Source organism: Cydia fagiglandana, chromosome 21, assembly GCF_963556715.1.
Source record: "Cydia fagiglandana chromosome 21, ilCydFagi1.1, whole genome shotgun sequence".
Taxonomy (NCBI): Eukaryota; Metazoa; Arthropoda; class Insecta; order Lepidoptera; family Tortricidae; genus Cydia; species Cydia fagiglandana.
In genome coordinates, this window is record NC_085952.1 from 4,600,119 (window position 1) to 4,843,911 (window position 243,793).

At 38.1% G+C, this 243,793-nt stretch overlaps 3 protein-coding genes across 8 annotated transcripts; 1 reads left to right on the top strand and 2 right to left on the bottom strand.

Annotated features, from left to right (window-relative positions):
* Positions 1–21,782: 21,782 nt before the first annotated feature.
* Positions 21,783–143,245, bottom strand: LOC134675262 (ABC transporter G family member 20). The gene is made up of 18 exons (XM_063533482.1): positions 143,112–143,245; positions 101,013–101,123; positions 74,454–74,538; positions 73,404–73,567; positions 70,718–70,877; positions 61,242–61,378; positions 59,281–59,406; positions 57,874–57,967; positions 56,286–56,471; positions 55,092–55,330; positions 51,146–51,386; positions 46,575–46,752; positions 45,379–45,494; positions 41,574–41,647; positions 40,260–40,357; positions 36,226–36,393; positions 27,022–27,129; positions 21,783–23,624 (listed from the first exon to the last, which is right to left on the bottom strand). Exons 3-18 carry the CDS (start codon positions 74,532–74,534, stop codon positions 23,431–23,433), a joined length of 2,364 nt encoding a protein of 787 aa, XP_063389552.1. The 5' UTR covers positions 74,535–74,538; positions 101,013–101,123; positions 143,112–143,245; the 3' UTR covers positions 21,783–23,430.
* On the bottom strand, positions 99,722–123,863 carry LOC134675364 (uncharacterized; the record flags this gene model as incomplete). Its single annotated transcript, XM_063533576.1, is given in 5 exon segments — positions 99,722–99,738; positions 99,741–100,256; positions 114,123–114,325; positions 118,086–122,010; positions 123,702–123,863. Coding segments are annotated over 5 exon segments (4,677 nt in total), but the record flags the coding sequence as incomplete, so codon positions are not given.
* Positions 143,246–158,620: 15,375 nt separating the features above from the next.
* On the top strand, positions 158,621–242,648 carry LOC134675157 (ABC transporter G family member 20-like). 6 transcript variants are annotated; one of them, XM_063533334.1, is made up of 16 exons: positions 158,621–158,953; positions 210,371–210,657; positions 212,939–213,098; positions 214,875–215,137; positions 231,408–231,498; positions 233,005–233,143; positions 233,651–233,760; positions 234,062–234,165; positions 234,518–234,639; positions 234,956–235,080; positions 235,496–235,670; positions 236,140–236,243; positions 236,997–237,079; positions 237,791–237,944; positions 238,525–238,723; positions 239,499–242,648. In XM_063533334.1, the coding sequence occupies exons 2-16, from the start codon at positions 210,635–210,637 to the stop codon at positions 239,711–239,713; spliced, it is 2,067 nt and encodes a 688-aa protein (XP_063389404.1). In that variant the 5' UTR covers positions 158,621–158,953; positions 210,371–210,634; the 3' UTR covers positions 239,714–242,648. The 6 variants fall into 6 exon arrangements, with proteins under 6 accessions (XP_063389404.1, XP_063389406.1, XP_063389403.1 ...); XM_063533336.1 differs by lacking the exons at positions 158,621–158,953; positions 210,371–210,657 and adding exons at positions 211,321–211,453; positions 213,165–213,239 and having other exon boundaries at positions 212,939–213,023; XM_063533333.1 differs by lacking the exons at positions 158,621–158,953; positions 210,371–210,657 and adding an exon at positions 211,322–211,453.
* Positions 242,649–243,793: the final 1,145 nt, after the last annotated feature.

A 243,793-nucleotide genomic window follows, 5' to 3' on the forward strand; every position in this document is an offset into this window, starting at 1 on the left:
TTTTCCCTCAAACGCTCTTTTCACTGCCCGATCGCCACCTACATAGATAATATATAATTTTATCAAAAAACCAAACGGACTTAAGTTAGTAACGGAAACACACCACAATATCGACAGCAGAAAACAAATTAGGAAAAGTTTGTGTTTCGGATCATCCCCAACTTCATTCCCGTTGCGTAGTTCCATTGCTCAACACACCCACTGCCAAGAACACGACAGGTGTGTTCATTTTGTATTGAAAATGAGGCGCTTGGAACTGAAAATACCTACTGCCGTATTCGAACTTCAAGATATTCACAAGAGACGACACGTACTAGATCCATTCTAGATACGTTAGAGTTTAGATATCAACTAGTTCTCTTTTGCAGCGCAATTCGGGCAACCAATATCACTTTTACGTTAGATAGAGTACTTAAGATATCTATTAGATGTGAATTCGATCGCTAAGTCATATCCTGTGGAAATCGTTCAAGAGTATCTCCAGAATTGTGCAAATGTCAAATTTAACAGTTTAGATCTCAAACATATCGTTATCGTATCTTGGTGATGTCTAAAAGATATCTAATAGATGTCTATTTCATAATCCGAATCGGGCCCCTATTAATAATTCGGTCAAGCTATGTTCTAATGCAGCGGTCGGCAACAGGCGGCCCGCGAACCTCTCACTTTAGTCTTCGCGACTTCTGTCGGTCCTTGGTCGTCAGACACCAAAAAACTAGTAAAAGTAATTTCTACCAAACTAGTATGGGTAGCTGGCGACCTACGGGCTGGCGCATTTTTTACACAAAAACTCAACCTCACTGTGCAGAGGGGGAACGCGGCCAGTGTCCTGGGAACAATGCCTCAGGCTAATTTAGGATTACATTTATAATAATTCCCTAATTGTGCAATAATGTATGAATAAACTGAAATTGAACTTAACGACAATGTCTGATAAAGTCACAAATATAAACTAAGTGCGGCCCGCGTCAACTTCATTAATAACTATGTGGCTCTTGGCTGCTAAAAGGTTGCCGATCGCTGTTCTAACTAATGTATAGGGAAAACAAACAAATTATAGCTATTCATTGAATGCTTCAATGAATGTAGTATGATACCTTTGGGTATGGTGGAATGGTGCAAGTAGGCCTTATTGCTCCTACTTCCTGTTATGTTTCATCCTATAGCAAAGACATATGTAATTATGTAACTTCGTATAAGATGAATAAAGTCTAAGAAAAAAACGTGCCTCGTAAATCAAGAAAATGTCATTCTCGGAGAAATGGCGCACACACCTTTAGCCTATTCTCGGCTAGATGGCGTGACGACAACCGTTTCATATTTAACAATTTTAACACATATATATCAGTGAATGAACATGGGTCAAAATTATATAAAAATTATAAAATCATTTATCCATAAATAATTATATTAATTTTTTTGATAATTTTATACGTGTTTATTTTGAGTTATAGTCGTGTGTCAATAGATGGCAGTAAATTTACAGTGACTACAACATTTACTATGACAGGACCGCTCTATACTATCTATTCTTTTTGTCTATAATTAATAGTCGATTGTTAACCAAGGGTTGAAAGACACTCATTTCTGCCGAGGTAGTTTCTGCTTGCTAGTCCGATGCTGAAATCATGCCTTTCACTCGAGTTAAACACTCTACCTACTTTTTATTTCGAATACGAGGTGAGTAAAATGCATGTGTTTTTTTTTAAACATTACTAAGTATGAAATTTCATGGTATTTTTGAGGGTACTTTCAATTAACAATTTAGGCAAATGTATCGTTATTTATGGAATGGGGAGTCAAATATCAGAATGGAAATTGTATAACAAATCCATTTATACCCAAATTTCAATTGCTTATCGATAAGAAAATAATAAAATCATACTTGGAACCTAAAATGCTCTAGTGCAGAAACGTATCATTTTCTGCACACCTTTAGAACAACAACCTCTTTCAGAGCATGAGAAATACCTAAATTATTTATGACTTACTTAGTAATTATTATACTACTAAATAATACTAGACAGTGTCTCGACAGAAAAATCTCCCGAAAAAGAAAAAACGCCTTAACTACCTCTTTTCCGAAATAAAACGGTAATATATCGTTTCGGGTAACCTAAATCACGGTACGGCCCGCGGGCAATGAATTCCCTTCAATACCCTTCTCCTATTGAGACCTCTCATACAAATTGCATGAATGGCTTTCGGACCATTCAATGGCGATATGTGTAATTACTTACTTAATAATAAAAGCATCGTTACAAGTGGAAATCCGTAGTCTACCTACCCCTCCGGGAAATAGGCGTGACTATATGTGACGTTCCATGGTAAAAGGTACCTTATCGCGGCTGGCGCTTACGTCGCATAGCGCCTCAATATTATTGGAGCTGTGTTAATAATAGCGTAAGAGCCAACTGCCATAAGGTACCTTTACCCGTGGGACGTCACAAATATATGTATGTAAAGCAGGCCACTGGCGAGCCTTCCAAATGGATGCCGTTACAATGAATTCATTAAAATGGACGGCATCCTAATATTAAACATTGTACGTTTTTGACATTCACGGACCGATTTTGGATTGCAGCCACGCTATTTGGACTGTTGGAAGGCTCGTCAGTGGCCACCTTTAAAAACAATATTTATCTTGTGGGGCGAGTCACCGTATGCCGGAAGTAAAATTGTATACCGTTTCAAAGGCAGGTGTTCATTTTTTTATCACATGGCCACGTATTGACGACCGGTCTGGCCTAGTGGGTAGTGACCGGCCTAGTGGGTAGCGGCCCTGCCTGCGAAGCCGATTTTTCTGGGTTCGAGACCCAAATAAAGTTCGAATCTATTCTATTTTTGTCGGGAAGTGTGTAGGACAGTAACCGAAGCATCCTTTATTTAATCACTTCGCGGACAATACCGGCTTCTGAGGGCCCATATTATTTATCCAGTTTTTTGTTACGCGACATAAAAGCCTTCTACTGACCGTGACTTAAGCCTTTATAAGATGATTTGACCTGATTTTGAACTTTATTTCAAAGTGATAGAGTTCAATTTTGCATATGCCTTATAAAGGGTTAACGATAACCCGTTTATATAATAGGCGTTACAAAGTCCTATTCTATATCCTAATATCCTAAGTCATTTTTCAGTGTTTTAAGGGGATAATTATACCTATCGGCCCTATTCTAACTTTAACACTAGAGATCATCTAGAGATGAATAAGATACGATATCGAGAATACATAGTCATTTGTAAGTTAGATATGTCAAATTTGACGTTTCCGCGATTCTGGAGGTCCTCTTGAACGATTTCGACAAGTTATGACTTAGATATCCAAGTCACATCTAGTCCGATATCTATTGTAAATCTAGTTGATCTCTATATCGTCTCTAGATCTTGTGATTATCTCGTTTCCCGAATACGCGTGTATATCTAAGCAATTTCTTAAACTTTCGTCTCAAAGAAATAAGTTCAAAAACTAAAACCCGACTACTGCAAATCGCGCTCTAAAAAGTATGAAACAAGATAGAATTCTTATCTAAAATTATCAAGCAGAAAATATTATATATGTTACCATTTTTTTTTATATAAAAATACAACGTAATATAATTTACTATTTTTTTAATATATTTACAGAGATTCAGAGGATCGCCGTGGTCGTATGCCACGATTATAAACTTAAAAGTGCCACATGGCATACGACCACGGCTATCCTCTGAATCTCTGTAAATATATAAAAAATTCAGTAAATTATATTACGTTGTATTTTTATATAAAAAAAAATGGTAACATATATAATATTTTCTGCTTGATAATTTTAGATAAGAATTCTATCTTGTTTCATACTTTTTAGAGCGCGATTTGCAGTAGTCGGGTTTTAGTTTTTGAACTTATTTTTTATTTAATTAATTTTGGGGTCATGATTTCGATACTAACTTTTTGAAGTCACTTTATATTACTTTTGCGAGAGCGTCCTCAGTACAGAAATACACGCAGAGCGCCGCCTATATCGGGCTACGCCCGACTCCTTTAGTGCCTATGAGGGCGCCGATGGCGGCCGTCATTGGACCGCGTACGTCGGGTTACGCTCGACACTTTTAGTATGAGGGCGCCGAAGGCGCCCGGTTTTGGAACGCGTACGTCGGGCTACGCCCGACTCTTTTAGTATGAGGGCGCCGAAGGCGCCCGGCTCTGGAACGCGTACGTCGGGCTACGCCCGACTCTTTTATTCGGCGCCCGGCTTTGGAACGCGTACGTCGGGTTGCGCTCGACACTTTTGGTATGAGGGCGCCGAAGGCGCCCGGCTTTGGAACGCGTACGTCGGGCTCCGCCCGACTCTTTTAGTATGAGGGCGCCGAAGGCGCCCGGCTATGGAACGCGTATGTCGGGCTACGCCCGACTCTTTTAGTATGGGGGCGCCGAAGGCGCCCGGCTTTGAAACGCGTACGTCGGGCTACGCCCGACACTTTTAGTGTGAGAAGGCGCCCAGCTTTGGAACGCGTATGTCGGGCCACGCCCGATTCTTTTAGTATGGGGGCGCCTTCGGCTTTGGAACGCGTACGTCGGGCTACGCCCGACACTTTTAGTACGAGGGCGCCGAAGGCGCCCGCCTTTGGAACGCGTATGTCGGGCTACGCCCGACTCTTTTAGTATGGGGGCGCCGAAGGCGCCCGGCTTTGGAACGCATACGTCGGGCTAGGCCCGACACTTTTAGTGTGAGGGCGCCGAAGGCGCCCGGCTTTGGAACGCCTACGTCGAGCTACGCCCGACACTTTTAGTATGAGGGCGCCGAAGGCGCCCGGCTTTGGAACGCGTACGTCGGGCTCCGCCCGACTCTTTTAGTATGAGGGCGCCGAAGGCGCCCGGCTTTGGAACGCGTATGTCGGGCTCCGCCCGACTCTTTTGGTATGAGGGCGCCGAAGGCGCCCGGCTTTTGAACGCGTACGTCGGGCTCCGCCCGACTCTTAGTATGAAGGCGCCGAAGGCGCCTGGCTCTGGAACGCGTACGTCGGGCTACGCCCGACAATTTTAGTACGATGGCGCCGAAGGCGCCCGGCTTCGGAACGCGTACGTATCTTGTAAAAAAATTGACTGGTTCATACATTTTGGCTGATCAGGACTTCTATACCTCTTCTATACCTATAAATGTTGCAGGACATTAATAAAAAAACACCATGTATAGTGGCCAAACAAATTTCTTTTGCAAAAACCTTCTTGTATCGCCGTAGTCGTGTAACTCGCGGATAGAATCCAGAGCGCTTGTAGATTCATAGTTCGAATCACCTAACCGATAAATTAATGTTTTATCTGGCGCATGCAAGCAAAGCCGGGTGCAAAAGCTAACAATATTTATATATTTGAAATGTGCTATTTGAGCTCTTTCCAATGATGTATAACACATCATCATTACTTAATTTTAGTTTTTTGGTTCGTGACTTTATGACCTCTAGAGGGCGCAGTGTTCATTTTTTTGTGACGCCATATAGCCTATAACCAGCGGGCGATTAAGACGATTCGAATGACACATCGTTTGTTAAATTATAATAAGTACTTTAGAAGTTATGAGGGAACAGATGAACATACATACATACATACATACATACATACCCACATACATACCGGTCAAAATCATAACCCTCCTTTTGCGTTGCCGTAGTCGGGTAAAAAGGAACTTATGTACCTGCAAATGCATAGAAAATGGTATAGCAGCTGCAGCAGCAGTCGAGTAAATACTACTCGACTGCTGCTGACTGGTGGTACCTACTAGTGCTCGACATGCTATGCCCAATAGATGACACCCTGCTGTCACCTCTATTGACAATGACTTAAGTTTAGAAATGACATGTACTGGAACCGCGTCGAGCACCAGTACCACCACCTTAGTTGTTTTTTTGAGACTTAGAAAAAAGTTAATTATTAATCATATTATACGATATACATTATTTTGCTTTCATAAGTAGGTAATAGGTACCGTAAAACGGGGTGAGTAGGTTTCGCGGGGAGAGTTGGGTTATGAATGGGGAGAGAAGGTTTGAGAGGGGGGTGAGAAGGGATTTTAAGGCTACTGCTACAAAAATAATGTATTCCAATTTAAAATGGGGCTATAGTAATACGCAAGAAAAAAATCGATCCAACAATCTTCCAAAATCACCTTTGTATGAAAAACCCTCTCACCCCAAATACGAGGCACTACGGGGTGAGATGGGTTTTCCTCTTTATCGTCAAAGTTATGAAATGGAACTACCCAAAATAAAATACAAACGTCCGAACCACTTATTATATACACCATTCAGTTTTCACATGTAAAAATAAATTTTTATCGAGGTTTGAAATTCAAATTTCACCCAACTCACCCCATTTTACGGTAGTTACTGATTTTTAGAAAGCGTTTTTCAATTAAAAGACACGACATGATCGCGCAGTCTTTTTCGAATGCAAAAAAACTAACTATTTATAAATTAGACTGTTCCCCAAAACTGCATGATAAAAATATAAATGCCAACGACCACGTGTCCTTAAAAAACCGGGCAAGTGCGAGTCGGACTCGCGCACGAAGGGTTCCGTACGCAAAAAAAAAAAAACAAAAAAAAGCAAAAAAAAACGGTCACCCATCCAAATACTGACCCCTCCCGACGTTGCTTAACTTTGGTCAAAAATCACGTTTGTTGTATGGGAGCCCCATTTAAATCTTTATTTTATTCTGTTTTTACTATTTGTTGTTATAGCGGCAACAGAAATACATCATCTGTGAAAATTTCAACTGTCTAGCTATCACGGTTCGTGAGATACAGCCTGGTGACAGACGGACGGACGGACGGACGGACGGACGGACGGACAGCGAAGTCTTAGTAATAGGGTCCCGTTTTACCCTTTGGGTACGGAACCCTAAAAAGGACTCACGTGGGTCCTATAAAAAGGGTTTCCTTAAATAAGACGGCCTTTACCCAGATTTTTTCGGCTATATGTGACGTTCAACGGAAGAAGGTACCTTATGGCGGCCGGCGCTTACGTCGCATAGCGCCGCAATAATATTGGAGCGACGTTAATAATAGCGTAAGCCAACCATAAGGTACCTTTACCCTTGGTCACATATTTCCGATATTTTTCGTGCTCTTGAAGCTAAGAATATTGGACTAGCAGTCGAAATTAGGTTTAAAATAGTCTGTTCTATTTCGTTCCAGTACTAAATTAGCCAAGGGCAGGGCTGGCAGCTACCTCGGCCAGAGGATAACAGGCCTATTCGGATTTCGAGATAATCACAAGATCTTGAGACGATTTAGAGATCAACTAAATCTACATTAGATATTGACTAGATGTGACTTGGATATCTAAGTCATAACTTGTCGAAATCGTTCAAGAGGACCTCCAGAATCGCGGAAACGTCAAATTTGACATATCTATCTTACAAATATCTTTAAATTATCCGTATCGTAACTTGTTGAAGTCTAGTAGAAATCTAGTTCATTTTCCGAATCGAGCCGTAAGCCTGGCCATCTACAAAGGTAACACTGCCAGTCTTCTGAGCACCAAAACGCATCGGTGATCTGGGGAGCATTTTTAACTTATAAGGTTAGTTTAAGATTTGTTATAGTTTAGTTTTTTTTTTCTTTTTGTTTGTTATTAATAAATAAATTGACGTTTATAACAATTATAACATCAATTTGCCAAGAGCAGCCAGATCTCTAATATTATGTAAACCTGTGTTGTGTGCAATAAAGTGATTACTACACTACTACTATCTCTACGCCAATTTATATATTTAAATGTTTTAAGAACCACACTTATTTAAAGGTTATCTAGATATAGTTTTAACCTCCTAAAGGCCTGGTCCTACCTGTAGTACGTACTAATCATTTCTATGTAATTGTTTTTTTTTTTATTGGAACGGAGTTGCATCTTAAAAACAAAGACCTTATTACCTACACTATTGGTTCAAATTACTTCATCAATCATTATTGTACGGTGGGCCGTAGGCAGTTAATAATAATAACAACCCAGCCCTTCAGGCCCATTCGAGTTTTTGTTATTCGATCTTTTTCCGATATATCTTTTTTATAATAAACTTATTCTTATAATACGTCTTACCTACTGATCAGTCAAAAGTGACGTTTTTGGTTAAATAACTCAAATGGGGTTATCCGGTCAAAGTACTCATATTAAGCAGATGGCGCCACCATAGCTTGCCCCGTCAATCCCTAGAATTGTGTCAAATTTTTGTTTTTTTAATGCTTTGGATGCCAGCACTTTAAGCCAAATCTCATAGAAAAAGGGGCAAACTATGATGGCGCCATCTATGCAAACCTTTGACAGTTGCCAACCCCATTGGCCTTCTAGTTCCAGATGTTCAAATCTGTAAAATACAAATAGATTGACCGATTGACCTGGTTCGGCAATTGCGTCACCAAACCGGCTAGGTTTGCTATTTCCATTCACTCGCTTAAATAATTCGGGAACCATTCATTCACAGTGTAAACTTTGAAGTGAGGTTTTGTTTCAAACAGTTTTTCTTCGAATTTGAAGCCTTTTCACCGCGATACGTAGCTACATACTTCACTTTTTATCGAGCTACAATAGCTAGACCTTAAGTACATATCTATGGGAAAACGCGCTTTTTTTATATTTTTTTTATGTTTTCCGAACAAAGCTCGGTCTCCCAGATATTATATTGAATACGGCAGGTTCGCCTATGTCATGTCATGTATGTCAAATTTATCAGCAAGGAAATGCCGCCAGCATGCTTGGTACAATGCCTGAGGCATTTTAGATTTAAGCTTGTTATTAATTCGTTTAGTAGTACCACTGTATATAAATTATATGTAAATAAATGATTTTTTCATTTATTAAAGATCAATTCGGTAGCCAAGCAAATGTTATATAAAACGCTACTTGATTCAATAAGAATATGAAGTTACAAAGGATTAAAATAAAATTATTTTTTATTTTCCTTATGCTCTCTAAACCGGCGTTCGGCCTGATTCGAAATTTAAGATAGGTCAATAATTTGCTAAGGATACGATATGGATATGGACGTGTCTGGAGACTAAAATCACGTGACTGAAGCCGTAAAATTAGCTTAATTCTAGCCTACGTGAACGGTTTAGGGTCACTTGCACCATCCCACTAACCCGGGGTTAAGCGGTTAAACCGTTAACCCAGTGTCAATTTGTATTGGTAACTACGGTAACTACAGGTTTGACCGGTTAACCCCGGGTTAGTGGAATATAACTTTACTGTAGCTGAAACCTTATCGTCTCTACACTCGTGCACTGCAACAACTAGGCTATTTTACTTATGTTTATAAGTGCTTTCATAATTTAGGCATTGTATGCCTAAGTACTAGAACCTATGCCTAAAGGTGGCCAAAGAGCGTGGCAGCAATCCAAAATCGGTCCGCCGTGAATGTCAAAAACGTACAATGATTAATATTTGGATGCCGTCCATTTGGATGAATCCATTGTAACATTTGTAACGGCATCCATTTGGAAGGCTCTTCAGTGGCCTGCCTAGTTAAATTGAAAGATGATCTTTTTTTTTTTCAGTTTTTACTATCATTTTTACCCACACCGACGTAATTTTAATATGCATCGACGCAATTCATTTTTATATTACTAGCAAACAGGCTAGAAACGCTCGCTAGGTCTAATTAAATATTTCATCTCGAAACTTTTCTGGGAGAATTTAATAGTGTTTATACTTTCTTATTTCCTTTTATGCGCCGGAGCTCTACGAAAGCCTATATTGTTTGTTTGTTTTACAAGAAAAACTATTTAATTTCATACCTCTCTTGTAAGAGACTAAGAGCACAGAATAGACAAACAGACACCGCATCATAAAGCGTTTAGAGTCCAAGAATAGTCTGCAGCGGATTTGATAGCCCACGCAGTGAAAGTGTTATTTTAAACGTCAAACTTCTATGAAATTATGACGTATAAAATGACACTTGCACTGCGTGGGCTATCAAATCCGCTGCAGACTTTTTTTGGACCGACTCTAATGTCAGTCCACTCAAGCTAATTCTACACAGACTTTGCAAAGTGTGGTGTCAGCAGGAACGTCATATTTGTAGGAAAATATTATATGACTTTCTAATCACATCAAAGCCACAAACAAATATCTATTTATTCCTGAATTATAGATGATATCGAGATTTTACCTATATAACTACATATGTCGGCGGCCGATCGTAATAGCGGAAGCAGTTATAAAGTTGACCCAAAATTTTTTTATTAAGCTATGAGCTTCATCACATATGTTCCTTGAGTAATTCTAAGCATTTCAAGCCTGGGAGGCAATAAGAAATGTGTGTCTACTCGGATTTGTAATGGATTCAAACTTTCAACCCCTTTTTAACCCTGTTAGGGTATGAATTTTACAAAACGCTGAAATTACTTTTCCTGTCTTTTAATAATATCCCCAAATACAAAGATTCAAGTCCCGCGTTCGAAAATTTTTTTGATATCCATACAAACTTTCAACCCCTTTTTCACCACCTTAGGGGATGAATTTTCAAAAACGCTGAAATTAGTTTTCTTGTATTTTAATAATATATCGTTTTACGAAGTTTCAAATTCCTAGCTTAAAATAAAACTTCAACCCCATACAAACTTTCATCCCCTTTTTAACCCCCTTAGGGGTTGAATCTCTCAAAATCGCTTCTTATCTCTTGTACACTTTATAAATGTAATCTAGTGTGCAAATTTCAACTTTCTATCTTTTGTAGTTTCGGCTCCGCGTAGCAAAAATCTCCAACCAAATTTTTCACCTTTTTACGTTTTTCTTGTAAAATTACTATGAAACTGTAAAAAACAAATATCAGCAATGAATTCTACGTCTTTGGTTTATACGAAAATGATACCAAACTTGCCCTAGTACCCACCAGGATCAGAATAGATTTTTTTTAAAGATGACGGGTGGCGGCCGTCTTTGTACCCCACCCTCCCCCCCACTCCAGGCTAGAAATGCTTAGAATTACTCAAATATCAGATGTGATGAAGCTCATAGCTTAATAAAAAAATTTTGGGTCATGTATGGCAGCGTTACATAACTGATTCCAGTATAAGATCAGGCATATCGTGAAATTCCTAGGCATATCTAGATACGCCCTATTTCTGGGCAGTTTGCCCTTCGGGCATCTGAAGCAACCTAACGAACCTATCCTACCTCTATACCTATATTGGTTTAATGTGACTATCGTCAAAACATTACACAGGAACATTACGATCTGCCTGATCTTACTATCGGCCGCCGACAGACATACAGTGTCCCAGAATTCAACGTCAAGCCGTAAACGGATGATAGACCAAGTCATAACAGTCATCATAAAAATACAAAAAAAAATCCAACACATGTTCTTTAAAAATTATGGTCACTTTAAAAATTCACTAAAAAATCCACACCCTGTAATTATTCAAGATTACACAATAATAAAAAAATTAGAATAAATTATGGAATTTGTAGTAACAAGAGTTAAAGAACCAACCAAAAATCCACAGGGTGTGGATTTTTTAGTGAATTTTTAAAGTGACCATAATTTTTAAAAAACATGAGTTGGTTTTTTTTGTATTTTATGATAACTGTTATGACTTGGTCTATCATCCGTTTACGGCTTGACGTCGAATTCTGGGACACCCTGTATATTATTTATGTCATCGTCTAGTTCGTACCCACAACACGAGTCTTATTGAACTTACTGTGTTACTAGGTCAGTCTGTGAAAAATTGTATTGATATTTTTACATCAAGTTGATCAAGTCATTTTGTAAAATTGTAACAGAACTACTAAGTTGTATTTTACCATTTCAAACTATTACATAACTTAATTTCTGTTTGTATTTTAATTAACATAAGTACAGGTATTTCATAAATGTAGGTGCAACGGAAATAAATGATCATAACGCCTTACTGTAGTACCTACTATGTATTTTCACATGCTTCATCTTGTAGTTATTAAGATATTCTGGGTGTTAAGAATCAGCTTTGCAGAAAATAAACACTACTATACGCAGCGGTCTTTATTTATTATACTTAATGAAAAATACAGAAATGAAATAGCAAAACAAATAATTACATTTGTTATGACAACAAAATAAGAAGTAATACGGCTCGATTCGGGAAATGAGTTAGAGATTAACTAGATACGATATAGTAAAGTTATGTGACGTTCCACGGCAAAAGGTACCTCATGGCGGCTGGCGCCGCGTTTCGGGAAATGAATTGGAGAATCACTAGATATGAAATACTAAAGATATGTGACGTTCAACGGAAAAAGGTACCTTATGGCAGCCTGCGCTTACGTCGCATAGCGCCGCAATAATATTGGAGCGGCGTTAATACCATAAGGTACCTTTACCCGTAGGACGTCACATATCTTTATCGTATCAAGTTAATCTTTAAAATTAAATTACAGGAATTTTACAATATATTATTACCTTTAATTGATAAGCATTTTCCACTCAAAACAGTACAATCCCGATTAAAATCTAACAAATGGATCACAAAAGGTATCAGGACATCCAGCCGTACTAAACGTAAATTATTAATTAAAGCTCGACATGCTAACGATGACCATTTTGTCGAATATTTTAAACAGTATAAAAACACCCTTAAAACAGTCATAACCTACGCCAAAAAAATGCATTTGCATAGGACCATTTCTACTTCTAAAAACAAGGTCAAAACTATTTGGGAGTTAGTTAAAGAGAGTACGGGTAAGGGTACTAAAACCCTGCCCAAACTTGTGATACAACTTGAAAATGGCCAAACCAACGATGTAAATACCATTGCAAATGCTTTCAATCGACATTTCTTAAGCGTAGGGAAGGCATCCGATGACACTGTATGCAGCAAACACATGAGAAATATGCATAACCTAAAGATTGAAAACTGTAACTCCATCTTCTTAAGTCCCATAACTGAATTAGAAATTGTCCAAACAGCAAAGAACCTCAAAAACTGCAACTCAAGTGGACCAGACAACCTCAATACAAAATTTGTAAAAAACAACATAAGCTTTTTATGTACACCGTTATGTATAATTTTTAATGAATGTTTAGAAAAGGGTATTTTCCCTAATATTCTGAAAAAAGCCAAAGTCGTTACGATATTTAAAAAAGGAAGTCGTGCTGAACTGAACAATTACAGACCTATATCTCTTCTGTCAGTAGTCTCCAAAATATTTGAGAAATGCCTAGCTGTAAGATTGGAAAAGCATTTTGAGAAACATAACCTGTTCACTTCATGTCAGTACGGTTTCAGGAAAGGGAGGAACACTTCCCATGCTGTAATAAATCTAGTTACTGAGGTAATGTCCAACCTGAACAATGGGCACCAATGTGGAGGAGTGTTCTGTGACTTGACTAAAGCTTTTGACTGTGTTAGTCACAAAATACTCCTTAACAAACTTGAGTACTACGGAGTCCGTGGTACAGCCCATAGTCTTTTTGAATCTTATCTAACTGATCGTTCACAATACGTAGAGATTTCGTGTGGAGATAATATTGAGACATGTCGTTCTGACGAAGGTGTAATTAAATACGGGGTGCCACAGGGTTCAGTACTTGGGCCCTTATTATTTCTTATATTTATTAACGATTTACCAGCAAATCTTACTCACGGCTCACCCTACTTGTACGCCGATGACACTAGCATAATAATAAATGCAAACACCGCTCAAGAGTTCTGTTTACGAATCGAAACGTGCTGGAAGGAACTTGAAAGTTGGTTTACTTGCAATGGTTTGAAAATAAATTGTGGGAAAAGTTTTTACACCATCTTTCGGCGGAGCTCTAGAAGTAATGATTTAAACTGTAATTTGCCTATAGAAAAATCTGATTGTATTCGATTTTTGGGAGTAGATCTTGATCCATATCTGAAGTGGCATAACCAAATACAAACAGTATGCAAAAGATTGGCTAGTGCATGTTACTCATTGAAAAGCATTTCAAAAATTGCAGACACTAATATCTTAAAAACTGTTTACTTCTCATATTTTGAAAGTATAATTAGATATTGTGTGGAAGTTTGGGGTAACGGCTCAAATATTAATTCAGTGTTACTCCTGCAGAAAAAGGCTCTACGACTCATTACTGGATCCAAACGTATACCAATTACCCATAGAGATATGTTCAAAGACCAAAAAATCATGACAATCACATCAATGTATCTCTATCGCATATGTGCTTATGTCTACATAAATAGGAATAAGTATCCCACATCTGGTGAATGTCATAATTTCAATCTGAGGAACAAAAATAGACTAGCATGTACAAAATCGAGTTATGTCCATTTTAATAATAGTATTAATAACATGGCAATCAAAATTTTTAACAAGTTAACTCAGGACATAAAAAATTGTGAAGATTTTAGAATATTTGACAAAAAAGCAAAAGACTATTTTACTAATAGACCGTACTACACAATCAATGAATTTTTCGCGAATGCACTAGATTAATTACCATTGAAATTATTGTAACGATTTTAATTTACTGTTACTGAATGACTTATATGTACAAAATAATTTTAACCTTAGAATAAGCAATCTTAGCATGTAAGTACCTTAGAGTATATTTTATAACTATATTTGCATGTATTTATATGTGAAAAGCAAATAAATGATCTTATTCTTATTCTTATTCTTAATCTCTAAGTCATTTCCCGAATCGCGCCGATAGTTTCTGCCCACTGTCTGGGGAAAAAACTAGAAAATAAAAATAAGTGTGACCTTATTGTTTATCTTTAGTGACCCAGACTCATCTCGCTTGATTGTACAGTCATCAGCAATAGTATCTTACCCAACTAGGGCCGCAAAAATATGTGACACGTTCTTATTTGGAGCGCAATAAGAGCGCGATATATATTTTTGCAGCCCTAGTTGTGTAAGATACTATTGCTGATGACTGTACTTAGTTGCAAAGTCTCTGTATACTTAATCTACTTCAAAGTGAGCGTTTAACTTAGCCACTTTGAAGTTAGACCCCAAACTTTTAAACTAAGAAACACGCCCAACAAGTCAAAGTACTCGACCCCTAAAGACCCCTAAATCCTTAAGTGGACTGTAATCCTTAAATGCAACAATCCAGACATATTTAGGGGTCATTTACCCCTTTTTACGTACGTGGTGCCATTGATTATGCATTTATTAGAATATAGACACAACACTAGCCTTATTGAGCTTAGTGTGGGACTAGGTCGATTTGTGTCGCACATACGTTAATTCCACCAGAGATTTGCGAGGATGCGTAGCTACCTACAGTACCTACTGTCTGCCTATATATCTTCAAGCTAAAACCGCGGAACCGATATAGATGAAATTTAGTGTGGAGATAGTTTGAAGCCCAGGGAAGGATTTTAGGGTAGTTTTTTATCCGTCAATATTATCATTATCATGCAGACGCTCATCATGCTACACAGACGATGTAATTTGGAGTACATAAAATAAAAGTCAATGGCGTACCGTAAGTTGGATTTAAGTTAGCAAATAAATTGCACCGCCTGAAAAAGGCCGGTAATGTGAACTAAACGAAATTCGTGCAGCGCATTACGGGCTGCAGGCGGGTTGCCTTCTAGAATACTATTATTAAACAGTATGCCATTTTAATATTTAAAGTGTCAGATAAGTATAGTTAGACCGTAAAAAGTCTGCAGCGATTTTGATAGCCCACGCAGTGCAAGTGTCATTTTAAACGTCAAACTTCTATGAAATTATGACGTATAAATAATACTTACACGGCGTGGGCTATCAAATCCGTTGCAGACTTTTATTGGTGCGACTATATACGCCAGTCATATGGTCCGTTTTTCGAAGTTTCATCTATATACAATAAGCAGACATCGTATATTTTATAGCATTATTGTTATATTTTGTTTTAAAGCATAATTGTTAACGGAATTGGTAATAGGCAATATTAACCCTAATGATTAATTAGCGTTAAATACGTTAATATTAACCTTAATTTACCATTTCAGTCGATTGCCATTTCGGTTGGAATTATGTATAGGTACTAATTCAATTAACACCACTTCGCTGCACCAAAAATGCTATAAAATTTACAGTGTATGATAATAAGTGTCGCTTAACTTCAAATTCGGATAATACCAACTGTCAGATTTTGAAGTTTTGGTATTAAAAACCGGGCAAGTGCGAGTCGAACTTGCGCACGAAGGGTTCCGTACCATAATGCAAAAAAAGGCAAAAATAACGGTCACCCATCCAAGTACTGACCCCGCCCGACGTTGCTTAACTTCGGTCAAAAATCACGTTTGTTGTATGGGAGCCGCACTGAAATCTTTATTTTATTCTGTTTTTAGTATTTTTTGTTACAGCGGCTACAGAATTACAGCATCTGTGAAAATTTCAACTGTCTAGCTATCACGGTTCGTGAGATACAGCCTGGTGACAGACGGACGGACGGACGGACGGACGGACGGACGGACGGACGGACGGACGGACGGACGGACGGACGGACGGACGGACGCACGGACAGCAGAGTGTTAGTAATAGGGTCCCGTTTAACCCTTTGGGTACGGAACCCTAAAAAAGGTAGATATTACCTAAGAGGGTAGAGTGGATTTATCCGAGCCTTAAAGTTAACCGACTCTTATATCCCGTCGCTGTAGGCCGAGCACATGATTCGCGCGACAGTATCTCGCGGCGAGATAGACTACCCGTCTATTTCTATCTAGATGTTAATAAGTTTTTGGCAAAAAATTCATTTTTGGTAAGTACAAGCTTTTATCGCTGACTGTACTTTTCTTACGACAGACAGCTAATACTCATCGAGACAATTCTAAAAACCCCTAACACAATTGGTTGCGTTGTTTCATCTCAGAGTTCCTATGGCCACCTCCTGTCTCCATCATCAGATCAGCTCGATGGTACCATAATATTGCATTGTCATCTGATTTATACACGCATGCAAAATTTCAGCTCAATCGGAAACCGAGAAGTGGATCAAATTTAACTTGCAAGATTTGATTACAGACCGACAGACAGACAACGGACAGGTGAAACTAAATAAAAGCTTGTAAAAAGAGGGACGGGAAGTCTATTTCGCCGAGAGATACTGTCGCGCAAATCATGTGCAAGCCCGGCTGTTGTTAATCAAATTATCTCGCTCGCACGGCGTCACATGTCGTATCGCTTTATTAGACAGACAATCGACATTGCAATCGGGAAACATCCATTTTGAAATGCTGTCGATACTCTGCGTGTCACTCAGCAGCTGACAGATCTAATTAGCTTCTTAACTTCTGAAACTCTATGAATTATTTCCAATTTATTAAATACCTTCAAAACCTTCACGAACACAGCGTACTACCATATTAACCCGTCGGTTAACCTATAAATGTTATAACTACCCGAAAATGTTCTAATTGTTTCTTCTTCCTCGGTCCCTCATTGCTGAGGATCGCGACCATGTATGCAACATCTTCACAGTGTGCGATCATAGGCCATATGGGTCACGCACTGCATGTTGCCGCCAACCACCCTCTTCACAACATCAGACCATCTCGTGGGTGTTTTTCCTCGCGCTCGCTTGCCCTCTATTTGGCCCAAGATAATCTGCCTTTCTCGATCGTGCTTTTTAGACCGCATGATAAGTATATTATTTGTTTACTTTTATGTATACACCTAATGATACAAACTATAGTTAGTATTGCATATTGCTACTAACACTGTGTGTAAGGTATCACATCAGCATTAAGCAGTGCATTGCCCCCTAATAAAACACGTACCGTAATTTTATTCTTAAAGATTTCGTGCGAAGATTTCCCCCACGTTACCTTAAATAACTTGAACCTAGCTTTTCCTTATCTTATTCCAATCTTTTTTATTTTCCCTGTGAGCCAGATTGATGATTTCCAGCGAGTAAATTTCGCGAGGATTTCATTGTGAATGTCTAAAAAAGATAAGAGGAGATCTGTTTTGAAGCAGATATTTCATTTTTTGTAACAGAATATTTTTATTTTCGGCACCGAATGTGAAGCATTTCAGATATTTCAGTAAATATCTTGCCTTTCAATAGGATAAATTGGAATGCAAACTACGAGTATCCTTTGAAAATAGATTTAGATTACTTTATTTCGCAATAAATCACATTATAAATATGTTTATCTTTTTATCATGATCGTCTAAGATTACGTGCTAAAAAATATAGAACAAATACATTTTGAATTTTATTTTTGTGCCGTTCTCGATCTAATTTGATTGTTCAATTACGGGACAGCTACTCCATATAAAAATAGGGCCTATCATTTGAGGCGGTACCTACAGTTGCATGCTATTTTTAACCGACTTCCAAATCCCAAAGGAGGAGGTTATCAATTCGGTTGTATGTTTTTTTTTTTAATTTTTTTTATTTTTTTTGTTTTTTTTTTAATTTTTTATGTTTGTTACTCCATATCTCCGTCATTACTGGACCGATTTTGAAAATTATTTTTTTGATTGTATGTATATGCATACAGATTGGTCCCGTTTTTGTCAAAATCCAGTTCTGATGATGGGATCCATGAGGGATCGACGGAACTCCTCAAATCTTAAAGGCATACATATGGTGATTTTTGTGTTTTTATCAACAAATCAAGCATATACATTCAAAAACGTGACATTTGATGAAGTGGAACTGCTGATGATGATCAGAACGGAACTCTTCAACGACGCATAGTTCACCTTTGGCGATTTGTCCTCTTCGTTATGTTTGTTAAGCAAGTTAAGTTTTTAAGCCACAATTTTATCAAGCTTGAGTTCTGATGATGGGATCCATGAGAAATCGAGGGAACTCCTCAAATTTTAAAGGCATGCGTATAGAGATTTTTGTATTTTCATCAGAAAATCAAGCATTTTCATTAAAACCTGTCGCATTTGATGAAGTGGAACTGCTGATGATGATCAGAACGGAACTCTTCAACGACGCATAGTTCACGTTTGGCGATTTGTCCTCTTCGTTATGTTTGTTAAGCAAGTTTAGTTTTTAAGCCACATTTCTGTCAAGCTCGAGTTCTGATGGTGGGATCCATAAGGAATCGAGGGAACTCCTCAAATTTTAAAGGCATGCGTATAGAGATTTTTGTATTTTCATCATAAAAACAAGCATTTACATTAAAAACTGTCGCATTTGATGAAGTGGAACTGCTGATGATGATCAGAACAGAACTCTTCAACGACGCATAGTACATGTTTGGTGATTTCGAATTTCGATTTTGACTTGGACTGGGACCCGGACTCATACCCGGATCCGGTTCGGACCCGGACTCGGACTCGGACTCGGACCCGGACTCGGACCCGGACTCGGACCCGGACTCGGACCCGGACTCGGACCCGGACTCGGACCCGGACCCGGACTTGGACCGGGACTCGGACCCGGACTCTGACTCAGAGACCCGGACCTTGACCCGGAAAACCACTATAATACCTAAACTAAATAAACCACTATGATTACCTACCATAAAATGTGGGTATGATGATGCCAAACCCCTCCCGCTCAAACTCCCGTACACCGCACCGCATGCGCCGTTAAGTGGGTTAGGTTAGGTTTGAACTGCGATCCTCACAGAACCGAACAAAAGTGGGTTAGGTTTGGTTAGAACTGCGAGTCTTACAGAAACGAAATGCTACTAGAAAAGTGGGTTTGATTAGGTTCGAACTGCGATCCTCACAGAACCGAACTGCTATCAGAGAAGTGGGTTAGGTTAGGCTAGATAACTACGACCCTTACGGAAACGAAATGCTACTAGAAAGTAGGTACTGGTTTTACCTCCTTTTCTACATAGTGCACCATCTACCATATTCTTTCACCGGGCCCCATAGAAGTCGGTTTTTTTTTCTTAAAAATTATATTGGAATCTTCTTCAACCTAGGTTGAATTCGTTTCCCCGGCCCAGCGCCAGGGTCCGCTTTCCTGCTCAATCTTTTCCGGTCTTCGGCATCCTCAGGTGTGAGATTGTTCTCTTCCATGTCCGCTGTCACGACGTCCATCCAGCGCGACGTTATTTTAATGGAATAGCAAAGTTTATTTATATAATTGTGTTAAATATACATTCGGTTAGAGAACCTCGTTCTTTTATGTATTGTAATCATTAAAAATACACTGTAATAAATCACTTTAACGACCGATTAAAGCTACCGTTGACCGACAATACGGCGATAAGGTGATTCCGTTTTAAGTCCAACTGAAATTACCTGTTTTATTGACGATTTGTTTTCAAAGTAGGTCACGACATTTGTAAAGCTTAAAAAGCAGTTAATTGTACGCGGAAATGTATTTTTTAAATCGGACCCAATGTTACGCTGTGGTCTCTGTCATCAATCAATGTGGCATTCAATTTAAGGGGCATTGCACGAAATTGTCTACAGTTGTACCGTACAAATGCTAATGTTCTAATGATTTTCAGAAACCTATTACAGGAGTTTTTCTTTCTGTCACAATGACATTAAAAATTTTGAAATGAAAACTTCTTTAGCGGCGCTGAACACTTTTTGAGATGGGGAAATATGTGACACGCTCATGGCTTTACAAATAAGATCGTGTCAGATATTTTTGCGGCCTTCGTTGTGTAACATATTATTGCAGGTGACTGTACCATCACGCTCCGCGATTGTTGCCATTTAGGGTCCTAGCTAAATTGATTGTCAAAAATTTACGCTCTTGCTTGGGTTTCTGTAGGGAATGCAAATCGGTTATTTTCGGTTATTTTTTGTATGGAAATAATCGGTTATTAACCGAAACCGCGGTTATTTCCATACAAAAAATAACCGATTTGCATTCCCTAGGTTAGGTTTCTGTAACAATAATATACCTATGTGTCTAGGTTGACTTGCTTGCCATATCCATTTTAGCCTTCTAATCCAGTGAAATTGTAGAATTTTGTGAGACAGTTCTAATCTCGTATTGTAGCAAATTTAGCCTTCTTTAAAAACGTCTAAGGAAGGTACTGTAAAGAGGGCGACCTAGCAGGAGGACACCATGGGCAATGGAAACACCTTCTTAGATTGCTCTTTTAATAATTTTGCGCTTAAGGCTGTAAAGGTTGCAAACCTTTACAGTACTATCAAAAACTAGTCCTTTGGGGTTAGAATCGCCCAAAACTAAACAAAAACCGAAATTTTCGTAGGTTTTTCGATTGTTGACAAAGTTGCGTTCGGCGCTCAAGGTCACAAACTTGGATTATTAATTGGGCCAACATCATAAATAAGTCTGCAAAAAATCAGAACTACCGGATTTGACGCAAACGCGAAATGTATAAAATTACTGTATTATTCCCGTTGCCCCGTAGAATCCCAGAAAAAAATTGTTTACCTGACCAAATCCTCATTTTGTGAAGTATTAAGCTACATTTTTAACCGTCGCAGTAGGTATTAACCAGAATACATTCTGTATATATTGTAGGATTTATACATAGTGTCACTCACGATGACGCGCGAATTTTACAAATCTGACCTTTAATGGCATGACAATACGAACCAAGGCACCCGTGCTCGTGTATGACACGATCTATAAATGAATAGTAAATAATTAAATTTATTGGACCCGGGTATGTCCTTAAACTACGTCCAGGACCCGGGTATGTCCTTAAACCACGTCCAAGACCACCGGTGGACGGGCAGCAGCGTCCCTCAAATTCGGTGTACTCGACTGCGATCGCCAACCCGCCTGCCAAGCGTGGCGATTATGGCATTCACCCCCCAAAAAAGGGGGAGGCCTATGTTCAGCAGTGGACGTCTTATGGCTGAGATGATGATGATGAAATAATTAAAATTAAAAAATTTATAATAAAAAATAAATAATAAAACACAAGTTTGATTTCTAAACCACTTTTATTTACAAAACCTTAACTTTACTATCACAATGCCAACAATATCTAATTGAGCCATTATAATTCTATTGTACTCTAAAATAACACCCATTATCAAACCAATAAAGTCCTATTTACAGTGACACCTTCCACCTTCATCCTTGTGATTTATAGGAAAATATAAATTTTCCTCGTAAGTCCCAGCGTACTTTTGAGAGTACAAATTCAATTCGAAGCTTCAACTACTTCTAATGAATAGGTAATCTAAATCAGAAATTTAAAAAACTTTTGAATTTAACACAAAACTCCCTCGACCTTACGAGAAAATGCTTTTTTTCTGAAACAACCGCATGTGATGTTGGAAAATCTATTTGAAAATTATTGCGTAAGAATTAAAATATGGTTGACGTTTTAAATTTAGTTTTAAAATATAACTTGCGGCTGTGCGAGCTACATACACAAAATAAAAAATAAAACAAATATTTCATAAATTATAAATGTCAGATATTTAAATTAGTAAACATAAAACAGATTGAAATGTGATGTTACAAATGCCAACTGGCCGGATTTTATAAATTTAATAAATATTTTTTTGCATTTAGGTACTGTTTACAAAAAATGGCACTTAGTGACACTTTTTTTACGAAATTACGTTATATTTGTACGATTGATTTCTTTGAAAATAAAACACCTTAAACTAACTTTTAAAATATAGGGGCATCGTAGTGACCCCACCAAGACTGTCCAAATTATTTCACATAATCACCATTAGTTTTTGACAATATTGTCATTATAATTGTCATGAATAGTCATGATAATAGTTTCATTCAGTCTATTCTATTATTTATTATTATTTGTTTGATTCAGTTATTAAAGCGTATTGCCCTTGATATTAAAAACAACTACTTATTCTACGATATTCTTAAAGCTATTTTTATTGTGTCAAAACAAAAAAAATAACTAATTATTGTAGAAAGAGAAAATATACACAAAATACAAACATAAAATTATTACGAGGACGGATTTATTTGAAATATAATGGCATATAACCAAAATAGCTAAGTACAATGTCAATAAATAACACAGACTATATATTTACTAGACTCCGCATCACATTAAGTATTGAGTTCATCACATACCTATTTTTTTTTATTCGAAAAGTATTTCGGCTCGAGCGATACCTACGATGGCCATATTTGTTTACGTGATAGCGTGATGCTGGCAGTCTCTGAGGGCCTACCGCAAACCGCGTTCGACGTATTGCCTCTCTGTCGCACTTGTAAATTCGTACGTAAGTGTGACAGGCAACACCTCGAACGTGGTTCGACGTTAGGCCCTCTGTCTCTTTCAATCGCATTGTTAAAAAGTGACACACGAATCTATCCATAATATTCTCCAAAACCCCGGCCCGCGAGCCAAATCCGGGCCGCGACGCGTTCACAATCTGGTCCGCGGGGTTCAGCATTCATTGAGAGTGGAACTGTTCCTAACAGCAGCAACCAGACACCCTCCTCCGGCGCAAAAAACGACGGTGGCCCGAGCCAAATTTTCTGAGGCGCAATATGGCCTTCAAATAAAAAAGTTTGACCCCTGATCTAGTAGTTAAACTGTCCGTGATAAATAAAATAAATATAAAAAACCTAACAAATAACTAACCCTTCTTAAACTTAATCAAAAGAATACTGCCTATCAAGTACAGGGCAATCCATATGCCGGTGGAAAGGAAGCCGTTATAGACCATAGGCATGTTAATGGTCCAACCACGCTGCAGCATGGAACGGAGGGATTCCGTGGACTTGGTAAGAGGGAGCACGTAGCTGATCCATTGGAGGCACTCGTGGAGAGCTGTGGACAAAGAAGAACCATTAATATCTTCATAAAGCCCACTGTACTATCTGAAGTACAAATTACTTCAATGTAATTTAAACTATTTCCAATTGGAACGGAGTTGGATTTCTTTTGTTTTGTTCGATCCCAAAATTATTTTTATTCTTTTATTCTGATGTAATTGTACTTTAATTGTGCATAAGCCAGTAAAGTCAGTCACGAGCCAGTAAAGTCAGTCACGAGTTAGTTATCTCCACATAATTATTCACACTCGCTATACCACGCTACGCAAAGAGAATAGGCCAAAGATATCGCCATCGCTCGAAAAAATGGAAACAATTGGCCTAGTCTTGAGTAGAGGGCGACACTTTTTCATATTTATTTACAAATTTAACACATAATTATCTGTGAAAGAATAAGGCTCAAAGTCAAATGGCGTTCTGAAAATTTTAAGCATCTGTCGAAAAATGGCAGTAAATTCATTGTCACTACATACTCGTAATTTACTTTGACAATCCGCCTCTGTTTCAAACTCTCTTTCCTAAAACTAATCTAACCAATTAACAAATATCGGCATAGCGTTGAGCCAATGTAACAGATTGCTGGCTGCTTCCAGCACTTCGTGGATTGGCCTCCGTTTAGATTTACACGTCAATTCGAACGCACACTGATATCAGAATGATAAATCATGTTATTGTGTGCGGGCGCTGTGCGCCTGCCGCCCGCACCTTCCCCGCCACCCTTAGTCGTCCTTCCCCGTCGCCCCCGTACTGCGCAGGCGAGGACTCATTTAACACATTCATTGCCAATAAGTGCTACGGGTTACGCTCGTAGCGCGTAGCCACGTCTTTGCCGTATGGAGCGCGTAGTCGCTACGAACAGTTTACCCGACAGTCGGGTTCTTGGCGCTGAATGTGTTAAGCGATCGGTCGATAGTTATCGAGCTTTTCGCCCGCGTCAATACATGTACGGAAAAGTAAGCAAGATAACAGAATGACGTCAGTAGATGTCACATTATTAAACTATAAAATAATTACAATTAAGTTTTACGATTTACCTCCGACGTTTCGAGGACGGCGTCCTTGTAGTCTCGGAGAAGACCGAGAGAGTCCCTTTTTATAATTTAATTAGCGACCCGCCCCGGCTTCGCACGGGTTAACAAATTATACACCTAAACCTTCCTCAAGAATCACTCTATTGGTATGTCAAAACCGCAAGAAAATCCGTTTAGTAGTTTTTGAGTTTATCGCGAACATACAAGATAAATAGACTTGGTTTTATCATGTGTGATAATGTGTAAGAATCGTGAAAATTTAAATCAGATTTAGATGTCATTCTGGTATCAGGTGCGTTTGAATAGGCCTGTTAGTCTGTCTATTCCATTATAGTATTGGTTTAGCTGTTGTGTTTGCATGAGAAAACTGGTGAATTGGGAGGAATCATGTTAGGTAAATACATCAGTGTGTGGTTAGACTGGTTAGTGCAACCACACTTTATAGTCTCGTATGGGATTTAAGATTGTGCCAACTTGAAATATATGAACCGTTATTTTTTCGCAATTTTTTTTTCAATTTTCAGGTAAGGAACAAATTTTAGTATTTCTTAGATTGCTCAAGTCATAAATCAATTTGCCAAATAATATATACATACTATTGTTCTCATAAATTTTAATTGCGTTTACTTTTATGCCCATGTGCTCATATTCATGTGCCAAACTAAACATTATACTTTATCACCTAGCTTACACATTTTATCCACACCCACACTAATAAATAGAGCTAAACTGTATTCACTCAACTTTGTAATCCTCTTAAAGCAAGAAATAGTGAAAAATTGTTGCCAATCGAACAAAACTAGAAGTACACAAGATATAAAAACACATCCACATAGCAATTTAAGCTTTATTACGCACTACTTAAGTTGATTTTCCTTTAAACTTTAGTTTGAAACATTTTATTCCCTATGCGTTGAAGAAAATTGTGTGAAGTAATCAACAGTTCACAAATGGATGCACTTAGATGCACTAAAAAGAGAGGAAAACATTCAATTGAGTGGAGATAGACCGTACGTGATTTAAAAAGCTAAGCATTGTTAAAAAGTTAAGTGTTTTGCGCAGTTTCTTTAGGTAAGTAGAGTCAAGGAGGAAACAGTGGCTCGGTAGAAAAAGGGCACAGTGGCTCACTCAACCTAATTTTAATACGAGAAAGGCGATATTTGGTAAGCGATGAACGTGGCGGTTCTCTCAGTATCAATGGATGATAATAATGATGATTAATAATGATGGTTTACCTTCAATAGGCCAGACGATGCCGTATAGCAACATCATGGGTAGGAATGACCCTAAGGCTGGTTTTAGTGTCACGCAAACCGTCCGTGCGGATCGCTCCGCACCGGACCAATATGTATTAAGTTCAGGGAGCGTTACAGAGTAAAGATGACGGGTCCGCGCGGACGGTCAGCTTTCTCATACAATTTGGCTAAGCGGAGCAATCCGCACGGACGGTCCGCGTGACACTTAAATCAGCCTAAAGCGATGAACGTGGTGGTATCAATTAATGGTAATAATGATGATTTATATTGATGGTTTACCTTCAATAGGCCAGACGATGCCGTATAGCAACATCATGGGCAGGAATGATCCTAGAGCGATCAACGTGGCAGTTCTCTCAGTATTAATGGATAGTAATAATCATGATTAATATTGATGGTTTACCTTCAATAGGCCAGACGATGCCGCATAGCAACATCATGGGCAGGAATAATCCTAGAGCGATCAACGTGGCAGTTCTCTCAGTATTAATGGATAGTAGTAATCATGATTAATATTGATGGTTTACCTTCAATAGGCCAGACGATGCCACATAGCAACATCATGGGCAGGAATGATCCTAGAGCGATGAACGTGGCAGTTCTCTCAGTATTAATGGATAGTAATAATCATGATTCAAACATCAAACATCAAACATCAACATTTATTCAGCAAATAGGCCACAAGGGCACTTTTACACGTCAACATTGAATTTACATAAAAGCAAAAATAATAACATCAACAATTTTATAAAATAAAACTAACAATTCAATCTAACGTATTACTAAGAGATGTATATGGTCTCTTAATGTCGAATTACATACAAAATACAGATAAAAAAACACACAAAAAAAATCTATAATATTTAGAGGTGTAAATGTCTCTAGGTGTCAGAACTATAAGATTATATAGTTTATCAAGTTATCCTTAGAGATGTATAAGGTCTCCAAGAGTCAATATCCTGTATAATTAATACATTCATTAAAAGAAAAGAAACATACGAGAACAGAATGAGGCGTCTCACTGTAATTAATTAATAAAAGTTACTAAGTATAATAGCTCGTGTTGATTTGTTGATTTTGTTGAATAGATTAATTGATGATTTACCTTCAATAGGCCAGACGATGCCGCATAGCAACATCATGGGCAGGAATGATCCTAATGCGATGAACGTGGCGGTTCTCTCGGTGTCGCAGAGACAGGACACGAAGAAACCTGTAACAATAATGCAAATGATTCCACATGACATTAAAGCTCTCCAAGGGGCCTCTTCGTGTTGGATCTATATCCCCACGCAAGCCTATTTTCGGGTTTTATAGGCCCGTGAAATTGAAGGAAATGCAAATTAATAAACACATAACGAATTTTAATAATCCTCTCTTTAGAACTCTTCCTACTTCAAATTGAAGTAGTGTACAAGTTGCGGAAAATTTTCAGTGTTGGAAATTATTACGGATTTTTTTAAGAAAATTTCACAGCAATTTAAGAAAACTTTCATTTTGGAAACGGAAAATTTCGATCACCATACAAGAATAAATAAAGAGAAGAAAGATAATTTAGCCTATATACGTCCCACTGCTGGGCAAAGGCAGGCACGAGAGGGTTTGGGCTATAGTCCCCACGCTGACTGAAATGACACATCAGATACTAAAATAGGTGGACTAAATGTTCTACACTCGTCCACAGTCCTTTTTATAATTCCTAATTTTTGAGTTCTTTGTCCTTTTTTCCTCAACGGCATCCGAGCTACATCATATGCTAGAAGACCTTAGCAATGCAAGCCTCGAGGTTGGACTGAAGATGAATATGTCAAAGACCAAAGTCATGACTAACGGTATACAACGTAGGATTGAGGTAAACGGAGAACACATTGCATATGTCCATGAATACCTTTATTTGGGCCAAATAGTCTCTTTCCAGGCGCGACAAGAAAAAGAGGTCGACAGACGGACCGAGAACGCCTGGAAGAGCTATTGGTCCATGAAATACCTCATGAAGGGAGATCTACCTCTGTCTCTCAAACGTAGGCTCATGGACATGTGTATAATTCCAGTCCTCAGCTATGGTGCTCAAACTTGGTCTTTGACGGAAGCTCAGAAGTCCAAACTCGGGGTTTGTCAGAGAGCTATGGAGCGCAGCATATTAGGTGTGAAACTAAGGGATCGCATCCGGAACACCACGCTGCGCTCTAAAACTCAAATAATAGATGTAGCTCGAAAAGCGGCCAAGTTAAAGTGGGACTGGGCTGGTCATGTCTGCCGCATGCCGAATGACTTATGGGCCAAGATAACCACGGAGTGGGTGCCCCATGAGTCGAACCGGAGATGCGGCAGACCTCGTCAGCGATGGCGGGATAACTTAGACTCCTTTTTGAGAGACTAGCCAGATGCAGCTCAAAATCGGGAAGAATGGAAGAAGAGGGGGGAGGCCTTTGCCCAGCAGTGGGACACAATGGGCTCGTAATAATAATAATAATTATTGAGTTCGATGGCATATAAATCATTTTTATTAGGAACATAATTGCATGTTCATTGTTTCGTTAATTAATCGACAAAAAGAAATATTTTGTAAAAGACGTGTAAGAAAAACATTAGTTTTTTTTTTGTCAGCGTATTTTTGGTCATCCTGTATTTAAATAACTTCAATGATGGATTCATTAAACTTATAGGTTCGACACGTCCGATAAATTGAATTATTGGACTACTTATCTGAAATTTGTCAATAGCCTTAATGGCAATTAGTAGCGAGGATTTTTCATAATAATGGACGAATTGAGTTTCTCATTCATAATCTAAATTAATTTATATTTTTATAAGGACGAATGTATGGGATAGACTTATGATTTTATAATAAGAAAATTTTAGCTACAGAAAATGCTTTTGTAAACTCGTAAGACCCAGGCCAATGTTTGCGCTTTTGAATTTGGAACTTTCTTATAAGTATTTCTATAAGAGTTCAAACTCGAAATGAATTTGTACTTGTACAAGTACGCCGGGTTTTACGAGTATTACGAGATTAAAATCATACTTGAACTTGAAGTTGATCCGATTTGTTCGGTCTGTGTCCTCAGGGGGTTCGGCACTTCGAAAACTAAGTAGAATCTTGTCCATCCCGAAGACTTTCTAAGCTTCTAACAATTAATCCGGAACATTTTCTTCAGCCTACGTGAAATATAACCTTATTCATTATATTAATGCGAGGAAAATACTGTAGGTATAATTATAATTTCAAATTAAAAACCCTCGACATAATTATAACGGACATCATTAGGGCAAACCATCTGTTGGTGTATCAGCGTTTTATTATTACGAGTACATCTTCTTTCTTTTCCTCTTTTTTCCTTTTTGTTTTCTTAATTTATGACATTTATTTCAGTTTATCAACATTTTTGCATTAAATTGCATGATCTGATGTTATTGACCATAACTACGACGAATTTATTGAAAAGTTATGCTGCTCTGAAATAATTGAGTACCTCGCCCGCTACGATATATCTGATAGCGACTGTACCTAAATTAATTAGGTTATTAGTCCTTCCTTTGTTACTTCAGATTTTCATCAAAAACGTCTGTCCTTTTAAACATCTTATAAAAGAAAAACAAAACACTATTTTCTGAGCATCACTTCAGCATCTTATATTTTCACAAAATTTAAGTCTTTGCAAAAACGACGTAAGCGACGCGTATTTTCTATACGCTTACTGCTGTTTTATATAAAAGTAAAGTACAGCTTTTCAAGCGGAAAGAGGCCTTGATTATGGAAAAAACCGGGTAAGCGCGAGTCGGACTCATGTACGAGGTGTTCCGTACCATAACCACAGAATAAATAATAGTACTACCGTACAGAAAGGAAACTTCCTACAAAACCGAAGTTTGACAACGGTTCAGGGTCGAATCATGCTATCCCTTTCTAACATATGCTACGCGCTACAAGCGTAACCCGTAGCACTTAGTGGCAATGAATGTGATAACGCAAAAAATGGCAATAAATCACGTTTGTGGTATGGGAGCCCCCCTTCAATATTTATTTTGTTTTCAGTATTTCTTGTTATAGCGGCAACAGAAATACATCATCTGTGAAAATTTCAACTGTCTAGCTATCACGGTTCATGAGTGCCGGGCCTGGTGACAGACAGACTGACGGCCGGAGAGTGGAGTCTTAGTAATACGGTCCCGTTTTTATCCTTTGGGTACGGTACCTTAAAGACCGGGTAACGCTACGTCTTACGTAGGCGAACAACGCGCGAACGCGGCGCGGCGCGGCGCGGCGAAATCAATCCTTTGATGCCCATAGAAGTGTCCTACGTAAGCGATCTCGTTGCGAACGCGGTGCGGCGCGATTTGCACGCGAATGTCAGGCGGCGCGGCGCGGCGCGGCGCGGCGGCGGCCGCTTTCGCCGCGCCGCGCCGCGCCGCGCCGCGCCGCGTTCGCGCGTTGTTCGCCTACGTAAGACGTAGCGTAAGCCGGCGGCAAAAATAGGAGGAAAAAAATTGAGGAGACCGAGGTAGCAATGATAGGTACGCTTTCGAGCGGATTAAAAGAAGATGGCGCACATTTAATAATCTTAACATTGTTTTTTCTGGAGCAAAAAAGTAGTGTTGTGATTAAAAATTAAATATCGACTTCAGTGTTATCGATATCGACGGCAAGCAATTTCTTATCATAATATTTATAATAAACAAATGTCTTTATTGTCTTTGATAAATACTCTAATTATTTTTATAACCTATTTGCAAACCCAGCATTTAATTTATTTTTATTGCGACTAGCCGTAGTTATTTTGAAAATGATTGAGAGTAGGCTCCCGCAAAATTGCAGTTTTTATTTTGAACTTTTACACCTTTAATTGAATGGCAAATGCATTAAAAAAAATTACGCGGAAACTAGACTATATTTCCAAAGGCAAACTTTTAGAAAAACGTTGCAAAGTTAAAGTTGTCTTGATAGAAGAAAATGACAAAAACATGTCTAATTTTCACTTATTTTCAATTGTATACCGTTACCCTGCATGCCATAGCAGTATAGTTTTAGTATAAAATAGCTAGTGATATAGCCGAAGGATTTGACTAGCTTGATTTTAATTAGAAGGATACTTTCGGAGTTATTGAGGAAAAACCTTAAAACCCGCGGGATCGTCAAATCTTCCGTCGCAAGTATCACACGGCATATTTTTTATTAGGGTTCCGTACCCAAAGGGTAAAACGGGACCCTATTACTAAGACTTCGCTGTCCGTCCGTCCGTCCGTCTGTCACCAGGCTGTATCTCACGAACCGTGATAGCTAGACAGTTGAAATTTTCACAGATGATGTATTTCTACTATTTCTGTTGCCGCTATAACAACAAATACTAAAAACAGAATAAAATAAAGATTTAAATGGGGCTCCCATACAACAAACGTGATTTTTGACCAAAGTTAAGCAACGTCGGGACTGGTCAGTACTTGGATGGGTGACCGTTTTTTTTTTGCTTTTTTTTTTGTTTTTGTTTTTTGCATTATGGTACGGAACCCTTCGTGCGCGAGTCCGACTCGCACTTGCCCGGTTTTTTCTTTTTAATTTCCTGAGTGTACAAGCTCTATTTCAATTAAATCAAATAATAATTCAGTACAATTTGATGCAAAGCACGGTTATATTAATATTAATACATAACGGTAATGTGGTTCATAAGTCATAATTTTATCGATATTGACTTTTAGTAAGTACCACTTTTCGTCGTACTAAACCCATGATTTTTACGACCTCATATGTGACGTTATCTATGAAAAGGGACCTTATAGTTGATGGCGCTTTCGCCATTATTAACGATGCTCTGATAGAAATACAATAATGCGCGACGCTGTGCGGCGTAAGCGCCATCGACAATAAGGTCCCTTTTCATAGATAATGCCCCATATGAAAGGTTAAGGTGATGCAGCTTACATAAGGTTTATCTGTGCTTCATATCTCGTTTTAAAGTTTTTCCTCGCTGCAGAGCCGAGATATAGCTTAATTGTAGGTGTCAAAAGAATTTTCTTGTTAGAATTCCGTTTATATCAAAAGGAAAATGCATTATAGTACTGCAGCCCATCAAGACTTGCAATAGCAGGCTTTCAGGGTGTATTATTGCAATATCTTCTAGAATTACGATCGTAAACGAGAACATATATCTTCCATTCTGAATGGGTCTATTCGAAAGTATCATTGCCATTTTATATTTATTTTCTACTCTTTTATATTACCACGTATTACGGTGGCAGGATCTTTGAAGAACCGGTTTCTAAGGGGTCGACAACGCACATGATATAAGGGGGCCTAGCCAAGATTACAATGTTACATCGACAAAAGTAAAGAAAAAATGTATCTTCTTGATGACAGATGTTACGAAAGGTCACATGACTATTTCCATACGTTATTTAAGTTTCTATTGACGTTTTCTATCATCGATTGTCATCTTAGCTAGTCCGCCTGGAGTCGCAGGCGTCCATAGGCTACAACAACCATGGTGGGCGTATACTTGTTTCCCAACGCCGTGATATAAAACAGACTCATTGAATCAATCGACATTCGCAAATAAAATAAATTAATGAAAAAATTAAAAACACGACTGCTGAATTTTAAAGCGAACTGAAAAGCTAAAAATAATGTTAATATGCTAGTTACATAAGGGGTCATGCACATTTATGACCGTGACTGTAGGTAGGTACGTGTGCATTTAATTTCAATTACAGTCGGGGGACCTTCATTTACCTACTGCATTATTTCATTCAAAAGGTCCCCCGACTGCAATCGAAACTAAATGCACACGTACCTACCTACAGTCACGGTCATAAATGTGCATGACCCCTTATGTAACTAGCATATAAACATTATTTTTAGCTTTTCAGTTCGCTTTAAAATTCAGCAGTCGTGTTTTTAATTTTTTCATTAATTTATTTTATTTTACACATTTTAGTGACAAAACGAACTAAAACTATTATTTATAAAGATTACCCGGACATTAAGTTTGTCCACAAAGTTCTCTTTATGTGGTTATTAGCTCTTGGGACTGGGACCTTTTAAAACTCACCGTTCCGGAATACGCCGTCTTATCTGTGGATAATATGTGGATGTGTTCACGATATGGGACACTTGACATTTTCCCATATAGCTTCTTAAAAAGAAGTAGAAGTTTTTGACATGTCCATGAGGGTTTGAAGGACCACAGTAAAGACTCATAACTTGTCCCACTAAAAAAGTTATTGACTCAATTACCTTCGATGCGACTTTTAGCAGGACGCACATGGCTCTAGGCTAAATAGCACATTGCTAGCAACAAATCGAACAACAATTATATGCGTCAGATTGCATTTCATTATTCAGTCTACGCGACGCTAACATCTTTATGTGGCAGTAATTACTACCTACTTACAAATGATGAACTGGCGAATATTATATAGGTAGGTAGCCCCGACAGACTAGATGCTGAGGTCCGAGCTTTGCGTAGGGCCGAACGCCCAAAACGTTCAAGAGAAGCACGCTTCTACGCGAGGCTGAAAGCCATGCTGCGGGACGTTAGCGGTGAAACACAGAACCATTGTACATGTGTCAAAATACGTAGACTGAAGACCGAGCTCTGCGTAAGGCCCACGGGTGCAATTTCTTCAAACGTCTGACCGAGTTCCACGAGTACTAAAGTCTTCGGCGTCGCGTGGAATCGCGCCTTCCCAATTAAGATACTACGCTCCGGACCTTCGGCTTTACGCGGAGTTCGGTCTACGGGCTTCACATTAGACACTTGTAACATTGCATTGTTCTGTGTTTATATACTAAAGGTACGCTTCTCTCGGACGCTTCGGGCATTCAGCCCTACGCGAGGTTCGTGGCCTTCGGCCTTCGTATTTAGATACTTGTATTATTTTTTGTGGTTTAAATTGCTGATACTTGTATTATTGTCTATATTATGGTATGTTGTTGTTGTTTGAATACTAAAGACGCGCCTTTCTCGGACGATTCGGACCATTGGCTTTTTTATTACTATAAAAGGGGAGATTGCAGCTATACTAGGGGAAATTGTAGTAGGTGAGTTCCACCTGTCAGACGATCCTGCATGGCCTTTGACCCTACCCCAGCTCGGACTTTGGCCTGCGCATCTAGACACTTGTTCTATTGGTCTGTGTTTGAACACAACACTTGTCGAGAACTAATCTGAGTTTTTATATGTTATTTATACTTTTTATAGATTTTGTCTATGTTTTTAAGGTATTTTTGTTTTTTACCTTTTGTTTTACGAGTTGTCATTAAATGCTATGTTGGAAAGCTTTTTCGTTTGCTCCCGAATTTTAGCTATCGAAGTGGAAATTGTCCTGATTCCGGGACAACACTTTTGCAGCTTGGTCTTTGGCCTTCACAATTAAGATATTATTTAGGGGAAAGTTGCGAAAAGCGCGCGCTCTGGCCCTTGGACCCCACGCGGAGCTCACATTTCGGCTTTTAAATTTAGACAAATGTCTACTACTACTAGTTAGGTTAGGAATGAATAAAGGAAGGTTCGAAGGATTCGAGAAGGAAGGAAGAGACATAATATGTATAAACATTGTCACATATATACTTCTTACAATAGGGAATATTACGCGAAACTCTGCGTAGGGTGCGCCACTACTACAATCCATCACAATCTCGGGCTCTACCGCGAAATAAGAAAATCGAAATTTCGCTATCACTCTTGCATATTCGGCAGAACCATTGCAGTATCCCTATTATGAAAATTAGTTTAGTACTTACTAAACTTAAGAAGAAATGATCGAAGTTGGTAGGTACCTACCTACGCACGTGTTAAAACAAAACCAATTTTTTTCGCAGGCGGGTTAATTAGGTTTAGTAGGCAAGGATAATTTTATTCACAAGAAATATAAGAATTAAATAAGCCAGAAATTATTCGAAGCTCATCGCTTAAATAGAAGTTCACACGTTAGATTTCAATAGCGCGATTAAGAACATGTTTGTGTTTAGTTCCTGTATTTACCTTAGGTATACCATATGATTTATATATATTTTTATGATCAGCGGTAAAAACCCTTTCATTTGATAGCCCATTAAATAAGATAGAAGGATATATTTTTCTTAGCACATTTTGTGAATCCTTATTCTACCAAAATAAGACTTGAACGCATATGTTGCATATATATTTTAAATCGTCTTTCAAAGCTCTTCATTTTGAGGCCCCACTCGATAGGTTTGCAAGATTTTTTTTTCTAAACATCACGCAATATCATGTATTATGTCCGCCATATTGTTTTTATTATGACGTCACATAGCCTATGTTAGTTGGGATGACGTAAGGATTCTAATGATATATCATTTATCTAAATCGGTTAAGGCATTCAGAAGTTATGGTGGAATAAAGAAACTCACATACAAACATGAACCCTGAAAACAATACACTCTTTTTGTTTGGGCAGTCGTGTAAAAACCAGACAACGTCGGTTAAATTTCTATAGTAAAATTCCGAAAGAAACGAATTCTGGAATCTCTAAACAAAAAATCAGGGCCCGATTCGAATTTTGAAATAGACATCTTTAAGATCTAACCTGTCAAATTTGACATTTGCGCAATTCTGGAGATAAACGATTTCCGCAGGATATGACTTTAGAGATCCAATTCACATCTAATAGATATCTTACTTTATCTAACGTAAAAGTGACATTGGTTGCCCGAATTGCTGCAAAAGAGAACTAGTTGATATCTAAACTATAACGATCTAGAATGAATCTAGTACGTGTCGTCTCTTGTGAATATCTTGAAGTTCGTATACGGCAGTCAGACATTAATTCCAATGCCATGGTATTTGAAACGATAAAGGTACATAATTATTAAGTTGAACCTGTGGATTAAAATTTTATTATGTGATGAAATTTAATTTTATGTAGTTACATATTGTAACTACATAAAATGTATTGACATGTAAATTTATGATCAATAAATTATGATGATTATGATTATATCTGTAACATTGCACTAATCTCGACGTTGTTGTATATAGGAATATTCAGTTTGACGAAAATATATAAATAAATAAAACATTTCTGTAAAAAGTGACGCTGTCAGCGCATGGCGTAACCGTAGACCAAGTTCTAAGACTGACCCAAACGGCCAGGACGGTAGTAGGATTAAATAGAGGTGAAGTAGGACGAAATAGAGGTGAAGTAGGACAAAATAGAGGTGAAGTAGGACGAAATAGAGGTGAAGTAAGACGAAATAGAGGTGACGTAGGACGAAATATAGGTGAGGTAGGTCGAAATAGAGGTGAATAAGGACGAAATAGAGGTAAAGTCGTGAGTTCAGGGTTGCACTTACCGAAAGTCATTCCGCAGAAGCCATTAAGCACCGTCAACAAAATGATCCAGCCGAGGGGCCCGTTGTTGGTGAGGTCGAAGAACACGAAGCCAATGAACAGTACCACGGCGGCCTGGGTCATCATCATGAACATCTGGATGCACACGTGCGAGAATAGGATCTCCGTGCCTGTGGATAGAGTTCAAATTTCAATGGTAATATTGTGGTACTCGGTGTACGCGGTATTAGGCACCTAGAAACGCGAGTCCTACTCGCACTTGGCCGGTTTTTTTTTTATTTAGTTACAATAGTGGAATTGATATAATATCCTGTTTCACAAAATAATCATTTTGAGTTAGAAGTTATATTTCTACCGGCCAGAATTCACCAAAAACATTAATACGAGTAGAACCGTTGTATACCTCCATTTTTCTCCGAAGATACATGAAACTTCCCACAAATTCGCTTTTCCAAGCGACTACTTCCAACAACTTCGAACAAAACTATGCCCCCGATAATTTCTACTTTCTACTCTAGAAAATGACTTAAATTCGCTGAATGTTTATGCCATTTTGGCTTCTAAGCTTTGCCCGATAAGGTTGTAAATTGTAATGCGCTAGATTTCAGGTGGGCAATAGAGGTAGATAAATCATTGTTTTTTCTTTAAAAGCTTCTGAACTATGTAAGGAGTCGTATATTTTACACAATGGGAGAATGGCAATGTCTTAATGTTTACAAATGGCGTTAAATATAACGTGTTTATGTAAACAAATGTATTTTCATTACGTGTTTATTGAAATTAATGTTGTGGACCCATTAACCTTATTGATATAATGTTGTAAATCTTTGTTAAAGGGGGATTTCAGAAGAAATGGTACAATTTACTTTTTTTCGAAAAACAAAACCATCAACTTCTGGTTTATTTAGACTCAGAATCACGAGTGCTATTGAATGAAACAAAAAAAAAGTGCCTCGTTTTTCATACAAATTTTGGGTGTCAGTTTTGTAACGGTCGATACAAAATGTATGTGAAAAAGCGTTACAAAACTGACATTTTTAGGGACACATTACATTTTCTTTTTATATTAATAGTCCTTGTGATTCTGAACCCAAAAGTTGATGGATTTACGAACAAAAGTAAATGGCACACTTTTCAGTGGAGATGTCCTAAATTATGTATCTTTATAACAAACACTTAAATTAAAATTATTGTCAAGGACAAACGATCATCAATAGATTTGACACATGTTTATACAGGGTGTTTTTTAGTCACCTGCAATAATTTACAGGGTCATACTGAGCATCTTTTACTATGGAACCAACCCCGAAATCGCGAAAAAAAATTGGCTGTTTCCATTTTGGCTGTCTGACCTTGCTATTTTCTATGGGAGAGTAATTTTTTTTCGCGATTTCGGGATTGGTCCCATAGTAAAAGTTGCTCAGTATGACCTACTTATTCTATATCGCTTTGTTTTGACACGATGCCCGTAAATTATTGCAGGTAAATAAATAAACAGCCTGTATTTGACTAACATCAACAAGTAGGTACTAATAGTTATTTGTTTTACAAGGGGGCAAAGTTATTGTTTAACCGCTCGTGCTAATATTGATACCCGAGCAAGCGAAAGATTCCAAAATTGAACCACGAGCGTAGCGAGTGGTTCGAAAAATGGAATCTTGAGCGTTGCGAGGGTCTCAAAGCACGAAGGTTAAACAATATTTGCCTCCGAGTGAAACACAACATTTTTCACCACACCAACCCGAAGCAAATATTAAATGTAAAATATCAAACAAAATCAAACCAAATCAAATGCAAATGAATGTTATTAAATATTTCTCTTCCAAAATCATCATTTAAAAGTCAATTCTACCAGCAAACATAGGAAAACAACTCAGAATTTGCATTTGATTACTTTGCCTCACATGTGAATAAAATGCAACTTTGCTATCAGTTTTTGAAGTGCAAAGTAAGCCTTTCCGAGCTGGTGTGGTGAATTTATCTACAATAAGGTCTTGCGAAAAATTTATATATAAGGGTCACAAAACGAAAAAATACAAACTGCCCTATTTTCTCAGCTCTTGAGTATATTTGGTGACGCATAAGTGGAAACAGGAGCGTAGTTTCCTAATACTATTTTTATTCAATCACAACGCTATTTTAGGGACGCGAGAAAGAACAAGTAAGGAAAAATTTATGGAAATCGAGTTGGACGTCAATGAAATGTACCTATATTTTTCGTGAAACCAACCAATATTTATTACTTTTCTACTTGGTTTAGTATCTAGTAGCACTTTGGTATAGTTTAACGTTGATTTTGGTATCGTCTTGGGTCGTCCCATTCGTTTTTCGTCAAGTTCTTAAATAAGTCTTCTGCTTTCGTCACCCATTTTACATCCGTCACAATCGTCGGTGGCTTTCAATGTGGAATGAGTGACGAAAGCAGAATAGGACTAATTTAAGAACTTGACGAAAAACGAATGGGACGACCCAAGACGATACCTTGATTTTGACAAAAAAAATCAGTAGGTAAGTAATAAATATATTGGTTGACTGGTTTCTTGAGTTTATATATGTTTTGCAAGCAAAGTTCGGTCTCCCGGATATTTATATAGCAAGCAGTAGAGACCAATATTTCATCGCCCTATTTTGCATGTTTATGAATACAATTTTGGAATCTAAATAATAAGTTTGGTGTAAATAATTTCAGCCTATACATGTCCCATTGTTGGGCACAGGCCTCCTCTCATGCGCGAGAGGGCTTGGGCTATAGTCCCCACGCTAGCCCAATGCGGATTGCGGACTTCACATACACATTTAAGTTTCTTCGCAGATGTATGCAGGTTTCGTCACGATGTTTCCTTCGCCGAAAAGCTAGTGGTAAATTTCAAATGATATTTCGTACATAAGTTCCGAAAAACTCAATGGTACGAGCCAGGGTTTGAACCCGCGACCCAAAAAGACGGAACGACGCCAGAAAGATGACATCTACTATCGAGGAATTATTTTATATAAATTAAATAATAATAATTAATTAAAAAAAAGTTGAAATAAATAAATATTATTTTATTTATTTATATATTTAACATTTTAAATCAGGCAACAAGGCCCATAATTACAAATACCTTACAGACTAACATACCTAGTTCGTTTTTTTTAGCATTAGAAAGAACTTGAAAGAAGGTAAGGAATCTTGGCAAGTCTTTTATTTGAAAAACGCTTTTTAAAAATCAATAACTATTACTTATGAAAGCAGAAGAATATAAATGATCGTATTAGATTCATAATTGTTACATATTTGCCGTAACTTATTTTTAAAATGTGTTTTTCAATTAAAAGACACATCAAGATTGTTTACCTAATTTCTAATGCTAAAAAACCGGGCAAGTGCGAGTCGGACTCGTGCACGAAGGGTTCCGTACCGTAATGCAAAAAAAAATCAAAAAAAGCAAAAATAAAAACGATCACCCATCCAAGTACTGACCACTCCCGACGTTGCTTAACTTTGGTCAAAAATCACGTTTGTTGTATGGGAGCCACATTTAAATCTTTATTTTATTCTATTTTTAGTATTTGTTGTTATAGCGGCAACAGAAATACATCATCTGTGAAAATTTCAACTGTCTAGCTATCACGGTTCGTGAGATACAGCCTGGTGACAGACGGACGGACGGACGGACGGACGGACGGACAGCGAAGTCTTAGTAATAGGGTCCCGTTTTACCCTTTGGGTACGGAACCCTAAAAAAACGAAGTATAGAGGTATTATGCATTTTTATAAACTTATAAAACTACCGCGTCCGTTGGCGCGTTGGGTGGACGACATTCGGAAGATTGCGGGTCACTTCTGGATGAGATTGGCTCGGGACCGGGTTAAGTGGGGTACAGTAAGAGAGGCCTATGCTCAGCCGTGAGCGATAAAAGGCTGATATGATGATTATTAAAAAAATAAACACTATTTAGGCGACAAAACGGCGTGACTCCGTTGAATATGTTATATTGGAGTAACCTATGCTAGGATACCTAAGTGTGATTTCAAATGCTAAATAATAATTACCTGTAATTCCGGACACTAGAGACCTCTCCAGGATGCCTTCGTTCCGTTCAGCCAACATAGAGCTCGTTGTCAGGGCGACAGCCAAGAAGAAGACAATCCTAAACAAAATACAAAAATAAGTATGTTAGAATTTACCTTTTGTTACTATAGACACAGAATAAATAATAGTACTAGGTACAGAAGGTTCACTCTAACAAAACGCGTCTATTACGAGAGATACAAGCGCAAGCGCGAGCAGGCGTCCGTTCCGTAGCGGTGCGCGGCAACCACTACTGCTAGACACCAAAACTGGTGTGGTCGCATGTACAGGCAGGCGTGGCTCACTCCACGATTTCGTCGCTTTGCTACAGGTAGCTAAAAGTACATCTGTTCGACCCCAATTTTGGGGTTTGCCATAAGCCGCGCGTGGCGCTGTCGCCACCTAGCGGCCATATCTGTGCTGATCGTGACAGACGCGTTTTGTTAGAGAGTGAGTCTTCTGTACCTAGTACTATTATTTATTCTGTGACCTAGGTACCTACTTGTAGCGAAATAAAATTATTCTTTATCTTTAGAAGGGTCCAAATTAAACTTATATTAATAAACGCGCTACAATTCTAAATTAGTTAACTTTTGTTTACCTTTCTTAATACAGACGTCAAAATTACCAATTAGGACAAACAATTTATTAGCTAATTGAGGCTTAAAATGTGGATTCATCGGGTTAAAATAATCTAGTTGGGTATGGAACTCTATAAAATGTTCTTTTGTTAGGTACCTAATTACCAACACAAAAATAAACTCAGTCCATAAAATTAAATAATATTATATGCACAAATTAAAATGTGTTTACACGAATTAAAGCAACAATATTCATTCACTGAACTCACCCTCACTTTCTGAACTGATTCATTCAGTTCAGAAATAAAGTTTAACCAAAATTTGTATGAATTCAAAACTTTAAATCATTTCTATTTATACGCAATTAATTCAATTTAGTTGGAACGTGACTTCGATGTTTTGGTACACCCACGGGTGTTTGTTTAGTGAAGTGCTTTTGTTTTCATTTCAGTCAATTAAATATGTACTTATGCAAGAAAAAGCCACTTTTCCTAAGTCATTTTTAAAATCTAAGATAAGGTGGGGTACGACTGACATAGTTTATTTTGCTCAAGGTAAGACAAACAGTTTGAGGATTTCATAAAAGTGATAGTCTTACCCCACCTTACCTTACCTTACCCCTTACCTTATACCTTATTTCTTTACTTTAATCTGTTCACTTTGTTTGTAAGCGGTATTGGGATTTTTTGATATTCTTACGCCTGTCAAACTTACGTCAAAATAACTCCAGGTCCGGCGAAATCAGTCATTTCTGGTGAAGAGATTCCATATACGGGTGGTTCGTTAATCTGAAAATAAAGTAGCATTTTATTAAAACTGACAAGTTTAGGATTTCTTACGAATTTTGAATTTGAAAATCAAAGATGGCCAAGTTTCACACCCAAAGGTAGGTTTAGATTATGAAGTAATTAACCAAAAAAAAATCAGACTATTTGTAATATAGTTAGGTAAACGCTACCGTGTTTGATAAATATGTTTCTAGTGCTACTTGTGATGTGCACCGCCATTAAACTGTTTCAGAGGCAAAACATTAAATCGAAGTAAACTGCAAAACGTAATTCAAGACCAAAAAAAGTAAGACAACGTTGCCACTGCAATAATTTGTTTGTAAAACAGTTAATTCCTTTTGATAAATAATCACGCTAAGATAAATTATTTATTCGTAATTTTACTCCTTCTATTTTAAAAAAGTACTTTTATTTTATTATTTTTACATAAATACAAGATGCGCTACTAAAAAGTGGCAACATTGTTTACTTTTTTTGGTCTTGAATTACGTTTTGTAGTATAGGTAGCTGTAATATATTTGGTAATTTTTCAAAATATAACAACCTCATTTCTTTACAAATCTTGACAGGTCGTTTCTTTAGATAAAAACTACCATCAATTTCGGAATCAAAATACAATCCTTGAAAAATATCCCAAATATCTCCAGAGTACTAATCAATCCGACCTAATAGCTAGTAATAAGTCAGGTGCAGTTAGTTAATTAAGTTATATAAGTTGCAAAAATACGATCTAATAAAAGTGAAGCCCCTAGGCAATTAAGTCTACCTTTTTCAGACAATAAATTTGCCCCGATGTAGTGTGCTGACTAATATGGATTGATCTAGAGATTTCTAGAGTAGGTTAGGTCACGTGTATATGTGAAATTCAATCAATAAATACAATACAATACAAAACTCGTATTTTGGACGTACAGTCGCCATCAGATTATACCGGAGCGGCCAGGGTGCTCACAAAGATCAGAACACGGCTCTATTGTCAAGGCGTTAGAGTGCGTGTTCAGATATTATGAACACCTTGGCCGCTCCGATATATCTGATGGCGACTGTACAAGACCCATATGCTGCTAAACCTACGACAGCTAGTGTTGTCGAGCAAACATTTTGCAAAATAAATGAATGCAGTGGGCAGGTATATTACTATTATTACGCGATATCCAGTTTGAAAGTCCCACGCTCTTACCGCTAGGCCACCAGCGCTCTTACATAGGTACCAGCGCCATATTTACAAGTATTGACCTTAATATATTATACTTGTATAGTATAGTAAACAAATACCTTGATAAATAAAGGATTTATATCATTTATTTGCACCACTTCATCTCAGTCACCAAAAAATGGCGTAATATCAATAGGTACTCGTCCTTTTTTTATACGTAACGCGTACTATTTGTACACAAAACACATAATGCTCACTGTCTTCCGAACGCTTTTAGGCGAAAAGGGTGAGTTCTGTCACTTTAGGAGACTGTGGCAATATATTATTGGAGTTTTTCTACTCGTCGACTATAATTCTTGAATTAAGATTTCTTATACCAAACTTCAATTGGGTATTTTTAGTGTATGGGCTCCCAACTCAACTATAATATTCATATCGATACAGTTTAGTAAACTATAATGAAATTGACCAATCACAGCTTGCCGCGATCAAGAGGACGAAACGAAACCAAACCATAGCTCAAATTAATTATTTATTTTAGGTTGTATAGTCAGAAACGCGTATGTGACACCCTTAATATAGCAACATCCATAGACTACGAAAACCACTTAGTGTTGCTTCTTAGTCTCCATAGGCTACGGTGGCCAATATCGAAAAAACAACTGTCTAAAAATTAAATTTAGCGCGGAGCAAGTACCAGGGCCTCATGAGTTACCTACGAGGTGTCGTTGACCAACGCGCCGGACGCGGCGGCCGGGGTGCGTAGTATGAATAAGGTATCGCGGCTGCTCGCGTACCATCTTAGCTGCATACATGGTTTGGTTTGTTTGTATGATTCTACTAGTTTAAAGTATTATTTTTGTTGACTCGTAGAAAAAGTATTGTATACAATAGTGATATAATCAAGCTTTTCAATCTCGTACCTAACTTAGGCAACTCACACACGAACGCACACAAACACACACAAACACGGTACTCGACTGAAGAGCTCTCTATTATATATATCACGTATTGTATAAAATACTATTTCACGCATAAAACCGGGATATAAGTATTATTGCCAGCCAGTGTGATAACCACGTATGATCCAATCACTACGATTACAAAATATTAGTGGGTATTTTCACTCAAAAGTGTACCAGTTACTTCTTTTCGAAAATCCATTAACTTTTGGGTTATTTCTACACTGAATCACGAGAACCGTCGATTTAAAAAGAAAAAAATGAAAGTTTTCTGACACAATATTGACACCCAAGTATGAAAAACTGGAAACACTTTTTTTCTTTCTCTCATTCAATATTACTCGTAATTCTGAGTGTAAATAACCGGAAAGCTTATGATTTTTCGAAAAAAAGTAAATGGTAGGTCTAGGTACCAATTTTTTGTGAAAACCCCCTAGTACCACTGACCCCAAGTAAAGTGAAGTTTTTTTTTTATATGACATTCTTACACAGATTGACCAAATCCCACAGTAAGCTCAAGAAGTTTGTGTTGTGGGTACGCAGACAGCCATATATATAATATATAAATGCTTAAATACAACCATGACTCAGGAACAAATATTTGTATCATCATACAAATAAATGCCCTTACCAGGAATCAAACCAGGGACCATCGGCTTCATAGGTAGGGTAACTACTGACTAGGCCAGACCGGTCGTCGGTCGGAAGTTAATTTGATATTCAACCGTTTCAACCAACTTGATAGAGACTGCAATATTGCTCAGGAAATGTACCTATCTCCAGGAATCCTTTGTCAATTGAGCCGCCCTAGGCTTCCTAATGCAATTGAGGCGCAACCACCGCAGATGCATGAGCATTCGAGGACGTTCTAGGGGCCCGATTCGGATTCTATTAGATATCTTTTAGACATCACCAAGATACGATAACGATATGTTTAAGATCTAACCTGTCAAATTTGACATTTGCGCGATTCTTTAGATACTCTTGAACGATTTCCACAGCATATGACTTAGAGATCCAATTCACATCTTATAGATATCTTACTCTATCTAACGTAAAAGTGACATTGGTTGCCCAAATTGCGCTGCAAAAGGGAACTAGTTGATATCTAAACTATAATAATGTATCTAGAATGGATCTAGTACGTGTCGTCTCTTGTGAATGTCTTGAAGTTCGAATACGGCAGTAGGTACTCCCACAGAATAAATAATAATATTACCGTACAGAAAGGACACTTCCTGCAAAACAGAAGTTTGACAGCGATTGAGGAATCATGCTGTGTATTGTATTGCACTATCCTAATGCTATTTAGGGTTGACAAAATTCAAGTAATTATCTTATCTGTGGTTGTGCAAAGGGACGTCAAGTTGGACCCTAATAATTGCTCGGGACAATGCTGAGCCGCACGGAGCCGTTTGCCCGAAGCGAGGAGTTTCGCATCCCTGCCTTAAGGGCTCATTTAGACGATGCGAGAAGTCGCATGCGAGTTTCATTACATTGCGGGTTTTGATCGGTCGGTTGAATTGGACGTAACCAACAGTCCGCAATGTAACTAAAATCGCATGCGAGTTCGCGCGCCGTCTAAATCAGCCCTAATACTAAATTACACTTACGTAAACAGGTATGGAGAGTAGGCGAGTCGGCAGCTGGCAGGTCTTGGCGAGGTTCTGGGTGGCTTCTCCAAAGGCGAGCTGAATGTCGCGAGCCAACATCCACTGCACTTGCTTGTCTGTGGTCAAAATAAACAGATAAGAAAAATAATCGGTTGTAGTGCATAATTTATACCATCGTATTTTCACGAAAACGGTCCATTGCCCAACCATAATGTGAGACCATGTAAGGGCATCCCATTGCGAAATTGCTTAAAATTTTGAACCGAGGAGGATTAATACCCTCCTCGGTTCAAAATATAGTATTTAGGTACTGTTCGGTTTTTATCGAATACAATTTATGTACATTTCGAGTTTCGAAGAAAACGTCTAGATGTTTCTACTCAATTTAAGAGAGCTAATGAAATACTGAAAGACATTTCAACGAAAATATTAACCCAAATGAACGTCTTGGTATTTTAGTCAAATTAGCATATTTATATTCAGCTGTATGAACTCATTTCAAAACCAACTCAACACTCGACTAACTCAATTATACTGAAAAATTTACTTCGGTATTCACAATAACAAAATACTTGTAAATGTTGTATAAACATGGCATGACATTACATTTAAATTACGAATTGAAAATCTTATTACATTTCTAGAAAGGCGCCACTCTTGGCTTTTTAATACACCTTTCTTTTAAACAGCTGCTGAAATTGATTATATAAGATGTCTTTTAATAACTAACACTCACTTATATTAAAAGTTTTGTTGACGAGGTTTGGGGCATACTTATCGGGAAATGTACTGGTACTGTATGTGACACAAAATGAAATACGGCAGCGCTATTGGTAAAATAAATGGTTGTCTGTAAAGTCGGTTTACGGACGATAATTTTGCGTGATAACGTCATAAGAAAACATAGATGAAAAATTGCCGTAACGTTACCATGGAGATCTGTCCACAACGTGGCACTTTTTCGTGCATGCTACCGGTGTTCATCGATTTATAAGACGTTATCAAAGATGGTGCCCTCAATGTGCGCGGAGGTTCACCTCCAAGATCGGCTATGTTAACCATATTCGGGCGCACGAGCGCCGAGCTAACTAGGAGTCGAAGTGGTCGCCATGGTCGAAATCGGCCGGAAAGATCATCATCATCATCATCATCACCTATGATGATGACGTTGGTGTCAAAGAAAGTTTATAACGTACCTGTATCATCCAAATGTACTTCAATATCGGAGTTGTAAATTTCGATATCGGTCGCATGTCGCGGGTCCCGGAGTCGGTCCATCAGGCTGGTGGAGAAGTTGGCTTGGAAGATCAGCACCACCCGGCACTTGCCGTGGTAGGCTGCGTCCATCACTACTTCCTTCGATGGGTAATAGATCTGGAAAAAGGGGGGCAAGTTATTTGGAGCCGGAAAACTTAACAGGAGTATTTAAAGAGGGGCGTCGTGAATATTCTTTTAACCTTTTGGGCATCGTAGCCGCACCAAAGAGAAGGCGGATTGCCAAAGTAAATGTAGCCACATCTATTCGAGAGATGGCGCCATTTCTTTTGGCCTATGCTCGAATAGATTGCGACACTTTTAGTCATATAACAAATTAAACGCATATCAGTGAAAGAACAAGGTTCAAATTCAAATAGCGTTCTAAAAGTTTTAATCATGTGTGTGATGGCAGTAAATTTACTGTGACTACAAAAATTACTTTAACAAACCGCCTCTATATAAATTCCTTTGGCCGCACGTACCTTATATAGGTAGGTATTTAAATAATCCTGGCAGTAGATGTTATAAATACAGAAATACTTTTTTCTCAAACATGCAATGAAATATTGATGTTATGTTCCTTATAATAGGCTGCGAAGTATGACGTTTCAGGTGCGGCTAGGACAAAAGGTATTTAATGGAATTTCATACAAATCTTGCAGGCCTAGGCCGGCAAAGTCCTCTTTTTTAATTTTCATTTCACAGATATTTGTGACACAGCATCGTGGCATTCATCCATAAAAAAAAACTAGAGGCAGTATTGGCTTTAATGGTTCGTAATGACACTGCCACTACGCCTATAAAAAAAAAACAATGTTTGCTATAATTTGCAGTTTTATTTGTATAAAATCAACATGAACTTAATAAATAATACATTATTAACCAAATTTTATAATTTTAAATTATAAATTTAACTACACAAATAAAAACATTTAAACTATTTCATCTAAACGTCGCTAACGTTTAAACGTCGCTAACGTAAAAAGGTCTACTCAAACACGCGTAGTTTTTTTTTTTAAATTGTGATGGAGGTAAAGGTAAAGTTGAAAAATTTTCATTCTGTTTTATTGGATTTATGGTGCGTTGTTGATTTTTTTACTTTAATATGAGTTCCGACGAAATAATGAAATTAATTGTAATCGTAGGTGTTGGAATTGGCAGCGTGAGCAGAATTAATTTTAAATAAATTGCTGCCTCCGCCGCCAAGTCAAAGACGAAGTATGTATATGGTTGCTTATGGCAATTTTATTATTTGATAAACTAAGAAAAATGGCTTACAGTTTATTAGAAACAGTTTTGTGGCATATTTTAAATGAATGTAACTACAAATTCGTCAACACTGTGGAAATTATACTTATTTACTCCATGCATAAAGCAACGATGTATGTGAAACATGATATCAATATGAAAGACTATGTAAACTTATGTGACGAAAACGACAGTCAGACGGATACAAGGCGAAAAATCAAAGATACATGAAAATATACGGGTAGTAAAAATACACGACTCGTGTAAAACATACGCGTGATAATGATATAGGTACGTGTTGGTTATATTTTGGATGTAGTTTACTTTTAGTTTTTTCTATAAATAAAACATGGGTTTCGTGGATTTTTTATTTTATTTATTTCATTACATGTTTGAGAAAAGCACTATACATACCTCGGCGGGAAATGGGGTTGCCCGCGCTCAGACCTATCCGGCCTCGCTTCGCTCGGCCGTCTATATGTCTTCGGCCGGCAACCCCTTTTGTCCCGGCCTCTGTAGTAATGTACTATTACGAGACATTTTTTTGAGATCAATCGTAGCTGGAACGCTTTGATATTGTTAATCTTGTATCCGAATGAAGAAAGGAATAAAAGAAATAATACAAAGCAAGGACATTAACATCGGGAAACTAATGACCCGTCTCCGTTGCAAAAAAACTCGTAACTTCGCCTTTGTTAATGCATAGTGGTAGTTTCCTGGGTTACATTAAAGCTAGGGATACATTAGGCGAAAATGTCCTCGATACGTGCCGCCAGCGACGTTGGGTGAAGTGGGGTAAAGTTGCCTGAGGGGCTACCGTGAAAACCGAAATTTGCAAATTGCGGGGATCTTTCTCCTTCACTGCAATGAAGGCGTAATTAGAGTGACAGAGAAAAATTCCCGCAATTTGCGAACTTCGATTTTCGCGGTTATAGCCCTGACTTCGTTCGGTTCGACAACAACGCGCGACACACGTCGCCAGTGCGATTATGGACGGTAGAGGAGGAACGACTATCTTTTATGGACCAACTGTTGCAAAAGTGTCCAGCTGTCAGCTCTATATAGTTCCAAATCTCTTCAGAGTAGCGCTAGAGTAACTAAGAATATATAGGCATTAATTGAAAGACAAAAAGAATAGATAGTATAGAGGGGTCCTGTCATAGTAAATGTTGTAGTCACTGTAAATTTACTGCCATCTACATCGACACACGACTATAAAATTATCAAAAAAATGAATATATATGGATAAATGATTTTATTATTTTGATATCATTTAGATCCATGTTCATTCACTGATGTGTGTTAAAATTGTTAAATATGAAACGGTGTCATCAACGCCATCTAGCCGAGCATAGGCCAAAGGTGTGTGCTCCATCTATCCGAGAATGACTTTTTCTTGATTTCCGAGGCACGTTTTTTTCTTAGACTTTATTCATCTTATACGAAGTTACATATGTCTTTGGTGAAAGAGGAGGCGACGAAGTGAAGTGCGCTGTCAATGATTTTAATTTTTTTATGAAATTTTTCCCAGCGTTTTGCATAGTTTTGATGTGCAGCGCCACGCGTGGTAAATTAAAGAACTAGGTAATTCGACCTAAATGCCGCGGCAAATTACAAAAGCGCGCTGTTATTGTCATAAGATATTTTACATAATGCCGGACCGTTTACAATTTGCCTTCGGCATTTTACAATCGTTTCTAAATATTGTGGCGCCACCTATTTAAGGTTTTTTGATGGAAACTTTTTGATACGTGGAAATTGTATTCCTTACACCTTCCATATGTGCGATGTTGCCAGTATGACAGACGAAGTGAATTCGCACGCCTTAGCCGACTTAGTCGCGCGATGTCGCCAGATATGGCAAACTAAATCGCCGACATTTCACCCCTAGTATATCCCTAGCTTATATCGGAAAAAAGGTCGTATACCTATAATATACACAGTATGTATACGCCATAAATCTAAGGCTAATAAGGTGTCGGAAAATGGTTACAGACTCTTTGCACGCAAGAGCGTTTACGGCTGGACATATAAATTAGTTGAACGCCTAATAACTCCATTATATGCGTGTCTCAGAATAATAAATATCTAGGAGACCGAGTTTTGCTCGGAAAACATAAAAACTCAAAAATACCTAGCTAAGGCTCAATTGCACCATCCCACTAACCCAGGGTTAAGCGGTTAAACTGTTAACCCAGTGTCAAATTGTACTGGTAACCATGGTAACTCCAGGTTTAACCGCTTTACCCCGGGTTAGTGGAATGGTGCAAGTCGGTCTAAGTAGATCGATTTATTGCCTCCGAAAACCCTCATATAGCAAATTTCATCGAGTCGTTTCGTTTTCGAATAAATAAATAAATAAATAAACAAGAATTGCTCGTTTAAAGGTATTAGATGTATATAATTAACGTTTTAATTGAGAAAAAAACCGGACAAGTGCGAGTCGGATTCGCCCACCGAGGGTTCCGAACTTTTTAGTATTTGTGTTATAGCGGCAACCAATCATCTGTGAAAATTTCAACTGTCTAGCTATCACGGCTCGTGAGATACAGCCTGGTGACAGACAGACGGACGGCGGAGCCTTAGTAATAAGTAGGGTCCCGTTTTACCCTAATAATATATTCGTATCTAAATTGTATTGTCCCCTCGTGGTCACTGAAAATTTAAGCGAATAGGTATTTCCATAAAGAAGTTAGATAAGGGTCGAAAATGTCCTAAATAGCTTTGAGAAAAGGGCACAGGCTGTGCCTTTATTGATTTGTTTACTCAGATCATATACATCCCAATGCTTGGCCCAAGCCTCTCTCAAGCATAAAAGTGAAATAAAATGTTCACCACACCAGCTCGTAAAGGCTCTCTTTATTTCTCAAAAACTGATGACAACGTTTCATTTTATCTACATTAGTGACAAACGTAACGTTAACGTAGTATTTGTTGCACAATTTTTGTTGTTTCCTCATTTTGGCTGGTAGGATTATTTATTAAGTTTTAAGTGATGATTTTAAATGATAACTGATTAATAGTTTTCATTTGGATTTGGTTATTAATATCTTGCATATTGATTCAGAAAACCTCATTTACTTAATAGCATTGTCTTAGACTTTCCCGTATAGGTGAATTCTATAAGACTCACCTGGCTAGGCTGTCGCTTCGCAAAGAAATCCAAATACTGGCAGCTGAACCGTTTCAAGTCCCACTCATAAGTCTCCGGGTCCAACGGACTCTTAGAATTGTTTTCTTAGGTTAATATCATAAGACTCACCTGGTTAGGCTGTCGCTTCGCAAAGAAGTCCAAATACTGGCAGCTGAACCGTTTCAAGTCCCACTCATACGTCTCCGGGTCCAGCGGACATTTCTTGTCCCAGTCACAGGGTGTGTTGGTGTTGTTTTCTCCGAGCTCGTGGTTGACAACGCACATGGGCAGGCCTTGGGGGTCGTGGCCGACGGCGATGCAGAAGAGGACCATTTGCGAGAGCGGGAGGACGACGATGAAGGCGAGGAGACTGGAAAGAGAGGAAAGATAACATAAAAAAGGTTAGTCTGTGCGGAAAGAGAAGAGTCAAGAAATGTATGGGCTCCCTACATTCCACGACTCTTCTCTTTCCGCACAGACTCTAGTTGAAGTTAATGAAACGAACGAAGTACAGTCGCCATCAGATATATCGAAGCGGCCAAGGTGGTCATTAATATCTGGGCACGCGTCTATTGTCAAGGCGTTAGAGTGCGTGTTCAGATATTGTGAACACCTTGGACGCTCCGATATATCTGATGGCGACTGTACAAATGATGGTAGCGGTGACGCGAGCCGCTTCCAAATAGTTTGTCTACCTCTATGACACAGAAGTTTGGTTCGTTAAATTCTCGAATAGGATTGGTCGGAACGCCCTCTTTGTTACATTTTATTCTCGAAGTCACTCAGGATTTGTCACTACATGACAGGAGCTCTTGTAATTCTCGTCTATCACCATCATTTCAATTATGGCGTTTGCCTGTAGGTATTACTACTTACTTCATTATATGTTGTGATACAAAGTTGCCAATTGCCACGAATCGTTTATAAATCTAATAGCTTTGACATATTTATATATTACTATTACCAGCTATTACTATTTAAAATAAGCAATATCGGTCTCAATGGCATTCTTGGAAATTTTCATTTACATTTTCTAAGTATCTATTTGACTATTAGATATTTGACTCACAAAGTCACTTGCATTATAATTGTAATACCTAAGCATTAGAAATAGAAATAGAAAATATTTATTTGGCGTAAAATAACATACATTTGGTAGGTACAACATAAAGATTATAAAAGAAACATACACCAAATAGGATACCGCTCAGCATATGCAGTGTCTGTAAGATACTGCGCTGGTTTTCAGGGCACCCAAAATTAAAAACTAAAACTTAAAACTTAAAACTAATAAACAGGAACAGAACACGTGTAAGAAAGAAAGAGAGCGAGAGAGAGAGAGAGAGATATCACAAATATTTCTTATAGTTCACGAATATGCAAGTATATATCTCTTTTGGAATTTATGTCCGCTTAGTTAATAACTTTGTTGGGTTGCGAGTAAATACTTTTTTAGGTTTTGCTTAAAAGAGGTAACGGATTTGCAGTTTCTGATTGGTGGCGGTAAATCGTTCCAACACTTCGTTGCAGCATATCGGAAGCTGCCACGAAAAGCGGACGTACTATGTTGTGTAACGTTAAGTTTGAGAGCACCTCGTACATGACCTTTCGAAAACTTTAGTTTTTCAAATAGATAAGACGGCTGTTTATCACGAATAACTCCAAAAAGCAATGAAGCAAAGTGCAAGGTACGTCTGGCAGTCATATTTAACAGATTATTACGGTTCAAAAATGGTGTGATGTGAGAACGGCTAGGGACAGAGAAGCAAAAACGGGCACAAGCATTCTGAATGCGTTGAATTAATACCGAAGTCCGCGCCAGCATACACGCCCCAAAGACGGCATCAGCGTAACTCAATTTGGACAGAATAAGCGTGTCACAAAGGTTTATGCGTAAATCGACGTTAATAAAATCACGGGCGCGATATAATACTTTAAGCCTATAAAAACTGTTGCTGACGAGTTCTAGAGCATGTTTTTCAAATCGCATCTTACTATCCATAAGCAGACCTAGATTTCTAGCTATAGAAACGCACTCTAAAACATCGCCCGCGACTGAGACCTGCGGAGGCGCTAGGTTACGCAGCAGTTTATCAGATCCAAACAACATCAGCTTTGATTTACTAGAATTAAGAACAAGATTGTTTGCTTTACACCACTGCGCGATTTGATCCAAGTCCAAGTTCAATTTACTCACTGCTGAGGACATTTCGTTGGGCTTAAATGGTATATAAATTTGTAAATCATCGGCATATTGATGATAGTTGCAATACTTTATATTGGTAATAATATCAGCGCTATACAAGATAAAAAGCAATGGGCCTAAAATTGATCCTTGTGGAACTCCACGTATAACGGGCAGCGGACTGGAGATCGATATTGAACCATTTTCATCTCGAAGTTCAACAGATTGTGTGCGTCCAGTGAGATAACTCGCAAACCAGTTCAGAGAACGTATATCGAATCCATAAAATGCCATTTTGGAAAGTAAGAGCGTAGTATTAATGGTATTAAATGCCCTAGAAAAATCTAACAGCACTAGCATGACATTTTTACCGCTGTCTCGATCCGCTAAGATGTTATCTACTACGTCTAGTAAAGCAGTGGTGGTACTACGAGACTTTCTGAACCCTGACTGTTTCTTCGGCAGAATTTCATTCGCCTCTAAATACTCTGTTAACTGAAAACTAACCGATTTTTCTACTATTTTTGATAAAAAGGGTAATATGCTAATTGGACGGAGATCTTTAAAACTTGCTGGATTCGATGTTTTTGGGATAGGTTTAATAATGGCTGATTTCCATGTGTCAGGAAAGACGCCTGTTTCTATGGAATTATTAACTATACTAGTAATTAGCGACAGCGTATGAGGCAAAGTTAATAGCACCATATTCATGGTTATACCATCAATGCCTTGAGCATTAGAAGAAATTGACTTTATTATATTGAACACTATAGTCTCCGTTACTGGTTTGAGAGAAAAAACCGAAGCACCAAATCTGTCAAACTCATATTTTGTTAGAAGGGAGATATCCACACGGTCTTCACCAGGAAGAGTCAGAAAGTGTTCATTAATTTTTTCTGGATTAAATAAATGTGTTGGTAACTCGGTATCTTTTGGTTTAAAGTTAGCGATGTCCTTTTTTATATTTTTCCATAGATCTTTTGGGTTTTTAAGGTTACTATTAATATGGTGGTTGAAGTATGCCTTTTTTTCATTGTAAATTGCTGAATTTACAATGTGCTTTAAATCTTTATAATATTGTATGTGGGAGTCTGTCTTGGTCAATTTGCAGCGAGCGTGCGCCTCATCACGCAGCTTCATCATGTTTTTAATAGTATACGTTATCCACGGATACGACTTATTATTAATTCTAATTAGCTTGAAAGGGGCAAATTCGTTAAATAACTGTAAGATGTGAGTATTGAACATATTTATCATGTACTTTACGTCATTTGATACAAAGTTATTCCATGGTATAGACTCTACGCGCTGGATAAACAGCGGCATGTCTATATAGCATGTCTTTTATAGGTCTGTATGTTATCCAACGAGGTGACGGCTTGGTTTTTTTAATTAAAGCTTCAAATGTAATAAATGCGTGATTACTAAGATCTGGAATATGGTTAACGCATAAATTTGTGACACGCAAATTTGAACAAACTAAGTCTATCAAGGATTCGCTATGATCGGTAAAATGAGTAGGACGGTCAGTAAATTGGACTAAATTAAAACATTGTAAAAAATCAAGAAGCTTTGTTGTGTCATGGTTTTGTGCGTTTAAAAGGTTGATATTGAAATCCCCTACTAAAATGATGTTATCGAAATTCGCTAGTGACGCGAGGGACTGAGTAAGAGCGCCAATAAAAGTGTCAACATTAAGCCATGGCGGGCGATAAGCCGTTCCAACCGCTAACTTAGTTCCATTTACAGTAAAACTGAGCCACATTTGCTCTACAAGGGGCACCTGTGGATGCGAAATGAGTCGCGCCGTGACGCCCCGCTTGATTAAACATTAACATTAAACGCAAAAAAAAGGCAACATTTTAGAAACAACTGAGTTAAAAAGCTTACGCGTAATTCCTAAAGAGAGTCAAGAAGTTCTTCCACAGTAATGCCTTCATGTGCCTCCATCTCATCGGCTTTATTCTCTCCAGGCAGCCGATAGGAGGGTTATCTTCCGGAGGCAAGGCTTCTAGGGGGGCGATGTCTGGGGTGACGACTACGCGACCTTTGCTGCTCATCGAAACGTTATCTCCGAATTCTCCGGAGATCTCGCCGATGTCCTCTTCTAGATCGATCACAGCGGGGTCCTGGATGGTAAGGAAATTTAGAATATTTTGCAAGAACTGAACAAGTTTTAATGTCTAATTTCGAGGGATATTATACGAGATGATATATAGCAGAATAATAACTTTATGTACCTCTTGTAAATTAATTTTAATATGCACTTTTAATAGCTAGTAGTAAAAGAAGTAGAAAGCAGAGAAGCAGAAGTCAGGAAATTAAAATTATCACACACACACGCCACACGCTTATGCCTCGTTTCCAATTAAGTTTTGTAGCATTTAAAATGAGGTAAATACTATTTCGTTACTTTTTTCGTTAATTGTGCTACGAGGGGTGTTCGGTGATCCTGACCACGTGATGCTTTCTATAGGAAACGATGCGTCGGTCGTCCCGGCCCGGGCAAGGACCGTTCTAGCATGATCTTTTAAACTAGGTGTTAGCGAAAACGTTTTTAAGGTGACCGCGCTTGATAGCTTGAGCCCGCGCAAACATGTGCAAGCCATATGCGCCGTGTGCAAGCGTAATTCAATTTACTTTAAAAAACTCACCGGCAAAGACGGCAATTCCACCTTCTTCACTATGTCAGAACTGCCAGCTTCGAACACATCCTCATGGTTGTCGGCCTGATAGCTTGAGCCCGCGCATCAACATGTGCAAGCTGTATGCGCGCAATGCAAGCCGTATGCGCCGTGTGCAAGCTGTATACGCCGAGTGCAAGTGGCTATTCAGTTCACTTTAAAAAACTCACCGGCAAAGACGGCAATTCCACCTTCTTCACGATGTCTTCCAGGATGCTGGAGCGGCGCCTCTTGCCCCTGTTCTGCAGAACTGCCAGCTTCGGGAACACGCCCACAAATTTGTCGGCCTGATAGCTTGAGCCCGCGCATCAGCATGTGGAAGCTGTATGAGCGCAATGCAAGCCGTATGCGCCGAGTGCAAGCTGTATACGCCGAGTGCAAGTTACTTTAAAAAACTCACCGGCAAAGACGGCAATTCCACCTTCTTCACGATGTCTTCCAGGATGCTAGAGCGGCGCCTCTTGCCCCTGTTCTGCAGAACTGCCAGCTTCAAGAACACGTCCTCAAGATTATCGGCCTGGTAGCGACGAAGCAGCTCGGTGGGAGATTCTTCGGCAAGGAAGCGACCTCCTCGCATCAAGCCAATCTAGAAGAAAATGAACATAAAATAAGTTTTTGGTAAAAATTTCATTTTTGGTACAAGCTTTTATCGCTGACTGTACTTTTCTTACAACAGACAACTAATACTCATCGAGACAATTCTAAAAACCGCTAACACAATTAGGTTACGTTGTTTCATCACAGAGTTCCTATGGCCACCTCCTGTCTCCTTCATCAGACCAGCTCGATGGTACCATAATATTGCACTGTCATCCGATTTATACATGCATGCAAAATTTCAGATCAATCGGAAACAGGGAAGTGGATCAAATTTAACTTGCAAGGTTTGATTACACACAGACAACGGTCAGGTGAAACTAAATTAAAGCTTGCAATAATAAACGGTAATCTTTCTTATTGCAAAGTGACCACAGAGACTAAGGTATTCCTCTTACGCACGGTGCATGTACGAGTAGTATGCGCATAATACTTATCTAGGGCATACTGAAAATTCCTGGACTCGCTACTTAGAAAAAATAACTCTTCTCTTATATCAAAATCCAGAAACCTTCAGTGTGGCCCACGTATTGGTTATCTTAAGGCGTGTAATCATTAACGTATATAGGTATGGACTGGCCTTACGGGCACTAAAAATGGTACTAGTTTAGCGGTGTGACTCACGAATTCCAGCCAATCGTGCAGTCTAACGCAACTAGTTGCGACCAATAGCGCGCGTAATGCGTACTCGTCAACCAATCGCGTTGTAGCGGTGTCACACCGCTGTACTGGCCCCTGTCATGCTTCATAATTATTGTCCGTAAGGCCAGTCCCTAGATATCTATGTCAATGAGTGTAATGTGTCCGCGCGTCAACATATGCAATGTGCATATGCAAATAGATACGTCGTGTGCAAATAGCGAACATACTTAGATCGGGATTAATGATACTTAATGTCTGTTGAGCAAATTATGTCAGTAGCAATGTACAGCAAAGTAAGGCAACACTCAAATAGCAGTAATTTGCTCTAAGAAAAGCAGCAACGTACATGGAACTAAAACATGTCATTATCAACCTCAAATGATACAAATATTAACGATCAACGGGCATGATTTGCATTGTAGGCACCTTGACCACAGAATAAATAATAGTACTTACTAGGTACAGAAGACTCACTCTCTTACAAAACGCGTCTGTTACGATCAGCACAGATATGGCCGCTAGGTGGCGACAGCGCCACGCGCGGCTTATGGCTTTCCCCAAAATTGGGGTGGAACGGATGTACTTTTACCTACCTGTAGCAAAGCGACGAAATCGCGGAGTGAGCCACGCCTGCCTTGACTGTGCTTAAGTTCATGCACAATCTTATTTAATATATTGGTATTTAATGGTGATTTCAAATTTGCCGCCTATTGCTACTGACAATATTTGCTTGACCAAGTAATACTTACAATATTAGCTTGTTTTGTTTCGTCGATGTAATGGGTTGTGATGATTACTGTGGTCCTGCCTCCTTTGCTGATCTCCACTAAATGATCCCAGATGCTGTAAAAAAGAGAATAATAACAATAAAGATTTAATTAAAGGTGTGGCGTCTCCTCTAGCTGTCACTGCCAACGTCGTGCCATAATAATCTAACAGATGGCGTTAGGGAGCTAGTAGAACGCACAAACTACTAAGTAGATACTACTGTATGTTCGGGATAAACTCAAAAACTACTGAACGGATTTTCATGTGGTTTTCACCTATCAATGGAGTGATTCTTGAGGAAGGTTTAAGTGTATAATTTGTTTCGTGTAACCCGTGCGAAGCCGGGGCGGGTCGTTAGTACAAAATAAAGAAGCTATCATACTAACAATCCTCGACTAATCCACCTATAGGCCGAAATCATTTTTATCTTGTAAGATTTTTACTATGGGGGACTATAACCCAAGCCCTCTCGCGCTCGAGAGGAGGCCTGTACCCAGCCGTGGGACGTATATCGGCTGAATTATTATATTATATATTATTCATTTATTTATTTTTCTTCTTAGGCTAGGTCATTTATAACATGAATATAAAAGTAAAATACAAAAACACATAAAAAACAACAAAAAATAAGTATTATAATATATTATATTATTAAGATTTTTACTATTGTATGTATGTTATTTTGTAAGGTTGTTTATTGTTCTATGGGCCTTAGTTACCTGATAATTAATGATACTTAATTTTTAATTTTAATTTACAGGTATCCAGTAAGAATATAAAAATTCAAGTGGTCTCTAAAACTTTTACGACTGGCAGTATTAGCACATTTATGCAGTAGCCACAATTTAAATTTTAAAATGGGAAAGTAGGTAATTTGACTTTAAAACTAGGATGAACTGGGCACTTTTACTCCATTTTTAAATGCGGTTTAAATTAAGGAATTTTATGACTCTCTCACTTTGGACACAGCGGACAGGCTGGAAGAGATCCCTTATAGGAATAAGATCGCCTTTGTACCTCTATTTCAGATATGTAAAACTGTGTTGTGTATAATAAAGTGATTATTACTACTACTATTTTATTATTTAAAAGCACATGGAAGTATACAGTACTGAACCAAAACATTTACTTACACATTAATTACATTTTTAACAACATTTAAATATTCAATAATATTATTAAAAATAAAGATACAAAATATCGTCAAATCAAGCTTATTCTAATACGAATGTCATATGATAGAATAAAGATAAAAGTCAACAAAAAAATTAAAAACTACTATTTCTACTGGGAGGCCTGGAAAGGGAGAGGGGAGGCTTTTGCCCAGCAGTGGGACACACACGTAGGCTAAAAAAAAAACTACTTCTACTATTACTTTGTATTAGTACCTTTGTCGAAGTACAGGGTCGACTCCAGCGGTGGGCTCATCCAGGATCACCAGCTCAGGCTCATGGATGAGAGCCGCAGCCAAGGATACCCTTCTTTTCTGACCTCCTGACAGGGTCTTCACTTGCCTGGAAAGTAACACTTGTTAGATAGAAATTTTCGGTATAGACTTCGAGATTAAAATGAAAATGAATTTATTTGAAAATAGGTGACATTCGCCGCCTAATCCAGTAAATTTGTCGAATTTTGTAACCTGGCTCTTTTGCGTCAAATCCGGTAGTTCTGATTTTCTGCAGACTTGTTTATGATGTTGGCCCAATGAATAATCCAAGTTTGTGACCTCGAGTGCCGAACGCAACTTTGTCAAAAATAGAATAAACCGCAATTTTTTTTAGATTTGGGTGATTATAACCCTAAAGTACTAGTTTTTGGTAGTAACTTCCTAGGTCGTTTTTAAAGTAGACTAAATTTGCTACAATAAGACACTAGAATTGTCTCTGTACATCTAATATTTTCCGAGATAAAGCCTTTCAAAATTTTATATTAAAAATTTTATATTTTTAAATATTTTTTCAAAATAGGCACTCATACATTTTTTTATGGAATATAAATATTTTGTAGAACGTGCCGGTGATGAATTCCATATACATTACCAACCTAACCCTTATATTATAACTAAGAACTGACGTAAAATTATAAAATTTTTGATTTTTTCTTAGTATATGACATTTATTTCAGTTTATAAGCCTGCAAAAAATCAGAACTACCGGATTTGACGCAAACGCAAAATGTATAATTTTACTGTATTAGCCATATTGCTGCCGCAATTATGAGTAGGTATTACGAGTATCTCACCCAATCATAGTGTCAGATTCTAATTCATTTATGGTAGCCACTTTAAGGTACCGCTTTAAGGTAGCCACTGACGAGCCTTCCAACAGTCCAAATAGCGTGGCTGCAATCCAAAATCGGTCTGTGAATGTCAAAAACGTACCTACAATGTTTAATATTAGAATGCCGTCCATTTGGATGAATTCATTGAAACGGCATCCATTTGGAAGGCTCGTCAGTGGCCTGCTTTAGTGAACATAGACTACATACATGCCTTAACAACCGGCTGTACATTAGATTAGTACAATTACCGCTGATCTGCCAATCCAATTACCTCGCGTTAGCTCCTGAGGCTGAATAATAGCTGTGACTGCGAAATGACGGGTCAATATGGAACTATTGCCAGATAGGTCATTTTGCTCGTGAGTGACTCTTGTCCCTTTCATGCTACTAGAATTAGGCCAAGAAAAGTCTGCAGCAGATTTGATAGCCCACGCAGTGCATGTGTTATTTTTAAACGTCAAGCTTCTATGAAATTATGACGTATAATAACCCATACATTGCGTGGGCTATCAAATCCGCTGCAGACTTTTCTTGGTTTGACTCTAATTTCTATATCGATAATTATAATATGGCTTTATTTCAGCCTAAACTAGGTGGTTACTAGGGTAGTTCGATCTAGAGATTACATTCGAAATATCAGAGATGAGACCGAATTAAAAATGAGGTATTACTTATAATTGCGCTTATTGCGACTATGAACGGGTCCATAAGTGAAAGTACCTCACAAAATCGCTGAACAGCAGAAAAACTAGAACTTATTTATGAGGCAAAAACCCTACAAAACAGAATGTAGGTATGTTACGTAGAAAAATGTATGAGTAACTATACTTACAGCAGTAATTCAATGACTACCTACTTCAGACTAAATCGTTTACTACCTACTTAAAATATACGGTCAACAAATACGAAACATCATCTTAGGTTACAATATTTAGATACACAACGGTTACACTCGCGTGAATTATATGTCGCTATAGGTGACATGTTTCGCGCCCATCTGGGGTCCTTCTTCAGTGCTCGCGACGGTTGCACTCCGTCATTTTGCGTGAGTCCGTTCCGATATACTGACTTGGTGGGATGAGGCAGCTGTAGCAGGGTCAGTAGGAAGTCAACCCTCTCATCGACTTCGCTCGTCGTCATCCCAGCTATCCAGCCGAAGTAGATCATGGTCTCTCTAATAGAGAACTCGCCAAACAGCGCCACTTCCTGAGAACAATAAAAACATTTGAAAATAAGAATAGTAGCCTGTTAATTTTAATTAATAATTATACTGACTGTCATTTAGGACTCATTTATTTTATTATTTGTATGTCTTTTCCGTATCTCGGGACCATGGGGTCCCGGGCCTTTGGGAGGCGTACGTGGGGCCGAAGCCAACAATAATGTTCATGTTTTTTTTTTTTTTAATCAATGTAAATAATTTATTTGTGTGTCGTTGGCGTAATACGTGTCGCCATTCAATTTTAGATTAAGTCAGGTCCCCACAGAAAACCAGCGCCACGGTCTGCCGCGGCATCATGCTGAGTGGGGATCCTATTTTAGCGTCCTAATCTGTTTTATGTCTGCATACTTTTCTTTTTTTTTTCATGTACTATGTTGTGACGTTAAAATAAATGTATTTCTTCTTCTTCTTCTTCTTCTTCAACAGCGCAGAGGCCCTTTGAGACACTTTAATCTAAAAGCAAGGGATTATTATTTATGAATTTAATAAAATACAGACTTATTCTTTAAAATAGTCATAGCCTCGCATAACTCGTCAATGAGTTTGACTGTGGGGTCATCAGTCTCTAGTTATTAACTTAATAACTTATAGTATGTAATTAAATTACTACAATGCAATAAGACAATAATATTATTTTCACCTCAGCAGCTCGAACGAGGGTACTTTGCTTCTTAACCCTTATCTTGGCAAGACTCAAAATATCTTAAATATAAATATTTTTTTAGTTTTTCGTCACCTTTTGAGCATACTAGACTATTAAAAAATAAGGAAAAAAATCCAGGATTTTCCAGTTTCGGAAAATCATATGTATCATATTTGATACAATGCCAATCCCTCGACAAAATAGTTACCTACTTTTTAAAAGAAAAATGTGGATTATAGTAAAAATAAAACATGTAATGCAACAGAAATTAACATTTATTGCTAATTAAACGCAATCTAAAGCATCAGATGACTATTGCACCTGTAAAAATGAATTATATCTACGAATACCTGATCACATGGGCGGAAAATTTGATCCCGTAAAGTTGCAAAAAAATCGTCAGCAAAAAGTTGAGTAAAATATGAAAAGTAAACAAATAAAGTGAAAGTAAAAAAAATATTGTTTTTTTACTTTGGGGCCATTTTTTGCAATTCATATATTTTTCCGTGCTACGTGCTACGGCGTAGCAAAAATGCTACGGTGTCCTAATATACTGTAAAATAACATCCATTACTTAAAAAAAAAACAAAGTTCACTAACTAATTACTATGATGACTAATATGACGTATTGAAAACATATATTTCAACCTCTCACAAATATAAAACAATTAAAAATAAACTAAATCATCTACAGCTATTTTGACGACAACTTGGCAATGTATTAAATATAATACATCTGTACTTTTATGAGTTCTTGGCAATGTATCAAATATGACACGTAATAGTTTTATGTAAATATTTTATGTGTTAAATGTTTTTTAATGGGACCACTATGTGAATCCTAATACACTAACAGATAGTAAGTGTATTAAAATGTCGATTATGCAAAAATATATACTAATCTAAGAAATAAGTGCAAAACTTACAGCACGAAACAAGATCTGTTGTTTCCGTGGCGTCATGTTGATAATTATTAATTAATTTACAATGACACTTGTGTGTATTATTTTTTGCTATAATAAAGGAGGGTAGATCGACATATCTATAGCAGAATTATTTTGTTAAGTAATAAAGTGAACCTGCTAGATTTTTTTATGTTCCATGTATCACAGGTGTTACGATGCCAAGATAAGGGTTAAAAACAGTGAGCAAAATCGCATTTTGCTCACTTAGTAAGACAGTATGAGTGAGCAAAATCGCATTTTGCTCACTTAGTAAGACAGTATGAGTGAGCAAAATCGCATTTTGCTCACTGAGTGAGACAAAATGTCATTCAAGTGACTTTTATAGTCAAATGTCATTTCAACATACGGGGTCTAATAAAAGTTCAATATACTTGGGTTATATTATCTCTGTCCCTCTCACTGCTTAGGGTGAAAATTTTTGTGTACTACACGAGATCAAAGTTATTTACATCTCGTGCGCTTTTGAATCCCTTACTACGCTCAAGATTTTAAATTAGATTCACTCGCTACGCTCGTGAATCTATTATAGAATCTTTCGCTTGCACGGGACTCAAAATAAGCACTCGAAGAAATATCAAACTTTGATCTCTTGTTGTACAAATAACTATTAGACGATGCGAGAACTCGCATGCGAGTTTCATTACATTGCGGGTTTTGATCGGTCGGTTGAATTGGACGTAACCAACAGTACGCAATGTAACTAAAATCGCATGCGAGTTCGCGCGCCGTCTAAATCAGCCCTTAATAGTAAGCAGTTACTGTAGCCTGTAGACTCAGGGTGTCACAAAAGTCACATGTGCAATTCGGATCCTTAAAAAACTGTACTTTTATCACGTTCAGTCTTTTACGAAATTTACAATTAAATAAGGTTTACAATTAACGTTTAGTTGAAGATGGACGCTCTGTCAATGACAAGTCAAAAAAACCGGCCATGTGCTAGTAGGACTCGCGCACGAAGGGTTCCGTACCATCACGCAAAAAACGGCAAAAACAATCATGTTTGTTGTATGGGAGCCCCACTTAAATATTTAATTTATCCTGTTTTACTCTTTAGTACCTACCTATTTATTGTTATAGCGGCAACAGAAATACATCATCTGTGATAATTTCAACTGCCTAGCTATCACGGTTCATGAGATACAGCCTGGTGACTAACAGACGGACAGACAGACGGACAGCGAAGTCTTAGTAATAGGATCCCGTTTTTACCCTTTGGGTACGGAACCCTAAAAAGTAGGGTTGAAAGTTTTTACCAGGTTTTTACCAATTACCTACTTACGGCAACATGTAATGTTTTGCTAACTATACAAATTTCAAGGTTATCTGCCTTACTAATTCGTAGGTAGGTTACTCATAACATATGAATTAATTAATTTAATACTACAACAATGACCCGCACCCAAAGCTATTATTGCATGCAAGTGCAATGCGGCGTGCCTCTGCATCCAAATCTATTATTACTGAGGAAATAGCTCCACAGATTATCTATAACAGAAGAATCACTTTCGGCGCGATTCGGGAAATGAATTAGAGATGCACTAGATAAGAAATAGTAAAGATATGTGACGTTCCACGGCAAAAGGTACCATTGCCCCGACTGAATATTGGAGCGGCGTTAATAATAAGCGTAAGCGCCAGCCGCCATAAGGTACCTTTTGCCGTGGAACGTCACATTACTATTTCATATCTAATGAATGTCTAACGGCGCGATATCTTAAAAGTTCGAATCGCGCCGTTTTACTTATGCCATATTTTGAAGATCGACCTTCACTTTATGAATTAAACATTCTTATATTGTAATTATTTAATAATCTTTTTTGTATTTTTTTACCTAAGTCATTTATGAACATTTCATTTAGTAGTACCACTGTGTGTATATGTATATACTGTATGTAAATAAATGATTTTTAACCAGAAAGTAACACCTACCTACTCAAAATTGAGGAGTTTCTCAATATTGACAGCGATTAATTTAGTGTAAAGGTCAATCCTAATAATTATGTAGTAACATTAACAATAGGGTAAGCTAAAGTATGGCATAACAAAAATTCCAAAAATGGCCTTTATGAACCCTACCACTTGCTAATTATGGAGTAGGTATTAAATCGTAGAGGGGCCACATACATACACGGACATGAAACTGTCAAGATAATTCTAAATTTTAAATAATGAAGAAAAAGAATCAGGGCCCGATTCGGATTTTGAAATAGACATCTATTAGATATCTTTTAGACATCACCAAGACACGATAACGATATGTTTAAGATCTAACCTGTCAAGTTTGACATTTGCGCGATTCTGGAGATACTCTTGAACGATTTCCACAGGATATGACTTAGAGATCTTACTCTATCTAACGTAAAAGTGACATTGGTTGCCCGAATTGCGCTGAAAAAGAGAACTAGTTGATATCTAAACTATAACGTGTCTAGAATGGATCTAGTACGTGTCGTCTCTTGTGAATATCTTGAAGTTCGAATACGGCAGTCAGGCGTTACTGTGCGGAAATCCATATTAATTAATACCAAAATATTACTTTGCTAATCCACGAATAGACTAATTGGCTTTGCTTTTGTAATTCGCGGATTAGCAAAGTAATATTTTGGTATTAATTATGAATTTCGTAATTCTGAACTTTGGTTTACCTACGTGTGTGATTCCGTTGACTCAATAACAGCTTAAGTAAGTATCATCATCATCATCATCTCAGCCATAAGACGTCCACTGCTGAACATAGGCCTCCCCCTTATGGGGGTGAATGCCATAATCGCCAGCACGCTTGGCAGGCGGGTTGGCGATCGCAGTCGAGTACACCGAATTTGAGGGACGCTGCTGCCCGTCCACCGGTGGTCTTAAGTAAGTATATAAATGCATTTTTATTACGCACCAATTACAGCTTTTTAAGCGGTATTCGTTAATGTACCGAAAATAGACAACAATAACGCCCAAAACAAATAAAATACATACCATGGCGGCGCGTCCATAAAAGCCGATTCCCACCGGCTTGCCTGTTTTGGACGTTTGAGCAGATTTGTAAAGGAAATATGTAAGCCAAATTAGCGCCTCGGCTTGCCTATGGATATGTTTGACGTGCCGCCACTGATACATACATACATAGTAGCTAAGCTGTAGTAAGCTGTAATATACATAAATGTTATTGGAATTGGTACATAATTATTGCGAATATTAACTATGCAGAGACGCTGTGCTCACCCGATATGATATATAGATTATACCTATAATGTACATAATATCAACGGTAATTATTTATGGATGCTTTAGAATCCTTAGAATTCATGTTATATTAATTACAACGGGTATAATTACTTTACTACAATTATACAGTACGTCTAACTAATACGTCGAATTCAAACATATTCTTACGCTACGTCTTACGTAGGCGAACAACGCGCGAATGCGGCGCGGCGCGGCGCGGCGAAATCAATCCTTTGATGCCCATAGAAGTGTCCTACGTAAGCGATCTCGTTGCGAACGCGGTGCGGCGCGATTTGCACGCGAATGTCAGGCGGCGCGGCGCGGCGCGGCGGCGGCCGCTTTCGCCGCGCCGCGCCGCGTTCGCGCGTTGTTCGCCTACGTAAGACGTAGCGTAATTCTAAGCTAACATTCTTGCATTGAAAGGACGATTATATATAGGGTGAGAATCATCCTAGAACGGTGGAAACATGTCCGTGCACTTTTGAACGCCAGTGTAGGTACCTAATGTTACAGTCATGGTATAATAATATACTCCGCCTGGTACTCTCTTCCCGTCTTTTCGGGGTCACGTGACTGACACAAGCCTACGTCATCATGCGACAGCGCTATATGATAATATGCGACAGCGCTATACATATATAGCGGCCATGTTATTGTGACGTAGGCTTGTGTCACTCTGGGAAGAGAAAACCTTGTTTTATTAGACTATGTGTTGCAGTGTTACTCCATAAACTGTGGTGTGGAAGCACCTTAATTTATTCAAAATCACGCAATTTACCACAAATTTAATTTCCTTACCGCCGAAGTTTCGAACGCGTATTTATTTATTAGCTAATATAAAACCTACAGTTACCTATTTTGGCTTGTCAAGATAATACGAAGGTAAGATTTATTTTAGAGGGCGCGTAAATTGTTTTTCCTTTACCTAAACTCATTTATTATGTACATTACTGTTTTATTTAGTTCGGGAATCGATTATTCATACAATGATTTATTACTTTCGGTGTACAGTCGCCATCAGATATATCGGAGCGGCCAAGGTGTTCACAATATCTGAACACGCACTCTAACGCCCTGACAATAGAGGCTTGCTCAGATATTTGTGACCGCCTTGGCCGCTCCAATATAATTGATGGCGACGGTACCTAAATACTATAATATTTTTGAGACTCGAAGGGTAGGATGACAGCTGTCATTTCAAAACAATTTTGCGAGATTTGGCATTATAGGTTATAAATTAAATGGAGATGACAGGTGTCCTACCCTTCGAGTTTGAAAAATATTATGGTAGTGTTTGCAGGGGTAGGGGTTTGTGTTTCATAGGGGTAGCCAACTAAGCACGAAAACCACGGATATCCACTTGCTACGTTCAATAGTTCATGCGTCGATTAGAAACTTTATAAAATACAATAAGTTTTTGGCAAAAATTTCATTTTTGGTACAAGCTTTTATCGCCGACTGTACTTTTTTTTCCACAGGCAACTAATACTCATCGAGACTATTCTAAAAACCCCAAACACAATTAGGTTTCGTTGTTTTATCACAGAGTTCCTATGGCCACCTCCGGTCTCCATCATCAGATCAGCTCGATGACACCATAATATTGCATTGTCACCCGACTTACGTATGTATGCAAAATTTCAGCTCAATCGCAAATCGGGAAGTGGATCAAATTTTACTTGCAAGATTTGATTACAGACAGACAGACAGACAGACAGACAGAGAGACAGACAGACAGACAGACAGACAGACAGACAGACAGACAGACAGACAGACAACGGTCAGGTGAAACTAAATAAAAGCTTGTAAAAACGCCGCACTCAAACTTTATCAACTCGATATTTTCCAGCAACGTTTATACCCGTTGTTTCCAATTCAAACCGCGTCCATAAAACAAGTGAACATTGAACAACCACGAAGTGAATCCACAGCTAATCCGTAAAACTGGCCAGTAATTTAAACATTTCCCTATAAATTACGTTCGCTCGCCACCGTTGTTTGGGTTTAAAGTTAGGGAACTATTCACGGTCCGACAGAGAGCCTACCGCGAACCACGTTCGAAGTGTTGGCTCCCTGTTGCACTTGTAAATTCGTACGTAAGTGTAACAGTGCCCTCTAAGGGTCTACCGCGAACCACATGCGACGGCCTCTCTTTCGCACTTGTAAATTTGTACATAAGTGTGACATAGGCAACACGTCGAACGCGGTTCGCGGTAGACCCTCAGACTAGGTACATAACCCCTAGTGTAAATTTCATTCGATAGCGTGACGTGCGTTTGCGTTGTCTACTTTTGTATGGGATGTTTTAAAGAGCGCGCCAGGCGGGACGTTTTGAAAACTCAGAATCCCATACAAAATGACAAGTAGGCAACGCAAATCACGACTTTAAATAATCTAACAACACAATTTATATGACAATGACACACTAGTACATTCTATACCAGTGGTTCTTCACCTTTTCAGTCCGGTCACCCCTATGACTAACTAGGGAACCTGATTTTACCCCTCCTCCCAATGGTAATAAAAAATAAAACGTGTACGTTTGTTGTATTGTTATATTAGGTTAGCTTATTACCCCCGTAAAATACTAGTTTTACCCCCACGGGGGTAATTACCCCCAGGTTAAGAACCACTGTTCTATACCATACAATCTGGACACAATTCTTCAGTAAAATCCACATTTAACATACTCGTAGGCATATAAATTTGTAAATGGACGGAAATACATTGTAAAGGGACGTGTATACACGTCATGGCCAGCAACTTCCGGCCGACTGTCGCCTCGGGTCGCCTGTGAACAGGCCGCTTTAATGGATCGTTCGGTATCGATTCCCACTGAATTGCTAATGCCGCCGTGACAGGGTTAAAAGTGACCAATACACGCAAAATGTTAAAAGCCAGTGACCCGTGTCCACTCAATTATAGATCTAAAGAGAGCAAAACGTAAGTTTTGCAGATGTGGAGGTGGAGGAAATGTGGAGAGCAAAACGTAAGTTTTGCAGATTTTGTGGGATTTCATTATGTATTCATGAATAAATTAAAATGTTTATTAGCAACGAATGCATGGAAACGAGCGTTTTATCAAATTGGTCTTTCAGAAGTTTGGAGTCATCGTCATCTTCCTCGCGTTATGGCTCCTCAACACGATGGACCAACACCGGACACTCCAAGGGACGCATTTATACGTTAGAGGGAGCAAGTGATATTGCTATCTCATTCTACCGCATGGCTGCGTCCCTTGGAGTGTCCGGCGTTGGCCTATCGTGTAGAGGATCCATTATCCCGGCTTTTTGCCACGGCTCATAGGACACAAAGCCCGCTTGGTAACTAATCCCTAAAACAAATTTTTAGGAAAGCGACTGCCACTCATTGGTACAAGCCGGGGTTTGAACCCGCGACCTCCCAAGAAGAAGTTAGGAGTAGTAAAAGTAATTGAAAATGTTAGTGTCAATCCCCAAGATATGGCGCCATATGCTTAAAAAGTTTGTGCACAAACAGAATACAATAAGGCAAGCAATAAGGGAAGGCAATATGTACCTAATACTGCTTTAACTATGCCTCTTCCTATAATTTTATTTTCTTTCGACACTTTCTTCCCTTCTCTTCTCTTTTTTGAATAATTTATTTTAACATACCTACCTTACATATCTCTTAGTTTAATAGGTACAATTTCCTCTATAATGGGGGATAGGTCAGGTACCTAATGTACCTATATCATGTCAGCTTTGTTAAATTTGCTGCTTCCTCTGTTATATCGGATGGCAGCCTATGGTTATTTATTACACATATCCCCAAAACATAAGAAAGTCTTATGTACACGAGCCAACATATCGCTGGCCCAATATCACAGGGTTCTATGTTTCACTTTTATCGAACTGAAATTTGAACATTGTCATAGAGACATTAAGTCGAATTTCGACTATCTTGAAAATGTAACATAGAACCCTATAATATTGGGTCAGCGATGTATGTATTTGACGTTTAGGCTTTGAAAGCCGATATTGGGGGTAATTAAAGGTTACCGATGAGTAATGTGATTAGTTTCAATAAGGATGGCGTGAAAGGCTTAAGACAGTTACGAGTATAGACGCTGAAGTTATTGTTAGAAACTAGCGATTAAATTACTCAATTTAAGTGGAAAGGGAACGGCCATATTTATGCGTATTTGTCTTTGATCCTAATGGTTGACTGATAGAGTGCCATCGGGCATTATTTCCGTTGAAATAAATATCGTCTTAATAATACCTCCTCGGCCGATTCGGCCACGGCGACTGCTATCAACTCCGTTGCTGTCTCTGGTGTGCTCGCAAGTGGCTGACGTAGCCTATCTTACTACTTAAGGTTCGCGAACATTGTGGGCATGTGAGCACACCATTTGTGTAATTATTATGTATTGCCGCAGGTGGTCAGGCTTTTACTTGATCGCGCTTGGCATCCAGCTCTAAGCGCCGTCGCGATTCAAATTCGGTAACATTGGCATTTATTGGATATCGTCTTACCTGAGGCATGTACCCAACCCTAGGTCCCGGGACCCCACTCCCGCGGCTCCCAGGCCGGCCTCCGAGCACCCAAATCTCTCCAGAGTTCAGCCGACGGCGTCCAACGATGCAAGACAGGAGAGTTGTCTTCCCACATCCTGAGGCGCCTAGGAGACCGTATCTGGAAGGAAAAGATTGGTTGTAGTTGGTGTTCATTTAAGTTTTTCATCATATTTAGGGCCCTCCCCCTAGAGGATGCTTGCCAAAATAAGACGGCGTACTCTGGAGTACCAAGTGGCCAAAGACCATCTCGACGCCCTATGCACTGCTGGAGAGACGAAATACAGAAAGGCCTTAGCGAACTCGGCGCCGTCGACTGGACAGAAACGGCTTTGCACAGAGGGCGGTCTTTGGTGTCGGAGGCCAAGATACACTTTGGGTCGCTGCGCCACAGTAAGTAGATATCATATTTAGGGAATGTAATGGATGTTTACATGGTAATTTCCTTGCAAATCATGTAGGTACTTAAAATATTTTTTTTAATTTCAATGATTTAATTCCCCTCAGCGTGTAATATTTCAAGATACTATATAATTTATAAGAAATATAAGTAAAAATCCGAAACCCTAGCAACTACGAGCTGATAAAAAATATTACTTTAAAATCCGGCTAAATACTGTAAAAGAACGAACAGCGATTATCATAAATCATTTAACGAAAAAGGAGTCATTTAAAATTCTTAACAATATTTTGGACTCAAACGCAATAGATCACAAGCTCAAAATTAATGGGAAAATTATGATTCCGTAGAGAAAGAAATAATTTTACAAATGTTTTTGTTCTTACTAAATTCATAACCGGTTACGACCTTTTCGCCAGCCGGTTGAATTGCCGGCTGAATTATCTAAAATATCCGGTTGGTAAAAATTAAACGGACTTTTAATTTGATTGAGGGCCCTTGCCGTTTGCGAAATATTCTGGAAAATATATAATTTCATCTACATTTAGATGATAAATTATGCTTAGGTACCTACTATTTTTATAATTTATTGTAGGTAATGATCCAGAATATAACTGTCGTTTTGACGTAAAATAAGTCCAGAATGGGATATTTTGGGATACAAAACAAACAATTATCAACATTAAACAGTTATTTAATGACCGGTCTGGCCTAGTGGGTAGTGACCCTGCCTGTGAAGCCGATGGTCCTGGGATCGAATCCCGGTAAGGGCATTTATTTGTGTGATGAACACAGATATTTGTTTCTGAGTCATAGGTATTTTCTATGTATTTAAGTATTTATAAATATGTATATACCTACATATTATATATAATCGTTGTCTAAGTACCCACAACACAAGTCTTATTGAGCTTAATGTGGCACTTAGTCAATTTATGTAATAACGTCCTATAATATTCATTTACCTATTTATATATTTAATATATTCTTTATTGTGCACCACATTATGAAAAACAATACAGAAAAAAAAACAGTTATTACATTAGGTAACAACAGGCGGTCTTATCGTTCAAAAGCGATCTCTTCCAGGCAACCTTTGGGTAGCAGGAAACCAATAACTTACAACAATGAACGGGAATTTATTTAATTATTGAATGTGATTCAATTACCTATACAATAAAAACTGCCCACATTCTCATTTTATGGAATTCTCTGTATAAATTGACCTAATTTTCATAGTCACGTTCTTCGTAAAGATCGCAATAATCCTTGGAGTCTTGGTGCAATACACAGATATAAGAGAACAGATATTTAAAACTAAATTCGTGAAGTGAATGGTCACGTTTACATATTATGCAGGGTTATTGTTAAAGTGGCCAATTACTATGTAGTGGCCAATAACTTTTAGCAGTCACCCTATAGTTCGTTTTTTTAGCATTAGAAAGAACTTCGCAGAAGTAAGCGTCTGGTTCCAAATCCGGCAATTTTAGCGGTAATAATTCGAAGTAAATTATATGTATTGACCGTGCTACATTAGATAATTCAATCATTATTAACAATTAAAGAGCCTCATAAAAACTGTACGCTTACTTCTGTGGAGTTCTTTCTAATGCTAAAAAAAAACGAACTATAGTTACTCAAGAAATAAAACTATGGAAACGGACTAAATCGCGTAATAATGATTTTAAGATACATCCCGACGTTTCGAACGCCTTTGTATTATTTATTTCACTTAACCCTAAATGACAATCGAATGTCAGTTTTTCATCGAAAATAGAACACATGTCGGAAATATTAAACCCTTATCTGGTAAATAAACCCCCTTATTCATAAACGCGCTACAAACCTCAATTAGCTAATAATCGTTTGGTTTTATCTGTCATTTTGACTTATGTATATGTAAGAAAGGGAAACATGATTTAACTAAATCAGGCCCGTAAAGTTTTATGAATAATGGGGGTTAATCTACAGTTTAATAAATAAATTTATTTATTTAAGCGTATGGCGTATTAATAAATAGATTTATTTATTTAAGCGTATGGCCAGGCGTGGCTCACTCCGTTCGACCCCAATTTTGGGCTTTGCCATAAGCCGCGCGTGGCGCTGTCGCCACCTAGCGGCCATATATGTCCTGATCGTAACAGACGCGTTTTGTTAATGAGTGAGTCTTCTTCTGTACCTAGTACTATTATTTATTCTGTGGTATGGCGTACTAATAAATAAATAAATAAATAGATATATACTTACATGGCTCCCTTAGGCACGGTCATATTCAGTCCGTCGAGAATGACATTAGGGCTACTTTTGGAACCATATCGCTTGTACGCCCTTCTGACGCATACCGCCTGCTGTCTTCGAGAGGTTAATGTGGACTTCTGAGTCTTAAACTGGATACGTCTTCTTTGTGTTATCTGTGAAACAACGTAGAGTTAAATATATTTTAATTTATATATAAAAAAGCGCTGGTGGCCTAGCGGTAACAGCGTGCGACATGCAATCCAGAGGTCACGGGTTCGAACCCGGCTCGTACCAATGAGTTATTCGGAACTTATGTAGGTACTATGAAATATCATTTGATATTTACCAGTCGCATTTCGGTGAAGGAAAACATCGTGAGGACACCGGACTAATCCCAATATAAGGCCTAGTTTACCCTCTGGGAAGGTCAGATGGCAGTCGCTTTCGTAAAAACGAGTGCCTACGCCAAATCTTGGTATTAGTTGCCAAGCAGACCCCAAGCTCCCATGAACTATGGCAAAATGCCGGGATAACGCGAGGAAGAAGAGTGGGAACAATGGCACGAGAAACGTGTAAAAAATTACCATGCCACGGCATGCAGCAAAGGGTTTGGGCAAAGTTGGCAGCGGCATGGGCAAAGTTGGCAGCGGCATGGGCAAAGTTGGCAGCGGCATGGGCAAAATTGGCAGCGGCATGGGCAAAGTACAACAAACTAACTAATATGGCTCTGCGATTCAAAGAGGGTCTTGGCCTCCGAAACGAGAAAACGCAACTTTTCCCGATCCTGCGCCGTTTCCTGCCAAACATCGGCTTGCAGCTGACGCAGATCCGCTTCCACACTATCTCCCCAGCGGTATCTGGCCGCCTACCGCGAACCACGTGTGACGCCGACGTTTCGCCTCCCTGTCACACTTATACGTACGAATTTAAAAGTGTGACAGAGAGTGGTTCGCAGTAGGCCCTCTGGGGTCCTCTGGCGACCTATACACCAGTATACCGGGTGGCCACCAGTCGGTCTTCCCAGGTACGCTCTCTTGGCATTAGTTTATTTAAACGTACCTCGTAGTCGTCGGTGCCAGCTTCTGGGTCCCTGACATCCTCGAGGGAGATGGTGGCGCCAGCGTTGTCGTAAGCTGGCATGGTGCTGCAAAAAGAAACCTTTGTTAGAATAGGGAATATTAGGCAAAGCTCTGCGTAGGTGGCACCACTAGCACATACAGTATACAAACCTCATTGACATCAATAAAATAAATAAATAAATATTATAGGACAATTTTTACACAGATCGACCCACAGTAAGCTCAATAAGGCTTGTGTTGTGGGTACTAGACGACGATATATATAATATACACCATATATATAAATACTTATATACATAGAAAACATCCATAATTCGGGAACAAATATTTGTGATGAACACACAAATAAATGCCCTTACCAGGATTCGAACCCGGGACCTCCTGCTTCGTAGGCAGGGTCACTACCGACTAGGCTAGGAGGCCGTTAGAGGCCGTATCAATGACACTTAAAATTTATTTCAGTCACATAAAAATTTGCAAAACTTGTGACAAAGCGTTTTATTAGACTCTGGGGCCCATTAATATCTAGAGTTAAGTCATGACTAAATCCGCCTTTTATTAAACTCGTGGATGAACAGAGTAGGATCAGCAATATTACTCGTGTCACTCAAGTAGGTACAGTCAGCTGCGGAAGTAGCTATGCGAAGTGCTAAGAGTTAAATTAAAGAGTGACAGAGAAAGATGCCCGCAATTTGCGAACTTCGGTGTTCACGGTAGACCCTCAGATGATAAAAAACCGACCATCTTAGCCCTACAGCACGGATATGATGGTCGTACTTGTCTATGTGACAACGTGATAAAACTTTCTCTGTTAAAAAGCGACGGATGTTTTGTCACGTGGATAAAGCCAACCATAATAGGCCTGCATTTTAATGTGACTGGATAAAAACTAGTGATGTACCGACTATTGATTTGGCCGACTAGCCGACTAATCGGCGCTCGGATGGCCGATTAGTCGGCCGACTAGTCAGCTAGTCGGCCAGATCATTAATTTCGTATAAGTTCGGATGCACTTAAAAACAATCGTTTTATCCCTTTTTATACCTATAATAATTATTCATTATAATTAGGTATAAATAGTAACGATGAAAAATAGGATAATCCTAAGGCTATATTTTATACCACAAATCAGACAAGAAAGCGATCACACGGTCAATAATTCGACAAAAGTTTTCGTACGCAACCTAAATAGGAATTTGGGTAAAATATGTGAATAGCTTATGGTAAATATTTGCGGATTATTTATTTTGCCCTATTTTTCTGTCACTTATAAAGTGCCGACTAATCGGCCATTTTTGCCGACTAGTCGCCGACTAATCGCCGACTACAAATGTGGCCAGAAAGTCGGCTTTCCCGACTAGTCGGCGGCTAGTCGGTACATCCCTAATAAAAACCAATTTCGCCGAAAGAGTAATTTATCTACCAAGGTGATCCACAGTCGTAAAATCGAATCATAAAATGTATTAAGCAGACACGTGTTTTAAAACCTGTTTATTAAAATATTCACAAAAGTATAAAACACGTAAACCGATGACGCATTTCACAGACTTATACCTATGGCATGATTCGAACTTTAAGATACGTCAGAAATTTGCTGAAGATACGAGTACGATATGGATCGGATTTGTCAGTGTCAAACGTTTTTGTTTGAAGATATGACTAATCCGATCCATAGGTACCTATCGTATCTTTAGCAAATTTTTGAGGTATCTTTTAAAGGTCGTTGAAAGTAACGACATTCTGAATTAAGCAGAAATTTGGCATAAACATTTATGTTTTCGTTGCTAAAAGTTTTTAGGTACTTACTTAGTAATAAGATCGAATAGAAGTTTAACATACAAAACTTTTAATACATAGCTTATTATTTCTGTGTCTCATTGCCGCCATAATGCGAAAAAATGCCACAATAGCCGCGACCCCAACTGAAACCCAAAAATTTGTATGTATGTATATTTAATTACACAAACGGGTCTACCGCGATATAATTTCATCTTAAATACATAAAATATAATTAAATATGTGTACAAAACGCGAGAGTTTAAAGTGTTATAATTATGTATGTATGTATAAACTCTTTATTGTACAAAACACAAATCACAAAATGGACATATTTATCGTACAGGATATGCAGTACAAAATTGATGGAGATTCGAAAAAAAACCGGGCAAGTGCGAGTCGGACTCGCGCACGAAGGGTTCCGTACCATAATGCAAAAAAAAAAAACAAAAATAAAGAGAAAAAAAAAACGGTCACCCATCCAAGTACTGACCACTCCCGACGTTGCTTAACTTTGGTCAAAAATCACGTTTGTTGTATGGGAGCCCCATTTAAATCTTTATTTTATTCTGTTTTTAGTATTTGTTGTTATAGCGGCAACAGAAATACATCATCTGTGAAAATTTCAACTGTCTAGCTATCACGGTTCGTGAGATACAGCCTGGTGACAGACGGACGGACGGACGGACGGACGGACGGACGGACGGACGGACAGACAGCGAACTCTTAGTAATAGGGTCCCGTTTTACCCTTTGGGTACGGAACCCTAAAAAAATGGTACACTTTTAAGTGTGATTGCAACTCATGCTAGACCAGTGATCCTTGGACCAACGAGCCACTGTCCGATTAAGGATTACGTAAAATTACTGTCAATAATTATTGATAAGCGATTCGCATATGGAAGTGGTTAATCAGACTCGTTTGGGGAAGACAACCGGCTGCCCGTGAATGTAATGAGTTAGGGTGTGTCCTCTGTGAAAGCGTTGAAAGTGATTCGAACGAAAAAACATTAACATTTTTACTTTTGTTTTGTTTTGTCCTTTTTATTTAAACCTGTTTATGTGCAATAAAGTGACATACATACATACATTACTATGGCTTCATCTTAATGCCGACTTTACACACTTTACACAATCTCGATTGAAACTCGACCCAATCGAAACAAGTCTTATTGAGCCTTTTTTTCATTTATTTAATCTGGGAGTTTTAGCAATGCGCCAAGCCATCTCCGTAATACAAAATATACATGTCTATAACTACCTTAATTTAAATCAAATCAAATCAGCTCAAATATCTTTATTTTGCCTAAAATATGGTACAAAAGATGGACTAACTACAACTGGATACTGAATGGATGAACTATATATTAAAGGTTACTTAAAGGTACTTGTTAAATGTTATTTAACAATGAGGAAAAATAAATGTTAAGCAGTTCCTTGGCATCATCAGATGATGGTGATGGACGGTCAGCTCAATGAATCGCTGACACTGAGCCCGCGCCCTTCGCTATTGATGGCTTCACCTTAACATGTCTGCGGGCTTTGAACAATTTATAATGGGACTACACATACACACCACCTGCACAGTATCAGTCCACCGCCGCTTGGGATGTAGTATGCTCGTTTCGGCTCAATGAACCGCTGACACTGAGCCCGCGCCCTTCGCTGTGATAGCTTCACCTTGACATCGTTGCAGGCTTTGCGCAATTCATATCTGAGCTAATTGGCGCTCTTAGCTGCATCATGCTACGCCGAGGTGACAATAGTTTGTAAAAGGGGGCAAAGTTGTTGTTTAAGCCCCTCGCGCTAAAAGTTGTTATAATTGTTGTTATATTGATCGGGTAAGTGAAAGATTCCAGAATTGAACGTCAATATACGTATAATACGTCAATAATACGATACGAATACGTCATAATTTAAAAATTGCTGCAGATTTTTTTTGGTCTAACTGTATCAGTATTACAGACCGTCTAGCATGAGTTGCTTTCTCGCGCTCGAGTGCATACTTGAAGTCGCTCAAGATCTCAAATACACGAGGACCTTCTTTTTTAATTAATCTACACATCTTTTGAATCCTCCATTTTCTCTTACCAAAGCATATATACTTATATACTAGCTTTTGCCCGCGACTTCGTCTGCGTAGAGTTAGTGACAGCAGCTAAAATAGATATAGCGCCTGGATAATGCTAATAGCAATCATTCAATTCGCGCATTGCTTACTTTAATTATTAGGCAATGCATTTACTCTTTCATTCCACCCCCCCCCCCCCCTTTACACTCTCTTCAGGGATGATTTCCGACAAAAAAACTATCCTGTCCTTCCCCGGGACTCAAACTCTCTATACCTAATTTCAACTAAATCGGTTTAGCGGCTTAAACGTGAAGAGGTAACAGACAGACAGACACTTTCGCCTTTATAATATTACTATGGATTAGTATGGATACCTATATGTATAAGCTTAGATACCTATACGTCAACATACCATAGGTATAGGCTTAGTTATTGGCAACGAAAAGACAATTGGTGAATCAAAGGAGGAATGTTAACGAAACTACACGAAATTTCGAATCAAGGGAAGGAATTCCTTTGTCTTCAACATAAGATACTTGACTAGTATGATTACCTATATATACAGTTAATATTTACGTTAGTACACATTTGTGTTGTGTGTATAGGATAGGTGTAGACTTTGGAAATTATTTTAAAACGAGTCACTCACGTAATTTTATATTATCTCTCGTTGTACAACTAAGCTTTTAAGCAGTCACACTACTATTATATAAATTATTTATTTATTTATTTCAATGTAAGTATAATCTCTCAGCATTGTTTCGAACCGTTCTGAGGAACAAGCCTGCCGCGAGCCTGTACACACGGACGAAAATAGCGAAGCTATGTGCACAGACACAAAATTCACGAGTCACTAACTACGTGAGTGACTCGTGAATTTTAACATTCGAGTCTTGCGGGAGTTTTATATATTGCGCGAATCAATGTTTTTATTTGACATGAAATAAAAACATTGATTTGAATTAAAAGTTATAGGATCAATACTGTTTATGGTTTTTTAGTAAACCATAAAATATAAAGTGAGAATCTGTTTATATAAATCCAATCACAGTTTAAACATATCCAAACATAAGCATTCTGATGCCATTTCTGCTAATTTAATATACGTAAACGTATACCCCATACTACAGATTTTGGAATTCCAAACTCAGAATTAGGAATATTTTCAAGAGAATGTGACAATGATAAACAATGAATAGATTTCTCAATAGCAATGTCTGGTATGCGGAAAAAAGTTGCTTTGCCATTCGAACATCTAAACAATTTAGCAAACGCATAGATACAAAGTTTTTAGTACCTACTGTATACTTTACGGCTAAAATGATCTCATCACCATTTTGCAAATAACATTCAACATTACATTTACGTCACTTTAACAAAAAATTTAGCTTACGTACGCATGATCGTGACGGCAAATGTGACATTACGTAAGTAAGTACTGTCGTTTAGAAATGACTCTGGAAAATCTACAGGCATTTTAACCGCTACGCCATTTTAGTAATGTTTACTAACGCACTTTATCCTCGGGAGAAAATATATTATTTACATTACCAGCGCCAGCGCAATATAAATCTGCTAATTTTTCACCTTGTGGCAAATGAAAATGAAGTCGAGATTTCATGTCAGACGAAAAAAATTACGGCTTAGTTTTACTGCAAAGATGTCTAAGTATTTATGCAGGCCACACACAATCAATAAGACTCAGATGTGGCAGACTAACTGACAATTGTGGAGGGTTGTATGAGGTGAAATATTAGGTATACTGCCGTATTCGAACTTCAAGATATTCACAAGAGATTACACGTACTAGATCCATTCTATTAGATACCTACGTTATAGTTTAGATATCAACTAGTACGGTTACCATCAGTTTGTCACTGTCATAAACGCCGTCGAGAACGTAATTTACTTTCTATACATCTCGCTCGCACTCGCATATTAGTGCAAACGGGATGAATAGAAAGTAAATTACGTTCTCGACGGCGTTTATGTCAGTGACAAACTGATGGTAACCGTATAGTTCTCTTTTGCAGCGCAATTCGGGCAACCAATGTCACTTTTACGTTAGATAGAGTAAGATATCTATTAGATGTGAATTGGATCTCTAAGTCATATCCTGTGGAAATCGTTCAATAGTATCTCTAAATCGTTCAAGAGTAAATGTCAAATTTGACAGGTTAGATCTTAAACAAATCGTTATCTAATTATTAGATATCTTTTAGATATTAGATTCGAATAAATGTCTATTTCAAAATCCGAATCGGGCCCTCAGATGTGGCACACTAAATGACAATGTGGGGGTTGTATGAGGTGAAATAATTATAGCCTGATTCGAAAACAAAATGGTGATTCAAATGATGCGGGCAAAAGATATTAGGTAGGTACACAGTTCAACGCAAGAGTCATAGTCTAAAAAACTATCAAATCTCTTAGTCTCGATTTGACATGATCGACCTTCAGTGTCTACAAAATATTGAAACTATACCGTCGCGGGATAGTCTAGCTACTCATTAGTTCATTAGTGATTGTAATTAGTCTGTGAGATTATACCACTTGTTATTATACAGTAATGTCCTTGTACTAGCACTCAACTGATAAGATGGCTGCGCTTCTATCGTCTGTCGTGTCATGAATCACTTTTTCACTCACCAACTTCATAAATTGAGTGATGACTAAAGTGACTATGATGAGTTGATGACAGACGATATAAAAATGTAATTTAAGGAAAAGGATCGAACCCACTTTAAATGTAAAATAATTAATTTAAATTGGTTAAAAAAATTGGGTATTGATCCTTTAGAACTTATAACAGCGTCATCTGGTGAGATAAAACATATCTAAGAACCATTGCTTATGTACTATACTTACATAAAACTATAATTACTTATTTCGGTGGATCCGTTCTACAGGTAATTAGGAACAAATTCGTTTGCACAAACAAATAGCCTCTCACCCTACACCGAAAAAGGCCTAAGGCCCGAAGCGTCTCACAGGTGAGGGGCCGCGAGGCCGAAGACCAAACTGCAGGTTAGTGCACGCAGAACAATCAAAATGTAGCCGCTAGGGATCTCATATTATTGCCATTGTGACAAGGTACGAAGACTACAAAATTGGTAGTAAAGAAACCCAATTCCTTGTTCGTTCCATCTCCATTCCTTCGAGACTAAAAAGCGCGACCGTCATAACAGGGCTGTTGGTTTTACTGTCAAATACTCTTAAAAACATAGTGTAATTTCAATGGTATTGAATTCTGCGAGTCTTTCATTAGGCTCATCCTTCCCCACTTTAATTATTTGATCAACTTCAGAACTAGTAATTACTAATTACTGTACTTGTTAGTTATTTTCTGTAATGAAAGGGTAGCGGTATTAATTATTTATGAGGATTTGTTTTTGTAAGCATTTTAGGTCAAGAGCAAATTGCTAGTTTTGGCTTTTGGTGGATAACATTTTACATACTTACTAATCGAGTTCGTATAATTAGAATACATACATATTTTTTATACATTTATTCATCTTATATTTAGGTACCTTATTTATTTGATTATTGAATTATTGTTGATATTCATTGCAACAAAATAAGTAACTAGTATGGGTATGAAGAGATCATAATGTTTTTTTTTTTACATTAGTATCGGGTCACTCACGTAATTATGCCGATTATCGCTAGAAATATTGAGCATAATCTCGTAGGTTTTATTTAAATAGGTAATTTGCTAACTCAGTGGGTATTTATTTTATCAACCACGTATTCTCGGAAGTAGGAACAAATTTTTCGACTAAATTCCTTTTGGATACAGGCGTGTGCCTACTCATTAAAATGAGGAAGACAGAGTTTTTTCAGTGAGTCGCAACAATAATGGGCATACATGGTTTAGTCTTGTAACGAAAATTGAGGTAAATCAGGTAAAACTAGGTTAATCTCGATAAAGCATTGAGCTGTATACAGACAAAACATCCTCCAGACTGAGCATAGTCGCGCCGTCTGCCACGCATACGGTAATTTTACTCCATGTTCGAGTCGAAAGTGTCTTTGTGTGACGTCTGTGTCTTTGAACTACCAATCACGGCACGGGAATTCGCTCACCTCGTCCCGCACACACCCGCATTTTTGGCATCATCGGTTGCATGAAATAATTGCTCTAAACTCGGTCTAGAGGATTCCTAGTCTATTGAGCTGTAGCGGTTTCGTCTAATCACTGACATGGTACAAAACCGCAAGACTGTCGACACTGCCTTTGATCATTGCAGGCCAATTCGAATTACATTTTAACATCAAAATGACGTCATTTTATTATAATTTGTCCGTGCGACTCACTCGCACCTATACATAAGTACGTATGGACAAGAGCGAACGAAAGTCATGCGCGAATGAATATATAACTCAATAGCAACATTTAGATATCAAAATGTACATTTGAATTGGGCTCCAGTTTCAAGTACAGCAAGTAAGTAAGCGGGCGACGCGTTCGAAATTATCTGGACACTAATTTAAAAATATATCGGGTCACTCACTTAATTTTACTTGATTATCGTTCGACTTCTTGAGTGACCCGATTTTTTATATTTTTAATTTTGCGTATCTCATAGGACTGGAGTTTTAGGTACAAGTACCTACTTTTTTAATTATTACTGCATCAAGCGATATCGAATCGGACAGTGCCAAAACGCTCTTAATAGGCTTGCCGTTTCCGTTTTTCAGTATACCTCGCTTCGGGTGACTTAAAAACATCTAAACTAGGGATGTACCGACTAGTCGGGAAAGCCGACTATCCGGCCTCATTTGTAGTCGGCGATTAGTCGGCGACTAGTCAGCAAAAATGGCCGATTAGTCGGCATTTTATAACTGACAGAAAAACAGGGCAAAAAGAAATAAACAGCAAATATCTACTATAAAATTTTCACCTACTTATTGTACCCAAATTCCTATTTAGGGTGCTTACGAAAACTTTTGTTCGAATTATCGACCGTGTGGTGGCTTTCTTGTGTACGATTGTCCGGTTTTCGTATGAAATAAAGCCTTAGGATTTTTTTATTTATTTTATTTTTTTAGCGTTACTATAATATGATATGATGAATAGCGCGACGAAAGGGGTAAAACGATTGTTTTTAGGGTTCCGTACCCAAAGGGTAAAAACGGGACCCTATTACAAAGACTCCACTATCCGTCTGTCCGTCTGTCTGTCACCAGGCTGTATCTCATGAACCGTGATTGTCTAGCTGACAGTTGAAATTTTCACAGATGATATATTTCTGTTGCCGCTATAACAACAAATACTAAAAGTACGGAACCCTCGGTGGGCGAGTCCGACTCGCACTTGTCCGGTTTTTTAAGTGCATCTGTACCGAACTTAGACGAAACTAATGATCTGGCCGGCTAGCCGACTAGTCGGCCGACTAATCGGCCATCCGAGCGCCGATTAGTCGGCTAGTCGGCCAAATCAATAGTCGGTACATCACTAATCTTAACCTATTTCTTAGTGTTAAGTATCTGCAAAGTGTCGAAGTTTTCACGCCTCAAAGTCAAAGTCACTTTTCCACAGTTTACGAGCACTCGGTTTTCTGAAAAACGGCAAACGGTTCATTCAAAAGTAGACCTTAAGGTGACGTATTAAGAGTTAGGCTGCGTTGTTACTGTTGTTTTTACCTGTTGTTTTTCTGCTCATTAGGCTGATATTACGGCAGGATAATAAGTACCAGTGGTTTCATTTTCTTTAAAAAGGCACTACATTCTTAGATTTAAGTACTCTAAATATGCTTTTTAATTAACATTTAGGTACTTCGTACTATGCTTTTTAATTAACATTTAGGTACTTTCTAGAATATTGTATTACAGTTTCTGGTAGAATGTACGAGTAAGTGACCAAGGTATATTTTTTATAACATATTTGGTAGGTACCATGGACCATGGACCTAGAATACTCTATGTTTGGTACCACATTTTATAGCGAAATAAAATAAAGATATATATTTGTATTTTGTAATAAGGTCATCATTAATGTCAAATTTATATGAAGATATGACGTTTATAGTGACACTCCTCATTTTGTTATATTTAAGTCAGTGCAAAAATAGCGTAGACAGACTCTGAGGGCCTACGTGTTCGACGTGTTGCCTATCTGTCGCACTTGTAAATTTGTACGGAAGTGTGACAGGGAGGCAACAAGTCGAACTAGCCGGAGAGCTAGCCACGGAAATAGGTATGCAATTTATAGAGCAACGAAATCTCTCTAGTTAGTGTGCCATACTATCATTATTAATTAATTCGGGCGCCTGGCAGCTGTTCAGCGGTGGGTGCGAGAGTGGAGATATATAAGACACTATGCGTAAAGCACTTGTGAGTCGGGTGAAAAATCTTCCTGCAGGCGCACAAGTGATTGTGTATTTTCATCACCTGGCATTACTTTTCCCCTAAATAAAACGCCTGGCATCTTTATATTTGAATTAAATACATAATTATCTATTATATCACACCAAACACAGAGCTCTATAAATTGCACACCTTCAATTGCTTTTTCAACCACTTTGTTGCCCATTCACTCCCACACCTACCGCTAAACAGCTGCCAGGCGCCCGGATGAATTAATAATGATAGTATCGCATACTAACTAGAGGGATTTCGTTGCTATACACGGTGTAACATGAGGAAACCGAATAATTTTAACAGCGTATTCCTGATCATATTTAGAGACAAAAATGTCCTATAAACTTTTATGAAATTCGCCTAGTTTCAGAGATATAATAATATTAATTTAAAAAAAAAACAAGTTTTTATTGTTACATAGTGTAAAAGGCCTTTTTGATGGTGTGGTGATAATGCTGCTATTAATACGTAGTCTAAATATCCTTATTGATAGATGTCAAAAAGTGACAAATAACACTTTGTAAAAAGTAGGTTAATACGAAAAAAACTGTAAAAATCTAATTTAAGTAACAAGTTTACCAATAACATTGAATTTTTATGTACAAATACATAAAAAAAAATTGAAAAAACAAAACGAAAAATGTTTGTTTTGGCGAAATTAACCTATACTTACTTTTTTCTTCTTTTGACCTCAGAAATGCGTGGTTAAAATTATTCGGTTTCCTCATGTTACAGCGTGTATAAATTGCATACCTATTGCCGTGGCTAGCTCTTAGACCAAACGTGGTGGCCTTCTGATTACCTAACTCTTCAATAGCATTGACTTTAATATCCTTGTGGCAGTGTCCTCAAACTGCGTCATAACTAAGTTTCTGTCGGTCAACGGTCAACTTGGAACCAGATTTGTAAACTGACGTATTTTAGATGTTGACGTCAATATTATATGAGGGTAAATAACCTTTATAACAGCTTTATAAAGGAAGTCTTTAAGTAATAAATTCGAATATGTTGATGAGTTTTTTGTGATCATCTTAGAAGTCTTAAAACCAGGCAAATTTAGGTACCTACTACCTAAGTAACGCCTGAAGTGAAATTCTGATTTTAAAATTTGCTAAGGATTTGATATTGATGTTACGATGATCCTCACTCGCAAAATTAAAATCGTCCGGCCAATTTAAACGTGCACCTAACATCAAAACGATATCTGGAGGCCTAGCCAAGGTGACAATCGCTTGCGCTTCACCATCAAATCGCTTTGTGTCTCTCTATCGCTCTTCCATATTGTGACAGTGACAGTTACGTTTCGTTCGCTATGGAGCGATAGCAATTGGCATGTCGACTACGGGGCCCGGACCACGCTAAGATTACAGTTTACATGTCAAGTGTTACGTCAAGTATGGAGCTTATATAGATATGTTTGCATTCTTACTAGAGATGCAACGGATATCCGGTTACTATCCAGTATCCGGCCTATCCAGCCAATATTTTACTATCCGGCCAGATACCGGATAGTAACATTGCTTGATTTCGGAGTAAACAAATTTGATTTAAGAAACAGACACGGTCATAATCGTACTTGTTTATTATTTCAAAACAATTTCATTATTCCATTGACTTGCACGCGCACTCCAAACAAGGCCAAACAACTATCCGTTGCATCTCTAATTCTTACTGCCAAGTTTATGCAAAGTCTAGAACCACAGCCTTATCTAGTCTGTACCCCGCCCTAGATACCTGCAATTACCTAGGCATTAAGTAAGCTCCGGGCGCCCTTAACATTAAATTCGCCGGAAACTGAACCGGTTTGGGACCTCTGGGGGCCTATCCAAGATTACTATATCGACAATAGTAAAACGGCGTAAATGCGTAGGTACAGTCACCTGCAATAACATGTTACTCTTCGAAGGCCGCATACGCTATACGGTTAATAGTCACACACGTATGATAATTATTGTCCATCGTGTTTTCACGGAAACGTATGAACTTCTTGCTATTTCAGTCTGTCTCAGTTCAAGAGCATTCAGGTTGACTGAAATAACATGACAAATATGAACATTTCCGAGCCGATAATCTGCCGTATTCGAACTTCAAGATATTCACAAGAGACGACACTAGATTCATTCTAGATACGTTATACTTAGTTCTCTTTTGCAGCGCAATTCAGGCAACCAACGTCACTTTTACGTTAGATAGAGTAAGATATCTATTAGATGTGAATTGGATCTCTAAGTCATATCCTGTGGAAATCGTTCAAGAGTAGGTACCTATCTCCAGAATCGCGCAAATGTCAAATTTGACAGGTTAGATCTTAAACATATCGTTATCGTATCTTGGTGACGTCTAATAGATATCTAATAGATGTCTATTTCAAAATCCGAATCGGGCCCAATGCTTATAATTGTGTCATTTCTTCAACCAAAATACATTACTATTGACACTAACAGATCGGTAGGTATCGTACCGCTGTGATTTCTTGACAGAATCTTATGTAAGTAGGTCATTTCTTTTTGTAGAATACACCGGGGACGAGTAAAAGTACCATTAAGGGAAGCCTTCATTTGTACGGCTGCCATACAAAGGTCTTAGAAATATTTTAATAATATTTTTCAAGCTTTTGTATTATTCTATTTTTTATGAAATAGGAGGCATACGAGCAGGCGAATCGTCTGTAAACAATCACCGTTGCTTATGGATATTGTGCAACACCAGAGGGGTTGTGAGGGCGTTGCCAGCCTTTAAGACGGGAGTATGGTATTCTCTTAAAGATTTAATGGTGTGTCTAGTGAGCGACAGTGTATTCCACAGTTTAGCTGTGCGAGGCAGGAAGTTTCTTAGAGAAACGCACAATTGAAGACTGCCAAGAAATAGTGGTGAAGATGGAAACAAGATAAGATAAAATTTATTTCATTGAAAAATATCCTAAAATTACAACAATCCTAATACGCTTAAATAGTTACTTAAATGTTATAAATGTACAATCATGGTTTAAGTAAAAACATAAAAAATAGAATCTTGTAAGCAAAATTGTAACTAAACATTATTTTACATCAATACCTAAACTAAGTAACTTAAATGTCGACGTCGAGTATACCTCTGCCTATCTCTGAGCTCATTGGTGCCAACATTTTTTGTATCCTCTCTATTGGTGTTGCAGGCAATTGGCGACGGTAAAAAAAGTTTGTTTTACGCGACCCTATCTCTGTCTGTCTGTAATTTCTGGGGTAAATTCGTTTGTGTGAGCCGCCGGCCTCGATCTCAATGGCCGCAAGATCCTTTTGATCACTCCAATATCCAAGGACTCAAGAGCCGTCGGGATACCATTCCGTCTTGTTTCCGTTTTTAGGATTCCGTACCCAAAGGGTAAAACGGGACCCAATTACTAAGACTTCGCTGTCCGTCCGTCCGTCCGTCCGTCTGTCCGTCTGTCTGTCACCAGGCTGTATCTCACGAACCGTGATAGCTAGACAGTTGAAATTTTCACAGATGATGTATTTCTGTTGCCGTTATAAGAACAAATACTAAAAACAGAATAAAATAAAGATTTAAATGGGGCTCCCATACAACAAACGTGATTTTTGACCAAAGTTAAGCAACGTCGGGAGCGGTCAGTACTTGGATGGGTGACCGTTTTTTTTTTGCTTTTTTCTTGTTTTTTTTTTGCATTATGGTACGGAACCCTTCGTGTGCGAGTCCGACTCGCACTTGCCCGGTTTTATTCTTGAGCTATACAGCTTTAAATATACAATAGTATATTCAGTGGGGAGACACTCCTGACTTCGGTCGAACTCGGCTCCGTTCGGCTCAGCATTGCTCCGAGCAATTATTAGGGTTGGCACCACTTGACTTCCTTGTGCACGGCCACAGATAAGATAATCATTTGAATTTTGACAACCCTAAATAGCCGGAAGGGATAGTGCCATATATTAGAAAGGGATAGCATGATTCGACCCTGAATAACTGTCAAACTTCGGGTTTGTAGGAAGTGTCCTTTCTGTACGGTAGTACTATTATTTCTTCTGTGCCCACTGCCCCATTTATGGAGGGGGGATAACTTTGGATACCTATTTGTCAGTTAAAAATATTTATAGAGCTTCGTCTATCTATACATATACAGTGTGGAAAAATAAGTCAGGCCCTCTGGAGGGAAACTACCTTAAATCCTTAAATTGGCTCATTTTACCTAAAGAAGGCGCATATTCCTTTACTTATAAAAAGAATCAAACTGCATTACCTATTCGCACGTGTATCGTACAACGTTTTACAGTACGATGGCCTTTTAAACTTTTGACATACTCACGGAAAGTGCTCTTTCTCGCACTAGTGCGGGAAAGTCGAGCCATATATGCTGTAAACTTGTTTATTGCAAAAACTGAATGAATCAGAGCTGCAAACACCCTCCAAACCGTCCAAGTTCATAAGTAACAGATTGCAACACTGCACTGCAGTTTTAAACTCTTAATCTCTTAAGTTGAAAAACTTTTCCAATTAATTCAATTTCCTGCTGCCAATGACGCATTGCTTCGGGCTTACAAAGTTTCCAAATGCACTAAACATGCCTTTAAAACTATAAAGTCATATAATCAACAAATAGGTTGTGCTTGTATGCCCTTTTAAAACTGAGTGACATCAACTGGTGACTTTTTCCTAAAACGTCGTATGTCTTACACTAATTAACGATCTTACGCTCTTTTGGAACTAGCATCAATAGCAATACAAAGTTCAACTAAAGATGTTTTTAGCAACAAACAACCTACAGTCGTTCTGATAAAGTTAAAAGTCGAGTACAGTCACTTCGCGACTGTTACTTGTTTGAAATTACCTACTAGAGATGACTCCACGATTCGAAAAATACGAAGCAAATTTCGACATTGATTTTAGGTGCTCGTAACATTGCTTATCTTGTCACATCATCACATTAGACCACATTTTTAGGGTTCCGTACCCAAAGGGTAAAACGGGACCCTATTACTAAGACTTCGCTGTCCGTCCGTCCGTCCGTCTGTCTGTCACCAGGCTGTATCTCACGAACCGTGATAGCTAGACAGTTGAAATTTTCACAGATGATGTATTTCTGTTGCCGCTATAACAACAAATACTAAAAACAGAATAAAATAAAGATTTAAATGGGGCTCCCATACAACAAACGTGATTTTTGACCAAAGTTAAGCAACGTCGGGAGTGGTCAGTACTTGGATGGGTGACCGTTTTTTTTTGCTTTTTTTTGTTTTTTTTTTTTGCATTATGGTACGGAACCCTTCGTGCGCGAGTCCGACTCGCACTTGCCCGGTTTTTTCTGTACTTTTGCATGGTGGGGTAAATATTAGTCTACTGGCAGAAACTCTCCCAATATGAAAATCACATTATTTGTAAATTTTACACAGGTAAGTAATATCATTGTTTAAGTTTTGCTTCAATTTCATGTAATAAAGTGGTTAAAAATGTTCATACGAATTAAAACTGCATAAGTACAAACATTGCACATAATAAAAATGTCGCATAAAAATCTCGAAACAATGAAACGTAACGTACTTTAATTTTCGTGTAAATATTGCAAAAACCCGCATTTCCCACAAGGATTACTCAAGCTAGACCTGGCCGGGGCCGGGCCGGAGCTTCCAGCCGGTCGTTTCCTAGGAAAGTACCACGTGATCCCCGATCAGCACTGCCGTATTTGAACTTCAAGATATTCACAAGAGACGACACGTACTAGATCCATTCTAGATACGTTATAGTTTAGATATCAACTAGTTCTCTTTTGCAGCGCAATTCGGGCAACCAATGTCACTTTTACGATAGAGTAAGATATCTATTAGATGTCAATTAGATCTCTAAGTCATATCCTGTGGAAATCGTTCAAGAGTAGTTATCTCCAGAATCGAGCAAATGTAAATTTGACAGGTTAGATCTTAAACATATCGTAATCGTATCTTGGTGATGTCTAAGAGATGTCTAATAGAAGTCTATTTCATAATCCGAATCGGGCCGATAGAAAATTACATGTCGGACGCCTACGGCTCGATTCGGGAAATGAATTAGAGATTCAAGGTTCAAGGTATGTGACGTTCTACGGCAAAAGGTACCTTATGGCTGCTGGCGCTTACGTCGCATAGCGCTGCAATATTGGTGCGACGTTAATAATAGCGTAAGCTCCAACCGCCATAAGGTACCTTTACCCGTGTGGGACGTCACATATCTTTACTATATCGTATCTAGTTAATATCTAATTCATTACCCGAATCGCGCCGCTAGGCCCGGGCACGGCCCGGTGTAGCATGACTCATCCTTTAGGTACAGTCACCATCAGATATATCGGAGCGGCCAAGGTGCTCACAAATATCTGAGCACGCCTCTATTGTCAAGGCGTTAGAGTGCGTGCTCAGATATTGTGAACACCTCGGACGCTCCGATATATCTGATGGCGACTGTACCTACTTGCATCACCGCAAATGACAATGCAATGACGTAGTTAATGTAACCACTAATTTATTTGAGCAAATAACTGGTTATAGCCAGCTGTGTGTGTGCCGCCTTTAACATCCTGTCAAACAGTAATATCCTGTTGGTTTAACTAATGGGTATTATCTGTGGCCCTGAAATTTTATGTGTAAAATGAGGAAAATAAAACACATTATAGTCAGACCGTAAAAAGTCTGCAGCGATTTTGATAGCCCACGCAGTACAAGTGTCATTTTAAACGTCAAATTTCTATGAAATTAAGACGTTTACATAACACTTACAATGCGTGAACTATCAAATCCGCTGCAGACTTTGTTTGGTGCGACTATTCGCTATGTGCACGTCTGGTGCTGCCCTCATTTTGTCGGAATTTCTACGTTAAATCTTATGGAGTAAAATTAGTTCAAGCGGCTGCCGCTAGTATTAATGTCGGACATTCCATAAGATTACCTGTGTTTGTGACGATCAGCGCCACCGACTTCGCACGTTCCCAAAACAATACATACGGTCTAGCATGATTTGCGTTCTCGCCACTCTATACAACAACACAACAACTATAAAACAACAAACAACAAGCACGCGACTTCAAGTATGGACTCGCGCGCGAAGCATAAGTTGGCTAGACCGCCAGATGTAGAGTGCATAATTATTTTCCTTCGTATTTTCACGGAAACGTACGAACGTACAATTGGCAGAGCTAGCGCACGGTTTGCGGAGCTTGCCGGTTCAAGTCCTGATGCCGGAAGCGTAATTTTTCCATTTTTTCCATTAATATAAAATTTGGAATATCGCTCGCAGACGTATCTGCATGTTTAAAAATTTATTTAACGTACGAACGTGTCTTGTTATTCCAGTCAGTCTCGGTGCAAAAAGTACTGAGGTTGATTGGTAATGTCGAGTAAGTAATGTTGTATACCTAGATAAACGATAGACGGGCGCTACTGTTGTGCACTTAGGCACAATCAATATTATTATCTACTTTTAATAAATGATTTTTGACCAACTTTTAATTAAATTAAATTCTACAACAGATCGACAATACATACAAACACAAACATTTCGGGCATTATCTATGAAAAGGGACCTTATTGTCGATGGCTCTTACGCCGCACAGCGTCGCGCGGCATTGTATTTACATCGACCCCTTAGATAACGTCACATTTAGGTAACAAGTAACAACCTCAACTCAAAAAATAACAAATCTGGCACCCTTTTATACTTGACTACACACTGTGGAATTATGTTTACATTTTGTACGTTATGCTTATCTTTTGTGACATAAAGGTTAAATTTATTAATCCTGTTATCGAATAGTAAATTCCTTGACCTATACTTAACTCGCTAGGGGATTTCCAGAGCAAAACAGACGCGAAATTTTCCGTCAGACATTGGCGCAGCCTTAACGAAGGTTGACAACTTTCTAGACATTTAGTTATTTTCGTTCAACTCATGGGTTACGACATGGCATAAGTAATAAAAGCACAGAATAAATAATAGTACTAGGTACAGAAGATTCACTCTCTAACAAAACGCGTCTGTTACGATTAGGACAGATGACGACGACTAGGTGGCGGCTTATAGCTAGCCACCGTAAGAGTGACATTCCATTTCCAACTGCAGCTGCAATACTGTTCATTTTACTACGGCGTTTCCGTCGCTGTCATTGTCAATTTCCATAGAAAATGAACAGTATTGCAGCTGCAGTTGGAAATAGAATGTCACTTTAATTGGTGTGGGACGGATCTACGTGTAGCTACCTGTTGCAAAGCGACGAAATCGCGATAAAAATGATAAAAGGATCATACGTAGAAAAATGTCATCAGGATCTGGCAGATGTGTCTCATGGACAAATCTGTCAAAAATTACAGAAATTAGGCATATAACCACAGTCTATAAATCAATACCTGCAGTCATTTGACGAAGCTGTTCAGAAAATTAGGTAGGTACCATTTACTTTTTTTCGGAAACCATGAACTTAATGGGTTATTTTTTAGACTCAGAATCACGAGACAATGAAAAAAGTGTCCACAGCTTAACATACAAATTTTGGGTGTCAGTTTTGAAATAGTCCATACAAAATGTATGTGAAATTGCGTTACAAAACTGACATTTTTGTTGGGCACATTTTTTTCTTTTTGTAGTTTTTAGACATGAGTAGTTCGCGAATGAAAGATTCAAATGAGTACTTCACTTGATGTCACTCTTTCATTCACTAGTTCAGCGCGGATTCATTTAGTTCTTTAGGTACTTCAGCAGTTCAGTTTAAAAACCTGTTCATTTACTTGCTCATTCACTTAAAGAGTGACAAGGACGCCATGTTCAACCTTCGATACATAAATTAATTTACTTGAGTGATTCATATTGAATGAAATTATCTATCAAATTCTTCATTCAACTCAATATATCCGCGAATGAGAGAAATGAAACCAATACTTTTGATATAGATGGATCTGTTGAGCTACTGAACTAAACTAACTAGTGATACATTTTGCGCATGTCTAGTAGTATATTTTCATTTTTGAGTTTATCGCGAACATACATACACACAAACAGACAAACGCGGCGGGGTACTTTGTTTTATAAAGTGTGTGATCAGCTTCAATTGCAGTTGCGTGAATGCATCCACTTTGCAAACAAAGAAACAATTTGATATCTGAACGTTTTTTTCCTAGACAATGATTCATGACAGTTCAAAGATGGCAAGAATATTCCGATCTCTTAATAGGCCCCGTGCATGAACTATGGGCCCGATTCGGATTTTGAAATAGACATCTATTAGATATCTTTTAGACATCACCAAGATACGATAACGATATGTTTAAGATCTAACCTGTCAAATTTGACATTTGCGCGATTCGGAGATACTCTTGAACGATTTCCACAGGATATGACTTAGCGATCCAATTCACATCTAATAGATATCTTACTCTATCTAACGTAAAAGTGACATTGGTTGCCCGAATTGAATTGATCTAGTACGTGTCGTCTCTTGTGAATATCTTGAAGTTCGAATACGGCAGTATATAATAGGACGCAGCATAGGAGCCGTCAGATTTGGCGCGAGGCGTAAATGTGTCGTTTATTTTGTTTAGGTATGCTTCCGATGTAGCCCACAAGATGGCAAAACCTACTATGCACAAGGAACCGATACCGAAGAGAACGGTAGATGGTAGCACTTGCTTTGGCAATGTAGGTACATGTGCACATATGTTTCCGATTCAGGCCACAAGATGGCAGACCTTCCAACGAGGACGGTCCCTAATAAGTACTTATAGTACAGTCATTATAGATTTTGACCCGTGAATAATTAGTTCTTGGATTTTTTTTTCGTAGGTCCCTCGGGGGGGTCACTGGGAGTGTAAATTCAAAAAGTAGGCTGAATCAGGCTTCTGCGTATATTCGAAAAATGTTTTTTTTCCAAAAAAAACGGTTTTTCTTCAATAACTCGGCCATTTTTGATTTTACAGTAAAACCGTAAGGACAAAAACTGTAGGAAATTTGATTCTCTACAAGTTAGTCCAGTCATTATATCCAATAAACCGACCCTTCCCGTGAATAATCAGTTCTTGGATTTCTTTTCGTACGTCCCTCGGGGGAATCACTGGGAGTGTAAATTCAAAAAGGAGACTGATTCAGGGTCCTGTGTATATTCGAAACGGTTTTTCTTGAATAACTCAGTCATTTTTGATTTTACAGTAAAACCGTGAGGACAAAAATTGTTCAGAATTTCATTCTCTACAACTTTGTTTCCCCTTCATTTATGCCGTAAAGCGTGGAACATAGGAGATAATGATAATATTTTGAATTTGTCGCGTTTTTCAGGTTTAATTTCTAAAATATCGATTTTGGGGGAAAAAAGGTGGGAGCCAAAATTGTTCAGAATTTGATTCTCTACAAGTTTAGTCCTCTTCATTTATGTCGTAAAGTTGAAAATAAACGAGATGATGAAAATATTTTGAAATTGTCGCTTTTTTTTAATTTTATTTCCAAACTATCGATCCTAGAAGAAAAATTGTGAAAACTAAACTTGTAGAGAATCAAATTTTCTAAAATTTTTGTCCTCATGGTTTTACTGTAAAATCAAAAATGACCGAGTTATTCAAGAAAAACCGTTTTTCGAATATACACAGGACCCTGCTTCAGTCTACTTTTTGAATTTACACTCCCAGTGATTCCCCCGAGAGACGTACGAAAAAAAATCCAACAACTGATTATTCACGGGAAGGGTCGGTTTTTTGGATATAATGACTGGACTAACTTGTAGAGAATCAAATTTGCTACAATTTTTGTCCTTACGGTTTTACTGTAAAATCAAAAATGGCCGAGTTATTGAAGAAAAACTGTTTTTTTGGAAAAAAACCATTTTTCGAATATACGCAGGAGCCTGATTCAGCCTACTTTTTGAATTTACACTCCCAGTGACCCCCCCGAGGGATCTACGAAAAAAAAATCCAAGAACTAATTATTCACGGGTAGGGTCGGTTTTTTGGATATAATGACCGTAAGTACTATTAACTGCATAAAATTAGCAGACTTTCATTATACTCTTTTTCAGTACATCTGGTGCCTACATTACGTTTTAATTACTTTAGATTTTTGTTAGAATACCTTACTTAAATGTATTCTTAAATCTAATTTAGGGTTTACTACGAACCTTATGACGTACATGAAACTCATTAGATTTATTTTTAAAGCCGGATAAGCTTACGGATCATAAGTAATTAATGTCATCAGTAATTGGATATGTTACCAATTTTAATGGAGTAAAAAACGTCTCATTAACAATTGTCACGTTTTAGTTGGTTTGCGGTTTGATATTTTTGATATTGTGTCACGTGTGAAACACAATAATCATAAAATATTATTAAAACTCTATTTGGAAAATACAGAAAAGTCCAAGACAATTTCGTACTTCGAATTTAACAGTACACACAGTTAACTAACAGTTTTTACAGTACATATATTATGTAGGTAACCATATGGCGCTACTTTCCCGCACTAGTGCGGCAATAAGCACTTTTCGTGCCTATATCGAAAATTTAAACAGCCATAAGTATTTACCTACTGTAAAACGTTGTACGATACACGTGCGAATATGTAATTCGCAACTCGTGTCGATATAAAACACTCCCTTCGGTTGTGTTTTTATTTATCACCACTCGTTGCGAATTTCCTATTTTCCGCACTTGTACCGTAATTAATTTTACTACAAGACCCATCGTAGGCGAAACCTTGAGGAGGTTTATGTGCCGATGGGGAATTCAAAAAAATAACTTATCAACTAATATCTAATATGTAAAAAGGTTTTCTTCACAATGGAAAATGTCACCCTTAGGGTAACATTCCATTTCTAACCGCAGCTGCATTACCGTCAATTTTACTATGGAAATTGACAATGACAGCGACGCGTTCAGTACCGGTAGTGCAGCTGCGGTTAGAAATGGAATGTTACCATTATTATGACATGTTCAATTTAATTTGTGTAAGTTATGATGATGACCCTTTACTGCCGAATAACTCTCTTTGTGCTGATTATTACAGTAGGTACCCTTGTATCATATCATTGGCATTTCCTTGAATTGAAATTGTAGGCAATACTTTACTACGTCTACATAATAAGTTATTACAAAATGTCATATTTTAATACTCATCTATCGCCTGTTTCGACCTTTTCGATATAGTATACCTAAGTAATTAAATTAATTTATAACCATTTATGATCGAACTTGTTCAAGTAATTATAGAAGATTGTAGAAATAATTATGAAATTAATTTAAATTCTTACTTAGGTATTGCAGAATGTCATTTGTTGATATAATTGTAATTATCACATTACACCGACCGACCGATTATTTGACGACCGGTCTGGCCTAGTGGGTAGTGACCCTGCCTATGAAGCCGATGGTCCCGGGTTCGAATCCTGGTAAGGGCATATATTTGTATGATGATACAGATATTTGTTCCTGAGTCATGGTTGTTTTCTATGTATTTAAGTATTTATATATTACATATATCGTTGTCTGAGTACCCACAACACATGCCTTCTTGAGCTTACCGTGGGGCTTAGTCAATTTGTGTAAAAATGTCCTATAATATTTATTTATTTATTTTATTTATTAAATCACGTTCGGATGTAAATGCAGCTTGCATTACTGTCGCAGCGTCCTTGCTACCGCTGTCTAGAGTTAGACCAAGAAAAGTCTGCAGCGATTTTGTTAGCCTACACAGTGCAAGTGTTATTTATGCGTCATAATTTCATAGAAATTTGTCATTTAAAAGAACACTGGCACTGCGTGGGCTATCAAAATCGCTGTAGCCTTTCTTGGTCCAACTCTATCTATCAATTTCCTTAATAAAAAAAACCGGGCAAGTGCAAGTCGGACTCGCGCACGAAGGGTTCCGTACCATAATGCAAAAAAAAACAATAAAAAAAGCAAAAAAAAAAACGGTCACCCATCCAAGTACTGACCACTCCCGACGTTGCTTAACTTTGGTCAAAAATCACGTTTCTTGTATGGGAGCCCCATTTAAATCTTTATTTTATTCTGTTTTTAGTATTTGTTGTTATAGCGGCAACAGAAATACATCATCTGTGAAAATTTCAACTGTCTAGCTATCACGGTTCGTGAGATACAGCCTGGTGACAGACGGACGGACGGACAGCGAAGTCTTAGTAATAGGGTCCCGTTTTGCCCTTCGGGTACGGAACCCTAATGAGTGACATGCGTGCCGCATTCCTGGGCTATAACCGCAAAAATCGAAGCTCGCAAATTGCGGGCATCTAACTCTTGTCACTCTAATTACGCCTTCATTCGAGTAAAAGAGAACGATCCCCGCAATTTGCGAATTACGATTTTCGCGGTAACCAATTTTTGAATTTCGATCCTTGATTTCGTCACTCGAAAATCGATGGAAAACGGCGAAATGCTATTTTTTTAAATACGAGCGAAATTTGGAATCTAATAGTATTGACCACTCGGTTTCATTCCTATTATAATGCCTAGTAGTGGAGATATTATTGAACGAAATACACGAAATTGAGCGATCGAAATTTAAAAATCGTCCCCCGCAATTATGACGTTAATTCCGCAGCTTTTGAACGTCACCTTTAACATTATTAACATTAATAATATCGTAATATGAGCATTTAACTTACCCCGCTGTAATATCCGATAACGGCTATTGTGTTGTTCAGTATCCACTTTTGCACATCACAGCCTTTATATTATGTTCAAAATGTTTAAAAAAATCATATACCTAATGCCTTTATTGCAAGAATAGTACATTCACAGAGTTTACAATATTTTTATAAGAACACATAATCTACCTATTTATTTCAGTAGGGCTAATATGGTCGGCTCTTTATCATTTGTCACCATGCCTGTCACGTTCTAACAAATATGTAAGTGCGAAAGTGACGCGTGGCATGACACGTGATAAAAATGTGACGACCGCTACAGTGTGCACTCTTTCTCAAGACAACCGTGTAAATGACTTCTCAATTTGAAAATCATATCATTTATCGTAATTATCTAGTGACTAATACTAAGAAACGCATTTAAATGCCTCAAAACATGTGCAATGGCACGTTCGCTGGGTTTTTTAGGTTATAAAACCAATCAACTGGTGTGCAACTAGTTTACCCGATCAGCTGATGGAAGTGTGTTAATGACGGCGACATGTCATGGGCAGTGTCATCAACTATGACCTTCGGACCTAGTTATTTTAATTTAGGTATTGATTAAGCTAGGGTTGCCAACCGTACTATATTATATAGTATTGTACTACATTTTGGCTCTCTGTACAATATACTTTTGGAAAAATATATAGTACCTATGTGAAAATTTTAACTGTCTAGCTATCACGGTTCATTAGTTACAGCCTGGTGACAGACAAACAGATGGACGGACGAAGTCTTAGTGATAGGGTCCCGTTTTTACCCTTTGGGCACAGAATAACTAATAGTACTTGGGTAGGTACGGAACCCTAAAAAACTACTATTTTAACTTAAAACATAAAATTTAAGTACCTACACAACTCTACCATCATAAATATAAGAACATGTCCTTGAACATGAATACAAAGTTTATAAACGATTATATTAACTATAGCCTTAACCTTTGACAAACAGACCCTTATAGCTATGACAATAAAGTTTTTATTCTCTTGGCAAGGTGAGGAGAAAAACATCGTAACCTTCAGGCTTCTAAGAGGCACCTTCCGCAATAACATAACAATTTTACATTTATCATACACGATTGCCATGATAGTAAGTTAGTAGGTAATATGTTTATATGAAAAGTATGAAAACAAACATGGTAAGAGGAAAAGGGGCCGTTTCTTCATACAAACTTTTTCTCAGAATCGAGAAATCGAAATTTCGCGGCCGACGCTTAAAAGACGTTACCGGTTTTTTGCAAAAATTTCGAATTTTTTCGTTTATTTATTTATTCTATACTAAAATCTTACATTTAATCAAACAGAAAAGTGCCGTGAAACCCTATCGGGTTTGTACCGGTAGGGTTTCACGGTTTGTAATCATATCTTCTTCTTCTACCTAGCGTTATCCCGGCCTTTCCCAGGGTCCGCTTTCCTACTTGCTTCCACTTTGCGCGATCCTGGGCGTCGTCTCGTGTGAGCCCGTTCACGCTCATATCTGCTTTCACGACATCGAGCCATCGCTTTTTTGGTCTGCCGCGGGGTCGGGGGCCGTCAAGGGCTAGGTTAAGGCATATGTTTCCTACGTAGTCAGCTGGCCTGCGACAAACGTGGCCGAACCACCGGAGGCGACATTCTTGGAGTTTCTCTGCTACGGCACGGACTGCGAGGCTGCCACGGATGTACTCGTTACGGATGCGGTCAGCGCGCGTAACGCCGCACATCCATCGCAGCATCTTCATCTCTGTAACGCGAAGCTCCTGAACATGCCTTCCAAGAACCGGCCACCTCTCGGCGCCATAAAGTAGGACTGGACGGATAATGCACTTATACACTAGCCCTTTGAGTCTAAGCGGTATTCTGCGGTCGCAGATGACTCCTGTGACCTCCCGCCATGTAGACCAAGCCGCGCTGATTCGGGCTCGGATGTCGTGATCAATGATCCCGGACTCATGTAGTACTGACGGTTTGTAATCATATAGCATTTCGAATTATTTTATGCTCGAAATGTAGGACTCAGTTGTGTTTTGGATAAAGTCTTCGTATTATTAAATTGCTCAATTAGAAATGGAATAATTAACAAAGAACGAAAAAATACCGTTTTCGTTCCCATACAAAAAATACCGGTATCCGATCCCTGTGGACGCTAGTAATAGGGTGAATCTTATGAAGTAGCTATTAGAGATGCACCGGATATCCGGTTACTATTCGGTGTACGGCCTATCCGGCCATTATTTTACTATCCTGCCCGATACCGGATAGTGACCTACTATCCGGCCGGATACCGGATACTAACATTGCTTGATTTCGGAGTAAACAAATTGGATTTAAGAAACAGACACGGTCATAATCATACTTGTTTATTATTTTAAAACAATTTAATAAGTCCATTGACTTGCACGCGCACTCATTTCGAACCTAGAAATTTAATGAGTCCGCGCGAACGTTCACTAGGAAACAGGTCAAAACTGCAGAATGAAAAACTGAAATGTACTTAGGTATAGTTCCGCTGGCTGAATATCCGGCGGCCGGATACCGGATATTCGGCTGATGGTCAGGCCGAATATCTGGTATCCGGTATCCGGCCAAACAACTATCCGTTGCATCTCTAGTTTTAATACACTTAACTGGGTTAGTTTGTAACACTCACAAAAGATTATATTAAAATTATAAATTTCCGTAAGGTCCGAAACCATCTAACCACTTTTGTACAAACCTTAAAACAGCGTTGATTGAATGATGATCTGATGAAGACTATGGGAGTCCGTTAGGTTACGGTCTAATCTGACGATCCTCAAAGGCTTGGGTCCACTGATGGGACGTGAATCTGCAAGTAAAACAAATATACCTATAGTATTTATTTGGATAAAGTCACCGACATAGCCCACCGGATTAGCAAGCTGAAGTGGCAATGGGCTGGCCACGTTGCGCGCAGAGAAGATGGCCGATGGGGTCGAAAAGTGCTCGAGTGGAGAACGCGGACTAGCAAACGCAGCGTAGGACGTCCACCCACACAAGTCGCCCACAAGACGGACGGACGACCTTGTTAAGGCCGCCGGAAGACGCTGGATGCGGGTCGCTTCCAACCGGAACGAATGGAGGTCCAAGGGGGACGCTGAGATGATGATGATGATGATTTATTTGGATTGGATTTTTAATGTTTCACAGGTAACTATTAGTGGCCTGTGGAAAGAAAATTACAGGACTCGGCGATAAAACCAAAAATGAAATATTTTGATAAGTAATAAACATTTTCGGTTTTCGGTCGTGATGGTATTTAATAGGCGGGTCTGACTGTCAACTCACTAGATGGCGCAGTTTTAATACTTTTAATCATATGGTTTTCAATTTGTTAAGTTATTGACAGTATTTCTGTTTTGATTTTATTTAGGCTTAGCACAGGAGCGCCGCGACAGTAAGTATCTAACGCAAGAGATAGGTAGGTAGACAGATAGACTGACCCGTCATGTCTACTAAACTAGACTAATCTAATTAAGTAGTAGAGATGCACCGGATATCCGGTTACTATTCGGAATCCGGCCTATCCGGCAATTATTTTACTATCCGGCCGGATACCGGATAGTGACATACTATCCGGCCGGATACCGGATAGTAACCTTGCTTGATTTCGGAGTAAACAAATTGGATTTAAGGACCAAACACGGTTATATTCGTACCTGTTTATTATTTAAAAACAATTTAATCATTCCACTGACTTGCACGCGCACTCATTTCGTACCTAGAAATGAGTCCGCGCGAACGTTTACTAGGAAACAGGTCAAACCTGCAGAATGCGCACCTGAAAAACCAAAATGTAGGTATAGTTACGCTGGCCGATTATTCGGCGGCCGGATACCGGATATCCGGCCAATGTTTAGGCCGAATATCCGGTATCCGGTATCCGGCCAAACAACTCTCCGTTGCATCTCTACTAATTAGAGAGAGACGGGTAGTTTATCTCGCGCCAGATGTCGCTAAGCTAAGCCTACTCGTACTAACGGCCTGGCCACGACATTGGTCTAAGGCGATCGGCGGGGCGGCGGGCGAGGCGGAAAACGCGAGCGACCGCCAGGCATGCCACGTACTTTCAGTAGCGGCGGCAGCGACTAGGAGCGGCTGGTACGTAGACGTATTTAAAATCATGTTTTTTTTTTCAAAAGTGCTTAGAATATATTTCATTGTTTGTCAATGGGTGCATGGGCTAAATACAGGACGACAAATTTATCTAAATCTAGTTTAGTATTTTATATATTGTATATATAAAGCACCCAAAAAAACGAGTACTTACACAAGAATAAGTGCGGAGACGTCACAACATACTTAAATACGCGAAAGTACATTTAAAATTTCAATAATAAACCCTTCCGTCTCCATGTCGCTCGAAAAAAAAACAAAATGTTTTGTTCCGCATCGCCCCGCTCGATCTGTCGCGCCGCCTAGGCCGGTCGCACCGCTCTTTAGTCGTGGCATCGCCCGCGCTGCCCGATACAAATGTTCGAGTCGCGCCCCTCCCCGCTCGCCGCCGCCGCCGGTCGCCCGGTGCACGCCGCGCGCGTTGCCGCTCAGCGACAAGGCTCGTGGCATGCATTATGCGTCGCCGGGTTATTGTTTTTGCGACTTACCGCCGGTCGCCGCCGCCGATCGCCTTAGACCAATGTCGTGGCCAGGCCGTAAAGGTTGTTTAACTTATCCCTTGGAAACAATCCTTTGTCTCACTCAAGTCGCGTACAAAATCGTAAATTGGCAACATTGCTATAATTTGGTATTCTCAGCTTGTTTGCCGCGGTTATGAATATATCATGAGGTATGATGAGGTATAGCGTATTCTGATCAACGGCGTCGTAATTTTCCGCTGTCGTTCGGGTCTCTTCGTCCTAAGGGACTGTACAGATTAGGCTGGTGCGGAAATATATTTTTAAACAAAAAAAGGAAAACTCGACTTCAAAACTGACAAAGTGGCACTGTGAGCTGTAGTAAACCTCGCGAGCATAGCTTATTGGAACCGTGCACGACGACAGCGCCACACAGCGGTTTGATCAATCAACAATATGAAATTTTTTAGTACATTATTGTCGAGGCTCGGAAGTAGCTACTTGCAGGCTGAGGATTCGTTTTAAACGGACGACCTTGGGAGTCCGTTTAATTGAATCCGAAGCCAGCAAGTAGACTTCCAGCCGAGTCATATATAGTGCTTTTCTCAAAAATGGTGCAAGAAATATAAATATCATAGAAATATTTTACAAAAAGCAACATTCTTACGTATATATTTTCACAGAACAAAGCCCTTGTCGCCTTTTTATTTTTTTTAATAAAAAAATAGAAGTGTATTTTTCTGCCGAAAATACGCCAACCTATTTGAGACAGCTAAATAGTCGCGGTACTAATCATCTGTTTGGCTGTTTAATGGGCCTGTGCCTTCATTTGATATGGCCATTTCAACTTTTAAAAAGTTTGGAACTCGACAAATAATGGAATTTGTATGCAACATTGCAGTCCTAAAATCGAGACTGCAATGTTTTTAACTTTTTAATTTTTGACTGACCATAAACTCCGCGCTTCGCGACCTATTTTTTAGACGGCAAAGTCGACTTTGACGTCCATTTTTGAGAAAAATTTATTCCAGGCCCCAATGTCACATCGGTGACAGGTGCGACGAATTGTAAAATCACTGTTGCTGACGTCACAGGCATCCATGGGCTACGATTACCACTTACCATCGGGCGGGCCGTATTCCTGTTTGCCACCATCATTGTATTATTTAAAAACACTTTATTATATCGGAAAAAAACAGATATTTCTCCTGCGAAGTTTCTGACAATTGTCAAAGATTTAGATGAATTGTAGGTAATTCTTGACAGGTAAAGAGTTATATGTCGGAATTTCGTGACAATTGTAGTGTTTCTTGTGACAATTGTCATAAACTTAGCAAGAGAAATATCTGTTTTTTTCCGATATCATAAAGTTTTTTTAAATAATACAATGATGGTGGCAAACAGGAATATGGCCCGCCCGATGGTAAGCGGTAACCTTAGCCCATGGATGCCTGTGACGTCAGCAACAGTGATTTTACAATTCGTCGCACCTGTCACGTTGGTGAAACAGGGGCCGGATAAATAAAAAACATGAAACATAAATACCGCCGAAACCAGCAATACAATATTTCTGCATTTTTGACGAGATAACGTCTTATAAGTCGATGAACACCGGTAGCAATAGCATGCACGAAAAAGTGTCACCTTGTGAACAGTACGGTTACCATCAGTTTGTCACTGACATAAACGCCGTCGAGAACGTAATTTACTTTCTATACATCTCGCTCGCACTCGCATATTAGTGCAAACGGGATGTATAGAAAGTAAATTACGTTTTCGACGGCGTTTATCTCAGTGACAAACTGATGGTAACCGTACAGATCTCCATGGTAACGTTGTGGACAGTTACATTACGGCCACCAATTTTTATCATCAATGTTTTCTTATGACGTTATCACGCAACATTATCGTCCGTAAACCGACTTTACAGACAACCATAGGTACCTACTCTGTGAACATGTCTCAAAAAGAAAAAGACTCTTATGATATCGATACGAATATTTATTTCGGCGCAGCCTATTCGGGGTACCTATTCTCGAGTTACTTACTCGGCCATTTTTTTAAAAATCCGAAATTCGGATCGACAAAAATTTCACGAGAATCTGTTGACAATATTTTGACCGTGTCACCACAGTGTGGTCATAATTTAATTTTTTTTTAAATTGATTGGTTTGAATGTTATTGCTCTACAGAGGAGAACAACCGGTCATACAAAATCAAAATGCCCGGCTGAAAACGTAGACCTTCGCTCGGCTTTTTTTGAAGTCGGTATACAACATGTTATATAAGCAGTTCCACTTCAACATTTGGCACTTTATTGAAAGCTTGATTTGTTCATGAAAATACAAAAATTGCTTTTAAATACATATATACAATGTATTATACATGCCATAAGATTTGACGAGCTCCCTCAATTCCTCATAGATTTCTGTCAAATTGATAAACTCCTCATTTTTTTGAAGTCTGTTAAATATGCCCTGTTGAGCTATTGAATTCTGTCCATAACGAAAAACGTAAATTTCAAAAAGTTATTTCATCCGTTTCTGTCTTTGCCCTATACTGTACCTGTATATAATTTCCCCGTGGAAAACCGTGACACGGCAAAATTGCCGCAAATTCATATTTCTGGTTCATTGGGTACACAAATAAACATGGCCTAATTAGACCATGTTAGTTATTCATAAACATATTGGGACAACACAAACAACAGGAAAAAATACAAACTATATTTTATATATTTATTTAAAACATGTTATTACGATCAGAATATGCCTCAAAGATATGTTTAAGATTAAAGGCCTGTACGCACCGGATGTATTCAGTTGTGGCCCGTATTCGGCCCACTGACAGCATAGACTAGGAATTCTCTAGGCCGAGTTTAGAGCAATTATTTAATGCAACCGATGATGCCAAAAATGCGGGGGTGCGCGGGACGAGGTGAGCGAAGTCCCGTGCCGTGATTGGTCCGTTCAAAGACACGGACGTCACACAAAGACACTTTCGAGTGGAGTAACATTACCGGATGCGTGGCAGAGGGGGTAGCGCGACTATGCTCAGTCTGGAGGATGTTTTGTCTGTGCCCCTGCCCACAGATTACCAGTTCGCTGGACGATATCAGCCTGTCAGTTGTCCGGAGCTGTCAAATTTTGCGTTTAACTGACAGGCATTAATTTGTTTATTCAAACAAGAAATACATTGATTCTGGCTGCATGTTTGAGCCGTTTGGGGTGGAAACCCTAGGGCCGTGGGGCTCTGGCGCCCACGGCATATTCGCCGAGCTGGCGAAGCGCCTCGTGGAGGCGACGGGTGACAAGAGGGCTGGCTCATACCTTGCGCAACGCATTGGTATTGCCGTCCAGCGCGGCAATGCCGCCAGCCTTCTTTGGCACCCTGCCCCAAGGCACTGAACTGGAGCCAGTTTTTTATTTATAGGTTATTTTAGTTTTAATTTTAGTTTATAATTGTTTTTATTTTGTTTATATTACTTACAGGCTGATATCGGCCGGCGAACTGGTAATCTGTGGGCCCCTTAATATGACGTAGCCACAATATGTCCATTGTAGTTTAAAATCATGGAAAAGTGTAGAGACATGTGTGAGCTGCGTCACGACTATAACGAGTTAAATAGCCCCCAGATCGAAATCACGATTTTCCAATTAAAAATAACGTGCCGGACTTATTAATAACCTCAGACTTATAATGACTATAATCATTATTAATGATCTGGGCAACAATGGCGACTATGTTAATTGCATCTGGCTCATAAAACCCTAATGTTAGGTCATAAAATATAATGAGATCAAATTGCTCATCTTGAAAACCCTATTTTTATTTTACGTGCATTTTTAGGATGGTAGCGATAAATTTTCGTTGGTTCTTTTTATTTGCGTCTTCGTACTCGTGTTTATCGTATTTGTCTTATTAAGAAATGTTTTTTATACATTTTGTTGAATTTGGCATTTACGAACAATTCATATGCGAGCTACGTACACGATTTCAGTGCTAGGTAATAATTTTGTTATAGCAGGGCTATGGAACTATACCCTTAACCTAACCTATTAATCACTTATTTAATTGTGGTTTAATTAAGTCATAGGAGAAAGAATGGTGGAATGTTCATGTTTATTTGGATGATGCTATAATGTTTCAAGACGTCCGAATCGTAGGAAAGACCTCTTAAGTTACATTCGGACTATTTCAAACACCTTAATAAAATAACACTAAATAATGATAACGTATTTTCGGAGATGATAATATTGATGTTGAGTTCATCCTAACAAAGATGTTTAAATTGATTGACGTTACGCTTACGATATCAGAAGGCCTAAGATGGCCGGCTTTTTATCATCCGTCACCATACCTGTCACGTTCTAACAAGTATGTAAGTGCGAAAGTGACGCATGACGTGATAAACCGGCGACCATGATACCGCTGCAGGAAGATATAAAAGATGCTAAAAGATGTCAATGTCAGTGCTTGATAAAATAAAATATGTAAATTCTTATTTCATGCGGCTTGGTATTTAACTTATGATTTATGAATGTATTAAAAATGAAAGAAAAAAATTACAATGGTGATTAAGTACCTACGTTTTATTACTAAACATATAGTTATTATAACGAACACAAAAAAAAGACTTATTAAATACACGTTTAATATAAATCAATATAATAACTAACGAGACCAGTATTTGCTCTAGCTAATATTCTATAGTCAAAGTTTCAACTCCATCAAATTCAGTCTCAATTTCAGGCTTAATAATATTATCTTCATGCATCACTTCCCAATATGAAGGCGGATCATCAGGATGTTCGATAGAAAAATCATCCTCCTCGATTAAATCGTTATTCTTTTCATCCTCCGTTAAATTCTCAATGACTTGTACAGGTATTTCAAGATACATATTAAAATGAGGCGATGGAAGCAGTAGTATAATACCTACAGCGTAATCTCTTGCTATCATTCTAGAATGCTCTATTGACAAACAGTTATTAGGTACAGGGAGGTCAACAGACACCGTAGTAGCTTCTCCAGCGAATATAGCTCCATAGTTAACATTAACACCTTCAACATCTGATTTCCCTGTCACTTCATTATAACCAATTATACTGTATTTATCCACTTCGATTAATTTGATTTTTATACCTTTCACTATAACACTAGTATTGTTATCTATTTCACAATCTATCTTGATTTTATCACCAGGTTTTACTATAGAACTAGCTATTGTTGCTTTAACACTTATAACTCCTTTGCTGGAGCATATAGAAGTAAACTTTAGTAGTTTTTTCTCATCTCCGTGTATAAGCGGCTCTATTGGCAATCTAGGTGTGGCACCAGATATAACACTAAGTTCCTTCTTGTATCGTGTGCTTAGATTTAAAGTTCCCGGTCTTTCAAACTTAATTCTCACATAATATTTGATGAAACACCAAATTTTGTATTTTCCAGTGTGTTTATAAAACTTCAAAGATGGCGGCACGTTTTCCGGTAGTTGGAAATTGAAATCCATTTCATATTGTCCGATACTTAACGGTTCTTTCTTTTCATTGGTGTATATCACATGATCTATATCGACATAGTCTTCAGAGTTATGGAATCTATACTTTTTATCTCTTCTTCGTCTCGATTGGTCTTGTATACGTAGTTTTCCTAGTCCTTTGAAAGATATTGTTATTCTTTGAAATGTGTACTCTTCATCTAAATAGTACCTTATTGCTCCTGAGACGATACTTCCTGGTGTATATTTATATTTTCCGTCTGTTGGTTTATTTAAATTTATTTCACAAAATATACCCATATTTGTGATTTTTATATAACTTTCAGGAGTAACTGTTATACGTTGTGTTTCATTTGGTTTGGATTATCGTGTGATAAAGATTCGAGTAGCATAACTTATCTACCATGCTGATAACATTACTCACTATCTATTCTAGTATGATATGTTTACAATGATTCAACAAACTTCTAGTAACATACTGAATCATTGATTTATTTATTATTAATCTATATAATCTGTATTTGATCGAGATTAGAAGGTAATTCTTATTTTTATTTATGTTAAATCTCTGATTTGTGATGTTTAAAATCCTGTGTAAACGCCCTAATATAACCTCCAATAACAAGTTTAAGGCCCTTAAACACTTTTTCACGGTTATATACTTATGTAATAGCTAATAAATCAACGAGAAAATCGTAGTTTTTATTGGGCCTATCATTAATTTATTTTTTAAGACGGGTGCATCAGTCCCCCGCGACAAGACATCGCAAAATAAAAGTAAACAAAATAAACTCGCGATAGAGCGGAAAAACACTATGATTTATTATTATTTTTAAAAGTTATAACTTCCCTATTGTGATTGTATTTATTCCCGAGTGCTAAAATAAGAGCATGCTTCGATAGTCAAACATCGAAGTCAAAGTCAAAGTCAGTCAAACAAGCCTGTCTAATCTTGCATAAACATGTCACAAATCTCGATTATTTGACTTGTCTTATTGACACACCGTGACATAGACCACTAACAATGAACTCCGTAATATGAAGCGTTTATGAAAACTGGCGGTCCATCTCACATGCGCCCTTGTAATTCTTTGCGTTGTATGAACAGTCAGCAGCAAAAGTTGCTAAGCGGGCGAGGTGTTCAAAATTACCTTGATACGCTCTTAAATATTCTCTTAACAATAAAGTCGTGTCAAGATCATTTTGAACACCTGGCCCGCTTAGCAACTTCTGCTGCTGACTGTACTACTTCGCAAGCTACAGCACTCAGTTGTTTTTGTCTTCTACACGACTTTATAATAAATTTGCATTTACAGATTTAAATCCGAATTTATCTTTTCTATTAGCTACCAAAAGTTAATCTAGAACTAAGTAGGTAGGTAAAACAAATATCCAAAATATGGTTCAACCTAAAACTACAACGAGAAAGATTTATGTGATCGAATAGGTGTAATTTTTAGTGAGAACTAATTATTAGCCTCCAGTATTTGTAACTTTTGCTTTTAGGGAACGAAGATAAAACTTTTGTTTTTCTACCCATAGTGTATGTTTACTAAAACAGGACTTAATCGCTTATAAATAAGGTTGAAAATTACTACCATGTTAATAACAATGTACAAAAATCATCCAGAGATCACAATATTATTGTGATCATAACTGAAACAAGTGCCCGCACTTTCATACTAATTTAGTCTAGCACAGTGATTCCCAAAATTGACTGGGCTCCGATCCATCTAACAAAAAGTGCAAAATTCGGGGCCCACCTCTCAGCCTTCTTAAAAAGGGGGCATAAAATATTATTGGTAACGCTCAGATCGCCCGTCCGGTTGGAATATCGCCAGGCCTGACTCAATATTCGCTCGCGACCCACCAAATGCGACCCACCCATATGTAGTTTTGGAAATGCTGGTCTAAGACTAACTTTCAGTGCCAAGCGCCCCATTTCCATAAAAAATATTCTAGCATGTTTTTGGCAGTGAATGTATTAAGTGACCGCGAGTTTTATAATGCGCCATCTAGTAGGCAAGTGATCTACACCGAAAATTGTGCCAATGTCAACAGTCCGTGACAGAGACATGCTAAGTAAGCGAGATGAGGTCATTATCTGTTTCATAATTATTAATACATACATATTACGTATATACTATAACACTGTATGAGTTAATTTGTAAAAAACACAGTAGCTATTAATAATCTTCCAAAGTAAAAATATTTCCATGACAGTATAGGTACATTTTTATCATATGTCCTCAACGACCCTCACCATAGGTCGAGGACCATAGACTAGGAATCCTCTAGACCGAGTTTAGAGCAATTATTTCATGCAACCGATGATGCCAAAAATGCGAGGGTGCGCGGGACGAGGTGAGCGAAGTCCCGTGCCGTGATTGGTCCGTTCAAAGACACGAACGTCACACAAAGACACTTTCGACTCGAACATGGAGTAAAATTACCGTATTATTTATTATTTAGATATTTAATTCAGACAACAAGGCCCATATTACAAATACCTTACAGACTAACATACATATGTATTTTATGCGTATGCGTGGCAGAGGGGGTAGCGCGACTATGCTAAGTCTGGAGGATGTTCTGTCTGTCGAAGACTAACGGCCCGCTTCGAACTTCAAGATACGTCAAATATAACGTCTAGATACGATATGAATATGTCAGTTATACATAACTATATCATATTAACATTGATAATCATAAGTTATTTGACTGGTAGTCATATAACGATATTAATATTGATAATCATAGTTATTTGCGCCCGGATCACGTCCCGCGGTGTGGCTACGTGAGGTCGGGACGAATTCTAACATGTATCAATATGATATGCTCTCATGTTATTAAGTGTTTACACTATAGTTCGCTTTTTTAGCATTAGAAAGAAGGTAAACAATCTTGATATGTCTTTTAATTGAAAAACGCTTTTAAAAAATTAGTAACTATTGCTTATAATCCAGTGAAATTGTAGCATTTTGTAACGTGGCTCTTCTGCGTCAAATCCGGTAGATCTGATTTTTTGCAGACTTATTTATGATATTGGCTGAATTAATAATCCAAGTTTGTGACCTTGAGCGCCGAACGCATCTTTGTCAAAAATCGAAAAACCTGCGAAAATTTCGGTTTTTATTTAGTTTTGGGCGATTCTAACCCTAAAGGACTAGTTTTTGATAGTACCTTCCTTAGACGTTTTTAAAGAAGACTCAATTTGCTACAATACGAGATTAGAACTATCTCTGTAGATTGAATAGTTTCCGAGATAAAGGCTTTCAAAATTTAGTTTTTTTTTAAATTGAGCTCGTAAGCTAAGTGAGTGCTGTGAGTATGCACTTTTGACTCAGGCGATGCCGCTTTGATTTATTTTAAAAAAGTGTTTTTCTATTAAAAGACACATCCAGATTGTTTATACCTATTTTTTAATACTAAAAAAACTATAACACGAATGGGACGTTGAATTTAGTTAAATAGATATAAAATGAGCATTGATTAATATTACCTAGGTACTTATTAATATTTTATGGTAAGCCGGGTATAACACCTAACTAACCTCTTAACCTCTAAATGTGAAAAAATATGGTTGTCTGTATAGTCGGTTTACGGACGATAATTTTGCGTGATAATGTCATAAGAAAACGTGGCCGTAACGTTACCATGGTGATGTGTCCACAACGTTACCATGGAGATCTGTCCACAACGTGACACTTTTTCGTGCATGCTACCGGTGTTCATCGATTTATACGTTATCACGTCATAAAAACTACAGGTTAGGTACTAAAGTTAAGTAAAAGACTGGCTGGTTGTTTTGCTGGTAAATATACAAATGTGTAAAAAAACAGGAGGAATAGTTCGTAGGTTTCTAATAGAGCCCGAGCTAATCCTATTGTCTATTGTTAAGTAAAACCGCACGTGCTACTTACCTGCAAATACTTAAGTGAAATAATAAATAAACAATCAGCTTGTTTTTTTGCTAGCTTGTTACAAGCTATCAAGTAAACTGACTTTCAAGCGCATGCTGCGTAAGCATTTATCTGCGAAATATAAGTAATGTTTCAGAGTAGGTACATGTATAATGTATGTATATATGTCGATATTTATGTAAGTGTATCATACAAAGTACGAGTATATGTGTAAGTTTATTATTTCATCGTATGTTAATTAGTGTTTATTATGTAAATAGTAAGTAGTAGTAGTATTTTTGTGATTATCGCTTTAACTTTTCTATTATAAAACCTGCACCTAACAACCGTCTCTTTTTGGCCCAGTGGTTGACTGGTAGAGAATGCCTTATGGCATTAAGTCCGCCATTTGTACTTATAATTTTATGTGCAATAAAGTTTAAAATAAATAAAATAAATCAAAGTATTTTAAACTAAAAATAATAAAGTTTTGACTTATGAGTCACTTAAAAAACCATAATTATTTTTATGTTTACTTCGTGTTGCTCGACTCGTATGTAAGTACTTTGTGTTGTTTATTTTTAGTTAAGTTTCCTCTCCGAATTCGGATGACCAAGGATCGAGATTCCGTTTGACCTCAATTAGATCTAATGGGTTCTATTTAAGGATGACCCACGTTAGACCAGGCCGTGTCCGGGCCGGAGCTTCCGGAGCATTGTTTTATGCAACACATCACCTGTCATGTCATAGAAAAGTAAGCGCCGGAAGCTCTGGCCCGGACACGGCCCGGTCTAACGTGAGTCATCCTTAACACTGTTACAACTAGGTATACGTGGTTTTTTAAGATAATCTGAAAAAAATTAGCTAAGTGCGAGTCGAACTCGCGTTCCAAGGGTTCCGTACATTACCCATTTTTTTACAATGTATTTTTTATATGTGAAACGCTTGTGAATTGCCTTTAAAAAAACCCGTAGGGGTCCAATCAAAAACTAAGTAATATTGTCCGGCTCACGCTTGACTGCAAATTTCTAATTGGTTTTCCTGCTACCTATGGTAAAGAACTATTTTGTATATTTTTTTCAAAATTTTTGACCCTTAGTTTCGGAGATAAATTGGGGGAATGGTCATTTTTTGCCTATTTTCTTAAATAACTTCTAAACTATTTATATTAAAATTACAGAAAATTTATATTTGAGATTCTCAAAATAAGCTCTTTCATTTGACATATAACACGATATAGGTAGTTTAAAAACATTATATTTTTAATTTTCAGAATAAAAATGTTTTGTTGTCTTTTAAATGTTTTGTTGTTTTTTAGTCTTTGGTATTTCTTCAGCCTGTTAATTTTGAACATTTGAAAAAAAACTAACACTTTTTAGGTAAAAAAGTAAACAAAGCTACGTCGTAGGCATAACAACTCACAGAGCATGTTACCAAGATCAGCAAAGCATCATTAGGGCTGATTTAATCACAGGGGCAACTCGGGGCACGTACAGAACTATTCACTTTCGGAACAAGGAAGGAACTTAGCGTAACGGAGGGTAAGGATCTGTAATTACCGAATGGTAATTAATGTTTTAATGACAGTATTATAAGGCTAGTATTAAATATGGTTCATTTTGGAGCCTTAGACTACCACTACTTAATGGCGCAGCGACCCAAAATGAGTCGTGGCCTCCGACACGAATAAGCGTCAGTTATTTAATTACACAAACGGGTCTACCGCGATATAATGAAATGAAATGAAAGCATTTATTTCGGATACAAATACATCCATATTATGTTAGTAAAATTAAGGTAGGTGTGTTAGTAAAAAGTATAATTATAATTACAATTAACATGCAAGGACATCCAGTGAGCGAGGATAGGGCTGTCCATCCTCTCGGCGATCACCTTCAGGAGAGTGTTGGCGCTGCCCCGCACGCGCTCGCCCAGGGACGCCACCCGCTTGCGCAGCACGGCTTGGAAACCATCGGTTCTCCACGCGGCGAACATTCCTGACGCGCTGCAGCGCCAGGGCAGCCCCAACAACCCCCTGAAGGCGTTATTGTATTGGACGCGCAAAGCACTGTAGGCTTTTTTGGTGTAGTGACTCCACAGGTTGCACGTGTATAAGGTTTGACAATACGTTTTAAACAAGGTTATTTTTACCTCTGTCGAACAACGCGCAAACCTGCGAGACAGCATATTACACCTTACCGACAGTGCTCTGCGCTCCCTTTCTATATCAACATCGTCTTTTAGAGTATCAGTAACCCAGTGACCCAAGTATTTGAATTTAGTTACTGTTTGAAGAGGAGAACCACTGAGCATTATTGGCGGAATGGGATATGTTTTAGTGCCAGACTTAAACAGTAATACCTCACTCTTTTTCACATTATATTTTAGACCGTGGGCCACCGCATATCTTTCACATATATCCAGCAGAATCCGAAGGCCGTTGACTGAGGGACTCAGCAGCACCATGTCGTCTGCGTAGCTTATGTTGTTAACAAAACAACCATCCACCGAACATCCGACACCTGCGCTGCTGAGCTCCTCAATCAAGCTGTTAATGTACATGTTGAATAAAGTGGGCGAAGTTAACCCTCCCTGTCTGACTCCGCACTGCATTTTATAGACATCAGAGTATCCCCCCGCCCATCGAACCATATTTGATTGGTTGTCATACCAATATTTGAAAATTTTTATGATTTCAGTTGGTAAACTCGAGCTCACGCTTAACTTGTTCCACAACACTTGGTATGACACCAGGTCAAATGCCTTCGACAAGTCCAAAAAGCATGCGTATACCGGCGTGCTCCTCTCAGTATAATACCGAACAGTGTGCTTGAGACATAGAACTGCTGACTCAGTGGATAGTCCCGGTCGGAAACCGAACTGGGCGTCATGGAGGTTAATATGCTTGTTCATATACGTGTTAAGCACACTGTCCAGTACTTTCGCCAAGATAGTAGCCAGAGAAATTGGCCTATAATTGGACTTGTCGGAGGCATCACCTGTCTTATTTTTTATGATAGGTACGACTATAGTCTTCATGAGGTCATCCGGCAAGTAGTTGTGGCGTAAGCAGAATGTATAATACGGGTATATCGCGGTAGACCCGTTTGTGTAATTAAATATGTGTACAAAACGCGAGAGTTTAAAGTGTTATTAAGCGTCAGTTGTCTCGATCCAGCGCAATCTCCCGCCAGCTATCCAGTGTTGCCAACTTGGCATAAATGATGCCAGATCTGGCATATTTTCACTCGCTTTGGCAGCAAAATTTTCCATTTAGCATCTGGCAAATTTTTTAGCCTAATTTAGTCTAAGCCAAGTTTGCACCAACTTGGCAGCAACATTATGTGGTTCATATTTTCATATGAATTTTGACTTTCGTGGACGGATGGACGTCGACGGACTATATAAAGTTGGTCAAGCAGATCTTGACAGTAGAAAAAGAATTGTAAAATTTGTAAATGTAAATGTAATGTGTGTTTGTTTGATGTAAAAAGTAATGAAATAAATGCATTTGTATTTGTATTTGTATTTTTTGTAAATGTATGTGTTTGAAGTGTCTATAATTACAAGTGATATTTTAGCATTTTTTTAGCATACTTCAAAAATCTTTGGAATAATTTTGGCATAATCTAGACATTAACTAACATTTTTTCAAAATCTGAGTTAGCAACACTGCAGTTGTCGGCTTGAAGACCGCGCAAGTCCGCTCCAACCTCACCACCCCACAGCGATACCTGGGCCCGATCGGTCTTCGCCCTATCGAGGGTCCCTAGCGAGCCTTAAACTATTACCTAAAGAAAATTCTGAATAAAGATCCTAAGGCCTACAAGTGTACGGCTCCTGCGGAAAATTTATTTATCTTGAGTACTAACCAGTTCAACTATCGTACTCTTCAAGAAAGCGTTCTTAAAATTTCCGTACTATACAAATGGACATACATATAGACGCTAATATTTCGTAACTGACATTTCGCGATGCTCCCTGGCATTGCGTCGTTAAGAACCATTTAGGAACACATTAGCGCTTATATTACTAAAAGTTATTTCTGAATCGTAATCTTATGGCCTAGCGCCACGATTTATTGCATATTTAGGTTACAGTTTCACTAAAATGTACGTCTATTACGCTATGAACAACTCGCGAACGCGTCGCGGCGCGGCGCGGCGGGCCCAAGGCGTTCGCGTTCGCAACGAGACCGCCCAAGTAGGACACTTCTATAGGTATCAAAGGATTGATTCACGCCGCGCCGCGTATCACTTCGCTTCGCGTTCGCGTGTTGTTCGTCTACGTAGTGTCAACAACAGAGCTATGAATACAGGCTAAGTGTCAAAAATATGTATACAGTACTTTATTGCCTGTACATTAAGGTCGTGTATACATATTTTTGGCACTTTGCCTGTATTCATAGCTCTGTTGTTGACTGTACGCTGCGTTTGGGAGCAGGCACTCGCTTTTTTTGTGATTTAGTAGCGCGTTTCAAAAGCGATGTCCCTTAAAAGGGTGAAATGGGGAAAGATTTTTAAGACTTTCTGTGTGGTATGGTGATGATGAATGAATAAAAGCTATCCTGCCCTTGTCCATCCTTGGGACTAAAACTGTATCTATTGAAATAAAACTCTTCAACTCTTATTATCTTGTTGTATTTCTGTCCACCATAGAATAGTTTACAAAAAACCATAACAAACGTTCGTTATCCCATAGGCATCTACGCATTAAAATTCACCGTCTAATCTCTCGTTCCTCTCTGTCATTTTTTCTTTAATTATCCTCATGACGTTTTTATCATGTTTCGTTCCACGCAAGTAAAACGAATTATTCAGAAATTTAGCATTGGATATCATTTTATAAACCGAAAATTATTAATTAAAAAGAAATCACAACACTCGGTCATCCGACTGCGTGCTATCTCCGGAGCACGCTAATTCACAACACTTAATCCAACTGATACTTAACTTAATAAGAATTACAACATACAATATAATATTGTTTGACTTATAACTATTTTACACATAATGTTTTTATTTTATTGTTCTGAGATTGAATCGTCAGATTCCGATGACTCTGAACCAGATGACCTGTTTACCTGCAGTGCCTGCACACTGATCCACGGACGCATTCGATCAGACGCTATCACACTGTCATATTTCTTCATGTTAAACCCTGGTACATTAGAAACTCTGTAGCGATCATTACCTAAACAACTAGTGACTTTGTACGGGCCGATGAATTTTGGCAAGAGCTTTTTACTTTTTCCATTGTTATAGAAGTTTGTTTTAGTAAGTTTCACCAAATCACCGACAGAGTACGAAACCGCTGGCATTCTCTTTGAGTCATACAATTCTTTTTGACGTTCTTGACTGTGTTTGATATTTTCTGAAGCCTCTTGCCTAATCTCATCAACCCGTCTGTTAATTTTTGTTAGCGAGGAGGCAGATTCATCGATATTATCGGAAGCATTAACACGAAAAGATGAAGTGATCCCTTGACCTTCATCTAAGACGTCATCTAATAAAGGGTCACGAACGGGAGGTACTTCGTCATATCGAGTATCCCTGACAGTTGTATCTGACACTATCCCATCAGAATCCACCACAGCATCATTGTCAGTTGACAACTTGTTATCGATGGGACAATTCGATTTAACCCCAAAGAGAAGTTCAGACGGACTCTTTTTTGTCGAGGCATTAATGGTATTATTAATACCCCATTGTACTTGGCCCAGTCGCTTGTCCCAATCACGTTCATTGCTGTCAAAATTCTGTGTAGACAGAGCTGTTAGTATTGTTTGATTGTACCTTTCGGCTTGTCCGTTTGCCCTAGGACAAGCGACAGCGTTAAGTACATGTTTGATCCCCTTGTTGACACAAAACTCTTTAAATTGGCCTGAAGTAAACGCAGTCCCACGATCCGAAATAATCCTACGAGGTATCATAAAGTCATTAAATAAACTATCTAATACTTTAACTACGTTCTTTGTCTTTGTATCTTTGACTGGTCTAGCGAAGACATATTTTGTAAAACCGTCCACGATAGTTAGAATGTAGCAATTGCCAGCTTTACTCTTAACAAATGGCCCTAAATGGTCCAGATGTAAAGTGTGGAACGGTTGTGCCACCTTCTCTATCGGATGTAACAAGCCAGTACTGGTTCGAGCTGCATTATCTTTATTATACGCGCAGTCGATACAAGCTGCAACGTATTTCTTCACAAAACGTCTTAGTTTAGGGAACCAATAACGGTTCTGAATGCGTTCCAACGTTTTAGCATACCCGAAGTGACCCACATCATCGTGGTTCGCCTTACAGATTTGCCACCTAGCATCTTTGGGAACTACCAAACGCAAACCCTGTTCCGTTTTCCTGTGTAGCGCATGGTTCTTAACAACGAAGTTGTTCTTAATATCCGAAACCTCTTTGTCTAAGCCTGGCTTTAAAATTTTAAAGATTCTCTCTAACCTAGAATCGGCCATTTGTAATGTCAAGATCCAATTATCAGTATTTATGTGTAAAACATTGGCCGATGGCGTCGTACCTTTGTCCTGTGGAGGATTGCGGCTCAAAGCGTCCACATGACTCATCCGACATCCAGGTCGGTATTCAATATTAAAGTTATATTCACTTATGGTCAGCCACCAGCGCGCAATCCTCGGAATTAAATCACGCTTCGTAAGGGTCGTACGAAGCGCATTACAGTCAGTGTACACTGTGAAGTTGAGTCCCAGAAGATACGATCGGAACTTTTTCAGGGAACAGACCACCGCCAAAGTCTCCAACTCATAGGAGTGGAAATGACGTTCTTCAGGCGTGGTCTGCCGACTAAAGTATGCCACGGGCTTTAATACTCTGGGACTCAACTGCCACTGCATCAGTATGCCACCCAATCCTAGCGAACTAGCATCACTGTGCACCTCAGTGTCTAGTTCCGGATTATACAGTGCCAGTAGAGGGCGTCTAATTAAACATTCCTTTAAGGTCTCGAAAGCTTTGACTTCAGAGTCGCCCCACTGCCAATGTACATCCTTCTTTAGCAAAATAGTCAAAGGTTCACCAAAACCCTTTACAAAGCGACGGAAATAGCTCGCTAAACCCAGGAATTGCCGAATCTCATGGATATTACGTGGCGCAGGAAAATCCCGCACGGCCAATATTTTCTTCTCGCTCGGTCTTATACCCTCAGCAGAGATCTCGTAACCTAAATATTCGATGCTTGTATCAAAGAAACTGCATTTTGATAGTTTAAGTGTTAACCCAGCATCCTGAATGAGCTTCAGTACGTCTTCCAATCTTTCAAATCCTTCATCAATCGACTCAGACGGAATGAGAAGGTCATCCATATATGCTAGGGCGCTCTTAAACCTCCGCGCACCCAACAACCCATTCATCATTTTTTGAAAAACGGCTGGCGCGTTTGCCAACCCGAAGGGCATTCGTTTAAATTCATAATGCCCGTCCGGGGTGACAAACGCCGTCAAATATCGACTATCTTCTCCTACCGGGATTTGATAATAGCCGGAAGCTAGATCCAGCGTAGTGAAATATTTGTTTCCACTCAAATTCGACAACTGATCGTCAATTAAAGGTAGGGGATATTTATCTTTGACAGTTTTATTATTTAGTGCTCTGTAGTCGACACAGAGTCGAGACTCTCCATTCTTTTTTTGAACCAATAATATTGGACTAGCGTAATTTGAATTCGACTCCTGTGCAATATCATTTTTAACCAATTCATCGACAATATCCCTCACCTTTTGACGCTCGGGATGCGACAATCGATACGGCCTATACACTACCGGTGTCTTATCATGTAAGTCTATATTCATAATAGCATCTTTAGCACATCCTAGCTCGTTAAGGTTATGGGCAAAACAAGATCTATATTTTTGAAGGAGCTGATGAAGTCTTTCGCGGGTTTTCTTATCGACCCCTTTTCCTACTCTAATTTCAGATTGGTCGATTGGCTTCATTTCCCTTTCATTGTGTTCAGCCTGAACGACCAAAGTCTTAACTTCTGTGATTGGATTGACTCTCGCTATTAATGTCCCTGCCCTAAAGTTAAGTGGCGCTTTAGTTAACGAAGTTACAAATACTACCGCCTTACTCTCCTTCACCTCATAATAACCCTGGTGTAGGTGATATTCTTGATTGGGGCTCATCCTGGTTCCACCGTCCGAGTAAACATTGCCAGTGTAAGACTCTTTTGTATATACCTCCAATAACCCACCCTTTACTACTGTAGTATCTTTAACGACATAAAGACCGAAAGCCCGATTTTGATTTTCGGAAAGTTCAGAAGGAGTATGATATAGGAACAATTGTTTATTGTTTTTCAATGCTGTTACACATGGTTTTTCCGTAAAATCACGTCCTATCATCAGTGAGCTTTCCAAATACGTGTCATCCACAACCAAAATATCCAGCTCCATCTCAACTTCGTCAATCCTAACATGAACAGTAGCATTGGCTTTAGGTACCACCGCCGAATGACCAAAACCTCTTAAGGTGGGCAACAATGTGCTTTCACTTTTAATTAATCCTAACGCGACTGCATCTGTATACCGAATTAGACTACGCGCACATCCAAAGTCGATGTAAGCACCTAACATTTTTCCATTAACGCAAATAGTCTTATAAAACTTCTCGTTTGCGGAATCATCTACGCTATCACTAAGAGGGTTAGCATAGTTAGGAATGATAGAACAATCTTCAGGTGTTTTTATGTCAAGGGTTGCCCTTGTTTCAACTCGATCCAACATTAAGCTATCAACATCTACTGCTATTTTTAACACCTTTTTGTCAGTATGCTGACCGCTTGAGCTACTGATATCACGCGTTTGAGTTTGTAACGGTCTCTTAGTACATTTCTCATCATTATGCCCTACTCTATGGCATTTGCCACACTTAACGATTGGTTTGGGACAATTAATATAAATATGGCCCCGATCATGACAATTAAAACAGGTAGAGTCTACTCCCTTGTTGCCAACAGTACTTTTATCAGCAGGGTTATTGCGAAAGTCACGTCTCTTTAATGAGTTTGAAGCTACCGGGCCTCGTGATGCGTCTTTAGATTGCGTGGGCTGCTGAGATGCTAGATAGTTTAACAGGTCCTCTGGTTCCTCGCATTTGAGGGCTTGGGCCCCGTTCCTAACTGAGCTATCATTGATTCCGTATATAATACAATCAACTGCCTTCCGACCGACAATCTCGCACCGACTCAATAACGATAGTTTCTCATAAAAATAATCTCTGAGAGTTTCGTCTGTGCGAGATCTTCGGTTTAACATCTCATCCAACAGTTTACCATAATTCACGTCATTCGGGAAAGCTTTCTTCAATTTACTCTGCCAGACCTCCCACGAGTAGCTGAGGGATGGCAGGGACTCGTACCAACTTTTGGCTAAACCACGTAACTTCTGAAGCGCATAGTGTATTATTTGTTTTTCATCCCAAGAGTAAATCTCAGCACACTCGTTCACCTTCCTTATCCATCGTTCGACGTCTTGAGCTCTGTTGTTAGGGTCGAATTCCGGGACAACATTATTATTGGAATGGTTCTTACTTGGTATGCCTTGAAGCGCGGTTACTATCTTTAATAGTTCGTCTGCAGTTAATCCTGTTCGGCTCCTCTTACCAGAAGTTTCACTAGCGTCTTCTGGCGTCATGGACCTTCTTCTCCTGTGCCTACGCTTCGGACGCTTCGGCGTGTCTCCTCTTTCATCATCTGAAATATTCAAATGCACTTTACGCTCTTGCCTAAAACCACGCCCTAATTTAATCCGAAGTAACTCATCCCGCCACTATTTACTGACTTGACTAACACTGACATTTTTTTTAAGACTCTTTATACTGTACTCTTCATAATAGTCACTTCAGACCCTATAGACGCCTTAGACTCTTTAAACCCTTTTAACTCTTTAGACTATTAGACTTGTTAGACTCTGTAAACTGGCAGCACACCTACATGGCTGCACTCAAAACAGCACACCTACATGGCTGTTGAATCTGTCTCTAGCTAGCAGCACACCTACATGGCCGCACTCATAAACAGCACACCTATATGGCCGTTTATTCTCTCTCTAGCAGCACACCTACATGGCCGTTAATTCTCTCTCTAGCAGCACACCTACATGGCCGCACTCATAAACAGCACACCTATATGGCCGTTAATTCTCTCTCTAGCAGCACACCTACATGGCCGCAGTCATAAACAGCACACCTACATGGCCGTTAATTCTCTCTCTAGCAGCACACCTACATGGCCGCAGTCATAAACAGCACACCTACATGGCTGTTAATTCTCTCTCTGGCAGCACACCTACATGGCCGCAGTCATAAACAGCACACCTACATGGCTGTTTATTCTCTCTCTAGCAGCACACCTACATGGCCGCAGTCATAAACAGCACACCTACATGGCTGTTAATTCTCTCTCTAGCAGCACACCTACATGGCCGCACTCATAAACAGCACACCTACATGGCTGTTAATTCTCTCTCTAGCAGCACACCTACATGGCCGCACTCATAAACAGCACACCTACATGGCTGTTGATTCTCTCTCTAGCAACACACCTACATAACCGCACTCATAAACAGCACACCTACATGGCTGTTGACTTTCTCTCTCTAACTGGACAGACAATATAATTGCATATAGATAAGTAATATAGGCAATAATTGATTCCATGCATAAATTATTTATGTTATTATTATCAATACACAGTAAAAAGCTTAACCAGGCAGGTCCCTGCAAAACTGTATTTACAGTTTGCCTGACTTTGCCTGCAGATAACAGTCTCTACAAACATATACTTTTAAGTAAGTACTAATTTAGAATTACTATTAAATTTAAACACTTAAGATGCACATGTGCAATTGTCACTTAAGGGTTTGCAGTAGGTACAGTTCTAAAGCACTTTTGAACTTTTCTTATTTGGCTCATGCCGAATGGTCTCGGGTAAACTATTCAGGAAATACTTTTATTTATTTGTTTTAAGTGTATGTGTAAGTTTACCAATATAGTTTATATTCATATATAGTCTTGGTTACAAAATCATTTACTTTTAATGACACTGCATCTACTTAATCTTTCTGATTTAACACATTGGTTGGCTGGTAGAAAATGCCTTAAAGCATTGAGTAATTTCTAGATACCTTCATGTATTGTGCAATAAAGCTTAAATAATTAAATACAGAAGTTTTTTCCTTAGAGTTCTGTCACCAAAATAGTTACTAAACTGAGGACTTCAAATTTTTGTGCGGTTACTGCCCTTGTTTTATGCTAACAGTTGTGTTGCTTTATAATTAATTACCTCGTCCGTGCAACCTTCAATCTTGTTTGTGTACTGAATCCTGCGATCAAACTGTTCACAGTCGTTTCATTTTGAATAAAAAGATAATAGATCCAACTCACTTTCTTTATCCGACATGGCGAGCAGCGCTGCGCAAGCTCACGCACACTTCTGACTTGAAATAAAACTCTTCAACTCTTATTATCTTGTTGTATTTCTGTCCACCATAGAATAGTTTACAAAAAACCATAACAAACGTTCGTTATCCCATAGGCATCTACGCATTAAAATTCACCGTCTAATCTCTCGTTCCTCTCTGTCATTTTTTCTTTAATTATCCTCATGACGTTTTTATCATGTTTCGTTCCACGCAAGTAAAACGAATTATTCAGAAATTTAGCATTGGATATCATTTTATAAACCGAAAATTATTAATTAAAAAGAAATCACAACACTATATTGAATGTCATCTCAATCGGTTAAGCGGTTTAATCGCGAAGATGACAAACGGGCAGACAGGGTTACTTTTGCATTTATAATTAGTAGAGATGCAACGGATAGTTGTTTGGCCGGATACCGGATACCGGATATCCGGCCTGGACCCTGGCCGAATATCCGGAATCCAGCCGCCGGATATTCGGCCGGCGGAACTATACCTACATTTCTGATTTTCAGGTGCGCATTCTGCAGGTTTCATCTGTTTCCTAGTAAACGTTCGCGCGGACTCATTTCTATAGTGCCATGCCTTATGGGAAACGATCGCAGAGATAGTTCAGAGCCGGAAACCGCTACCAACTTTTAGTATGTTGTTGGGCATGGCATTGGGTCTCCAAAACTGCCGGGAGACGGCGGCGCCGGCCATCTACTTCAGCGGAATGACGTCATCAAAATGACTCCCGCTTCGTTGCGAATATTGCATACTGCACCCAAACTATGCATAGCACATACACGTGTGGGGTATTAAATGAAAGCCAATTAAATAAACTATATTTTATTTATACAAAGTGTATCAAAATATGCAACAGTTTAAGAGAAATTTACAAAATAATAAAAATTACGTAAAAAAATATTCGATTATTCGGGTTTTACAACCAAACCAAAAGTCGGACGATAAAGCAATGTACTACAACATTAAAGATGACGTCTCAAGCCATACACTGATATCAATAAAATCAAAATTGGACCAAATATGTGGAAATTATGCATCAAAATGTAGATATTTGCCCATACAAACGCATAAAAGTAAAAAACATCCAAATTGGTCATTTTCAGGATAATCCGCATAAGCTTCTAGTATGTTATTAGCAATATGACCTGGATTCTAAAACTGCCGGGAGACCATCTTTATTGTCCCCCAGTCACGAATTATGACGTCATACAAATAATCACTGCCGAATTTCGTAAAATGTAAATTATAGCTATACTATGAGTCACGCATACATGTGTGTTACATGTAATGAAAGGTTATTAAATTTAGTATGATTCACCTAAACATTATTTGTAAAAAAAATGTACGGTTTAAGAGCTAGAAACAAAGAAATACCACTTTTTATGGCAAAAGTAGATGTATATCAATTTTAAAGCTAAACTAAAATCGTCAATAAAACGTTGCATATAACATTTAAAAAACCAGTTATTCAACTATACATCACAGTTTAAATTTTACATTTTCGATAAAAACTGTGGAAGTTGTGGAAAAAAAACTAAAGCGCGCCAACAATTCTACCTTAATGCGCTCATATTATGCAAAGAATAGTTCTAATTATCGAGTATTAAATGAATGAACATTACATAAAATACATGAAAACGACATTTTCGAATGGAACCATAATTAAAAAAATAATAATTTACTTGATAAGTAAGCAAAATACTGTTTCTTTAAGTACATAATCTCCTCCTTTCAAAGTCGGTTAAAATGTAGCTTTTGTGACCTGGGCTACAAAGACAAATAAATTGACACTTAATTTATCAAAATCAGTTCAGTAGTTTCATGCAAACGGTACCTACACATTCACGCATAGATAGCAAATTCTGCCGTAGTCGGACAAAAAATTAAAATTCAATAATTAGACCTTTACTATTATGGCCTGGCGTGGCTTGGCATCTAACGTTGAAACCCTCAGGCCGTAGATGTTAGCAGGCCTAGCGGGCGTCGCCTCGATGAGTTAGCAAGATGCCTTATGGAGGCTTATTCGAAGGACCACAGGGGTGACCTGTATTTCGGAGGATCAGAGGGAAAATTCTGCCAGCCTTCTCAGCTCAGCCTTGAAACCCTTGCACCACTCAAGATTCCACTTTTATAAGAATACCCAACTGGCGCGAAGTGGCGCAGAATAGGGCAGAGTGACGCTCTTTTGTGTCGGAGGCCAAGATCCTCTTTACTTTGGGTCACTGAGCCAGTGATGTATGTATGTATAAGGCTAATCGAGGCTTAAATATATAATTATGTATCGCATTACGTGAACTGATATGGCATTTACCTCGATAAGGCATTTTGTATTAGGCATGTACCTACTTACTGGCATGTAACTTTACATTTCTCTAATAATGTAGCGTAAGAGTCTATTTCATATTAATATTTACCGCGACTACAGCAGGAACTGCTGTCTACGTATGTAATTATGTATTTTTTACATGAAACAACTGATCTGATTTTGATAAATGAGGTGTCAATTTATTTGTCTTTGTAGCCCAGGTCACAAAAGCTACATTTTAACCGACTTTGAAAGGAGGAGATTATGTACTTAAAGAAACAGTATTTTGCTTACTTATCAAGTAAATTATTATTTTTTTAATTATGGTTCCATTCGAAAATGTCGTTTTCATGTATTTTATGTAATGTTCATTCATTTAATACTCGATAATTAGAACTATTCTTTGCATAATATGAGCGCATTAAGGTAGAATTGTTGGCGCGCTTTAGTTTTTTTTCCACAACTTCCACAGTTTTTATCGAAAATGTAAAATTTAAACTGTGATGTATAGTTGAATAACTGGTTTTTTAAATGTTATATGCAACGTTTTATTGACGATTTTAGTTTAGCTTTAAAATTGATATACATCTACTTTTGCCATAAAAAGTGGTATTTCTTTGTTTCTAGCTCTTAAACCGTACATTTTTTTTACAAATAATGTTTAGGTGAATCATACTAAATTTAATAACCTTTCATTACATGTAACACACATGTATGCGTGACTCATAGTATAGCTATAATTTACATTTTACGAAATTCGGCAGTGATTATTTGTATGACGTCATAATTCGTGACTGGGGGACAATAAAGATGGTCTCCCGGCAGTTTTAGAATCCAGGTCATATTGCTAATAACATACTAGAAGCTTATGCGGATTAACCTGAAAATGACCAATTTGGATTTTTTTAACCTTTATGCATTTGTATGGGCAAATATCTACATTTTGATGCCTAATTTCCACATATTTGGTCCAATTTTGATTTTATTGATATCAGTGTATGGCTTGAGACGTCATCTTTAATGTTGTAGTACATTGCTTTATCGTCCGACTTTTGGTTTGGTTGTAAAACCCAAATAATCGAATATTTTTTTTACGTAATTTTTATTATTTTGTAAATTTATCTTAAACTATTGCATATTTTTATACACTTTGTATAAATAAAATATAGATTATTTAATTGGCTTTCATTTAATACCCCACACGTGTATGTGCTGTGCATAGTTTGGGTGCAGTATGCAATATTCGCAACGAAGCGGGAGTCATTTTGATGACGTCATTCCGCTGAAGTAGATGGCCGGCGCCGCCGTCTCCCGGCAGTTTTGGAGACCCAATGCCATGCCCAACAACATACTAAAAGTTGGTAGCGGTTTCCGGCTCTGAACTATATTCCCATAAGGCATATGACTACTATGTTCGAAAATGAGTGCGCGTGCAAGTCAGTGGAATGATTCAATTGTTTTAAAATAATAAACAAGTACGATTATGACCGTGTCTGTTTCTTAAATCCAATTTGTTTACTCCGAAATCAAGCAATTTTACTATCCGGTATCCGGCCGGATAGAAGGTCACTATCCGGTATCCGGCCGGATAGTAAAACAAAGGCCGGATAGGCCGGATACTGGATAGTAACCGGATATCTGGTGCATCTCTAATAATTAGTGTGTATGTGCGCAAATCAACTAAAGACATAATACGAAGCATTACGAAGCATTTATGTAACCTTTACCTCTCATTGTTCAGTTTCTTACGTGTCGCATGCATTGTCATAAATGCTTTGTTATTGTAGGTATTATTACTTAGGAACAATCTTGGAGGCGTATTCGAACTTTTAAAATCTTAACTTGATTTGTTATAGGTAAGATTCTAACTTGACACTTAGTGCGTGTACAAAAAAATATGGTTGTCTGTAGAGTCGGTTTACGGCCGATAATTTTGCGTGATAACGTCATAATTAAATGTGGCCGTAACGTTACCATGGATATCTGTTCATAACGTGACACGTTTTCGTGCATGCTACCGGTGTTGATCGATTTATAAGGCGTTATCACGTCAAAAATATATCCATATATATTTTATATCCATATAGATTGGCAATAATGTATCCATGCAATTTCGTAGCTCACTGTACCTACCTGTAGTTGCTCCTATTCTTTTTATTTTCAACAGTTTCAGCGTTCATATCAGTTGTCATGGCGCAAACAAAAGAATATTTCAATATTCCTCGTACAATTGCATATTGAAGAGGCGTGCATCATTTCTATGGCTTGCATTTTAACAGTTATAGCAGAAATAGAAATACCATCAAAAACATAAAGTGAAATGAGAGCCAAGTTCAAGTGCACACTGAGAGAAAAGTACAACAAAAATACACTTAGAATTACAAAAATAAACTTAATCCGGGGACAAGGAGAGTTAACTAATAGGAACAAATTGACTTTTGCAATTTCTATTAGTTCTTGTAATTTCTATTATCTGGTTGTTGAAATTATATTTGGGATTACTGAGCTGTTTGTAGAAATAAATAAACTTTACAGAAATAGTGAAACGTCCATAATTATTACTAAAACTTCATTTTTTCCCCCAGTACAGAACTGTTTTTTAATTCCTGGTGATGATTTTTCTCTCAGTGCGTCTTTGTTGACTTCGCCGGAAAAAGAATTGAGAATATGTAATGGGTGAAAAATTCTAGTTCGCTTGGGATGTAAGTAATTACTCGTAAAGTTCAGGAATATAGAAAGCACCACATAATCACTGATCAGCCGTCATAGAAAATGACATGTCGGACACCTCGGCCCGGGCTCGGCCCGGTCTAGTGTTAGGGTCTCCCCAAATATATCGACGCGCATTCGGCAAAAGCCGATAGGAAAAAGCTTTATGTCCACGCAATAAGAGCGAAAAAGCCGTCGACGCGTTGGCAGGTGCCGGCCGATGCGAGCCGAGCCGAACGACGACTTTTTCGCTCTTATTGCGCGGACATAAAGCTTTTTCCTATCGGCTTTTGCCGAATGCGCGTCGATATATTTGGGGAGACCCTTAGTCGTCCTTTAAGAGGTTGCTTCTTTTTTGAAGTTCCTCAAAAACGGATGAACAAACAAAAGAAGAACTAATACTAGTTCTAGAACACAATATAAACAAACAACAGTAAAAGAAGCAAGCGTCAGTTACAAAATCACGTGTTTTCATATCACTTATGGAGAGAATAATCGTACTTACGTGATAAAATCTGCAGCGACGCAAAAGGCGAGTCAGTCAACCATTACGAGGTAACATTATATTGAATAATTATGGACAATCACGGACTTTACTTATCCCTTTGAATGCCACGCCTATTGTATATACGCATTGCATGGTATGGCATTGTTATTATATAACGTGCTATTGTAAACCTTATTGGACTGTATATGAGGGTCTATTATATGTATTTTAACCGTGCGCGTCTGTTTTTGCCCGTTTTTGGACGTTTTTGGCGGTCAAAAAACAATAAACAATTCATAGTTAATTGATATAAGAAGAAAGTGGACAACCGCTTCCCCATACCATACAAACATACTTGACATTTTCCTGCCTGAATATTGACATTATGGAAAATATTTTATTTTTACACAAATTAATTAATATTTACCATAGCCATAGCTAAGCCCCTTCGTTGGACAATTTTCCAGTTTTTGATTATTATAAGATCAAACAAATTCCATACCTAGAATAATCGGAAAAAAAATCAAACAGAGATGCATAAAATACTGTCTATTATAAATTTTACAGTGTATTAGTCCGCTGCAATTAAATTTTAAATTAAATTATGAATTAAATTTTATGAATCAATAAAATAAAAATAAAATAACTAAGGTTAATTTACATCAAATTGTATAAAATTTTTCTGTAATGTTAATATATTAAGAGGAAAATGAGGACTTTGTATGGAGAAGTGGTCGCCACTTTCCTCTTAAAGACCGCGTACGCGCACGTTCTCACGGCAATCTATTGAGTGCCACTTTACGTGTTAATTTGACATAAAACGGCATACGAACATGAATAATGTAATAGATAATACTTATAGTATGTTTTGAGTACGCTTTGTAAAAGTGCTATACTATAAGCTACGTGTTTCAAACGCTACCTAAATAATATTCTGCTCTTAAAATATCGATCTAATCGATCAACATTAGTATTTACAAATATCTTAAACAATAATGTGTCAAACCAATTGTGAGTGTTATAAAGAATACAAAAATGCCGCTTACACGGCTTACATAAATAAACTTTTATTTAATAATTTCTGACTAGTTAATACAATGGGTTGTTTACACGTTTACATCATATTATCATCCAAAGGTACATTAAGTACCTTATGCGCTCTTTTGAAACATTTTAATGTCAAAGAAGTGATTTCGTGACAAAAAACATGTAATTATATGCCCCTAAAGCATGACGGCGCAGTAAACAATGCATTATCATTATTGTATCAGATATTGCTCATCTAAAGGTGGTGCAAAGATGCATCATCATATCAGCCAGAGGACGTCCACTGCCGGACATAGGCCTCCCCCAAAGAGTGCCACAATGACCGGTCTTACGCCACCCGCATCCAGCGGACTCCCGCGACCTTCACCAGGTCATCAGTCCACCTTGTGGGGGGTCTACCCACGCTGCGCCTAAGATATGACCTAAGATATTAAGATACATGTACATTTGTTTAATTTATAACAAAAATACCAGTCCTTCAATCCATATCCAGTTCTTATGAGAACTAAATATTACCCGCGCTCGCTCACTAAAAATAATACCTACACAGCATAGCCTGTTCTCTTCTGACGCACGACTTGAGAATAGTTCACCCAAAGGTTACCGACTTGCCAAGGACGACAGCTACGCTACGCCATTATAAATATGTATATGTTTGGTAAAGGAGTCTACCCTTATAAAAATAATATGTTTGGCAAATTTACCCGTACTAGGATGACTCACGTTAGATCGAGCCGTGTCCGGGCTGGAGCTTCCGGGGCTTAGGGCCCGATTCGGATTTTGAAATAGATATCTATTAGATATCTTTTAGACATCACCAAGATACGATAACGATATGTTTAAGATCTAACCTGTCAAATTTGACATTTGCGCGATTCTGGAGATAGGTACTCTTGAACGATTTCCACAGGATATGACTTAGAGATCCAATTCACATCTATGGATATCTTACTTTATCTAACGTAAAAGTGACATTGGTTGCCCGAATTGCGCTGCAAAAGAGAACTAGTTGATATCTAAACTATAACGTATCTAGAATGGATCTAGTACATGTCGTCTCTTGTGAATAAGTATCTTGAAGTTCGAATACGGCAGTTAGTTTTCAATGACATGACAGTTGATCACGTGATGCTTTTCATAGAAAACAATGCGCCCGAAGCTCCGGCCCGGACACGGCCGGTCTAACGTAAGTCATCCTTTACTCTGCTCTGACTATTTTAACCCTTCCCGTAGTCCGGTGAAAATTATAGAAGAAAAATGTACTAAGTAACGTGCGAAAAACACTTATGTAAATACTATATTATATATTATACATGGAAAATGAATATGCATAAACATCGTCAGAGATCAAGGGAAGCCATATTACTCACAAGTGGTGTAAAATTAGCATAAAATCATTATACAAACCAAGGTTAACCTAACCAAGACCTCTTAGGTCCGACCTTATGTATGTTCAGGACCCCTATTCGACAAGCGACGTTTGACGTATCGTGTTGATCTCCCGTTGATGTGGGAAAAATCATAAGTTCTCGAATACGTACAATGTCAAAATTTGACATTAACAATCCACAGTTAGGGTGACAAGCAAACCAAACCGAACCACCCTTAGTTTAGAGTTGAGTTTTGGTTGTACCAAATGATATTATCCACCGTTGATGGAATCAACACTCAGTATGCAATAAAATCAACTGTTTGACGTGGATGCGAAATGTGACAGTTGTACATGTCGAATTTGTCCCCAGTTGTTTGTACACGGTTGACATTGCAAGTCAAAAACTGACCTATAGGTACTTAACTATTATAGTTAAGTACTAAACGGAGGAGTGAGTTATTTTATCAGGTATGTTAAAAACAACGGGTTGCACTCCTGGAGTGCCGGCAGAAGTGAAAACTTAATGACATTGTAACAGTTTTTCGATCAGGTCACGTGTCCGTCTTACGAAGCGTCCTACGTATGACGCTCTCGCGAGTTAAAATTTTTTTCACCATCACAAAAAGTGCACAGCGCCGCTAAAGAAGTTTTCACTTCAAAAAATTAAAAGCCATGCAAAAATGCCAAGTCGAGCAAAACAAAGACGCACGGCCGTACCATCCTTTTCCCGAAGCGATTCAGGCGATATTAATTTTAAGGGAACTATTGGCCCATAGATAAATACCTTAAAATTATTATAAAATATATCTTAAAACTAAAAACACACAATTAAGGCTGCGATACAGTTCGCAACCGCGAACTCTTCATCGTTTTCTATATGGAAAGCATCACGTGTAATGTCATAGAAAAGTAAGCGCCGGTAGCTCCGGCCCGGACACGGCCCGGTCTAACGTGAGTCATCTTTATCTCGCTCATTTCATCATTTCTGCGCGCAAAATTTTGCCGAATCATCATGAGCGATCATGCTACTAAGAACGTAAGAACCTTAGAGTGTATTCAAGGCAGCATGTTGCAAGGCCTTGCAACAGTCAAACATGCTAATATGTAACACTTTGTTACCGAAACTATTGCAAATTTAAGCGCGTTTAATGTTATTACGATATTAATTTGATTTTAGCTGGGTTCTTCAAGTATTTGAGAGGTAAAACTGAAAGCTGAAAAAGCCACAACCACATAAAAAAATATTATCGCTACCAGAAAGATAGATAGATAGTTTGCAACTAGAAAGATATATATGCAAGGCTCAATGTCCATCCATATAGTCAAAATCAATATTTTTTTATGTGGTTACTCAAGGACTGGTTAGAATCTCTTCTATCTAGCCGCTCGCGCGACAATAATCGCGCAGTGACTTATGCTAGAAGGCCTGAGAGCAACTTAAATGTCGTCATTTTGAATAATTTGCCATAACCATCATTACACCTTATAAAACAAAGTCCCCCGCCGTCTCTATTTGTGTGTTTGTATGTTCGCGGTAAACTCAAAAACTACTGAACGGATTTTCATGCGGTTTTCATTTATCGATAAAGTGATTTTTGAGGAAGGTTTAGTATAATTTGCTAACCCGAGCGAAGTTGGGGCGGAGCGCTAATCTTAAATAAGTACAGTCACCTGCAATAATATAATGTTACACATAATAATTATAATATGTAAAAATATCTGACACGATCTTATTTGTAAAGCCATAAGAGTGTCACATATTTTTACGGCCTTCGAAGAGTAACATATTATTGCAGGTGACTGTACCTAGGTATTTTTAACATTCTATGAATATTTACATAATTAGACAAATATTATTAATTTGAAAAGTTATGTCTCCAGCTCTTAACAATAGGTAAGACGAATTCGGGTCTAGGTGACCTGTTTGTCCCTTAATCTAATCCTATCCTATCATATTTCCATAATAATATCAAAACAAGACTTGGGATATAGTTAGCATAAATAACGCTTCATTATGATTTTGTTTTAGCTATATAGGCCAATCAAATTAGATCCAAAAAAAGCGTTTTGAGGAATTCATTCCTAGCAAGCTAGAAATCATTTTGATACCTTCATTAGGTACTAAATTCGAAATATCCGAGGTTGCTCCATCCCAGGAATCTCATCCATAAATTTTGGGGGCCATGGGAGATACATTTACCTTGGATTGAGAAAACCACTCGATGTAGAAGAAACCCACCGTCAAAATAAATGTTACTACCAGCAAGGTTATTGTGGATCAGACACTGGTAAAAAAAAAAATCGGATTTGACACGATTTTACAAAAAAAAGGAATATAAAGTAGCGGCCATATTTTACAATATTTGACTACGAACTCATAATTAAGGTATCGGATCTTCAGATATCAATTTGTATCATGATTAGAACAAATTTTCCGTCGGACGTACCGTTTTTGAACTACAAGCAAAAAACTGAGAATGAGCAAAAATTTTTCCACAACTCCTGGAGTGGAGCAATCTCGGATTACGCTAATATAGAAACAAATGAAGGTAGGTATTAAGATGATTTCCAGCTTGCTGGGAATTAATTACTGAAATAAAATCTAATTTGATTGGCCTAATACTAAACTTATTCATAGAATTCAAAGTAGGTAGGTACCTAACCTCTAGCCAGTCTGGAAAAATCCTTTTGTGCCTATGTTTCACCTCTGTTTATTGTTTACACAAAGCCATAGCACCTACGCGAGCTGTTACTATACGGTCTATACGAATAAAGCTAATAATACACTTATTTCCAGTACTTTAACACCTACAAACCAATACTTCTTAATATTGTATGACATCATTTTATGGTCTTTGGAACAAGCAATTGGGCCATTTTATTTAAAGTTGTCCCCTAGACTTTTTTTTCTAAATTTGGATTTTTTATGTTATTTCTACCTACTCAGAATCACGAGCTCTTTCTATCCTAATAGGAGAAAAAAAGTGTCCCAAGGTTTTTTCCCATTCCGTTACCATTTTTTCATAGATTTTGTATGGCGGTTTCGGAATGGAAAGATCGAAACATGTATGGAAATCTTGGGACACTTTTTTTCTCCTATTAGGATCAAAAGAGCTCATGATTCTGAGTAGAAATTACATAAAAAATTACAAATTACATTAAATAAAATGACCTAATTGCACTTCGCCTAAAGTTTTTAAACACACGCCATAGAGTATAATTATTGAATAGTAGGGTAATATATTAACTGACGTATCTTAAAGTTCGAATCGAGCCGATAAGCTCTCGTGGACATCGTACTATTTTGTGATTGCAAAATGCAAAGTAACGCGCGGATTTGATATGCCGTTAACTTAAATATACCTACACTACATTAACTAGGTACCTAATTAAGTAAGTAAGTACCTTAGGCTACAGTAATTTGCTAATGAACAGGAATTACATCACCTTTATAACCACCGCCTAAGTCTCAGCATTAAAATTAATGTTGCTGGAAGGTCTCGCAGGTATAAGGTCAAGTCTTTGCGTCGTCCCTGGGTATTTATGTTAATTATTGTTTATATATAGTCTGTACCTTTAGGTATTTAAATAAAAGTAAACTAACCATTTGTACATTTTCGGGTAGTTATAACATTTATTGGTTAACCGACCAAATACAAAACCGCCTGAATCAGTCACTGAATGACCCGACTGTAACCTACATTATTTGTTTTTTTTTGGGTTATGGCAGCCTCGTGGGCATTATTTGGTTTATTTGATCATGTACAGGGTGGCCAACTTGGAGGTATACAACTTTTTTTTGCCGCCATTTTGTTTTGGCGGCAAATATGACAGTTGTTGCATGAAAATTACTTCGTGTCGATACGGCAAATTTGTTATGGAGCGTTTACAAGACGGGGACACGTGTCACGCGCCACGAGCCACAATAGAAACATTAAAAATAACGTTTCCCGGTCGATTAATTTCGTGAAAAGGTAACATTGACTGGCCCCCAAGATCGCCTGATTCAACAGCTCCTGACTTTTTTCTGTGGGGCTATCTAAAGGGACGTGTCTATGCTAATAGGCCAACGAACCTTCAGCAATTAAAACAAAATATTCGAAACACTGTCGCTGAAATAACGCCAGAAATGTGTGAAAAAGTGATGAAAAACACGATTGAAAAGGGTTCGCATCTGCCATGCTGCTAGAGGTGAACATTTGTCTGACATTATTTTCCATGTGTAATTGCTGACCCTACATATTATATTTAACAAGGAATACTTAATATTTTTTATGTTTTATAGAATAAAATTTTAAAAATAAAGTGTATACCTCTTATTTGGTCATCCTGTATATAATGTTTCATCTACCCTCAACTCTGGCTTAAGGACGTAAGAGCCATTTGAGGGTAGATTTTGTTTACTTTTATTTAAATACCTAAAGATACCAGTTACAGAGTATAGGCGTATTATATATATACATTTTTTGCGTAGAACACCGTGGTTTTTTTTACACGACTGCCCAAACAAAAAGAGTGTATTGTGTTCAGCGTTCATGTTTGTATGTATGTGAGTTTCTTTATTCCACCATAACTTCTGAATGCCTTAACCGATTTAGATGTATGATATGTCATTAGAATCCTTACGTCATCCCGGGTGACATAGGCTATATGACGTCATTATAAAAACAATATGGCGGACGTAATACACAATATTGCGTGACGTTTAGAAAAAAAAATCTCACAAACCTATCGAGTGGGGTCTCAAAATGAAGAGCTTTAAAAGGCGATTTAAAATATATATGCAACATACGCGCTTAAATCTTATTTTGGTTAAATAAGGATTTACAAAATGTGCTAAGAAAAATAAATTCTTCTATCTTATTTAGTGAGCTATCAAATAAAAGGGTATTTACCGCTGATCATAAAAATATATACAAATCATCCATATGACTTGTATAGGTATATTTTTATAAAGTAATTTTAGGAACTAAATCGCCCTATTGAAATCTAAACGTGTGAACTTCGATTTAAGCGATAGGATTTGAATAATACTAAATGAGTCGGGCATAGCAAGACATACGTGGCGCGCTGCACGTGGTCCAAAACCAGGCACCTTCGACCTTCTCATACTAAAAGAGTCGGGCGTAGCCCGACGTTGTGACACGTTTTACGCTTACCAAAGCCGGGCGCCTTCGGCGCCCTCATACTCAAAGCGTCGGGTGTAGCCCGACGTACGTGGCGCGCTGTACGCTTACCAAACCCGGGCGCCGTCGGCGTCCTCATACTCAAAGCAGCCCGACGTACGTGGCGCGCTGTATGCGTTCCAAAACCGGGCGCCTTCGGCGCCCTCATACTGAAAGAGTCGGGCGTAGCCTGACGTACGTCACACGCTGTAGGTACTCAAAGCGTCGGGCTTAGCCCGACGTATATGGCGCGCTGTACGCGTTCCAAAGTCGTGGAGCCCTCATACTAAGAGAGTTGGGCGTAGCCCGACGTACGTGACATGCTGTACGCTTACCATATCCGGGCGCCTTTGGCGCCCTCATACTTAAAGCGTGGGGCTTAGCTCGACGTATGTCGCGCGATGCACGCGTTCCAAAGTCGGGCGCCTTCGGCGCCCTCGTACAAAAAGAGTCGGGCATAGCCAGTGTTTAAATGCGAAGCCCGTAGATCGAACTCCGCGTAAAGCCGAAGGCCCGGAGCGTCCGACAGGTACGCGCTTTCTACAATTTCTCCTAGCATCATAATTGAGAAGTCGCAATTCCACGCAAGGCTGAAGACCGAGCTGCGGGAGGTTAGTACTCGCGGAACTTGGTCAGATATTTGAAGAAATTGCAGGAATTGCTAGAATCCCTAGCCCTTCAACTTACGCGGAGGTATGTTATGTATTTTAACACATGATTTTGTGTTTCACCGCTAACGTCCCGCAGCTTAGCCTTCAGCCTCGCGTAGAAACTCGCTTCTCTTGGACGCTTTGGGTGTTCGGCCCTACGCAGAGCTCGGCATTCAGCCATCTAGTCTGTCAGGGCTACCTACTTTTATTTGGAAGTTCATCATTTGAATGTAGGTAGGTACCAGTGGCGGCGCGTCCATAAAAGCCGATTCCCACCAGCTTGCCTGTTTTTGGACGTTTGAGCAGAGTTGTAAAGGAAATATGTAAGCCTAATTAGCCCCGGCTTGCCTATGGATATGTTTGACGCGCCGCCACTGGTAGGTACTAACACTTAAAGATATTAGCGTCGAATAGGCCCTTTTACATACAATCTGTCATTATTGATCTTTGAATTGGTGCTATTTTGCCAAAGGCCATGTATGCGTCGTCGTGCTGAAGTTGCGACGAAGATAATCGGATCAAAACCTTTTTTAGTGACAGTTAAAATTATGAGTCTTTATTGTGGACCTTCAAACCCTCATGGCCATTATAATTCAAAATTCCACTTCTTTTTAAGAAGTTAAGAAGCTATATTTAATATCAAATATCAAATGTCCCAAATTGTGAACACATTCACATATTATCCACAGAAAAGACGCCCGTAATAAGTGTGTCTCTGCCTATAGAAGGTCCCAGTCCTAGGAGCTAATACCTATCCACATAAAAAGAACTTTGTTGACAAACTAACTGGCCGGGGGAAATCCTTATAAATGGTAGTTTTACTTAGTTTTTTCACTAAAATGTTTAAAATAAAATAAATTAATTAAAAAATTAAAAACACGACTGCTGCATTTTAAATCGAACTGAAAAGCTAAAAATAATGTTAATATGTTCGTCACATAATTTTATGAATCTAAATTGTAATTTATTTTATTTTAAACATTTTATTGAAGATAAGGAAGCAATAACATTTAACATTGAATATTGATATTTGTGCAACTTAGTAAACAATTTTAATTAATGAAAATATATTCTGTGATCATGAGGGCTCGTGTACACGGTGCCGCCTCCGCGTCGACACCGCACCGCCGCCGCACCTCCGAGCTATGTACACGAGACGCGTAATGGTAACATACCATTTCTAACCGCAGCTGCACTACCGGTACTGAACGCGTCGCTGTCATTGTCAATTTCCATAATAAAATGAGCAGTAGTGCAGCTGTCGTTGGAAATGGACTGTCACCTTTAAGCCCGCCGCCGCACCTCCGCATACATACCGCGAAGGTGCGGCAGCGGAGCGGCGGCGGGCGGTGCGGTGTCGGTGCGGCGCGGCGCGGTGGCGGCACCGTGTATACGAGCCCTAAGTGTCGAACGTACGTGATTGGCCGAGTAGTTATTTTCATTAAGCATTTATTTATAGGTTCTTAAGTAGGAGGTTTTTTTAACTTTTTATACAAAGAAGAACCGCGGTATGACCTTCACGGTTGTTTGCTAAGAAACAATGAAAACAGGTTGTTTTGTATGGAATTTTCCAAACATTGTGTAGTTTATGAAAACCAATTTTTAAAACAGATTTTTTTTTTAATACATATTTAAAACATTAACAGAGTTAAATATTAAAAATTGGCTTTCATTTGTTGCGGTTCTGAAACCGCAAGAAATGAATCGCAGTGCGTTCTAAGCCGAGCTGCCCGATTCGAACCTTAAGTTAAAATAATTCTAGAAACGATATATGGATTAGAGATTAGTCAAAAGTGAGGTTTTTGTTTGAAGAAACGTCACATTTGACACTGACATATCTAATATACATATATATCGTTCCTACATAGATCTATTAACTGACGTATATTAAAGGTCGAATCGAGCCGCAACTCATTTCAAAAATGTTTTTGATCATATTGCTAAATCGTTTCTAACTTAGTTACCAAATTTAGTTTCTGCGCTAATGAATTCATATGCAACAATAGTATGAACATTGTTACGGCGAGTTATTTCATATAAATTGAGGAATTGAGGTAACGGAGGTAAAATGAGGTGAAATGAGGTAACGCGAGGATTTTGCATACAGAGGCCGAAAGTTACGAAATTTTTGTAACAGGTGTAATTACATATTTGGTTGATGACGGCTGTATTTTATATGTTAAATAAATTATATAGGTACTTACATAGGTAGTTTATGTTCTTAGGCTTGATTCTCATTTTGTGAGCTTATTTATATAATACATAGGTATATTACATTACATTTTATATACATAGTTATTTTTATTTCTAGTACAAACCTACTAGGTAAAATATAATAATTATACATGTTTATACTTAATAAAATAATTTGGCCAAGTCCGAGATAGCTCGAGGCATTTAGTGTTCCGTACGGCTACCATCAGTTTGGCATTGACATAAACGATATCGTGAACGTAATTTACTTCCTATAGGTATATCTCTTTCGGACTAATATGTCAGTACGAGCGAGATTCATAGAAAGTAAATTACGTTCACGCCCACGGTAGCGTTTATGTCAATGCCAAACTGATGGTAGCCGTACCGCTCGCATCGTTACATTTTACAGAGGTTGTTTGCCTGTTTTTAGGATACCGTATTCAACTACATACACAGAACTATAGTACAAAGTGTCTAAGTGCGAAGGCCGAAGACCGAGCTTTAGCAAAATGTCATCGCTTTAGCACAGAGCAATAGTACAAGTGTCTAAATGTGAAGGCCAAAGGCCGACCTCCGCGTAGCCCGAAGGCCCGAAGCGTCCAGGATGTCAGTGCTTTAACACAGAACAATAGTACAAGTGTCTAAATGCGAAAGCCGAAGGCCGAGCTCCGCGTAGGGCCGAAGGCCCGAAGCGTACAGGCTGTCAGTTCTGTGTTTAACCACTGACATCTTGCAGGCTTCGGGCCTTCGGCCCTACGCGGAGCTCAGCCTCCGGCCTTCGCATTTAGACACTTGTATTAATTACCTGTGTTTAGAACTGACCTCCTGGATGCTTCGGGCTTTCGGCCCAATGCGACTTCAGCGTTTGGATCTTGCGACTTAGACACTTGTACTTAAAAATACTTGGAAAAGTTACGGGAGGCGCGCGTCTGTCGGACGCTTCGGATCTTCGAATCGCTTCTTCGGCCTTTGCATTTAGTTAGATTCTTGTACTATTGCTTTGTGTTTGAATACCGAAGTCGAGCATCTCGCAAATGCTTGATGTATTATAATAATTTAGAGTAAGGCCAAGCACGCACCACGATTTTTTGTCCTGCGATAATTTTGTCGCAGAAATGCAACGTATGTGTTTATATGTAAGTGCGCGCATATGCGACAAAAAAATCGCTGCGATTTTAAAATTGTGATTTGTCACATTTTTCCGCGATTGTTCGCGACGCGATTGTCGCAAAGTGAATTGCAGCACGCGGAGTTGTATGGCCCCGCGCGCACTATGATAATAAAATCGCAAACCGGCCGGACCTCAGTCGGCATTTCGCTCTCCAAACCCCAACATCTCGGCACCTGCATCTCCAATGGAGTCTCAAAATGAGACGCTAGATGTTGACCATTTAATTATGGAAATAGACGGGGATCACCTGTGTGTTATAAATGCTCAAAGTCATACAGCAATCGCATATTAAAGACACGTTTCATGACAAGCAACTGCCGGCCTAGCCAAGGTTACAATCGCTATCGCTTCGACAACGAAAAGCATTATGTCTCTCTATCACTCTTCCATATTAGCGCGACAGTGACAGTTGCGTTTCGATCGCTACGGAGCGTAAGCGATTGGCATCTTGGCTACGCGGCCTGGTACGAAATCCATGTTGAGAATGAACAAATTAATCGTCGACTTTTTCATCGCAGTGCGCGCAGTGAATTTTCTGCGATATATTACAGCGCGATTCTAAAATCGTGTCGCAAAAATTAATATCGTGGTGCGCGCTTGGCCTATAATACCTTAAATGTATACTCCTTCAATTTGAATTTAGAACTCATTATTATTTTTTATTTCATTTTGTTTATAGTTCTATGCCATATATATATAGACTTTAATATTATTTAGAACTGCTAAAAAACAAGATCGGCTTACTTTAAATATTTCGTCAATTTTACCTTTGTTTCTAAAAACTGTGATATTTAACTGTCATATTCATATACTATTAATGTCTTCCAAAATTATTTTCTCGTAACAGGACTGAGGGGCTACCGCGAAAACCGAAATTCGCAATTTGCGGGGATCTTTCTCTTTTACTCCAATTAAGGCGTAATTAGAGTGACAGAGAAAAATGCTCGCAATTTGCGAACTTCTATTTTCGCGGTTATAGCCCTGAATCTTGTTGCTCACCGATCCGTTCAAAAATATACATAAGTACTGAATATAATTAATAGATATTATAATTATACAATTAATACAGAAATGTAATGGTACTTAATGAAAAGGAATATTGTGTATATTGTTTCGACGAATCAGATACTCTCAATAAAATCTATAACATGAGGCCAAAGCTGTTCATAAATATTAAAAGACTTTATTATCTCTATACGCCTTACTAACTCTATGTGTCCTATTGTGGAAAAAAAAACACAACGACAGTCAAGAACGGAATTCTTAATTTGAATTTGTCAGATTTTTGAGTCCATTGGTTGGAAAGCCCGTTCGAAATTGAAACTTATTTGCAATATAATAAGGTCGTATTTTGTACATCTCTCTCATACTTATAGTATGCTATTGAGATAAAATTAAATATCCCATAAAGATAAGCAAGCAGAATTAAACTTTGTGTCAAAGACATAAGTCATAAATTTCAATGCCAAAGTTTTAACTAAGGATGTTTCTCGCCTAATATGAATTGACCAGTGTAAGCATCAGTTAGCTAGCCCTAAGCAACCAAAGGTCAAGCTGCAGTTGAAAAACTAATAAAGATAAAGTTAAGCTGATAATTTTCCCGCCGTCTCCATGCTTCTTTAAGTTGGGTATTGACTGGTCAGCTGCCTGTTAGCTATAGTTTTCGCGAAAATCGCCAGGACAGAGGTGAAAATTTTTGTATGAAAACTTGCAACTTTAAATGCATTTTTTGACGAAACTATTGCAGTCTAAAATGAAGTCAAAATCAGTCCATCGACTCAATTTTTTGCAAGCTTTCTAATGGTACCCCACACGATTCTTACAAATGAAAAAAGTTTCAGCCTACCCCTCTCAACCCCCTAAATTTCCCCCTTTAATAAGAAATAAGCAGTTTTGACTTATTTACAATATGAGTGGTGGTAATTGCTACAACTGTTCCAAATTTTAGGTATCTATGTCAAACGGTCTCTGAGAAAAACGTATTTAACTGATTTGCAAGACCGAAGTGATCCCATAAGTGTTCCGTAAACAAAGTTTTGTACGGAACACTAAAAATGGTTGAAATAAATTTTTAATGTTGATACTTACAGGCTAAAATGGAGGTTTTGAGTTTTTGACCGATTTTGGGAACGTAAGACACGACCATTTTTTTTCTGTTTTATGACCTTATATAATATTATAATTTTCCTTAAAATGAGGGTATTCGCAAAAAAAAAAGCCGTATTTTTAATCACCCCTAAAATTAGTTTATAAATACTCACTTAAACTTCGCCAACCCTATTCACGACAACCAATCCAAAAAAAAACACAACCACAACACTAAAACACTCCAAGTTCGAAATTCAAAATTCAAATCCGCGCGTGCAACCGTCGCTGCGATTCTTTAGCACTGAACTTGATGCTCCGGCGCACATCGTGCGTTCCTATTGGCCGAGCGATGCCGCCGAGTCGAGTTGATAGACCAACCAGCGTTAAGTGACCTTGTAATACTTAAATACTATTGGAGCGCTTATACTGGTTTTCTTTACATTCGACTCGTTTCAAGTTTGGAATGGCGTCCATCTTGCTTACCTTCAAACGTAATCATGTACGTTTAAAGTGAACTTTCTTGCTAATAGCATAAGGCTATGTTTATTCTCAAGGTCGGCAAACGTGTTTTCCTTACGTCATAGAATAATAAGCATCCTGCGGGTTTTTATTGACGTGTTTCCATGAAAATTGTGATTAATATTTGTAGTTAATTATGATGTGTTTTGTTATTTGTAAAATGATTTTTACTGGTTAATGGAAAATCAACTGTTTTAACTTTTCCATTACAATTAAATATAACAATGTTATTGTAAGTTATAATACTTATATGAAGAATATATATAATATATGAAGAAGAAGAAGATTGTAAGTTACACTGAAGCATACTGCAGTGAAAAACAAGGTTTCCTTTTAAGGAAAACTCTAGCCTCAATAGGATCATATGTGTATCTGTGGGTCCGTGTATGTAGGTAGGGTACAGTCACCTGCAATAATATGTTACCCTTCGAAGCCCACAAAAATATGTGACACGTTCTTATGCGTTATGGGTCTACAAATAATATCGTGTCAGATATTTTTGCGGCTTTCGAAGAGTAACATGTTATTGCAGGTGACTGTACGTACAGAATTGATTGCAGTTTTTCCAAACAACTAGGGAGTGCTCCCGGTACTTGTTTTCTATACAAATACAGTACCGGAACCGGGAAATCCCGGTTCTCGCCATACAAACTCAGTACCGGGAGCATTCCCTACAAACAACTAACACGCCACACGTTTTCCCGAACCGTTCATATCAACGAGTGAGTGGCTCAATTGCTGGCAACTGTTACCAGCCGTCACCCTTATTTCCTAGGGAATAGAGTTCAATTTAAGTATGAAAGTAAGAGAACACTCACACTAGAGTTCTGACTATTTGAAGTAAATTCGTTAAAAATTCAAAGCACCTGCGTCCCGCGTATTCAAATCTAGAACGAACCCGAATGAAACTTGTTATTGAATTTTCCTTTGAGTTTTAAACTATCTAGACTACCGTTGCACCTAAATGCGGGTAAGAATTCATACAGTTGAAGAGATAAGATAACTGTATCATAGTGCACCGCAAAGGACGGATAGTGCTATTGCAAAGCTTAATTTAGTAAACAAATTGCATAATAGATGGCATTGTTTCTTGTAGCTTAAATAAATTACCTACTAATTAAATTATTTTTTGTATACGTGTTAGCAGTTAGTGACAACTTCATTGGTTCATGTATTGAATAATATTAATATCTGTAAGTATTATTGTACCGTTTGTGCCCAAATAAACATTAAAAACATTAAATCCTGACTCGCGTTATTATTACACTTCTTTACTCAAACAAATTTTAAATACTGATTTTTAATACTGATTGTGAATTAATACATATTCGTACTTAGTGTACAGTTACCTGCAATAATATGTTACTCTTCGAAGGCCGCAAAAATATGTGACACGCTCATATGGCTCTTCAAATAAGATCGTGTCAGATATTTTTGCGGCCTTCCTTATGTAACATATTATTGCAGGTGACTGTACTTATAGTTCGGTTTTTTTAGCATTACAAATAAGGTAAACAATCTCGATGTGTCCTTTAATTGAAAAACACATTTTAAAAATAAGTTACGGCAAATATGTAACAATTATGAATCTAATACGATATTCTACTGCTTTCATTTTTAAAAAGCGTTTTTCAATTAAAAGACATGACAAGATCGCTTACCTTCTTGCAACTTCTTTCTAATGCTAAAAAAAACGAACTATACGTACAAGTAAAAAGGTGATTGCAATGTGGTAGGTAATACAGAGATTTAAAAAAAAATACAGTTCAATGCCACTCAGTAACTGTAATTTATACTGATATTCTAATTTATAAATTTATAGATCTAAAAACAAAATGGTAATTCCGTGATGATGTTTAACTTGAAAACAGAGATAACAGACTCGGATCGGAATAAAATCACGTTTCGCGTTGAATATTTGAACTGCAGGCATAGGTTTGATATAAAATGAATTGTCATAATAAAATCAGCAAAAATCACGTAGACACATATAATAGTCATTCATAAAACGAATTATAGAATGCACGTGATTGCATACAATTATACATATTTATTTACCTACCTAAGTACAATATTTGTTGTTTGTGTACCGTACTACTGAATATAATATTTATAATGTGCAATTTATGTATGTAGCAACATGTCAGCAGCAGAAGTTGCTAAGCAGGCGAGGTGTTCAAAATGATATTGACGCGACTTTATTGTTAAGAGAGCGTGTCAAGGTAATTTTGAACACCTCGTCTGCTTAGCAACTTCTGCTGCTGACTGTAGCTGTACGTACATATGTAACAGTGTATGTAGTCAGACGTGGCTCACTCCGCGATTTCGTCGCTTTGCTACAGGTAGCTAAAAGTACATCCGTTCCACAGCTATTTTGGGGAAAGCCATAAGCCGCGCGTGGCGCTGTCGCCACCTAGCGGCCATATCTGTCCTGATCGTAACAGACGTGTTTTGTTAGAGAGTGAGTCTTCTGTACCTAGTACTATTATTTATTCTGTGATGTAGTTGAAAAATCACATTAAAAAACCGAGATAAATTTTAAAACATGTTATTCGTATTGACAAAACCATTGTACGAAATGTAGTCACTGACGTAGCAATCACAAAACTCTTGCAAAGTCACACGTTAAAAACTTGTTTCAAACATTTTGCTATTAATTTTTATTTGCTTAAAAGTTAGCATTCTGTGGATAACATTGAAAACCGGATATTTAAATCTAACACATAATATTCAAGGTCTGACTAGCGAAACTTGCTTCCAACATACAAGGCCCATAATGCCTCGCACAGCTAAACCACAGGCTAAACCAAGCTAAATAAAATTGTAAACACTTTATCGTACATAATAATACATAAGACAGGAAATAAATAACTTAACTCGTATACGTTCCCAAACTGCTGGGCACAGGCCTCCTCTCAAGAATGAGAGGGTTTGGGCTATAGTCCCCACGCTGGCCCAATGCGGGTTGGGGACTTCACACCTTTGAATTTTTTCGCGGATGTATGCAGTTTTCCTCGCGATGTTTTTCTTCACCGAAAAGCTAGTGGTAAATATGAAATGATGTTCCGTACATACGAGCAAGTTCAACACAATAAAACAAAATATATTCAATGTAAAAATGCGAACTTTGCCTATAAGGGATCTCCTCCAGTCAGCATTGAATCAGTCGAATGATTTTACCAATGATAGATCCGTCTTTCATCTGTGATGCAAAATATGTACATATGTTGCACTTTCCGGAATATGGTCATCCTTAGATAATAAAACGCAATTTGTTATACTCAATTGCAGGCAGACAATACTTATTTTAAAGTAAGAAAATTACTGTTCACATTATACCTACTACCTACAAAGTATCTAGTAATTTCCTTGATATGACATTGAATATATTATGTAGGTACCATATTGTATAAAAACAGAACAACGGCGCGATTCGGGAAATGAAGTAAAGATTAACTAGATACGATATAGTAAAGATATGTGACGTGCCACGGGTAAAGGTACCTTATGACGGTTTGCGTTTACGCTATTATTAACGCCATTCCAATATTATTACGGCGCTAAGCGACGTAAGCGCCGGCCGCCATAAGGTACCTTTTTTCGTGGAACGTCACATATCTTCATCACTATTTCATAATATATCTAGTGCATCTCTAATTCATTTCCTGAATCGCGGCGCCAGTCTGTATCTTTGAACAAACATTCCGCCAATAATTCACACAGAGCTAAAGGTTACTTTTTGACTGTTTCTTCGTACAGAATTGAACCATAATTAGTGTTCCGTACAAAACTTTGTTTACGGAACACTTATGGGATCACTTCGGTCTTGCAAATCAGTTAAATACGTTTTTCTCAGAGACCGTTTGACATAGATACCTAAAATTTGGAACAGTTATAGCAATTACCACCACTCATATTGTAAATAAGTCAAAACTGCTTATTTCTTATTAAAGGGGGAAATTTAGGGGGTTGAGAGGGGTAGGCTGAAACTTTTTTCATTTGTAAGAATCGTGTGGGGTACCATTAGAAAGCTTGCAAAAAATTGAGTCGATGGACTGATTTTGACTTCATTTTAGACTGCAATAGTTTCGTCAAAAAATGCATTTAAAGTTGCAAGTTTTCATACAAAAATTTTCACCTCTGTCCTGGCGATTTTCGCGAAAACTATAGCTAACAGGCAGCTGACCAGTCAATACCCAACTTAAAGAAGCATGGAGACGGCGGGAAAATTATCAGCTTAACTTTATCTTTATTAGTTTTTCAACTGCAGCTTGACCTTTGGTTGCTTAGGGCTAGCTAACTGATGCTTACACTGGTCAATTCATATTAGGCGAGAAACATCCTTAGTTAAAACTTTGGCATTGAAATTTATGACTTATGTCTTTGACACAAAGTTTAATTCTGCTTGCTTATTTTTGTGGGATATTTAATTTTATCTCAATAGCCTACTATAAGTATGCGAGAGATCTACAAAATCCGACCTTATTATATTGCAAATAAGTTTCAATTTCGAACGGGCTTTCCAACCAATGGACTAGGCAATTTAAAAAATCTGAAAAATTCAAATTAAGAATTCCGTTCTTGACTGTCATTGTGTTTTTTTTTCCACAATAGGACACATAGAGTTAGTAAGGCGTATAGAGATAATAAAGTCATTTAATATTTATGAACAGCTTTGGCCTCATGTATAGATTTTATTGAGAGTATCTGATTCGTCGAAACAATATACACAATATTCCTTTTCATTAAGTACCATTACATTTCTGTATTAATTGTATAATTATAATATCTATTAATTATATTCAGTACTTATGTATATTTTTGAACGGATCGGTGAGCAACAAGATTCAGGGCTATAACCGCGAAAATAGAAGTTCGCAAATTGCGAGCATTTTTCTCTGTCACTCTAATTACGCCTTCATTGGAGTAAAAGAGAAAGATCCCCGCAAATTGCGAATTTCGGTTTTCGCGGTAGCCCCTCAGTCCTGTTACGAGAAAATAATTTTGGAAGACATTAATAGTATATGACAGTTAAATATCACAGTTTTTAGAGACAAAAGTAAAATTGACGAAATATTTAAAGTAAGCCGATCTTGTTTTTTAGCCGTTCTAAATAATATTAAAGTCTATATATATGGCATAGAACTAGAAACAAAATCAAATAAAAAAAATAATGAGTTCTAAATTCAAATTGAAGGAGTATACATTTAAGGTATTATAGGCCAAGCGCGCACCACGATTTTAATTTTTGTGACACGATTATAGAATCGCGCTGTAATATATCGCAGAAAATTCACTGCGCGCACTGCGATGAAAAAGTCGACGATTTGTTCATTCTCAACATGGATTTCGTACCAGTCGCTTGTCATGAAACGTGTCTTTAATATGCGATTGCTGTATGACTTTGAGCATTTATAACACAAAGGTGATCCCCGTCTATTTCCATAATTAAATGGTCAACATCTAGCGTCTCATTTTGAGACTCCATTGGAGATGCAGGTGCCGAGATGTTGGGGTTTGGAGAGCGAAATGCCGACTGAGGTCCGGCCGGAGTGCGATTTTATTATCATAGTGCGCGCGAGGCCATACAACTCCGCATGCTGCAATTCACTTTGCGACAATCGCGTCGCGAACAATCGCGGTAAAATGTGACAAATCACAATTTTAAAATCGCTGCGATTTTTTTGTCGCATATGCGCGCACTAAGCCCAAGCGCGCACCACGATTTTAATTTTTGCGACACGATTTTAGAATCGCGCTGTAATTTATCGCAGAAAATTCACTGCGCGCACTGCGATGAAAAGTCGACGATTTGTTCATTCTCGACATGGATTTCGTACCAGTCGCATGTCGTGAAACAATATGCAATCGCTGTATGACTTTGAGTATTTATACCACAAAGGTGATCTTCTGTTTCTATAATTAAACGGTCAACATCTTGCGTCTCATCTTGTGACTCCATTGGAGAAGCAGGTTCCGATATGTTGATGCTTGGAGAGCGAAATGCCGACTGAGGTCCGGGGTGCGATTTTATTATCGCAGTGCGCGCGGGGCCATACAACTCCGTATGCTGCAATTCACTTTGCGACAATCGCGTCGCGAGCAGTCGCGGAAAAATGTGACAAATGACAATTTTAAAATCGCTGCGATTTTTTTGTCGCATATGCGCGCACTGCCATATAAACACATACGTTACATTTCTGCGACTAAATTATTGCGCGACAAAAAGTCGTGGTGCGCGCTTGGCCTAACATATAAACACATACGTTGCATTTCTGCGACAAAATTATCGCAGGACAAAAAATCGTGGTGCGCGCTTGGCCTTACTCTAAATTATTATAATACATCAAGCATTCGCGAGATGCTCGACTTCGGTATTCAAACACAAAGCAATAGTACAAGAATCTAACTAAATGCAACGGCCGAAGGAGCGATTCGAAGATCCGAAGCGTCCGGCAGACGCGCGCCTCCCGTAACTTTTCCAAGTATTTTTAAGTACAAGTGTCTAAGTCGCAAGATCCAAAGGCTGAAGTCGCATTGGGCCGAAAGCCCGAAGGTCCAGGAGGTCAGTTCTAAACACAGGTAATTAATACAAGTGTCTAAATGCGAAGGCCGGAGGCCGAGCTCCAAGTAGGGCCGAAGGCCCGAAGCCTGCAAGATGTCAGTGGTTAAACACAGAACTGACAGCCTCGACGCTTCGGGCCTTCGGCCCTACGCGGAGCTCGGCCTTCGGCCTTCGCATTTAGATACTTACACTATTGTTCTGTGTTTAAGTACTAACATCCTGGACGCTTCGGGCCTTCGGCTCTATGCGGAGCTCGGCCTTCGGCTTTCGCATTTAGACACTTGTACTATTGTTCTGTGTTAAAGCACTGACATCCTGGACGCTTCGGGCCTTCGGGCTACGCGGAGGTCGGCCTTTGGCCTTCACATTTAGACACTTGTACAGCTTGTACTATTGCTCTGTGCTAAAGCGATGACATTTTGCTAAAGCTCGGCCTTCGGCCTTCGCACTTAAGACACTTTGTACTATTGTTGTGTGTGTAGTTGAATACGGTATCCTAAAAACAGGCAAACAACCTCTGTAAAATGTAACGATGCGAGCGGTACGGCTACCATCAGTTTGGCATTGACATAAACGCTACCGTGGGCGTGAACGTAATTTACTTTCTATGCATCTCGCTCGTACTGACATATTAGTGCGAAAGAGATATACCTATAGGAAGTAAATTACGTTCACGATATCGTTTATGTCAATGCCAAACTGATGGTAGCCGTACGGAACACTAAATGCCTCGAGCTATCTCGGGCTTGGCCAAATTATTTTTTTTATGTCTTTGTTTTTTCCCCTCGTCTTCGGCCGAGTAAAACTAGTTGATCACTTCTTTAACCCATTTGAAATAGGGGATGATCACTTTTACGAAGAAAACTGAAGAAAGACTTCATAAATTATTAGCAGACATCGTACGTACATTTTCCAGCATTATTGGTGCAGCAGAGTGGAGTTAAGGGAATTGGTAGATAATTTCAACTGAAATGGAAAATTAAGGTTAATATTAACGTAATTAACGCTAATTAATCATTAGGTTTGTAATTATTTATACCAATTCCGTTAACATCACTCCGCTGCAGCAAAAATGCTGGAAAATGTACGATCATTAGTTTTAGCTACGCGCGCCATCTATCGGCGGACTTCCAAACTAAATGCTGTTCCACTTCACAACCACGCCGCAGCGCTATTTACTACCTTGGCTTTAAAGTTATCAACGTACTTTCTGACGATACCGCTAGATGGCAGCACTCGGATCATTATATATTTTCTCGTAGTCTTGAAGATTGTTCGAGTGACCTACAGAACTACATTTTATACGGTGACAGTTCCGATAGATGTAGCATTCGCCGATTCTGTTAACTGTATTTCGGTGACCTTTTGTTATTTGCTGGTTATTTGTTATAGTAGATAAGTTCTGATATTTGTCAAAAAAAAATGGTTTATTAGGTCCGACTTCAAAGAAATGAAAATATAGACAGTAGGTATATAAATATAATTAATTTCTTTAAATATAAAATTAAAAACAAAGTTTAGTAGTTAATAATAAGATTTGATAATCTTCATACTGTTTCTATTGTCTGGGTGAGGACACTGACTTCTGTAACACAGGTCTTTACCCAGCTCAGAAGTCAGGGACTTCAACACCTACCTGTAACTTGTTTTTGTCAATAAAAATATTTTTATTTTATTTTTTATTTATTTTATTTTATATATGGTTCTATTCCTCGGGACAATTCGTTTTGCATGTTTTTAGTCATCCATGGTTAAGTACCTATATTAGTGGGAGACACTCCTGACTTTGGTCGAATTCGGCACCGTTCGGGTAATCACTTGAATTTTGACAACCCTAAATAGCCGAAAGGGATAGTGCTATATATTAGAAAGGGATAGCATGATTCGACCCTGAATCGCTGTCAAACTTCGGGTTTGTAGGAAGTGTCCTTTCTGTACAGTAGTACTATTATTTCTTCTGTGGTTATATCAGCGTATGATGTACAGTACCCGGCGATAAAATATTGTTCATCGGTCTTTAGAAAGGGAGTATTGGACACAACGAGAGAGAAAGAGACAACACTCTACGAAGCCGAAATTCGGATGTGCAATATTCATCACCGTGTACTGTATATTTAGATTTGTAATGTACCTATTGTAGGTATGTAGGTACTTATAATAAAATATGGAGTTTACCGCTAAAATCTAAAAGTTATCGTTTCAATCTGCGGGAATGTTAGAGGGGCAGGCAGTAAACGAAATTCCATTGACTTATAATTACTTCGTAAAAGGGGCCCACTGATTAACCATCCGCCGGACGGTATCGGCCTGTCAGTTGTTCGGAACTGTCAAAATTTTGTTCTAACTGATACCGTCCGGCGGACTGTTAATCAGTGGGCCCCTTGGCACCAACGGACACTAAGAATGGTGCCAGTACAGCGGTGTCACGCACTCGAATTCGAGCCAATCGTGCAGTCTAACGCTGCAACGCGATTCGTTGACGAGTTTGCATCACGTGCGCGATTGGTCGCAACTACGAGTAGTTGCGATAGACTGCATGATTGGCTGGAATTCGTGAGTGACACCGCTGAACTAATACCGTTTTTAGGGTTCCGTACCCAAAGGGTAAAACGGGACCCTATTACTAAGACTTCGCTGTCCGTCCGTCCGTCCGTCCGTCCGTCCGTCCGTCCGTCCGTCTGTCACCAGGCTGTATCTCACGAACCGTGATAGCTAGACAGTTGAAATTTTCACAGATGACGTATTTCTGTTGCCGCTATAACAACAAATACTAAAAACAGAATAAAATAATGATTTAAATGGGGCTCCCATACAACAAACGTGATTTTTGACCAAAGTTAAGCAACGTCGGGAGAGGTCAGTACTTGGATGGGTGACCGTTTTTTTTTTGCTTTTTTTTTGTTTTTTTTTTGCATTATGGTACGGAACCCTTCGTGCGCGAGTCCGACTCGCACTTGCCCGGTTTTTTTAGGGCCCGTAAAGCCCGTCTTTAGATATAAACATGTCAATGGGAGAAACGGACTTTGAAGCCTAATATTCCTAAGTAATTATCCAATATATGTCAATGCAAAATTCCGAGTTTTCAATGTTTCTTCCGAACGTTGATCCGGGATCTTATGAATTGGGTATTTCTAATGTGTTCACGCATTAAGCGTCATTCACACGATCGTGATAAACGCCTCCTTCATACGTCATTAAATTTTCCACTCGGTCTTATTAACATTGTGCATTTGACCACATTTGACGTAGGGACGGTGAAGATAACAAGAAAACCAAAATGTCGGCCAACATAAGTATCTATGCAATATTTTGGGATATTTTATGAAGGATTCTATCAGATATGACCTACTTATTAACAATTCTTACATAGGTATTGGTCTCTATTGTTTCTAATAAAGTTTTAAGTCATAATTCATAATGTAGGTACCTGTACCTACTTATAGTTTGTCCGTATTTTCGTTAGTCATAATTTGTTTTGCCGATCGGCCTTTTGTCTATACAGTCATCGCAGTCGATGTGGGCTGTAGACTACCTCCTCAAAATACCTTCTTCAGTCGCTACAACTATCATCTGCAAAGATGCTGTGGCCAATGATGATGATGATGAACTTGTTTGGTTCTGAAACGCGTAACTTTTCAGGATTACCATAGAACAAACCTAACCTAAGCTATCTATACGAAAATCCTGAAAAGTTAACGGTTTCAGTTTTAGGACTAATGAACAAACAATACATTATGACTTTAAACTTTATGTAAAACAAAGGGACCCCTTTTTACATACACAAACAAAGTAAACTACTGATATGAAAAGTACGTAGGTAATCATGAAAATACAGGGTGATTCATGAGACGTGAGCAGGACTAATCCTGCACACTCAGTAACTGATAATTGATCGATCACCGTCGTATTTAGGTGAAACAACCACACTTTTTCCTATTTTTTAACTTTTTGGCGAGGGCAAATTTAATTCTGTACAATCATGGTCACCCTACAAGACCTAATTAATAAACATAAAACCTCTTTAACCGTAATGAGAGCATTATGATTACGAAGAAAATAAACTGTCAAACTTGAGTGAGATACGTGTTTTCAAAAGTAACCAGACCGTAATGACATTCAATTTGACACAGAATATCGGTAGTTTAGTATTCCAATTGTAGAGTGACCATGCATGTCGTAAATAAATTAATAACTTTTTTTTTCAACACGACTAGAAAATTAACGTTAACCTCACTAATACTGATACGAAACAGTTGCTTATAATTTAAGAAATGCGCAGTGTTAGTCCTGCTCACGTCTCCTGAATCACCCTGTATACCGGAATACCGGAATTTAATAGTAATAGGAATCTATTAAGGATCATTCTGGCAAATTAATAAGTAATATGACTTGTGAAATTTAAAAAAAAATACGTTCGGTCTATGCAAGCAAATCGCACTGATATAAAATTGTCATCATATTGGTATTGAATGTTCCATGTCTGAATAAATATCATATATATCGTTGTGAAGCAAGACTAGACCAAGTACCTAGGTAGAAAATCACAAGATAGGCAATAATATAATAATTTGCTTTATTGAGTAATGCATCGGAATTCAATCCGAACCTCGATTTAGGTACTTGTGGTTAATACCTATACTTACAGGCATTTATGTACCTTAGAATCCTTTAGATGGGTAGGTACTAGGTAGTTTAGGTCATCTATTCTAATACTATTAAAGTTACAATAAAATAAACTATTGTTATTATTGATTAAAAAACCGGGCAATTGCGAGTCAGACTCGCGCACGAAGGGTTCCGTACCATAATGCAAAGAAAAAAAAAACAAAAAAAAAGCAAAAAAAAAACGGTCACCCATCCAAGTACTGACCACTCAGGACGTTGCTTAACTTTGGTCAAAAATAACGTTTGTTGTATGGGAGCCCCATTTAAATCTTTATTATATTCTGTTTTTAGTATTTGTTGTTATAGCGGCAACAGAAATACATCATCTGTGAAAATTTCTACTGTCTAGCTATCACGGTTCGTGAGATACAGCCTGGTGACCGACGGACGGACGGACGGACAGCGAAGTCTTAGTAATAGGGTCCCGTTTTACCCTTTGGGTACGGAACCCTAAAAAAAATTGCTATACATGTAGATAATAAAATGATACCCAATCAAAGTAGGTCAAACACAATCGAACTATTTTTGATTCCCGAACGCATTCCGATCACAGAGAAAGGCTCGGTGCGTTCGCCATAAATGCACCGTAGCGCTAGGAATCTATTAGACATGACATGGGACTATGTAGATAAAAATTAATTATTATTTCATTTTTCCTTTAATAGTTTTAATTTTTAATATTTCATCATATCATCATCATATCAGCCCTTTATCGCCCACTGCTGAGCATAGGCCTCTCTTCTAGTACGCCACTTGTCCCGGTCCTGAGCTAATCTCATGCAGCAGTGACCCGTAATTAATTAAAAGTATCAAGTAAAAATTGAAATATTAATTAATTCAAATTAATTTTAATATTTAAATAATGAATAGAATCAGACGTTACTTAGCGGAAATCCATATTAATTAAAATCCAAATATTACTTTGCTAATACGCGAAAAGATGATCTTATCGCGGATTGGCAAAGTAATATTTTATTGTCAATAATTTTTGATTAGGTACCCAATTTAAAAAAATTAATTAAAATATCCTACTCTCCACTCCGTATTACCTACGAAAAAATACATGTACAAATGTAAATTTAAAGTCATAATTTTCGAAATCTGCACCCCCGAGAACCAAGAAAACGATATCCATGAATACTTTTACGTAACCGAATTGTGGCTGACCTATAATATGTCGGCCACAATTTTCGACACAATTAGTCACCATTTTCTCATGTTTTTTTCCTCAATAGCGAAGTATTCTGCTAATCGAGGCAGAGTCAAACCCAACTAATATCATTAAACCATTTACCTAAATACCTAAATCCAGCCGTTCAAGATTTATAATTGGTGTGACTAAGAAACTATTAGATATGTAAATTATGTAGTCAGTGGCCACTTAATAGAACCCTTCACTGATTTATATAGAACTTGCATAATGTTATACCGGGTGTGGCCTGTAACATGAGCAAATAATTAAAACATAGATTGTACTCCTCAAACGGTGACACTTTTGCTCAACAACTTTTAAAAATTATGAAGTATTTAGACTCCCGATTTTTCATACAAAATAAATATTATCTTCAATGGACGCCATCACCACGCCATATCATTGTGATTGACGTTGCTTGTCACGCCTACAAAACAAAATTCACAATACTTACATTGCGTCTTAGAATAAACTTTAAAGTGTGTTAAAAATCAAACCACAAGTTATTTTTAAAAGTCGCTGAATAAATGTTGGTCAGTATGAGGAGTACAGCCTACAGTTTAATTTTTTGCTCATATTACAGGCCACACCCGGTATGTTACTAATCAAAATTTGCTCCTTAACACCGAGCATAACAGGTCACTTTATGTATGCATGTTAAATTGTTCATCATCATCATCTCAGCCAGAAGACGTCCACTGCTGAACATAGGCCTCCCCCTTGGATCTCCATACGTGCCGGTTGGAAGCGACCCGCATCCAGCGTCTTCCGGCGACCTTAACAAGGTCGTCTGTCCATCTTGTGGGTGGACGTCCTACTCTGCGCTTGCTAGTAGTAGTAGTTGTTGGTAGTATATAGTAGTAGTAGTAGCGTTAAATTGTTAATATATGTCAATACTAATTACAGTATTGACATAGATTAGCATATGGACTTGTTGTAATGTAAGCATTATTGTCTAATCTAATGACTTCATTATTACCTTAATCACGAGATGTGAGATGGCTGAATATATGTATACATTTACCTACCTCCATATAGTCAGGCAAACACAACTTTTCAGTCAGTAATAGCCAGGAAAACTCTACTCATCCGTTTCTTTTGGGTGCTATTACTAGTGTAAGACAAAGACAGTATGATCAAAGATATATTGTAACTCCCTAAAAGATAAAATCTAAGAAAAAAACGTGCCTCGGAAAATCACGGAAATTTTATACTCGATTAGATGGCACCATATCTTTAGCCTATACTCGAATACAACTTGGCAAAAAAGATTAGAAATTAAAAAGTGACAACACTGTAGTGTCGTCCCGTTTTCTTATACAAATTGGTTTGAATGGGACGACACTACAGGGTTGCCACTTTTTAATGGCGACAGATTTTGATATTTCACCATTTTAACACATATCAGTGAAATAACATGGTTTAATATCATAATGGTCTAACTCTACAATCAAGCGTGAGTCGGCTTTAAGAAAACAACATAGTTTAAAAATGTCCCAATTACGGAACCCTTGGGGCGGAAGTTCGACTCACAGTAGTCACAGTTGGCAACTTTTAATGAAGTACGTACTAACCATTTTAATTTTATATTAATAGAGAAACGATAATTGCTATAAGTAATTTCATAATTTAATAGTAAGTTTTCTATACTAAATAATACAATTTATACTCATTATGACTACTAGTTTTATGTAAATGAATATAATAAAAGGAAACATTTGCATCTATCAATATCAATAGTTATTCTAGACAGCAGTAAATAAATTAACGTAGTACGGGAAAACTAGGTAATATATTATATGAGAACAATGGAATGAGTTCTTGTATTTTTTTCCATTTTGCAGTGTACGCGTCTTTCTTGGACAATGGCAATAATAAATGCAAAATAATAGGTAGGTACGTAATCTACATATTTGAATTATTAATAGTAGGTATCTATATCTTTCCTACATGATTCTGCTTCGTAATAATGTCGCTGAGTTCTTAATAAGGTTCAATAACTCCTGGTGCCGTCAGTTTTTTTATGGGAGGGCTTTTTATGGTTGCAATCCATAACGAAAATTGCAAAAATGGAACCCTTATACGGATCATATCCGTCTGTCCGTCCATCCGTCTGTCTGTATGTCACAGCAGTATCTTCTCGGCACTTACATCATTTTGCTGTTATGGCTTAATTTTTATATCGTATGAACGTACGGAACCCTCCATTATGCAGGGCCTGACACGCACTTGAGAGATTTTAACTGCTTAGAAATCAAGTTTGACATCTGTCAATTCAATACAGCACATGTCACAAATGTCACTCTTTAACAAATGTTCCTATTGAACTGACAGAAATTGACTTCTACGGGACGGATAAATCGTTATAATTTATGCACATAGTTCGAAGAATCGCTCAATCGGCTGTGGTGAACCACAGCGGAAAACACATCCAGTGGAAACTTTTCTGGTAATTGTAGAACTAAAATATACTGGGTCAAGCAGATCTTGTCAGTAGAAAAAACGGCAAATTTGAAAAATGTAGGCGCGAAAGGATATCATCCCTTAGAAAATTTGAATATCGCGCCTTTTTCTACTGACAAGATTTGCTTGACCATCTATTAATGCATACCTACTGTTTGATGGTGAACCAAATCACCTATTACAAGATAAATACCGATAATGAGTGGAATTTTTAAAAAGATAAACATTACATAATTCGCGCAATAATTACACTGTAAATACTACATAATGAGTTTACGATGATTACACCGCCAACAGATCCTTGCAGTGCAAACAAACTTGCCAGCTCTCAAGGTTTACTAACTCTGTGGAGAGAGAGTGAGCGCACTGGCAGTATAGAAACGACCGCGCCGCGCGACCGACGACATCTAGAAAAAAAATCTAGCTGTCACTTTGGCGGCAACGTGAAAACTTAAAAACTTTTAATCAAATTGACTTTTTAAAATTAGTTTAGTGGAATTTGTTTTGTTATTATAATTATTGTTTTAGTTCTTTGACTAGTCATAATTGGTGCAAGTGTTATATTGTTGCTGTTCAAAGTAAAAGGAGGTGAAACATTTTTTTTTCAAGTGGTGAGTTTTTTTTTCGTATTTATGGAGCAATTGTTCATTGTTGCGGATAAAATTGTCAACACTTTACAAATGTCAATTATAATGTAATTGTCACAATTATAGTCTGTATCTTTAGGTATTTAAAAGGGAGTAAACAAAATCTACCCTCAAATGGCTTCTTAAGCCAGTTGAAGGTAGATGAAAACATTACATGATCAAATAATGTAGATTAAAGTCAGGTCGTTCACTGACAGATCCAGGTGGTTTTGTATGTGGTTGGTTAATCAATAAATATAACTACCTGAAAATGTACAAATTATTTGTTTACTTCTATTTAAGTACCTAAAAATACAGGGTATTGATACCTAACTACAATAAATTAAATCGTTTAGATGATAAAACATCCACAAATTAATTAAATTTACAATAAAATACCTTCGAAAAGTGCAAAAATGTAAAACAGAAGATAATGATTCAACCCAGTCAAATATTATATAAATTAAACGGAAAAAATCGTCAACAATATAAAAAATTGGCCAAAATAGTGAAGCCAAAATAAGACAATCTCAATTTTTATATTAGTTATAGTATATTTATACCTTTAAACGAGCAATTCTTGTATATTATTTATTTAAAATTAATTAAATTAAAATTAAAAATATTTTATTTCGGACAAGATATCCATATTCTATACAACATAAATAAATTACAAAAACACAAACAATAGATTTCCAGAATTTCACAAAATTTAAGTATATTTAGAGGATCTCTGAAACGGCTCTAACGATTTCGATGAAATTTGGTATATGGGAGTTTTTGGGGGCGAAAAATCGATCTAGCTAGGTCTTATCTCTGGGAAAACGCGCATTTATGAGTTTTTATATGCAAAATTTTTTTATAGCGAAATTCGGTCTCCCAGATTTTCTTTATACAAGGGGCCCACTGATTAACAGTCCGCCGGACGGTATCGGCCTGTCAGTTAGAACAAAATTTTGACAGTTCCGAACAACTGACAGGCCGATACCGTCCGGCGGACTGTTAAAAAGTGGGCCCCTTTAGAAGAAACACCAACAAGTGAAAGAGCAATATCACACTGTTTATAAGTCTTTACACTTTAACTATTTAACATTATACATATGTATACCGGGTGTGGCCAGTAATATGAGCAAAAAATTTAACTGTAGGCTGTACTCCTCATACTGACCAACATTTGTTCAGCGACTTTTAAAAATAACTTGTAGTTTGATTTTTGATACACTTTAAAGTTTATTTAAGGCATGATGAGCAACGTCAATCACAATGATATGGCGAGGCGCTGGCGTCCATTGAAAATAATATTTATTTTGTATGAAAAATATGGAGTCTAAATACTTCTTAATTTTTAAAAGTTGTTGAACAAAAGTGTCACCGTTTGAGGAGTACAATCTATGTTTTAATTATTTGGTCGTGTTACAGGCCACACCCGGTATATCTTTCTTGTACAATCTAATTAAAAATGTAATTTCTGACCATGACCATCAAATCCACACGCACAACGTTTGCAGTTTGTACCTCTAAAATAAGAACATCATTACCACTTATTACCGCTATTTTTAGGTCTGACATGCAAAATCAGACTTTATTTTCAAGAGAATAAAATACAAAGTTACCCAATATGTTCTATGTTTGAGGTTTACTCTCAAGTCTCAGCTTCACTTTCGTGCATTTCATCACTTTCGGATGAGTCACCACTGTGCATCGTATGTAAATATAAAATAAAAACCGGCCAAGTGTGAGTCGGACTCGCGCACGAAGGGTTCCGTACCATTTACGCAAAAAACGGCAAAAAAATCACGTTTATTGTATTACACCGGTCAAATCTTACAATAAAAAAACAATGCGTGATGTAGTTCTGTATTTTTTGTATATTGTTTATAGTCCTTAGAGGAATGTGAGACTATGTTTTGCAAGCAAAAAAAAGTTGTGCTCTCTGCGTAATTTGCGAAAAACTGCAAAAATTTAGGACTTTTTTCTGATTTTACAGTTTCATCATAAAACTATGGGTTTTTGGTCAAAACTTGCTATGTAATGTTGAAAGAATATTAAATTTGGAATAATTTAAGCCCACAAACAGCGCCGTATGTCAAATAGTTCTTGAGATATGGGGCTTTAAAAAAAGGGTATTTTTTTCCTTGGAATGAAATTACAAGTTTTTCCTATATTTTAAGACAAATATCGGCACAACCGCTCATGCTATGATATATATGGCAATGAAAGTTATAGCAAATTTAATTACCTTTCATTTAAATGCTAGAAAAAGTCAGTAAGTCTTACAGTACTGAAGTTATCGTAAAAAAATGAAATTGCTATAATGGGGAAGGCAACTAATGTATTGTTTTAGGCATTATCAAAATCCCTTCAAAAGGCAGTACCATTGTCGAGAACGCAATCTACGATTATCTTTTACCGGTTTTCCCCGATAGCAGTAGAGCGACGTCGGAGATCAACCATTTTTAAAATGCACTCACGCCACTCACCTCTTAAGCACTTCATTCATTCAGTAATGAAATCAAGACACAATCTGTAGTTTGGCTTGTTTCTCGGCCCCACTTTTTGGTTGTAGCCGTAGATTTCATGATGCCAATTCTGATTTTACAATTTGTTATGGTTTTGAACTTGTTTTAATACGACCGACCTTGACAATAGTTCACGGTAATCGGCGTGGTGTTGGTGAAACACACTGAAATTACTGGAAGTCATGTCATTAGTATCTAGCTTGCGCTCGCTTAATGGTGCTCTTGAGTGTACTCTGAGTCGTGGTAATGGTAATACAAGATCACGATAAAATCCTAACCATTACAAATTGATACATCAGAATCAGTTACCATTACCCACTCTAGGTATACGTTTATGTTATAATCCACGGGTTTTAACTGGCAATATCCTGTTACTACTAGTCTTTACTAGATAGGTGTATAAACTGAAAAACAAAATCATTTATAGAAAAAGAACTTAACGAAACACGTAGGTAAGTATAGATAAGTGTGTGTTAACATGATGTGCCAAGCCGGGCGGATTGCATACATTTGTTTCATATCGGTAAGCTTACATACCGGTTTCTTTAGCCCTTGACTCGTATAAGCGATATTAATAATGAACTACAGCATCATGTTGAGTAACTGGCGTGATTGGCGTTGGGCGAGCTTTTATAAGATAATTAAAGAGAATATTAATTAAGGTAAGGTTAAAAAACCCGTTTTGAACACCCTAAATCCGATAAATTTCCGAATATTTTTAGTTAAATGCCTATATCTACAATCCGAAAAAAGTTTCACTTGTATCGTGGTTTCATAAAACCACACAATTACTTGTTTTCTATTGATAAATTGACCCATTTACTTACCAATTATTTTTATTTTTTTACTATAAATACATTTATTTTATACAGTAAATACTACTAGTGAAAGAGGTATTGCTAGTTACAACCCATGGATTGACAACTCTCTGAGCAGTAGCACCACATTCATTTCAGCCTTAACAACCATTGTAAATTCGGTAAACCATTGAAGAAGTTTTGATATACTGGTTACATGACAAGACTGAGTCACATACATGCCCTATAACTAAACGTTTACCTAGAGTGGGTAATGGTAGCTGATTCTGATGAATCATTATGTTACGGTTAGGATATTATCGTGATCTTGTATTACCACGACTCAGAGTTCACACAAGAGCACCAATAAGCGAGCGCGAGCTAGATACTAGTGACATGACTTTCAGTGTGTTTATCCAACACCACGCCAATTGCCGTGAACTATAATTATTACCGTCAAGGTCGGTCGTATGAAAACAAGTTCGAAATCATAACAAATTGTTAAATCGGAATCGGCATCGTGGGATCTAAGGCTACAAGCAAAAAATGGAGCTGAGAAACAAGCCAAACTACAGATTGTGTCTTGATTTCATTACTGAATTGAAGTGCTTAAGAGAGGGGTGCACTTTAAAAATGGTTGATCTCCGACGTCGCTCTACTGCTATCGGGGAAAACCGGTAAAAGATAATCGTATATTGCATTCTCGACGATGGTACTGCCTTTTGAAGGGATTTTGACAATGCCTTAAACAATACATCAGTTGCCTTCCCCATTATAGCAATTTCATTTTTTTTACGATAACTTCAGTACTGTAAGACTTACTGACTTTTTCTAGCACTTAAATGAAAGGTAATTAAATTTGCTATAACTTTATTCATTGCAATATATATCATAGCATGAGCGGTTGTGCCGATATTTGTCTTAAAATATAGGAGAAAACTTGTAATTTCATTCCAAGGAAAAAAATACCCTTTTTTTAAAGCCCCATATTTCAAGAACTATTTGACATACGGCGCTGTTTATGGGCTTAAATTGTTCCAAATTGAATATACTTTCAACATTACATAGCAAGTTTTGACCAAAAACCCATAGTTTAACAATAAATCTGTAAATTCTGAAAAAAGTCTGAAATTTTTGCAGTTTTTCGCAAATTACACAGAGAGCACAACTTTTTTTTGCTTGCAAAATATAGTCTCACATTCCTCCAAGGACTCCAAACAATATACAAAAAATACAGAACTACATCACGCATTGTTTTTTTAGGAGATTTTTTTGTAAGATTTGACTGGTCTATATGGTATCCCCATTTAAATATTTATTTTATTCTGTTTTCAGTATTTGTTGTCATAGCGGCAACAGAAATACATCATCTGTGGAAATTTCAACAGTCTAGCTGTCACGGTTCATGAGATACATCCTGGTGACAGACAGACGGACAGACAGACTACGCTTTAGGTACTAAAAATAAACTAGTTTTGGTCAAATGTCAAATGATGTTCTATAATATGCCATGGGGTCAAACAATGCAACGAAATCTAAGGTTATAAGATCATATTTGTTTGTAACTTATTTTTAAAACTAAATATAAAGTTTATTGCCGTCCCCTGTTTGTCAGCTTCAAAACAAATATAATATATATTGAAGAGCAATATTATAAAATTTATACATAATGGTCACTTTGGAAAAAGAAAACAAAATGGCCCGTATTATTTGCTCTTGAATGTACAGTCGCCATCAGAAATATCGGAGCGGCTAAGGCGCTCACAAATATCTGAGCACGCCTCTATTGTCAGGGCGTTAGAGTGCGTGTTCAGATATTGTGAACACCTCGGCCGCTCCGATATATCTGATGGCGACTGTACTGTATGCAAATAAATCGGTAGTAGAATATAGTGCGTAGATAGAGTCTAGACGTTGTTACTACTCATTACAGTCATTACATTTAAAATCTAACTAACCTAACTGCTTAAATTTCACAATATTGGTATTGGCCAACAAAATCATTGGTATTGGTAAGAGCAAGTGACGCCGCACCATAAAACTGCGTCACGAAAATTATTTTTTAGTATTTAAGATTTTTATTATTGTATATACATACCTATATGTTAGTTTAGATAGTTAGGACCCGGGTATGTCCTTAAACTACGTCCAAGACCACCGGTGGACGGGCAGCAGCGTCCCTCAAATTCGGTGTACTCGACTGCGATCGCCAACCCGCCTGCCAAGCGTGGCGATTATGGCATTCACCCCCCATAAGGGGGAGGCCTATGTTCAGCAGTGGACGTCTTATGGCTGAGATGATGATGATGATGATGATATGTTAGTTTGTAAGGTAGGTATGTATCTATGGGCCTTAGTAGCCTGTGAAAATAAATGCTTTGATTTGATTTGATTTTGATTAAAATAAAATAAATAAGTAGTATGGCAAGAAACCCTAAGGTCCCAAAATAATTTTTATCACATTTGCATGTACAGTCAAGGAATTTAAATTCCGACCCATTTCGTACTTTGTCACAGTGACAACCGTATGAGGTCTCTAGCGGCTTTCATATTGATTGTCACTGTGACAAAGTACGAAATGGGTCGGAATTTAAATTCCTTGACTGTACCTACAGCCTGGGAAAAAAGAATACCTAGAAATTTAAAAGTGGCAACACTGTAGTGTCGTCCCGTTCTCTTATATATATTGATTTGAAAGGGACGACACTATACAGTGTTGCAACTTTTTAATTTCTTTTCTTTTTTGCCAGGCGGTACACAAACTACCCAATTTATGGCGGTACGAAAAACTAGTTTTCTGACAGGTATCTAATTTTATTGTCTCTTTTATAAAACACAAATATCCTTTATGAGTTTTTTTTTAAACGAACAGGCATTTTAAAGGTTTTTACAAAATCGAATAGGCCTCAAATTATAATTAATTATTTTCTAATAGGTATAATTTTAAGATTATTGAAAGTCTACTGTTATTCTTGTACAAAGTAGGCACATTTTATCCTCCCTAGGCCTAAGGTCCTACCTATAGTACTTATTCAGTTCGAAGAAATTTATATCATATTTAATTTGAACAGAGTCGCATTTGTTTTGTTTCGTTAAATTTTCGAACAAAACCAAAATCAACTCTATTCTCTGCACTAAAGGTTCAAATTTCAGTGGGAAATTCTGGAATTTTTCATTTGTATGGCTGGGCCTTAGGTAGCCATGGTACCCATTCATAAAACTTTACGGGCCCAATTAAGTTAAATATGTTTTATCCCTTTCTTATTAATACAAAATTCAAAATATATAATAAATAGGCGTTTATGAATAAGGGGTGTATAGGTTTTAAAAAATCTTTCTTTTTGCGGCGAGGTTAAAAATTTTGCTGCCGATTTTTCTAGAACATAGCTTAAGTTTCGTTAAAATGGTGATATTCCAAGTCTAATGATATCATTAATTATAATCACCTGTTTTACGTAAATAATCTCAGCTAACATGAATTTAATTGATGTTTATCATAATTGCTGATGAAGTGATGTATATTTCATTTCCACAATACACGTCAACTTTATTGCATATACATAATGTATTCTATGAATAGAGACAATAATGAAATTATTTTTTTATGGACATAACAAATGTTATTAAATCTAGACTTACAAGAGGAAACTTATACAATTTCTAAGAACAATGGAAAAAAAATACAAATGACTGTCAATTTTTTTGTGACATACTTTTATTGCTGATTGTACGTCTTTGCATTTGCATGTCTATCAATTACATCTCGAGACCTTTCGAATGAGCCTAAACTCGATGTGTTTGTGTTTCTCCATCGAGGACTTCCATTGGATACCTTCCGACTGCATCATCAGATGCTCCATGTCATTGCATTGTCATCAAAATTACGGAGTAAGACCTACCCCAAATTTCAAGTAAATCAGACACCGGGAAGTAGTTCAACATTTAGCTATAGTTCGTATTTTTTAGCATTAGAAAGAACTCCGCAGAAGCAAGCGTACAGTTTTTATCAAGCTCGTTAATTGTTAATAATTATTGAATTATCTAATGTAGCATGGTCAATACATATAATTTACTTCAAATTGTTACCGCTAAAAGTGCCAGATTTAGAACCACAAGCGAACTTCTGCGAAGTTCTTTCTAATGCTAAAAAAAACGGACTATAGCTAGAGTTAGATCACGAAAAATCTGCATGAATACGAATGAAGTGTATAAATAATACTTGCACTGCGTGTGCTATCAAAATCGTTGCAGACTTTTCTTGGTCTAACTCTAGCTAGCTTCTGGTAATACGCAACTCCTGTTGATTTAAAACACTCCCTTCGGTCGTGTTTCAATTTATCGCTACTCGTTGCGAATTTCCTACTTTTCGCACTTGTATTCTAACGTAATATTGTCTAAAAGTAGTATTATTAAATCACTGTGTGCCCCGAGTTAGCACAAGTGTGATAATAAAAAAAATAACCTTTGATAGACGGAACTAGCCTAGACATAAAATTATGATTAATTTACAGAGAAGAAACGTACACAATATTAACTATCCGAAAAACGTAACTGACGACCAAAAAAACTACGACTGATACGTCACTGTCAAAACTGTCAATGCCACTTATGTCACTGTCAAGTAAACATTCCGGGTTTCGCCAACCTTTCTCTAATATCCTTATTTATATTGGCATTGATGGCTTTTGCCCGCGATTTCGTTTGCGTGGAATTAGTGACAGCAGCTAAAGTAGGTATAGCGCCTGGATAATGCTAATAGCAATCATTCAATTCGCGCATTGCTTACTTCAATTATTAGGCAGTTCATTAACTCTTTCAATTCCACCACCCTTTGCACTCCCTTCAGGGATGATTTCCGACATAAAAACTATCCTATTTCCTTCCCCTGGACGCAAACTATATCTAACTAAATTTTAACTAAATCGGTTCAGGGGCTTAAGCGTGAAGAGGTAACAGACAGACAGACACACTTTCGCCTTAATAATATTAGTATGGATTTTTATTTCAATTGGTAACCGCAAGCTCAAGAGTATTTAAATATAACTTATTACAAAAAGAGCCAGCGACGAATCTCATCAAAATCGGTTCAGCGCGAACTAGGTCGATTACCGTTTCGCCCAACTGCGTTTCACAACCGTAAACTAAACACTTTCGAGTCCCACGTTATGTATATTAGAGCTCTGTTAACACTTTAAATGAGATTTTGTAAGAAACCGTATAAAACAAATAAATTGTAGAGTAACTCGTAAATCTCGTAATATAATCTCATGTTAGACATAAAACATTTTTAGATAGAGAAAAAAATACATAGAATGCTCACTCCATACATCAGTTTTAGAACCAATAACGACTATTATTTTCGTAGTCCACATCAAGCATCAAGTAGCGTAATTATCAGTACTGCTACTTGACAATAGATGTTCCGACGACCGAAAAGTCTAATGCTCAACAATTATCAGCTAATATTATAACCGGATTAACCGGAACTCTATTTTCAACTTCTTCTACTTTTAATATTAGTTGTAAATTGTTGTTCAATACAATTTTCGTGAGTGGCGGCACTAGAGAATTCAAGTATCAAGGTACCAGGACCCCAGGACCCGGGTAAGACCACCGGTGGACGGGCAGCAGCGTCCCTCAAATTCTGTGTACTCGACTGCGATTGCCAACCCGCCTGCCAAGCGTGGCGATTATGGCATTCACCCCCATAACAAGGGGGAGGCCTATGTTCAACAGTGGACGTCTTATGGTCGAGATCACAAAAGAGATAGGTACAGAAATCAATCAACATACAAAGCGCGCTCGAGCAACGCACACATAGACACCGCTCACGGACACGATATCTCGGACCAGTTGGGACCAGTGCGAGCGCGAGTGCCATCCGCTTGAGACACGCGTCTGTGAACTTTTTTGTGCAATAATGGAGAAACAAAACAAAAAGTTATTATAACTGTACAGTGGACGGTTGTTTAAATTCAACATTAACCGGTGAATTGTCGTTTTTTAAGCTACCAGTGGTTTCAGAGAGAATGCGTATGCGAATTTATTACATTGTACATGATAATGCGAATTTATTACAGTTTAAAATATAATAATAGTGCATTTCGCCAATCTCGAAATCATCGCAAGATATTTTCTGTGGCAAATTTGTAATATAACAATGACATTAAAATGAAAATACCTATTTGAGTTATTAATGTTATTATTAATTTATATTTCCATTCTTCCCGTTTCATCCTCAACAATAAATCAAACAACTAGATACGAGATACGATACGATGGATACGAGTGCCTCTACCACGATAGTTTTTTGTGCATAAGTCATAGTTCGCAACAATCGCAACCCTAGAGCGACCGCCGAGAGTAGGTATGAAAAGTAAAGTACATACATGTGATTGACTTCTGTACTTATCTGTTTTGTGCCGAGATGATGAAGTAGCGGTACTGATCCGCTACTTGATGCTAGCTGTCGACTGCGAAAATAATAGGCGTTTCGGTATCAAAACTGATGTATGGAGTGAGCACTCTATTCTTACTATATTTCTCTATGGTAGAGATAAACAGCCGAAACAAATTTACTTCAGTTATTGCAAAATAAACTATCATTTGATAGTTCAGTTTAAGAACATCGAAATGCCGGGACGTGCCTCTAGCCAGCCGTGTTTCAAGTTGAATGTAAGAACTTCGCTTCGTTCACTCGTTTGATTAATAACATTTTGTAGTATTTTCATTTAAGTAAGGTAAACGTACTAGTGCTCGACATGCTAATGCCCAATAGATGACACCTTGCTGTCACCTCTATTGACAATGACTTAAGTTTCAATATGACATTGTGCTGGGACCGCGTCGAGCACCAGTACGTTTACCTTACATGGGTACCTACATTGGAAGCAACTGTAATAAGCGGTCCCATACTAAATCACTAGTAAGATAAGTCTACAACGAGTAGGAGCGTTTGTGTGTCTGTGGTGTCATTAATCCACCTTGTAGCACAGAATAAATAATAGTACTAAGTACAGAAGACTCACTCTCTAACAAAACGCGTCTGTTACGATCAGCACAGATATGGCCGCTAGGTGGCGACAGCGCCACGCGCGGCTTATGGCAAACCCCAAAATTGGGGCCGAACGGATGTAATTTTAGCTACCTGTAGCAAAGCGACGAAATCGCGGAGTGAGACACGCCTGCTTGTAGTCAGTCTTGTAGTTCAGATGATATTATGTAGTTCAAATACATATAGCCGGTAGTTGAAGTTGCCTAACTGTTTGTGGTGGAAATAATAGACCCGACGTAAACACGTGTTTACTATGGTTAAATTAATAACCTAGCAGACCTAGCTATACTAACCATGTTCCGCTTTCTCGGGTCGCTTCGACCGCTAGGAAATTACCATGCTCTGTCAAGGATGGTCACACAGAACACTTTTACTAGTGATCACAGACCACTTCTACTATTAGACGAAGCAGGACAGCTGTGCAAAATTATGTTTCGTAAAAGAAAAGTTTATTACCTATTATTTATGTTTAAATCTATTTAGTTTCTGAGAATAACTTTAATGTTAAATTTAGGGTAAGCTTTAGAATGATAGCAACTTAAGTAGGTGCATAAAATTGTAAAAAACCGGGCAAGTGCGAGTCGGACTCGCGCACGAAGGGTTCCGCACCACGATGCAAAAAAAAAAACAAAAAAAGCAAAAAAAAACGGTCACCCATCCAAGTACTGACCCCGCCCGACGTTGCTTAACTTTGGTCAAAAATCACGTTTGTTGTATGGGAACCCCATTTAAATCTTTATTTTATTCTGTTTTTAGTATTTGTTGTTATAGCGGCAACAGAAATACATAATCTGTGAAAATTTCAACTGTCTAGCTATCACGGTTCGTGAGATACAGCCTGGTGAAAGACGGACGGACGGACGGACGGACGGACGGACGGACGGACGGACGGACGGACGGACGGACGGACGGACGGACGGACGGACGGACGGACAGCGAAGTCTTAGTAATAGGGTCCCGTTTTACCCTTTGGGTACGGAACCCTAAAAATGAGCGCTGTCTCGCCAACAAACTGCATTCTAAGTAATTTGGCGAGTAACTTTAATGTAACTTTAATATATGTGCCTTTAATAAATGAATTAAAAAAAAAATTGTGACAACTTTAATTTTTTGATAGTACTTAGTGACTTTTGCTTGTCACCCGTGAAGATAAAGATAAAGACAGTTTATTATTCAAGTAGGCATATTACAATGCGCCAAATAAAGCTACACCGGCTCCAACCCTACACCTACCTCGAGAAGATTTAAGTCCAATTGGAGGAGGGTATCCCAATATGGGACCGGCAACAAACCCGACGGGACACATAACTCAAACAAGCTACATACTCAGTAGATCTACGCAAACAGTAGATCGCTTTAATTTTGTATAGTTTATTTAAAAATAGCTGTGCATACCACGGCATGATTCGCACGTGACCGGCCAACGTGATCTGTAATTCTGTATTTACTTTGTATAAAGAAAAATAAGAAAACCATAGACTTAGCCAACAGCCAATGTTTTTTTTTATTTGAATTGAGCAATTATTGATTTAAACATGGAATACGTAATTATAAGTAAATCGGGTAATAATAATTTAAAAAAACGCTTCGGTATGTAGTTAAGTATTTCCTTAAAAAAACTAGATAAGTATTTAGGTAAGAATGGCATACCATTTTTAAAATGTGTTTAACATCTTAAAATATTAGCGGCTTTGTATGCTGACAACTCTCGCAAATCCACCGCCACTTTGAAAAAAAAAAACAAAACCTAATCCCACAAAAAAAAACAATTATAATTAGTCCGTGGTACACTTAATTATACGGCAAATGATGATGATGGAATCTTCTTTTGCAGAGTTGCTCCTTTTGACTCACAGATCGATTTAGGAAGGGGAGCCAATCGAACACTTGAAGCAAAATTTTGACTTTTGACTTTTTGGGCGCCCCCCGAAATTAAAAAAACCGAGCAAGTGCGAGTCGGACTCGCGCACGAAGGGCTCCGTACCATAATGCAAAAAAAAAACAAAAAAAAAGCAAAAAAAAAAAACGGTCACCCACCCAAGTACTGACCACTCCCGACATTGCTTAACTTTGGTCAAAAATCACGTTTGTTGTATGGGAGCCCCATTTAAATCTTTATTTTATTCTGTTTTTAGTATTTGTTGTTATAGCGGCAACAGAAATACATCATCTGTGAAAATTTCAACTTTCTAGCTATCACGGTTCGTGAGATACAGCCTGGTGACAGACGGACGGACGGACGGACGGACGGACAGCGAAGTCTTAGTAATAGGGTCCCGTTTTACCCTTTGGGTACGGAACCCTAAAAAAAAGTTTTGCTATGTTCTAATAAATAAATATATATGTCGGCGGCCGATCGTAAAATTAGGCATAACGTAAAACGTAAAAATCTTTGACTCGTTCCTTGAGTCGACGCCGGGGCTCCTATTTCTGGGCAGTTTGCCCTTCGGGCATCAGAAGCAACCTAACGTACCTAACTTACCCATATATTGGATTAATGTGACAATCGTTAAAACATTACACAGGAACATTACGATCTGCCTGATCTTACGATCGGCCGCCGACATATATAATAAATAAAGTAACGTTCCAATATACCGGGTGTGGCCTGTAATATGAGCAAAAAATTAAACTGTAAGCTGTACTCCTCATACTGACTAACATTTATCAGCGACTTTTAAAAATAACTTGTGGGTTGATTTTTAATACACTTTAAAGTTTATTCTAAGACGCAATGTATTGCGAATTTTGTTTCGTTTAAGGCGTGACAAGCAACGTCAATCACAATGATATGGCGTGGCGATGGCGTCCATTGAAGATAATATTTATTTTGTATGAAAAATAGGGAGTCTAAATAATCATATATTTTTAAAGTTGTAGAACAAAAGTGTCACCGTTTGAGGAGTACAATCTATGTTTTAATTATTTGCTCATGTTACAGGCCACACCCGGTATAAGTACCTATATGATCATTTGACAATCACAATCGCTCATTATCAATGTTGATTGTCATGTGATAATAGGGATGTTCCGCAGTTTAGTAATAAAGCTGTAAACAATGGACAATGCTCGAGGAAGATCACATTTCCTTTGTTTTAACGCAACTTGAGATGAACGGAACGTGACGCTCCAATAGCATCATAAAAGTAGCATCCTATAGAAATGGTGTGCGCGTGCCTCTGTGAGGGACAAAACATACGCAATGCGACAATATTAAAAAGTTTAAAAACACGTTTTGACATTCCTGACAATATACCAAAAACAATCTTCGTAATTCGGTCGGGTTATTTATTGCCCACCATAGCCCATCCATACTAACAAAAAGGTGGGGAACAAACAAATAGTGAGACTGTGACAAGGACAAGCAATAGTACCGCTTTCTCTGCTACTCCTACTGAAAGTTCTATAAGTGTATCTCGTTCGGTCATTTGGCCCCTCCCCTGTGTCTTCTCTATATTATTGTAAGTACCTCTATGAATAGCATCCATTTATACGCATTTATGCTTTAGAGGGAGCAAGTGATATTGCTATCTCATTCTACCGCATGGGTGCGTCCCTTGGAGTGGCCGGCGCTGGTCCATCGTGTAGAGGAGCCATTATACACAATGTACGGTCAAAGAATTTTATTTCTGATGGGCCCGACACTATCATGAATAATGACATGACTTGTCATGACATTCCAGCGTACTTTGTACTTTTCGTACCATTTCGTACTTTGCCACAGTGACAATACTATTATTGTATATATTTTTATTAAATTTATTTATCACAAAGCAGAAGAATATAAATGACCATAATCGTTACATATTTACCGTGACTTATTTTAAAAAAGTGTTCAAATAAAAGCGTCAAGATTGTTTACCTTTTTTCTAATGCTAAAAAACGAACTATGTATAGCAACATATCCCGCCCAACACCATTTTATTTTGGTAAGAATGAGTCAAGTTCCCCTAATTTGCATAAGGCTCGAGACGATTACCAGTTTAGCGAGCTCCACGTGTGGTTCTGACTTCTGTCCTTCAAACGCCAAAACCATACCATGTAGTTGCACGTGTGTACGTGCTTGAGGGGCTGAATGCGACGAATTTAAAAAAAATGGTCTAGTGCGAGTCGGACTCGCGCACGAAGAGTTCCGTAATGCAAAAAAGGCAAAAAAACGGTCACCCATCCAAGTACTGACCCCGCCCGACGTTGTTGCTTAACTTCGGTCAAAAATCACGTTTGTTGTATGGGAGTTTTTAGTATTTGTTGTTATAGCGGCAACAGAAATACATCATCTATGAAAATTTCAACTGTCTAGTGTTACGGTTCGTGAGATACAGCCTGCTGACAGACGGACGGACAGCAGAGTCTTAGTAATAGGGTCCCGTTTTACCCTTTGAGTACGGAACCGTTTACTACTGCCGAATACATACCTACCAAGAACAATCTACGTAATTTAGTTCTTTAGTTTAGGTGCTATTGTTGGGGAACGTTTGGTGGTTTGGGAAAAATTATAAAAACACTTATTTTTTAGGACTGATGTGAATTGAAATTTCATTAAATATTGAGTCAGGCTCCAAAAAGACTCGAAAAACAACTCTACTTACGATTCAAAGGTAGTTTGCACCTGCAATAATGTTATTCTTCGAAGGCCGCAAATATATGTGACACATGGTATAATAAAATACACCGCCTGGTACTCTCTTCCCGTCTTTTCGTGGTCACGTGACTGACATAAGCCTACATCATCATGAGACAGCGCTATATGATAATATGCGATAGCGCTATATATAGCGGCCATGTTATTGTGACGTAGGCTTGTGTCACTCTGGGGAGAGAAGACCATGTTTTATTAGACTATGGCTCTCTCCCTCTTATGGCTCTACAAATAAGATCGTGTCACATATTTTTGCCGCGCATAACGCGAGGAATAAGAAGAAAAGGGAAGTTTAGTGTTGTTACAAGCTTTTATTTAGTTTCACCTGACCGTTATCTGTCTATCTATCTGTAATCAAATCTTGCAAGTTAAATTTGATCCACTTCCCGGTTTCCCGTTGAGCTGAAATTTTGCATGCATATATAAATCGGATAACAATGCAATATTATGGTGCCATCGAGCTGATCTGATGATGGAGACAGGAGGTGGCCATAGGAACTCTGTGATGAAACAACGCAAACTAATTGTGTTAGGGGTTTTTAGAATTGTCTCGTTGAGTATTAGTTGTCTGTCGTAAGAAAAGTACAGTCAGCGATAAAAACTTGTACCAAAAATTATTTTTTTGCCAAAAACTTATTTTATTTATATCTCCGTCGACATTTGCTGGCACGTCAGTCTTTCCGCCGTAACCACAGCTGGTGAAACTAAGCTGAAACGTCGGAATTTAAGGTAAAAACACTAAAAACAATGAAAATATACGTCACGGTAGACCTGTGCGTGTAATTAAACATATTATTGCAGGTGACTGTAAAAAATTTAAATATTCAACTTGAAATCAAACCGCCATCTTTAAACGGTTGAAACTCTTGCGCAGATCCAGTAGCACACGCTCAAGGGTAATGTGGTGCGTGAGGAGAATCCAAGGTTAATTTCACTGTTGAATCGGTCCGAGTCTGTTATAGGATGTGGCATCAAATGAAGCGATAAGCGGAGCGGATCTAGCAAAATGTTGATCTCCAATATATGACCATATTCTAATTTAATTGCTAGACCAACCAGAAATCGGTATTTAAGGTTTTCATGGGATGCAATGCTTGTAATTTAAGATCTTATAATACCATAAATTACCATATATTCATTGTAAATAAACGATTTCATTCATTCATTCAAGCAAGCAATAAGAGAATTGACTCCTGTATCCTGTGTAGTTGTTCGAATATCGGAAATTTACACAAATTTAAATCCTGAATCTATTAAAAGTTCAAAGTGTTGGTGGGAATATATTATAAACTTTATAAAAGTTGAAAAGAAATTATAAAAGTGTAATTACTTAGATTACCTTCGTTCTAGAGCCCTATTACTATTAGCTTTGTAAATTGCATGTTTCATTGCACTGATGTTGATTGATGATTTGATGATTCTGTTAGTCGAATAATTTTAAAGATTTTTGTTAAGTTAAAATTGTCGTTTTCCTGTTTCCTTTAGTAAGTACCTATTTTATTACCTATCTCTTCAATATGTCATATTTAACGCTTTCCGCTTTATTTCAGACTGCAGCCTTACGATAACGATCCTACCGCGTTGAGAAATGCTACTGCTACCATTGTTGGGACATGTCTGCCATTTTATTGATTGACCGTATGACAACTGAATAATTTAGACCACTTAAGACAACATGTGCTAATCTTAATGCGTGCCTAATAGGGACATTGACTGATAGGTCAAATCAGTGTTAAACAACATATTAAATTGAAAGGCAACTATGGGCGAAAAACAATCCGTCACTTCTGAAAATATATTACCTGTTTTTTTAATGGACTGATCGGCGATAGGCTCTCGTCACACCAGCCGGCGTATTATGGATACCTTTATCCATCTTTAGCCACGTGATAATATAACTGTCACTTTTTAACACCGTGGGATAGAAAGTGACGGACACCGTTTTATCACGCTGTCACGTAGACAAGAACGACCATCATATCCGTACTGATGGAAAGTGAAGACAGAGCCTATTAAGATTGAGCTCACCGGTTCAATAATAGCCTATTCACTCTAGCTTTAAAGAGACCGAGGTCATATTTCTCAGGGAATACAGATGACGGGAGCACATTCCATTCCTTAGCCGAGCTATGACCAAATTAATTATTTTATTGTTAATTACTTCTTTTAACATTTAGATGGACATTTAGATAATAGTCGTAGTACAGGGTGGCCAACTTGGAGGTATAGTTACAACTTTTTTTTGCCGCCATTTTGTTTTGGCGGCAAATATGACAGTCGTTGCATGAAAATTACTTTGTGTAGATACTGCAAATTTGTTATAGAGCGTTTACAAGACGGGGACACGTGTCACGCGCCACGAGCCACAATAGAAACATTAAAAATAACGTTTCCCGGTCGATTAATTTCGTGAAACGGTGACATTGACTGGCCCCCAAGATCGTCTGATTTAACAGCTCCTGACTTTTTTCTGTGGGGCTATCTAAAGGGACGTGTCTATGCTAATAGGCCAACGAACCTTCAGCAATTAAAACAAAATATTCGAAACACTGTTGCTGAAATAACGCCAGAAATGTGTGAAAAAGTGATGAAAAACGCGATATAAAGGGTTTGCATCTGCCATGCTGCTAGAGGTGAACATTTGTCTGACATTATTTTCCATGTGTAATTGCTGACCCTACATATTATATTTAACAAGGAATACTTAATATTTTTTATGTTTTATAGAATAAAATTTCAAAAATAAAGTGTATACCTCTTATTTGGCCACTCTGTATATGAAAAAAAATTAAAACTTCAACACTGTCAAAAATCGAAAAAAAGCGTCCGATCTTAGGCGACCCAATCTTAAACGTTATATTTTCATAGAAACTTGACGTTAATGATGACATTTCCACCCTTTGTCATTGCAAATATCATGACTGTAGAATTAGCTTGGTCTGAATCTATGATCTGTGATATTAACAATCGAAATGGATGATTAATACAAAGGCGGCAAGGGGAAAACCGGAAAATTAAAGGTTAGGTTAGTTATCGATTAATATGTATATTTATGATATTACATTTCAAGGAACTTATAAAGGTAGGTAATAAATAAAAGGTTTTATACGTAAATCCCATGATGCGTCACAACTTAGTACACGCATTATATACGAGTATAAACCTATGATAAAATTAATAGACTAGGTACAGTCTACAGGAACCATAAAAAGAATAATATTTAGTTAGGTAACGATTCAATGAGAGCACAATAAACTTTTATAATAATTATTAATAGTTAGCAATGCTTTCTTTTTTAGGGTTTCGTACTCACCTAGAAACCCTTATAATTTCGCCATGTTTGTCTGTCTGTATGTCCGAGGCTTTGCTCCATGATCGTTAGTGCTAGAAACTAATAGCCCCCGTCTGGCCTTTTTTGCCAGAATGGTAAGTACGAAACCCTACACTGGGCATGGCCCGACATGTTCTTGGCCGGTTATTTTATTACAGGATGACTCACGAGTCACGCAAGACCGGGCCGGGGCCTGGCCTGAGCTTCCGGCGCTTCGTTTTTTATGGAAAGCACCACCTGATAACCGATCAGCCGTCATAGAAAATGACATGACGGACGGCTTGGCCCGGGCACGGCCCGGTCTAGCGTGACCCATATAACCATTCCAGTCGCAGAATCATCAAAGTGGTAACTAAATGTCAGAAGTGTCGTAACAGAGTCCACACAATGTGTCTAGAATTGTTTCGAAACAAAGTGTCGTCGCCGTGTGTACACTTTTCCGTAACAAGGTGTCGACACATTTGTGTGCACTTTGCGTGCGGTTTGCGACTAAATCTGACAGCAAATTTGTGACAGCAAATGTCAATATAAAATACCTCTTGAAAACCAAGGTTTGTCAAACTACTATTAGTGTCTCGTGTGCTCGTAATTCTAGTAAGTCATCATTGGGCGATGCAAATGATAATAATCGACCAAAACCATATAAACACCCAACACCCGTCAACCTTTTACAGAAAAGTTTTTAAAGAAATGCAATAAGTAGTGAGGTAAGCAGTGTCACCCAATGTATGGGACGTGCAAATTTTGGTATCGGATGAATTCACTTGGCACAGATGTAGTATACGTAAAGCTAAGCCAATCCAGCCCGGTAGCCAAACGCCACCCCCTTGTGGGTAAGCAGGGGAGCATCCAAAGTTACACGCTGCATATCGGCTTCTATGTACCTACCACCTCGAGTTTGGTATCATTTCCAGATAAATCGGGCATAAGGAATTCATTTTTGAGACATTTAATGTACAGTTTAATAGAAAAAAACAAAAATATTGACGAACAAATCAAAATCGGTTTGCAATTTTTTATTCAATTATTAATATTATCAGCAGAAACTACAATTGCTAGAAAGTTGAAATTTGCACACCAGGTTACATTTATAATGTGTACAAGAGATAAGAAGCGATTTTAAAAAATTCAACCCCTAAGGGGGTTAAAAAGGGGACGAAAGTTTATATGGAGTTCATGTTTTATTTTAAGCTAGGAATTTCAAACTTCGTTAAAAGATATATTATTAAAATACAAAAAAAACTAATTTCAGCGTTTTTGAAACTTTATCCTCTAAGGTGGTGAAATAGGGGTTGAAAATTTGTATGGAGATCAACATTTTTTTCAAGTGTGGGGCTTGAAACTTTTTATATGCGCATATTATTAGAATACAGGAAAAGTAATTTCAGCGTTTTTAAAAATTCATCCTCTAAGGGGGTTAAAAAGGAGTTCAAAGCTTGAATCCATTACAAATTACTTTGACTGCCCCCCCTGCCTACCTGCCAGGGGGTGGCGGATGTCTACCGGGCTCAATTAGCTTAGCTTTACGTATATTACATCTGTGCTAAGGGAATTCATCCGATACCAAAATTTGCACCTTATGACACTACTTCCCGGGCTAAAGCTACTTAGGTCAGCCAACGAATGCTCCAAAAAGTTGTAGAGGGAAATGCTCGGAACACAATTTTTGACTCCGTAACTTGGTTTGGACAAGTTAGGAGGTGAACATATCAAAAGTCCCCGGCCGTAGCCTTTGAGCGGGGGGAAGAGAGGGGGCTTTGAAGGTCCCATTTTCCGGTTTTTTGATTATATCTCGGAAACTATGCATCTTAGCGACATGGCCACTTATACAAAATGAAAGTTAATTTCATTTGTTACAAGTTTATCAGTCAATTTTTTCGATATGTTGAATAGTTTTTGAGTATCCGCTCTTGAAAGTTTATTTAGGGCTCTCAATTTTTCAATTTTATCTTGATATATCTACATCAGTGAAGGTGCTAGGCCGTGTATGGTATCGTTTTCGTATAAATCTGGGTTGCTGAATCCATTTAAGGTATCACATTGACACCATTCCACAAAATTAAAAAAAAACTTTTTAGGGTTCCGTACCTCAAAAGCAAAAAACGGAATCCTTATAGGATCACTCGTGCGTCTGTATGTCTGTCCGTCTGAATACACAAAATAGTTCTTTACCTATAGATGACAGGAAAACCTATTAGAAATGTGCAGTCAAGCGCGAGTCGGACTTAATGTACGGAACCCTTAATACGCGAGTCCGACTCGCACTTGGCCGGTTTTTTTAAACTCCTCTTGACGCTTAACCGCTGAACCGATTTCGTTGAAATTTGGTATAGAAATAGTTTGCGTCCCGGAACAGGAGCAGGACATAGGATAGACCTTATAAGCAAAATCATCTTTTGAAGGTGTGAAAAGTGGCGTGGAAATTTGTACGGGAAATCAATAACCGCTGAACCGATTTATATGAAATTTGGGATGGTCTACATCTTTGATTTAGTTAAAAATGATAAAAAACATGACTTCAAACCTAAACTTAAACAGTATTTACTTCTAGAAGTCAATTCTAAATTCCCCCCTACACCTCATTTCACACCTTTAAAGGATGATTTTTGAGATAACTTATTATGTCCTGTCTCGGGACTCAAAATATATGTGTACTAAATTTAAATTAAAACTGTTCAGCAGTTTAAGCGTGAAGATGAGTTTAAAAGAAAGTATTTTAATAAGTTTATATGTTTTTACTTTGGAATGGTGTCAATGTGATACCTTAACTAAATTTGGTACTGCGAATTTATACGTAAAAGATACCAAACATGACCTCGTAGCTTTACTGTTGTAGAAGTCAAAATAAAATTGAGAGCCCTAAATTCTTATTAAGTACTTGGCCAAACTTGTGTAGAAGGAAAAGGAAAAATAAAAGTCTTCGGCAGGAATATAAGACACAAATATATATATATATATATATTTTTTGCGTTACTATTTCAATCATCAAATATAAACATACCTTGATTATATTATTCTAGTGAGATCCTCATAGATAAACAAAAACATTTACTTAAAAAATTACAAGGTCGAAATGTCACGGAACTTGTGAGAGTAATATGTGAAAAATAAAAACTTTTTTGATAAAAAAATCTGGACACAATTTAAGAAGCATCCAATTGCGTCGAGGAATCATCTGTATTTTTGCTTGTTTCATTACCTCCTCGCTTCTTTTTTTGTCCTTTGTATTCTGTAGCAATTTGTTAGATCTGAAAATAAAGATAACTTGCGTCGTCACGGATGTCGATTTATAGGTTTTAGGGAGTGCAGAATTCGAAAACGATGATCATTTTATAATCCAAGATGGCGGCTACGTATTTTGTCATAAAAGTCGTCATGGATATCGTTTTATAGGTTTTAGGGAGTGCAGAATTCGAAAATGATGACCATTTTCGATTCCAAGATGTCTGCCGTGCACTTTGTCATATAAGCCGTCATAGATGTTGATTTATAGGTGTTAGGAAGAGCAGATTTCGAAAATGATGACCATGACCAATAAAACGACATCCATGTCGACTTTTAACATAGTGCATGGCCGCCATCTTGGATTCCAAAGTGGTCATCATTTTCTAAATCGGGGCCCCCTAAAACCTATAAAACGACAGCCATGACGACTTTTATGACATACTGCATGGCCGCCATTTTGGATTCCAAAATGGTCATCATTTTCGAAATCAGGAAAACGACACCCATGACTACTTTTATGACATAGTGCATGGCCGCCATCTTAGAATCCAAAATGGTCATCGTTTTCTAAATCTGCGCCCCCTAAAACCTATAAAACGACACCCATGACGACTTTTATGACATAGTGCATGGCCACCATTTTGGAATCCAAAATGGTCATCATTTTCTAAATCTGCGCCCCCCAAAACCTATAAAACGACACCCATGACGACTTTTATGACATAGTGCATGGCCGCCATTTTGGATTTCAGAATGGTCATCATTTTCTAAATCGGGGCCCCCTAAAACCTATAAAACGACATCCATGACGACTTTTATGACATAGTGCATGGCCGCCATCTTGGAATCCAAAATGGTCATCGTTTTCGAAATCTGCGCCCCCTAAAACCTATAAAACGACACCCATGACGACTTTTATGACATAGTGCATGGCCACCATTTTGGAATCCACTATGGTCATCATTTTCTAAATCTGCGCCCCCCAAAACCTATAAAACGACACCCATGACGACTTTTATGACATAGTGCATGGCCGCCATTTTGGATTTCAGAATGGTCATCATTTTCTAAATCGGGGCCCCCTAAAACCTATAAAACGACATCCATGACGACTTTTATCACATAGTGCATGGCCGCCATCTTGGAATCCAAATCGGTCATCATTTTTGAAATCTGCGGCTCCTAAAACGTATAAAACGACACTCATGACGACTTTTATGGCATAGTGCATGGCCGCCATTTTGGATTCCAAAATGGTCATCATTTTCAAAATTGAGGCCCCCTAAAACATATAAAACGACATCCATGACGACTTTTATGACACAGTGCATGGCCGCCATTTTGGGTTCCAAAATGGTCATCATTTTCGAAATCGGCACTCCCTAAAACGAATAAATCGACACCCATCTCGACTTTTATGACAAAGTGTTTGGCTACCATCTGCATGCAAGACATTTCTATTATTTTTACGTACAAAAACAGGGGGCCATGTCATCTTCCAACCGAGATTTAATCGATAATTTATTCGATTAATATTCAGATTAATTCAATTTCAATCTATGTTAGGTCGACTAAACTACCTAATCGCGATTAAAATTTGAGGATTTAAACAGTTAATCTATTAATGCCCATCTCTGACCACGGCATTTTTACACTTTGAGAATATCTGAAAACAAATGAACATAAGGAGCCATTTTGGAAATCCATTAACTTTGTTATTACTTTTGACAGCTCGTGTCATGTGTCTACACAGAGTCGACACAAAGTCGAAACATTTGCGACTACTTTGTGACTGCAATATTTCTCAGCCTTAAACCATATTTATACATCATAATTAACAAGTTTCGTAGTATGTAAAGCGTTATTTCTGTTATTTAAGTATAGTATACGCATCGAAGTACTAAAAATGCATCAAATAATATAGTTATGAACACAGGCACTGAGAAATAAACAATTTCATTTCCGGCTAAACTAAAACAATGTGGTGGCGCGTTGATTATATTACACTTAGTTTATCAAATCACTCGAGCAGTTTAATTCCCCATAATAATTTAAGTCCTATTGTAATATAAATGCAAACAATATATAATTACGTCTTGTAATCTGTTTTAGAGATGGCGTATTAATGTCACTTATTTTTATTTAACTATTTTTCCATCTGACAGTTTCCATTTGACAGGAACAAAATGAACGAATGAACGAATGATTTTGGCATAAAGTAGTCGCAAACTCGTAACAATGTGTGCACACGGCGACCACACTTTATGTCACTTTGTGTCATGTGTCGACCCTTCCCCATTTCTGGTAACTGTGTCGACACGGCGACGACTCTGCGACTGGAATTGTGACCGAAACAGACGGTGTCGACACAAGATGTGTCTACACCGCGACGTAACGGCGACTGGAAATGGTTGTATGGGGAGTCATCCTTAATGTGTATTATAATGTTTCAGGCTATAAATACATTTATTTTTATATCTGATCAAGTGATCACATTCTGAATTAGGCACGAGAAGCCATCTTGAATAACAATCGCGAAGTATGTAATCTATTATTATTCTTTGTCAGAACATTTGAAGACCAATACTGACTTCGTGATGTGATCATAAGTATCATAACATAATATTGTGCGCTTTGAATAGAACATTACTTTTGGGGAACAAATAGATAAATAAGAAGAATAGATAAGGGAACTTCAAGATATTCACAAGAGACGACACGTACTAGATCCATTCTAGATACTTTATAGTTTTAGATATCAACTAGTTCCCTTTTGCAGCTCAATCGGGCAACCAATGTCACTTTTACGTTAGATAGAGTAAGATATCTATTAGATGTGAATTAGATCTCTAAGTCATATCCTGTGGAAATCGTTCAAGAGTATCTCCAGAATCGCGCAAATGTCAAATTTGACAGGTTAGATCTTAAACATATCGTTATCGTATCTTGGTGATGTCTAAAAGATGTCCAATAGATGTCTATTTCAAAATTCAAATCGGGCCCATAGTATTTTATACAACGTGATCTAATGGCGATCTTTTCAGTCGAGTACCGTGTTAAGGCCACAAGCTTGCTGAGTACCTACGTATCCAATATTTTCTCAAGTTTTAGTTATTTCAAACTGAAATTATATACATAGTTCAAAATAAACTTTGTTACCTTAGTACTTATAACATTTTATTTGAGTAATTACCGATACTTAGAATAGTAAAACATAATTACGATTATTAAAGATCCAGTTTTAGCTGAATTTGAAAGGTAAATACTAGTCGCAGTAATACGAGGACACGGGTAAGGATTTTTTAAGTATTTCTCGTACATTTTTCGATTAAGTTTTTTCGTTCATGAAACCTAGGTTGTCAAGTAATATTTAATATGTCAGATTATATGTAGGTTCCTATTTGTAAAAGTACTTAATTAATTTGAGTGCGATTTGGCATGAATTTAGCGAACGCAAACATTTCGCGCTTTCGCGCAGCGCGCCCGTTGAAACATCGATCTATATAACGCGATTAGGGAAATTAATTAGAGATTAACTAGATACGATATAGTAAAGATGTGTGACGTTCCACGGGTAAAGGCACCCTATCTTTACTATTTCATATCTAGGGAATCTCAAATTCATTTCCCGAATGGGGCCCTTTTGCAAATGGTTCGCTAATTGTACTCTAGCGAGAAGTTCCCCCGTCACGCAAAATAGCTATGCTAGTCGTCGAGTTGCGGAAAAATCACCCATGCTAATACAATACAAAAGGTATGCTACCAGCCTGCAGCCGCGATATCGCAAACATCGTAATTCTGTCATTCTTAATATTCTTATTACGTCTTCATTGGAATAAAAGAGAAAGATCCCCGCAATTTGCGAATTTCGTTTTTCGCGGTAGACCCCCTGCTGCTGCTGGCAGTTCGCCGAACGGTATTAGCCTGTCAGTTGTTCGGAGCTGTCACCTTTTGCATTTAACTGACAGGCTGATATCGTCCGGCGAACTGGTAATCTGTGGGCCCCTTTATGATCAAATCCGTACCACTGAATAAGGAGAATAACCTGTCAAGCACAGGTTTCATCAGAAGTTGGCGTGTATTCGAAGCATTATATAATATTGTAGGAAATTTAACCGTCCGGTATCTCTGCCAAGGCAACCGACTATCGAATCTCTTAGTGGGTATTAGGTAGCTTTAACAGTTGGATAATTTGTATGGCGATTGAAAAACTTGGCGTGTTGGAAATATGCAATTTTTATAATTATACTGTATTTCTATTATTGGAATGTAGGCAGCCTCATGGGCACCCTCCGCGGACAGACGGGGGAGGGGTATATTTTCTTATGTGGGTATTGTTATCTACTAAAATGTGTCTTTATTTTAAAACCCTTTATTAGTTAATAAACTAATAAAAGGTTTTAAAATAAAGATAAAAAATAAAAATGTCTGCTTATATTCACCGACATTCCGGGCCATGATACGACTTTGACCCTAACGCAGCGTCTTACGTAGGCGAACAACACGCGAACGCGGCGCGGCGCGGCGCGGCGGCGGCGAGGCGCGGCGCGGCGCGGCGAGGAAGAAACAAAACGTTGATACGTATAGGTGTGTCCTACTCACACAGCGAAGCGGCGCAGCGCGGCGCGGCGAGACGAGGAAGAAACAAAAGTTGATACGTATAGGTGTGTCCTACTCGCACAGCGAAGCGGCGCGGCGCGGCGCGGTGAGGAAGAAACAAAACGTTGATACGTATAGGTGTGTCCTACTCACACAGCGAAGCGGCGCGGCGCGGCGGCCTTGTCCGGCTAGGGAGACACTCCCGAGTCCGACCGCCTTGGCCGCACACAGACACGGTTTATTAGAAAATTCGTATTTAAATTATGAGTAAACTATGTCTTTTTATGCAAGTAAGTGCAGCGTTCTTCGTTGTCTGAAATTTTGGTTAACTGGCATTTTGATTTGGCACCGCCTTCAAAAACTAAGTACACAATTACCCCGGTGGTTATTAATTTGCTTATTATTAGGTATTAATTACGTTTTGGCAGAAATTGGCTTTACGACGGGATAGGGACTGGAAAAGGATAGGGGTGGGATCTGGGTATATAAAAAATATTTTGTGCTTTTCAGCGGGTTGGGTTTTTGAAAGTACCTCAAAACGAAAAACGGAACCCTTGTAGGATCACTCGTGCGTCTGTCTGTCAGTCCGTCTGTCACAGCCTATTTTGTCGGAAACTACTGGACCAATTAAGTTGAAATTTGGTACACATATGTACATTAGTAACCTAATGATAGACATGTTTTTAGGGTTCCGTACCCAAAGGGTAAAACGGTACGGTGTCTGTCACCAGGCTGTATCTCACGAACCGTGATAGCTAGACAGTTGAAATTTTCACAGATGATGTATTTCTGTTGCCGCTATAACAACAAATACTAAAAACAGAATCAAATAAAGATTTAAATGGGGCTCCCATACAACAAACGTGATTTTTGATCAAAGTTAAGCAACGTCGGGAGTGGTCAGTACTTGGATGGGTGATCGCTTTTTTTTGTATTTTTTTGCATTATGATACGAAACCCTTCGTGCGCGAGTCCGACTCGCACTTGCCCGGTTTTTATAATTTTAAAATACATAGGTTCGAAGTTATTTAAGAAAATAGCCAAATAATGACTATTCCCCCTCTTTATCTCCAAAACTACTAGGTCTAAAATTTTGAAAAAAAATGATATAAAATAGTTCTTTACCTATAGATGTCAGGAAAACCTATTAAAAATGTGAAGTCAAGCGTGAGTCGGAATTATGTATGGAACCCTAGAAACGCGAGTCTGACTCGCACTTAGCCGGTTTTTTTTTAAATAAATTATATTAAGTTATTTTGCTTTTATGTATGTTTATTTAAATTGATTTTTTTTTTTACTTTTTTATTTCGTTTTATTTATTTTTGTTTCATTATGACGATCGGTTGATCTTGCTGCGCGCACGTAATATAGGGACGCACTCCCACTCCCACCCACTCGCACTCGCACTCCCACTCCCTCTCCCACTCTAAATCCCACTGAAAACCGCATCCAAAACACGGATAAACATACATACATACAGGTCAAACTGAGAACCTCCTTTTTTTAAGGCGGTTAAAAACAAAAGTAGTTGCTCTTTTCTCTGAGCTGTAGACTTCGCAATTAGCTTAAAAAGAATTAAAAAAATTACTTTGCCGAATCTCTATTACAGCGAACTCAGAATAGTCGTAAGTGCCATAGACGCTACTGGAGTTAAGTCTTTCATGCCAATTACCGCGAATTTGAATATTTTTAGTTTTGTGCCTATAGAATACAGGAAAAACCTATAAAGAAATGAAACGGGAGTTGACTAATCAAATCAAAGCCGTAAATTCTATATACGCCACGCCTCTAGCCGCGTCATACTCGCGTCTAAAAATCAAATGGATTGATCGCGCCAGATCCGCGCCGCGCCGCGCCGCCGCCGCGCCGCTTCGCCATCGCGTTAAAATCGCTCACCTAGGACACTTCCATACGCAACAACGGTTTGTTTTTTCCGTGCCGCGTCTCGCCGCGCCGCGCCGCGCCGCCCGACATTCGCGTGCAAATCGCGCCGCGCCGCGTTCGCAACGAGATCGCTTACGTAGGACACTTCTATGGGCATCAAAGGATTGATTTAGCCGCACCGCGCCGCGCCGCGCCGCTTTCGCGCGTTGTTCGCCTACGTAAGACGTAGCGTAAAAGATGACTCACGCTAGACCGGGCCGTGCTAGGGCCTAGGCCTCCAACATGTAATTTTCTATGACGGCAGATCGGTGATCACGTAGTGCTTTCCATAGAAAACGAAACGCCCCGGCCCGGGCTAGCGTGAGACATTCTTAAAGCTCCGTTGCTTGACCCTCTTCGGATCGATCCATTGAACCACGTTACTAAGTGATCGTCACAAAACTGACAATAAAATGTCAAACACCAATTGTTCATTCGACACAAAGCATTGAATAATTAACGCCGTTAGTTTCGTCCTTAGAGCATTTAAGTAATAACTTATACCCCTGCCGAAAAACTGGCACATTTGTGCAAACTTTTGTATGAAATAACATGACTATTTGTACGTTACGTACAAAACATGTTGAAATAGAAATACATTTGACGTGCCCTCCCCCGCAAAAATCGGCAAACTATTTCGCACAGAAAATGACAGCCATGACGTCTCCAGTTACTAAATGCTCTAAGGTTTCGTCAAAAAACGAAATTTCATTCTTAACCTCACTTATAGTCCGTTTTTTAGTGTTCCGTACAAAACTTTGTTTACGGAACACTTATGGGATCACTTCGGTCTTGCAAATCAGTTAAATACGTTTTTCTCAGAGACCGTTTTTTTAGCATTAGAAGGAACTTGAAAGAAGGTAAGCGATCTTGATATGTCTTTTAATTGACAAACGCTTTTTAAAAATCAGTAACTATTACTTATGAAAGCAGAAGTATATAAATGATCGTATTAGATTCATAATTGTTACATATTTGCCGTAACTTATTTTTAAAATGTGGTTTTCAATTAAAAGACACACCAAAATTGTTTACCTTATTTCTAATGCTAAAAAAAACGAATTATAAGTAAGTTTATTCATAAATTATATCGGGATAGGTTCACTTTCATTTCACCTACATTCCGGGGCAGGCCAGGATTTTGACCCTATAGCCCCGTTGCTTGACCCCAATTCGGACCGGTCCGGTGACCCACGTTACGTGGCGTTACGTCGGATCGTTGCCACAGTTATCGAGATAAAAAGTATGACTATGGACAAATATTTTAGGGGTCCGTAAATAATGATTTGATGGGCTATAAACACGTGGACAAATGGTTAGGAACAATTAAGTATCTCACTTATGGATCTTCTACAAAATCTCATTGCAAATTAAAACTACTTACACTTATACCAATTGGGGCATTATCTATGAAAAGGGACCTTATTCTCGATGGCGCTTACGCCGCACAGCGTCGCTCGGCATTGTATTTAGGTATATCGGAGCATCGTTAATAATGGCATAAGCGCCATCGACAATAAGGTCCCTTTTCATAGATAACGTCACAATTAACTAAAACTTATCTTTTAAAATATTGTTCTTGTTTTTGCCACACAAACGCAAACCTTTCTGAAAATTATGAAGTAAGTTGAAAAATATTGTCAACGTATTTTTGGGCAATCCTGTAAAAAGTAAAAAAAAAAATCTCGGCTGGCTCTAATAAGTCCAAAGACCATACTGCTAATCATATCTTACAGGCAAGAATATAATATAATAAATATAATAATATTGTTTAGATAAAATCATACTGAAATATATTTTTACATGTATTGTTTTATATGTTACTTTTATATTCATGTTATTAAACCCTAAATCTAAGAAATACGATAAATAAAGGAATAATAATAAAATTCTTTATATGCAAAAAATATGGTACAATAAAGGTTTTATTTTAAAGATATTTGTGTACAATGACATATTTTACCTAAAGATAGTCAGACGGAACCGTGCATTATACGTTTTATGGCACGGACTTGGCCTTTTATTTTAATTTCTGCAAATGGACTAAGGATTTTTCAGTTCAGGTTAATTAAGCAATTTAAAATTAAGTACGCAATGTAAGTAATGATGCCGATATCATTTACAAATTTTTCTTATTTTTTAATTTGCTCTGTAATTCAAAGTGTTTATTATATGCTATAGGTACCTATATGCGGACCAGATATTATTTGTCAGTTATTTACAAACAAGATAAATATACAGTGGTATTAAGTACTATTAAAAGAAATTAATATCTAGCGTAAATCTAAAATAAGGCCTTGAGGCATTTTACGAGTACCAAAGATGCTGGCGGCACGGCATTTCCTCCCTGTATCGTAATGCTGATGGCTCCTCTACACGATGGGCCAGCGCCGGCCACTCCAAGGGACGCATTTATGGGTTAGAGGGAGCAAGTGATATTGCTATCTCATTCTACCGCATGGCTGCATCCCTTGGAGTGGCCGGCGCTGGCCCATCGTGTAAAGGAGCCATGATACGTTGTGCGAGGAAGCCGCCAGCTCTTCGGTCACCAGTTTATCAATAGGTAATGAAAATACTTCGAAGTAATGACATTACTGTCTACAGAGTAGTTATTAGAAATTGAAAAGCAGCGAAGAAATAACAACATTATTAATGTAATCTCAACTGATAGTATTTGGCCCTCAATAAAATATGAAATGCTAAGCCTAAAGATGAACAAGATAGTAAGAAAGTGAGTCAAGATTCTGATAAAAACTAAATCCGCTACGAGTGCGTCCGCATGTTTGCTGTATATTGGTCGCTTTATGCGAGGCTTGCATGAGTTGCGGTAATCAGGACCGCAATCTAAGACAAACGTCTGTTCTTGCGATGTATTCGGGGACCTGGACGCATCTCGAGATACATTTCGCACATATAACGGTATTCACGCTATTCGAGACAGTGCGTGACGAGACGCCGGGGAAAGTGATGTCCGTATTCATTTTAAAGTGCGATTTATTATATCCGACATAGATTTGTCAGTAATTCCTGACGATACCTGCTGAATGTCCAGATATACTTATCAATCAATCAATTACTTAATGCAATGCTTTAAAAAACTCTGAGTCAAAATTTTATTCTGACCTAATGCGTAGGAGGTTGACAAATATTTGGGCCAATCTGTCCTACCACACAAGGTGGCCCATTTAGATCGGTCAGTATGGGAAAATTTGAAACTATAAGACATGCGACAATCTCTTCAGGAACCATGTCATCGATTTTAGTAACAGAGAGGGACGATTATAGAGTTGAGGAAGTTTTAGGTGTATAACTTGCTAACCCGTGAAAAAGCCGGGGTCGCTTGTATATCATAGATCACACGTAACATAGTTTTTACGCCTTGACATAACAGTGGTATTAAGATGGCTTTCAAAATGGCGCGGGAAGAGGAACTCACGCACTTGATACAAATTGTGAATATGATGTCACATGTTACATGTATGTTACATCTACACTAGATGACTGTTTATGTCATACTGTTTATAATGGGATGAAAACTTGTTCACAATGGTCGTATTTAGAATTGAATGTTCTTGGCGGTATTTAGGTACTTATGACTGTCTTGATTATGAATGAGTCTAAAGATTCATTTTATTAAGATTCACGTACCTTCTATATAAATACATTCATAAACATTGAGGACGAACTGAGAGAAAATTGCTTGCGGTGGTGTGGACACGTCATGAGGCGACACCAGGACCATATGACGACCATAATTATGATAAAATGATTGTTGCGACGAAAACGTACGAGGAGGGCTGACCCCAAGTGATATGGGAACATTGCCAGGAGAAAGAAAGAAAGACTTAAATACATTACACTTATGCGAATATGTGTGTGTTCTATTCTATTTTATTATATTCTATGGTACAATCGTCGGTAAAAACAGGTTCTAAACTAGGTAAGAACTCAATTTGCAATCCATATGACCACCCAGTCATGAGGGAACGACAAAGAAGTAGACCACCCAAGTTTTGAGCTTCTTCGACTATTGACTATATCTGCGCTAACTATACAGTGTGTTTTTTTTAAGTGGGACAGTATGGGGAAATCCCAAAGTATAAGAGATACAGGGAAACTGTCTTAGGAAACATTAGGTACTTTTTTGTGAAAAAAAAATGGTATAGTCAAAATTTTGGTCAAGTGTGAGTTGTCCCTAAAAATGATTAATTTTGATGAAATTTTTTTTTGACGCACATCTACTCAGTTTCATGAGGGGATCATTTTATTGTATGGGAAGAAAAAAATCGGGACAGCAGAAGTTAGTCAAATTTAAGAAAATCGTTTTCATTTTTACAACCCGTGTAAATTGAAAACCACTGCCCACTGCAAGGTTTTTATTTAAAAAATATTGCCTATTCCAGTTTTACATTTGAATTTGGAACACTTTATTTGGTTTAAAAAGGATTAAAATACTTTAAGATATTCTTACGCGAGCCTTACCTTACAAATCTAATTTAAAAAAAAAACAAATTTTAAATTTGGAACTTCTTGAAACAAACAGTATTTTACTTGATATTTCATTGTTTAAAGTTAACATTATGTTAAGTTTTCGTCATGGAATTACCAAACTCGCATAAAGTAGATTTAATTGAAGCGTATTTTGTAAATTATCGTAGCTCTGTGAATGCGTTACAGTGGTATCGGGAACGTTATCCGGACCGCGATCAACCGGACCGCAAAATTTTTGACAAACTGGTGAAAAATTTAAGAAAGGGAGGCTGTTTTAAATTAAAACGGAAGAGACGAGCCACAGTAATAAATGAATTTACAACTATCGCAATCTTAGGATATTTTGAAGCCTACCCAAAAGCCTCATTGAGGGAAGCTGCTAACACTATCGGTGTGCATAAATCTACAGTACGAAAGGTATTGAAGGCTTACAAGTACAAGTGTTACATAGAAGGTCATCTTGTACAAGCATTGCTTCCAGGAGACACTGACCGGAGATTAGCATTTTGCCAGTGGTTTGTAGCATGCTCGATTAGAAACCCGTTTTTTCCAAGCCGGATTATTTGGACAGATGAATGCAATTTTTCAAACAATGGCATGTACAATAGAAAAAATAATCATTTTTGGGCACTTACAAACCCCTTCCGAACTACGGCAACCCATAACCAGGTCCGCTTTTCCTTTAATTGTTGGTGTGCAATATTAGATAATAAAATCTTTGCCATTAAAATTTACCATGGAACATTGAATAGTCAAAAATATCAGGAAATATTAAACATGGCTGTGGATTTAGTAGATATGGCAATTCCATTAAATAATTTGAATAATATCATCTACCAACAAGACGGCGCCCCTGCCCACAATAGTATCGCTACGAAACAGTTTTTAAATGAACATTTTCTTGATCGCTGGATGGGCACAAATGGCCCTATTAAATGGCCACCACGTTCACCCGATTTAACACCGTTGGATTTTTTCATTTGGGGGTACCTTAAAGGTCGAATTTATGCAGATACTTACAACTCGGTACAAGAGTTAAAAGACGCAGTGCATTATCATTTGAACAACATACATCACAACGCCTTGTCTAAAGCTACCAGAGGTGTTCTGAAACGCGCTCGTGCCTGCATTCGACAAGAGGGAGGCCACTTTGAACATTTACTTTAATGTAAAATTATTTTATTAAATTTACCTAACTTCTGCTGTCCCGATTTTTTTCTTCCCATACAATAAAATGATCCCCTCATAAAACTGAGTAGATGTGCGTCAAAAAAAAATTTCATCAAAATTAATCATTTTTAGGGACAACTCACACTTGACCAAAATTTTGACTATACCAATTTTTTTTTCACAAAAAAGTACCTAATGTTTCCTAAGACAGTTTCCCTGTATCTCTTATACTTTAGGATTTCCCCATACTGTCCCACTTAAAAAAAACACACTGTATACTCGTAAAATAGTTTGGACCCAATATCGAACCCTGTGGGAAGCCATAAGAGACGCAAGCTTCAGAGATACTACTGGTAATATGTATTCTCATTACTTCATTTTGTTTTATACAGGTGACGCCTTAGATAGCTAGAGAACCGTTTGAGAGCAAGCGTTTTCCGTAGTAGACTGGTTTAAAGATGATCAATTGTGTCAAAAGCTTCCGATAAATCAAAGGTAGGTAGCACCAAATTGTTCCTTTTCGAGAATCAATTTCAGTCAGGACGTCATCATTGACATCCAACAGGGCATCTGATGTACAGTCAGCAGCCAATAGTTGCTAAGCGGGCGCGGTGTTCAAAATGATCTTGACGCGACTTTATTGTTAAGAGAATAAGAGGGCGTCAAAGTAATTTTGAACACATCGGCCGCTTAGCAACTTCTGCTGCTGACTGTACTATGTCGAGACCTGAAACCCGATCACACTACTTATTTGAAGGCGATTGTACACAGTTAAGATCATTTCCTCACCATAGTCTCAACGCATTAACTGACCAGCGCAATTTTAAACAATGTGGGCTTCTTATGTAACAATTATCTGAGGCAAAATGTACTAACGAAACGCATTGACATTTAATACACCTTATGCCTTTGTAACAAGATTTAATATTGCAGGTGTTTATTCAAGTGTACAATATAATGAACGAAACAGCATTACAGTACCTTGACTTTGTAAATTTGACTGGGAATACAATGGCGTGGCGACTCTGGATATTCTTAGGTACCAGTGGCGGCGCGTCAAACATATCCATAGGCAAGCCGGGGCTAATTTGGCTTACATATTTCCTTTAAAACTCTGCTCAAACGTCCAAAAACAGGCAAGCCGGTGGGAATCGGCTTTTATGGACGCGCCGCCACTGTTAGGTACGTACCTATCGAATGTTGGCTGCCGTAAAAAAAATGTTTTGACGTCTGCGGGGCCTAGCCAAGATGCCAATCGTTTGCGCTAGATACTACAGCGAAATGCTTTCTGTCTCTTTATTAATCTTACATATTTTGTGCGATAGAGAGACAAATAGCTTTTCGTTGTAGGTGCAAACGATGGGCACTGCGTGTTCTAGATGGGACTGAAAGTGGCATCTTTAAGCTTTAACACAGAATGTAGGTACCCATTGAAATGATAGTTTCAAATTATTTTCATAATTTAAGTTGAGATGACTGGAGGTCATCTCTGAAATGTTAATTAACAGTACTTTATTACCCACTGTGTATTTTAAATTTTTAACTACAGAAATAGCACAATTAATAATACATTTAAGGCTAATAAAGACTAATTAAACAATTTAAATAACACTGTATATTTGTATACCATGAGTGATTTCATTGTCCTTAAATGGGTACTTAATAATATACATACCTTCTTAACCTAATAATATTCATTTAGTTTCTGTCGCCATACCGTCGCCAGTTTTAAGAGTTAATTTACTATTTATTTATTACTTGTGTCAAAATGGTACGATACTGAAACAACACGTTGATAAACATGAATTGCAACTATAAAGTTTAATAATAAATGCATTGCGATAATATCATAATAGATAAACCAGTCATTAAAAACGAATTGCATGTAAAGACAGGTCTACAGTTTATCCTGTTGCAACAAAGTGTCGAATTGTTATTTTTAGGGTTCCGTACCGAAAGGGTAAAACGGGACCCTATTATTAGGGTTCCGTACCCAAAGGGTAAAACGGGACCCTATTACTAAGACTTCGCTGTCCGTCCGTCCGTCCGTCCGTCCGTCCGTCCGTCCGTCCGTCCGTCCGTCTGTCACCAGGCTGTATCTCACGAACCGTGATAGCTAGACAGTTGAAATTTTCACAGATGATGTATTTCTGTTGCCGCTATAACAACAAATACTAAAAACAGAATAAAATAAAGATTTAAATGGGGCTCCCATACAACAAACGTGATTTTTGACCAAAGTTAAGCAACGTCGGGAGTGGTCAGTACTTGGATGGGTGACCGTTTTTTTTTTGCTTTTTTTTGTTTTGCATTATGGTACGAAACCCTTCGTGTGCGAGTCCGACTCGCACTTGCCCGGTTTTTTTTAATTTTCCACTGTAGCTTGAGCCGTGGCAAAAAAGCCAGGACGTGAAGATGATGATGATGATAAATATTTAGTTAGTGGGTTCATATAGGTACAAAGACACTGTTAAATATTTTTTTTAATAAATATTATAGGACTTTTTTTTACACAAATTGACTAAGCCCCACGGTAAGCTCAAGAAAGCTTGTGTTGTGGGTACTCAGACAACGATATATACAAATGTATAATATACATAAATATTTAAATACATAGAAAACAACCATGACTCAGGAACAAATATCTGTATCATCGTACAAATAAATGCCCTTACCAGGATTCGAACCCGGGACCATCGGCTTCATAGGCAGTGTCACTACCCACTAGGCCAGACCGGTCGTTAAAAATAAAATCTGTAAGCCTCAAAAATATGTGTTGATTGTTCAATGACGTCTTTATCTGTTGATATAGTCCCTACAATCATAGAGTAATATACAGTATGGAATGATAAGTCGGGCTCTGGAGGGAAACTACCTTAAATCCTTAAACTGGCTCATTTTACTTAAAGGAGACATTCCTTTATTTTTAAAAAGAAACAAAACTGCATTCAATGATATTCTAAAACTCGCTTGCCTTGCCCGGGACTCGAACCGATTAAAAATGCCAAAAAATAAAAACTCGCAATTTTATTCTACTAGTCGATACAGTTAATGTTAATGATAACATTTTTCCAAGAAACATTAGGTCTTACACTCGTCTGTCGTACAAAATATCCATAAAATCTAATATTTAGTACTCAATATTTTTTTAGACAAACCAAATTAAAAAATAAATAAATAATACTTTGAATGCAGTTTTGTTTCATTTTAAAAATAAGTAAAGGAATGTCTCCTTTAAGTAAAATGAGCCAGCTTAAGGATTAAAGGTAGTTTCCCTCCAGGGCCCGACTTATCTTTGCACACAGTATATATACAGGGTGTGGCCTGTAATAAGAGCAAAAAATCAAACTGGAGATTCCTTGGAGTACCCAAAGTTACCACCAAGTGGTCCCGATGGTTCAAAATTCTTATTTTAGGAGAAATTTAAATTTAAAGTCAAGTTTAGCAAGCAATGGATTTTAACATTGCGTTACGGTCGCTTAACTGTCGTAAGATGTCATGGTACCGGGACGTCTTGGTACGCGCCTTTTAGTACAAGTTATTTTAAAAATGAATACAGAGAAAAGTAGCTCTTATTATTAGGAAGTCAGAACTCATTCAATATGCAATGACACGTTATGTTTTGTTGACAAACTCGAAATACTTTTTATTGCTATGTAATGGAAATAGTTTTTAAAATAATTTATTTTCGTAATAAAAACCTCCATAATACACTTAACTTCATTACCTACCTACTTGAAAAATGCTTTGAACTTTGTCAATATTGACAACTGTCAAGCGAATGCACAACAATTATTTATGTAATCCAATCTTGTTTATGATGGAATTACATGACTGAACGGTGGAGCCAGAAGAAGTTCAAACCAAGCTGTTGCATCGCAAACGATTTCCCGATCGGAGGCAGACTGACAGTGTCATCGTCAACGTTGAACGTAGTGCCACGTTTGCGGGACAACGAGCCTGTCCGGACGGCGGTGCAGCCTCAGCCAGCGTGCAGGCGGTGATATGCGAGTCAGCGTGGCGTTATACTAAATAATAGTCTGCAATTTCGACAACCACCAGTACCAAAAACAGAACTATGTGTATTCTATGGATCTGTCACAGAAGTCGTATTAGAGGAGAAAAAGTACCTACCTGATTCATAACAGAGTCATTTGAAAGAATAAGGATACCTACTGCTGATACATCGTATTATCGAAAAAGCAAAAAAGCAATTTATCAGCCAGATTATGAATGGAAACTGAAAAGTGTTTGTTATTAATTTGTTAGTTGTGAAATGTAAGTACTTGTGTTGTGTTATGTAGTTGTTCAAGATTAATAAACTCAGTAACTGTACGTTTTTGTTTATTATTTTTTCTATGTGATGTAATTATTTACATGAAGCAATAGGCGTAGCTAAGGGTGGTATTCCATCTGTCCAATTTTTTGTCATTTTGTGTCACTCTGCCATTAAGCAAAATGTGAGACAAAATACACATTGGACAGGTGGCCAAAATGATCTTAGAGTCAGTCCAAGAATAGTCTGCAGCGGATTTGATACCCACGCGAGAGTCTCGGGCGAGAAGCTGTCGACGAGAGCACACCATGTACACACTCGTTGAATCATTCACACCGCGGAGGCCGCCACGATGGACATAGAAACCGTTGCCCTCTGTGCTGCTAGCTACTATAATTATTTAGGCCTATATCATAAAAAATATTTATGTTTCAAATTTTTGGGGTTCCATACGACTGGCTCTATTTGGTAAAATTTTAAAAACTGCAATTCAGTCTCGTTGGACCACATTTTAACGGCTGCACGGCTGATCACCAAAACGTCTTTACAGAAACACACCGGTTAATTATCGATAATAATATTTAACATACGTAATTTGCATTTGTGATGTCTAGCTCCAATTTGTTCGTAGGTTTTGGTCGGGTAGTTACACAAATTTCTGTTTTAACAATGAGTGTGTACATGCTCTGCCCCGCTGTCCTCGCGAGAGCAGCGAGACCCTTTGACTCGGCCGGAAAAAGCCGACCACATGACAATCGGAGAACGACGAGACGAGACAAGGAAGACCGAGACAAGACGAGAACTGACTGTACACACTCGCTCTCGGCCTGTCTCGGGGTGTCTTGCCGAGAGTGTACAGCCGCCATAAGCGTGAGCGAGTTTACAAGAGTTATGCAAAAGAGTTTGTTTAAAGTAAAGGGCAACGAGACGGTAAAGATAGAGTCGGACCAAAAAAAGTCTGCAGCGGATTTAATAGCTCACGCAGTGCAAGTGTCATTTATACGTCATAATTTCATAGAAGTTTGACGTTTTAAATGACACTTCAGTCAAATCCGCTGCAGACAATTCTTGGTCTGACTCTAGCGACAACAGGATCAGTGTGTCCCTTTCTATTATTGCCAGGTAATAAAGACGGTACCTATCTATCCAGTTTAGTTTTTAATTTCAATTTGTATTTTCTATTTTAAGGCCTTAGTTTTGTAGGTTGTTTTAATTTTAGGATACATTTTATTGTAACTTTGATATTAATTATGTTTTGGTTTAAATAAAAAGTATTCATAATAAAGACAGAATACGTAAAAACAGTTTGTTTAAAGACAGACCAAGAATAGTCTGCAGCGGATTTAATAGCCCCCGCAGTGCAAGTGTTATTTTAAACGTCAAACTTCTATGAAATTATGACGTATAAATGACACTTGCACTGCGTGGCGTGGGCTATCAAATCCGCTGCAGACTTTTTTTGGTCCAACTCTACAACTGTTTTCTGCCGGGGTACGTCGCCTTTCAAAATATCATAAATATTGTAATAAACCTCCACAGTAACCTAAACCATGTATTAGATTGTTTAATCTATTCTCTCTTACAACATACATGACAATGTACGTCAAGTTGCTAATTTATCAAAATAAAGCAAACTTTACAAATAATAATATTAATTTAGTAAACTAATCAATTATGCACGTGAAATATGAAACATACCATATGTTAACGAAACAACAGTAAATGAAAACCGAGCTTTATTGTCAAATCAGAGTTACGAATGTGGGTTGTGGTTGCACCAACTGTAATTTTGGTTGTGATCGCAGTTGTACAGCCAGATGAATTAGCAGTGAAATTCTTCGTTATTTTTGAGAAGGCCCTCCACCTCCACCCAGTATTGCACATGTTGATGTCGTGTCGGAGCGGAGTCAAACGGAGAACAGGTTGTACCATCGTTCGTAGTCGTTGTCGTGAAAAAGAATCATCCTTACAAAATTTTAAAAGTGCAAGTTATCTCGTGAAGTGGTTATCCATTTAGATTGGCATAATTATTATCATTTATCAGTGATTTTATTGCACAATTTTTGTTGGAACTGCTTAATAAACAGTTCAAGTTGCTTTATAGGGTTTTACTCATTTCATCCTTTTGTCCGTTAGGCCTATTTGATAAGAAAACTGTTAAGTAATGTTGATTTCCACATTAAGTACTGAACAGTAATTGAAAATTGCATACGTTTAAAAAGCGATATTATTACATTTAATAGGATTTTCAATATTATTGAAAACGATCGTAAATGTCAATGTCAAGTATTCCGACTGGACACATAACGTCTGCAGTACATTGCGGGCACGATTAATTTTGTTAGAAAATAACAGAAAATTATTTTTTCATTTTAATTAATTGAAACTATTTGGACTTAATTCCTCATTACTTAAAGGGCGTATATTTTAATTTTTTGCTCTTATTACAAGCCACACCCTGTATATGTAAGTAAAGAAAGAGTGGCCACTCCACACATTATAATTCGGTTAAATTATGTTCTAATGTATGGGCAAGAAAAACAAATTATAGCCAGCATTCTATGAATGTAGTATGATACCTTTGGGTATGGTGCTTTACGCACACTAGCGTCCCTCCCCCTCCCCCTGACGCAACCCCCCTTTTTAGTGTGAAATATGTCCCGGTTTACGGTTTTTTTTTTTTTTTGAGAAAAGTATTAGAGTTAGGAAGAAAGTGTCAATGAAAGAAATGTTCCCTATTAAATTCTAAACAAAAAAGGTTCTGTACCCTGTACTATTATTTATTCTGTGGTTTTGGTAAGAACACTGATGTGTGGAGTTACCACTCTTTTTAATATTTGTATTATTCTATGCTACAATAAAAAAAATAACTGTTTACCTAGAACTTGACTTTTAGCAAGCAATACGTTATTTGCCTACTTGTGTAGTTTACGGAGTTGAAGTGCAATAGTAAATACAAATTATGTTATCTAGCTTATTCTGTTTTTCTATTGGTTGTAGCTGATGACATATTCTATAGTAAATAAGTATTGCAAAGCTTATTTAGCCAGAGCAAACACATTTGACCTAAGGAATGTAAGGGCTGGTTTTAGTGTCACGCGGACCGTCCGTGCGGATCTCTCCGCACCGGACCAATATGTATCAAGTTCAGCTTTACTAACGAAAGCTGACGGTTCGGGACAGCTTTCTCATACAATTTGACGGTGCGGAGCGATCCCCACGGACGGTCCGCGTGACACGAATGGCCTGTGCACACCGGCTGCGTGTGCGTGACGTGCACATGCACGTGCGGCGTTGTAGTATACAGATCCTTATGAGAGACGGCACACCGCTTGTGTGACGTGTGCGTGTGCGGCTCCAACATTTTAGCGCACGCACACGCGCACGTCACGCACACGCAAGCCGGTGTGACTCGGCCTTAAAACCAGCCCAGATGGTTGTACTGGTGCTCGACGCGGTTCCAGCACATGTCATTTCTAAACTTAAGTCATTGTCAATAGAGGTGACAGCATGGTGTAATCTATTGGGCATTAATTAGCATGTCGAGCACTAGTACCACCACCTTAGTACCTCATGTTTGTTATTTTGTGGTATATTTCCCGTGTCATATTACTCATATTATTATAGGTTTTTCAACCCTTAGCGCCACTTGCACCATCCCACTAACCCGGGGTAAGCCGTTTAAACCTGGAGTTACCATGGTTACCAGTACAATTTGACACTGGGTTAACGGTTTAACCGCTTAACCCCGGGTTAGTGGGATGGTGCAAGTGGGCCTTAAGCCGACCACTGACTAACAGTCCGCCGGACGATATCGGCCGGTCAGTTGTTCGGAACTGTCAAATTTTTGTTCTAACAGACAGGCCAATATCGTCCTCAGTCGTCGTCAGTGGTCGGCTTTAGTGTAACTGGCCAAGTGGGTAGTGATCTTGCCTATGAAGACGCTGATCCTTCCTGGGTTCGTATTCCGGATCCCGGTAAGGGCATTTATTTGTATGATGAGCACAGATATTTGTTCCCACAAATAGTTTACGTTTAGTTTATTCTACAAGTCTTCTTGAGCTTACCGCGGTGGAAGAATGTCTTTATAATATTTATTTAATTAGTTATTATAATTAACGCAAAGAAAGCGCAACACTGGCTAGAATGCCAATCAAGCATTAGCATAGAAACCCGACACAAGTCACACTTGTAGACACATACATAACATAACTGTTGCCATGATAATGTCGTATCTCTATACGACCTTTACTATGACATACGACCTTTTGAATGGTCACAATACTGGAGTCATTGTCCACCGAATTGAGTTAGGTGTTACCCGTGTTACATGACCACTTTGTTTGGTGCATTGTGTAGTGAACTAGGAATATTTTTGGTTATCAAGATATCGATGTGATTATTATATATTGATAACTAAATGAAAATGAATATTAATGTAAGCAAGTTCCAGTAATCTAGTGTGTTTTCACAGGTTGTTTCAAAATACGAATATAGGTACAGTCACCTGCAATAATATGTATGTTACTCTTGGCAGGGCGTAAAAATATGTGACACGCCTCTACAAATAAGACCATGTCAGATATTTTTGCGGCCTTAGTTGTGTAACATACCTATATATAATATTGCAGGTAACATGAGGAAACCGACTAATTTTAACCACGAACTTCTGAGGTCAAAAGGAGGAAAAAATGTAATATGTGTTGATTACGCCAAAATAAAAATGTTTTTGTCTGTTTTTTTTTTTTTTTTTTAATGTATTTGTACATAAAAAGTAAATGTTATTGGTAGACATGTCACTTAAAATGGATTATTACATTTTTTTTTCGTAAAACTTAGTTTTTGCAAAGTGTTACTTGTCACTTTTTGACATCTATCAATAAGGATATTTAGACTACCTACGTCCCATAGTAGCAAGATCGCCACAAAAAGGCGTGTATAAGAGCGTCGACGTTTAATTAAACTTATGCGATCCGATAATGTATGTAAGTATGTAAGCTAAGCACTTTAAGACTAGAGGAAATACTGTGTTTCACACCGATTATAATTTTATTATTCACCAAAATGGGACTTTTTATATTCGTGATACCAAAGACTCCTTCGACACGTGATGTCGTCAAAAGTTCAAAACGTCAGGGGTCATTTTTAAGGTTTTTACCCAGTCAAATTACTTGAATCATTATACGAGAATTATGTTGTACATATATACATTACCTGTTATTCTTGACAGTCAGCCTTAGAAAATATTAGCTTTTCCCTCAAAACGAGGTGTTTCTAGAAAACAAACAGACCGAGCAAACATTTACATTATCCGCTCAAAGTCATTAACTAATCATAATATACGTCGTTTTAATTACATTTGTAATTTGCGGTCAACACCACATTTGTAAAGTAATCAAATACGTCAATAGCGAACTCAAAACTGACGCTCTATCCAAACGGATACGTAGTTGAGTCACAGAAATTAAGATAATCTGTAAAATTCCCTAATTGGTTTATATGTTAATATTCTTTTGATTTCTTTTAGTGAAATTCCAAGATGCTGTTAATTGTTCGTTTAGTTATTAATTTATACTACCGACAAAGTGTAGTGCGACTATATAAATATCGACTGAGGATACGCGCAAAACTTAACTCAGATGGCGCTACAATACATGTAGTTTAAAAACATGTCAAAATCCAAAGAAATATAAATTATGACATAATCGATGCGCTCGTAGTGTTTAATTGTAAAAAAATCTGCTGTTGATTAGTTCACAGACTATATAATAAAATAAAAATAAAGTGTACAAGAATAACCACTATCATATCGATATGATGCAAATTACTAGATAATTATATGTATTAACGAAGTGAGAGCGATCGAATTGTCATAGTCATGTTATACAACTATGGACGTTGCTAGGTATGGACTTGGCGGACATTCTTTGCATTTAAAGAAGACATTGTTAGACACGAGTTCATTTATAATCAGACTGGTCACGATACACTGGATTCTATTCAACATGCCTAATCATAGAATGCCGTATTCGAACTTCAAGATATTCACAAGAGACGACACGTACTAGACCCATTCTAGATACGTTATAGTTTAGATATCAACTAGTTCTCTTTTGCAGCGCAATTCTGGCAACCAATGTCACTTTTACGTTAGATAGAGTAAGATATCTATGAGATGTGAATTGGATCTCTAAGTCATATCCTGTGGAATCGTCTAAGAGTATATCCAGAATCGCGCAAATATCAAATTTGACAGGTTAGATCTTAAACATATCGTTATCGTATCTTGGTGATGTCTAAAAGATATCTAATAGATGTCTATTTCAAAATCTGAATCGGGCCCAGAGACATATTATGACGAATCATGGGATTTAAAGTTGACTCACGTTAGACCGGGCCGGAGCTTCCAGCGCATCGTTTTCTATGGAAAGCATCACGTTACCTATAATGTCATAGAAAAGTAAGCCCCGGAAGCTCCGGCCCGGACAAGGCCCGGTCTAACGTGAGTCATCCTTTATAGATAATCGTAATTCGAATTATGCCAGGAGTAAATATCAATCGAACTTTATTGCCCCAGCCTTTTTTGCATAAAATTCTCTTACTTACTCCTCGGGCGCAGCGGCCCAAAGTGTGTCTTGTGACCACGACTGCTCGCCACTGATCCCGGTCCTGTGCCGTTTCTCGCCAGTTCTCAACCCGGAGCTCGCGCAGATCAGCGTCCACCACATCCACTCATCGATACTTAGCTCGGCCGACCGGGCGGCGTCCTATCGGTTTTCCCTCAAACGCTCTTTTCACCGCTCGATCACATAAAATTCTCTGATGTTTATATTTTCAATAGCATAAGCGCTGGTGGCCTAGCGGTAAGGGCGTGCGACTTGCAATTCGGAGGTCGCGGGTTCAAACCCCGGCTCGTACCAATGAGTTTTTCGGAACTTATGTACGAAATATCATTTGATATTTACTAGTCGCTTTTCGGTGAAGGAAAACATCGTGAGGAAACCGGATTAATCCCAATAAGGCCTAGTTTCCCCTCTGGGTTGGAAGGTCAGATGGCAGTCGCTTTCGTAAAAACTAGTAGGTAGGTACCTACGTCAAATCATGGGATTAGTTGTCAAGCGGACCCCAGGCTCCTATGTGAGCCGTGACAAAATGCCGGGATAGCGCGAGGAAGAAGAGGAACATAAGTGACTTCTGTTTGTACACAGACTGGGAAGTATAGACACCGCATGTTACATACGCAGCCGAGCATAGTCTTTCATTAGGTCTTCCTATAAGTAATCAATGTTATGCAAGCGTCATCGGATGACAATCCGCCGCTGATGTAACCGAATGTACAGTCGAAGACAAAAGTCCTTGACACTTTGCATTGGTTTTGGCAAGCTTTGGTAAATGAATAGAATATTTGGAATTCTCTTTAAGATACAATTGCACCAATTTCAATTACCGACTGATTAACGACAACCAACAGTGAACTAGTTAGACCAAAAAAAGTCTGCATCGATTTTGATAGTATACGCAGTGCAAGTGTTATTTATACGTCATAATTTCATAGAAGATTGACATTTAAAACAATACTTGCACTCCGTGTGCTATTCAAATCATGGAATTAGAACCTGGTAAAATAGTTCCAAGTTTTTTTAGCTTAAGTAATTGACTTTGGAGGCCTATATAATTGTTTTCCATCGAATTTTCTCGGAAGCGTTCGTATTTGTCATGCTCCTTCAGTCAACGTTAGTACTTTTGGTACCGAAACTGACTGAAATAGTAAGACACGTCCGTACGTTTCCACGAAAATACGATGGAAAATAATTATTCACTCCATCTATAAATTCCATTGAAAAAGATCTTCGACGTAATGGTTAAAAATCTATGTATTGATAAAGGTCATTGACTTGCATTAGCACCTAATCATGCATACGCTCGATTGGTCATATTATTACGTTATAACTGTCAAGACACAGGTGTCTTCATCATGTGTGTCATGCTGCCACCTATTGCTTCATTTAATATCGTACCTTACAATATACGCTGCCGCTTTTGTACCCGAGTGTACCCACCCTTAACTCATTCTCAACCTTATTCTTAATCGTATAAGGTTCAATTTGACTAATGGGCAAGGTACATCAGTAACTCAACACGAGATTATGACAAAGGGTCATCTTTCGACATGCCATTCAGTTGCGAATGAATGCAAATACGCATATAATTATAATTGGGGCCAATTGCGTCTTGGTTTTGGCCGAGAGCCTCCGGATTACGACGAGAGCACAGAATAAATATAATAGTATGACGAGAGCGAAAAGCGACTTTTGTATTCTATGATGCTATTTATACTTACAATTTCACACGCACACGACAATTAAAAAACCGGCCAAGTGCGAGTCGGACTCGCGCACCTTCGTGTGTGCGTGCGTGTGTGTGTGTGTGTGTGCTCGTGTTTTTTGCGTAATGGTGCGGTTTCGTACCATTACGCAAAAAACAGCAAAAATAATCACGTTTGTTGTATTTGGAGCCCAACATTTTTTTTTGTATTTAGTTTTTGTTTTTATAACTAGCTAAACGGCACGGCAGACATGTCGGATTCCAAAACTGTCATCATTTACGAATTCAGCTCTTCCTGAAACCTATAAAACGACACCCATGACGACTTTTATGTCAAAGTGCACGGCAGACATGTTGAAATTTATGTCATGTTCAAATTTGAAATTATTGCTAACTACAGACAAAGTACCTACAATTAATTCAGTCGATCGACCAAATACCACAATGTATTTAACGAAAATAGGTCTCTATTGTTTCCCTAAAAGTTTTAAGTCGAAAATCGCATGCAAGTTCTTAAACCGTCTACTATTGTATAGATAATCATAGTATACATATGTCACCAGTAAAGGCCCGTACACACCGGCTGCGTGTGCGTGACGTGCACGTGCGCGTGCGGCGTTGTAGTATACAGACCTTTATGAGAGATGGCACACCGCTTGCGTGACGTGTGCGTGTGCGGCTCCAAGACTTTAGCGCACGCACACGCGCACGCGCACGGTAAAGTGCATAACTCTGTGAGCGAACAGTCACCTGCGATAATATCTTGCATAACGAAATGCGCAAAAATGTCTGACACAATTGTATTCATATATCGAGCCTTTATATTTTCGCTCCCTTTAATGTGTACGATATTATTGCAGGTGAATGTTATACATTCAATGAGAAACGGGGCAATAGGTTATAGGTTTTCGCGGGCGTGGTTTCCGCAACTCGACGTCATATTATTGCGCCTATTTTGCGTGATGGGTTGGCGGCACTATTCTTGCCAACCCAACTCTACCAAGAAGCCTAGCAGACCCTTGACGATGCCGACGACTTCTTGGAGAGACCCCGGTGAACCGAGGTGTTGTGCCTGGTATTTTGCCACCCGGGGCAATATCCCGACTAATATTATAAATGCGAAAGTAACTTTGTCTGTTGTTACCTCGTCACGCTTAAACTTACTTATTCAACAAAGGACATCGTCTATAACTCTAGCAGTAGCCGTATAGAACAGGATTCTCACCGACTTGCATAGTTTGAGATTTGGAGTTAGACTTAAAGGATATGTTTAACACCCGCCACTACTACTCACCTTACAATGATACCCCACACCTTTTCCGTCAATTCCCACTACAACAAAACCTGACCCATTCCCTTGACCGTCCAATTTCTCCAGCATCCAACTGGGTCAAGCAAGGTTACGGCCGGCCAACTGTGGTGGGAAATATCTCTTACGGCCATCGCGTCTGTGCACATGTTCGTTGGTGCGCATGTTCGTTCGGCAGTTAAATTATTTGAAATGTTACAAACCTGACCCATTCCCTTGACCGTCCAATTTCTCCAGCATCCAACTGGGTCAAGCAAGGTTACCAGCGACCTCGGCCGGTCGATGACATAATTGTGCAGTTGGCCTGGTGTCCGTCCATCCGTGGTGGGAAACAGCTCTTACGGGCACTACGAATTGGGCCAGTTCGTTGGTGCGTAAATCGCATTTATGCACATGTTCGTTGGAGCGCATGTTAGCTCGGCATTATTTCAATTATTTGAAATGTTTGACCCATTCCCTTGACCGTCCAATTTCTCCAGCATCCAACTGGGTCAAGCAAGGTTACCAGCGACCTCGGCCGGTCGATGACATAATTGTGCAGTTGGCCCGGTGTCCGGCCATCCGCACGTAATGCGTTGCGTCAGTGTTGCCCGCTGCTGCCGACACAGACGTATCTGTAGGTCAAAGTCCATTTTGTGTAAGAACTGCATCTTATAGAGTAGTATAAGAATAAATGTTATTATCAATAAAACACATAACAGAATATGTCAGGGGTCTCCGCACTAGGCTACCCCTGTACCGCGGGGAACCGGTAACCAGTTACAGTTAAAATTATTGAACTAATTAACAATTTTGTCTCAGACCAGCAAAGAACACTACAGTCTAATTTTAAGTATTTAAATTGAAGCGCTTTTATTTACAAACAAGATATATATTAGACAGTGATGTTACTAAAAGAAATTAATAACTACTAACTACCTTAAATCTAAAATAGGCCCTTGAGGCATTTTTTAGTCTGTCATCTTGTCGAAACCAATGGAAAACAACGACTAGCTAGAACGTCTATTGACCTACCACGACAAAATAAATACATTAAGCGCCACTTGCACCATCCGCAACCGGGGTTAGCCAGTTAAACCATTAAACCAGGTCAAATTGTACTGGTAACCATGGTAACTCCAGGTTTAACTGGTTAACCCTGCTTAGTTTAGTGTGATGGTGCAAGTGGCGATAACTAACACATTTATTGTCTCTTCAATCGGCCCTCATTGCTGAGGATCGTGACTCCGTTTGATTCCGTCAACTACATAGTTGTCTCCATCGGTCCCGTTCTGCAGCTTGGTGGAGTGCGTCGCTGATAGCCTGACAGGTATTTTTAGTTCCTCCGCTATTTAGTCCGACCATCGTTGGGGACTTCTGTGTAGGTACTAGAGATGCACCGGCTATCCGGTTACTATCCGGTATCCGGCCCATCCGGCCATTATTTTACTATCCGGACGGATACCGGATAGTGACCTACTATCCGGCCGGATACCGGATAGTAACATTGCTTGATTTCGAAGTAAACAAATTGGATTTAAGAAACAGACACGGTCATAATCGTACTTGTTTATTATTTTAAAACAATTTAATCATTCCACTGACTTGCACGCGCACTCATTTCGAACCTAGAAATGAGTCCGCGCGAACGTTTACTAGGATACAGGTGAAACCTGCACAATGCGCACCTGAAAAATCTAAATGTAGGTATAGTTCCGCTGGCCGAATATTCGGCGGCCGGATGCCTGATATTCGGCCGAAGGTCAGGCCGAATATCCGGTATCCGACCAAACAACTATCCGTTGCATATCTAGTACGTACACGTAGAGAGATTAAGGGCCCGATTCGGATTATGAAATAGACATCTATTAGACATCTTTTAGACATCACCAAGATACGATAACGATATGTTTAAGATCTAACCTGTCAAATTTGACATTTGCGCGATTCTGGAGATACTCTTGAACGATTTCCACAGGATATGACTTAGAGATCTAATTCACATCTAATAGATATCTTACTCTATCTAACGTAAAAGTGACATTGGTTGCCCGAATTGCGCTGCAAAAGAGAACTAGTTGATATCTAAACTATAACGTATCTAGAATGGATCTAGAACGTGTCATCTCTTGTGAATATCTTGAAGTTCGAATAAGGTAGTAAGTTTTTCGGAAACAATTGCTTAAGTATTTAAATTGCGATGTCATTGAGCAGTTAGATAAACTTTTAACAGAAAAGTTGTTGCAATAGGCGCAAGAGTGAGATATTTGGATGTATGACATAACCTGAATGAATGGCTGCCATTTACGGCACACCGCCACAAAGGTCAAGAAGTACTGTCAAGAGGAAAATGTGGTAAAAAAATGTGCATATTTCATAGAGCATTGAAAAAAAATCAACAACATACATTTCAGCAGCCTTCACTTTAGTAGGACATAGTTTTTGGTCTGTAATATTAAATTTTTAAGTAGGTATAAGCCATTCTATTCATCTTGATTCTTTACAAGTTCAAGATCCGCGAATAACTATTCATAAGAACGCAATTTTCTGTGACAAGTAGTTAAAAAAAAACGATGTCATACAACCGGACGTACGTAATGACGGTGGCCATGCAAATGTATAGTGTCATTCGTGTTGCAGTAATTTAGTACCTACTAATTACAAATTAACAGTTAGCAGACGGTGAGGCGTCGCAAATGGCGATTAAAAAATGACAGATGATGACATGGTTTCTGTGTGAGATTTTCACATGTGACGCGCATTTTTGTAATATTTCTGTCTTTGCATCGTAAGATTCGTAAGCTACATCGCTGGCACAGGCGATTTATTTAATCTTCACGACAATCACGACTAAGGGCCCCCCCACATCTAGCGTCTTTCGAGCGTCGGCGTCTGTCGGCGTCTGGTCAGCGCTATGGAAAATGACGTCGCTGCGCAGTTGCGTCGACGCTGCGTCGACGTTGCGTCGAGCAGCGGCCATAGAATTGTAGACGCCGACGCTCGAAAGACGCCAGATGTGGGGGGGCCCTAATCTACTAACTGTAATATTCTTACCGGATTCTTCAAACGGTGCAAATTCTACGGGTATGCTATGCTCGCGCTAATCGCATATGAAATAAGATAGCAATTAGCTTCACGTCTCTCCTATGGACATACCCAAAATTCATCATCATCAAACGATGTTAAAAATAATAGAATTAGCCTCTTGTCGCACACTGCTGAGCATGTAGGCCTCTCTGTGTACGCCACTTATCCCGGTCTTGGCGAGACTCATCCAGAAATGCCCCGAGATCTTCCGAATGTCGTCTACCCAACGAGCTCACGAACTCCAGGCGCTTCTTTCATCCGAAAGTGGCCACCAATCCGTTAACATTTTGATCCCCCTGCCGTCATCACTCTGCCTACCAACATACCTAAAGAAGTATTAGTTATTCTGTGCCTAAAGTTAAAAGCTATAAAAAAAAATCTAGAACCCTTATCCGCAAAAAGGGATATTCTATTAACCTTTACGTCATAGGCAAAAATCGGATAAACAATGTGACAAAATATTACCCAGATTACGCTCCAGGCAACGATGCAGATGGCCGAAGATCGAGAGGCCTGGAGAGCAGTGGTAGGAAGAATAACCCATAGGAGTCACGTCCCTCAGACATGAGGTCACCACCACGAAGAAGAAGAAATGTGACATCTGACATACTATTATTGTACCTATTGTTAAAATATTTCATTCTTTCTATCATAACACGTTTTTGTTATTGTCCTCAGGTATCCCAAACATGCGTCACTAAGCACACAAAATGGCGGGGCGGGAGCTCGCGGTGGTCGTGTCCCGGGCGTACAAGTACTATGGGCGAGAGGACAAACCCGACTACAAGCCAGTGCTGCGGCACTTTAACATGACCGTGGAGCGAGGCATCATGTAAGTGACACACATTATGGCGGGAGCTCGCGGTGGTCGTGTCCCGGGCGTACAAGTACTATGGCAGGGAGGACAAACCCGACTACAAGCCAGTGCTGCGGCACTTTAACATGACCGTGGAGCGAGGCATCATGTAAGTGACACACATTATGGCGGGAGCTCGCGGTGGTCGTGTCCCGGGCGTACAAGTACTATGGCGGGAGGACAAACCCGACTACAAGCCAATGCTGCGGCACTTTAACATGACCGTGGAGCGAGGCATCATGTAAGTAACAAACAATATGGTGGAAGCTCGCGGTGGTCGTGTCCCGGGCGTACAAGTACTAAGGGCGCGAGGACAAACCCGACTACAAGCCAGTGCTGCAGCACTTTAACATGACCGTGGAGCGAGGCATCATGTAAGTAACAAACAATATGGCGGGGGCTCGCGGTGGTCGTGTCCCGGGCGTACAAGTACTATGGGCGGGAGGACAAACCCGACTACAAGCCAGTGCTGCGGCACTTTAACATGATCGTGGAGCGAGGCATCATGTAAGTAACAAACAATATGGCGGGGGCTCGCGGTGGTCGTGTCCCGGGCGTACAAGTACTATGGGCGGGAGGACAAACCCGACTACAAGCCAGTGCTGCGGCACTTTAACATGACCGTGGAGCGAGGCATCATGTAAGTAACAAACAATATGGCGGGGGCTCGCGGTGGTCGTGTCCCGGGCGTACAATTACTATGGGCGGGAGGACAAACCCGACTACAAGCCAGTGCTGCGGCACTTTACATGACCGTGGAGCGAGGCATCATGTAAGTAACAAACAATATGGCGGGGGCTCGCGGTGGTCGTGTCCCGGGCGTACAAGTACTATGGGCGGGAGGACAAACCCGACTACAAGCCAGTGCTGCGGCACTTTAACATGACCGTGGAGCGAGGCATCATGTAAGTGACAAACAATATGGTGGAAGCTCGGGGTGGTCGTGTCCCGGGCGTACAAGTACTATGGGCGGGAGGACAAACCCGACTACAAGCCAGTGCTGCGTCACTTTAACATGACCGTGGAACGAGGCATCATGTAATGCAAGTAACAAACAATATGGCGGGTGAGAACTCTTGGTGGCGGGTGAACCAAAATCAGGGCACTGCCTACATTTTCTCGAAGTGTTTCGACTTTCGTCTTTTTAAACCCTCATAGATTCAGTTGGAATACCTCCTGCTCTCTTAAGAGCTCAAATTTTTAAGAATAACAATAATATTTATTTGAAAAGAACCTTGTTACCAAATATCAATAGGTATCCTGTGGCCCCACACTAGGCTAAGGAGCGGACATCTTTTAGGACATGATAACTTGAAAATACGAGACCAAAAAATTTTGGTACTCAAAATTCGTAAAATCCGACACAACAACCAGATAAATATCACGACGATATTTTATTTAGGTACACACCGTTTTTTGCACACAAAAGTACAGTTAGGATAGGAAGTAACTTATTAGCACCACGTGTTTGGTGTAGGCACCGTTATTTCTATTCGCAGTAAACGGAACACAGTCAATCAATGACAGTTGACAAATTGAGTCCTATGAATTGATGAATGTACTAGTGACCCGCCCCGGCTTCGCACTACACTATGTTCATTATACAGTTCGTTTTTAGGGTTCTGTACCCAAAGGGTAAAACGGGACCCTATTACTAAGACTTCGCTGTCCGTCCGTCCGTCCGTCCGTCCGTCTGTCCGTCTGTCTGTCTGTACTCAGGCTGTATCTCACGAACCGTGATAGCTAGACAGTTGAAATTTTCACAGATGATGTATTTCTGTTGCCGGTATAACAAATACTAAAAACAGAATAAAATAAAGATTTAAATGGGGCTCCCATACAACAAACGTGATTTTTGACCTAAGTTAAGCAACGTCGGGCGGGGTCAGTACTTGGATGGGTGACCGTTTTTTTCTTTGCCTTTTTTTGCATTATGGTACGGAACCCTTCGTGCCTGCCTGCCTGCTTCCATTCACTACCACTATGTGGCTGGCGTTCTCACGTGCCCTCAATGTGCGCGGGGGTTCACCTCAAAGATCGGCTACGTCAGCCATATTCGGGCGCACGAGCGCCGAACTAACTAGGAGTCGTAGTGGTCGCCTTGGTCGAAACCGGCCGGAAGGATCATCAACAACAAAGACTAAAACAAAATAAAATAAAATAAATATTTACTTAAGTGGGTTAAGCTCCCATACAACAAAGGTGATTTTTTTTTGCGTAATGGTACGGGACCCTTCGTGCGCCATTCCGACTCGCACTTGGCCGATTTTTTAAATATCTATCGTTAAATTAAAATAATTTCAATTATTTAGCAGTGGATGAGCACGTTGATGGGCTTTTAATTTGTTTATAATTCTATGACAATACTGAACTAAACCTTTTCTTTCCAGATACGGCCTCCTTGGTCCATCAGGATGCGGAAAGACCACACTGCTCTCCTGCATCGTTGGCAGAAGACAGCTGGACAGCGGCGAGGTGTGGGTTCTGGGTGGAAGACCTGGGGAGAAGGGGAGCGGCGTGCCTGGACCCAGGGTTGGGTACATGCCACAGGTGAGAACTAGGACCGACTACACGCTGAGGGTGTTTTAGCTTCGAAGACAGCTGGACAGTGGCGAGGTGTGGGTCCTGGGTGGAAGACCTGGGGAGAAGGGGAGCGGCGTACCTGGACCCAGGGTTGGGTACATGCCACAGGTGAGAACTAGGACCGACTACACGCTGAGGGTGTTTTAGCTTCGAAGACAGCTGGACAGTGGCGAGGCGTGGGTTCTGGGTGGCAGACCTGGGGAGAAGAGGAGCGGCGTGCCTGGACCCAGGGTTGGGTACATGCCACAGGTGAGAACTAATACCATCTACACAGTGAGGGGTTCCAGCATCGATCGTGCCAGTACGTACACTTCAACTCATTTGTGGTGCGCGTGCCGCGACCGCCAGGGGACCATCGAGTGCGCCAACTTCTGGCCGAAGGGTGTTTCGGAGGGGCAAATTGCCAAATCCGACACAAGCACAACACCAGACGATTTAACGGAACCACGCCGTTATGTCGACTAAAAAATGTTTAGTTTTTTTTTTAACTTTATAAAATACATATTGTTATATTTTCTATTATTGACGATTTAAAAAGAAAACTTTAATTAATGACTATGCCATTCATCAATGCGATCATTAATAAGCTATTTCTGAACTCAATAGATAAACTTAGGTATGGGAAGACACTTTCTTTAATTAATTCCGACGGAAACAATTCAAAACAATTTGTAGCTGATGACCTTTAATATTATACGTAATCTCTACATATATAAGTATTTACAGAGAGAACTAGTTTAATTTTGCACCTTATTACATAATAATAAGGTGTACAATTGCGTAATATTTGAAGCTTCGATAGACGGACATGATTTGTAAGTAGGTAGTTAGGAAATAGGAAGATGCGACATGCAACAGACAGCGATTCTATTCCGGTGAATTAGAGACAGCAATATTACATGATAATACTTAAGTAGTTTGGTTTTTACAAGAGTCAAGCGTACAGTCGCCATCAGGGGCCTGTTTCTCAAAAGCTTGTAACATCAAAATGGACAAATGATTTTATTATTTTGATATCATTTTGACCCATGTTCATTCACTTATATCCATGTGTTAAAATTGTTAAATAATATGAAACGGTGTCACGCCATCTAGCCGAGAATAGGCCAAAGGTGTGTGCGCCATCTATGCGAGAATGACATTTTCTTGATTTCCGAGGCATGTTTTTTTCTTAGACTTTATTCATCTTATACGAAGTTACATGTCTTTGGTAACATGTAATACAAGTGGATAACACTTTTTGAGATTTTGTTAGAAAGAGACTTCCACTTGTATTACAAGTTACAAGCTATTGAGAAACGGGCCCTAGATATATCGGAGCGGTCAAGGTTCTCACAAATATCTGAACACACCTGTCAAGGCGCCAGAGTGCGTGGTCAGATATTTTTGGGCTTCTGAATACTCTTACTTTTGGGCTTCTGAAAAATGGAGGTGTCTTTCTGTCTTATAGTAATTTGATTTATGCAACTCATCTCAAAACTGAAGAAACTGTGTCGGTAATTAGAGTTTTAAGACTCGTTTTTGTTTATTATAATTTTTTTGTGTTCCTTGCCCTTCCTGAGCATAAGAAATTCTGAAAATACAATTGTATCTCTCTCTGTCAGCCCAGTAATGCATGATGCAGTAGTGATGATGATGATGATGTTCTTTTTATAACCAGCTACGATGGGACGTAAATAAATGTATTCTATTCTATTCTACAATTTTCGTAGCTTAAATCTTAACCACAACATTTAATTTCAGGACATAGCTCTAGTCGGGGAGCTAACGGTGCGCGACGCGATCTACTACTTCGGGCGGATCTACGGCATGAAGATGAAGAAGCTTAGCGATCGATTCGAGTTCTTGAGCAACCTTCTAGACCTGCCGCCGGCTGGGAGACTGATCAAGCAGTTGTCTGGAGGACAGCAGAGGAGGGTGTCGCTGGCTGCAGCGCTAGTGCATGAGCCTGAGCTGCTTATCCTGGATGAACCTACGGTTGGACTTGATCCAGTACTTAGAGAACGGTAAGTCCTTTTAAAAACAAGTTACAAGGTATTGAAGTGCCTCTAAAGTGAGCTGTAGCTCTAGGATAAGGTGTTCCTGAGCAATCTTCTAGACCTGCCGCCGGCTGGGAGACTGATCAAGCAGTTGTCTGGAGGACAGCAGAGGAGAGTATCGCTGGCAGCTGCATTGGTGTATAAGCCTGAGCTGCTTATCCTGGATGAACCTACGGTAGGACTTGATCCAGTACTTAGAGAACGGTAAGTACTTTTAAGCACAAGTTACGAGGTATTTGAAGTGCCTATACAATGCGCTGTTCCATTAGGATGAGGTGTTCCTGAGTAATCTTCTAGATCTGCCGCCGGCTGGGAGACTGATCAAGCAGTTGTCTGGAGGACAGCAGAGGAGAGTGTATCTGGCTGCTGCATTGGTGCATGAACCAGAGCTGCTTATCCTGGATTAACCTACGGTTGGACTTGATCCAGTACTTAGAGAACGGTAAGTCTTTTAAGTATTAAAGTATGTATTTAAAGTGCCTCTAGAGTCAGCTGTATCTCTAGGATGAGATGTTTCGGTGTAATAACAGTCTGGAAATGATTTAAACTGGTATCACAAGTAAAGCAGGTACCAGTGGCGCAGCATCCATAGAACTCGATTTCCACCTGAGCACTTTTCCTTCTGCTCATGAACAAATTAGCTTCGGGTTGTAGGTATTCAATTCACTTGTTATACTCGGTAACACGGTAAACAACGAATTGTCATCTTATTAACCATTGATTAGGTACTTAGCGTTGAAGAAATAATTTGTAAGACTCATCGTCTTCCTCGCGTTGTCCCGACATTTTGGCATGGCTCATGGAAGCCTGAGGTCCGCTTGGCAACTAATCCGAAGAATTGGCGTAGGCGCCAGTTTTTACGAAAGCGACTGCCATCTGACCTTCCAACCCTTCTGGGTAAACTAGTTATTGGCATTACTCCGGTTTCCTCACGATGTTTTCCTTCACCAAAAGCGACTGGTAAATATCAAATGATATGTCGCACATAAGTTCCGAAAAACTCATTCGTACGAGCCGGGGTTTGAAATAATTGGTAAGACTATAAATTTTAAATAAGTAATAGTTAATCTTTTATTTCCACGTTTAATCTTCTGCAAAGGATTCACTACGGTATTTATCCAGATGAACAAACGAGCATGTCAAGGTGTTTCCGATTTCCACAAAACATCGTCGATTGAAAGTTTACTCAGTTCTCAACATTACGTGACTTGACTCTTGACCGTATTTTATATAAATATTAAATACAAGGATTTTAAAAGACGAATTACTAGTTATTTAAAAACATGCGTTGTTAAATACGAGTAGCCCTGTTCTACCAGAACGATGTTCTTTAATAAAGATGACCACATCATCGGCAGTTCCACTACCTCAAATGGTACTGTTTTGGATGAAAAGGCTTGGTTTGGTGATGAAATACTAAAATTGCTATATGCCTAAAAGATTTAAGAAGTTCCCTAGATTCCTCACGGATCCCATCATCAAAAGACTATAGGTATACATTCACACAAAAAAATAATTTTCCAAATCGGTTCAGAAATTACGGAGTTTTGAGGTACCATATATACAAAAAAATACGGTAAAATTGATAACCTCCTCCTTTTTTGAAGTCGGCTAAAAATGACTGTCACGTTCCCTACCACTAATTGTCACGGTGATCAACTTTTGATAGCCATTTGTCATGTTTAAAAATGCCACTCACACGCATGACAGGAGCTAGCTAATTGTAAATGCTACTTTATTTAACCATAAAGTTATATTTACTTTATATTTTGTCGACGGACGCCATTTATGAGTTAATTGGTATAGGACGCAGTGAAGAGTTGTTGAAGTTTAAAGGGTTAACATTGGCTAAACTTCTTATTATCTCCTTTGACTTCTTGGTCCTTTGATCAACATACAATTTATACACAGCCCTGTCCCACTTAAACTTGTGTGTTTAAACAAACCTTCGCGGAAGGATCTTAATTGATTGTCAATGTCAAAACGAGGACCTTAAATAAAAACAAAATAATCATGTCAGTTAAATAATTCCTTAGTTTCTGTCTTCCTTCTTTTAGCGCTAAGAACTAGTTTATATCATCTAAGTTTCCAACTGCGAAAAGAGTGATTATGCTACATATTATGGACCCTTTTGTGGCCTTTTCAATACTATTAATGTCCATCAAGTGAGTCTCTATAATGAATTAAACAAAAGTCTGGTGATAGTTTTGTAACTTGGCGCCTGTTCCACTACCCTGATATCTGACACTATTTTCTGTACATTTGACGTCGGCAACTAAGGATAGTACGTAGCGTGTAGCGTCAATACAACATTGACTTGTTGGACCAGCAATGTAAGGTAAATTGTCATTATGGTGACAATAGTACAGTAAAGGGCCAAAAAGAATGCACATCGGCAATCATCGCATTTCCGAATACAAACGAATGCTCATTTCCATGTACATCAATTATTAGGTTAGTCGTTTATCAGAATTTGAATTTAGAACTAAATACTTTATTGTTGTTTTGTTTTGATTTCACGTGAAATATATAGAGCTGTAAAACACGATGTAACTATTTTTAATTATTGCTATATTCTTGTTAGGGAAAAATAATCTTCATAAATATATATTTTATATAAGATCGACAAAAAGTGTAATATTGTAATGACAAATCTCTGTTGAACCTTCTTAAAATAAAATTTTTAAATTGGTTGGCTTCAGATAAAAAATATTTATAAACATTGTGGATAATTTAGCGTGACTGGTAGAGTAACGGCTTACCTTTTTTCCCTATAGATGCCATAGTACAAATTTAATTTTATAGGGGTTTTAGCAGCTCTATATATATATTGACTTAGATAGGCGACTGCACTCTCTCGCATTTGAACCATGACTGACAAAACAAACGTCATGGTGTGTGCGACACAGATATCGCTATACGAAGTCGAAATTAGCCGATTGCCTCTTTCTAAAGCTCGATGTGCATTCTTTTTGGCCCTTTACTGTACCTATTTGACTGTATTTAAAATAAATGATTTCACTCCATGCATGAATATTAATAGGGAAACGTAGACAGCAGTTATTTTAAAACTTCTTCTTCCTCGATTCCTCATGACCGAGGGTCGCTTTTAAGACACAATTTCTATTTTATAAATCGTATAGAAATATAAAGAGTACGTAACTTGACCGTGCGTGACGTCATTGTGTAATGTTTCATATAAATTACATAGTGGCAAATCGTTTTGACAGTTCGAAAAAAGTAACTGATTTAACTTGATAGTCAAGGATTTGGCATACCTAATAACATCTTTTTTATACGAATGCAAAAAGATTTCCACGTTCCTCATTGTAAAAAAATGTTTTGTGAGCCAAGTATGTCTAACAAAGTAATGCAATGAATCACCAATAGACGTTGCAATTATATTGTGTGTCATTTTGCATTGCGTCCTATAAAAGGCAATTAGCTGAAATACCTGGGGACACCTGCAAGAATGATCGTTGCCAATTGCACATTACCCAAGGCCGCCGTTTGGCAATGGCTATTTGGATGCACCGTTGGACATTGTTGAGCCAATAATTTTAGTATGTCGCCGGAATGTTGCAAATTGATTGATTTTGTATGTTTCAATGGTTGGCAATGGTGTCCCGGAACTCCTAGAAAATTTAACGAAATGCTAGAATAGTTCTTGGGTTCTCCTTGGCGCCCTTCTGGTACGGAACCCTAGCATCGTATACAAGTGAGGTTCGTCACGGTTGCGATGCTAATGTTGAATTAAAGTTGCTAAACACGGCTGCGCACAATGGCCGAGACTTTGTGGCTGCGTACAGTGAACAGCAAAAGAACCTGTTGTTGACTCTGTTCACCCAGCTCAGATCACCTTAGTGTTCAAAATTATCTGTACATTCTTCTGCTCAGTAATGGATTAAGATCGAAGTCGGCAAACCGCGTCACCGAGCCGCATGGAGGAACAATTGTGGCTCTTCAACACACCCGAAACTTTCTTTCTGACACTCTGACACTTGCTTTTACGAAATCGACTTCACAGGATTAATCCTCATTAGTTCTTGGATTGGTGTTAGTCGGCAAATCCGCGTAGGGTAAAGGCACCAGTAGTCAGCCTTATAACGACTTTTTTAAGTTTGAACGTTCGGCATTTCTACAGGATTAGTCGGATAATTAAACAAATGACATAGTTAGATCAATTGTTTATCATAATTTTAAAACAAAATATTAAAAAAAATAACAATCCTCTTTATAGTATCTCTAATTAAGTTTAAACAAAAACTGGCACTTCTCTCCAATAGTCAGCCTCCAAAATCCAGTAAGCAGCCTCTGTGTACCCAGTACTCAGCCTTTATAATATTCATAATAATTTGATCAAAATCACTTATATTTATATCATAACTAACAATATGACTATCATTATTTTTTCTTATGAGTACATACAATTCTTATCACACGAAATTTGTTAGTTAAGTACTATGTATTTAACTAAAAAAGTTGTCAAGCAGACCCCAGGCTCCCATGAGCCGTGGCTAAAATGCCGGGATAACGCGAGGAAGAAGAAGGTACCTATTCGGTAAAAAATAATGAAACGATTCTGCATATGCAGATGTAATTATCATTAATAAACAAAGTCGTATACCTACCAGGAAAAAGCAAAACGATAGTTATGTATAGTTAACGTCATAAATATGTATACACTTTTGAACCTTATTTCAATGAGATAGGGTTTAAAAATGTGGACATATTTTTGGCGGCGACGTACCAAGCAACGTCAATGGCTGAGTATTAGATCCGCGAAGTGAAGTGAAGAAGTTCCAGTGGTCAGCCGCATTATAACGTAATTTCAAATGCGGCTGACTACTGGATTTTACTTAAAATTGACTAGGGCATGCCTAACTAAATTTGAAAATGTAAATTTAACGGTCCTAACGGTCGCATTGGCTCGAAAATAATAAAATAAACGAATAACCCAAAGGTCAGCCGTGGGGGGCTGAACACTGGATTTTTTGGAAAAAAGTGTTATCCAGTGGCCAGCCCCCTCAATTTATAAGTGAAATATTGATATTTTCATCAAAACATGATCCAATTTAATAGATAAACTAATAAACAAAGCAATCATTAACAAAAGTAATAACTTATAACATTAAAACAATTTTTTTCTTGCCTGTTAAGAGAACACCACGTGCAGTACAAAATATGGCGGACATGACACTTTTACACTCGCCTACAAACAGCACCTGTATGAACGAGTATATTTCTTCCCCCCGTTCCCTCACCGCACCTGTCGAGTGACGTATTAACCAATAAGGAATCAAAGCTCCTATTTGAGTACTCGCGATTTGTTTAAACGAATATACCAGATATTTATGACCAATAAACGACTCAAAAGGCTGACCACTGGTCCCTGGCTGGCCACTGGTGCTGTTACCATATTTTACTTTTTTTTTCGCATTTTTTACGAATGTTTTCTTCACCAAAAACGTTACTTTGTATCTGACGATACAAGAAGAACCAAGCCAACCGAATCCTACACGCGACGAGCATTGCTTTTAATTACTCGCTCAGAATCACAATTAACTAATTGTAATGTCTAAGATATCGTAAGTGACCTTGAAATATCATCACGGTCTGATTCGCTTTTATGTAAAGCCTTGCTAGACTATGATTTTTACGAACTGCTACAAAATATGATTTTGAATGATACCTATAAATATTTAATAACATTCATTTTGAATCGATTTGCTCTGATTTTGTTTGAATATTTTACAGTTAGTATTTTTCTTATGTTGGTGTGGTGATACATTTTGTGTTTCACTCGGTGGCAAAATTTGTTTAACCCTCGTCCCTTGAAGCCCTCGCCACGCTCAAGATTCCATTTATCGAACCATTCGCTATGCTCGTGGTTCAATTTTGGAATCTTTTGCTTGCCTGGGTATCAATACATATTAGCACGAAACGAAAGGTTAAACAAGAACTTTGCCCCCTTGTAAAACAAATAACTATTACCTAATGACTTCATTAAGACTGCGTCGTGCAAAATCAGCGAAAAAGGCAGTCACCGTTTAGTCGCTAGCGTCCACATCGCTTGATAAAAAAAATTATAATAAATATCATTATTATCCCAAAGAGTGTGTCTACAACGAATCACCCTTAAAAATTTGAAATCTTTTACAATATAATAAATACACTCATGCAAAGTTGTACCTAAAACGTGATGAACGAGTGTCAGCGTTTAGTAAAATTTGTATAAAAAAATCGATGCTCATGCTACAAAATCGAGTGATTTCGAAAGCCAGATAACTAGACTACAACGAATCAGGCTTTTCCTATTTTTCCTCTTAAAGGCTACAGAGAAATTCAATCATAAACGTAAACTTTCGTAAAATTTCCATACATCCGCCATATCTGTCAAATTCTCCTTCTCCTCAGATGCCCGCTGTGGGCCGTTGGAAGCGGACGCGTACATGATTTTTCCAAATTGACAGTTCAATTTGGCATATATATTGACAGAAATTCATGTCCGTATACGAATGATGATACCAGTGAAAAACTGTGTTCAAAATAAATAGGGTAAATGAATAATGTCACACGGAGATCCAGAGTCATTAAAATTTTGATTTGTTTTTATTCATAAGTCATAATACTTTAAAAATATAACAAATTATTTAAAATATATACGAACACAACCAAATCAGCGTAATTAGTTTCTTCCTAATTCACTAAAAATTAAAAAAGTTTGAAGATTTGTTTTATCTTATTGGAATAAATTTTCATTGTGCTGGCATTCATATTACGTCATTTTAAAAACATATATGACATAATGTCAATATATTAGATAGACAATTTATCAACAAATTTCTTCACATTTTAACGTAAACAATATAAATTATTAAAATTTTATTTATGAAGACGAAGCAATGTTGTTCACATAATATCAGCAATAAAATTTTTAGTTTCAACCAGTTTTGTTGCTATTCTGAGAGCTATCACGTGCTTTGAAAGTTAATTCAATGATATATCATCAAGAAATTGAAACCAAGACTCGACCTGCAGTCTCAGCGTTTTTGTGGCTATATTATCAGTTGAAAGAACGATATTTCCATCGCAGTGGTATGGTTTACGAGTACCTATATTGGTTTCATGTGACGATGTTTATATAAATGTATCTATCAAATAACAACGTGCTTTTATTTCATTGATATTCGGTGCAAAACGATAACTCGGTAACGAAAAATAATTACTTATCAGAAATGCCTTAAAGTTTTTTCAGTGAACGTTTATTTATAGGTATTTATGAGGTCTTATGTCTTATCAGCGTGGCTTTGGCCTTTGGACATTTTTGTAATGCTTTGTAATAAGGTAGGTGAGGTATCTATATCCCTCATTTAATAACCTTTTTTTGAATGAATTACAATTTAATTATTTAAATAAATAAGTGGTCTACAAACATACATATCCGCTCGGTCCGATAAAATAATTTAAGTGCCCTACATAATAGGTATATTTAAGATTAACAATCAGTAAACATCATTAATTACGCTCAAATGCTTGTTTCAGTACAAATTGGCTGAAATACTTCCGACATAAAACCTAAAGGTAAAAGTACAATTTGCTAAGTAAACTGTCAATCTACATTAAGCGGGCCACAGACCATCAGTTTTAACTGCACAGTTTTAACTGTTCAGTCAAACTGTTCAGTTAAAACGTACGTGTGTAGGCAAATCTTGAACTGTGCAGTTGAACTGACGATCGAATCGAAATTTCATTAGATGAATGACAATGTCAACTGTCACGAATAAATATTGTTCCCGTAAATAATAAATGTTTTAATTATATAAATAGTCAAATAGTGTTTACAACATCACCAAAAATAATAATTAAACACCTGGGAAGTATACCAGCGTTTTTACCAACGCAATAAACCGCAAACAGTGTCCTAAATGCGCGAGTGAAATTTTTAAAATTTTCCTGTCACCATGTCGAAAGATGACTCCACGAAACCTCCAGACCTGCGTACCGACGTAGCAACGTCCAGCACAGCGGATGTATGCGCCAAATGCCACGAGACACTACCGAAACGGGATCGTCTCACATGCTGTGCCTGTGAGCGTACTTACGACCTTCCCTGTGCCAATGTATATCATGGATTATTTGATTTAATGTCAACTGAAAGAAAATTAAATTGGACCTGCAAACTTTGTCGCAATGCTCCAAAAACAGGTAAAACGAGCACGCCAATTAAAAACACATTGCAAAATTACGTGTCAATGGACGATTGGCACCAACTTCCAGACACAGACTCGGATGACTCCAATGTAACAATACGGAATAAAGGTCACACATTACACAGCCTCGACGACAGTTTGTTAATAATCTCCCGTAAAGATCCGGATCTAAGTCTAAAAAAGAACAATGAAGTACTCTCTGATATCATACTTACCGAATTAAGAAGCTTCAGATCTCAAATGACCCTGCAGCTTGAACAACAAGAGCAACGATTTACCAACCTAGCTGATAAAATAGAAACTAATATATCTAACCTCTTTCAAAAATATGCTACATTAAAAACGGAATTAAATAACATAAAACTATCAGTTGACGCTACAAATATTCAAACAGATAACATCTTAAGAAAATCTAACTCAAATTTCCAACGTATTGACGAAACAAACAAGAAAATCTTAACCCTTGAACATGAAATGGCGTCCTTAAAACTTCAAACTCAATTATTGGAAAATAAATTAAAATCCTCAGGCTCGGACCGAATAGTGCCTTCGAATAAAACCGAACAACCCAGCAACAATAACTATGTAAGAGACAGCCCAAATCATAATTTCACTGGACCAAGTCATACTGAATACGTGAGGAGGCTGGTTCTCTATGGCTTAAACGAACATGACCGTGAATCCGAACCCATACTGATAGATCAAGTACTAAATCTGTTCTATGACATCTACAACATCGACTTAACTGGGCAAATCGAGGAGATCTGGCGAATAGGGCGTAGAGGCTTCAGGCGCCCTATTGTCATAGAACTTCTAAGTAAGAGAATGACGAAGTATATTATAGAAAACGCCTCATACCTTAAATACACAGGACTCTTTGTGTCAGAGTTTCTTGATCGTGACAGCCTTCGAACCAGAAAATTACTCAGAGAAAAACTACGAGAAGTTAGACAAACCGGACAAAGCGCAGTGATACGCAATAACAAATTATTTGTCAATGGGAAAGAGATGCCCCTCCAAGAAGTATACGCCGATAACGAAGATAGAAACAAGACTATACCCGCAACAACCTTAAACTCAGAAACGTTACCTATTATGCGCCTCATCGGAGATGAACCACAACAGACGTTATTGAGAAACCATCCGCCGACACCAAACACACAGCCAGCGTCATCTGTCAAAACTTTTCGCCCCTAAACCGACCCAATCTACAATATTATACCAAAACACGCGTAGTATTAGAAATAAAATTTACCAAATTGAGTCACTTATAGATGATAAGCCGTTTATCGAAGCCTTATGTATTTGTGAAACGTGGATTTCAATGTCTAAGTTAGATTTGTTAAAACTAGAAGGATACAACTTAGCGAGTTATTACTGTAGGACAAACCACGAAGGAGGTGGAGTTTGTATATTCCTAAAGGATACAATAGAATACTTAGAGTTAACAGATATTAATAAATTATCCATAGAATGTATTTTTGAAACTTGTGCAATCAAGATTCGTAAACTAGATTTAATATTGATTGTAATTTATTGGCCAAATAACTCACGAAGACCCGACTTATTTTTTGAACAATTAGATAAACTCCTTCAACTCGTTAACATAAAGTACAGTAAAAAAGACGTGATTATTGGTGGAGACTTAAATGTCGATGTATTAAAAACATCAATTCTATCTCAAAACTTGTTAAACCTATTCAGAAACGCAAACTTTCATCAACACGTAAAAGAACCGACTAGAATATCACAGAATTCAAAGACATGTATAGATATTCTATTCACGAACTTTGATATCAATAATATAGTTGTTGACGTCGTTGAGCTTGGCCTTTCGGACCATAGAGGAGTTTTAGTGACTACTCAAAACATAACAAATAAGACAAAATACTTACGTAATCAATACTCTTATATGACCCGTATTTATAACCAAAGAAACATATACAATTTCAAAACTGAATTACAAAATACAGACTTTACATCCATGATTAACCCTCAAAACACGATAATTGAAAATTTTGACCGATTTCATACTGAAGTTAAAAACCTACTTGATCGATGCATTCCAAAAATACAGTTTAAACCGAAACCTAAACCAAAAAGACAATGGTTAACTCGCGGCATCAAAATTTCATCTGAACACAAACGCCACCTAAAAATATTGATGACTCAAACTGACGACCCAGTTTTAAAAAAACATTCTAAAACATATGATAAAATTCTCAAACAATCTGTATATATCTCCAAAAAAATTAACAACATTAATAGAATAAACAAATCTAAAAACAAAGTAAAAACAGTTTGGCAAATCGTGAATGAACAAACAAATAAAACCAAGACAAAAAAAACCGAAAATATGAGCCTAAACATAAATGGTAGTATTACAAACGATCCGCAACTAGTAACGAATACTTTCAATACCTTTTTTGCCTCCGTAGGATCAACAACTAGTAATAGTATACCGCACGGCCGCCCTGTCATTAACCCAACCAGCAACACATTTTTCTTGTCGCCTGTAGATCCCTGCGAGACGTTCAAATGTATTAAACAGTTAAAGAATAAAACTAGTCATGGAATTGATGAAATTCCTCCCTCACTTGTCAAATTATGTGCCACTGAATTGACAAATCCTCTCACGGACCTAATAAACCAATCCTTTTCCTCAGGAATATTCCCAGAAAGCCTTAAAATCTCACTAATAAAACCGATATTTAAAAAGGGAGACCTTTCAGACACCCAAAATTATCGACCAATTGCTTTGCTCAATACCTTTTCGAAGATCTTTGAATCCATTATGACAAACCGACTTACATCCTTTTGCAACAAATTTAATGTGTTTGATGAACGACAATACGGATTTAGGAAACAAAGATCTACCACACTAACAGTATATAAATTTGTTCAAGAAGCGTTAAAATTAATTGATAATAAGAAATACGCGTTCGGGCTGCTCCTGGACATGAGTAAAGCATACGATCGAGTTCGACATGACATACTCCTAAACAAACTATACGGAATTGGTATTCGTGGCACCGCGCATAAATGGTTTACCTCTTACCTAATGAACCGCCAACAAATAGTCGAAATAGAATTCTATAATGACAATACTAAAACATTATCCAAAGTTCGGTCTTCCACAATTAACACAACTTGTTCTATCCCACAAGGTAGCGTGTTGGGCTGCATCTTATTTATACTATATATTAATGACTTACCAAAATTACTTAATACTAATATCAAATCCCTACTCTATGCAGATGATATTTCTATCATATTTCCCAGCGCGAACACCGCTGAAGTTACGAACACCTTAGACACAATATTTAATACAATTTTACCTTGGCTTGAAGATCATAATCTAATTATAAATAGTTATATAATGTATGAATGTTTAAATATCTTACTTTTTTTACGTATAATATGTTGCCACGCCCTAGTAGGGTCCATGCTGTACTGAATGAAACTTAAACACCTTTATAAACACCATGGATTGCATCGAATAAATGATTATGATTATGATTATGATTAGATAAAGTTTTAACTGAACAGTTTGACTGAACAGTTAAAACTGTGCAGTTAAAACTGATGGTCTGTGACCCGCTTTAATTATAATTAATAGATATACTCTTAGAAGTCAGCTTACTGAAGATTATGAACAACATATAAGTACTTTCTAAATAAAATACAATTTGTTTTTCCATGACTCATGTAGGCCGTATTTTACTATTCACCATTTTAAATTGAAGATGAAATTAATTCATGATAAAAGCTAATAAGGTAATATTTTCTGTTATTCTTGAACTTCTGTTCAAGTCAGTGTTCAACTGTCAGTGCAAGTAACAAGGCCCGGTTCCGAACCAACATGGTATGGTTTTTAGGGTTCCGTACCCAAAGGGTAAAACGGGACCCTATTACTAAGACTTCGCTGTCCGTCCGTCCGTCCGTCCGTCTATCTGTCACCAGGCTGTATCTCACGAACCGTGATAGCTAGACAGTTGAAATTTTCACAGATGATATATTTCTGTTGCCGCTATAACAACAAATACTAAAAACAGAATAAAATAAAGATTTAAATGGGGCTCCCATACAACAAACGTGATTTTAGACCAAAGTTATGCAACTTCGGGAGTGGTCAGTACTTGGATGGGTGACCGTTTTTTTTTGTTTTTTTTTTGCATTATGGTACGGAACCCTTCGTGCGCGAGTCCGACTCGCACTTGCCCGGTTTTTTTTATAAAACGTGTATTTTTCAAAAGCGCTGGAATATTTATATAACTATTTTGGTATATGAAGAAACATGAACAAATGAGAAATCTATATTGAATTGATTTGTTAATAATAACCTGATTAATAGAACTATTTCAGTTAAAATAAAGGTGGGCCTTATATGCTTCACCTGACCTTATTCGTCCACATTTAGATCCTATAGCTATATTTGGTCACTTTGGCCGTCACTATCTATTTGATGCCGATTGTACTAACAATTAAAATTACAGCTCATATGTACTTTTACCTGTACTGAAACTTAAGCATTTGAGCGTAATTAAAGATGTTCACTGATTATTAACATTACGTGTTAAAGAACCGTGTCCCGATGGTGCGTCCATTAATGAATCGCATACTAACGGATAGAGGTTTACGAGTACATTCACGGAAAAATGATTATAGGCAACCCAATACTAGTGGCTTAGTTGCCGTTTATAAATCGTTTGTGTCGAGCAAAATCAGCGGAAAAGGCAGTCACCGTTTAGTCGCTAGCGTTCACATCTCTTGATAAAAAAAATATAATAAATGTCATTATTATCCCAAAGAGTGTGTTTACAACGAATCACCCTTGAAAATCTGAAATCTTTTACAATATAATAAATACACTTATGCAAAGTTGTACCTAAAATGAGATGAACGAGTGTCAGCGTTTAGTAAAATTTATATAAAAAAATCGATGCTCAAGCTATAAAACCGAGTGATTTCGAAAGCCAGATAACTGGACTACAACGAATCAGGCTTTTCCTATTTTTCCTATTAAAGGCAACAGAGAAATTTAAGGTTAAAGTTAGGTGAGGAATATAAGGCCCGACGGGTAACAAGGCCCAGCATTCAAGAATAGTAGTTAAAATAACAATTAAATAGCTGTAAGCAGTACTGTAAAATACTGATAAGTGTTTGAGGCCTCCTCACTGAGGAGATTTTGTAATGTCATGACCGAACTGGACCAAACGTTGGAATGTTATGATAAGTCTTGTCATTCATGATAGTGTCGGGCCCGTATAAAGTAGTATGAACGACAGCCTTACTGCCATCCCAACTCTGTAGGTTTATAACATTAAAAATGTTTATCAGGTCGTTTTCGTGGGAGACTGTACATTTTCAAAAGTTACAACGATAACAAAAGGCAGTGGTATTAAAAGATGCAGGAGTTTGCGGAGCATCGTAAGGTAGGTAAGGTATTAACACAATTATCGTTACGAAACTCAAACTAAGCTTTTGCAATGTAGTACAATTTAAATCAATTCTAAAAGTGAAGTTTGTGGTATGTATATTCTTCTGAGAATAAATTGTCTTATACCTGGAATCGATTGTTTTAGTAAGTTAGGTAACAAACACTCTATATTACAATCTTGTACCTATTACAAATGCAAAGTATAGATCGTGTCATTCACGAAAACGCGTGCCTTGACTTATATTGACATGTTATTAAAGGTTAGATTTACCAAATCAGCGCGTCATCGTGGATCACATGAAACTATAAAACAAAATGCCAACAATCAAATCAATCTAGGCCTTAATTTACTATACAGGGTGGAAAGATAAGTCGGGCCCTGGAGGGAAATTACCTTAATTATACCTTATTTTTAAAAAGAAACAAAACTGCATTCAAAGATTTTCTAAAACTCGTTTGCCTCGCCCGGGACTCGAACCGACTAAAAATTCCAAAAAATAAAAACTCGCAAGTTTATTCTACTAGTCGATACAGTTAATGTTAATGATAACATTTCTCCAAGAAACATTAGGTCTTACACTCGTCTGTCGTACAAAATATCCATAAAATCTAATATTTAGTACTTAAGATTTCGTTTGACAAGCCAAATTGAATAAAAAAAGAAAAATACTTTTAATGCAGTTTTGTTTCTTATTAAAAATAAAGGAATGTCTCCTTTAAGTAAAATGAGCCAGCTTAAGGATTTAAGGCTCCCTCCAGGGCCCGACTTATCTTTCCACCCTGTATACCATTTTAAATTTAAGGCGTAATTAATTCCAGATAAAGGATAATAAGGCCTAAAGGGAAATTTTGTAGGCCTTATTACCCACGAACAATGTATGTGAACTGAATAGGATAAAAAGGAACTAGATTATAACATATTGTTCTCATGTTTAGCACAGTGTAATAAATAAATATTTTTTTATAACAAAAACGATCGTTATATGATAAGTACCTACAAGCTGAAATGTATGTACATTTTACCTGTGTGAAAATTGTATAATTGAGATAAATAAACTAAATTATACTTACTATATTCTCTGTTATTCTTGAACTTGTACTTGAGCTAAAAAGGCCCTCTGTCTGTGCGGGTGACAAGGCCCGGCCCCGGGCCTTATTGAACGTGAGATGAAATAGTAAATTTAATTATTTTTATATAGGTAATTATGAGTTCTTTGATTTCCCGATAAGCATCACTTACTGACTTACAAAAGTATAAATGTAGTACATATGTAGTACCTGAATTTTATTAGAGGTTTTTAAAGCCTTATTATCAATTAAGTTATAAGTGAAATATAATAAGCGTATTAGTTATAGGGCTTGTAATATTTTTTTACATTACAAGCCCTATAACTAAAGAGGGGATCATTTTAGATATAGTCCACTTTTTTCGAGTAAATTCGGACTATGTTTACAAACCGCATACCATCGCCCATGACCACACTGTTAACTGACAGTTCGTAAACCTTATTACAAAAGGCATAAGGTCCACCGATGGACAGTTAAGAGCATCGCCGTTTGTACCTATCTTAATACAAATAAAAGTCAACAACGAAAATAATTATACCTAATACGTCACATACCTATGACATGACATGAACAAACAAGGAAAGCTATATATAAAAAGTGATTTTTCTCTGTCTTCTCACAAAGGAAAGCTTTGACAGTTTAAATTCCTCAAAGAAGGTCCGTAGTTAACACTAAACTCGAAACAGCACCTTTAAAAAAACATTAGGGGTCACTGACCTGTCCCAGTAAATTGAGCTAGTGTGTGTGAGCTGCGTTTGTGTGTGAAATGGGGTAATTTGACAGAATCTGAAAATTTACCCTCCTCGACGCCCTCTTAATGGATATCGGGAAATTCCTGTGAGAATTTCATACTAGAGGCTATTCATAAATTACGTCATTTCAAATTAGGGGGAGGGGGGTCTGGACTTCGGATGATGGTAGCATGACGTAGGAGGAAACGGGGTCATTCAAAGCAGATTTTTGGATGATTTTAGGGGGAGGCGGGTCAAAAATCGTCAAAATGGATGACGTAATTTATGGACAGCCCCCTATTGTGAAGGATGCACGTGCAAATGATGGATTGCTGTAAATTATCTCGATTACTCGTTCTTCCATAATTATTAGTTATTACCTACAATGTAAGAGATTACCACTCTTGTCTCTTGAGACCTTTGACTTTCTCATACCTACGCCATGTTAGAAGTTATCTGGTCTACAAAGGTAGGTACAGTCTTGCATCCTTTTATGCACTTATTTTTTTGGCCACCCTGTATATTTATAATAGCAAGTAATCTCTACAACGTACGTAACTTTTAAAACAGGTCACTCAAGTAACTAATATTGGTCAAATTAAACTTGACATGTTCCGATTAATTAAAAGCCACCACCCGGCAGATAAAATGTCGAGCCAAATTCGACCAAAATTACGTGAGTGACCCGTTGTATTTTTTTATACCTATTTTAAATCTGCCAAGTAGTAGTAGGTTTCACATATTTTTCCACGCTCTTGATTTTCATATTTTTTGTCTCTTTGCAGAATATGGGAGTTTTTGTCAGAACTGGCGAGAGGGGGCACCACTGTCATCATCACAACGCACTACATCGATGAAACCAAGCAGGCGCACAAGGTAATTTAACTACCAATTTAAATATATAAGGTAAGATAAGGTAAGGTAAGGTAAGGTAAGGTAAGGTAAGGTAAGGTAAGGTAAGATAAGGTAATACTTACCTACCTAAGATCTAGTGAATAAATTGTTTATGTACCTTATTTGATATGTAATATATTATGTTTTATGGATACATATATGAATGGATGAATGGCGGGGCACGACTAACATAGTTTATTTTTGGCACACCTAAAATACAACTTAAGGAAAAACAAATGAGTAAAACGGGGTACCTAGGTCCTGCAGTGTCTTAATCATATTGTCAGATCTTTGCAAGATTCTAATCGAACATTACCTAAACAAATACGACAATACTTTCTAAAGCGTTGACCAATCAATCTGAGACTGCGCAAACGCTTGCAACAATACGTCTGTCGTCTATGTCAAGGTTGTGGAATAATGCAAATTATCTTAGAACATGCAACGGAACGAGATCAAAGTTTATTTCCGAGCTGTAAGACTATAAATATATAACACAGGACAAGGATGCTTTTTTACCGTTGAGAAAAGAACGAAGAAGTTTAAAGTGTCACTTAATGTTGAGCTTTTTTGGATCTTTGGAGTATTTACCATGAAATAGGTAAAGTTAGCGTTGTTCACAATTATTCCAAGTTTCAAATCGATAGCTTTTGTAGTTCTCGAGATATTTAGCAACGTGACAGACGGACGGAGTCGCACCATAAGGGTTCCTTTTGTACTTACCTACTTACCTTTTTGGTATGTAACGGTATCTTGAGAAGGCAATCCAGATGATAATATGATACCAATTTTGTTCCCATCTCTATCTGTCCCCATTACATTACGTTTGGGTGTAACAAATGCAATAAATAATATTGAACTGAAATTAGCATAAGGGTAACATTCCATTTCTGACCGCAGTTGTACTACTAGTACGAACGTGTCGGTTGTTATTGTCAATTTCCATAGTAAAAATGAATAATAGTGCTGCTGTCGTTGAAAATGGACTGTCAGCTTAATACTCACGTCGCGACCACAACAGAGATTTTGCCCCGTTACAAATATATTTTAATGAACTAACATTATATTCCACCTCTGAACTGCTATTTGCTTAGTTACTTGCAATGATTTTATCTCAATATAATTGCAAATTACTTCACCGTGTCTTTTGCAATGGTGATTAATATCTAAGATCCAAGTCGCAACGTCAATGATCAATTATATCAGCACGCGATGATCTTTTTTAACTTGTTGTTGTTACTAATTGTTTATAATCACGTTATTTCTGAACCAAGATTTCCATTATGGTATATTTCTAGAGTCTAGACAGAGTAATTGTCATTAGGATCACCATTCGTCTACGCACCCTCCTTTATCAAACATATGGCAGAAACTATATCTCAACGGCGGTACCGCTCACTAAGCACCATACTGGGCTGGCTGAGATGCAGGATCAGTAGCGCCGTTGTAAGCGCCACCAATTTACTTATCTATTTATCTTTCCAATAGATCGGTCTGCTCAGAGATGGCCAGTTACTAGCAGAAGAATCCCCAGAAGAACTGATGCGCAAGTTAGACTGTAATAACCTAGAAGAAGCGTTCCTGCAGCTTGCCATGAGGCATCATGAGCTGTCTCCCAGAAGATCAAGTAAGTACAAATTCGTCTTTTCGTGTCTATATTCCGTGTTTCATACACAGATGCTATCTAGTTTCGAGCAGTAGGTACAAATTATTATTTCACATCTGTTATAATGATAAGCGCTTACCTACTATGTTTGTGGACGCTTGAAACTACATATGCAACATTTGCCCTGCTAATCATTATATACCTAACTTGTCCAAAAAATTTCGACAGGGATAATTCTACAGGACGGTTGCAGAAGGCTTTTTTTGCTACTAAAATAGAGTAACGAGTCCGCTCTTTCTAGAGTCTACTACTGGTTGCACTTGCTTGACCGTAACTAGCTTGTTTTCTTTATAAGAGTATTGTAGTCTAATTTTATAGACGTTTCCTAGACTCAGAGTCTGACTCGGCCCTCCTCTTTAGAACCAATGTCATAGGAAGTAGTTTTTACGTTATTTTAAACTTCATGTTCTATGCTCATAGAATTTTCAGAGTTGACAGATCTTATTAAACAATAATTTGTTATTTCAGCTCTGACGACGTCTCCAGACGTGATCCCGGACAGCGTGGTGAACGCCGTGGAGAGCCGGGGACAGTTCGATTCCCGGGAGGACTTTAGTGTAGTCACCAGCAGCACTGATGTAAGTTCACATAATTACTTCATCATTATTATCAGCTTTGTATATACGAGTATATGACTGTTTTATGGCACAACAATGACAGTCGATTTTTTGCTCTCTTCTGCCAGTCAACTTCGGGGCATAGATCTCTTCCATGTCATACCAATGGATTCACTCTTCTCATAACTATATGTATGTCATTAACACAATATGAGGCAAGACACTTCGGATATCCTTCTACAATATTAAAGAGCATACGATTTTGCCCCTTTTTGTTAATAAAAAATAGAATAACTTCAAGCTTTATTTTGTTAAATTTCAGGTATTAACCAAAAAAGAGAAAGCCAAAGACTGTAGCGGTAAGTCGCGAGGGCGGTACAAGGCCGTCTTCATCAAGAGCCTACAACAATTCTCCAGGCATCCTGGGTGAGACATTTTGTTTCTTTTTCCTGTGATTGTGTTGTATTAATTACTTTAAATTAGCTTTCTAGGATTTCATCGTAAAGTTGAATTATCTTCTAAAGTTCTCATAAATTAATAATCAATATGAAAAATCGTTACTTTAACAAGCAGTTAGTACTTTTTGAACACTTCTCGAAGTTATTGCTTGCTGCCAAACGTGTGCCTTAAAGCAGAAACCAAATGGTATGTCAGTTATCTTTTTTTAATTCTTCTTGTTTCTTACACCAAATGTATTGTTGGCCCCGACCGGACTATTTGAATACCAAAAAGAAAAAATAGTTTTACAAAATATTCTAAAACACACTTATATTTTCAGCGGGCTGATATTCTCGGTTCTATTCCCTATTATCCAAGTAGTGGCGTTCTTCTCTGCTATAGGACACGACCCACGTGACCTGCACGTCGCCGTAGTCAACGACGAAGCACGGTTGTCGCCATGTAAGTCCCACTATTAATACACATTAAAGGCACAGTGTTGGTCCTAGATTACTACCTTGTGCAACTCCTTACTTTATTATAAAAAATATTTAATTATCTTTCAAAAGATATATAACTATGAGTTGCTAAATTAACTAGATTAGAATAAATTTTCGGGAAATTCAAATAAAATGAGAATTGCTACTTTTGTGTTAGTATAATGGGTATTGATCCCAATCGAAAACTTCATTGAAGTTGGTCAGTCTAAAAAATATTTTTTTGCGTTTTAATTAAAATGTTTCAAGATGTGTTAAATGTGTGTTCTATATATTTCCAGATGGTCTCAGTATTTGCCAAAATAGCAGCCTAAAGCCGATCGTACGATACGACAATGACACTTGCTCGCAATATATGCTAAGTTGTTGGTTAATTGAAGAAATGGCCAAATACAAAGTTTATGAGGTAATCAAGCTTTATAAGGATACTTTGTAAAATGTATAATTAGTGATGCAATTAAGAATATTTACTTACTTAGGTACTTATACTTTTAACGTGCTGTCAATTTGTAACTACTAAGCTTTATGGTTGATAAACACATATAAACTACAAGTAACCTAAGTGATACCTAGGTACTCGTAAGTTCACTGACGGAAAGGGTGAGCAACCAGAAATAAATAATTTCCTCGCTGTTCATTTATGACGACACGTTTGAAATAAATTTCATGACATCTTACTTTTCGACACAAAGCCTGTACAGTGTGTACAGACAATTCAATTATGACTAGAAATAAGTAATAGGAAAAGAGATTTGGTAAATCATGAAAATCCAAGACAAATTCAAGCTCAGCCGCCTCTCAAAGTTGAAATAACATTTCAGATACCATTTGACACAGTAGAAGAGGCCAAGGCAGAAGTAACTAACGGCAAGCTGTACGGGGCCGTGTACATTCCGCGGAACTTCAGTGAGGCCCTGGGTGAAAGGTTCCGCGAGGGTGATGTACCTGATAATATCGTGGATGAAAGTACAGTCAGCGTGTGGCTTGATATGACTAGTAAGTTTCCATTCAATTTATTTAAAGGTGTTAATTTTCTTAGTGATTTTGATATTGATTCATATGATAATATGAAACAAAAACTAAGAAGAAAGAAAATAGTTGTTTTATACTCACTACAAATGAACTAATCAACGTTAAATGTCGCCATGTTATAATTATCGCGGCAGTTGCCATCCTATATACAATTACTTATACTTAAGTTACAATTAAAATATCCATAAATTAACCAGTAGAAGTAAATGCACTAGTACTAGATTGTGAAATCAAAATTATAGTGGTGAATACCTGATCTTATTTAATATAGTGGTGAAACTTAACAAAGACTTATGTTTGATGGTACTAACAATCAAAAGACAGATGAAAATAGTTTTTGCTAAGTAGAAATCTAGAAATGTAGCCCAAGAAAAACACATTGAGAGATATAAATAAATAGAAACTTAATATAGGCTTATTTCTCGTTTCCCAGATCACCAAATCTCCAATTTTTTGAAACTAAAGTTCCACAAGGCATATGAAGGTTTCACGAAACGGGCGATGAAAGCCTGCGGCAGACCCGAGCGCCTGGTGCAGGTTCGTATCCAGATATAAAGAAATTGTATGTATATATTTGTATATAACCTCACGACTCATTTAAATAGTCTCAACCAATCAAATTGCGATTCAACCAATCACATGCTTGCGATTGGCTGTAATCCAGATTTTCTATCATGATTGGAAAATGCAGCTTCACCCAGCAATTTCAAAATTCATGTATGCATATAATTATATATCGTTTATATTTATTTATGTAAAGTTTCAGCAAGCACCCTGTATCGTATCACATGTACCTATACTTCACTAAGGTAACAAAACTAGAATACGTTTTTGATTTTAGACATATTTATAATTTTGTACATATCTGATATTGTCTTTATTTTTAAAGATACGAGAGACCCCTTAGCGTGTACCTACTAACTTAGAAATAAATAACCAAACTTACTTACTGAACTATTCCTAAAAATACACTCCTTAAGCCCTGTTCAAATCCTAAATCATCCATACCACAATAGCATGTGTCTCCCAACATACAGATAATTCCCTTCTCTGGCACATGATCTGCTTATTTTAGGCCCTTTCCTGTCTTGGAGAAAGAAATTGGTGCAACATTAAAATCACCATATTATCAATTCAAAAACCAACATGGCATTAAGGCGATCTTCACATTAATCACGGTCTGATAATCGCGTAAAATGGCGTTTGGAAAATTTCTGATTAACTGATATTGATTTTAATTGTTTATCCATTTGTATTTCGTAAAAGGTACGTGACACATGTAATTATCAGATTCCAGTGCACTTCAACGAGCCCATCTACGGGAAGATGAACGGGCAGTTCGTGGCGTACATGGCGCCTGGCGTTATGATCACGTGAGTATAATAAATTGTACTCAATAAGGACAGTGCCCAGAATGTCCATAATTACAACAGCCACGGATGTCAACCACTAAATAAGGAGGAAAATCTCTGAGGCTTTCGTAGAGGCTGCGTAGTTTTATCACGAGACTCCTATACCAGCTACGTTCTCATCATCAGACCAGCTAGATTGCACGATTGGGGAAAAATTGTGTGTTGTATGCATACATAACTGGGTCAACCTTGCTTGTAAACGGGCCCACTGATTAACAGTCCGCCGGACGGTATCGGCCTGTCAGTTAGAACAAAATTTTGACAGTTCCGAACAACTGACAGGCCGATACCGTCCGGCGGACTGTTAATCAGTGGACCCCTTAAGATTTAACTTAAGCCAATATTGTAAGCTAGATAAAAGCTGGTAAGTAGATGAAAAGATCCAGAATTGGGGAATATAAAAACTATTATAATTTGTTACCAGTGAAAGATATCAGTTCATCACTTATCAAAATAAGTTGCTATTCTACTAGAAAAGCATTATTGACTGTACAAGCTCTTATAATTCTAAGAAAGTTTTTGACGGATGCGATTTACTCAAAATGATCTAGGGTCTCTTCCTCTAGGGTCAAAAACCACAGGAGAGACAATCGAAAACGTGTATATTGGAAAATAAGCGCTCCCGGTGCCTCTTAAAAATGTATGTCAACAAATATCATTGCTGTTTTTCAGAATAATCTTCTTCCTGGCGGCCGTGGTAACGTCAACCTTGATGATCGGTGACCGTTTGGAAGGAGTGTGGGAACGGAGCGCAGTCGCCGGAGTCCAGCCTAAAGAGATGCTGCATGTGCATATCGGGATACAGGCCACCGTTATTTTAGTACAGGTAATTCTACATCAACATCCGAAATAATTTTATGGGATATTTCACTCCCGTCATTTGCCTCATCTTTGATTTTGAAAGCATCCCATTGTCTCTTCCCATGATTCCTCTTTGACTCGCTCCCTGAGTCGACGGAGCCCGGATTTCTGGGTAGTTTGCCCTTCTGGCATCTGAAGCAACCTACCTATATATTGGTTTAATGTGACTATCGTCAAAACATTACACATGAACATTACGATCTGCCTGATCTTACGATCGGCCGCCGACATAGATACAGTTTGCAGATCATCCGAACCCGTCTAATTAATACCCCTTAATTATCGTTATTACTGAATACAGTCACCGAGCAATTTATTCATTGGTGGAGGACCTCGTGGTAAAACGAAATTGCTCTTGTTCGAAATTTCGTACCCGACTTTAGAGCAGAGATAGGTGCCAGAGGCATAAATTTACAGAACGTCGGGTTTAGGATATAAAAACTGGCGAATTAATCTTAGCCATAGCTTGGTAAACGCTTTTCACTGAATTCATGCATCTCGAATGTTCCGACCGCACTCCTAAAACTAATGTATATTTCTTCCAGACCATAGAAATGATGCTACTCGGCTACGTAGGTTATGGATTACCCACCAGAGGTTCCCTGTTCGCCTGTGGCTGCCTACTGTTCCTCCAAGGCCTCAGTGGAATGTGCTACGGGTTCCTGCTCTCTGTATGCTGCTCCAGCTACACCATGTCATTCTTCATCGCTACTGGGAGCTTCTACCCCATGATCCTGCTATGCGGTAAGTTCTCCGGGCCATAGACATGCTGCTTGGCTAGGCTATGATCTACCCACCAGAGGTTCCCTGTTCGCCTGTGGCTGCCTGCTCTTCCTCCAAGGCCTCAGTGGAATGTGCTACGGGTTCCTGCTCTCTGTCTGCTGCTCCAGCTACACTATGTCATTCTTCATCGCCACTGGGAGCTTCTATCCCATGATATTACTGTGCGGTAAGTTGTAAATTTTCATAACTATAAAATCCTTCATCATCCAGCTGTTTGGTTTTGGTATGTTGCCAGAATTTTATTTCGAGTAGCACTTACTTGATTTCCATGTCGTTTACATCTTTTTCTTCTTAAGAAATTGTGCACAAAATCAAAAAGCAATATAGATTATGGTACGAACTAAGTCGATACCTGAATGATCACTTATATCTCATATGTCAAGATAGTATAGATAATTTTAGTGGCCTAATATCACTTGCTCATAACTTAGAATACTTATAATTAAGATAAAAACATAATTTAGATTTATTTACTCCATAAGTATCCTGAAAGGTTGAATATCGTTTCTAATCTTCTACTTTACTAAGTAATGTTGAAAACCATTTATTTACAAACAAGATATCTACAGTGGTATTTAAAAGAAATTAATAACTATCTTAAATCTAAAATAGGCCCTTGAGGCATTGTACATTGCTGGCGGCATTTCCTCGCTGTATCGCAATGCTGATACGTTGTGCGAGGTAGCCGCCAGCTCTTCGGTCACCAGTTAGATAATAGATTTTTTTATTTCCACAGGAATCGTCTGGCCCTTGGAAGGCATGGAGAGGTACCTCCAATACATCGCCCTGTGCCTCCCCTTCACTATCCCCTCGAAATCCCTCCGTGACATCATGGAAAAGGGCGCCACCATTTTGGATACCTCCGTGTATACTGGTTTCCTCATAACTGTGGCCTGGATTATCATTACTCTGGGCCTGTGTTTCTTAAGGCTGAAGTATAGAAAGACGTAGTTTATTGTGTAGTTAGTTAGTTGGGAATTATCAGTGTTAATGTGAATATTTTACAATAGAAAATAATAATGAAAAAGTGCTCCACCATCTTGGAAATCTCCGTATAAACCGGGTTTCTCATAACCGTGGTGTGGATTATCATTACTCTGGGCCTGTGTTGCCTATGGCTAAAGTATAAAAAGACGTAATTTCTTGTGTAGTTAGTCGGGAGTCATCTCATGTGGATATTTTGCAGTATTTTGAAATCATGTTTTATTAAAATCGTGGAAATAGGCTCAAAAATCTTGGATACCTTGGATCTAGGTATATACGGGGTTTTTCATCAACGTAACTGGTGTCATTACCCTCGGCCTGTGTTTCTTAAGGCTGAAGTATAGGAAGAAGTACTTAATTTGTGAAAAGTTGGAACTTATAACAGTTGGATAAATTGATGTACCTATTTTGAAATTGCGTTTTATTAAAAAATGTTCTGGTGAAAACCTGGTGGAGTATGTACTCGTAGTACAATCCAGAGGGACTACCGCGAACCACGTTTGACGTGTTGCCTCCCTGTCACACTTACGTACGAATTCATAAGTGCGACAGAGAGACAACACGTCGAAAGGCCTCCAGGACTTTAATCGCAAATAGCTTGGACATTTATTTAGGGACCTAGAGGTCAATACCATTTGAGAAATACCTAATAGTAAAAGTCCTTAATCGTACAGTCGACGCACAAATATCTGAACACCGCCTCTATGTCTAAGTATTAGCGTGCATGTTCGTTTAGATATTTTTGTGCACCTTGGCCGTCTTTATACATATCGACTGTGTCCACGGTATATCGGTGTTACCTATGATTTGAAGTGGTATTAAAAGAGTTATAATGACATTTAAAAAAGACAGTTGTTGCGTCTAAAAGCCATAAAAATTGGCTATTTTACACGGTGTATTATAATAATATAGATTGCCCAATTTAATATGGAGGTAAAATAGAAATAAATAGATTGCTCAATAAGGTTAAAAGATGTATTATAAGTTGTGTATTGTGTTAGGAATAAAATATAATAAATAGGCTGTTGATACAATTTACTAAGCAGACGGTTTATACATTCATTTTAAATGTTACAAACCGATATCACAATCTGTTATAAAAAAAATAGAGTTTATAGTTTTTTAACCCTTTCAATGCCAAGAAGTGAGCACCTTAATGTGTCGTACCCACAATGACAAGAACGACTATACGCGTTATAGCGTAGGCTGTCAAGTTACCTTCAAGTTTTTAATTAAATTGTATAATTATTGTACCAATGACGGTGGCGTGTGAGTGGTATTTTTAGATAATAACGTTTGGTAAAGAAAGGGTTAATAAATAAAACTGGGTGCTGTATGAATTTTGTATGTAAATAATATACAGGGTGTAACCAAAATACGAATGATCCATTTAAGTGCATAATCAGTAAATCGTATTTTGATTAGGAAAAAGTTTAAAATATTAACACGTATTTTCGTTACACCTTGTATATTCGTAGGTAAGGGTAGTTATTGAGCTTAAGCTCTTCGGGTAGCTTGTATATAGCTTTTATGGAATAAGTTTTATACGGATATATTTTGTATGAATTTGAATATAGTTTTTAAATATAATGTTATAATTTTGAAAGTGTTGCACAGACAGTATATTACTGCCGGTGTCATATATGTATCTATACAACTTCTTTATCTATTCAATCTATACAATACATTTTTTACAAAAAAAAGTACCTATGATTTTTTTGACAACTTGCTGGGTGGGTAAAATAGAAATATTTCGTTGATATATTTAATTGTATGATGGGGGGGGTGGAATCAATATTTGTCAATTTTTTTGGAAGTTTATAACGAATGTTCTCGAGAAATAAACCTATAGTCTGTATCTTTAGGTATTTAACTAAAAGTAAACAAACAATTTGTACTTACATTTTCGGGTAGTTATAACATTGGTTAATAACCGACCAATTACAAAACCGCCTGAATCAGTCACTGAACGACCTGACTTTAACCTACATTATTTGATCGTGTAATGTTTTCATCTACCCTCAACTGGTTAACGAGGCATTTGAGGGTAGATTTTGTTTACTTTTATTTAAATACCTAAAGATACAGAGTATAACTAAAAAACTGAAAGACCAGGATAAACTTTAACCCTTTGACGCGCCATGGACACCTAAAGTCATCATGAGGCGTAATTTATAGCTGCCGAGTAAAACAAGGTGATTGGTACATCGTTTGCCAAATTGAAACGGCAGATAGGTTGAGTCATGTGCTATCTTCTCATGCCTGGAAAATCGAAATTGGCCATGGTTTTTTTTACTACTACGCAAGTAAAAATTTGAAATTTACTATAAACTGGCATAGAAGTGAAAAAAAAAAATGTGCGCCAAATTAAAAATTTCTAGGCCTGAGAAGATAGCAAATCAACCTATCTGCCGTTTTAATTTGGCAAACGATGTACCAAACATCCTGTATTATGCTTTCAAATAAGGATTATTCTGATGAAGGTTCATACCGATGATCTTGGCGTGTAAGTGACGTTGTTCGGTATGATGCATGGCATTCAAAGGGTTAATATTCTAGAGACCATGGAAACAAATTCCTAAGTGACGTAAACCCATATACTCTGGAAATCCAACCTTTTCAGTAGAAAAAGGCGCGAAATTCAAATTTGTATGGGGTTCGACCTTCGTGTCTACATTTTGCAGCCGCCTTTTTTTACTGACAGCTGGCTTTTGCCAAAGTATATTATGGTTTGATGGTATTCATAAATAAATGTGTATTTAGTTATTACAATGTAAAATATAGAAAATTTTGTTATTGAAAATGTATAGGTAGTAAAACATACATATTGCCGTAATTATAGCATTTTGTGATACAAATGTGATTTGTGAGGGTATTTATGAATAAAAATATTCAACTTTAACTAGTTTTTCCTAATTTATTAAACCCTAGTAACTCAACTACCTACCTATACAGGGTGATTCATGAGACGTGAGCAGGACTAATCCTGCACACTCAGTAACTGATAATTGATCGATCACTGTCGTATTTAGGTGAAACAACCACACTTATTCCTATTTTTCAACTTTTTGGTGAGAGCAAATTTAATTCTCTACAATCATGGTCACCCTACAAGACCTAATTAATAAACATAAAACCTCTTTTACGAAGAAAATAAAATGTCAAACCTGAGTGAGATACGAGATGACATTCAATTTGACACACAATATCGATAGTTTAGTATTCTAATGTTAGGGTGACCATCCATGTCATAAATAAATTAATAACTTTTTTTTTCAACACGGCTAGAAAATTAACGTTAACCTCACTAATACTGATAGGAAACAGTTGCTTATAATTTACGAAATGCGCAGTGTTAGTCCTGCTCACGTCTCATGAATCACCCTGTATAATATAGAATCCGTATTTACCTTTTAACCGCCACGAATATTTTATATATCAATGTCATTTTTTTATCTTAACAGCGCACTCTATTGACGCCTTGGCGGCACTACACTACCCTAGGTATATACGAATGCTACTCAGGTGTACTCGTAGTTTAATCTTTTTGTCATGATAATGTCTTTTAAAGGCGATAGATGGCATGATTCAGCGGTTCTCTGACATTATAACACGCAACAGTAAACTTTATTGGAAACTATTAAGGTAAATTTTATACTGTAGGTAACCTTCATCGCACATGGCTGACAATGGCGGTCAAAGTGTTAAAAGGATACTTATGTATTAATATGATAGCTGTTCGCCCAGCTCTTACAGAAAATACATAGGATTCAGTCTATTTTCCTTTTCTCTCCCCATTCTACACAAGTTATTATATGAAAGATTTCGTTTTCGTAATAAGTAATTTTCGCCGACTTTACTTGAGGCGCGAGTGCTTTAAATGAGCAAATTCTTAACCACTTCGCTTAGTTTAGTTAGGTATATTCTTGTAGAGTACGCCTCAAAGAATACAAAGAATAAACCTTAAAGGTCTTACCCAGTTGTAACCATAAACATGACATAATAACCGTACTGTATACATTATGTTTGCCCATATCGTCGGGTGAC

Bases quoted from the DNA above. Each gene is read 5' to 3' on its own strand.
- LOC134675262 (XM_063533482.1), bottom strand. From the start codon at position 74,534: ATGCCAGCTTACGACAACGCTGGCGCCACCATCTCCCTCGAGGATGTC. The intron at 51,387-55,091 runs GTAAGCTTTTTA...CTCTCTTTCCAG, and splicing joins ACTCTCTTTAGGAATTACGC to TCTCCTCGCCTTCATCGTCG. The intron at 45,495-46,574 runs GTACGTTATAAA...TTTTGACCACAG, and splicing joins AGTACATTTGGATGATACAG to ACAAGCAAGTGCAGTGGATG.
- LOC134675157 (XM_063533334.1), top strand. From the start codon at position 210,635: ATGACCGTGGAGCGAGGCATCAT. The intron at 233,144-233,650 runs GTAAGTACAAAT...TTGTTATTTCAG, and splicing joins GCTGTCTCCCAGAAGATCAA to CTCTGACGACGTCTCCAGAC. The intron at 233,761-234,061 runs GTAAGTTCACAT...GTTAAATTTCAG, and splicing joins TAGTCACCAGCAGCACTGAT to GTATTAACCAAAAAAGAGAA.